Below are 288,358 nucleotides of genomic sequence, written 5' to 3' on the forward strand. Positions count from 1 at the left end.
CCTTCTGAAATGATGGGGAATAAGAGAAGTGTTAAATTCTTATTCTTTCAGACATGACTGAATTTAAAATGCCTGTCTGGATTCTCAGGTACTTGGAACTGTTTTAGGAGATGACCAGGATGACCAAACCGGCAATGGATATTCCAGCTTAATCTCTTTCCTTCAGGCAGCCTGGGGGTAAACTTTGGGAGAGAAATCTGGCATTCTCTTGTCAAGCATTTCCTTTGAAAGCTCAGCGTTTTAAGACTGCTGAGGTTACACCCTTTTAATAGTAGACCAGCCACTAAAAGGAACTGAAAATTGTGGACCTAGTGTTTTTCCACAAAGATGAAAACAGCCAAGCCAAACTAAAATTCTATTTTTTCCAGAGAAAGTGCAGTCTCTAACTTGACAAGGCATATGCACCTTTAATATGCATCTATGTTATTTTCCAATATATTTTGAATTAAATATTAATTTGGGGGAAAAGGTAGCATGCACCATAAAATATAGTTTTTTTAAAAAAAACTGTCATCAGCTGTGACTGAGTAAAACTAAAGATTATGCCAGAGAGTTTAATAGCAGAGCAGTGGTCACAGAAGCCTGATGTTTAAAAATTAATTTCTAGTTTGAAGCAGTTACTAGCAGTGCCAAGCGCATACAAAGTACATTTGTTCATCACCAGAGCTAGCTTCAGAGTAGAAGATCCAAAAGCTCCAGAAGAAAGACAATGAGGTCTGTCTAGTCTGTAAAATAGATCCGGGCAACATTTAAAAACTCCAAGCTGTGAAAAATGGGTTTCCACAGAAGAGCTAAAGGGCAAATTAGAGAAATATTTCATTCTCACATTTTAAAAGGCTATAAAATTGTCTGCTCCACAAAGGATGGCCTCCTATTAATTTGATAAAAAGCTAATCAGGTGCAGTTTGGGTTTCTCTAAAATATACGTCAAAGCATCATCATCTGATCTCTCTGTTCCTATTTGAAAATAAAAAGATGTTTATCAGACCATTGACTTAAAACAGCAACAAATATTACACCACTTTTCATGTATATGAAAAGAGAAACAGATTTGCAAATTCAGTCACTGAACTGTAAATATATTCCTGCAGCTATTCATAAACATTGCAGAAAGACTATATTGTGCCCATCGAGGATGTCACCATGTGCACCAATAGCAGACGGTTCGTACTTCCGACTGCAAACTGAAAATTCCCGAACAAGTCTGAGCATTCCTGACCAGCAGCCGTAATATTTTAACAGAAGTACTGAGAACACATTTTATCTAGCCAGACACTATTACCTGCTCTCCTTCCAGCACCTCAGTGGATGAGAGTGATGATCTAGAGACTGCACACTGCATAGAAAGCAAGCACTAAAATATGAAAGCTGTGACTGTTCTAGAGACCAGCTCGTGGTTGTTAATAGCATTCGCACTGCGTCAACAGTGGATAAAAACCGTTTTGTCTACTGGAACGACTGACGAAATCATTCATAGTAAAGAAATCTGGTAATAAGTTCTATTCAGTAAATAAAGATCTATTTCTGTGAAAATGTTTACTATTTGAACCTATCAGACAAATAGCCAAAAAAGCCCTGAAACATTTTGTGGATTCATTTATTTGCCAGTCTCTATTCAGGATGCTAATGGTCACCTAATAGCTAGAGGTTGCTTCTGTCTCCTGATTGGCTGGGTGAAATGTTTCAAAATGGAAAATTACGAGGACTGAATAATCTTTTGATTGCAGAAATACTTATTTGCATGCAAATGCATGTCTCCATATGTAGAGTAGCTATTCCCCAAACATCCTTGGGAACAATAATGCATTCACATGAATATTTGTAAATAGCAAGCAAAAAGAGGGCAGGAATATGGTCAAAGACGACAGCTGTTCAGAATTTAAATTAATGTTTCCAAACATCCAGACAAGCAACCTTCACTGGATCTGACTTTCTCTTGCCTGTTCTTCCTTTAGTCATTCACACTTGTGTGAAGCACGCAACAAATACTAGCAGAGCTGAATCATCTGGTTTCATCTTCTGGTTGCACTTTTTGCACTTTTGAATTTTCACAGAGTAAATGTTGGGAGCAAGTCAGGCCCCAGATAGGAATGCTTTGCATGGCTCTACAACACAGTTAAAAATGCCAGTTAAGAGCTTAGTCATGAAGCAGCAGCAACAGATCTATTAAATTGATAATGCTATTGATAATGAGCTTTCAGCCTAGCAGCTGGCAGTGTAACAAGATCCAATGGCTGGAAGCTAAAGCTTGACAAATCCAGCCTTTTAATAAGGTACGGATTTTTAACTGTGAGGGGAAGTAATTAGAACAGGTTACATAGGATTCTGCTGGCAATTTAAAAATTGAGACTAGATATTTCCTCAAATGTATGCCTCACTGCAGATGAAAAATCAAAGATGACCTGAAACCTGTCCTCTGAAAAGCAGAAACTAAAGGATCACAGTGTGAATGTATCTGATCAGCTTCTGATTCAGAAGCTAGTGAGGAGCTTTTGAATTAACTGCTCTTGTTTCTTGCCATCCACTAATAACTGGCGTGGTTATTCAGGTTGCAATGCTACTAGAGTCGTGGCAGCCTGAGAGTGAGTGAACACAACCTTAAAAAGGAAAGGAGATTTTTTTTTTTTTTTTTTTTTTTTTTTTTTTTTTGAAAAGGCTATTGAAGAGGTGAAGCAGGAGGAAGGAGACAAGATTAGGGTCGCATAAGTGATTCTACAGGTTGAACCAAAGGCAACAGTTTCTGAGATCCAAGTTAGGAATAATTATTCTGTGATTAAATTATTATGTTATTCAGTTAGGTAGTCTGAAAGGAAAAAGGAGGCAAACACCTGTAGAACAGAAGGGATTTTAGCAAGTATCTGAAGAGCAGAAAAGACATTAGGCTCAAAGCTAAATTTCCCCAATTATGCATGATTTCGTAGATGAGCACCCCAGAAAAAACAAAACCTGTTCGTGATGGGTCTCATATTATGTCTGCAATAGTGCCAGAAACAAAGAGAGCAAGCATATTTTCTATTCATTAGTTACAAGATAGCATCTTTTGCTCAGTTTTAGCTGCATGACTTTAACAAAAAGGACAGACAAAGAGAAGTGCCAATTTTACTCTACACTGACTGCATCAAGGTTTAGTACACATGCTGAGGAGAGTGCAGATGCTTATTAAAGATGCTGACACTGGCATAAAAAGTAATTACAGTATTGTGCCTCCCTTTATAACAAACAACTCTACTTCCCTATCTTAGAGGTGACTCAAAGCCTTAAATTAGAATTCTCAATATTTCCCACATAGGCAAACACTGCAGGATTTGAACAAGTGGATATGCTTCCTGCTCATATTGCTTGCTAACTATAATTATAGTATTTATGAATTTAAACCTTAATGACAACAAACACAGTAGTTCTCAGCACTTGTGCTAGAGATGTCTCTTGCATTTTTCCATAAGCATTACATTAAAAATGGGGAAACATTCAGAGGATATTAGAAAGAAGAGTTTTTTCTTTATAATCCAAATGTGGGAAAGATGTCTGTCTAAGATATGAAACACAGCTTTAAATGCATTTTAAATCTTTCATGGAAAAAAAAAAAAAAAAGAGGGGGGGAATGATTTACAGCAATCTTCCCCATCTCAAAGTCAAGATGGAGATTGTAGAAACTATAAACTCGGTCCTCCGTCTCTGAGTAGAGGGAAGAATCTGTAAGGCAGAAAAGTTCTGGAGTCAGTACAGTCTCTGTGCAGGACAATCCTGTCTCACTACTACCGTTCCAGAGTTTTATGGGCTGTAAATAAGTGCATGGATAAAGAAGTGGCATAAAATACTTGGATTTTTGGAAGCATTTGAGAAGGTATGAGCATACAAAAAGCATATGAGAAGGTACACTAAAAGCTATGAAGGGACAAAACTGCCATGATCATGGCCTGTGAAAGGAGGAAAGGTTCTTTTATCAGCTGAAAGCTGGTTAAAGGACACAAAACAAAGAATTAGGACTTAATGGTCTTCCTCCAGGATGGAGAAGAGCCAGAAGTGGGGTTCTTCTGGAGTGCTGTTTTGGTCTCTGCATTGCAGAAGTGGGCAGTGGATTGACAGCCGGTAGGGAAGGGCAGCTTCCCTTATTATGTTATTCAGTTAGGTAGTCTGAAAGGAAAAAGGAGGCCAACACCTGTAGAACAGAAGGGATTTTAGCAAGTATCTGAAGAGTAGAAAAGACATTAGGCTCAAAGCTAAATTTCCCCAAGTACGCATGACTTCGTAGATGAACACTCCAGAAAAAACAAAGGGTTGCAGGAGTGGAGAAGTTGCCAGCGTGAGGCGAAGGAGGCTGGGACTCTGCAGTTTGGGAAGGAAAAGGCTCGTGGGGGAGGCTGGCAGGATATAACAGAGGCTTGTAAAATCATGCAGGTGGATCTGTTGTTCACTAAATCCTGCAATACAAGAAGTAGGGGGCACACAATGAATTTAGGAGATTGGTGCAAATCTGGCACAATGATATATCACTTTACACAGCAGGTAGTGATCTTCTGAAATGGGTTGCCCCAGGAGCCTGTAGAAGCAGAAGGTATTAGTAGGCTCAGAATGGGATTAGGCACATTTCTGGACAAGAGGTTCACAGACAGAAACTAAGAGGATTTATCAGGGATGTAGCCTCTAACATCCTTGATACACGAATTCTAGTTGCTGGGGGAGGAAGAGGAGAACTGTGGGCACAAAATGGTCGGTTTGCAGACTTCTCCCTAAATAACATCTCTTTTTGCCACTGGTAGGCCAGATGGGCCATTGGTCTGTCCCGGTGGTCACCAATAGGCTGGTGACCAGTACAATTACCTTATTGCAATTTATTACCTTTTTCCAATACTTTGACTTTATGATTAAATTAAAAAAAATATATTTGGGGTAAAAATTAAAAAGAAATTGTAGGAAAGCCTGTAGCAAATTACAGACAGATATGAATCACTGAAGAAGCCCTTGCCTAAACATAGGAATGTGGAAGCTATGGGTAAATGGCAGAATGCATTACATATTTGGAATAACTCACACTGCTTTGCTTGTGGTATCTCTGATCACTTTACAGCATGGTTCTTAATCTCTGCTATTTTAAGTTGGCTTTTGTTTACTCCTAACATTGTTTCTGTGAGAGAGGTATATGCATTTTCTGTTTGCTTTATTTTGTTCTGTTTTTAAGCATCATCTCATCCTCCAGTAGCATTTTGGTAAGACCTATTACAATTAGACAGTTTGAAACATGGAGCTGTGAAGATAAGGTACAGCTGTCACAAAAAGGGCCCTTTTCCAGCATCAGAACAACCATATGTTTGAATAGTGAAAGGGGAAGTGTAGGCCAATCCTTTTTCCCCACCCCCAACCTTTTTCTTCTGTGATTGTTATATCCATTCTAATGAATTTACTCCTTCCTTCCCCACCTATATTTTGGCGCTGCTGTAGGTCCCACTCCGCACGCTCGAGCGTACGTGCGAAGCCCGAGGAGAGCCCCGCGCAGCGCTGGCCTCCCGCGGCACGCCGGGCCGCGACGTGGCACTGCCTGCGGTGGCCCTGGAAGAGGAGCCCCAGCACGAGGAGCAGATTCAGGACGTTTTGACTAGCTCCATCCCTTACTGCAAGCATCACTTGACAAGATAAATTTCCAATTTGTCTGAGACCGTTACTCCAAGGACAGTACAAGTGCACACATTTAACAGCGTTCATAAAATACCTCAGGTTCCTTTATCTTGTAAGCTTCCCTTATCTTTCAGGCTGCAGGGTTATTTAGTTAGTTGTTTCATGCTGGGAGGGAGAGGGAAGTCGCTTGCTTTGCTTTCCCTTTGATTATTGCCAAAACGGTACGTAGCGCTATTATCGTGCCATTTTTAGAAGTTCTGCGTGCAATTTCATGGCTCCTTTAGAAGCCTCTCGCTACCGCTTCCGCTCCTCGTCTCCTTCCCTTGTCCTACGTTTGCCCACGTGTCGGGGGAGCCACGGGCAGCCCACGGCAGGAGAGGCGACGGCGTGCAGTCATCGCAGCCGTGCGGTAAAACTCCATCCCAACAGGCGCTGGAAGAGCCTCTGCCATCGGCGCCCGCGAGCGCAGGTCCCAGCCGCCGGCTGAACCTTACCGTGGAGCCGAAACGCCGCGCGCTGCAGCGATGGCATCGCTCACACAGGAAATGTGCCCAGAAGCGCGTTAATACTGCTCAGGAACAACTCACCTGAAATATTTTCCAGTTGCAATGTGTCCTTATAATTTAAAATTGAACCAAATTTCCTGGAGAGCTGAGATCACCATTCTATAGCACTGCATCGGAGCATCTTCTATTCCTAAAAGCTCCCAGAAATAAAGAAGCTATACGTAGCACATTAAAAATAAATGAAAAATTGGAGCATTTTAGAACATTTTAGTTATATGATTGCTATCTATAATAATGTTTGAAAGCAAAAGATGAGGTATATGACTTATAAGGATAATTTTCTTGCAATTCCTGAGCAGTTTTATATTTCCTTGTCTTTATTTTGTAGTTTAGTAGCTTGCTTTGCCTTGTCATTGAATGCATCAAAACTTTCTTTTCCAACTTTTGCTAAAGTATTTTAATTAAAATGGGAGTATTTACAGTTGTTATATGATATTAATATTCCAGTAGGCATAAAAATTTCACTAAATAATATTGAATAATTAAGAAGTAATACATTATTGATCAGATTTGAACAGTTTCCTACAATATAAAATGCTGTTGTGCTTTGTTTGTGCTTTTAATATCTGTTATTGAAATCTCAAGTTGATATTGGTAGAGGACTTTCTACTATATGGACTGAACAAATTTTAAAAAGGCTAGCATCATCTAGTGTTGTAAATTTGAAATGAACTTCATATTCTTACTGGTTTCTCCTCAAAGATAGCATTTAGAAATACCTGAAGATAATAAAGCTTAAGTTTGCAATTTAATATATCGCCTCACAATTCCCATTATTACGTGACAAATTGCCTTACGAGGCGACACGTTATTTATTACGTGTAAGTTATTCTTGATTGCGTGTCTTGCGATATTCTTCAGGAAAAGCCTGGGACGCGCGTTGGGGGGAAGCGGGAGGAGGCTCGGACGGGCGCTCCTGCCCTCGCGCGCACTGCTTAGAAAATTAATATTCATTTTAAAAAAATGAAACTTTTTCTGAAGCGTATCGCCTGCTACACCTCCACGGGCTTACTCAAGCGCAGGGAGCGGCAATCACGTCCGGCAGTATCCAGATCCCTACTGACAGACCCGTGTTTTATCACCCGAACATCGTCCTCATAGACCATGCTCTGCGGTGTTATCCTCTCCTAAATCAATCTTTCCAAGCACAGCCAACACCAAAAATTCCTCAGTTATTAATGCAAATCAGTTCAGACTGAGAGTGTAGAAAGGAGGAGGAGGAGAGCAGGGAGGCACAGAATCATTTCATCAAGCACAAGCACCTGGAAAACCACCACTAGAGCAACAGGAAACACCCTCAAATGGCGAAAAGAAGTCCTTAAGCTTATAAAGTTTGCAGAAATATTTTATGTTTCTATACCTTCCCTTTACTATTTGCAATGTTCCCCAACCTTGTTATATTCACAGGTTATTCTACAATGATCAATTTTTATTTTCTGTTTATTCAGTATCTTTGATCTCCATGTCCCTGACATGCATTTACAACACTTCTGAAGCGCAACCAGCTCTAGCGAATTGGCAAACTATCCAGATAAATTCCTTATAATAGCCAGAGTACGAAGGATTGGAGGGATTTTTTTTTTTTATTTGACAGGGCAACAAGAACAGAAATCGAGCTGTATGTTTCTATCTCTGAGACCTAATGGCCCACGTTACTTTATCCCAGTAGCTTTCATAGATAAAAAAAAAAAAAAAAAAAGTTTTTGTCTTCTCTTTCTCCTGTGCCACTTAATCAAAAACAGACGTGTGAGTCTAGTCTTGCATAAAACTGCCAGATATGCAGTGCCATTACTGCAGAAGTGGAAGAGCTGAGCTGAAAACATTAATATTCTGTTATTGTAGTTTGCTACCTCCCCCCCTGTTGCCTAGTTAAAAAAAAAAAAAAAAAAAAAAAAAGAAAGAAATTTGCTTTGAAAGTTCTGTCAAGGTGCTGGACACCACTCAGCCGAGCTACGGACCAGATGATAAATATTTAAATCATCTGATTATACTCAGTAATGATCTTATCAGAACTGCAGTAACTATTATATTAGGAGACTATTTATAGTGTGAAAGTAGATGTAGACCATGTGTGCTAAGAAGACTAGGCTGTTTTTCACAGCCTATTATATCATTTGTTATTTCAGCTTCACTAAAATTGATAGGACTCATCACCTTGGCAATCATTTAACCTCTTCTGTATCTCTACAACTTTTGTTACAGCACAAATTGCCAATTTTGATTATTTTTTCTCCACTAGCTGTGCATTTTTTCAGTCTATAAGCCAAAATATCATTTATGAGCAGTAACTTGGTTTGCAAACTGGTGGATAGTAATTTCCTCAAAAATGTCATTATTTTTCCTGCAAAAATCTTCCTCTGGTAGTGCTGAGCTATCCTGTTCCTTGAGTAAGCAAGTGTCTATTAAGCTAAGAACTGAGTATTTCCATCCTCTCCTTAAGAAAAGAAAGATTAGTAGTAAATATTAGTCCAGTAAGCAGCAGGCTTGGAAATTTGTCATTCAGTTCTGGATGAACAAGGCTATAGATGGAGATATAAGCATCAGGAAGATTTTTTTAAAAAAAAATATGAAGCTCCCATCCTCGCAGAAATAACAAGAAAAAGGATATTTGTAGTTTTCAGGTCTTGTTCTCAAAAATTCAGGTAGCAATCCTGACTCTGACATAATCTCGGATCTGACCTTGGGCAAGTGACAGGGAATTTGATGTATGAGATGACACAGGTGCCAAAAAATTAGTCAGTGCAGTATATTACAAGCAGCTCAGCTCCGGGAGCAGAGAGCCAAACCCCGAGGCGCTCGAGGCCGCCGCGCCGCGCAGAGGGAGCGCCAGGCTGCATCTATTCCCTCCGGCCGAAGAGGGTTTCGGTACAGCCCGAGCTCCCGCTACCGCCCCGCGCGCCCGGCGCCTGCTCCCGGCGTTTTTCTCGGGGTGCAGAACCAGGGAAGCGAGGGGCAAACGCGCGCCCAGGGCTCCCTCTGGTACGGGAGCGGGCTGAAGCTGCAAGGCAGCTGGCCTTGGGAAATGGAAAATGACCCTTGCTATAGCAATAGTCAGCGTAACCTTAGACCACCCAAACGGAATTTGGGGCGACCTGTATACCGATTAAAAAAAAAATGCTTCTTGTTACCTAAATTGGGAACATTATTAGCAGCTGAGCACCTGAAATCCTGATGCTCTGTGTGCCTTCAGCACCTTATTAAAGCTCCACAAAGGTTCGTGGTCAAGAATTATTCACTATGAGCAGGTGCCTGCAGTCATTCGCAAAGAGGCGGCAGCAACCGGTATTTTCTTTAACAACCAGGTTGTCGGGGGGTGATGCGGACCGTACAGATCATTCTCTCGGTCAGCAATTAGAATATTTGCCTGAGAAGCGGCGGATCCGGGTTGCTCCTCGCCCTGAAGGGAGTCGGACCTGCCGCTTCCCCTCCCTCCCTGCCTCCTTTTTTTCTTCACTGCAGCCACTAACCTTCGCGACCTTCATTCAAAATTGTAATGCTTTCAGTAAAATCCTGCTGTAATTTAGCACACACAGAGACAAGGTTTTCCTGCTGCCTAAGCTGTACACTACAAAACTTTTGTGATCTGTACTTTTCAAAATATTTTTTTGCCTTTTTTTCAAGTCGGGTAACCAGTCATGAAATTCTGTTTCTAGACAGGTACTCTTTGCATTTTGAAACTTTAAGCACAAATTAAATATCTACACTAGGATTTATATTACAGTTTTGGCACCTAGAGAGTAGAAAATGTCTGTAGAGGACATAAAGTAATGGCATTTACGAATGTGAGTATTTCTTTATTTGCTTTTTCCATTTTAGTGTTGTTGCCTTACCTCGTAGAAAGCAATAGACTGGTTTTCTTGCATTTAATGAAATATATGAGTCAAATTTCTCAAGATGGCATCAAACATATGAAAAATATGTCAAGGACCATGTAAATATTTGGAGAGTGATGGAAATAATCCTTGGTATAAATAAAAAGTTATATTTGCTTCACAGTACAGTATCAATTAATTCTTAGAAATAACAGTCATATCTCTTTTCCCATTTGTCTAGTCTCTTATATTGCCTTACTACCATTACATTAAATATACATAACCTTTTCACAAGCACAAAAGTGGGTATAAAAATAGCATCAATCAAAATAAATAAATTTATTTACATGGAAAGAAATGGTGACAACCGTTAAATAAATTAGTGAATAATTTTTGTTTCAATATCAACAATGGAATTTTATTTTAGTCGCTACAGATATTTTAAGCTTAAAGAAAGCCTAGGGCTATATTATTATAGAAATGTGAATATTTGAGATAGATTGGGTTACATGGTGCAAGATTGACTGCAGAGAAAATCCTAAAGAATTTTATAGCAAGTGAGTCTTGGTGCAGGGGTGAGGGGAAATCATAAAAGTGTTTCTAATAAGGCATTTGCAGGTGCTGAAATGTTATTACTAAGCTAGCAACTGCTTTGAGGAGTCAGTTGTGAAAAATTCATTTTTGGTATCTGAGGAGCCAACACTGAAAGAAGGTAAGGAAGGGTTTGTATGTGAGGGTCTTCGGTTTCTGCAAAAATCTTTTGCACAACACAAAACCTGAAGGGCTCCTCATTAGGATTCGTTTGTAGATAAATGAACATGTTTTGCATGAAATCTAAGTGGAAACTCAGAAGAGCTCTGCTTTTAAAGAGCCTGAAAGTGATTTCACAGACGTTGCAATGCAGCACATTCCAAATAATTTATTTAAATCTCCTACTGTAGTTCACATCCTTCTCTAATTATAAATTGGAAACACTAGTTTTCAGTGCATATTGGTAATACTGCACTGAACTTGTAAGCTATTCAATATAAAATTATAATGAAACAATAGAATGGTAATTATAATTCTGATTCAAAGGGAACAGAATAACCTCAGGTGCTGGTAAAGGACTGCTCATCCTTTCATCTCTCAAGAGTTTACATGCAGCCAGGCTCATAGCAAAGAGTTTTAACATCTGGCTAAGATTTGCTCAGAGAACAAACTTCAAATACAGAAGTGCCAAGGAAACGCAACATCCTTTCACCTCACCATGGCATTATATAGCCATTGAGCAATAGATATTAAAAAAATAAATAAATAAGGAAGGTCCCACCCTGAAATAATAAAGACATTTTAACATTAAGTGCCTATGTAACCCACTGAACACAAGGAAATATACGCAAATACTTGACTGAAAACATTTCTAAATGTACTATGATTACAGGTGTGCCATATATATACATACTACACATACTGTGCCCTACATAGAGATGGCCAATAAACCTTGCAATTTATCATTTCAGAACTTAACCTTAGTCAGAAACACATTCATTTCTTCCTAAAAAGGATATTCCAATATGTGGTGGCATTTCAGATTAGACCAAAGATGATAGCTTTATGAGTTCTAGAAATAATCAATACTTTCAAAAATAATTTGTTATTTTGGGCATATAGAAAATAAAAAAATATAATAATAGCTAAATAAATAGCTAAATAGCTATTTAAAAGCTGTTCTTGTCTTTATATATACAATGCTCTTTATATATGTGTGGTGGTTCTACTGAAAATGATTTTATTTTCTCAATATAAGCCTATGCTTAGCTTGCCATTTTCTCTTCTTTTTTTTGCTATTTAGCAGAAAATCATGACACATGAAGACAAAGCTCTCCTTGCTGTTAATAATAAACCTAAAAGCAGAATACCCCTTTCTGAAACTCTAACTTACTTGACGATTCAAACTACCATCTCTTCCAGTGGTTTTAAAATAATAAATGAGAAGATCATAACCAGAAATTAGCATTAGAAATTATTCAAAAGGTCTTCTGTGTAAATGAATTATTGGTTTTATCGCTCTAATGGGAAAAATAAAAATTAGTTGTACTCTTTCCATTCCTCTGGTTGTTACATGATCCTCAATACTGGTCTACCTTGTTAGCTTAATTTTGTCAATAGCATCACTGAGCTCATGTCTGCTGGCCGGGTCTTAAAAGGTATCATCTCATCTATCATTTCTGATGTTTCGTGTTTGGCAGATCTATCTGCAAGCACTCCGTGAATGATATGATAAATGCAACACAAATACTTGGACAAACAGATGTAAATAAAGCTCTTTTTAATTTCTCTGCTTTCAACAGAGTGCTTATCCTTAGAAAATCACATGGATGGTGTTCTTTGAATATTGTGAACAGAATTTTTGCCGTACAGGCCAAAAACCCAAAATGAAACGAGAACAATCTCGAAACGATAAAGTCACTTTTTGCCTAAATGAAAGCCAAACTGTTTTAGGTGCAGAAGAATTTAGCCAAACAAATTCATAAGGGTGTCAAACATCTAAAAACATATAAAAAAAGCCTTTCTAAAAATTTTTACTCAAAAAAAAATTCCTTTACCAGTCCTTACTCCATGTGCTCAAGTTTGCAGAAGTATTTAAGGACACAAATAATTTTATCAATACACAAAAGAATCATTGACAAGAACAAATCTTGGTTTTACCATGAAGGTTATGCTGAAAACTCTCTTAAGCTCTCCAAATCAAAAGAATGAAGGAATATATGTGACTCCACCAAAACAAAGCATCGCTCCAGAATTTTGAATGTTAAAAAATTGATCATAAGCAAACTACACCTGGAGAATGCTTTCAAAAAGCTATTCCCAGTATAATTTTAAATATAGGAGAAAATAATACGCTACTCATTGTCAAATTACAAAAAGATTAATTTTATCAAGTTATTTTATTACAAATCTAATTTTGCAGGTATTCCATACCTAAAGCTACGTTTCCTTACCTACTTCTTTTTACCTCATCCTTTTCTAATGTAAAAAAAATAATATGGAAATGAGGCAAAAGTACAAGTAAATAGGCATAGTTGTCCTCTGTTTTTTGGTGCATGCTACAGCAGGTGCTTCATTTTGAAAGCGAGCACCGCTGAAGCCATTTGCTCATCTTCAAGACCGTGGTCTATAATAGCAGTATTATGTGCATACATAGCACCAGAAGTGACCTGGAAAGATAACCTAGCCCCTTTCCAAGGCAGAATTATGTTTAGCTATTTCATCCCTGACAAATGGTTGTTAAACCTCAGAGTCTCCAGTGGCAGAAAATTCTTCAGGCTCAGTAGCCTCAGTGTTAAATTTCCTGAGCTCCAAACTAAATCACACGTGCTGCAGGTTAGCCCAAAATTTCTCATTCTGTCATAAACAGAAATAATAGATTTTTTCTTATTTATTACTTTGCAGTAGCCATTCATGTATTTTGAGACAGTTAATGTCCTCCTCAGTCTTCCCTTGAAGCTAAACAACCCCAATACATTTAAATCTTTCATAGTAAAGGGGGAAATGACATGCCAGAAAGCTCCTGTAGAAGAGGACAGGGAAGTTGCACTTGATGAAAAGCTGACTATGAGTCAGTGTCACATTTGGACAATGTAACAGCCTGTAAAAGGAACAAATACCATACTGAAATGTACTATCTGAGTACTATTCAGATAGTAATAATAAATACTACTAATAAAAAGTAATAATAAATAACAACAATAAAGGCAATTTCTTTGCGTTTGTTGGTTAATTTGATCTGCACTTTGCAGATGTGCGTGTTTGAAACAATTGTGTTGCTTTTAAAAAGCTGAAGCCAAACAAAAAGTTAAATATAAGATCATATTTAGGTTCAGATTAATGCTATCCTGCTTCATCAAATGTGAGGTTAAGAATGACCAGTTAAATAGTTTACTTTTAATTCTTTCACAAGTGGTTTTTTACCATGCTAAGAGAACATAAGCATGTGCTTTGCTGTACAGAGTCACAACTCTGACACCATAAAGTCTTGGCTTTGTTTTGGTTCAGTTTTGTTTGCTTTTTTACATATAAAGTAATTGCAGAATGCAATCTTCTTTGATGAACTTGATATTTGATTTGATTTAGTCATTATCAGTGCTCAGTGCGCTGATTTGTCATGCCCTTCACGAGGTGCCCAAGGGGCTTCAGTGTTGCCCTTCAAAGGCATTTCCTTTGCTGGCAGGCATTTCCCCAAAATACCTGAAAAAGCAATGGAAAAACAGCTGTCTGTAGCCTTAATTCATACTACACGTTCATTTAAATTATGCCATCATATTGCAGTGCTAGGGCACTGCCATTTCTATTAACTTACTCTACCAAATAGTCTTTGCACATGTACTTTCCATTTGCTGCTTACTCCAGCTGAGAAAGATACTGTGCACTTGTGGATGACCCTGATGGGGCTGAAACTCCTTTTTGACTCTTCACCTTACTCTCCTGGACACACAGGAAACGGGAGTTAAGATCAGGTCCTTGGTTAGGTCGATGCATAAACTTCAACTGGCTTCAATGGAACCAGGATTTTACAGGCAAGGACCAGCTTCAGCCTTCAGTTGCCTTTCATCCCTGAAAACCCCTGAAGCACACACAGCCAACTGCACTCCTTCTTCAACTGCTACTTAAGGTTTTTCTCAATATGATGTTATCTTCTATTTGCTCCCACCATGTTGCTTATTACACGCATGCAAAGTGGCAGCATTGCACCTCACAGGAAAATAAAAACCAGTTTTAGTTTGTATCAGGTCACCCGTGCTTAACCCTTCGTCTCTCCCCCAGGAGGAACGCGCTCGTGCATGCACCAGGTGGGCATCAACCCCGGTAACGTGCAAGTCTGAAGCGTCGTTTCCCGCTGCACACCGACACCAGGGAGACAGGGAGCGCAAAGGCACGGACTTGGAAACCTAAGGAAATAAATCCAATAAGGCAGTATAAGGAAGTGAAAACAGCCAGCAAAGAACACGGTGTAGTAAGGACGGGAGGATGTTTGAAATATTGCCTCTCCTGAGGGTTGGAGCTCCAGGGAGCTGGGAACTCGCGGCCAGAGCCCTGTCCTGGCTCTGCACCCAGTGGTCTCAGGGCCTGCCTCCAGGACAGAGACTGTGGCGAGAGCAGCAGACTGCGAATTTTTTAGTTATATGAGAAAACTTCAAAAGGAGTCAGAGAGGAAAGAGAGAATGAGAGGAAGAGATTTTAATGAAAAACACATAATAGGAAGGGAAACATTTAATAAGAGAGAGAAAAACGGAGACAGAAAATGAAAAATAAATGGAAGAAGAGAAGTAAGAAACTTAGAAGGAAAACACCGTAAGAGAAAAATAACTTTTTTTTTTTCCTGCAAAGTAACAAGGCCACAGCTCCCAAGAACTTGGGGACCTCTGGAGGTCCCTGCCGCCCGCGCTCCGGAGGCTGCCGAAGGCAGCGCAGCCGCGGGAGGCAGCCGGGGCTGTGCCGCGTGCGTCTTCTTCCCAAGCACAGCAACGCGCCCGCGTCAGCTGCGCGGCTAGCACGTCCTGTTGCAAGATCAACCGCACCGCAGTAAGGAACTAAAATGTCACTATTAGACAAAAACGTACCGTTGGTAAGTGTGCAAACAGGTCAGAAAACTGGAAACAGCAGTCAGCTCATATTTATATTGCAGCAGCTAATTTCTTTTTTTTTTAAGGTATCATTTCTTAAATCTGTTTTTTGTTTTGTTTTTTTTTTTTAATATAGGGTGTCATATTTAGACTGGTGTGGTTTCCTAAGGTCTGATAAGTGTGTGGGTTTCTGTGGGTAGAATTTCACCCAGAGAGTAAAGTCAGCGGAGGAAAATTTCTGATCCTTGCTTAATTGCTCTGTCATGTCTGACCATCTTTGGAAAGCACAAAAAGATATATCAGAGTTATTAGTACATTTTGCTAACTGCCAGCTTTATTTTCCCCAGCTTTTGTTGTGTTCTGTTTCAGTGAAGACTTTATGCTTCTGAAATATTCTCTTTCCTCTTTCTCCTCAGACCTTATGTTCTACAGTGCATATTTTGCACTTATGTTGGTCTTTTATTGTTACCTGTATATTTAGGAAATTATCCATCAGATATCTAGGTCACCATCAAGCTTGCATACCAGTGGATTTTGTTGAACTATGGTACTGCGCAGAGTCCAGACTATAAAATAGACAAGGCATATTAAATGAAAAGCAATGGCTGAGAAAACATGTGAAGAATATTGCCACTGTTTAGCATACTTCGTAAAAATCCCAAATTATATCCTTATAAATCATTTAGAAAATACAAAAGCTTGAGGAATACTATAGTGATCACAACATCAACTTTTCTACCACTAAATACGCCAAAGCACATCAGAAATAAATTTGTGAAGGTATTACATGCAACAGCATAGTAAGAGTCCCTGGGCTCCAGCAAAGAAATAAGGCCATACATCTTACAAACTCCATTTTCTCTTGTGAGTGCAGTTAATAACAGAAGGAACTTTCTGTGGGTTTTACCTTGCCGCACATATGATACGTATTACAGAGTGTGGAATTTCTTTTACTTCTTTCTATAATGGTGGTCAATAATTCCTCAGAAGAAATTATTTTTTCTAGTTCATCAGTCCTATGGAGATGACTCAGAAGAAGCAAAATTTAAATCTCTTTATAACTGAATTAACCCCATTCTTCTTCTTCGTTTGTCATTGCAGTGAGGAAGCCTTATTGTCAGCTGTATTAAATGCTTGTCACTTGTTTGTGTTAAAAGAGCAACTATTAAAAAGAGACAATTTCTTCTGAGTAATACACATCAAAGCAGAAGAAATCTTTTTCACTTCAGTAATTTGCTTGGGTGTTTTGTTTGCTTTATACTAGATATGAGTTTTTAGTGCCAGTGATATATCAAGGAATGTATTATACCTTTACAAATTCCAGAACTCCACAGCTCCTTTTTATGCCTTCATTCTATCTTTATATCAAAATGTACAGAGTTTATGCTCTCATAATGGAAGAGTACTTGCTAAAATACCCCTATTAAAATGCAAATGTTGACCTTCCACTAAATCTTAAGTTAGAAGTTCTTTCCCTTGAATTTCTCTACAATAGATGTAATTTGCAACATGAGAGTAATTTTCTTTGTAGACCATGGTTCTTTTATTTTGTTTTTCTAATGATTTGGCATTCTTTAGAGAGGTTTTTTTGTTTGTTTTTTGTTTTTGGTTTTTTTTTTTAAGAAAAGTGAAATGTAAAACTTTCCCTGGGACTGAAAAGGAAGCTTTACATTTTACTATTAGAAAAGCAAAAAAGTCACCATGATAATACGAAAATTAAATATACTTTTCTCCCGTGGAAAAATAATGACAAAAATAACTTGACAATATAAAAGCAATAAAAATACTCTGATATAACCCTATAAAATTACTGATAAAGTTTGCTGTAAGTAAGTCTTGTATTCCTATCTATGAGCTCCTTTTTAGTCCTTCCTTCTCCCACCTTAATTAATCTGCAGGATATCCCCATTCTGGCACTATAAAGTATTGAATTCTGACTGTCTTCCCATTGAAATACAGTAGAATGAAAATTTCACCAGCCAAACTATTTTTGAAAATGTCGCCTAAGATGTCTAAAATACATGAAGATATTGCAGCCTTGGACAGAACACCTATAGGTGTGCTTCAGCAAAGGCACAGTGTTGTACATTTCGTACATATTCTCTCGAGAGTTCTGGTGAAAATAAAGGGAGAGATCTTTGGGCGTATCTGTTATATCCAAACTGCAGCATAGGGTAAGAGATTTCTCTACGTGTCCTTCGAGGAGAGTTTCTAAGAAGGCATTTCCTAGTGAAGCATTCACTAAGTCAAGAAGAAGTGGCTATTAGGGCCTACAAAATAATATTTTCATATGTCCTCTTCGATGGTCTGAGGCCAACCTTAGAGCCTATTACCTCCAAGAAAGCCGGAGCACTAGTAACACGTTTCCAGGCTCTTCCCCAGGCTGTCCTGCTTGGCTGCGGCAGGCTGGCCAGCCCTGCCCTCTTCGGGAGCAATAGCGAACAAATGCACTTGTGCATCCATCAAGACCTGCCTCAAAGAAGCAGGCAAATATTAATAATGTTGACCTATAATTAGCATTTGGGGCTCCAAATGAAATTGCCGCCTCATCATTCCCAGCATGGACAAAAGGCCTTCTGTTTGCTTGTAGCAGCAGGAAATTAAAAACATTAGAAATGACGGCCACCCATATAAACAAGATTAAAAGACATCATTGAACAACAAATTAAGGCAAATCTCTGGACTTTCTTGCTGCTCTGCAAATGAGGTAGAGCTTCTGTAATTTGTTTAATGATTTCTGTCAGATCTAGGAAAACAAAGCCAAAGCTCTGCAAGCTGTCCTCACATTTTTCACCACTGTCCTCTATTTCCACTCTAACCTGCCCAGAGAGGTAAATCCCTGAACATGCATGTTTAAAAGGATGGGGGAAAGCTGAAATCAGCTAAAGAAAGCTACACTGGCTCCTTTGTTTTTGTATCATGAGGCTTAATCTGTTTTCTGCTTAGTGCCAAAAGATATCTGCCTACATCCGAGGAAAGGATTCTCCTCCTTTCCTTGTTCTCCTTCAGGAAAAAACAGTGGGAGGACACAGACTGGAGACTGGTTGTAGCTGAAAGGCAGGTCGAGGTGCATAGTGCTACAGGTGGTTTTGTAATCTCTAGGTCACTTCTGAAATTTCTTGCTCATTTACACAGTATGAGTCTAGAAGAAGTTCTCTGAGTCAGAGAGGATTTTTTAATCTGTCTTGGCCAGACAGTGTATGCTACACCTCCCACAGACAGCGCAGCGTATGATCGAGTGTTGATGCCTTTAATTTCCTTTCTCCTCCCTGTTTCCATTAGACTTCTGCTTTTAGCTAAGTGGCAACAGTTTTACCTGAGTAGTGTGGCCAGTGTGTAGCCCCTGGTGTGAATGCACAAGCAGAGGTGACAGATTTTTTGCAGGAGGGATTTTAGGAGACTGGATTCCACGGTGCAGGAGGTCCCTTCCAGTTCTATAGGCCCATGTTAGAGGTATTTAAAAATCAAAAGGAGTTAATTGTCTTAACACTAATAAAGTGATTGCATTTGGCTCAATTAGTTTTCTCTCTGTTAGAAAGCACTTCTGGCATCTCTGTACTGCTGAACTGAATTGACCATTCCATATATATAGCTACACATTCCCAAAATTTATTTTTTTGTGTGTATGTGCACATGTTCTGTAATATTGAGACTTACATTTCTGGGTATGTCACAATATAACTAATAATAAAAATACTTTACACCCCTAAATAAAGAAGAATACCCCTAGATAAAATGACAAAATTAAATGTTGGTTATCAGAATCAAAACAAACATGCAGTTTCAATCTTAGATGGTCATTCTGGATAGACAGAAAAAAGAAGATAAATCTTCTTTTCTGTAATTAAATAATATAATGATGTATTGCAGTATCTTGTGCATTTATATCTTTTCTTCTTTGCTTTTTTTCGTTTCTTGTATGCAGTTTTAGACTGTTATTTGCCTTGATTAACAGATGGAAAAGAAAAGGCAAAAATAAAATATTACTGGCAGTCCATCCATAAAGTAGACTAAACACATCAATTCTTAGAAAAAAAAAGGAAAACGGCCATGTTACTTAATTCCGAAAAGTATCTGCTTAGCATACACAATAGTTGGTAATGTTTATGCTATGAACACCTCACAGAAGCACAAAATACTTTTATTTGGGTTAAAAGAATGTCATTCACATCCAGTTCAGAATTCAGTTCAGAGAAGAATGTTGTCAAAAGGCCTTTGAGAAGCTGCAAGACCTCCTCTGACAAACACACCTGAACTTCAATTTTAATCCAGCCCTGGCCATCAGAAATACGCCTTGCAACTACAAGCGCGTTTTCGGTGTGATTAGCGTGTTGCCCGCGGTACACCCCCCCGTAACATCACCGCCTCTGCTGTCCCCGACTCACGGACGCCAAACACAGCGAAAGCCCGTTCGGCTCCCGCTCTGCTGTTATTGAACGAGGTCCCAAGAAACCTGCGCCACGCGGCCAAACCTGCAGGTTTCAGCAAAGACAACGACCGGAATAGCTAACGGTGGGGTCGGCACAAGGAATTTGGAACCGGTTGTGATAACCTCGAACGTGGCCACAGCCAAGCTCGCTCCTTAGCTCCAGGCGGTTTCAGACGAGCACAAATGGAGCTCTTATTCCACCTGTAATTCTGTCACTTTGGTCAAGACTAGCAGAAGAGGGAGCAGAGTAGTGCCAAACCATACATTGGCAGGGGCACGGAGAAAATATTACAGTGGATCTTCTCGATTCCCCTCGAGCAAATTCAGGAGAGGGAATAGGTGTGGAGATGTGGCAATCAGGGGTATCCAGGGCATTTAGCTGAAGAGCAACCCTAGGAAACTTGCCTGATCTCGAACTTGTGATTTTCACCATTTGCCCTGTGATTTTGTGCAGAATTTCTCAATCCTGCCATCAGAATCTGTGATTTCCAGTGAAAGCAAGCAAGGTTATCTATACTGTTCTCCCAACTAACTCACTGCTCTCTCTTTTGAAACGTTTTTGTCATTCATAAAAGCATCTAATCCTGCTAAACCCATAGCCTGGGCTATTCCTCTCAACAAAGAGTTCTCATGTCAATCTTTTTTTTTTTTTTTTTTTTTCCCTCAACAATTTAAAAGCTTCCAGTACTGCATACCTCTGAAAGATACAGTTTTTATTCCGTGAGAATGAAGCTTACCTTTCTCCTCCCGTGCAGAGGAGCCCACAGAGAAAGCCAGCCGCAGGCACAGCGCGGAGGCTGCCGCCGGAGCGGCTCTCGCGTCTACGGGAAACCCTCTCTGACATCTGGAACTGCCTGTCTGCTGGGAAAATGTCACTTATTTCTCACCAATAAAGCTATGAAATATAAATCTTCACATCTAAGGAAATTCTCACATTATTCCTTTGCAAACGCTTTCCTTCAGTTCCTTTTTAATCTAGCTGGCCCGTGACTTCTCAATGTCCGTTTCATGCTTGTGAAATAGCTTTACTCTTCTCTGAACTCTGTTAAATGATGGCGTTTTTCTAAATGTTAATTAAGCGAGCACTGGATCCACAGAAAAGTGTACTGTCAACTTAATTTTGCGGCTATTAATTTTTTGATATGTACCAACGTTTTTGTCTTTTTGAGCTGCGTATTAAATAGAAAGTTATTATGATTATTGTGACACCAAACCTGTTTCCTTAGCGACCTAGAAGGTGGTTCGCAGCGACATATATGAATCATTCAAACTATTTCTTTCGGTATGAATCAGCTTGCATTTACCAAACGCTGTGATTAGCGTCTGGAGCTACAGGCAGCCTTAGCTAGCTTTGGCTAAGCTATGTGATTCTGCCATCTGCAAATTGCTGTCTGCAAATTTCCCTCCCTCTCCCCATTGTCACTGCCAGAAAATTCATAACTAGATGTGTGTTTTAGCATTTTTGGTGAACAGAAACAGTCGGGACAAGTTATACAGATTTTGTGTTACTCTGCTCACCTATGGTGCTCTAGCATGGCTGCTGGTCCTGAAAAGTTCTCCAGTGATTACTTTCTGAAAAAAAAAAAAAAAAAAAAAAAAAACAAGAAAGCAAATAAACAGATTATTTATTTACCTTATGATACAAGCAGAATAAAAATGGGCCACCTCCATATGGACTGTACCCGTAAAAGTGCATGGAAAAACTAGTCTTCAAGCCGAAGTAATAACATCATTTCTCTAAAGATCATTAAGTAGCAGGAAGTTGCTGTAGGCAAACTGCTCTCTGCATTCAGGAAATATAAACCTTTTCCAAAAAACAGTGTTTTAATTGTCAGCAAGCTTAAAAAATGTAGAAAGCCACAAGGTATCGCAGACTTTCTTGGGAAAAAGAGAAAGAGAAAGCAAAAAAGAGAAAGCGAAACAGGAAAAGAGGAAAAGAGAAAAAGAGGAAAAGAGAAAAAGAGAAAAAGAGAAAAAGAGAAAAAGAGAAAAAGAGAAAAAGAGAAAAAGAGAAAAAGAGAAAAAGAGAAAAAGAGAAAAAGAGAAAAAGAGAAAAAGAGAAAAAGAGAAAAAGAGAAAAAGAGAAAAAGAGAAAAAGAGAAAAAGAGAAAAAGAGAAAAAGAGAAAAAGAGAAAAAGAGAAAAAGAGAAAAAGAGAAAAAGAGAAAAAGAGAAAAAGAGAAAAAGAGGAAAAGAGGAAAAGAGGAAAAGAGGAAAAGAGGAAAAGAGGAAAAGAGGAAAAGAGGAAAAGAGGAAAAGAGGAAAAGAGAAAAAAAGAGAAAAAGGAGAAAAGAAACAGTGAACGTGGTGTTGGATCGCCGAGCTGGTCTCCAAGAGCAGCGTTCAGCAGAGCCCGTCCGCGTGACAAGACCCTGCACACAGGTCCCGTGCCAGGGACAGGGTGAGTCAAGCGGCCTTGGCCGCTGCTCTTGGAGACCAGCTTGGCGATCCAACACCACGTTCACTGTTTCTTTTCTCTTTTTCTCTTTTTCTCTTTTTTTCTCTTTTTCTCTTTTTCTCTTTCTTTTTCGCTTTCTCTTTTTTGCTTTCTCTTTCTCTTTTTCCCAAGAAAGTCTGTGATACCTTGTGGCTTTCTACATTTTTTAAGCTTGCTGGCAGGCGAGGTTGTTTCCCAGGTTCTGGTTTCCTAATTGGTGCCTCGCTTGCTAAGTAGCAGCTGGTCTTTAATTAGTCGAAAAATTATTATCACTAAAAGTTGCCATAAAAGGAAAGAGAACAATATAATTAAAGCGCTTGAATCCGTATGGTGGGATCCTTGTCTTCACTTGCCAATGGCCGTTTTCGCTCTCTTCTCCACTCACCATTAACAAGGCAAAACTGCCCATTTGCCAAAAAACTCTAATTTTTTAAATTTATATTGAGAAAAATTTTAACATGTAAGTGTGCTGAGAGCCTGTACATAGTGTAATGATTTGCTTTGCGTGTGAAATTACCCAAGAGGCTATTTTCTACAGGGCTGAGATCAGGATTAATGAGTCTCCCTTGTCAGTACACCTAATTGTGGAAGGACATCATTATCTCACCTTGGTTCAGTACTTACAAAGGAAAATTAGATAAAAACCTCATTGCATAGAAGACTCAGCAAACACAGATTTCACGCTTGTGATGTATTAAATATGATCATAGCCTGAATGCACATTGCAACACCTCTAACTGGAGATCCGCGAGCAGTTGCACTGTAATTATCGTCTGACTTAATATATTATGTACTACCATTTCTAGCGGCGTACAGACCTTCTCCTCACTTGAAGCAAGATGCACAAAGGTATATGGAGCAATGAGATTACCTATTAGCGACTTGGTACTAATATAAGAAAACAAGGTAAGCATATTTCTAAAATATTTTAAGTATCTGTCTTATCAAGTTATAATCTTATGGAGCATTACACTATTTTTTTTACTCAGTATACTTACTGTTTTGGTAGAAATGAGGGAGGGGAGGAAGGAGGATAATATTGTGTTTTTTAAATTGCTGAATTTCTTTTAGAGTCCTCTCAAGTCCAAAATCTGACAGAACCGTCTCTTCCGTTAACACTTTTCCTGAAAGAGAAATTCAGAGGCTGGCAGAGATATTTGCTTGTAACAGTGGCGCCATATTAAAGAAAAGCAGATTAGCTCTCTGTTTGGTGTCCAGATTAGTTCTGGGAAATGGATAAACTCCACATTGCCAGAATTAGCAGTAGGTGACCTCCATTTACCTGCATTTGTTCTTGTTTATGCTACAGCAGAGAGAAATCTGGGGAGCAAAATTCTCCTCTGTCTTACAGGAGCAGATTGCCTATGTTACAAGTCTATAAAATCTTTGTTAGCTGAAGTTAAAGCTGGGACATTCAGTGTGAAAGGAAAGGAAATGTCTGCAGGCATGAAAATATTTCTGAGAAGCGCCTCACTTATTCTGAATGCCAGCTCTGCAGCACAGTTGAGAAAATTAATTTTAAAATATCTCTTCACAATAAAATCTATTTATTCTTGGCAGCAACTACAAACAGTGGAAGCAGCCTTTCATAATTTTACATAAACCTTACTTTAAGGTTAAGAAGTTGCAGACAAAGAAGAAAATATTCATCAAAAAAGTAGCATACAGCAATGTACTTCAGTCTCAGGCCTTCACTAAACCCCCTGCCAAAGACCAAGGTCCTATTTTTAACCTGCTGAAGTGCTACTCTTTCGCTAGGTGGTTGCACGTTAGCCCAGCTGCTGTAAGCCACCAGAAGCGATGAACGTGCCCTAGGGCAAGTATAATGCAGTAAGAGAAGGTGTCAGCTTTCCAATTTTAAAATTTTAAATTTTAAAATACATTATCACCAGTTTATCTAGGAATTTCATTTCATTTTTCTCTTGTGCTGATTTTAATGGGATCCTATTGTAATTTACAGTAACTTGAGATACAAAGAGTTTTTGCCTAGAAAGAAGATTGATTGTTTTTTGTTTTTTGTTTTTTGTTTTTTTTTGATCTTACAGTCCCTAACAGGTCAGCGAAAAATTCTACGGGACTACGAACACGAGTCATGTCCCTGGCTCAGCCTAAAAGAAATTCAGCGTACAATGAAAACACATGGTGAAGGCACTTGTAACCCATCGCTGTATTGCTATTTTTACAAACTCACTACTATTTGTTCCCTGCAATGTCTTACTGTTCGGAGCGCTTGGGCCCTGGGATGCGGGAGCGGAGGCACATCCGCTCTGCTGCAGCGGAGGAAGCAGGGCTTGGGCGCAGGGTTTTCTTTCGGTTAAGCTAAATCCTTATTTATTTATTTATTTCTGTGTGGTTTTCCCTCTATTTTAAAAATCCTTTTTATTTCAATCAGAGTGGAAAAAATATATATATAACAAAATAAGGCATCCTAGCTGCCAGATTGTAGCGTGAACCTAGATTCAACCTTCACGTAATTTCCAGTGGCAGGTGATAAATGAAGAGATTGGGAAAGGGAACTGTTACAGAATGCTGATGAGCGAGCGCTTTCCAGCCCCAGTGAGAAAAAATGAAGACCATATCTGATTTCCATGAAACAGACTGTATATTACAAGCAGCAGCTGAAAAAGAGCTTATTAAAAAGGTAACTACTAAAAGGCACTCTTGTGGCATCTATTTTCTGAGAGTGAGGGCTGAGCTACCCTGACCTGTCTCGCTGAAAATTTTTAAAACTTCCTCAAGCTTAAAGGCAGAGCAGAATTTAATACAAAGAAAGAGCAGCAAAATGAAAGGAAAAAAAAAAGCCCTTTAATCACGGTTATCAAATATGATAGTGTTAAGTCAGCATTCTGCACTGCCAAGTAAAGTCAGCTAAAAAAGTTTTTTTAAAAAATTCTTCCTATTCACAAATGCACAATAAATTTCTGGTTAGTGTCTTGGTGTTTCATTATATGGAAACAAAACCCACCTGTTAAACTGAAAACAATGTGTTCTCTCTCGCAGAAGTCCCTCAGCACAATTTCTCCAAGCTTTAAAATTTTTCATTATTTTTAATCTTCTATCTGCGCTTCACGCTATCATCAGATCTTATTTATAAATACAGACAACAAGTTTTGCCTTGAGAAGTAGCTACGGAGGCCACATGCAAAACATTTAGATGTTAAAGCCACAATCAGCTTAGAGAGGTATTTGTGTAAAACAGTCAAATGCATCAGTTACCCGTTAAAAATTCTTCGCCAGATTATTCTCTAGAATGCTTTGATAAGGGAAAAACAACAACAACAACGAAACCAGCTGATCTCTTTGCTCTTCAGTATTTTTTTTGCATTGTTTCAGAGGCGAAAGCGTTTGAGCAAGGTGAGCTGCCGAGGGCAGTCCTCCCTCGCAGCTCCGCGTTAATGCAAAGTAAAAGCAAGAAACTGCGGGGGGCAAACATAAACAACCTCTAACAGCTTGCTTGCATGGTTCAGCATGTGGTATATGAACACAAGATATTTACAAGGTTCGTTTTACATGCACATTAATTATGGAAAATTAGAGACACCAAGAGAGAGCCATTAAGTGTCGATTAGACAATAAGATCAAGAATGCCGGCAGTGCTGGAAATAAGAAACCTAAGTTTACTTCCAAAGGGAAAAGAGTTCATTAACATTTTAATTTGTTTTTCAACAGTTCAATTATAACATGCCTGATGTACTGGACATTAACCTTTGGGGGCCTGAACAAAATTGCAGACCAGATTAAAATGATCATATTCTTTTCATGAAAACACACATGCAACTATTTTTTGGAACTTCTTTTTGCTGTTAAACAGGTTGATTATTCTCCATTACTCAAAATATCTCTTAAGGTGCACATGTTCTTCACCTTTACATGTTTAAGGTAACACCCAAAAAATTGATGAGAAATTTCTATCTTTCACTGCAACCCAAAATGGATTTCTGCAACTGAAAATAAAGTGCACACAAATGTCAGGGAACACAAGAGCAAATATTTGGCATTAAAAAAGATCTTAAAAAAAAGGCAAGATGTCATTTTTGTCAATAACATAAAACGTACGTAGCATGGGATGTGCTAGGTATCTTAGACTGTGTGTGGTAAAGTTTTTCCATGGTTCAGTCAATTGTCAATTAACTCGAGTTAATTGATTGTAAAACAACTTGAATTAACAACTAATTAAAAAATATAAATCTAAATACCAAAGTTTGTTTCAAGATATCTACAACAAAGAGCTCTGCTTCTGGGAAATAAAACAGCACCATAGTAGTTTAGAAGTCATTAGTGAAGCCAAATAGGGGCATGGACACTTGTGTCTATATAAGATTTAAATTGTCAGAAGATGGAATATATAAATATATAAATAGGAGTGCCATCACAATTTTGCATACATAATTCTACTTGCATTTGCAGCTTTTCCTCCTCTTGGCCTGGTAGGTATTTTATTTTACCTTGTTAGTTAAAAAAAAAAAAAAAAAAAAAAAAAAAAAAAAAAAAAAAAAAGGAATTAGTGATTTGTTTGATTGAGGTAACACATAAACTGGTCCTTCACTTAAACATAAATCCTGTCGCATGGGTAGTGCCCTTTTCTTCAGCTGCATAACTAGCTGCGAAAAGGACAAGGGGAGGGGGGAGAAGAGAAAAAAGTTTGTCATTTTCTGTGCAGCCACGAGGGTGGGAGATGCTTTTACACGTTCTTTTCACTAGCGATACATCAGGGAGCAGACAGGTGGGCAGCAGCATGCAGGAAGCTGACAACAGTTATGAGAGTGGGCAACATACTGCACTTCTGGAGGCAATGAGGTGTCTGGCCTGCCTTGAATTTCTGTTATTTATTTTTTAACTCAAAACAGCTGAAGACAGGCAGGGCTAGAGAAGATTCTCATCATAGGTGTTAAGTGAGAACAAGAGAGCGTGAGTGCAGCAGAACATAATTTCACCACCTAGCTTTATTAAAAAAAAATGACAAAAATATAACTCCAAAGGTAGTGATGAAGCAAGCACAGGGAAGGGTCAAACAGGGACTATGCAACAACATTGTTAATGCCTGTCTCACTTCTTGTGCGCAGGGCAAGCAAGAAAAGACTGACCTACTAAAATGCTAAAAAAAAAAAGGTTGAAAGGAAAATCTGAATGCAATAGTCTATTTATTTGTAAAACTAAATTATTTTTTTAAATAAAAAATGTTATTACATAAACTAAATTGACGCAAGTGCACTTTCAAACAGAGTTAGAGTGATATCAGAATTATGAGAGATATTACTGCTTGTCTGCTTTAATGATTCTTTTTCTACATGCATTCAAACATACCAGGTTACCTTCCACTTGAGAGCCAAAACTTGGCTGCATGAATCCTATGGTTTGATTAGACAAGAAAAATCACATGAAACTGCCAGAAATAGTGAAGAAAGGGAAAGAGCAAGATTCTCTTTAAGCTATACATCCAAAAGAGGGTTCACCCTAATTTAATACTCCAGCACAGTTGACTAAAATCTAACTAAAACCTTTGTGCATCTAAAGAATGACTGCTCAGATCAGAGCATACCAATGGGGAAAATCCGGTTAGCTCCACACGAGTGTTATTTGACTTCAGATTTCATTGATCTCCACTAAAATAGCTGGCATAACAGTTATCAGTCAGCCTAATAAAGACCACCTACAAATCAGATAGGTTTTTGACATACCTGAGACTCGGTACTCCGAAGAGGTACAGACCACAGGACAGGCTCAAGGGTGAAAACACTTTGTTCTTTCTAGAGCAGGGTTTTCCCCACTCCTCTCCTCGTCGCATTTTCTAGACGTGCTGTCCATAAATTGTAGAATGCTGCAGGTCAGCTTAGTCCTAAAGATGAATGTGCCAAAAGCCAAGGCAGACAAGCACTTCGCATGAAAGCTCAATGAGCTCAGAAGAATAATCGGTCAACAGGTAACGCACGAGCACAACAAACCAACAACAAGGGCTACATCTGGACTGTTGTGTCCATAAGCTGCCAGGGAATCAGAGAAACCCCTAAATTGCCCTTTATTGAGTTACCCCTTCAGGCTCACCTTTTAGACCTTCGTAGAACAACCGAAAAATATTTCATGGAACCAAGTCTCCAGGAGAACATTCATCTCTGACGCCAGTCTCAGTAAGACAGAGTCTGGTGGCATAGGTGCAATTTCTTGCCAATGAGTTAGACCCTGAAAAATTTAAGCCATTTGTATGTAGTACTTGCTTGATCACCTCAAACTGCTTTGAGGAGAGAGAACTGTCCTAAAGTAAGTAGCACTCAGCTCTTGCAGAGTGAATGTGTATTTCAGCATGGGTGTCAATCCTCTGTTTTGTTACACCCCCCCCCCCCAGAAATCATTTTCTGTGGGAAGTTTAAGCAAACAGCAGATTTGATTTTTTTCTATATTTTTTAGATTAATCTCTGACTACATAATTAGAACTTTAAAAGAACATGTGTTTTTGGCACCCCAAAAATTAGGAGAAAGAGGAGATAGCAACAAGCAGTTAGTAAACTATAAAATAAAATATTCTCCATACTGACCTTCACATTACAAACCACTCCATTTCCAGAAGTGACCATTTTTGAAGAATTTTTCTCTGTCAGACTATGCTCCCATAAGGTGAATATTAAGAGGGCTCAGAACTGCCTATTTCTATCTATGACTATTTATGTTAAGGGTAATATATATTTCAGATAGGCAAAAAAGGAGCTAGAAATGCTAGTATTATGAGATAGGATTCTTCTACCACTAGTCTTCTTTATGTACTATCACTAACTCCTGACTAAAAACAAACAAACAAAAAAAATCAATTAAAGTAAAAAAGATCTTTAACTTGCTTCATTTAAGGAGACCCGCATGCATTCTGTAGGAGCAATGACTGGTAAGAGAACAGTACAAAGCAATCATTCCCTCTTCATCAAAAAGTAACTATTGAAACATTAAGCAGAAATATCCTGAAGAGACTCAACTGGAAATAAATTAGCAGCTAATTCAAATTTGCACTAACTACTTCCTCATCACTGGCCATAGCACATCAAGGTTATATGATTCGAGACAGACACTTGCGGCTGCTGAATTTCAATAGAAATATTTTGCCTAACACCATCAGGTTGTTTTGAAAAATTCTGATCGTAAAGGGTAAATATCCCAAATTCACATAGTTTATGAACTCAGTCATATAAGAGAAACTTTTTTTGGATTTTATTTCCTGACTGACGTGAAAAAAGATGAGTAATTATTACAAGGTACATATTTATCTCAGAGCTACCATTTAGAGAGAAGTAAAAAAGTTAAGCTGCTATGATGTAGATCGCTTGTATAGGAAAGTAAACCTTTAGAAAAGGTCTTTTGTAAAATATTTTAGATTCGCATTCATCTTGGTAAGTAATTTTTCTCCATCAAAATTAAGGTTTTGGAAGATAAGTTGCCTAAATGAAACTCTGTTACTAGTATAGAGTATTCATAGAAAGTCCACGCTAGTGAGAACCTTTCTTTTAAAGCTGTAAGGGAAAAAATGTTATAATAAATCTGAATTTAATTCTATTTTTCTGCTTAATAAGTAACAAGCAATTTTGTCAAGCTAAGAGGTTTTTTTCCTCTATTTTACAGATATTTCATATTTAATTTTATGTGCACTGGTGACAAAAGTCTTAGAAAAGATCCTATGCCAACATTTTCTAAACTATTTTTTCCTATTTAAACTGTACTGTACTAGAATATGACAGATAGAAAGGGCACTAAACCAATAGTCTCCAACACATGGATAAAAAATATTGGTTTTTTACTCACTGATTTAACAAAAACTCTGGAGCTGATGTTCAGCTACAATGAAGCTGAATAAGCTCCCATAAATCCTAGTTTCCACTTGAAGGAAAATATAGTGAAGAACCTCAAGTAACAGTATGTTCTACCTGTAAAAGTCTGGGAAGACCTTGGGAGTGTTATCTGCAATTTATGATATTTATAATCCAAAGAGCTTTACCAGTTCCAATGTATAGGCTGAACAAATAAATATCCAAAAATGGAAAATAAAGTTAAAAGTGTAGGACACCAGTCACAAGTTTAAACTAATAAGACACAGGAAAAAGAAACGCTAATGGCTAAAGCCTATTAGAAGAAAATTATTTCAGTCATGCTGCAATTTAAATAGATATATAAACCAAAACTTGTCAAATACAACAAATTATTAGCTTTTAAATGGAACATATTGGGAATGTAGATATAGGAAGAAAATGACAAGTTATAAAACTCATGTGTACAGCAAACCTCGATTTATTCTGAGCTATTAGTTCTTAAGTAGTCTGCAGCACTGGACAAACCAATGCTAATTAAATTTTAAATGAAAAAGCTTTACTGATTATGTAACCAAAGGTATAATTTGGAAGAAAATGCATTCTTTATTACCAGGCACAACATGCATTACAGGATTATTAAGGCACTGCACTAAAATAAATTAAAGAGCAAACAGAGTATATTTACTTTAAAATTTGCCTTCTGAGTTGCTGAGGACTATAAACGTAAACATGCCAAACAACTTTAGGGGCATTTATAGAGAGATGGGCTACAGAGCTTTGTAACATGTAGTATTACGCATATTAAGTCTGTCAGATCTAAGCTTCCACATACGGTCATCTCTTCTGCTCTTGGCCAGTCCAGTGAAGTCCTTTCTTTACAAGGAGACAGTGAGAAGACCTCTATCAGGACTTAAGATAAAAGTTAAGGCAAGCTCAATATCATGGACTGGACCATGATCCACACCAGCAAATCAAGCCAAAGTCAATAGCCAGATAAGTCACAGGTTCTCCACAGAAAACATGGCTAAAGTCTGGGTCATAAATCAAAGGCTCAGAGCAAGAATGCAACAAGCCAGCGAGCAAAAGGAGAGCGTATATAGAAGACAACCTAAAGATTATTCAGATTATTTAGAAAACCTAAAGATGCCAGAAAGTCTACTATAGAAAATGTTCTTGCCAGAACAAAAAGCAGGGAAGGCCAAAGTAAGATCAGGTGAGCTAAGGAAGTGCTAAGCTCCCCCCTTCAGACACCTAAATTGCAGCACAACGTTATAGGTATACAGGGAGATAAAATTGATTGCAATTGAAACATTAACTTTCACATCTTTCTTCCTCTGCACAGTTAAGATTGTCCCCATCATCTAGTGAAACACAAGCAGCAAGCACAAAGGGAATACTCTCAAGGAAACAACCTGTCAGAAAAAATCTCTGACGAGACCTGATGGGATGCACCCTTGGATGCTGAGGGAGCTGACTAATGCAATTGCAAAGCCACTCTGTTGTCTTTGAAAGGTCATGGCAATGAGGAGAGGTTCCTCAGGACTGGAAGAAAGCAAATGTCACTCCTATCTTCAAGAAGGAGGATCCAGGGAAGTACAGACCTGTCAGCCTTACCTCCATCCCAGGGAGGGTGATAGAGCAACCAATCCTGGAAACCATTTCCAGACACAGGAAGGACAAGAAGTTGAGAGTAGTCAGCATTGATAAAGGGAAAATTGTGCTTGACCAGCCTGATAGCCTTCCTCAATGAGATGGCTGGCTGGGTGGATAAGAAGAGAGCAGTGGCAGAGTTTAGCTCAACTTTAGTAAGGCTTTGATGTTGTCCTCACAGACATCCTCGAAGAAAAACTGATGAAGTACAGGGTAGATAAATGGTGCTGTCTCCTTTAGCATCCTCTTGAACAAGTTGAACATGAGGCAGCAATGTGCCCTCACGGCAAAGAAGGCCCAGGGGCCTGGGCTGCAGCAGGAAGAGAATTGCCAGCAGGTCGAGAGAGGGGATCGTTCCCCTCCACTTAGCACTGGTGAGACCACATCTGGAGTGCTGGGTCCAGTGCTGGGCTCCTCCGTACGACAGAGACAGTGACTTACCGAGGCAAGTCCAACAGAGGGCTGCAAGGACCATTAAGGGAGTGAAACAACTCTCTCACGAGGAGAAGCAGAGACAACTGAGATTGCTTAGCTCAGGAGAAAGCTCAGGGGAGCTTATCAACGTGCCTAAATACCTGGTTGGAAGGAGTAAGGGAAGTGGAGTTAGACTCCTTCCAGTTGTGCCTAGTGACAGAACAAGAGGCAACGGGCACAGAATGAAACACAGGAAATTCCACCTGACCATAAGAAAACACTTTTCTGTGAGGGTGGTCATACACCTGAACAGGTTGCCCAGAGAGGCTGTAGAGTCCTTCTCCTTGGAGATATTCAAAATCCAACTGGACATGGTCCTGGAAAACATGCTCTACATGACTCTGCTTTGGGCAAGCAGGTTGGGCTAAACGATCTCCTGAGGTCCCTTCCAACCTCAGTTATTCTGTGATTCTGTTTTTCCCTTATCTTAGCTGCAGATGAATCCCATTTGCAATAGAGTTACAAGTAAGGACGTACAACACCTAGACTTAGTGTGAATCATGAAGAAAAATTTCCAAGGCTTCCCAGATTTTCTACAGAGAACAATCTAGCCTCAAAGTTTGGCAAATACTTGTTTTGTGACAGAAGAGAGAGTATTAAATATTTCTAACTAGTCAGAAGGAAGAAAATGTACAGACCATATCCAAGTATTCTGTATCTTCCCAGCCCATCTTGCTGCAATGGGCTCACATTTACAAGTCAGTATATATTTTTTCAAACAATTCTACCTGGAATAAATTCCATCCATCATGTTGTACTATTTGTACTGGAAGCATACCCAGCTCAGATATTCCAATACAACTTACTGAAGCTACAGATTTGCCAGTCACAGCTAAGTAGCCTAATTTTAATATATTCCTTAGGCTCTGCAATGCTCACAGCATGTACTTGAGCCAGTACCTTTTTTTGATTCTATTTGGATTCAGGCACCACTGAAGATATTCTGATTCAGATGCCAGAAACAGTCTGATAACTGATTCTCTCACACTGAGCCAGTTCACATACGAAAATAAGAAATTTTAAAATAAGAAATGTGACATGACAGGGACAGGCTTCCAACAAAGTCTCTCAGCCAGGGAGATGCCTTAACCCCTGGCTCCTGTAGGAAACACCAACATCCTCAGCAGAGTGTAGAAGTTTTTCTGCAGCTCAACAGCCCAGAGTTCTTCACAATGAAAAACAAAAATCAAAGATATGGCCAAAACTTCCCCACGAACTGAAGAAGCCTTTGGAGATATAAGCAAATTTCCCACACTAGACCTATTCTTGGATACCATCCACAAAGCCTTACAATGCAGATTGTGTCTCATCCTGAGTGACACTGTAAAGGAGAAGCTCAGCATAAATACTCTGCAGATCTCAGATGGTCAAACCAGCCCAACAGAGACTGTTGAAGCAGTTTCTGCTGAGGCATCAAATCTGTTAAGTCAAATTGCTCTTTTAAACTGTCCCAAAATAACATCTGGAAACAATAACTGATTCAAAGAGATTCCAAAATAGTAGCTGATATTCAGCACCACTAAAGGAAAAAAAAAAAAGATTCTAAGTGATAATCTTTCAGGTTTTGCCTTGCTTTCCTGGCTAACAACTAATAAAAAAATTATTCCCTCCTCCACCCCAATAAATGTGTAAAAATACAGAAAACAGGTATTATGTTAAAACAATAATATTATAATAGTATAATAGTATAAGTTATTCTTACATGTCAGCTTTACACCTATGATGATTACAGGAGTCTAACAACGTAATGATGGACCTGAGATTTACTGAGATTTTAATCCTAGTCTTCCCACTGTTACAGCTCATGCATGCAGCCATATCCATGCCTCATTTAACTTCATTTTGCAGATGAGAAAATAAATACTTCCCAGCCTATTCAATAGCTATATTATGGAAAGACACAAAGAATTTTATTACTATTATTTTTATTGACTTATTTTCTGAAGAAATGCCATCACCTAGTTTAGAGAAATAGCATTTATTCAAAGAATTAGCATTTATTCTCTGAAAATTACATTTCCTTTACCATTCCATAGCATGGCACAGGAACAAAAAAAGATCAGCAGCCATTAAGGTATTGCAGCAAACACCACATCTATTCAGGTCTTAAATCAGTCTGAAATGTGTAGTGCAACAGAGATTTATCAGGTAATTGGTGCAAATCTCTGATTCCTATGAAAATGATTCATTACAAATTTCTATTTTTCCCATAGAATTTTTCTGCAGGTTAACACTGTCACCATTCACTGCACCTCCATGTACATGCACATAACTGAATACACACATAAACATATATAATGTGTGTATGTATACGCACATACAAAATGAAACACATGTAGAAAATATTAAAACAGTATTTTCACTGAGCATTCAATAGCTTTAAAGACAGTGTAACTATAACTGAAAAGTAATCAATTAAACATATTTTAGTAAACATTTCCCCTCTTGATTCTAGGGCCCTTTAACAGCAGCCATACAGATACTGTATTTGCGATCTGCTTTTGAAACAGAAGTAGTCTTTTTTTGTAGACTGTAGGTCCAGTACAAATACACAAAACATTTTCTACATTGACATATTTACTCCAATGCACAAAACTGCCCTTCCATTGCTCCACTTATTCCATTGGTGTCGGGCTTAAATGATGCAGGAGGCTTTCAGCAGTGAGAGGAATGCCATTTTCAACAGCCCAATGAAAAGATACACAAAACAGCAACCATGACTCAATACTGAAAAATATTTTGCAAACAAATGCCTAAGTGTAAACAGTACATTCAGGTCCAGCCTCAGACAGAAAGTAAAATAACTTCTCCCAACAGCATTAGGCCCTGATTCAACCCAGCATTTAAGAATGTGCTTATTAACAATAAGCTCTAGCTTTAGTCAATACAATTTAAATTCAGGCTTACATGCTTTCTTGTGCCAGTGCCTCAATGAATAGATGAGGCTCAATTACAAATTAAAAGCAACAAAACAATCAATATGCACTGGGAAAACAAAAATGTACAAGCTTGCTTCAGGCTCAACAACTGGTCAGATATGGTCAGTGCAAAGTGTGAAAGACTAAACTTACTTTGCCAGTGCTACGTTCCAGAAGAATAAACTGGAGACACTATAAAGCATTTGGTTTTGTCTCACTTTCCCTCTACATCCTACCAAAGTTGCCAAATATATTATTTGAGTAATTTCAGTAATTTCTTCAACCAAACTTTTTCCCAATGAAGCTGCTCAGTGCAACCAAGAATGGAAGTAACTGATGTGAGAAGTGTTATGGCATCTGTGACTACCAGAAATAGGAGAGAGGATGAGTGAGAATACTGCTTTTATATGGGAAGAAATTCAGTGGCAATATAAAGCATTTTCAAAAATGTCTTTTAATAAAATCAAAAGTCATTGACGTTGATTAAATTGTCTTTTCCCTCTGAAATACTAAGGATGATTTAAAACAATTTCCAAGGAAATAAGATGAATATTTTGTTCCACTCTAACAGGACTGGACAATTTCAGTCAAATCTGACAGATAAGTAGGGGTGTCAGTAAGCTCTTAAGCAGTCGCAAGAAAAAAAAAAATCAGTAACAGAGCAGCCACTCTGCTACTAATCAGGCCACAAAAGGGACAGCGACAAAGAAAGCAGATGTTGCTGCTCATGCCTCCGTTGAGGGCGAGCTCAGCATGCCTTTGCCTGCTGCCTACCCAGCCAGACCCACCTCACTTGGGAAGAGCCCAGCACAACGCTACCCTTCGCCTACCCAGCTGTTATGGGACAAAGTAAAATAATTGGGATACACTGCAAGAGAGGAAGGAGGAAATCCCATGGGACAAGTAAAGGTGAGAGCCACAAAACTGAAGAAAACCAAGCTTCCTTTCATTGCTCACATTAAAAACAAGTGACAAAAAAAGTGACAGATTCTCGTCTTTAAGGAACTGTTGGCTTAAAACCCCAAGCAAGTTGCTGCAGGGTAACACACCATGTGCTTGCTGGAACTGCTCACAAGCATGCGGCTATCGAAGGCTGCTGCCTCAGCCCTGCGACCTCCCTTTACGCTCCGAAGAATTATAGCAGTATCATAAGCATTTCACAGTCCCTTCGAGCAGGATATTGCTCAGCCTCGTTCTATTGATAAAAGTAGAGGTTAATCTCCTCGCACACTCAGTAATTGGCACTTCTTAACTGAGTGAATTAGTGCCCTTTTGATGGATGTATTTGTGTGGGGATCGTTTTTCCCGAGGGAATTTATTTCTCATGGGACTATTAAATATTCATCTGGTAACAGCAACCTTGTTAGCACCAAGCAAGCCACATCCAAACACTGACCTACTGATGGAAAAGTCTGCCTTCGTGACCCTGAGCTACCCAGTTCCCATTTATAAAACTACTTCAATCTGTTGAGCAAAGAGATGATGACATCCTTCAAATTCATATATATATTAAATTAAATGAAGTTCCTTGGAAGAATTCTTTTTGCCACTTTCAATACTCTTCATTATTTAGATGCCATAATCAGATGTACAGTATATAGACACAGTTATGGCTAAGAAGATTAATACATTGTCTTATCTACTACATCACTCCCATTTTTGATTCTTTCACAGGCCAATCTGTCAGAGGGCAAATCTATGGAAAAAGACACTTGTTTTATTCCTAAAAACAGAAAAAATTACATGTAAAAATTACTCTTCAAAGCAGATAAGCTACTTATTTTTATATAGTGTTAGACAATTAAAAATGTTGCAGACTACTGCTATGAATTTCAGTGTCTCTCTCTCCTTCCTTCCAAAAATATTTTTCCAGTACTTACAAGATGGTACAGAATAGAAACATAGCAAAAGCTTTTACTAGTGCTTACAATTCCTACGTCTATCTTAAAATCTGCATTAAAAAATGACAGATAAACTCTGGTGCCACTGCATAGGACAGCAAAAACTTCCAAATTTCTGGACTATTACATAATCAGTTCTCTCAGTTCAATTTTAAATTATAATCTGGCATAAGCATATACAAAATCAACAGCTGCATGTAAACAAATTATACTTCCTCTGCACTGTACAAACTGTACACTTCAGAAAAGACTACTTTTTGCCTGTGTGTGTGTGTGTGTGTATATATATATGTATGTACGTATGTATATTTTTAAACTTAAAAAATCAGCTGGAGGTTTCATCATGAAGTGCTCTGTTTTTCTGCAGCACCATGTTTAGTTCCTGAATCACATTTGATGGCAATTTGTTATCCATATCCAAAGTAGTCTTGTTTGTTTTATTCTTATTTTTCTTCAGCGCCTTTGCTTCCTTATGTGGTCTTTGGTGTTGGTCAGTTCTGCCTACACCTCGGTCCTCCACACAGATCAAGCTCCGATGTCTTTTTGCTTGATTTTGCACTTCCTCCTCCTTGCGTTCCAAACACTGTGCCAGAATAGAGGCTTTTTCTTTCAAGTTTTTTCTTTCTTCCAGCGAGTCATCCTCCTGATGTTCAACAAGTCTCAGTTTCCCAGATTCCAATTCTATATTCTGAACAAACAAGGCAAGAGAAACAAGATCATTCAAATTAACACAATATTCAATAATATTTAGATCGCAATTTTGGCTTATTAGTTTCACATAACAGTTTAAAAGAAGAATCAATTTTACAAAAGAGCTGGGATACTACAGCTCATAGTTCTAAATTCCTGTAATTTGTGCTATTATGATTTAGTAAGCATACTTGCTTGATTAGTGATACTTCTGAAAATTATATAAATTTACAAATTTAATGCACTGTGACAGTGAATGAATTGAAGACATTCATTTTCAGATATTCACAATTTGATTTTTCATCCTATCACAGTAGATTAAATTTTAACTTTTTACAGCAACAAAACACAGCAGATCATGTAGTCTTCACAACTTTACTGAACTCTAAGACAAATAAAACTGATAATGTTGCCATTTTGATTACTTAATGCCTGAGCTAGATGAATGTACAAAGTGTAATTTTACACTATACAGACAGACATTCTCAGCAGCTGCTCAATGCTGGCTGGTAAACTAAAAAGACTTTGTCTGCTTTTTCAAATTATGCCTATGAATTTTAAGTAACATCCTGAGAACTCTGCTAAAACAAGCTGATGGCAATACAGCTGTTCCATATTGGTGTCCATCTTTAAATATTTAGGGGGTAGGAAATGAAAGGTGAATCAACAGCCACTTCTAAATTAGCAAGTAGTGTGGCCCACCAGAAGCACATCTGCACGGTGAAAGAGTACTGAGGACCTGACATCTACGCCATACCCATTTCTTTTTTTTTCTTTTTCTTTTTTATTTTAAATACACCATAGGCTAACTTTGGCCTTCTCCCATAGACTGAATGACTGAATGCTTACTTGTGTGCATTAGATATAGCCCTGGAGAACAACTTCCAGTTCAGTTTCATCTGAAAGAAATTCATGTTCATGTGTTCCAAGACCACCTCGTAATATGAAGAAGTTATGGCAACTATTGGAAGATTGATTCTAAAGCACACTCACTCCTGATCCAGAGTAGAAAACTCATGTGGAAACTAGCTTCTTTCTTCCTAAAAGAAGGTTTGAATATATTTCACATTTGTTTTAGCATGTATGAGGTATCAAGATTGCATGAGATGATTTGCTCATATGGTATAGGGGTGAATCACTTCCAACTGAACGAGTGCCACACAAGAATGTGAAAGAAAGAACTAAGTGCCCCTCAGTAGTCAAAGATGTTATATACATATAAGAAAAAATTCTAAAAACTCATTTTCCTCTAGAATTATAAGGCTTTTCCATAAATGGAACGACCTGCCTGCTGTCAAACGATCTGAGCAGACATAATACAATAATTCCTTTACCATTTTTGTTTGCCTTTTTATTTGTTTTAAAGTGACAGTGATTTCTTCATGAAGTCAACAAATGTAAGCCCAGAGCAAAAGTAAGTGTTGAGGCTGCAAATTATTTTCCCTCCTACACAGCAACTAACAAAATATCAAATGAATTTCCACCAAAGAAATCTAAGTCATAGAGCAAGGCTTATACAGTATCTTGATACTTCATCTGAACTAGGATTTGTTTGATAATAAAAGCAATAAACACAAGCATTTGCACCATGTAAATCACATCAGTTTAACTTAGGAACTGTCCCTGTGACTCTTGATTAGGGGGAGGTCTGTTCTGCCTAATCTTTGGAAAAGGTATCATTTTCCATTTCAAATAGTTTCTTCCAACTTGCATGAAGACAGTAAGTGTGAGATCACCACTGATCAGTGAATCTCATTCAATTAATAGAAGTTACTATCTCCAGTAATATACACACAACATGTGACATTTAAATTCATTAATATAAATCATTAACAAAACATGTTATTTAGTCCCTTCATACAGCAAGAGCCCTTCCCCATCCTGAGTGTTTCTCGGGAAAGTTTCTTTTAAAGGAAAATAAGAACAATTCAAATACAAAACTGAAATTTAAAGGATACCTCCTTTTCTGAAATAGTCTAGTATAGTGACATGTATTCCTTTAACACAGGCTGCTACTCAACATTTGGAACTTTTTAAGTACATTCAGTAAATACTGAGAAAATATTCAATTGATGGAATCAAATCCTGTTTTTCAAATTGAAATGAAGTAAGTAGAAGCTAGCAGAACAGTTACAGTAGTACCTTTCCTTATGAATAGCATGTCAAGATGGTATGTGAAAAAATGCTGCTATATCCAATTTCCTAATAATATTATTTCTTAATAATATGTGATCTTCTGCCTACTTTTTTTTTAATACAAAAATACCTATAAATTATCCTGGTGGACTCCATGCTTTTCTCCCAATAATCTCTAACTCAAAAAGCAACAATTTCATGTAAAGAGAAGCTGTTTTGCCTCTTCAGTCTCTTAAGCAAATAATGGGTAAATAAAGTGATAATAATTATTATATCCAACTATATTTTTTCCTTCTTCTGCACATCACCAGCAAAAAATATATAACAAATTTATTCACATCCTTCACTATTCCTAAGAAATTCCATTCCTTTCAACATGCTACACAGGTATAATTTATTAAAATTCAGTATGGTATTTGCTCATGGCTGTAAAGAAAGGAGGTTTTTTTTGCACCTTAATCTTCCTGCATTAAAAAAAAGGTTGTACAGACTTAGTATAAATATACAGCAGTGTATATTCTATTTTTCTATATTCTGTACATTTCTAATTTAGTTAAATGATTATATATGGGAAATACACATATTTTAAACGCACTTCTTTTCATGTATGTAATGAATGGTACAGAAATAATGGAAGTCTGCTCATTCTATTTGTTTTTAGGAGGTTTCTTAATAAGTGATTTGAAACTTGATTACATGTTTATTTTGTTAGCACACAATAAAACTACTTCCAATAAATATCAATGCAAAAATAAGATCTATAGCTTTTTTCTCTTTTTTTTTTTTTTGGCACAGATACAAAACTCCTCTTGATTACACAGCTGTGTAATGTTTCTTCTGACCGAGTTATATGATGTACTTACTTCCTACTGGTCTTTTGTTATTCAATCCAATTTTGACTTTCCAGGTAAATAAGTGGTAATTTATATTTTCCACTATAGAGTTTGTGCTCAAAATTCCCAAAGTATGCAAATATGACTATAACTAAAGTTGTGATTTTTTTTAGTGCCACAGCCTATGATTTCCTTTCATGAATTTTTCTTTTTTTATAAATGCAAACATTAAAAGAAACAAAGAGTTGCAAAAGTATTTTTTGAGAAAAAATTTAAAATGATAGGACAAATTAAATGAAAAAGGAAAACCTTAATAGCATTCACAGGATATTATATTACTTTAGTAAGGCAGAGCAGAAATGGCTGAAGAAACTATAACAAAAATAGACATAGAAAGATGGGTTTGTCTTGTAGACAGAGCACTACTTCTAGCTTTGCTTTTGGTTTGCTACAGGACTGAGTCAGCTTCACCCATCTGTACCTCAACTGCTATCTCTGTAAACAATGATAATACATTCCTTGTTATCTACTTCCCTTTCAAATCTACTGAAACATGCAACAAATAATGCTGTGTACAGTTAAAGGTCCAAGTTGTTTTTTTCAACACTCATTTGCTGTTGCCATCACATTAGTTATCACTATTTTCCCCTAAACAGACTAGTGCTTCACCTACCACTACTTTTTTCTCAGCTGGAAGGAACGCAAATAACACCTCACCACAAACATCACCGTATCTCTATATGGGTGCCAGGAATTCATCTTAGTGTAAGATGTTAAAATTGAGATTTATCTTTAGCCCAAGTAGTGTAGTGACACTCAAGTCTCTCTCAGACATTCTGCAGAGAGTAGTAATGAAGCCCCAACCATGCTCTTCTTTGAGACTAATAATACTACAACTTAAAAGTATAGCAGTTAGTTCCACCTGAGCTTTCCCTTTACATACAGGGTATGTAACTAAAACTGCACAGTTATTCTGGCATTAAAACAATGACAATTATCAATGGTATTGACAATAAAAGCATCAACATTTTATATTTATCCAGCTCTAGAGAGTCCATTATTCCTGGACTACTTCAAAGGACAGCATTGTAGATAGAAGTTCCACAACAAGTTTAAAACCCTTTTACCTCTATATTCCCTTCGATTTTACAAGTGTCTTTCTCCTGTTGAATGGGAATTAGTGGTAGACCTCCGATCTTTGGACTTTTAGTTATAGACTGTTTTCTTGCTTTTCCAGCAGGTGGCCATATATCTGCATGCTGAAAAAGAAAAAAAATCATCATTTTTGGCATGCAATTTCAAACTAACCACCTTGGTAAAGCTGTCTACCATATCACACTTGATCTGCCTTTCATGAGAGAAGGAGGAGGAAGACTACAGTCTTAAAATTATGTTAATATTTCATAAGAGCTGCACAATATTGAATGAACAGAACTGAAAAGACTGTACAATTGTCATGCATCAAACATCTTTCCTCCATATTACATCCAAAATAATTATCTCTACCAGGAATATAAAATGTTATCAAACAAGAAAAAGACACACATTTGATTAGCAGTTTTTAAATTCTAGGTAAATACACTTTCAGGAGTTCCAGTGAAAGTTTCTGAAATGAAGTAGCAACTAACTCAATTTACAAACAAGTAATTCAACACTTACATTCACAATTTAGGAGAAAATGCTTATTTTCTCCTAAAACACAACATGCATTATCCAGAATGGAGTGACCTTCAAATGCCCAACAATGAGGACCTATAAATCAGCAGATCTGGCTACAATAACAGCTTTTGCTTGGGCTCTACTGAAACAGGTCTGTTTTGGGGAGAATGCCAAAGTGTGCAACTTCATCCTGAGTGAAAACATGGCTTGGTAGATGAGGGAAGAAAAATCAGTAACAGAATATATCAAATAAAATGCTTAAATTAGCTAGCTAAACTAGCACCACTCCAAAGAAAACTGGCTAGCTAGAACTGCTGCAAAGGTATTCTAATGAAAGCTAGGAATTGATCTGGGTTAATATTAGTAAAATACTGCTGCTTTGTATTATTTTTAACAAGTAAGAGATTATCTGATCTTTCTAACAAGAAACTGTCCAAATCTCCAACAGATCTCTTTTCACAGGTTTCAGAATCTTCATTATTCCTTTTTTAAAATTACTTTTTTTGGTATTCAACCCTCCACATCCATGAATTAAGATCTTCTCTCTTCAAGACTGTAAACAAAATACAGTTATGGATCTGTGATTATACTTGTAGATGGTCTACCTGTTGAAACAGTGTTATTAGAAAGCCACCAGAATGACTGCAATTCCGTCGTTATTGACTTAGAATAGCAGTCTAGAAACTGGAATTGCATAGCAGGAAAAGTTTTTCATAGACTCACATTTTTATGGAGTAAAAAATTCCCACAAATGGTGCTGACCAAGGTGTGGTACAATGTTGTTGTAAGACTTCTCGCCAATGGATGTTAAAAAAGCACTTTTCACCACAGTGAAACATTAGAAATGCCTCATCTGAGAGAGGGGCTCTTGTTAATCAACAGCAGTTTATTGTGGACCCAGATATCATACTATTCATGGAGCTAGCGCATGAGTTTTGTGCACTCTATCAGTGCATACTTCAAGGACTCAAGACATCTTCTACACTATTTTGAAACTTTCAGATAAGTACATAAAATCTTTTCATATCCATATACTGCACAATAGAACCAGTGGCAGAAGACACTTCTTTGGTATTTTTGATGAAGAGAATAACTGCAATTTAGGTGCTGAATATGGAAGGCTAGGCTATTCTGCTGTAAACTAATGTGATTCAGAAAGTGAGGGAGGACCTGTAAGTTAGGCCCTGAAGGAACCTGCCTCCATGAATTTTCAGCAAGCTTAGGGAAACGATCCCTGTCAGTTAAGTAGCCTGATTTCCCTTTTGTGTCTGTTACATTTCTTAAAATAGAACTCTGGAAAATACATCAGAAATACCAGCAACATATTAGGCCACATAATAAATGTATTTATTCATAGTTTTGACCTATCTGCACAACTGCACCTCATGGTAATGTGCTGTGCTTCTCTCTAGCTGATCAGAGGCATGGGAATTGGAAGAGACCATATGTAATTGTGTCCATCTTCGTATCAATTAATTACTTCCAGCTGTATGCTATTAAGTGATTTTGTGCAGAACTGCATTACAGAATCCAAGAATTGGGTTTTAGATATACTCTATGGAACGATTTTGCATAAAAGGTGGAAGAAACTATAGTTGTTCTTAGAATCATCTTAGTATTTAAACTACAAGATGAATAACCTCTGGGATAACTTGAGTTTGTGTAACGAAAGTGTTAGATTACAGCAGGACCTAAGCTTTGTTATTAATACTCTCTGCAGAACTTACACTATGGGAATAAACATTATCAGAAAATGTGAGAAAAGAAAATAATTGAGTCTTACTGGTATTATTTACTAATAAAATCTCGCTCTGTTGGAGTACTGAAGAGCACTGTAATACAGATTTCTCTCCTAATTGCACTGGATCATTTAATGTAAATGTCTTAATACTTCAAAACTTACTTCATAATATTTTTCTCTTTGCAGTCTAAGTCCAGTAACTCCATCAATATAAAGAAAATATGCTGCCTGCAATATCATCTCAAACACAAAAGTGTTAAAATACTATGATAATTAATAATGTAGAAGACAAGCTATCTTCCCCAAAGATAGCCTCGATTCTAAAATTCTAACTAGAAATAACCTCAGCTGACATTTATTTTTTTCTGGTTTAGAAAGGGATAATTTGATGATAATTGCCTGCTACTACTGTGTGATGTAAAATATTTGGAGATCTTATAGTAAGCTTTAACAACATGAGTTATTGCATTCTCAAGGACAGATTTTCATTGCTAATAATATTGCCATCAAGCAATATACTGATTTTGCTTCATTAGCACTTAATCTCACAAGTAATTCACAGACTGACAACTTCTGCTGATATCCAGAATACTGATAACCAAAAAAGCCACCCTCTGAACACAATTTGTTAGTACTGTTGATTCATTGGCCTCATGAGAACAAGGTTTTCAAAGAAAATAGTATTAAGTTATCGCAAAGTTAAAAAAATGCACTTTTAAACATTTTCTTTGGTTGTAAAAATCTCCTGAACAGTGAGCTGTGTCTCTCAGTTTTTGATCTATATTATCAGAGGAACATTCTATATACCGCACTACTTGATCAGACTCCTAATAAATAGCCTTTCTTGTGATTTTACGTCAAAAGGATTTCAACAGTTACTAAGCTCGTATGACTTATTTCCTAGCAGTCTGTACCAATAACCTCTGAGCCAATTTGTTGTGACACTGCTCATGTTATGCCCATGAGATGTATGCCAGGACTGGTGGCCGTTTCCATAGAAACCACACTAGCTCCTTCAGTTAAGGGAGCAGAATAAGACAAAATTTTGGAAGTCTTACTTATAAGGCATACACTGTGCTTCTAGTATTACTATTGGCAAAAGTCAGAAAGACAGATTCTCTTTTAGAAAGCCTCTGTGAAGTTTGCAGTGCAACAGTCCTGTTGCACTTTACGTAATACGCAAAGCTCACAAGTAATCATAAATCTAGTGATGTGTATTCACAGCAATATTCTCCAAAGTTCCTTGAATATTACGGGAAAGACAAGAAAAATCTGACACAAACACAGAATCCTTTTAAAAACTTAAACTCCATTCCAATCTCTGCCAGACTGAATCTTTCCCTCCTCTCTCACTCCCACATCCTGTCATGTAAATATTAAACTCCATTTGCAAGGATGTGTTATGTGGCCGCCACTCAAATTTACATCCACCTTATTCACAATCTAGTAGAACTTCACGTGTAGAAGATGACTTGAGATAGTACCTATTCAACACCATGAGTCATCAGTGTTAGCTAACTAACCTGAATACCAAAAACATATAGCTGTGTTGGCAGAGCACTCCCTACAGAGGTACTTCACTCCGCAGTGTGCTTAAGCAGAGCACCCTGCACTCATGGCCATCTTGCACGCAGTATCCAAATAAGCTAACAGAAAAAAAGTACTCAAGGCATTGTGGCACACTGACATACCCTTTGGATCAATGGCCAGAATTTCACCCAAAAAGCAGTTCCCTGCTGCTAAGAAAGGGAGCAGTGTCTCTACCCAGCTTCTCTGCAACACAACAGAAAAAAGATCCTATAATGTAATCTTCTGCTCCAATATTGATGTGGAATAGTTGGGAACAATAGCCTTCATAGGCTAAGATCAACTTTTTGTGGTTTTATTACACCAAGTATTCCAAAAGCCTTAATGATATTGCAGTTTTATCCATAATGCACACATAACATATACACATATATGAGATTGCCTAACAGGATTTTCATAACAGTAGGAAAAGTTATATTTCTTGTATTTGACCAGATTAGTACCTGTGCAGTAAAAACACTGATCAGCCACTCCATCTGTTCATCTTGTCCATCGCAACATATATGCCTAGAACGAAATACATAGTTAACAAGAAAAACATGAAAAAAATCTAGTGGCAGCTAGCCATATTAAGAGAACAGGTTTCTAAATGAGTTCAAATATGGCTTACATTCATCTGTGAATGTCATCCGTATTTATTAACACTAGCTCACACAAAAGGACAGCAAAATACACAAATACCTCAAATTACCTCTTCACTATGCTTCAAAAAGAAGGCAGGCAAGTGCTTAACTTAAAGCATGTATACAGGTTTCATAAATTTAGAATAATAGATTTTAAGATTGTTTGCTGATTTAAGGCCACAGTAAGGGGACAGACATCTAACCTCAAATGACTACCAAAAACATATCATTCTATAATTGCTTAATTACGAAAAATAGAAAAAAACAAACATGCAGACGAAAGCATTAGTTTTCAAACACTCTCTTTTTAAAATGCTGAAATTGAACATTTAAATAAAAATTTAACACTGAAATTAAACCAATCATACATGATTCATGTTTACTTACCACTGGTGTTTTTCAGAAACTACTACAAGACCCCAGCTGAAACAAACACAAAAAAATTCAAAAATCAGTTCTAGAAACTCAAGATAGAGACAACATTTCCCTAAAACTGCAGAGACTGCTACATAACGCTTCTAAGCAAAAAAAATTATAAAGTTTAAATGAGTACTGTAAATCTAGAAGGTTATTGAAAAACGAAACTGCATGATTGATGGTGGATTTTGCTCATTTGTTCATAGATGACTCAGTCCATGAATGTTCTGTTCTGGACAAAGGCTAAAGCCAAGCTCTACAGATGAAAGCTGACTATATGTGTTGTTGCGGCTGTGGATGTACTTTCTGAAAGCTACTGGAAACAAAATTTCTAAGCTGACATCCAAGAAAACATTCACATAAAGCAACTTCGTGGTGGGGAAGGCACAGAAGGAGCGTGAGTGTGCTTGCAATGGAAACAGAAAGAATCACGTAAGTCTGCAAAGATTAAAAAAAAAAGGCTGAAAACAGGGAGTAGGTGCACAATGAAGCCTCTGAGGTGACAGACAGACAGACAGACAGCTCCTAGGGATCCAGAGAATGTGTGATGTCTGATGCTGAAAATTGTTAGACTGAAAATAAACCTCAAGGAATGAGCCTACCCTGCAAAGATCTAGACTTGTTTATTAGACTTACATTTCTGCTCTAAACTACTCACCTATTTTTTCCCAAGCTTAACATACTTTATTGAAACCAAACAAACCACCACATTTTGTCTAACAGAACTAAGCTCTGAAATTTACAGACCTTTTGAGGACTTTCATGTACCAACTATAAGGCATAAAGCTTTGACCGAAAAAGTTCTTGAAACACATCTGAACAAAAGGTGTCATTTCTCAATCTCTTCTCCAGAGACATAGTCACTGATGTTTGGAAAAGGCACTGTAGTCTTTGTTTAGAAGGAAAAATGTCAAAATAATAAGGATCCTGAAAAAAAGGAAAATCCTCTGCTGAACAACAGGGACTGCCACTCAAGACAAACTAGCTGGTCTGGGTGCAAGGAAGGTGTGCCCATCGATGAAATGCAGGACACATACCACAAAACTAAGCGAGCTAGCAACAAACACATCCACAAGAGATAATACACTTAAGATTAAGAAAAGCCAATCAATAAAGTAATTTCCTAGCAGAGAGGAGTTAACATGGAACACAAAAGTAGAGATAGCAACAGAACAAATAATATTATGGAGGGTAATTTAATTCAGTGTACTTCAGTTGGCTTCTTGATTTTTCCCTGTTCCACACTATTTTATGTTCCTCTTTCATGAAGATACTACAGTACCTTGCTACACAGCATTTAACTTATTTTCTTTTCTATTCTTACTTTGTTGGTGGCTTCATTTTCTTTTTCACTCCAAGATAAAGCTTCAAGGAATTGATGGGCAACGCTTTCTCAGGTTTGCTAGCCTGAAAATAAAATAAGATTCTTATTACTGTATGAGAAATATAAAGAAGAGGAAATGCTCTGTAACTATTTCGAGAGCAACTTTATTTCAGGGCTACACCCCACTTTTCTTATTAGTCATTATGTTTTTTACATCTTTCTTTCCCACTAACAAAGAGTGCCAATCCCTATCAATGGGAGAAGACTATTATGAAAATGTGAACTCTCTGTAATGTCAAAAAATTAAAATATAGTCAGAATAGCAGAGCTCTGGCAGCAAAGCTCACATGACTGTAGTGCTGCAATTGATGGATAGAAGCTCTTCAGGAGAGGCAGTCAGGGAAGCTGGGGGGTGCCCTCTATGTTAAGGGCAGCAGAAGGTGAGTGGACTACATGTCAGGGAGATCTTCAGTGAGATGAATATCAGTGTGTTTGTTTCGGACTGCTCAATTAGGATGAAGCAGCAAATGAAGTCATCTTTGAAAAACTCAAGGAAGTATCTGAATCACAAACCGTCGTTCTCCAGGTGGGGGTGGGGTTGCTTTCCCTGACATCTTCTGGAAAGGCACCATGGTGGGACAAAGCAATCCAGAAGATTACTGAAGGGTATCAGGGATAATTTCTTGACACAGGTACTGGATGGGCTAACCAGAGGCGATGCACAGCTGGGTTTGAAATTCACAGGCAAGGAAGAACTAGTTGGAAATGTGATAATCAGTGATAGTTTTGGCCATCATGACCATGAAATACAGCTTAGGACTTTAGGAAAGCACATTTGGGCTTATTCAGGGAGTTGCTACATGTAATCTCATGGGAGGAGGCAATTCTGAAGGGCAAAGAAGCTCAGGAAAGCTGGTAGGTCTTTAAGGACAGCACCTTTTCAAGTACAAGAATGGTTCTTCATGATACTCAGGGAAACAAGTAGACGTATCAGGACACCTGGCTAAACAAGGAATTCATGGCAGATCCCAATGCAAAAAAAGCCAGCATACAGGAGGTGGAGGCAGGAAATTTAGAAACACTGCCTGGACATGTAGATATGGTGCTAGGAAAGGTGAAGCTCATCTGGAGTTGAGACCCACTAAGGATGTCAATGGCAACAATAAGAGCTTCTACTTCTGCATTAGAAGAAAAAGGCAAGGAGACAACAAGGAAAATGCTGAGTGGAGTAGCTAGATGAGCACCAGTAGACACAGGTGAGGTTGAAGTACTTGAAATCATCTTTGCATCAGTCTTTATGCCAGCAAGGTCCCTTAGACCTCTCTTACAGACAGGATTCAAAGAGAAGAACAACCAGCACCAAATGCGGATCAAATTAGAGATTATTTGAGAGAAATTGAACCATGCAAGCCCACAGGACCAAACGGGCTGTATCCAAAGGTGCTGAAAGAGCTGGCTGGTGTCCTTACAATGCTGCTTTTTCTCATCTTTGAAATGTCATAGAGATCAAGGCAATTTGCTGATGATTGGGGAAAGACAAATGTTGCAGCTGCCTTCAAAAAAAAAAAAAAAAAAAAAAAAAAAGGAAAGAAAGAAAAAAAAGAACAATTTGGGAAATAACCTGCCATTCAGCTTCATTTTGGTCTGTTGGAAAATCATAGAGTGAGTCCTCCTCGAACAAACTCCTGGGCATGTGAAAGAGAAGGCAGTGAACAGGAACAGTCAGAATAGATTTATGCAGGGTAAATCCTGTTTGACCAGCCTGATTGACTTTGATGATAAAGTGACTGGATTCATGGATGAGGGGAGAGCAGAGGATATCTTTTACCTCAGCTTAACTGAGACTTCTGGCACAGTTTTCCGCAAAATTCTTGTATATTAGTTGTAGTATTATGGTTTGGATAAGTGTATATATATATATGGATAAAAAGCTGGTTGCATGATCAGGCTCAGAGAGTAGCAGTTAATCAGACATACTTTATCTGCAAGCCTGTGACAAATGGAGTACCTTAGGGGTCTATCTTGGGACCTGTCCTGTTTAATATCTTTATCAATGACCTGTAGGACTCCATGGAGTGCTTGATCATCAGGTCTGCAAGATCAACCTAGAGAACCATACATTTCAGGGCAGGGCTGCCTTCCAGAGGCCTGGACCCAGACAGGATGAAGGAATAGGCCAATGGGAATGTCATGGAATTCAACAAGGAAAAATGCCAGGTCTTCTGGAAAAGGAAGAACTCCCTAGTTCCTGGGTATTCCCCACCCACAACGGGGCCTGGTTGGTGTTGGTGGACAGCAAGCTGAGCACGAGCCAGCAAAGGTGGCCAAGAGCAACCTGGGCTTTACTAACAGGACCACAGCCAGTAGGTTGAAGGGAGTGATTATTCCCCTCTCCTCAGCTCTTATGAGACTGCATCTAGAGTCCTCTGTCCATTTTTGGTCCCTCCAACAGAGGAAAGACATCCATGAATTGGAGTGAGTTCAGTGGAGGCTGACCAAGCTGGTCAGAGTTGGAGCCCTTGCCCTGTGAGTAAAGACTGAGGGAGCTGGGCTTGCTCAGCCTGGAGAGAAGATGGCTTTGGGGGATGTAACAGGAGCCTTCCACAGCACCTATGAAGTGGTCACTAAGAAGATGGAGCCAAGCTCCTCATATGATACATGGTAGGAGAATGACAGACACTGGGCATTAATGGAAACTAGAGAGATTCAGACTGGCAGAAGAAATTTTTTCCCTGAGGACAGTCAAGGACTGGAAGAGCCTGCCAAGATAGGCTGTGAAGTCTTCATCCTTTAGTATTTTCAAGACTTGACAGGACCTGCTCAGGACCTGAACAACCTGGTCTGATGTCATAGCTGGCCCTGCTTTGAGCAGGAGGTTGAACTCCTGAGGTCCCTCTAACTTGAATATTCCTGTGATTCTTTGACGATCAAATACATTCAGCCAGCTTACAACAGATATACACATACTTCAGTGCCTGAAGTGAATGCATCTTGAGGCTGAAATACTGAAAATAAAAAAGAAAATTCTTACACGCACTGATCTAGAACAAGCAGCAGAATAAAATATTATTCATTTAGTACTTTTAGGCCAAGTGTTTCAGGCTTTGATTTACAAAATCTTCGATTTACAAAGTCTTGTTAGACTGTGCATTACAATGGCAAGCTTTTTCAGCCAATTAACACAATACAGTAATTTAATATACAATATCATGAAAACTTTTAACTCTCTGATAATTCCTCTTGAAGAAAACATTTAGCAGAATTTTATCTCCTATTGCATATATAAATTTAATTTACTGTTATGAGAATTAATAAATTAATCCATGCAGTCTTATTAAATGCAATTTTCCACCTGCAACGTCAACTGCTTCTACTATTCATTTCTAAATATGACTTAAAATTGAACAAAATTATTGGTGGTAGATAAACATCTCTCAAAAGAAAAAAACAAATTGAAATATGCTATTTTGTCAGAATCATATTTCCATTTGCTTATTTAAAAAAGGTGTAAAGCTATTTAAAAGTAATGCAGTATTTACACTAAGTACAAAACTCCATCTGAGTTTAGGAACCATTTAATGCTTTATGGATCAGAATGGCTGAAAAGCAATTTTAACATAGTACAATAATCCTATCATAAACTCTTTCCCAGATCCTAATTAAGGTTTTATAAGACTATTAATTTACTCTCACACATACGACAATTAGAGTTTTAGCACTAAATTATGCTACACTATTTTTGACATTCTAGGGTCATTCTAATTAAAAGTATATCCACAGTCCTACAAGAAGACCTAATATTTCTTTGTATTAGCTTACATTAGCAATTAATCCATAAGCTATACATATATATATATTTTTTCTCCTGAGTATTTTAGGAAGGTCAGCAAGGCTCATATATGTTAGATAGGCAAAAACAGCATCCAGCAAAAATAAAAGCACTTGAAACATTAAGAAGTGTTGTTTATCAGAAATTAACAGAACCAAAATGAACAGCACAGCTCACAATATATGTAATTCAGTTTTATCCATTAACATAAATTGCATACACCTGAAAACATTCTTCACAGAAAACTCCTGTGAAAAACACTCAGTTTAACTTACTATCAAGTATGCCTGACTTTGCTTCTGTGAAATTCTGACGTATATCTAAGCATCAGTACTAGCATCTGCAAGACTGTGATTACATCAAGTCCCCTTTTTTCTGAAGTTTTACTTCAAGAGGAGTTTATATTTCCTCTTCATCACTGAGAAGCTGCTGACAACTTTGCAGCTGGGAGGCAAGGAAAGATTTTGCTAGTATATTGAGAGATATTGTTTTTTATAACCTTTTCCATCATGACATTTTTAAGTAAAAGACCTCCGTTGCTTGTAATTTCTAAAGGCTCTGAGACTTGAAGACAAAGCAGCATGCAGCTCACTTAAGTCCTATATTGCTTCTACTACAGCTCAATACAAAAAATTTTCATAAAACTTAGCCACTTAATCAGAAGTGGGCATTTCTAAACTTTGGTTTATTTTTTTTAAGTTTATAATAATGGATAATAAAACTAGCTACATCAGTAACATTCATAATTTAATTTTACTAAAGTCTCTGAACTAAAAATACTTGGACTTCAACCCTAGACTTTGAAGATTGCCATTTAACACTGTTCACGTGTTTACCTTTCTTCTCATTTCCATATGTAAAAGAATGTTTTAGAGGTTATGATTAAACTGGTGAAGTGTTTCTGTCTGTTGTACCTTCATATCCTTGTAAAGAAGCAAGTTTCCTTCCCGTAACACAAAATAACGTTCTTGAAATTTGTTTCCAGATAGTAGCTTTGATGGTTCTTCTTTGTACTTCAGATAGCCTGCTTTCATACTACCTTTCATGTTTTTCTCTATCAAGACAATAAAAAGCATTTTGTTAGAAGATTTTGAAACAGTGGAAAATGCTAATTTTTAAGTGCTTCTAGTATTTATTACATACATCAAAAGACTAAAATAACAACTTGACTGGTCCAAATTTTATTAATAAAGTATTAAATATTGACAATATGATGATTTTAATTATTGGAAAAAAAACAGTCTTCTCTATTTCACTTCTAAAATAGACAATATAGAAAGAACCACTGACATACTTCAATTACAATAACCTGTTCAGGAAAGAATGTGCATTTAAGTACCAAAGTATGTATAAGTTTTTGCCTCTCTGAAGCACAAGTATATTAAAATTACCAGAAAGCTGATTTTGTTCTGTGAGACTGTGTATATTTTTCTGTTTAAGAGTGTCAAAATACACAGAGGAACACACATATATTTGTCAAAATAAACAAAAAACCTTTTAAAGCAGTATCTTGCAAGCATTTTTAGGAAGAATTAAAATTGATTTTGAAATTAAAAGATTTCTAATGAAACAAATCAGAATCATTGATATTTTCAGTGATAAAGACTAGATTTTCAGTATAACATTGACAGTATTTTAAAAATCTAAATAAAATAATACAAAAAAGCATTGAAAATGAATTCCTTAAAGAGAAAGAATGGGTCTTTTCTAAATGTTGCTAGATGAAAACTACTGCAGCACCACTTCTACAAGTTTGTCTTTTCTTCCCAATCTTTTTTAAAACAATAGTTTATCTGCTTTGCCCAGAAAATCCACTTTCAAATGGCAGGACTTCTGACCACTAATTACAATAATTAGTATGCTGAAATGACTCGTGCATATAAATTCAAACCAAAACAACATTTTAACAAAGTAAGGAGCAATGAAAAAGAAAAATAATTCCTACTTGCATCTTGTAGAAAGCCTTAGTGAAAGAACACAAAATTGATCAGCAACACTATTCTTTTATTCTTGAGGTAACTGTTACTTAAGGTAGACTGTCAGTGTGAAGACAGAGAGGCCAGACAGAAGGAAATAAACTGCTCTCCATTCCAGTCAACATTACCAGTACAGGCTGCGGGCTGACCTGCTGGAGAGCAGCTCTGTGGAGAAGGACCTGGGAGTGCTGGTGGACAAGTTGGCCATGAGCCAGCAATGTGCCCTGTGCCACGAAGGCCGATGGTATCCTGGCCTACACGAGGAAGAGTGTCGCCAGCAGGCTGAGGGAGGTGATCCTGCCCCTCTACTCGGCCCTGGGGAGGCCTCATCTGGAGTGCTGCATCCAAGTCTGGGCTCCCCAATATAAGCGAGGCATGGAGCTACCACGGAGAGTTCAGCAAAGGGCCACTAGGATGATAAAGAGCCTCTCACATGAGGAAAGGCTGCGAGACCTGGGATTGTTTAGCCTGGAGAAGACTGATGGGGGGCTTTATCAATGCATATAAATATCTGAAGGGAGGGTGCCAAGCGCATGGGGCCAGACTCTTTTCAGTGGTAGCCAATGATAGGACAGGAGGCAACGGGCACAAACTGAGGTACAGGAGGAACCTGCAACAGGTTGTCCACAGAGGTTGTGGAGTCTCCATCCTCAGAGATATTAAACACCTGACTAGACATGGTCCTGGGCAGCCTGCTCTAGGTGAATCTGCTTGAGCAGGGGGGTTGGACTAGATGATCTTTAAAGGTCTCTTCCAACCTCAACCATTCTGTGATTCTGTGATAATTTCCTCTCAAAAAAGAGCCATACTAAACAGGGCTAATATCCTTAACCTAAAATACTATGAATCTACTACTTATGCCAGATTTTGGCTTGGGGCACCTATTTTCTTTTGCTAAATGTAGATATTTCCTGTAATTCATTAACATAATGAGGAAATTCTGAATAAATTTGGTTAGGAGCTCTAGAATGACACCACAAACTTTTACACTGTATCATTTCAAAATAAGAAATGAGACTGTGGTGTAAAAGGAGCATGTAGTAAACAGAGAATGATATCCTTGCCCAATTACTCAAGTGGCCTCTTTTCCATAACATTTCACTAAGGACTTGAGAATTTGATATAAAACTCTATTATCAAGAAGCAACACAGAATACACTCTCAAAAAATAAAAATAAGGAAAAATATTTTAAATAAATTAACAACAGAAGATAAGATATATTTACATTTACTCAGGAAAGACAGGAATATAGGAAAGAACCAACTTTCATATGTGTTGAATTTCTTTGCATAGATTTGATTATTTGTGAAAAGCAGTATTATATAAAGAACTATAAAAATAGTCACACTTTGGAACCGGTAGTTTCTACAATATATAGTAATGAAAATTATATATGTGTTTTTCATCTCATACATTCATTTTAATAAGCACTCAATATCTTCAAGTACAGTATTACATGCAGAAATTAGGTATTAAAGATGACAAGATAGACTTAAGAATTTGCATGGAATATCACTAATGACCATAAAATGAATGATCCAGTATAAATATATTGCACAGTAGTGTTTGCATCTACATGTATTTCAGTATTTATGTTTTCTGCCCTTCTTTTGGGGAACCTGTAAACATTTATGCCACATATAATTACTTAGGAAGAGCCCCAACGTTCTAATAGTGAAACACGTAGTATTGCATAAGATGTATAATGTGTGTGCACAAAAGGTAGGCAAGTAATATCTGGATTCAAATGTCTGATTACGCAGATATATTTTAAAATGTGCACACAAAACCAGTTAGGCTACATTTTAAAACACAGAAAAATCAGATTCTTCTGTCATTTGTATGGAGTAGTGAGACTTCGGGACTAACTTGAAAAGATGTATCTCAATCCCATCTCTCATACTGGATGAAAATTAATTTAGATTATTCCTCCTACTAACCCTAATTATTTGAAAAAAGAAGATAATTAAATATTGTGAATCTAATTCCCTCTTGCTTTATATCTGAGTACAAACTGAAGTTATAAAAGACATTGTAAAAATATAATGGAAATTAAAAAGATAATAAACTCCTCTGACTTCATCAAATAAAACCAACTCCATTCTAATTGGCATGCCTTCCATTAAAAGGAAATCTCAACAGATTTCCCAGTATTTTCACTAGCTCAAGATAGACTATAAAAACAAAATCAATACATTTCTAACAATTAAAATCAAAAGTTTGGATTGCATTGATCTGAATCCAGTTAGCAGTGCAATATATTTGTACAGTTAAAAAAAAAAGAGCAATATAGTCCCTCTCTGCCAATGTAAATACTTGTTTCATATCCAAAAAAGATGCAAAACTTTACCCATACCGTCACATAAATTTTATTTTATTTTTTAAACTTCTCAAATGAGAGCAGGAGGATACTTTCAATTCTATACCAAACGGGAGGATTGGTCTAATTCTGCACATAGCTCTCAAAATGACATTAAAAAAAAATCATTCTAGACTGTGCAGCATTCTCGCCATAACAAATCTATGAATCACTTAGTACATATAAAGATCTTAGAAGAGTCAGAAGGCAGAAAAATAGTCATACTCCATAGTTGATGATTTTCTGTATTCTTTAGCAGTAAGTATTTAATGAAGTAAATCTAAAATAATTTGGGTATGTTTTAATCAGAATGATTTTTCATGTACAAACTTGAAAAGCTATGCAAAACTTTTCAGAACTCTGAAACCCCTAGGAACTAGATAAACTTAATCCATTCAGGATTGCTTTACTTACAGTTCAGAAGTTTGTGTTCAAATAATATCTCTAAAAAATAACCTCTTTTCTCAGAAAAATCAGTATTTTCCACTCGAATTATACAAGTCTTTACTGGAAAATTTCAAGTATCTGTATACACACTTTATTGTGAATTTATTCTCTTACATTTTTCTAACAGATGAAACTTGAATACAGGAAATTTTCACATAAGGAGAAGAAAGAGAGTCTTGAAAGAGAATGCACCAAGTATCTGCTATACCAAAATATAATGCACATCTTGCCCTTCTGAACAGCACTTGAAAGACAGTACTCCTGCAAAAGCATGAAAAGCTATAGAATAAATTGTCAAGAGAGAATAACTAAAGATCGAGAGGAAAGTGGAAAACTTACCAAAATTTTTTCTGAAGCTACATCATTAAAAATAAACTATTTTTTTCCTTGATAAGGAAAATTGATTTCTTGTAACCACAACTCTTTCTCTAGTCACCAGGAAAACTCCTTCCCTGCTGGCCTGATCCTGTGTCTTTTCCCACTCTGCCACTACCTAACAGACAGAAGTACAATATTTATCTAAAAAAACTCAGCTTTGTGTCTTGAAATATCTGCTTACACGTTTTAACAGATTAAGAACAGAAATTCTAAATGGGTATTCCTGTGCACTAACATCCACATTTAAGAACAAATGCGAAGTCTGGATAAATAATACATTTTTTTGTGCATTTTGATCTACACTTAATATATATACATCTCTGTATACACACACACATATATATATATATGTATGTATATGTGTGTGTATATATATATATATATATATATATATGTACACATTTTATTTCCTCAGAATTCCTGATGGTTCAGGGCACATATGCAAGCTGTAAGTAGACTCAAAATCTCTGCAAGACAAAATGACTAAAGTATAGTGTTATTTTAAACATCTTTATTTTGTTATAGTAAGATCCAATTAGTTGTTCTGTTGCTCTACTATGCTATTTTTAAGACAGGAAAGTAGTATATAACCCTGCCCTCCCTATTTTTGCAATATGTTTCCTGTTTGATGAAATACATTCAGTGTTACTAAGGAAAATGGTAGTTCAGCTAATAATGACTCAACTAAATCACATTAGATCTACTTTCTTTATCTCCTTTTTACTTTTTTGATACGAACCTGAAGGTATACCAATGCAATGTAGGGAGCAATATTGATAGGGTTGGTGGCTATTTGATTGATTTGAACCAAAGTAAAGAGAATAGTTAACTACCCCCAAAATTTCCAAGTATACCCTCTAAACAGTATCTAGAGGTTCCTGCTTGTTGCAAGATAGAATTAAAAGGTACAAAATCTAAATATTTAGAAAATAAAATTTATTCCTGAGGTAAAAGCTCCTTAAAATGACAATCTCACATTAGAGTACTGATCTGGCAACAGGAAAATTACTCTGCCACATTAGGATTGCCGAGGTCATTACTATAAGTTTGTAATATGTCAGAATGTTTTTTAAAACCCTTCAAACCACTGAGAAAACCTGTATAACTTACTCAATTTTTATAACTTGTTTAATAAGATTTTAATTATTTTAACACCAAAGAAGAGCCACTAAATGTAAAGATGTGATCATCAAAAGCCAACAGGTCTAGACTAAGGTCAAAGTGAACAAGGCAAGCTTAAGTAGTGTGATGAAGAGGGCAAGAGGGAGAAGAAATGGACACAAAGACCATGAGAGAAGAAGGATGGCAAACGGCAGACCTCCTCCTTAAATAATACTACACTTTATAAGTTGAACGACAGGCATTTGCCTGCTTCTCATTTGTTTCTCAGAGCAGTGGTCCATACGTAGTCCTTATACCCCATTCACTTTTCTGATTATACCTCAGTACATACTGAATGAGGTGAGGGCAGCTCGTATTTCAGGTTTTTAATGAACCAGACCATTTCTCTCTATTCACTATCTGCTACAACACACTGAAAAGAGATAGTGAAACTCAAACATAGAAAAACATGAAGACCACACTTGTTAAGTTTGGGTCATATCTGTGGAACTTGTTTTTACAGAAATAAAGGATGATGAGAGAAGGCTATTACTTTCAGAAGAACAAGAATAATGGCATAACTTTTTATTTCTTGAAATCAAGATGTAAGGGATATATAGATGGAGAAACTAAACCCTTCTGTGTATGGGGGAGAGATCTAGAAGAAAAGAAAAAAGGTTATATATTTGAATAAGCCATTACACAAAATCAGTTAGGCATAAAACCAGGCATCAAATGTTACTATCTTATGTTTTATAGTGAGACCATACAAAATGTCAGCAGCTTGAAAACAGGGTAATCATTTTCTGACAGCTCTAACTTTTAATCTTCTGCTCCCCTCAGAGTGAATACTACAAATTATTACCTGCGAGATTTAACCCCGGGTATTTAAAGCCTGGGTCATCTTGTAAATCATACATTTCAACTAGCTGTATTTCCTTTAAGCATCAGACTTAAACTCCTCCTTCTACTTAAAGGCGATGTACTTGCTGCAAGTCACTCAGTTGCTTGAGTATGTCATCCAAATTAGTCTTCCTATTTAGAGGCATTAGATTATATAATACACACACACAGACAGTAATTCAGATGTTCTGGGACACTTTGTTGCAATTAAACAGAAAAAAAAAAAAAATCATCCTTGTATCCCCATGGAATATCTAGTTAAAGAGAATATACATACCAGTGTAGAGTTTTATCATGTCTGCTGTGAGGAATCTCTTTATTATTAGATAGGCAGTGCCAGGCTCCGGTAGCGTACTCCAGTGAAGAACCTGCTCTAGCACGTTCTCCGTATAATGCAGAGGACGTTCTGAAAAATGTCCAGGAAAAAAATGTTGAAAAAAAGAGAAAGAAGATCAGAGGCTCTTTAAGTTATGTATATCTATTGATAAAAATTTAATGATAGAAGAAAAAGTTGATTTTCAAATAACACAATTAGGCATTTCACCGACCTTCTACAGCAATATCTTTGCTGGTAGGGTCTGCATTAGTTTCCCTTCCAGGTAACACAGAATGAACAAGCAGTAGTTATATGTTCAGTAAGTCTTTGGTACTTAAATATTCATTTTTCCTTCTCAAAAGATACTAAAACACTGCTTTCACGCTAATAATAGAAGCTAGCAAGTATCAGAGTGCATATGTGCATTTGATCAAACAGTATTACACAGAGTATTATTAGAGACCTGCAGCTCTCGTTGCTCTAGGCTCCATGCTCCTCACTTCCCATTTGGAAGTGAATCTTCCTGGCCAGAAATGCTCTTGAATCAAAACCATATACAGAATTCGGAATAGCCTTAGTGGAAAATATATATATACACACATACACACACATATATATACTGGCACAGATTACATTGCATGTTAATGATCAAAACAGACTGAACCGGTTTTTTGGTTTCATTCTATTCCTTTTACTGAAAGGGAAAAGAATATGATCTTACTAGGTCTTCTCCATATTGCTGTGTTTGGGGAATTTCCAAATTTGCTATTCCAAATTCAAGCAAAGAGTACAGCAAAATTAAAATTAAAATAAGTGGAGGTATGACTAGAATGTGCATGCACTTCAACACTTTGGTTACTGAAACATACATTTGTCTACAGACAGATAGATAGATATTACCCAGTCCTAAAACACAGAGACCCTGAAACCCTTCCACAGGTTTGAAGAACCGCAGAGATAATACATCCCAAACAGTGCACCATACAAACTCCAGTTCACACACCAGATGAAAGCTGAGAAGACTTAGCAAAAGGTCCCTAAACCTGCATTATCAGATCCAGCAGCTATCTAAATGTGTCATACATGTGACACTCAACCTAGGCTACATGCATCATCTTAGGTGATACTGAGGGCACAACAAGACTGTGCAACACCCCAGTCTAACTGCTTGTTTCTCCAGATACACATCTGAAGGCTTTAGCCAACTCACTAGTAAGCACCTATTATAAACTGGAGGTTCAAAGAAAGCACAAAAACCTTAACAATGGCCATGCAGTCTTAGAACAGTGGATCCAAGAGTCATTTTATCTCCAAAGTCAAACCCCTCCAAAGTTCTGATTTCTCATTTGGACACCAACATATGTGGGTGAGCCTTCAGAAGAGTCAGGTACAACTGCTAGAAAAATCACACCTGTGTGACATTGTCATCTGGGTCAGGCAGTCTAGCTCAGTATTTCTTGGGCACTGAGGGGAAAATTATGATATTATAATCTTATTTTTCATTTTTGCTGGGGTAGGTGAATATGAAATACCAACACCTGTGTTGGGACAGTCCAGCACTATACTCTAGTTGTACACCTTTTCCTGAACACCAGAGCTCTAGGAAGAAGCAATCACAACTGCCGCTTGTACCTCCTTTATTTATAGCACACTGCTGAATGGCAGAAAAAGACATTTCTGTTATCAGAGGCAAAAAAGCTACCTTACCTATAGACATATCAAATCACTTACATACAGATTTCACTAATGAGACATGATAACAAAGCAGCCTAACAGAAATAACTATTCCTCACAGAGCAGCTCAATTGCTCTTTATAACTTAATTTTTCTGGTCCTTTTGATTTAAATGGTCCAACTTTCCCAAAAGGTGAAAAGAAGTTTAAAGACTATGGACTTTTAAGTGTGATAAAGTTAAAACAACTTGTTGCCTTTGTACAGCAGAAAAATCCACTTAACAAGAAAAAAATTACAAAAGAAAGGTAGGAAAAGCTGGCAGATCATCACATCTTCCTAGAACACTAGCACTCCCAGAGTAAACACCTACTGTTTTATTTATAGTTACATTTAAGACCATCTGTCAGCATGGATTACACGGTACATAACTCATCATGCTGAAATGCATTAGTTATATTACTGGCAACACACCTCATTTAAAAACTATCCATCAAGTACAAATTACTAAAAAAAAGAATACACCCTATTTTATAAAAGCATATGGTACTGAAAGCTCTGCATTAGGTTAGATAATTTTATCAATAATTTCAACTTTTCTATATGCAAATAATTTAGTTGATTTTTAGTACTGCAATTTCACTATTTTTAACATCAAGCAGTCAATGCATACATTCAATTACCCTTTTACTTAGGTCATCATATATTTGCTGGTAAATATCCCAAACCAATCATTTTAGTCTTAAACAGCAATAGCTATCAGAAGAAAATTACTTTTTAGAAAATGTAAGATTCTAATTTTCTCAACATTTAAGGGTTAGTTTTTAGAGCAGTATATTCTAAAAACATTTGATGAGAGCTTGAAGTAAAATAATTCTTACAAAAACTCAGGCTCGAGTATAACAACCCAAGTATCACCATACACTGGACAGGTACCAGACCATGGAAGGGACACAAATATAAAATTCATTTCTATTGGAAAGACACTGCAGCCATCTACATAAAGTTGAAGCAAACAAGCAGACTTTGTTACTGTCATGAGTGTGTCAAGATCCCAACTTACTTTTTAAGTGGCTCAGATGAGGCAAAATTAAATAGTCCTTATCAATTGATACTAGTAAAACAACCTGCAGCAAAAAAACTCAGGTACTTTGTTGCTTCTTTAGCTTCACGTTTGGACCAAAGACAACAAAGAACTATTCTTCCTCTTGTTTGTTATTTCCTCAATGTTTCAATCTTGCGAAGATCTGTTAAATCAGCCATAGCACCAGAGTAGTCTTCCTGAACAAATGCCTCTTATTGTCTGAATTATTTTCAGTTTTCAACTTCTATTAATTCAGTTCAGTGTTCTAACGCACAGACTCTTCCACAATGGGTCCAAAAATGGGTCCATTCCATCAACACAGTCTCTGCTTATTGGAGCCAAGTGCTGAATTAGGACTTAAATCTTTATTTAGTAGTTTTTTTTTTTTTTTTTTTTTTTTTTTTTTTTTTTTTTAAGACACTGAAAAGGCACTTTCTATTTTGCAACGTAAAACTCTTCTTTCAATGGGATATTCCCTTGGCAATATTTATGTCTTATACAGGGTCTGTAGAGTCTCACTCTAAGCTTAATTTTTCCAGTCCTCCATAGTCATTAGTACTGACAAACTTTCTAGTCCACATTAAGATCCTAGTTACTGCACTCAAATACCTCCAGAAGCTGTCTTGAGCTGTCTTTTTCATCTACCTTTCTACTCTTTCGTGATATCTAGTTTAATTTTCAGTTGCTAGTGTTATCTATCAATTTAAAAAAAATAAAAATCCCACTTCAAGTTTTTCCATTCCTCAGTCAAAAGAAACAGGATTTCTAGGAGTTCTTGTAAAAGTTATCAGGACTCTTCTGAAGATGCCAGTGTTCTTCGACAGCTGATGCCCACATCTATGAATCTGGAAACGAACTTTACCTTAGAACTCTACATAGCATCCCCACAAGACTGTATGCTGCAAAAAGAGGTCACGATCATTCAGTTTACGTCAGAAGGGAGAATGTACTTATGTTGCTGTAAATATTGTCAAGTTCAGGCTGAGTATATCAGGAATGCCAGTAAACTTTAGATGACTGTAACTACATCTTAAGTCAAGTAGAATACAACTACTCAGGTCATCTTGGAACAGTTTAGCTCAGTTGGTTAGAGCGTGGGGTTAATAATGCCAAGGTCACGGGTTCGTTACCCGTATGGGCCACTCACTCGAGGGTTGGACTAGATGATCTCCAGAGGTCCCTTCCAACTTTAGCAATTCTATGGTTTGGTTGACTTAGTTTTCTCCATTTGTTTCAGATTGTTTTTAAAACATGAAAATAGGGATTTCCACTACAGAAGTTAGTCCCAAGTCCACTTTTGCAACATGCAAATAATAATAAAAGCAACTCACTTAAAAGTGCTAATAGAAGTTACTTTATATATACTACAAGCACATTTCTGCCCCAAGTATTCTTCAAAAATGAGATGACAGTGAGTATTCATCAAAATACAGTTTTAATAAAGAAAGGATTCCTTTATTATTTTGATTATCTCTAATAGTAAAGCATGAGCTCCAGTATTAGCATAGCACTCCCAGTGTTAAAATCTGTTTACAGTTCATGAATATTTTAATCTTCGCCACCGTTAGCATCAGACCTATCTTTAAAATAAATGTTTCAAGATTCTATTTACACCTTAATGTCACACAGACAAGGTTATAGAAATTTATACCTCCTTTTTTTTGTCTGCACACTTAAAATAAATTGACTAAATAATTAAAAAGAACTTGTCCTCCAAGTACTGCCTGTATTTTATTAGTTCATTTTCTGAAAGACATGATTCCTTAGAAATTGACTGCTGACTAAATGAAAATAAGTATCTGTGAAACTTATTGGTAAGATCTACTTTTCCGTAGCTGATGGCTAACAAACTGTGAACCAGAGTACTATAAAGAATGTTTTTCAGCCCAAATGCATGAGCATTCTAAACCAATTCCTCTATTTATGACAAACAAAATGTAGAAAGGAATTATGCATGTATTGCAGCACCCAAACAGAAAACAAAGGAATAAAGGCTAATTGTTGTTTTGTTTCTACAAAGTTATAGTAATTTTTCAGTTAAATGTTTAAAAATAAAAACTAATGATAATTTGATAAATACATACAAATAAAAGTTCCACTAACCTAGTTCTCCATTCTCAACTACCTCAAAAGCAGCCCAGATATCATCTTTGTTGGGAGTGATGTTTTTGATTCCTAAAACATCATTAGTTAATTCTTCTGCTTCTGTCAAAGGTGATACCTGGAATAAAAACTGAGTTAGTTTATAAAGTATTACAATTTCAGATCTCTGATTTTTGTACAAAATATTCCTCCTTGCAATTGACAAAAAAAAGTTAAAAGAAAGCAGATGTGCTGAGTAAATCCAGTATTTCTCACTTCAATATATTTTGATCCATGAAATTGAACTTACTGAGTTATCAATCAGCTAAAAGTGATAATTGGAAATTCCTCTCTTTACTTTTCAAAAATTAGAAAAAAACTTGCATATGTTTTCAAGAGTATGAAAACGTAAATTTTACAAAAGCACCATAGCCATTTTTTCTCCTAGTGATGCATGCTCCCATTTTTATTCATATTAAGGAATGCATGTCTTCTTGGGTGCATGCATGTATGTGTGTATATATACCTAAATATACAAACACATAGCATGTATACATGAAAACATATGTAGTTGTATGCTGAGTAGAGCAAAAAGCTAGAAAAAGTTAAAACTGGAAAAAAAAAGTATTGTCCTAAGTTTGCTTATTCCTTCTTAACTATATCTGTCCTTTGTCATTTCAGAAATTTAAATTTTTTCCTAACATCCAAATAACAGAGCACAACTGCATGGAGACCAGACCCTTTCAAATATGCTATCAGATACAAGGCTGGAAATCTCAATTATAGTGAATAGTAAGCTTAGGTTTCTCAGCACTCAAGCAACGCAGATCGCCGCTAGCAAAAAAAGAGAGGAGGAAGGTCATTTAAATGTCCTTGTATTGAATAAAGCCAGTTTTCACTGCATACTTGTTAATTTTCTTGTGTGTTGCAGCCACAGAGCTGAAAGAATTTATATACTACTGTATACAGCAGTAAAACTAAAGGAAGATGTCTGTCATGGAAAGACTGCCCCAGGCTTTTCCACGCGTCATACTATTAATTTCTTCTGCTCATTCATGTGGGTGCTAATGATACCAAGGGCAAACTGGAAACCATCAAACACGATTTCAGAGTTCTGGGGATGGTGGTCAAGACTGTGGGAGCCCAGGTCATTTCCTCCTCAGTCCTGTCAGTGAGGGGGGAAGATGGGAGAAGTAGATGGATTTTCCAAGTTAACTGGCTGCGCTGCTGGTGTTGGCAACAGAGTTTTGGTTTCTATGACCACAGGACCCTGTTTGAAGGTTGACAACTGATGGGGAGAGATGGGATACACCTTACCAAGCAAGGTGTCTTTGCCAACAGGTTGGCCAGTCAGGTAAGCAGAGCTTTAAACTAGGAAAGATGGGGGAAGGGAATAGTTACAGAGACAGGGTAGTCAGCAAAATGTAGCTCAGGTGGGGCTATCTTGAGTGGGGGCATGCAGCCAGGGAACTGCATACAGGACATGACTATGGAGGATCCGCTTGAACCTGCATGCTCAACTACCTCTCTGAAATGCCTGTACACCAATGCATGCAGCATGCGGAATGAACAGGAAGAATCAGAGATCTGTGTGCAGTCACATGGTCATGATCCCTCTTTGCAATTACAAAGACATGGTCAGATTTCTCGCATGACTGCAATGTTGTCATGGATGGCTACATGCCTTTTAGGAAAGACAGGCCAGGAAAGCAAGGTGGTGGTGTTGCTCTTTATGTGAAAAAGCAATTGAAATGTATTGAGGGAGCGGATGAAGAGCAAATCAAGTGCTTATAGATAAAGGATTCAAGGGCAGGCTAACATGGGTGACACTGCTGTGAGTGTTTACTACAGGCCACCCGATGAGAAAGAGGAAGTCAATAAGACCTCCTACAGACAGCTGGAAGTAGCCTCACCATCACAGGCCCTGGTTCTTATGAGGGACTTCAGCCACCCTAATATCTGCTGGAAAAACAACACAGTTTGGCACAAACAGTCCAGGAGGTCCAGAGCACTGATGATAACTTTTTGACACAGGTGGAGGAGCCATCAAGGAGAGGTGTGCCGCTGGACCTTGTGCTAACAAACAAAGAAGGACTGGTTGCATATGTGAAGGTTGAGGGCAGCCTTGGCTGCAGTGACCATGGGATGGTGGAGTTCAGGATCCTACAAGGAGGAAGCAAGGCAATAAGTAGAATCGCAATCAGGAACTTCAAGAGAGCAAACTTGGGCTTCTTCAGGGACCTACCTGGAAGAATCCCATGAGTTAGGGCCCTAGGAGGAAGAGGGGGGAGATCCAAGAGAGCTGATAAATATTCAAGCATCACCTCCTCCAAGCTCAAGAACAGTACATCTCTGTGAGTAAGACATCAAGCAAAGGGGCAGGAGACCTGCAGGGATGAGTTTTGCCAGGAGCACTTTACTCAAAGAGAAGAAGAAAGTACAGGGGGACAGGCCACTTGGGAGGGATATAGGAACATTGTCAGAGTCTGCAGGGATGCAAGGAGGAAGGCTAAGGCTGATTTTGAATTAAATCTGGCAAGAGATGCCAAGGACAACAAGAAGGGCTTCCTCAAATACCTCAGTAGCAAAAGGAAGACTAGGGAAGGTGTGTGCCTGCTGCTGAATAGGGTGGGAGCCCTGATGACAAAGGATGTAGAGCTACTGAATGCCTTCTTCGTTTCAGCCTTCACTGCTAAGGCCAGCCCTCAGGAATCCCAGACTGGGAACACAAGAGACAGTCTGCAGAAAGCAAGGCTTTCTCTTGGTCAAAGAGGAATAGGCAAGCTTGACACCCACAGATCCATGGGCCCTGATGGGGGGCATCCATAAGTGCCAAGGGAGCTGGCAGATGTTGTTGCTAGGCCACTCTCCCATCATCTTTGAAAGGTCACAGAGAACAGCAGAGGTGCCTGAGGACTGGAAGAAAGCCGATGTCACTCCAGCCTTCAAAAAGGGCAAGAAGAAGGACCCATGAAACTACAAGCCACTCAGCCTCACCTCCATCCCTAGAAAGGTGATGGAACCACTCATCCTGGACATCATCTCTAAGCACATGGAGGAAAAGAAGGTGTTCAGGAGTAGTCAGCATGGATTCACCAAGGGGAAATCTTGCTTAACCAATCTGATAGCCTTTCATGAAGGAATGACTGGCTGGGTAGATGAGGGGAGAGCAGTGGACGCTGTTTACCTTGACTTCAGCAAGGCTTTGAACACTATCTCCCGTAACATCCTCCTAGAGAAGCTCAGGAAGTGTGGGTTAGATGAGAGGAGAGGCAGAAGGCTGTGCTGCCATTCAGAGACCTGGACAGGCTGGAGAGTTGGGTGGAGAGAAACATTACGAAGTTCAGCAAAGGCAAGTGATCCTGCACTTAGGGAGGAATAACTCTGTGCACCAGTACAGGCTGGGGGCTGACCTGCTAGAAAGCAGCTCTGCAGAGAAGGACCTGGGAATTCTGCTGGACAAAAAGTTAACCATGAGTCAGCAACGTGCCCCTGTGGCCAAGAAAACCAATGGTACCCCGGGGTGCGTTAGGAAGACTGTTGCTAGCAGGTCGAGGGAGGTGATCCTGCCCCTCTACTCAGCCCTGGAGAGGCGACATACTGTGTCCAATTCTGGGCTCTTCAATACAAGAGAGACATGGGGCTAATTAAGAGAATCCAGCAGAGCTCTACAAAGATGATCAGAGGACTGGAGCACCTCCCTCATGAGGAGAGGCTCTGAGAACTGGGCCTGCTTAGCCTGGAGAAGAGAAGACTCAGTGATGATCTTATCAATGTCTGCAAGTATCTGAAGGGAGTATGTCAAAAGGATGGGGCCAGACTCTTTTCAGTGATGCCCAGTGAGAGGATGAAAGACGACATGCACAAACAGAAACACAGGAGGTTCCACCTGAACCTGAGGAAAAACTTGTCTACTGCGAGAGTGACAGAGCACTGGAACAGGTTGCCCAGAGAGGTTGTGGAGTCTCCTTCTCTGGAGATATTAAAAACCCACCTGGACACGATCCTGTCCACCTGTGCAAGGTGGTCTAGGTGAGCCTGCTTGAGCAAGGGGGGGGGGGAAGGAGTTGGACTAGATGATCTTCAGAGGTCCCTTCTAACCTCAAAAATTCTGTGATTCTTTCTTTCCTTTAAAATTATATTATAGCCTTTTGCTTAGAAATGCATAATGAGCACTCTACAAAATTTACGCAATATAGCAAGCAAAATAAAATATTTGGAAAAAGATAGTGAAACATAAATTCATACTTTCATTATGCAATTATAAGAACATGTATGAAAATAAGTCTGGTACATTTCATGAGAAATTGTTTAGTAAAAACCATTGTATCACTTTTATGCACTAACCCTGATTATAATACTGCAGTCTGGCTCTTTTCTTTCCACAAAAACTTCAATAAGCAAATCTCCAGCCTGGGAAACCTAGAACAAAACACAATTTACAAAGATTAGAATGTCTTAAAAATACTTTAAATATACACTCTAATGGGAATATGAAATGATTATTTAATAGATGTGCTAAAACCTATTGCACATTAAGCTTTTTTCATATCCTGATCTACAAAAATACCTCAAGCATTGACTCTAAGGGAAAAACCTGAACTACATTAACTTCCATTTGACTAGTGAAAAGAAAGAGATCCTGTTCTAACTGATTCAGGTAAAAATTCCTGACAAACCTGACAAACGTTTCAAAAAAAAAAAAAAATTAACACATTTTGCAAATATACATTCAAGAGTAGGAAAACTAAGAGAGACATGACAAAAATATCAATCTACACATGACTAAAAGTCTACATAAAAGTACTTTAGTGTTTTAAACTGTCAAAAGTTTAATTCTGGTCTGTGTGTTAGAGTTTAACTAGGCTCATTTCATAGTCAAAATGCAGAAATACTGTTTAAAATCAAGATGAAAAAATACAGGACAGGATCTCCAAACTTAAAAGAGTTAGTTAACAATGACAGGAAAAATTACAGATTTCAGTATTTCAGACATTTAGCCATTTTACGGAATTTGTACATATTGAGATAATTAACAATCAATACTACAAAGATTATTATATTTATGACTATTAATCACTGCAAAAAAGTCATACTATTTAAAAAAGTAATCAAAACATATGCTCTTGACAGAGACTTCTGCTGAATGTAAGTCTTCAAATTTGTTAGACTAGTTTGTCTAAACTTTCACGTCAAATGCTAATGTGTGGAATAATCAGATAAAAAAACCAAATATATTAAAAAATATATAATTGTTTAGTATATTCAATAGCAACAAACATAATTTAAGAATGTCTAATAGTATTTAACTTCCTTAAAAAGGAATTGGAAAGTCAGTAAAATCAAAATTATATGACCAAGGGAAAAAAAAATATAAGAATCAATAGAAGTTCAGTATTTTCCATAGTTATCAGGTTTGCTGATTTAAAACAATAATATTATTTTCTTAGATTAACTTTACTCTTCTATAGATAAAAATGTCCAATGTTTATATAAAAACCTCATAGATGCCTTAAGAGGTTGCCACAAGCATCTTCATAAGATTTTAATTCACCCCGATAGTAAAAATATTTTCTAAAACTAAATACATGATGATGATGATAAGAGCATAGGAAGAAAAAAATGAGAGGAAAATGGACCTTTCAATGGATGTAGCCTTTTATTAGTAAGCCAATATAAATAATGACTACGCAAATTAACATTAAGCATAACAATTTGTATCTTAATTATGAGAACAGCATTCACAGTGATGCTGCACTACAGACCTATTTATATATTACTAAAACTCAGAGGAAAAGGATGAGAAAAGTAAAACCAACTGCATCATATATAGAATAAGATATGGAGAAAATAATAAAAACAAGCAAGCTTTGAAATACATTTTGAATGATTTACAGATGCTAAAACCACATTTCAATGGAAAAATAAATAGCAGCACTCAATTTTAAAGAACATTAACATTATGGAAAATGGTGACTTTAAAGTTTGTTTAGCCTTTGAGAATAAAAAACTAATGGAAACATTTGCGAGGAAAAACATTACAAAACTACTTTGAAGAAAGCTTCCTAATTATAGTGGCACAGACTCAAAAAATCTCATTTAGTTGTAAAATTTGCTTTTTAGATGATATTACAGAAAAAGGTTGGAAAAAAAAATGAAGTTGACATTTGATTTCCACTGGGCTCATTTAAACAGCCATATGACAAAAAATATGCTGTAAATTACAGCAGCAAACAGAAACAGCTGGCATAAGTATATGGTGGACAGAAAATAAAGAGCAGCTAATGAAGGGCCACCTGGAACGCAGCTCCAGACAGGAGAACATACAGGGTTTCAACAGAAATCTGGTCCAGTTGTTCTCTAAACACTCTCCACATCATCAGCCTGGAGATAATTCTACTTTAGCAAGATATATATTCTAAATACATTAAATATCTGCATCACTGGTTCTCCTACCAACACATCTACATTTTGATATAATAGCACCAAATTATCAGATGTTAAATGGTAAGGATTCTTAGACATAATTCGTAATTACAGCTGCTCAAAGTCTAAGCTGACAATCATCCACACAGTAAAATCACTTAGTCTGCACGTTTTCTCCATTTTTAAGCCCATCCAAGAAAATTTCCAAAGAGCTAGCTCTCCTGCACGAGACTGAAGTCCAATCTCTATGCTGCAGAAAAAGCATCTTGCAAACTGCTCACAAGCTAAATGATCATACCTAATGAAGGGGAGGAAGCAGCTGGGAAGAATACAAGTACACCCATTTCTTCCACTGAAATAATGAAAGATAGTACCTTAAAGAAATAGTGTTCCAATGAACCATTTACTCTGTTCCAAAAATTGTTACCTTATTTCAGGGTCTGTACTGGCAAATACAGATCATGATAATTGGTTGGGGTCTGGTTATGCTTCATTAGTGTTGATGAGAATGTGACAAGCACTAAATATTAAGTTGAACTTAACAACAGTGGGTTAAAAGAAGTTTATACGACCTAGTCTGGTAAAATATGAAATGTAGACTATATATAATCTAGTGTTCTGAAAATAAGGATAATATGCACTTTGTACTTGTGACAGAAGTTATAAATGAATAAAAATAACAAGTTCAAGCTTTTACAAACACGTAGGGTTAGTCCAGGTCTGGCCCTTCTGTATTCCACAGAACCACAGACAAAGGGTATAGTTAGGACAATGCTGAATTCTGTAGAAAAGATTATATATAACCTCAGAACATCTTTGCAACAACCTAGAGAAAGTGTCATGAATCAATGGGCTTCAGGCAGTTCGTGCTTTTAAATGTAGCAACTGCATTGTCTTTGATCGGAGTTACACCCTTCTACACTGAACTGGTCCCAGGCACCAGACACACATACATTTTCCATGTTACACATACACTTCAATACATTTCAGAAAAATATACTTCCAAATTTCCTAGTTATGTTAAATACATTGCTATAGAAAAAAAAACAGCTTCTACGGCAACAGGCATAAAACGTTCCACAGCTTAATTCAGAGGGAAATTCACAGTCACAGTCAACTTGCCACAAATGGCAATCAGGCTCTGGAGAACAGTACCAGTGGGACGGAGTCCAAATAAGGATAACAGGCTGGCACAGCAAAGAGAATGCAATTCCTATCCCAATAGGCAGTTCAAACTTTAATTTATCAACCATGGAAAGGTATATATTTTGTTCCACTACAGGTTTAGAATGTTGAAAAGAAAAAAAGCTGTCCTCTCTGGGGCAAGCACTTCCAAACAACTAAGGTTACCTCAGTTGAAGTTCATTAACTTGACTTCTGGTTGCTCTTTTTCCAGGCAATGTAATTATTAAAGTTTTGATAACATTCAAAATCATTCTGTAACTCAAACTCAACATTTCATGATGTTTTCAGATAGGATATTGATAGAGATTAATTAATATAATCCAGTACCTCAATAAAATATTTCTAAATATAACTGGCTAGGTTAGAATGCTTCCCCCGTGTGGCATGCTGACTGTTAAGACACCCAATCTCCCTACCCATTTAATGCACAATTTAAATGCTTGATCTGGGACAAAACAGCTTATCTGGGATCAAAGAAAAGCCGTGCACTAAAGGCTCAAAATGGAAATACTGTGCAGTGCTTGAGTTCACATCACCATGAAACAAACTGTATGGGCCAGGGAAGAAGAGAGGAATTCTCTGGTCAGGCCTCTGCCCTGGGCAGACAGCCCTGGGAGGGCTTCTGCCCCACAGTTAAAATTAGCTTTTGTACATCTAAGACCTTTGGGCTACACAATACACTCTGTAGTATATAAACGCAAGAAATCTTGCCCAAAAGAACAAGGCCGAGACAGAAATTGTAGCTGTGATGGAACATAACTTATATTCCAAATTCTCTGAGACAGCACTTAATGAAGGCAACAAAAACCTACTGAGAATTCAGGCAACAATATGATTCAGCGACTCTTTAATGGCAGCAACATGTCAGCCTCAATGGGCAGGCTCCATAGTCCAGCTAAGACTACAGTACATCAGATCTAGGTATTTGGCACTTTTCATACCCTTTGGAGACTTTTTCCCTCCAATGGGACGACCAAAATAAAAAAATAATCTTAAATTTATATATTTAAATACAATTCCTAGTACATTTCTTTCTAGCCCCTTCATTCCCTTCAAATGTAATTTGAGATTGCCATTTTCTTCAATTTTCTATTATTCTATTTGTACAGACATTCTCTCTGAAACTAAAAATTGTCAATTCTAGCAATGCAATGTGTTTTTAAGAACATACAGGAAGATAACTAATTTGATGATTGTATACAACAAAGTAAGAATCTCTTTTATTGCTGCCTCCTGAATTTTGTACCAGAAGACATTGCAAATTACTCATTGGTAGCTGCAAAGTAACAGACTTAATTTGAATAGGATTTTATTTCATTTTGTGAAAATTTATTTTTTTTCAATGATTTAAATCTTAGCAATGTGTATGATGAGAATCAAGCGAGAGCATATTAATGGAGTGGGCGAAAAGCTGATTATTGATGGTAGCGATCCCACTGAGAGCCAAATTAGGATAGCTAAAATCATAGTTCAATCTTCTTTATAACTCCACCTCCTAACAACTTGTGGAGTCCTAGGAAAACATCCCAAACAGGCTCAATTATTCATGAAGGATCAAATTTGATTACATACTTTAAAACTGAGAAGACTAGCTCTTTCAGGTTTTGCAAACTTTTTAATTAAAAAAAAGGAAAGCCTAGACTTTTATTTTAAAAATGAAAAGAAGATCTCTGATATCTTTCTTGAATAGAAATAGAAAGTCTTCCAAATACGACAGACCACTCAAAGGGGATTTCACAGTGGTATCTGTGGTGAAAAAAAAAAAAAAAAAAAAAAAAAAAAATCAAACAAACAAACAAAAATAAAACCCCACTACTTTTTATTCCTCACAGCTTCAGGTTTAGATGAACTTACCTAACCAGCAGTAGTTGCTGCAACAATATTCAATCTATCATTGTTTTCTGCCACTTTGTACCCAGCCAACAGGACCATATGAGGAAGAACTAAGAGTCAAGAGAGTAATGTACAGAACTTGCAACTTCCATTCGTATTTGCAAAAGCCCTTCTTTTCAGTGATGGCTTACAAGGTACCACAAAACAACTGTTGCAAAGGAGGAAGGGAGCCCTCAGAGAAAGCATCACAGTTTTGTTTCTGATGATTTTCTTTTCCAGTTTCTAAAGCTCTATAAACTCCAAACTTACTGAATTGCTGAATTACTGACAGCTTCTCTCCACCACTTCAGATTTCTGAAAGAGCTTGTAAGCTCCCTCTGCTTCCCTTTACTTCTCTTAATTCATATACCTTGGCCAGGTTATTGAACTTACCAGTTTTTGATGTAATAAGGGCTGTACAGAAAGACTACTCAGATAGTGAAACATGCTATCACTTTGCTGTTTCTTACCAATTCTGAAGCTATTCAGAAGCTGTTATAGGCAAGACCGGCACAAGATCTCCTGTTTTCTTTTATTCTATCCCAGAGTTCAGTCTGACTTAAGTAACCTTATATGCGTCTGGTGGTTCCTCAAATAGTGTTCTTAAGTCAGGGTTCAATATCCCAAAACTAAGACCCAGCAAAAGATTCAGACACTTTAAACTCACAGAGATGGCTATTCTGTAATGAATAAAGGCCACATCTGCCCAAAGCTCTTGAAATAATAGAAATGTTAAAATACATTTCAAGATTTTAACATACATGTTTGAAAACAAAAAAGAGAGATCATTGATTTCACACTTAATGTTGATCGTTCCTTTCTACTACAATTTATGAAGAGTAGTAAAAATATGAGCATGATATACCAATTTGTAAGTTATCCCAGTGCGCAGGCCAGAACGTAATTCCACAGTATAATCTACACAGGGCTGCTTTGCTTTATTAGTTTACGCTTCCCCTTTTATTTTTTTCCTCCCAGTCCTGTATTTAACAATGCAAGTCACTATACAAATTTAGAGACTTACATTTAGAAATCTAGGTATTGAACCCTAGAAATAACAAAATACTATTTGTTAAAATCTTTTTAAACCTGCTGATTTTTGCCACTTACCTGAGTGTCTTTCCACCTGGTAATAAAGCTGTTCTCAATATCCATTTGTTTCACCTGGTCTTCATTAATCTGTTCAAAATTGATCATCTTTGTAAGTTATAGGAAAACTAATACAAAAACCATAAATACAAAATAAGCTAACATAAATGCTACTATAATATACTAACATAAATATTAGTATAAAATAAAAAAGAGAAATTCCTACAATATTAACCCCACTCTTGTAGGAGCAGTCATGCAAATTATTATGTCAGTCAGAAAGATCATTTCATTGACGGGTTATTATGCACTTTACCAAATATATATTAAACTCACGAATAAAATATTACAGTAGAACAGTAAACTCCAAATTGAAAGGGCTACGATAAATTTGTGCCAGCAGTAAATAATTCTCAGTCTAGCTGGATTCAACATTCTTTCTAGGCCCTGGGAATCAAACAGTTTTTCTCTATTTGTTACCAGAGATCAGAGACTAAGACAATAATCATCATCTTGAAGTTTCCTTGAAAGTTGGCATGTTAGTGCCAGCAATAAGAGTTGTAGGCACCCTTTTGGAAAACAGTGATTCTCAACAATCCCATAAATATAGCTTTTCCTACTCAGACCAAACTATCTGGAAACTTAACAATTAAAGCAGACAAAGAACAAAGTCACTGAATAAGAAAGTTCAACAGCTTTGCAAATCAGTGTAACCAACACCAAATAAAAGTTGTTTGTGAAAGAACCACCTTCAACTGTAAGAAGATTTCAATTTTTTATCGCCTCAACCAGTAGAGCTTTTAGGACACTATTTTATATAAAGATACCTACATCAAAAAGTTGTACAAAATTTTTAATTAGATCTTCAATTACATTGACTTCTTCACTAGTCTGGCCTTTAGTTTGAAATAAGCATGAGGAAAACACCATGGCTAGATTGTGAGGGTTCATATGATTGATTTCAGAACATTTCTGCACCCTGTTGAAGGAAAAATAAATCTATTTAGAAAGCTCCATTGTTCCTTCAGTTATTCAGAGCTCCCCTGCAGAATATGGAGTGCATTTCAAAAAGAATAACTACATTAAATGAAATGACCCAATGAAATATTATTTATTGTTATGTACACCTAATCTCCCATTTCATTATAGAAATGAAAACACATACCTTCTATCCACACCTCAAGTGATATCAAAATTATTTGCTGTATTATATAACTATTTCCTGCAAGCTGATGATTTAAGATGATTTAAGATCACACAAAATATGGAAAGAAATGGAATCATTTTTTTGTTTCTATTTTTATTGTAAAGTTTTCATATCAGTTCTATTGTTTACGTAACATATCTTCTTCAGGAAGCAAACACTTGAAAACATCACAGAAATTTGGCTGTTACATGAAAACAAACTACTTTCAGAACAGCTGTAAGAGCATGTAAGTATCTCAACTGGATATGCTTAGAAACTCATTAATTGCAATACTTACTGTAATCATTATCCCCAAAATAACACTAACAATTTTAATATTTGCATAAATAGTTTTTAAAGGACACCTCCTTTTTAGCAGTTTTATTTTTAAATGCAGTTTCTCATAAGATAAAGTTCTACACATTCTCTACTCCCTGTTTTACTGGGAATACAAAAACCTGACTTGTGGAATGGACAATAATACCATGTAATAATGGCCATTATTATGTAGCCATGATTCTGCAGAGTCATAGTCACACTTTTTTTAAAAAAAAATCTGCTTTTGAGATTTAATAATAGGATCTGTTGTTTGTCTTAGTTTATATTTTGGATATTCTCCAGAGCTACCTCACTGTTAAAATGAAGCAGTGATGAAATACAGGAAGGACAGTTAATTCTCAAAGTCATCTGGTGCAATACAGTTTATAGAGATAATTTGAAAATTATTTTAACCTCAGAAGCCACTTGCAACAATTCTCTGGAAGACTGGCAGACTGAGGAGAATGACCTCATATAAAGAAGCTCCATCAAAAATTACCCTACTTGGACATAAACACTGGAAGTCCTCTCCCGCTGCTCCAGCCAATTGATATTAGATGCCTACTGCTGAAAATTCTACTGAAGAAAAAAAAAGATTATAAATTAAAGGGAGTATTGCCTAGGATCTATTATACTTAAGCATGGCAAATATTTAAGGTTTGATGCTTACTGGTTGATAAAACAATCCACATTTCATTAATGCTAGAGCAACACTGAGACCAGACTACAAGTATTTCTCTGCTACAACGAATTACTTGCATTGACCTGTAAAGGTGTTCAATTAAAGCAGCCAGGGTTGCTCTATTGACCGATGGAAGTGTCCGAATAAAAGCTCCATACTTCCTCACACGTTCCTTTTCATTCTGTGTGTCTAGCGGAAAATAATAATCACTGAGCATTAGTAACAATGTACAGTGGAAACCAACAGCGTTCTTGTTATCTACATCAGCAACATCTAGTCATTTAAAATTACAATTTATCCAATCAACCCATTCTTTATGAAGACAATTGAGACAATCTATTATCAACGAAGTCTATTATGGTACACTAGTTCAGGGAAAAAACATTCAGCAATCAAGTGTTGCATTTCTACATTCACGCATCATTTGCTATAGTTTAAGACTAAATCCCAGGAAAACAATTGCTTTTGCATTCAAAAGACGTTTTAACCTGTAGTGTGTGTGTGTGCATACACGCGCGTGTGAAAATAGTTCTAAGAGTTCCCAGAGTTAAGAAATGACAAGACCTTTTCATTTTTTGTATTTTTATAGAGCAGTGAATCAAGGTCCAAAGCAGTTCGAAGTTCTAAACATATAACGTTAACAAGAGCTGAGCAAAAGAGAAGCAGTGGTATGTTGTACAAAGTAACGCAGCAGAACAGCGGCAGGGACATTAACAAAAACTCCAGCCTTGAGGATGATGGTGTCTGAGACACTGTCACAACGCTCTATCTTTAAATCAAGCCTGCCTCTCTCTCTTGCATAGACACTGCTGTGTAAAGTCTACACAGCAAAACCCTGCTCAGGGCAGGAGCACAATTACTGCCATTTAAAAACATTTTTCTTCTCAGTCCCTTATTTGCCTCAAATTTATTAAAATGAAAACCACAGAAAAAGACTCTCATTCTTTTCAGGTGATTGCTAGCTATTGAATGTACTAGGTTTTGGCTAAAAAAAGTAGTTTCAAAGTCTTCAAATCTGTGTAAATTTTGCTCTCTGGGGTATCTATCTTCCTAAGTGTTTTGGTCTCCCTACAAGCACTTCTGGTGTCACTTATCTACAACAGAACAGGATTATCTGCTTTAAAGCTGAAGCAGAATTTTAGTCCCATGCACAAATCAGGAAGTTAAATCAGTAGGACATCATAACGTACTTTCACAAAAGAGCTAATTTAAATCTAAACAGTTAGAGACACAACTTTTGCTGATTCCTGATGAGATAAGAGCAATCTTGTGATGAGTAAATACATTCTTAATATTCTTCCCTCCAGTTTGTTCAAATTGAGGTGAAAGATCAAGAATGTATAATATTCATACTTGAATTTCCCAAACTTACAGTGGCTCATATTAAAGCAATCTGTATATGTTTTAAATTAAGCAAAAACAGAGAGAAATTGTCATTTTAATCATCTTTTCTACAGACTAAGTTAGCCATATGGTCAATAGGCCTATACTATTTTAGCGCGCTAGTGCAAAATCTAATGCCCTATATTGATTTTTCCTATGCATCTTCTGTTGCTATGCTACTGCACAGCTCATCCCCTGTAAGGTATTTATCCTCGTATCATCTATGTGAAGCCTCCATTTCATACAGGGAAGTTAAAATAGAGAACGAATCAGGAACTGCCTGGTATCACATTAGAATCTAATGAGAAAAATACCATTCCCATGATATGGGCTGGCAACCTCAACACTGGACCATCATCTGCAATTTCATAGCACAGTTTGTGAGCTAAGGAGTTTTTGGTTCTTGCATTATGCAAATAGTGCAATATAAAAACATAAAACCAAATACACATCTTTGTAAGAATACTATTAAAAAATCATGATTTATGTAACAAGTAACTAATTGATGTGTTAGCGCTTGATTCAGCTCTCAATCATTTAAAGACACATATTCCTGATGTTACAAACACATCACAAGTTATGCTTTGGGTTGAAGATGCTAAGGTGTTCATTCCAATTAAATTCACATTTCTAAGGAAATAAAAAATAAGTAATAGTTGTTAATAAGTATATACTATTCCTATAGGTGCATGTTTGTATATTAAAAGTTATATAAAAGATATTCAAAGAACACAAATGTCTAAGTTGTGCATAGCTATCATGCAGATGACGTCTTAACATTTGTCTGTTTCTTGTATACTACAACAATGCTTCCTTGAAAAACTGATCATTCCCACTTACATTGTTTGATACAACTAAAATACAATGAAATATCGGTCTATTGTTCACAGCTATATTGTCAAGCAAACATCATTATTTCTTCTTATTATTCTGTTTCACTTAAAGGCAATAGATTTCTGACATATGAGTCTACTGCAGCCAGTGTCTTTAAACAATTTTTCCCAATAATGTACGCGTAATTATTTTCTCGATTATCAAAACCTCTAATATATGCCTACATAGGGCAAGTGATAAACAAAATCCTTAAATTTGACACTGAAAATGTGCATATGACCTTTATTGTATCCAGAGTTATTAAATATATTACCTAATGCAGAGATCCAGAAGGGGTAAAGTTCTTTAGTGAGAAGTGCATCATCTATTTGAGAAAGAAAACTTTTCAGTACTTCAGTCACATCTTCAAGCTGATGTTTTCCAGCTCTTAGTTTAACACTTCTTGCATCTTTTTTGAAGCTTTCTAGCAGATCAGCCACATTGGAAGAATTGCCATTCTTCAGATAGATCTCTTTGCTACCTAAACCTAAATTACAGGAATATATGAGAGGAAAAAGAAAAAAAAGAAACAAAAAACCAAAAGAATACAGTCAAGTGTTCTTTTAAAAAATTGAAACCTTACCATACAAAACACACGCCTGGCTGACAAGCAGACTGTGATTGCTACAGATGTATCTCTGAGCTTTTACACATCCTCACCTCGTGAGAGAAAAAAAACACTGACTAGTCTGCTTACACCCTCCCAGCCTCTTTGCAAATACAACCATCGTAATGTTAAGGAAGCTTGGGATTGCAATTTTACAAATACTTTACAGATAAATTCAAATCCCCAAATCTCTTCAGGACTTCCTGAAACCATAGTTTTAAAAAGCTCAGTATAGGAAAGAACTTTTAATCACTTGTATTGTCTCTACGCACACACGATGACTGCTTTTACAACCAATACTCCTATATTTTTCTCCCCCTACTGATCAACTCTTAAATACACTTTTAAAAGCCTCAAGATTAGTAGCACTAATTCCCTTTTTTATGTTATTTTATCAGGTTCAGCAAGCCACCGGACAAGAATAGTGGCTCAATGTTGAAGTTAGTATGCAATGACCAAAACCTCTAAAGCCCAAACGCAGCTTGAAAATCACAGTCTAAAACACAGTTAATGCTACTTTTAATTACTAAATGTGAAAGTAGCAAGAAACAAAACATTATTATTATTTTTTTAGTACTTGTGGAAGCTTGTCATAGATGTTTCTTTTTGTAGAGGAGTTTCCTGCCTTCCCCATTTTGCTTGAAAAAGAGGGAATCATACTTCCTAAAAAAATTGCTTACTAGTCAAAAGAAGAATTCTGCTAAAACCTATGCAAACTGCATCTTATGTTCTTCTGCCAGCTCCCTTGCGCTGTGATGCCCGCAAGGGCTCTCGTTTGATGCTGCCTTTGTGGTATTACCCTGAGGAACTGGGGGGACCCAATAGGGCCTCTCACTTGCAGGCTACAACTAATGACAGAATCTTTATGACAGCAAAAACAGGTATGAACCTAAGCAATGTATACAAATAATAATTCCTCATACAAATAGTAATTCCTTTCTGCTTAATGCCATCAACTTTCAAATGAACATTATTACACACGGTAAGACAAAAAATTATTTAAATGAAGATTTAAAAGACATTCGAAAACTGAATTTTAACTTAAAACACATCTAGTGATAGTTCTGAGTGAGGAACATAATTATCAGGCATATGAAACACAGTAATTCCTATTACTGTTATTACTCCCATTACTAATGATAACACTCCCCTCCCCCAGCAAATCATTTTTTCTTGGTTTTAGTCCAAAGCTATTTGTTTAAATATCCACTGCTGAAATATAAATTAGGCTTTCTCATATTGTCAGAGGTCACAGAGAGCATTATCCTGAAAACAGATGTGTACAGCATTGATATGTATGTAGCATTTTCCAAGAGGACTGATTAATTCTCAGCAGTATAATGGAAACAGACATCATCTATATAAATTCTAATGCAATGGAAAATTATGCTGGCAATAATTACTTAAGCAAACTGTAAGCAATTCTACTTTCTTAGGCCATTATGCTGAAACAGAACCAGCCTTAAGACTCAACAGGGGCAGCAGAGTTTATCCCAGTTTCCCAGAATATATGCTGACCAGTCCAGGCCACAACCTCTCCTGGTCCACATAGCTTATTTTCTGGCCAGAGGTGTTCTGCTCTGAGGCACTGAACCCAAAGGCTGAGCTACATCAAGCAGAAAAGTCAGATTTAAAAATACGAAGGGGGGCCTATTGAGCTGCATCTCCCCAGACTGCTCTTTCTCAGATGCATTGCACTGTACTTGGCTATCCAACCAACAAGCAGCAGGGCTAATGAGAGGCACAGTTTTAGTTTATGTATACATAAATGCATTCAATGAGATTTGATGGTGTGGCAGCTTAGGTATTATATAAATGATGTTAAGTTGAATAAAAATCTGCTATACTTACCATACTGTGTAACAAATGCTATACAGCTGTTCACTATAATAGGAACATCATTTTTGCTGAGCTGCTGATCTTGTAAAGCATTACCATCTGTACCTGCTGCTTTTTCAATTGCAGTATACCAGACCATGAAATCCAACTTCGTATGACCATGGATGTACAATGTTCTGCAAAGTTTAAAAAGATTTTGAAACCAGAGAAGAAGTGGAAATCTGCTGTTGTTCTACTACAGCAGCAGAGCAGTTATCAGAAAAAAAAAATTGAATTCAATGGTTTGAGGAAATATTTGGAATACGACATCAAGGAACCTTCTACCCTAGAAAGCTGTGGTGTTTTATTGTTACAGCACCTTTATTCTTCAACAAATTCTCACCTACTATAATAGTCATTATTCTTGTGACAACATTGCAAATAACATAGTATTTGTGCTAGCAGTGTCACAATAAATGGAAGAAGATCCTCAAACAGTCAGGTCTTTCCTCAGGACCTGACAAACATTTTACTACTCTTCTACTCTTCTGGCCTTACTCCTGCTGTGCATTCATACAGTAAATAGCCGCTAAGCAGGAAGTACGGATTTTCAGACAACTTTCAAAGGAAAAGGCTTCTTGTTTTGCTCTTTTTCCCCCCTCCCTGTGAAGAAGCTGAGACTCCTTGAACTTCTCTCCTTCCCTCTGTCACTTGCATGGAAATGATCCCCCTTAAGAGGCCATAGATCTAAGGAATATATATGAAAGAAACATATGAAAAAAATATATGAAAAAACAGTTGCGGCATCCCAGTAGAATAAACTTAACCCTTTAATTACCTACCTGATTATCTCAAAGCATGCTTTGCTTTTGTTCCAACTGTATTATTTAAACAAGCTACAATAACCTCCTCTGTTTACCCTTGACAGGCTAGCTTCTAGGAGACAGTTGCAAAACTGAATAGTTTAAGAGAATATGTTCACCCATGTGTGCACATATAAGTAACAGCTGTTTTAATACTAAATTACCTAGCAATCTCTCTCATATACATTTTATACAGAACTGAACACTTTATTTCAAAATGGGATTTTTTGGAATTGTGTATTGTATATATTTTTGTATATTGTAAATATGTTCTGCTTTTTCATGTTTCCTTCTTTTTAGCAAAATACAAAGGATTTTTATAAAGGTAATTAAAAAATGAACTATTCATAATTGATTAAAACAAAATTTCATTTTGTTCAAATCACATTTTTCTAGATGTGAAACCTCTTTGTTCTTTTTCTTTTGCTGAGAGGTGGGAGCGGGGAGATGACGACTCAATCTCTCACACAAGATACCTAAATTCAGTCAGTGGTATCAGGTGCAGTTAAAAGAAAAGAATGAGAGAACATCACAGCTTACTGCCGTCTTCTACACCTCACCTTCTTGGTGTTCGTATGTTCCCTACGCAGGTCAGTCAACAAAGCAAACAGCTTTGGGCCAGTTTCCAGGACTGAATCAGCACAAGAAGAGAGTGGGTGATCGTCAGAGCTAACACAACGGAAAAGACGGGAACAGCACGGGAGAAGGGAAAGCTAACTTTACCAAGAATATGGTGTTAAATTATTTCATATGTCTCATCTAATCGCACTTTAGTGAAATTTTACACACGATGTTCTGTGTCCAGCTCATGTGAAGGCACAGTGCAAGCCAATGAGCAGTTCTGGAATTCGCTAGGAATCTGGGGCTATTTCTAATCTACATAGTATGTACACTACAGATGTCCGAATGTTCAGAATAGAGGCTTATTCAGCGTGTTTTCTGTACTTTTTCAGCCTATTCATCCAGTTTTCCTCCCACGGAAACACACATCTATATATTACTATCTTCTTTTTCTACAGAACAGCGGGATTTACATTAGAGTACTATGCAAAAAGATAAATGGAAGCATCAACAGATTTTTTTTGTTAGCCAAAGAATTATGATATATACAGGAAGCAGGCTACCATAGGTGAAATATATTAATACATCTAAACAAAAGAAAAAAGCAACTCTGCTGTTTATCAGTGAATAGATATTAGAGGAGGGGAGAGGAAGTACAGTAGTGTATTAAACTAACTTAAACATATTGCACCTATATATTTTCATAGAGATATGAGAGTCTAAATCAAGTGCCTGTCAATCAGCTGATACATATACCAATTACTTAAACTACATGAAAGAGAACATCGCGTATGGATCTTCCCATATTCCCTTCAGCGGAGTTACTACATCACATAAAGAAATATAGCAATGTAATTGATGAACTATCAGCATAAAGAAATCGTGCCAGTATGCAGAGAAGGTTTATTACCTATAATAAGAAAGAGCTAACTACAAGAGAAACAGGAACTGGAAAAAAAGTAACAGGAAAAGAAAAAAAAAAGGCATTATCTGGATTACATTATAGTCTGAAAACATTCACCTATACCTAAGAGAGAGCCTAAATGATTACAGAAAAAAAACAATAAAAGAACATTTGAGTACTGACTTGTCTGCACAACTGCTTTTCCTTAAAGGCTAGAGATTTGGCAATAATATATATGGAAGATATCTTGCTGCATACATTTTTTTTCAGATACTTTTCCCTTCTAAAGTATAAAATCAGGTCTCTCTATTGACTTCTGTTGAGTAATAACAGTTATGCTTCTTCACCCATTTACTAGAAAACTTTTGTTTGGATGACAACAAATAATCAAGTATCATTAGTCATTTGCTTTGGGAATTTGCCAGATAGGTAGGAGAGATCAAGGGAACAAGAAAAACTGAATATGGCAGAAACCACAAGATATCTCTTTGTAACCGCAGAGGGAAATGTCAGATACAGAAGTCTGGAAAGCAGTTTGCCACATCTAGAGAGAAATCTAGAGAGAAATGAAGAAGCAGGCTTAACTTTGAAAGCAGAACATGTGAGGAGGTGAAAGAATTATGCTTTGATTATGTCATCAAAAAAAAAAGCTTTGGGATAAGTCAGGATTTCCACCTGTATTGTAGGTAGTATTAGTAACTTCTAACAGAAATTGCATTGTAACAAAATTTTAATAGGTGCCGTGAAAGTGTGTTCTTGATTTAATTTACATTAATAAACACTCTCAAACAAGAATATGAAACATCTTTGTGATTTGAAACAAATTAAAATTCTACAATTAGAAAAAAATCTAGGATTATTGTGAAAATTAGGGAAGTTCACTGAGCTTCAAAATAAAAATAGTCTATCTACTAAAAAATTACATTAGTCTGGTTCAACATCTCATAATTACTCTGCAATGTTTGTACAGTATGAACCTTGTACAGTTTGTACAGTATGAACCTTTATTTCTGAGTTGGCAGTCTCTTTTTGCTGAACATATCAGATACCATCTTTATTAATTTATTAATTCTCGGAGTAGAAGACAGAGTAGAGAAGAAAGAGAACAAAAAAAGAAATAAAAAGGAGGAGGGAGGGATATGGGATCCATATGTACAAAATTTCAGATTGAAATACAAAAAGAAAGAATTAGAACAAGAACAAAAACTATGAAAAACCTCATGTGTCTTTTGGTACTGTTCTCTCTTTTACTGTACACAAGCTGGAAAGCATACTGCACCTTCAGCCCCTAATCAATTCAAAAGCAGAGAGACATCGAACATTTAATAACCAAAGCAACTATGTACTTCCCATGTCTGAAAGCAGTGACTCTCCATTTGAGTAGTTATGGATCAGAAGAACCTTCAGTTTATGTACTCTATAAATTTATCATAAGCATAAATTTACTACTAATTATTTCTTAGAAGTCCAGAATTCATGGAGTTATTATATTTATTTTAGCAGTAAGCCTACAAGTGTTCATAGTTCTGAAATCGTTTACTTGTACGAAATCACTTTTAAATGAGAACTCTGTTTGTAACCAGTTATTCATTTGCTTGAATAACAAGTCATTCAAAGGTGCATGATGTGTATAATGTATGACCTCCCACCATTAACCAGCCCAGTGACTGGGACTCAAAAAAATGGGCTTTTGTTAGTAGTGGGATGCTAGACCAACAAACAGAAGAACAATATGAGCCTCAGTAGGAGACTACTCAAGGTTTATTCTAGGTTTATCTAGATATATTTATCCTGGGTTTAACTAACTAAAGAATTAATGTGGAAGCTGTAAATTGATCAGTGATATAGACTTATCACTCTAATGCAGAGTTCCAACTCTGCATTACAGAGGCACTGATATAAGATTAAATACAAAAAAGGAAACCGGGCATATCATTCAGTTGATACTGACTTCTAGCCAAAAAATATATTATTCTTATTAATGAATTTACATAGAGTTATGGAAGGGGAGGGGAAATTGCTGGGTTTTTTACATATAAAAAATATGAATCTGAAGATAAAGATTTTATTCATTTTCCACTCATGCACATTAAATTTTTTACCACTGCAAGATGAAATATCATGCAACTCTGCTGAACACCTGGATACTTCTGAAATATCCTGAGTGAGAATCACTCTGCCAAAGCTGTCTTACCTATAAGGCTTCTAATGGTTAAGATAACATGAACACTATGTATTTGAATTTATCATGGAAGACTTCAGTGGAGAAAAATTCAACATATTCACGGTCATAATACATCAGCCAGTGCTCCTGTAGAAATTATTTTCAAATAGCTCAGAATTTCCATTAAACTATTAAAGAAGTTCAGGGAAAACCTGTCTTCACTTAACAGAAATATCATAATGAAGAAATAATAAAATCTGACTTGGAGCTATAAGTTTTGCTCTGCACTTATATCTCTTAAATTAGATGTATGGTTTGCATTAATCTGTTGGACTGTACCTTGAATAGGATACCTCTGGTTCCCTAGTCGCTCTGTGCATGTTATTTAATCCTGAACCTTTCAACGTTATTCTTGAAAAAACTTCAAGGAAAAGGTGTTTGTTTCTGATCTACAACACCTTATTAAATTCTGATGTGCTACACATTTTTGAAGCTTAAATAGTATCTGAGGAAAACTTAAAATTGACAAAAGTTGCAAGGAGTTTCTCCAACTGTGCATAGATGTCAAAGGTATCTATTTTTTCCCCCAAAAGAGATATAATCAATCTTTTTTTAACCTAGTATCAGCTGTTCAGAAGACTGAGTTAACACAGGACCATTTCCTTTACAGATGTTTGCCCAATATTCTATCCATGAGATAAATTCTATCGTGAAATAATTGTCACTTCCAATAATTTTACTTTCCTCTTTAAATCGAACTCACATATAAGGCAGAAATACCCTATCAGAAGCCTAACCTCATTTATAAGAAGCCTAGCCTCATTTATAATTTATCACCCTCCCATATCACTACATTTGACAGAGCCATGATAGCAGAACATTCAAGCAGACATGGATTATACTTGCTTCTCAGGCGTATTTTTTCTAGCTAGTATGCTGCTAACTGAAATCAGACATTACAATAAGACTAACCAAGCGAATAATACATACCCTCTCAAGTCCTAATCTACAAAGATTTACATAGAGAATTCTAGGACATAACAGCAGTAGAAACTGAGAAGTAAGCGATAAATGCTCCACAGAAGTACTTTTTTTTTCTTTACAGGCCAAAGGAAGTGAAGCCCTTTTGAAGAAACAATTATTGGCAGACTAATCTGACTGGGAATAATTTTCTCAGTGGGAAAACTGCATTCAATTAAGCAGTACTTGTTAGCATTTCCTGACATAGACATAAAACGTAATTAATACACAAAGCCTTTCTTCCTTTAAGAAGTCTGCAAATTCACTGTCTCTCTAGCAACCGCAAGTGAAAAAGCCCCACAACTGATCAGCAAGAATTCCAAGACACCAATATACAGGCAGATCACAAAGCTTTATTCAAATAGAGACCTTACCTTCCTTTTTCAACGAGCAGCAGGACATCTAATTTTTCTCCATTTTGCATCACACTACTGATTGCTAAAAGCAAAGCACACACACATTCATATTATGTACACATACACATATATACACACACAAATATTTTTTCAGCAATCTTCAGTGACAGAAGTACCATGAAGTTCTTAAAAACATTTAAAATCTCACACTGCCCGACCTTTTAATTCTGAATCAAGATCAGAAAGTGTTCACAAATTTAAATGACAGCTGAAGGCACAAGAGTATTCCTGAGTAAAAAGTACTTTCACATTGTTATTCACAGGAAATATTCAGGGGCAGTAAATAAACCATAGAAAGTTCAATGGCATTTAGGCAAGTTCCTGTAAATCAATCTGAAATGTAACAGTATCTACAAAGACAATCTTCGATACAGTGCTGAATTATTCTATCTACACTACTTTGTATAAAAACTCAATTTATTTTTACTTTCCTATACTGCATACTGTGCTGCTCAATATAACACAACTAAGGCAGATACACTTAAAAAGGGCTCAAAGTATAACTACAGCCATTGATATAAAAATGGAAGACCATGGAAGACCATTCGTCTAAATATTCTTAACTTTTCCACATCATGAAATTGAGCAAAGAATACTTTTAGCACCAGCAAAAAAATGTCTATTAGTCTCTGAAATAGTCTTCAAAGAGAATTATAATTTTTCCACCATTTTGAGTATTTTAAAACTAAGTCTGTCGATCATCTCAAGAATAGATTCTGCAGTGAACACTTCTGTACTGTCAAGAAGACAAGACAATAGTCCCCAAAGGTCATGTATTACTATACAATTCGGTACTCTTGTAAGAAAGATATTGCTGCAACTGGAACAAAAATTGCCCTCATTCATTATGAAGCAGTGAAAATATCTCTAGTGTATGCCATCAAGTTAGGGAAAAAAAAACAAGAGAGAACTTTACCATATTTAGAAGAGAGTTGGGATAGCACCTAGTTCATGCAAAGGAATGTTTACTGAGCTCCCTAATGTTCAAGCTTTTAAAATGCAATAGGAATTGTGACAACAGTAAATTAATTCTAAAGAGTATTTCCAGAATTCTAGATGTTAACTGAAATTCTTACTTAGTTCTTGCAGCCTCCTTAAATATATCGAGTCTTCTTGGGCATTCTCCATTTCAAGACAAAAATGTAGGCTTGACTTGTCCAGAGCAAACCAACCCTTTCGCCACTGGTCCAGGTTATGGCAGTCCTTATAGTACAGCTGCCCAATTAGATCACAGTCCCTTTCCAAAAAACATCCAGCCGCAGGGGGAACAAAATGCTACCAAACAGAAATAGATGAGTCAGAAAAACACTGCCCCTTCTTTCCCTTAAAAAATCAAGATATCGCAAATCTATAAGATACAAAGATGAAACCTGCATTATCAGATGATTTCTGGATTTATGATTCATAACAGGACATAAACACTAAGTTTAAATCATAAAATCAAGTACAGTACCTTTTTCTCCACTCACACTATACAAGCCAAATGTTTTCCTTTTAAGTTACAAGCAATTTTATTAGCAACATGACTATTAGCATCTGGTACTGTATTAGGCACAGTATTGCTTTAAGAATTCTGTTTCTTGAAAAAGAAATACAAATTGCAACCATAAACAACTTAGCTGAAATAAATTCATAGTGTACACTATTATCCACTGAAATGAGCACCTACAGCACCTTTAAGATATTTGTAAGGCCAGTATTAAAATGTTATTTCAATTCCTTTTCCATTTCATTGTATTACCTTGTTTAAAACATTAAATCACAGAATTTATTTCTTCCTGCTATATAAAAACCTTTACACATAAGATAGATCAGTATTCATCAAGAATTGCTTCCCAGAAGATTTTAAGCCAACAATGCCACTTTATTCTTTGTGCAAATGTTCCTGGCCTAACTTGAAAAGATAATCATCAGTATTACCTTAGCTATTGCCCAAGTCCATTTTCTTTGTGAATATGCAGTTTCAGCTCCAAACAGAAAAACACGTTCTGACATTAAGTAGATTTCAAAGGGAAAGATGTCCCTAAAGCAAGCAAGAGGAAAAAGACAGCTGTATTTAGTCTTTAAAATGGCAGCCAAGCAAGAATTCAATTTTTCTCTCTATAGTTCCATTATTTCATTCCTACGGAATACATCTGCATATCTCCTTTGATGTTACAAACTGGCTAATAACATAGGGTATTTTATATAACACAACACCATCAAAGTACCTTTCAGGTCACAAATACATGTCTAAAGGATACTGCATTCAATTCTGAAATTAATAAAAATATTTAAATATAGTCATTAGAATTCACAGGGAATTATTTGCATCTGCAATTTCATGTGATTTCAGCAAGAATATTGCCGTGATACATTTAAAACATTTTGTTTAGGTTCAGTAAAAGCAAATAAATTAACTGACTAGAAAGCTGCAGATAAGTATCACAGAATCACAGAAACGTTGGTTGCAGGAGATTTCTGGAGGTCATTTGGTCTAAACTCATACTCAGAGAAGGACTATCACCAACCCTGAATCAGCTCATCAATGGTTTTGCCTGGCCAAGTCTTGGAAGCCTTCAAGCACGTAGATTTTACTGTTTCTCTTGGGAACCTGTTCCAGTTCTCTGCTACCCTTCTAGCAGAAAGGCTTCTCCTGCCTTCCAAACTGAACCTCCCAAGCGGCAATCTGTGGCCACTGCCCTCCTTATATTGCCTGCCAATACCCAGAAGAGTTTGGCTCTGTCACATTTTTAAGTTGCTGTAGTAGCTCAAGAAGTTCTTAAAAGATGTTTCAATATTTAATATACTGTTGTTTTAAAAAATGGACCAATTTATCTCCAACTGTAATTCTCAAGTAATGAGTACTATAAAGTCTATACCAAAATAGTATAGCATATTAAAAAAATAACTGTGAAAGACAAACCATTTGAAATCTGAGTGAAATTGAGAACATGAATACCTTGTTGGGCCTAGAGTCAATCTTTACTACATAAATTATGATTTAGCATTTCGGTTTTATTCACCTGTGACCTCTCTCTAAAATCTAAGTCAGCTGGACTATGCTTTTTCCTTTCAATACTGGAGATTGAGTTTTGTCTAGTCAGTCTGGAAAACTGAACCTGAATCACTTCTCTCTTTTGAATAACTGTTTTGAAAATTATATTTAAATACATAATTCTGACTAATAGAATAAGCATTTTAAGGACAGATTGTTTCACTGTACAAAATGTGGAATTTAGCAAAACTTATCATAAAACTACCCGAATACATATCTCAGGTACAGCATATCAGGGTGTTTGTCATTCCCCCAAAGTGAGGTATTTAGTTGATGAAATAATTTTAATACCTATGTATTATTCAATCATTTGGAAATGTAGAAAGCAATATGCTGGATTTCATGACAGAAGGGAAAAGTGGTATTTTTCTTTTTTCTAGACACCATTAAGGGATGCCACCTCAAAACAATGAAGACTATCTCCACTGTATTTTATAGTATGGTGATGGATCACCATTTGTCAGGATTTCTCCCCTCCCACTCCCCTTATTTCTGTTATAGTTAAGGTCCTTTCTTCAGAGCATCCTTTTCTGAGGCATACTGCATAGTCCCCATCCTTTCACAAGCACCCTTTGCAGCTTCAAGTGTTCCAGTACTATATATACACAATACAAGGATCTGTTTGTTATTTTTCACACATGCAAAAAGATTAAAAAGGAACGTTATAGTCTCTGGTAGGAATCCATAACCTGCAGCGCACACGCACACACGAGCGTGCAGAAACCCCCCCCTGCAATAAAGTTAAGGGGAACAATGACATCTGATTTCAGCGTTGCTGCAGTTTTACTTTAGCACACATCTTTTATTTCCTTCTATATATTGATATTTTGGACAAAACTAAAAATGATTTCCACCGAGCTTTTTGCAGTCAAAACAAAACACCTTTGTCTACCTCTGTCAGTCAATTACAGCCATTCATAAGCCAGGAATTTTCTTCCTCCCCATGCCCCATTTTTTCAGGTAAAGTTTCAGAATTCATAAGAAGTGGTCATCTCTCCCACAGAAACTTCATATGTATCCGTTCCCACTGGTGTGTTATTTGAACAACACAGAAAAATTAATTTATGTTTCAAAAATGCTTAGATGTTGAGGAGTGTTCTTGGAAATACTGTTGTTTTCCTCATGACTCTGAGACAGTCATAAGCGTGTATACCTACTTTTTACTCTATATTAATGTTTTATACAAAACCAAAATGATTTCCTTTAAACCTTCACTTTGCGGTGCCATTTATATCTTATTACAGTATCTGTAATCCTTGTATTTTACACTCAAGACAATAGTTGATTCCTGTCGGCTTACAATATTATAGGCAGATGACAGCACGTGCGAGAGATGCAAAAGAAAAATCAAGACCACAAAAAAGTCACGTGGAGACCACCTCGTAAGGAGTCTTCACGAGGCCCAATGCTTGTCTCACATTCCTGCTCCCTCTGTGTGGAAGGAGCCTGGTACCTATCCTGGTGGCTGAGTTGGGGTCAAGGAGTGGAAGCAGACAGGAAAAGTCATCATCTTCAAACTAACTGACTGTTCAGCAGTTACAATATCGTGCTCAGCTGCAGAACAAAGAACTTGCAGAAGGCTCAACTATTGGCCTTCAGAGGCCAAAAGACCCATGACTAAAACCACAAGGATTGTAAAAAACTCTAAACTGTTGTATTTATTATCAGGAAGAAACAAAGCAAGAGTTTTAGCTTAAGGCAGAGGTCAATTCCAGAAAGAAAAGTGACTATTAATTGTTCAATTTATCACCGTGTAACCCTTTAAGTGTTGAGAATATGCATCACAATTTTAATAAGAAACAGACGTATCTAATTTGTGCTGCCCTTTTAAATTACCCTAACGTTTTCACTATATCACTTTAAAAATAATTCCCAGACACCACTTAGCACTTATTTCTTGAATTCATCATAAAACAACTCTTTCTTTTTTTTTCTAAAATGCATGTCCAAAATTCAGGGACAAATGAACAACCATGAAAATCCAGAACAGAACTGTTAACAATATCCGTATTTATTTATTAAATTATTAACTCTGGAACCTACCCTCTATTTAAAAAGAAGTCTGACTTGTGCACTACAAGACAGATAACTTCACTGATGTCGATCATTCCATTCGGAGTGGTAGCTTTATCATTCTCATAGTAGCTTAGAAATCCACTTTCCAAAGTGCACCATCTTCTGTTGCAATCTGTGATAAAAGAAATAATGGAAAAATCAGTTGCTATTAAAAAAAAAAAAAAAAAAAAAAAAAAAAAAAAAGGAACTACCTCTTCCTACAAAGCTTGCCTCATAGGATGCACAGTAATAAATTTATGATGAAATCTCAGTCCCATTGACTTCAGTAGACCAGAAATTCAATATCTGTGTTGATACTACTTAACCTACAGAAACTCTAGCACATGGTAATTCAATAAAACAGTACTTCATATACAATATACTCATTCTTATTTTATGAGTATATTAAATTGCTTTGTAAGCTTTGCCTTCTGTTTTTACTTTACTGTTTTTCCTTTGCCCAGAGCTTGATGAGGAAAGAGATAATACATAGTATCATGCTATATATTTAGCACAGAGTTAAGAAAGCAAAAAGAAAACACACTGCTGAAAACTGCAAGAACAATATATCCTGAAGATAGTGAACTTCAAAACAAATGGGTGAATTATTGTATGTAATAGCAAAAAAGGGCTACTCTTCCTTTCATGTTAGCTGGAAACAGGCCGAGACGAAGTCAATCTGTCTTCCAGTGTTAGGTGGTGCCCACTCTTTGTCACAAGACCAAGGAAAACAATTTAAAAAAATTTAAAAATTTTATTTATTTATTTATTTTAAATCGTAGAGCAACTCAAAGTATTATTTGGCATATTTAACTTTTTACTCTCTTTTAGGAACCTAAATATAACATGTAAAATAACGTATTTCTCCTCTCCGGAATTAAAACAGCCAGCTCACTTTCCTTGGGTAAAGCAACCATCTTCTTTGAATCGTCTTAGACAGAGGGAACTGAAATTGTTATCTCACCCACACTGCTGCTCTAGCCATAACATTTTCTAATGACAGCAAGAATGGGGAAAAAAAATGATACCACCAATATCTGATGATCTGCAACGTGCACATACCGTATTAGCTCATGTTAATGAGATTTTATGAAAGTACGTAGTTACTCACATAGAAAAAATATCAACATGGGAAGGAAAAACAGATTATAAATTCTATGTTTTAAAGAGTAACAGACCTTTTCTCATAATATCTTTGCTGAGATATATTAGAGTTCTCAGGAAATAGCTGTTTCCAATTAAAAATTACAACTTTTCTCCCTCTTTTTTGGCAGCTAGTAACATCTATGCAAATATCATTAATGTGAGAAATATTCTTAAATGTTTTTATTTATCAATAATTAACTTAATCATTTTTCACTTTTCTTCTTTCTCTCTCTGTCAACCCCTGAATAAAGAGATCAAGACAATCATGATTTTCTTTATATGAAAGAGGTCTATAGGATCAAGAAAGCACGTGTCATGTCAAAGACATGTTACTTTTTTAAAGATACATATAAGAAGTTTAACAAAACCATACCATGCATATTAATTCAAATACATAAAGTAAAAGTGAACTACCTTCTTTTAATTTCTTCTCTGCAAGAAGCTTAGCAGTAGTAGAAGAAACTTTGTATAAAAATTCACAAAGGAAGGTGGCATGTGAAGAACCTTGAGAGAAGCCACTTTCAAAACAAGTATCAGAGTTTGGGAAATCTATTAAAAAAAAAAAAAAAAAAGGAGTAAGTAACACAGAACTTCCTCTAATACTAGTTATAACCATTTTCCTCATGTCTTTCTTACTGCATAGCTACAGTTGCTCTGTAACATTGGTAAAAATAAATAAATAAATGAAGAGTTGCTGTAGTAAGCTTTCATCTTCATCTCTTATTTCGCATACTTGTATAAAAGGGAATTATTTCCTGATGGTTTATCTTGACGTTTACCACAAACTCTGGCAGCAGCCAGATGATAAGGAGAATCACTGTCAACCTGCAATGACTTCCCTGTCCTCAAGGGGAAGAGGCAAGCCCCAGCCCGGGCACACCGCAGTGCTGTCCTGGCTACAGAGCCAAGAGAAGCAAACCTCTCTGCAGCCTCAGGACCACCGCACAGCATAAGCGGCAAAAAACATCGCTGCTTGTTTACACACGATTCAACTCAACGTACTAGGATCCAACGTCTGCACTTGTTTCAAAGCAGGGTTCACGCAGAACTGTAGGCACCGCTTTTGTTCTAGAAAGCCCTAAGCCATTCAGGAGTTTGCCACTGAAAAGCTTTTGTAGTGCTATTTTGCAGAGCTGCATGAGACAATGTAAACAAGGTCCAGAAGTAGGTCTGCACTGCTGGCTGCAGTACAGCATAGCTGATTTCTTCCAGTATAATCAGCGTGTGAACTTTCATTCCCAGACTACTTCAGCCACTCAACAGCTCTTTTAAAAAGTACATTGAAGCACATTTGTAATTTCTTAAAAATAGCTTTCTGACTTCAAGAGCATCATAACAGTCACCCATTGAGACCAAACCTGTTCGCTTCCATGGCCAAATCCACAGTTTATCATGTGCTCTGAGCTATAACAGAAGTTATGATCAGAAAAAGGGTGGTTTGGAGGGATAGATCCTATTACAGATTAAAAAGGTGAGCTATATTTTGGGAGGAGAGTTTGCGAAAACAGGTAAGTCTAAGTGCAGTAGATGCACATACCAACTTAATCACATTTAACAAACACCAATACCCACAGGAGTGCTTTGGATAGATGTTAATTATAAATATCCATTTCTTTTCAGGTAACAGCCTGGTAATATGGGTAGAACATATGATATTTCTCTCTGTGCTGCAAAGCAAGAGTATGAGGCCTCTGAGTTACCATCAAGTATTTAACTATTTTTTTTAAATCCTAAATTTGATGTCTGAGTAAAAAACAAGTCAATCACACATAACTGCATTTGCTATCTGCTAAAATCCAGTTAATGCTGACCTCCCTATATTATCATTGTTCAACTCAATTTCAATTTTTTTCTTCTGAGTTCCTTCCTCCCTTTTGCTCATATAATATCAGAAAATCAAAACAAAGAGAATATTTCCTACCTGACAGCTTATTATGGTAGAGGAATTCCATTTGTAATCTTTGTCCAGCTTTCTTGGCTAGTAAGTATGGAGTACTGTAAACAGGATCTCCAGTGGCACACATAACATCAGCCCCACTGAACAGCAACATCAGAGTTTCCAGCACATCTTGTTTAACTACTGCAGCACACAAGGCCTGATCATGCAGAGAGAAAAGTAGTTGTCTGTTTACATCAGAAAGTTACTGGTAACAAGTACTTGCAATTTAGATTGCAAGAGATCTTTTCGCCTCTGATACAGTCAATCCCCCTGCATCCTCAAAGACCATTATCATTGAAAAGTAGCAGGAGTCATGAAGTATGGTACGAATCTACCAAAAACCGAAAACCCACCTAACCAAAAGACACTCAACCATCCAAAACCCAAATCCGGCAAGATGTTGCTGTCACCAGTTTTAATAAAGCAGGCTAGCATGAATTATCATAACTGGAGGAACAGCTTGCTGTTTATGTCAAAAATTCTCTCTCACCTCTCATCACATATCTACTAAACTACTAAAAACACATAGTATTATTAATAATATAGAATTTTAGTTCAACTAAAGAGACAAGATCAGATCCTTAAACTCATTATTAGAAACCATAGTGAAATTCATAGTAGTTTTACAAATTCATGGTCTCACTCAATAAAGGTGACCACTGTTTAGTGCGTCTGCATACTTGGTCATCTTATCTGAGGTTTAAAGATATCAGTACTTATTGAAAAATCCAACCTCTCTCATGTTTCTATATACAAAGGCAGACATCACAAATCCTTTTTTCGAAGATACTGGTTCACAAAACTTAAAATCCAGAGTAGCTATATAACTTCAGCAATCTACTCCATGACAGTTTCTATGATTTAATGTGTATTTATAGTATTTATTAAAGAACAGGCTTTTCCGGAATGATTAAGGCCACAATTGCTCAACACATGTATTTCTCTTCAAAATTCAGCTGCTCTAATAAACATACAAGCATCCAGAAGGCAAGATGAGAAGGCAGATAGTTCAATAAAGGTCCAATAATTACTTGGGAATGGCCACTTTATTAAATTGTAATTTCATGTCTCTATATAGAATTTCATCATTACATATGATATTACCCAGCACTTAAATGCTTAATTGACAGACCCCCTTACTTCATCAAAAAAACAAACAGAAACTTCAGAAAAATCAAGTCTGTAAAATACAGCAAATTATTCAATTTTCTGTGGTCAGCAGTTCTGATATTAAAAAACAAAAAAAACACCTGTTGCATAGCTATCACCAATAAATAACAAAATATAATTTTTTTACATTGCAAAGACGTAAAGAGTTCTCCATTAAACCTAAGATCGTCTCCTCATTCTAATGAAATACAGCAAACTTGAATTCAAGGGAAACAGAGATGTGGTTCCATGCTTTGGCTAGAAGTGTTTTAAAGATAACAATGTTTTTACGTGCCTTTGTTTTGGCTTCTTATATATATGTAACTATGACATATGACCTATGAAATATATGAAAACACTTCCATTTTTAATACAAAAATTATTGAAAGAATGAAATCTCTAGTACAGGTCACAGTCAGTTTTTAACACTACCATCTCTCTACACTCTCTGTATATACTTTGAGAGAATTTGACCCATATGTCATTGAATGCATTGAACATACGTGTCTTAACTCTTTAATATTCACGAATTCTAAACAATCATGTTTCTGAAATCAACAGATGGTGTAGATCAGTCAACTGGACATCAAAACTACGTAAAATTTAAAACTACAATTACAGTTTTCCACTTTATAACCATACGCAATCTATTTGCATAAAAACAAACATTGAGAACTTGCATTTTTCATCATTTCATTAATTCCAGTTTGCTTCATTTCTCATTAACTATAAGCTACTATGCAAGTGTGCACAAGCTACTTTCACCCTTGATAACAATGAATCGTTTCCTGTGCAACATGCTCTAGGTGACCTTGCTTGAGCAGAGGGGTTCTACTAGATGGTCTCTAGAGGTCCCTTCTAATCTCAATCACTCTGTGGTTCTGTGTGATTCTGTGAATCATCTAACGTACTGGAATGTTAGACGGCAGGCATGGAATATGTCAGAAATAAATTAAGAAGGAATCTAAACAACTGAAGTGGAAATTTTCATCTTTAAAGTGTGAATCTGAAAACAAACATCTACATTTACTGATGGCACTGGAAAACATACTATAAGCAGCATAAAGGTACATGCATATGTTCTACATGCATATCTTCTACAAATAAACCAAAAAAAACCCCCAGGATATAACATTAAAAACGCTTTAAAATACTATAGATATTTCATCCACAGAAAAAAATCTGAAAAAACTTAAACCTGTAAGATCTTTTTTAGAAGAGTGAATTTTTTTTGTTTGTTTGTTTGGGCGTTTTTTTGTGTGGTTTTTTTTTTTTTTTTTGTTTGTTTTTTTTTTTTTTTTGGTGGATCTCACTGGCAGGATCTGGCTGCTTGCTCCCTACAAGAAAACTCAAGGTGAAGTCATTTTAAAACTCATAGACAGTGTGTCTTGTACACAAGTCTTTCAAAGTATCTAAAAGAACAATAGAGACTCATTGTTACTGGTCTATTTTCAAACTACCACAAGATTACTCTGCAGTTAAACCACTCTTATCCCAAACAATGGCTACCTAATACAGAATTAAAACGTGGAGCCTTTTATACTCAAAATATCTGAGAGCTTTAATATTGGCTATAGTGCTTAAGACTGGATTGACGTTGAATAGCTGTCACTAAAAAATCACAGCTTCATGAAATGATGTACACAAAGGCTCCATAACAAGCCTTATTCAGTTCTGTGACAGATACAGTTCAAGATTCTGAATTTGTCTTTCACTAATTTCACAAGTTGACCAAAATGCACAAAGATCAATACAACAGGCATGGTAAGGACTTATCTGTTCTAGTATTACCTTATTCAACTGTTCTTTGGTTTTGTAGACAAAAGGTGCTTTCCTGAATTTTCCCTCCTTGTATTTTTGTGTAATGAATGCTATCCTTTTTTCTGCAGGGGCATCCACATGCAGCTCTTCATCTGGAGGAAGATTTCCTGCCCAAAAACTGTTTGCCCTCTTATTTCCAATGATGATAAAGAGCTGGGTGATGCATAAGGGAAAGCAAACAAACAAACAGCATGAAAGATACTAAGCTAGTGTCTAAATAGTTTTCATCTGCTAAAGTAAGAAAAAAAATTATTAAAGAAGAGAAGAATGCAGGGGAGAGACTGCAGGAGAGGCAGTGGAAGCCTCTTGAAGTCATAGCTTCAGGTGACCTATAAATGAATAATGAAAGTGTATAAAAATACATAAAATATAAAAATACATAAATACTACTAATAATAAAATACTCGTGATTTCCCAGCAAAAGCTTTACAAGGCTAACCAAGACTTATACTGCAATACCTCAACCCTGTCTATCAGCACCACTTCTAAATACATGACAGCAACTAACCTTCTAGTGAGGAGACGCTCTCCCTTCTTCTCCCCTCTCCCAATCTCGCCTATTGTGATGGCTCTAAAGCATCTCATTTTCCATTTCCTTCCAAAACTACATGCTCCAGGAAATAAAAGAAAATGCTACAGATGTTTCTCAAAGCAAAAGAGTATTTTGAAAAACTTAGGGATACAGTACTCCCAGAAAGGTCAAGTTTATTAGAATTTAGCATCTATACGGTTAGTTTTATTGCAACTAAAACAAACAGATAATTCCTATACATGCTGTAATTTTCAAGTCATAACAAAGAGTTAAAATATCACAATATACCTCAATAAGTTCATTGCTCCAAATGCTGGTATCCATCTTTAGGCTCCGGACCTTTGAATCTCTAGGTCCTAGAGATCTGTGCTGTCCTGGAAATCAAAAAATACTTCTACTTAATTAAAGAACTTAAACTGAGTCTCTCTTCTGAGGTAACAAAACTACAATTTTCACGAATACAGATTTATTCTATCATTTTTCTAAAAAAAGGTATTTTGTTTGATGTTTGAATATATAGTAAAAGTATCAACACCGCTTCACCTCACCCCACTGCCAGAAAAAAAAATAGATTGTATTTGGAGCAGGAACAGCATCCTCTTTAGGTTATACAAATATGCATATTTTACACGTTTGATAGTAAAGAATAAATAAAGTATGCTGTCTGACGTAGAACATCCTTTGAAGGGTTTGTTTTGAAAAGAAAAGACCTAAAGAATTCTTTCCCTGCATTTACTGCTTAAGAACGCATTAAAAAAAAAAAAGTACAAAAAGACATAACTGAATTTGTAGTACTATCTGAAAAAAATATCCTTTTTGACAGTGAAATATGGTCTGATGTAGTCGAATTAATATCCCAGCTTTATATTTTACTGTGTCCACAGTTACTGTGTAACTGTGCAAATTGTTATGCATTGGAATACAGCCTTGGCAAAAGCCAACCATTTCCAAGAAGTGCTAGTGTACCTTCATTTTCACCAAATATTCATCGGAGGAACACCAATCACCTTGCAGACCTGTCATTTATGCATGAAAGTGCTTTAAAATACGGATGAACTTAGTAGTATTAAAACGTTACATTCATTTTTTGTTTGTCAAAACTTTTGCAACGATGGCATGCTAAAAATAAAAAAGCTAATGGAAGGACATGCACAGCTATGCAAATATGACATTTTGTAGAAACCACATGGCTTATCATTAATTACTCTACCTGCACACTTCTTACAAATGACAACACAGAGATTGATGGACGCCCAGTCAGGATTGGGAGCTTTACAGTCAGCACAGCTCCTGTTTGACTCATTGAACCAAATCTTCTCAGCTACTTCATAATCAGACAGAGTTTCTGCTATTGATTGCTGCAGTGCTTCAATCCAGTCTTGTTTCTCTCTTTCCGACTCTGCTGTAAAGCTGAAACAATTGACTTTTCTGCATTATTGATCTGTATTTTAAAACCCAATTAAACAGCGTCTGTAGTCTCTCTTATTTATTGTATCTGTATGCGAAATAAGAGTCAAAAAAACCTCTTTTACATAGATTTAAATACTAAGATGGAATATATTACTTTGTACTGTTATTCAGTGAAAAGTCCTCAGTATACAGTATTTGCAACTTTCATGTTATGGTCCTGAGTTACTTTCAATCTTTTTATGTCAACACATAAATTTAAAACCTGTACTTTAACAACAGCATAGATTGACTTACAGAAGCACGGAGACTTACTAAGCAGTAAAAATAGATTTGCTACATATAACAGTCAAAAAAAAAAAGGCTTTTCATTTAAATTGATTTTTTTGAAAAATAAAAGTAATACCAAAACACACACCAACAGGGTGATGGCTTAGAGAAATTCAAAGAACTTGCTATCTACCGTGTAACCATAGACTCGAATCACTGATCAAGACTAATTTACCTGCTACTCTGGTCTGCTGAGAATGAAAGGAAATTGTTTGCTTTTCAGTCTCCTATCTCAAAGTTAACCTTTAACAATCGAAGGAGAACAAAGTGATTTCTTCTCTTCCTATATTATTGAGATTTCATTTAAGAAACACTGCTGCACTTAATAAAAGGCTTTCATATCTTTATTAGCATGCACTTTTATTCTGTTTTCTTAAAAATCATTAAAGGTCACAGTTTCGGCCACAGTGGGACTTTCTACCGACTTCAGTAGAGGGTTTTCACATTGGGTGGAATACAACTGATTCTTTTTTTTTAGAATGAAATGCTTAATATTAGATGGATGCACATTTTTTTCAGTACTGTAGTTTATTATTTCTTTAAGATAAAGTGTTTACAGTAATTTTCTTTTCTTCTGTCCAAGCACAGAATCAGCAAAGACTCCTATGTAAAGATACGAATCTGTGGGCATATAATGTCTAGTAAGGGACATAACTGCTGAAGTGCACAGCTAAATGAAGCCTTAGGTTGTTTTTAAAAAAGCATATTAAAAACATTAAAAGATTACTTTTTCACCTAAACTAGGTTATACCATCATTTTCATATTTTTAATATTTATATTAAAGTTCTCACCTAAAGCTTTTATAAGGAGTAATTATTTCAAAAGATTGCCTTGCAGTCCGATCCACTTGTTTTACGTTTGCCACATTCATAGGGATTAAAGTGATACCAAATCCTGTCTTAAAATCCTAAGGGGAAGATAATAAAATTAGAGCTTTCAATTATTCAAGAATCAGAAACATTACAAAACAATTAAATCAGCATGGTCCAAAAATGCAGGGTCAGTAGTACAGTTTTTGGCAACAACATGCAATCTCTTCCTAATTCATTAAGAAATAACTAAAGCTATATTAAACTATGTCAAAATACTATCCTTCCAATTTTGAAGCCTGCTTGAATGATCTTGTTTGATTGTGAGTGGCAGAAGAAACACATACTATAGCTTTTAATAAAGGGAAAAAGGTAAAGAACACATTACAATAAAACGTGCATCTAAAAGTATAAGAGTTTCTAGCTTAAATCATGCTTTATGGGCTAAATAATGTCAATCTATCTAAATTCTTCTCATTGACAGCAGCTTTGCCTGCTTTTAAACAGAATGTTTTAACAAAATATATAAAAATTATAGTTTTTATATCTTTGACTGCTCATGCTGCTGATGGATTATGTGAACTAAACATGTCAAACATGTTTTAAAGAAAAGCCCTATACCTAAAATAGCCCAAGAGTTATTTGTGGCCCAATTAGAGATGTTAGGCATTTTTGCCTGAAAAAATTGAGAAGTCATATATATGTTTATTTCTGACATATTCTGAATACTCATTATTTCTTTCTTAAACTAGTTTAGATGTTCGTCTAGCAGCGATCACCTTCACAAGTTTATTTCATATTTCTTGGAATATGAGCCGACTTCTTGGAAACACTAACTGCACTAGAAATAAAAAATCCTCACTCAAGTAAAAAAGCCGAATCCACATCTGCAACATGTTTAATAAGTCACTTCTCAAAAGATAACTGGGTGAAAGCTGATATGAGTAGATACAAAATGTGGCCACTGCAGACAAAAGTTGCAGCAGTTACCTGCATTTGCAGGGGAGATTGGTTTTCTATTAAATACATATTTAAACCTGCATCACTGACAAGTTTCTTTTCATGAGATTTTCAAATTTTGTAATAACATTAAAGCTCACGTGCAGAGCAAAATTCACAAAACAAATTACATTAAGTACATCAACAACAGGATTAAAGTTATCAAATATTTCTTTGGTAGTGAGTATTTAAGATGTGGATTTCAGCGTGATTTATAAAAATTAAGAACTTTCCAACAATCTTTCTAGCTTAGCCACTCATCACATAATTGTTTTTCTTGAATGTTTCTAGTTCTCCTCTACTCTTATTCCCTGTAACATACACATTCTTATTCTTTTCCCTCAACCTCAGCCACCCTCCCCACCCATTTTTCTTTAAATCGATGGTTTTGATACAGATACATCTGCTTTGGAAAAGATCTCTGTGAAGCCTACACAGTCCCTAATTCATCCTCAAAGAGCAGTTCTTTGGGAAACGAGTGGGCAGCATAATCTCTTTTTGAGTATGAGCTTGACAGCATGTTTTGTAGCAATGAAACATTCTTAAAAGTCAGACATCACCACTGACAAACAGAAGCATGAAATACAGGGTAAAAAAAGAGAGAAGATGGAAAAATTCAGTACTAAATTCCAACTTCTATTAGTAGCAGTGTCTTAAATCAAATGAGCAAGACAAAATGAAAAAATAATCTTCCACTTTTTACACTTAAGTGATTTGTACTTTTAAGTGGTAAATTAGAGGCATGCGTCAATTAATTGTCTATAACTCTAAGGTGGTCAGATTTAAAAGGGCAGTAACAAGACTATGCTTGTACCTGGATAACTGTGCACCACATTCTTTGTTATTAAATGACAGCTGAATGACTGCCAGAAAACACAATTAATAGGAGTTTAATACACTCTCAAGTCTAGATTAGAGGTTATTGAAAGTAAAAGAAGAGTAATGAAGAAGAGTGAACATAAAAACTATCATACTGAGCCTGATCAAAGTTCATCTAGTGCACACAGTAGCTTCCCCTTAAGCACTTGTTATTGGCAACTATCATAAAAAAAAGTGTAAACCAAGTAAAGGTATATTCTCATCTTCTCAAATAAGCTTCCAGCAATCTAGGGACTTCTAGCTCAGAAAGTCCCTGAACAACCAGCTGCTGCCAAGCCATCACACTTAATAGTCATCGACAGCCACATCCCCAAGGAATTTAAACAAGTTCATGTTCAAAGACCTCCACAGCATCCTACTTTCCTGAATTTCCCAACTACTCATGGTGCACAAGTACTTCCTTCTGTGCATGTATGTTTATTTTAATCTGACAACAAAGAATTTCATTTAATGGCTTTCACTCTTGTGCTACAGGAAACATCAACAAACTTCTACTTATCTACGTATCCCACACCATTCCATCTTAAAAATCTCTGTCCTATATTCCCTTCATTTTCCTGTTTTCCAAGCTTAAGGGCCCTTCACTTTCCCTATCCTAATACCAGCCACCATTTAAAGACAGACACCAATTTTTTTTTGTACTGAACTTAATGCAAAACTTAGCATTTATAAACAGAAGAAATTGAATACAAAGTCTTTACTGATAGTCAGAACATCAATCCTCCAAAAATTTGTACACATATCCAAAGTATGCAACCAGTCCCACTGAAGAGAGTAACTACTTTCCATGCTTTTAATTCAACACGTTTGTAAGAACTTGGTGTACCGAATTTCAGTGTGAGGAATATCAGAAAGGTGAAGAAATCACGAGCGAGGAATATACTTTTCAGAAGTGAAAAAGAAGGTAAATTAACTGATTTTGTAGGTGTGTGAAAATAGGGTTCTCTCTGAAATGGTCCAAACAAACTCTTCATGGTTACTGTACAACATTTGGCATAAACTAGGCTTTGTGAGTGACAAGTGCACTGGAAGCTAATTTTCAAGGTTCAGAATTATATGCTTTCAAAAGTGTAGCCTGGTTCTCGCCTTCAGAAACAGATGTGGGAATTGGTACAGAGGGAAAGAAATGCTCCACTTTGAAAAATAAATGCATTCATTTTGAGCGCACAAGAGGACAATTTGGCCATTCAAGCACTACACGAAATGTACTGACAGCAAGACCAAGCAGTATCTTTTTGGAATAAGAATTGCTCTGCTCCAACAGTCTGAAAGTTCATTGCTCTAGATAGATTAAACTATATGTTAGATTTTCTGACAATTGAAGAAAATATTTAAGAATATTCAAAAATACAGATAATGCTGAGTTTCTGTGGGTTTTTATTTTGTTTGGTTTTAAATTTTAGATGTCTATATTGATATTATCTGGATGCATTTGGAGAAGGTGAAAAAAATCAGTTGACAATAGGAGATTTTTTTAAAAAAAAAAAATCCACGCTTTATGTGTATAACAACAGACCAACAGGATTCACTAAACAGCACAGTTAACTGAGCTAAAAATATTAATAGAGGAAATAAAGGAAAGTAGTTAACTATGTGATAAATACTGGGTTTCTGAAAGGTTACAGCTCCCTCCTGAATAATTATTATGTGTGAATCCTATTGTCATTATCCTTCCTGTTCAAAACCTATAAAAATCTGTCATCTGTACCTGAACCATGAAATTTTATACATATATATATATATATATTTTTTTTAACATTCTTTAAAGTCTATCTATATAGTGCACATCCGTCTACAAACTTGCTTCTCTGTAACATAGTACCTTTACATAGACAAAGGCTATCCTGATATCTGGTCAGTACACAGACTATATTAATATTTCTTTGATTCTTTTCTTCTATATGCAACTCAATGAGCTACAAAATTAGTCTCCTATCTTTGTAATATAATATCACCATTTTATAGACACAGAAATATACACTGAGTTTAAGGAAAATTTAACTACATTTATGAGTAAAATCTATGAAGTCTGATTTTCAGAGTTGCTGAACATTCATAACTTTTGGCACGTTAGCTTAAAATGATAGGCCTATCTTTCTCTGTGAAATTTTTATGCAAATCTGTAATGATTGTGTGAATCTTGTGGTTCTCAGTTAATGAACAGGCCATATCCACAAAACTATTCCTCTTCTACTTGGATAGTATAATATTTTCCTATTTTTTTTTTCTTTCAGTTTTACATTACTGCCACTTCGGCCAGCATTCCTGTTAGCTAGATTGGCCAAATCAAAATTTATCTGAACACAGGAGTCCAGAGCTGCTGCCTGCATTCCTTAGATTTCGCTGGTTTAGCAGTTATAATTGTGTCTTTGGAAAATCAGCCTTTAAGGAATCCAACATTATTTTAAAGATATAACTTGAAAAAAAGACTTGATTTAAAGAAACAACACAAAAAGAGAGTACAAGCTTACACTTCTCCCTCAGAAAAATCCTTGGAAATAACTCTCAGTTTTATTTTAAAGGTTAACTAACTCTAATATTTTCCCATTAGAAATATCAGTCCACATTTTTATCTCAGATGTCTGCTAGAGGATTAAGGGGATAACAACAAGAGTATATAAGAAGGAATATTTCTGCCATGTTTTCAGGAGAATATATATAGAGAGAGAGATATGTATTATCTATCTATATAGACAGATAGATATAGATAGATACAAGACTCTATTCCTGTGCTACTGTCCATACACAGAAGGGTCTCGATCTTTAATCGCAATGTTTCTGATGAAAGTTCCAAAATACAGTCTTACACATTTCCTTGCACTTACCTCTGCTACTTGCAATAGCTTATCAGGTTTACTTTTGGGAAGCTATCACCAGGTTTGTGAAAATTAGACTAAAAATTACTTCTGAAAAAACCTGGGAAGGACCTTAACGTTTTTACATGATTTAGACTTTTCCTTTATACTAACCTTATGCCACTTGATTCCCTTCAAGTAGCCAAATTATTTCAGAGAGGCCAGTAACTAGAACAGTTCAAGTAAGGCAATTACAGCTTAGTTAGCATAGCATAGCTATATAGTTCAGCCTTTCTAGCTAGCAGGGAAGGTTAACTTTTGCAATAGAAAGATGGAGAAATTTGTTTCCATATTAATAAAAACTTAAGACATGCTTATGTATCAGTTTGAGAAACAGTGATTAACAGTGCAGAAATTGATTCGATATTAATTCTTCTCCAGAAGTTTATATTGATTTCTTCTCCTTTTAAATTATACTTTGCCTTTGCCTATTCAATTATCTTTCATTAGGCTTTCCTGATCCTTAAGGACTCATGTCCCTTATTTCAGCCTAAAATCTTACAACTTAGATTTTAGGTGATAGTTACATATCATGGATTGGAATCAAAAGCACCAAGAATAAAAACATACTCACTCACTCTTGGTCTTACTAATGAGGTTTCAAAATGTCAGAGAAGCATATAGTATATAATTACACAGGAAAAAAAAAAGAACCACCCTCAAGCCCTGATGAGCATGGAGATGCTAAAACTGAAGCTGTCTGTGTATGTTAATTCTGTAGCTTTGTGTTCATCTATTATAATTCCTGGGGGTAGTCACATCATCAGTTTTAGGTTCTTTACTTAGTTAGCAAAATTCCCAAGTTCTAAGCCCAGTAACAGAATCAGTTGACTATGATTCAGGCTACAAATTACAAAACATTTTGGTGATGAGGACCTGACATCTATAGTTTTGTGGGGAAGGAAAACCAAAAGAATGGGGAAAAAGGAAAGGATAGGGCTAAAAATAGAGGGCAAGAAAGAAAGGACAAAAGAAAGAGCAAGGATAAAAGGAAAAGAGAGGACACCAGACTGGCTCTAGTCAGTACCATGCACTGTAGGGCAGTTTGCAGCATAGTGGTCTGGAGCAGAGCGCATTAGCTGTGCTAACGACCCTGCAGCGCATTTACAGCGGAGGCCTCCAGTGCCCGCGCTTTGGGACGGCTCCACGCTGCAAGCCAAGGCACGGCAAGCAGGGACAATTCAGAGAGCTGCTTCAAAAACGCATTCCTGTCTAACACACAAATGCAGTTACATTCTTAGATCACTTATCATTTACGTTACAAATCTTTTTATCCACTCACTACAGAAGTAATTTAGAACTTTAACTTGGTGTTAAGGTGTCTGAATTTGGCACGTGTTTGAATTTTACAGTATGAATGCAGTTTTAAATCACTTGATTATGTACCACCAGGCCGATGTCTTGCTTGCTGAATGGACCGATCTAGGACATATGAAAATGAAAACCATCTTAACTCTACAGATTGCAAAATACAAAAAAAAAAAAAAAAAAAGGAGGATCACATATTTAATGTGACTGAGTATTATCCGGGAGAGTTGCCTCTTATCTTTGCCTTAGCCAATTTCTACACAGTGTAAATCAAAAGCCTTAACATACAGTCATTTCGTTGCACATTTTTCATTTTCTAGTATCTGACTTGAAGCTCTAGGGTTTCTTCTGCAGAATAGCTGAGAACTAGGAAAATAGTACTTCAGGTAGGTATGGTGAGACATTAAACTCTCCCCTCCCTCTTCCCCCTCAATGAAAGAGAGAGAGAAACAGATAACACAAAATATATGGATATTTGAATCATACACCCTGTGCGGTCATAAGGAGGAGGAGGCAACCACATTCCCTTATCTAACAGGAATGGATGAAAAATAAGTTAATCCTTGTTCCTCAAGTAGCCAAACACAACAAGAACTGATCATTTCTTCACAGAACTATCTTCTTTTGGTGAAAGACTTTTGCTTTAAGGCATTTTTCAACAGTGTACAGTAAAAAGCACGTGGGAAGAAATTAGGACATTACTAACATTTACTAAGTAAACAACGCACTGATTGATCTACTGATCCTGTGGGAAAAGGAAAAGAAAAATGTTACTGTATCCCCTGCACAATAATAGATTCTATAGATTTAATAGTGTGAAATTAAGGCTGGAGAAGTAACCCACCTTTCTCCCACCTTTAAAGGGGGCACACAAATCTGTAATCGTGATAATGTTCTTTCACACAGATCTGGTTTGAATTTTCACAGGTTTTTAGTTCAGTTTCCCAAGAAAATGAGGTTTACATAATCACAGGTACATTTCTAACCCCCAAAATGTTCTTAATCTAGACAGATGTTTGACTTCAACCAAATTCACCATAACGGCAGCTACTGAAGAACTTGCGTCTTAACAACGTGTAAGGAATATAAGCCACAGTAGAGGACATTAAACTCCCCTTTCCTCTCCTTTCCACTCCCTGAAGTAAAGTGTATGTTCACAGTGAATTAAGACCAGATGATACAGCCTAGGAAGAAATGTCCAAAGACCACAGCTACTAATAAGCACTAGTAATTAAACAGATAAATAAAAGTTTAATTTCTTAGTCCTCAAAATCAGAAAAGACAATGGCAATGAGAAGTACAGTACAAATCAAAATTCCAGACATTAACGAGCTTCTCAGTACTACAGAAGCAAATTGAAAGAGAAGGAAAAAAAAACACCCCATGTTGCAGAAATACTTGTCATTGATGTGGCTCATCAATAAGCCAGACCCATCTAGAAATCCCACTGACTTATTTTTTAAACATGACATTTATCAGACGACTCCATCCAGTATCTAGTTTGGGGGGTTATCAGTTGCTTTGCTGTTGCACCAACCAACTCTCTGAATTATGAGCAAAACCAGAGTTTCAACATCAGAGTTATGAAAAGGTCTTCATATTATGATGCAAAGATTACAAATAATTTGTAAGTGTGACAGTTAGTGATGGTCCAATAACCTTTTTTTTGTTATTTCTGAAACTGTGAGAGCTGTTGCAATAGTGCAAGTAATTGAATTTAAGTAAAGCTGTACATTTTAACTCAAAGCAATTGAAAGCTATTACTAGAAGGTAGAGTTCATGACTTAAAGGTACCACAGTAATTTGCACAGTTACTTTAGAAAAATACTGAAAGGACTGACTTCTTCAACAGTATTACAATTCAGAGTTCAGCCGAGGTACAGAAAATAAACTCTGCACATCAATGCTTTCTTTTCCTTATCACTCAAGGCACGAGGAAAGAGCCACAGTCCCCCATCTGAGCCACCAAGAACCACACACCAAAAGCAAGCTGATAACATTGCATGTCTAGCTGTCTCCCTCAATACCCTGACAGATATCAGGCAGGAGAGACTTAACCGCTCTTTTTTGCCCCTCCATGAAAAACTGGTGCAGACAAAATTCCCCTTTGAACAATTACTGGAACTCCTTTCCGGCAAGGCTCCTCGCTACCACGTAGCTTGTCACAGTTTGGTATCTTACTAGCTGAAGAGGCTGGCGCAACCGCAGCGTGCCTGTGCTGCGATCTCACACGTTTGGCTGCCTCTGGAAGAGTCATGAGCACACACAGACGTGTGCAGCTAAATAAACAAGTAAACAAAATTAAAAGCCTGTCACGAGCAAGTACAGCCTATATTCATGTCTTTCACCTTTAGTCTTATTCAAACGCTCACTTATAACAGCAATATTTCTTTGCTCATAGTAACAGAGACGACCGCTCCTTACGGTACGCAATGTGTAACACACGGAGATTTGTTCCATTTCAGAGTTTGTTCTTTGCTATTTGTTTGATGCATTTTTGCCCCAAAGGGATGTTACTTCAACATAAGTGAAACCTCACTTATGGAATGCCTGGAAATTCCTCAGCTGTCCTTGCTTTTACTGTTTCATCCCTTCCATCCCTTTCTTTCTTCTGAGTCCAAACAGGTTTCCCTATAGTCACCATCTCAAACTTGCATGTATTGTTAAACATTTTCACTGTAATCAGCACTCAGAGCACCTCTTGTTGATGCAAAGACATTTATAAATATAACTATTACTATTAAAATTTTAAGTAGCCATCTGGACCCTTCTTTGAAAGTGGTTCACAACTGGAAGCTCTCTTGGCAAATTTATGAAGCCTGTTCTCCAGAGAAAAGTAGGATCTGTTTATTTTAAAAGTACCATGTACAGTTATGGCTTTCTGAATTCACATTCAGAAGGTCTACATATTCACTAAAAATCTTATTATGTATTCATAGTCTAGACAAACTGCTAACAAAGTGCTTAAATTCCTAGAGGAAGGACATTATTTAGATGATATATACAATGGCTATCATGCAAAATTGATGACTCTCTTTATAGACCTTTTTGTACAGCTGTCACTGGACAGAAGAGAAGCCTAGTAAGACAACTCCTTCTCCCTCTAGCCCAGCAAAACAAGAAAATCTCCAGCCAATGGGGTTCCTGCTAGCCCCCAAATTTACCTACAGAAATGAATAAATATGGTATTGACAAATAAAAAATATTATCGAGTAAGCAAAAACACTTTTATTCTTTGATTGCAAAACAGAAAACTTTCAAGACACTTAGTCCTCTTTTATACATAAAACAATTATTTTTATCTTCCTACCTCCTGTTTTACTAAAAAGGAAATGTACTTCTCCAATGTCACAGTTTACAAGTAAAAATAATGATTAATTTTACCTTCCATAAATTAATAATTATTAGCAAAAGAAGTAATATTTCCTCTTGGAGGAAGTTTTCCAAAGCTTTTCTACTTGTTTCTCATGAATCTAATCTCAAAGTAATCAACAAAATTCAAAATATTTACAAAGGAGGATTAATACAAGAAAGTTGTTTCAACACTTTTTAAAGCCATTCAAATAGGATTAACTATAAAGAGCATTTTCAATCATAAAGAAAGAAAAACAAGAACAGTTTCTATGGCTTTCCAAATTCTCTAAATTCCAAATATATCCCAACTGGATCACTACCGGATTTCAGTGCTGATCTTAATAATAATTGCAGTCCAAATTTCTGATGCTGTGAAACTGAATGGCATTTTGAGATGATGCAAGAATACACAAGAAAGTCTTAATAAGAGTACATTAACGAAATACAGAGATCTCTGGATTGAGTTAATGCTACATAATCCAGTTAGGGAAATTTTACATACTTGCTGTTCACAGAACCGAAAAATTGCACTTTAACTAGTGACATCATTATCTTTAGATTAAGGCAAAAAAAAAATAACCTAAAGAAATACAGACCCACAGAAAACTTTTGTCTGGATGGTATAAATTCTTATTTGTTTTAGAAAACTTCTCTCTAGCAGAATGGAGACAATAATCATTACCAAATTTCAGATTTATTTATAATCTGAAATTCAGATATTTTTGAAATATCTGAATAAAAATACATACCTAGCTAAAAAAATTTTGTACTTACAAATAAATACTCATTTAGCAGAACTGTATTTTGCACATACACACACAGGCATGCATGTGTACTTTGGAGAACGTGCCTTGGACTACATGGAGACAGACACATTCCTCCAGAAGCCAGTTTAAAGCAAAAGCTTCTTACTGTTGACTAGAATCAGAAAACTAAGGAGGGCAAACAATGATTTGTGAATTCTTCCAATTTCCAGAATATTTATTCTAAAGTAGTGAAGTGACAACAGCACCTATATTTTTCCTATACGTTCTGCCATGCCCAGTGCAAGCAAGGGATGATGTCTCTCTGGGGATTAGATTCTGCTTGTATGTAGTTCAAACATTAATATATCTTTTTTAAAATAAAATACTTTCTTCTAATATTTTTAGGTTCCTGTATGCTAAATTGCCCTAAAGAGATACACAATAGAAAGATAAAGCTAACTGACAAATGAACACATAGGAAGTATTTTGATTTTACATAATTCAGAACCACTAATAGACACACTTAAAGTTCCTATTTGGTGTCTATTAATTCGTATATTTGCCAGTGCCTTTTGTCATGAAGATAAAATGATTCTACATGCAGAAAACACTATTAATACGTGTAAAAATGTTTCATAAATTAATGCAATTTAGAAGCATGTTTGCTACCTAAATATTGAAAAAGTTAGAGTATTAAATGCTCGTGGAATTACTGAGCTCTCAGTAAATCAATCCTAAATAAGCAATTTTACCATGGGTTCGTAAAAGCTTTTGCAAATTGCTTTTAGTGAAAATTTCTTTATTTTTAAAAACCTTTAATTTACAGTGATTATTAAAGCTGAGAAGGACAACCATCACAGCTACATATTAGCTTATAGCTGCAAGGAAGCTACTCAAACATTTTTATAATAGTCCAAAATAGAATGAGGGCCCAGCCCTAAAACATCTGAATTGAATTTACATTCAGGTTTAGCCCTAGAATTAATATAGCCTTAATGAACTGAACATCTGTGTCTTAATTAGCATAATAGTCTAAATCTTTATGACTATCAGTCTTAAAGACCTAAAAAGTTATGAGCTAGAAAGCATCTTATGTAAAAACATGCAAGTTTAAACTTGCAAAAAAGTTATTTTCTGCTAGTCAGAAGCAAAGGTTAATATCCAAGAGAAAAATGCAAACTATTTTTATACACAAACACAGAACAAGTGCAGCCTTAAGACATGCTACTTCTTATACTTACTCTCATACCATTACAAATTAAAAAAGAAAAAAATAGAAAAACAAAGAGAATACATACTCCCCTCCAAAAGGTTCCAAACTTGGTATTGCAGAGGTCTAATTAGTAGAAAGAACACTGAAAGCTATGTGATCTTTAACAGACTAGAACCATTTACCATTTCTACAGTTACCTCCTGTCAATTTTAGAGTTTCCCATTTTCATACAATGAATGAGCCGGGAATGGCCCGAGGCACCCCAAAAAGGCTACAGCCCTGTGCCTCCCTTGGCACATAATGGTTCCACCAGCCTCCTACTCTCCTTTCCGTTTCCCAGTCTCTCACTTCCATCTTCTTTCACAAGGAAGAAATAAATCCTGCTCATCTGAATTTTAAAAGACCGTAAAAAAGCAAAACTTGTCAAGACTGATGTTAACTCTGCTTCACTGCACATTGTATAGGGATTTTGATCATTACATGCACTATTATTCTAAAAGCATTAATATACTTGGTAACATGGTGAATGGAAGCTTAACTTTCACATTTATGCAAGTTCACAAATTTACTTCCTCGAAGTTTTGTTAGAACAGTCTTTTAATTATTTTATGAATTTAGAGTTATTTGAAACATGCATTACTATACTCAGATAACTTGAGATATCTTACAGATCACAGAGATGTGATTCAGAGGCTGATCTAACAGCAACATCGTGACCCAAAGACCAACAAATGGAAACTACTTTATTTCATAGTGAAGCATGGCTAAGAAAAAGCTGTTCTGGTTCATACGTGAACATATGCAGGTTTACATCATCACACAAAAGTTGCATCAAGACTGTAGGGGTTGTTAAGATCCCTGTAAAAGACAGTCTTACAAATGGTGAAACAGAACTGGAATTAGAATTATAAAATTGCCCCATTTCAAGATATTTTGAAACCCAGCAGCAGCATTTTGTACCAGCTGTGCATACAGGTGGGGAGCTACAAGGAGTTGCAGTGTTTTGTAAGAATAGAAAAACTTCAATACAAAAAAAAAAAAAAAAGAACTTTTATACTAGCAAGATTGGGCAGTTGCAATCTGTAACGACCCAGCATTTTCCATCTGCATTTTTCCAGCACAACCATGCCTTTAAGAAAGTAGGCTGAAGAGGAATTCAGGTACAAAACAACATACTTGGCAAAAATGAAACTTGGGCCATGCTGACATTAACAACAAAGCTCCATCTGACATTAACAAAGCCGAAGAGTCACCCCCGGTATCTGTGTTTAATCCTACCAGCAACAGCTTTCCTTAAACTCTTCTGCATATACTGAAAACATACCTTCAACTTTTCCATTTACAAGGACAAGCAGCTAGAACAAAATCAGTGCAGGCCTCTTAATACTAATTTTAAAATACATCTTCATGAAGTGTAGGAGAATGAAATTTAGGTCTGCCGATGAAAGACCTGCACAATTAGAAGCCCCGAAGAGCCAGCACCACAGACTCGTGAAGAACTGTGATGCGATAACATCTCCTGGTTTTGTACCTACAGTGCACTCTATTAACCTTTATTTTTTCTTCTCCCTGTAAAATTCCAGAACAGCTCCCTCTGCATACATTAACAGAGATGTTTCTGATATTCCATAGCTCAGCTATGACAGAAGGATGAAGAACACTGATCTGAGTAGCAAAATGGAAACATCTAAAATAGAGCCTTATGTAACCCTTTTATACCCACGTAAGCATTTATTAGTGAGAACACCAAGACAGCCAGGCAAGTTTCACATAAATTAAACTGCTAATTGCTCACATCGGCTGAAAGCTAGTGCTACTACCTAAGATCATCCTCAAGTTAGACTTTCAAGTTTTGCCTACTGCAGGTTGTCATTTAATGCTAACAGTGAGAAAAGACAAAACAGGTAATATATCATTCTTTTTTTCAGCTGTAACAGGAAAGTGAGAAACTGCCAGTTCAAAACACACAGGAAGGATTACAGAGCACACAGGGAACACGCAGAGAAACAAGTAATGTTTTTATTCAGCGTGAAACAAGCCCCTTCTCTGCAAGTCACACCGAAAGGGCAGGCATCTCTGCTAGCAGCGCGGGGTTTGCCCTGGAAGGCAGCAGCTGCTGGAACCCCCCTCACTCGCTTTTGCCGAGAGGCAAGTGCAAGGTCAAACCAACCAACGTGAAAGTCAGGCTCCATCTCCCACCTCGGCACCAGCGATGACCTGTCAGCACTGCTGCCTTTTCTTTCTTATGACTACTCAGATCTAATGAATTTTGCCTTGATCACTGTTTCTCAACTTTGTCCTGACCCCCGTCTCTCGGCTCATCTCTTTTCTTGCAGCCCAGTAAATTGGCAGCTGCTTGGTTCCTTCAGGGGAGACGGGGGAGAGTCAATCGTAATAACGGGCTGCAATTACTCCGGTGTTGCAGGAACCGAGCCGCTGTTGCTGACTGCTGTCGTTTTTATCTGCCTTTGAACTTCTTTATGACCCTGTGGCAAGGAATTACGGCCCTCAGCTGGAGAAACCGCCACACCTCGCATCATCGCGCAGCATCCTGCCGACACTCTCAAGTGTCGGGCCAGCTGCCTGTGGAACAGGAACGGTATGTGCAGCCAAAGCAGTTATACTAATGCAGCCTTATCGCCTCAGGCCTTTCGCAAACCTCGCTCAGGTACCTCCGAGACAGCGCTGCGCTGCGGACGCAGACCGTAGAGAGGCGCACGTGGGGACAGACGCCTCCCTGCCCGGACACAACCGGAGAACACGCGGCAGCACGAGGCAGCGTGCCCTCTGCAAACAGCCCGCCGGCCGCTTCGCTCTCGGCGCTGCGGGGCCATAGCCCCCGGACAGCAGCACCGTTTTGACATAGCCCAACTCGTGCGAACGGAGAGGAACGGGCAAGAGCTGAAACGGTCTGTTAAACAGCAGAGGATGTTAGACTCCCTGAAAGGGCTAATTGAAGTGCTGGTCTTCGCCAGCAAGATGAATTGGTCAATCATGGCGTTCTTCGGGTTAACGTTTTTATAAAAGCAACTTTTACTAGAAATACTGCAGAGGGATGACATAAAGGCAGCTCTAAAAACTTCAAAAGGGGAAAAAAGTTACAGATAGACATTGTTTGAAATATTCAAAACATAATTACGTCATTAGACTTCACTTAGAAAACAAACAACTCTTATTTCCTGCATCATTCCTGTACATCTTCTCTATTACTAAGCTGAAGGCAATTTTCCTTCTCAACCACTGTCAAGTCCTGTCCTTTGACCTTCAGTGAATCTGAATAACAAACGTTGATTTTTGTTATGAATTCAGTGCATGTAATGAAAAAAAAAACGCACTATTTTTCAAATGCTTCTTTTAAGGTTTTGGACAATCGATCAATCACTTTGGTGCATCTTTGGGTGGTCTCATTCACACGCTGAGATAGCAATAACTTCTGAGTGAAGTTTTCTAGAAAAATCTATAAGATATTGATTTTTGATGAACGAGTTTTAAAATGTGCCATCTCTAACATGATATTTTAGTGCAAGCAAATTTTTTTAAGCAAGAGAATTTAATTTAATAACAATAGCACTGATGTGTTATATGAAGCAGTAATTCAGTTTGAGTTGATAAATTTCAAATTTGTTGGCCTAGTAATTTATTAACCAGAGTCAGAAATTATTGTCAAGAAAGCACACTGGGGTATTCCTCATATTCTTAGGATGCTGCAAATCTTAAGTTCCCTTCCTTTTGCTGTGAGGATGGTGCATTTATTTAGAATAAAGTTTGTAGAAACAAGATAGAGGAGGAAACTTGCTAATAAAGAAAACAATGCTCAGCTACTGTCTCAAACGATGTCTTACTACTCCAAATAATACACAAAAACCAGGACAAACAAGCAACGATTTACTTAATATCCAAAAGACGAGAATGTCACTAAAGCTACAAAGGGATTAAAGTTCAGTATTTTACGGATTATCTTTAAAAGATTTATTTTAAACTACCTATCTTCTACAACTAATGAAAACTCATGACCTAATCTATACAGACCACTAAATGGCATCAATCTTTTTATTTCAATTATTTTACCAGTCCAATAGCAACGCCAACATGCCTCCCCTCTACTGTCAATGATGATGCTGTTCGCATTTTTAGTATATGCTGTGCAGAAGATGACAATTCCAGGTCAGTTGTCCACTGTTGGATTAATGGTTTGTAACAAAAAAGGTGGAGGGTGAAAAAGGGTATGAAGAAAAAAAGAGGGAGGAAAATACAAATTCTGGACATCTTGAACAAATTCCAAGGATCCTTACTCTAACAGAGATTGGAGCAAAAGCAGCACCCATTCTTGAAAATTATCAAGAAGCAAAGAGAAATCCATGAATGTCAAAACAATGTTCTTCATGAACACTGAGCTTTGCATGCTTACTCAGCCACTGCAAACTAAATACATTATGATTAATCACCTGCTTTCACCTGCTTGGGGTTCTAGACATTATGGTGTCAGTTATAAGGCACATTAATTAACTAAAGGCATAATCTAAGTCTCTCGTTAATGTACAATAATACTTTTATTTAGTATTGCACCCAAGAGGAACATTTTAATCATCATGATGGGACTGCCAGGTATGATATGATCATACCCATAAAGCAAATCCTAAGGTCAAACATACTGCTATCCACTTCAAACTGGACTCAGCTTAAAAATCTTAAAACACTTTGAACTCTGAAAGCTTAAAGTTTATCTTACACTAAAGGTTATCCATGGAACTTGGGTCTTTATCTTACAGGCAACACAAAAAACCTCTTTGTGATATTCCTTGTCTGAGCTCTCCTACACAAACTAATTGAACATTAGAGAAAATTCATAAACTGCATTTGGTTAATTGAGTTTTAAACAGACTTCACAAATGGCAAGTTGATAACAAAATATATTCTAAACAAATACAAATTTGCAATAGCACATTATGGTATTCTCGCCTACTTTGGAAATCAAATTCACATATCCTTTCATGACATGTGACTGCGCTTAGCTTTAAAAACTACATTTGTGGAATGGACACTTAAGCGATGACATGTCGTACACAATGCTTCAAAAATACTCTACTCTTCACTCTTACATAATGGTCTTGTAACCTTACATAACACAAATTAACCAGCTACATAAAATAGTTTGAAATAAAGGACGCAGGTTGAGAAGAAAAACAAACAATAAAAATCAATTTTGCCACTTGTATGGTTAAAAGTTACTTCTGTCCCAAGATACGGCCCATGCATTAAAGTAATAGATGTATAAGAAAAAATATGCTTTACAGTGTCTTTAATTTTAAAAAAGAAAAAGTAATCTAAACATACTGGTAAGTGCTTAAGCATGTCTCCTATGAGTGTTGACTGATATAGCTAAATTAAATAGAAATCAACTAGGTACAAATAGCATTCCAGTTGTATTCAATTTTATGATATTTTGAGCTATTGAAAAAGAGTTCTCAACTATTTTTAAAAAATAAATTGCCTTTTTATTAATTTATTGTCATCTTAAACTGACTTGTAGCACAATATAAAAAAAGCACTCTAAGTGTGTATATCTGTGGGTTATACAATCCTTTAGTTTAACTGGATGAAAAAATAATTTGTTCATGTATTTAAAAAAGAATAGATATAGGTTCTATCATTATACACAAAAATATACATAACGGTGCTTTGCTCTCTGTATTTAGGGCTTTTATTCAATAGATTATTTTAACATGGTATTTGAAGCCAAACTAGTAGCTTTTTAAATGCAAGTAAAACCATGTAGGATGACGGATAATGTTCTCAGATAGTTCCAGATCTCTTGTATCTTAATAGTGTAAAAACAAAACCAACACGAAAAAACCACTCATAAACAAAAATTAAAGTTTAAAAAGCTTATTAAAAAGTTATTTTCTTCAACGTGCAGTTGAATTAAACTTTGGTTAAGAGGATTCCTGTTTATGCTCTTCTACATGTTCTTTAATATCTTCAACACATTGGAATAATATCCTACAATGTTATTTCCGAACGTAAAATGTAGATTTTTTTTCTTAAAAAGTCATCGTCACGTTTCTCTTGTTTGGATTTTACTATAATAATATATTATTTCAAATTTGTGGGATTTTTTTGGGGGGGGGGAATTAGGGGTGCGATTGGTTTAAATCTGAGGGAGTTTTGATCAGTACAACAGCAAACCTCCCCCCACCCCCGACATTTGCTGTAATTTGGGGCTACATTGAAAAGGAAGTTTTTAAGCTTTCTTACAGAATTCAAGTTATCTCCCTTTTAAGTTGTTTCCGATGTTATGAACAGCAATTGATCTTTGCCACAGTTCTGAGTGCAGAAGACTGGAATGAATTTGATGTCAAGAAACTGCTGGAAAATGAGGAATACGACCTTAATCTATCATCCCAGCTACAGCCTGATAAAAATGACTTTATTTAAAAGAGGTTGGATCATTTGCTTCTACTTCAGGATGCCAGTGTAACAGTATATTTGATCTTAAAATGGCTGATGATATTAATCCTCTCCCTTTCCAAGATATTTCCTTGGATTTTTTTAACTTGCTACAGATGGCATCATTTTAAAGCAAAGAGTAAAATCTGAATGAATGAAATGAGGACAAATGTCCATTTGGTATCCTTCCTCCTCCACCTACATGAGGCATCTCGGACCAGAGTCATTCACAGGCTTGCTAACATGTTTGTTCGTAGTTCTCACCAGTAGTCATCTCTATTACAAAATATTGCTGTTCTTTATAGACCTTCCCAGTTATTGTTACAAATAACTTATTGACATGACAACTCCAAAAGGACATATGTTCCAGAGGGATGAAGGGAAGACGGGGAAACATTCAATGCCTCTTTTGATTTTTTCAGTTGCACTAATTATATCTTTCACTGCCCAAACTTCTCTCTCTTCCCAATATCTCCTAGCAGCTATCTAAAAGGTCTTCCTAATTCCTTCTCCTGCTTTCTCTTGTTGTCTTTAATCTGCTGCCTCCTCCCTCATCTCCCTTTCAAAAGCTCTGTCTGTTGCTTTTGTAATATATTAATATCATAATACCTTCCTAGCTTGAATTAGCACCCACTAATCTCAGCTGGTACTTGAACTACTGCTCAAGGCTTCTTACTAGCTCTAAAAATCTTTAGGCAACTATTTTGCTCTCGACGCAACTTACATTCAGCTCTTCTCTTATTTCATATTGCTGTTGTCATCATCTCACTCATTCCATATTCACAAACATCATCATGATGACACAGCAAAGAACTGAAATACAAGCTAAGTCTTTCTCACGCTTCTTCAGTGAGGCAAGCAATCATTACTACTTATATTCAGGACGTCATTTAATCCCCTTAGTTGGGGGTTAAACCCTCCCTTATTTGACACTCCTTCTACCGTACTTTCTGTGGTCCTATACTTATTCTTTTGAAAGCTTCTCCTTCTCATCTACCCTGTTCACAACTATTATTCAGGATTACACCCTCTCCAAAAAGAGAGCATTTCCTAATGAATGATTCCTTTGCAGATGATCTTCATACATTCTCATAGTCACAGTACCAAAGTCAAAGACTTCTAAGTCTGCCTCTGAATCCCAACTTCATCATCTCTGGCACTTGATTTCAAATATTCCTCTTTAAACCTGCATAATAGAGATATCTCTTAATTTTTAAGGGATCTTTAAAAAAAAAGAAATTAATCTGCACATATCCCCTTCATTTCACTCCACTGACATTCACTTTCCTCTCTCTCTCTCTTTCAGCCTATCAAACGCAAGTATCATCTTTGACTTGTTCTTCTACCTATCCCGTCCATTCTCTACCTTTTGCCATCTTTTGTCTGTTTAATATAATTTCCTATAATACATTTTATGTCATCTAATTTTGCTTTAAATGCACGATTTGCATTAGAGTGGAAATAAAAATTATTAGGCACAATCTTACTTACAACATGCATAAACATTTCCATTTGCCAGAGCAAAATCATTTCAGTCTTAAAAAGAAAAAAAAAATGCAATCAGAAAGAGCATTGAGCTAAAATGAAACGTGAGGTTTTTGATAAAAAGTGGATAACATTTTGTGTACATAACAGAGAGCGCTCTCTTATCACCATTCAAACTTTAACTGATCATGGAAGGGTAAAAAAATCTCAATAATCTTGGCACACAGTCACACATGCCATTTCCCAGTCTATGTTTGGGAAGGTTTCCTCAAATCTCCCAGGTAAATACATCTGATTTGGAACCACTCAAGGCAGTGACAAAGAGGGTCCTGAGCTCTCTTCATCAAAGCCACATGCCTTTGCAAACACTGCAGGACCTAGGCCTTCCCTAATTTCAAATACCAGAGAGTCCTGAACATGCCCTAATGAAGAGGGTATATTTGGCAGACTGGACAAGCTTCTGTCACAGCCCTTCCGATGATCTCAGAGGAGAGGTTATCACTGGCACCATCACAGCAGACTGACATTTCAAGCCAAGGTTTAAGATGTCATGAAGGACTAGATGACACGTTTTTATTTAACCATGAATGATTTTGAAACAGAAATGGGAATTTCAGTGAGTTACAGGTTGAACAAATTGATTCTCCACGATCTATTTTTCACTTTTTCTCCAGTGAGGAAGTTTAAGAAATTCACACTACATGGAGTCAGATAAATTGATGGCTTCATACTACCACTATATCACTGCCAGAAGCTTGAGCTAAACCAATCACTTTTTAACTAGAAATGTGCCTGAGACACGATGTTCTGATCTCAATCTGAACTTCACAAAGTTCATGGTGGTTATGTTAGGATTTGATATTTGGCTTAGGCTCTTCTCCACTTTTAACAATGAAGAAATATCTTTTAAAGTACCAGTAGACTCTTCTCTATCAAGTTTAATAGAAATCAATAAATCAGCTTGATCCAATCTCATTTCAACATTGAAAGAAGTCTAAATAGGTGTCTTTTAGCACTGCAGTTATAATAAACCCCTCTAATTCTCTCTGGGAGTAGTTTTAGTGTGGATGTGAATTCCAATATGAACAGGATTCGAGGACATCCCTGGACATATTTGCCTGGTAATTACTAGGTTGAGTACAAACTTTAAATAGAGAAGATTTTTGGAACACCAGAGCCCCCTACTGTCTTAACACCACATTACTGGAGATTTGGTTTTGAACATGAAAATAAAACACCAAAGATACTAGAAGTATAAAAAAAGAGTGCAGACTTCAATAAAGAAGCTACACTCTACAATTTCAAAATAGGCAAAAGTCATATAAAGAGAGAGACATTCACTCAAACGGAGAATCTATTAAGAAACCTCTTATGACCATTATATATTTCTACAGTTTTAAGTAAATCAGCCTGGAGAAGAAAGTTTTGCACCACTGTTTGCAATTTTTGCACAAGCAGAAGAAATAGAGGTGGGCAGCACCTTTGAATTTCATCCTTTTTCAGGACTCTATTTTGTTTTGCCTCCTGCTGCACTGCAGTGATCTCTGCAGAGCACCTGTGCATTAGAAAGGAATAAGCAGAAAGGCTTTATAAGGATGTGCTTCCCTGATCAGCTAAAACTAATCTAAAATCAATGACGTCGAAAGGGCACAGCTGGTACAACTTACCATACAGCCACACAAGCAATAGATCCAAAACACCACTCCTCATCCAACACACACACCCCTCCCCACCCAGAGTAAATAAGCATACGCAGCTGGAAGGAAATGGACCGGGGTTAGGGAGAGGAGGAAAATAAAATAGTGTTAGATTATTTTAGATCAGTCATGATCTACCCTGAAAAGATGTAACAGAGCCATCAAGGACCCTTCAATAATGAATGACTCCAGAACAGTTTTCTATCAACACAGACAGTCCTCAAAGGCAACACAGTCAGAAAAACTGACTGAGGAAAGAGGGCAGAGCTTAGAATTTCCCCCATCAGAAGAGAAAGACCAAGGGACTACTTGAGGCAAGAAAGCTGCTCTCTATGGTTATAAGCAAGTAGAAGAAAGAAGGAAGAAAGCAGGAATTGTTTGCCTCGTACTAAGACTCAAGAGGGACACGGTCGGTCTCAAATGATCTGCTGCTCCGTGGAAGAGAAACTGCTCTGCAAAACCTATAGTCCTCATTTAAATACTATATTTGTCCCTTAATCAAGGAGCTCAGAATTTCCATAAGGGAGCCCTCAAAAGTATTCAGGGGCAGAAGAGAAATATAGTATTAGTTCTGAAGTCAAAAGTGGCTCTTTACAATATCTACAAACAGTGGATTCTCATTAATGAAAACAAATTAACATATTTCATGGATTCTCATCAATGATATAGCTGAAAATCCCATGGCAGCACAGCAACATTTAGCATTAGAGTATTGCATCATCTTATAGGCAGAGACTGTAAAGTAAGATGATCTTCATCCCTTCTACTGGAACAAGCTACGAGAATAGTGGTAAACTACAATCTACTACTTTTTCTATTTAATTTCTTTTTTTTATTTTTTTTAATAAAGACCTCTGGTGCTAGAATTTACTGAAATAGACAATTTAAATGTCAAGTCAGCTGTTCATTACCATGATCAAGATCAGAAATGTTGGTATAGCTGTAAAGTATTGTGCTTAGCTACAAAGACCTCCTTGAGTAAAACCTCCTTGGAAGACAGCAAGTAGAAAGAAAAGCTTTCTCAGTCTCAAACTTTCTGCCATGCCCTGGGAAAGAACAATAAGGTCTAATGCTGAACAATAAGCTGACCCCCAAATCCATCTGAATAGTTTCACAAAGAAGAGGGCAGTGGGAGAGAAATTGAAACAAAACCCACAAATCTTCCTGTCAGACCATTCACATTTGAAACACGAGATTGCTTGTACACAAAGTTGCCTAGCATTATAACCTCTGGTTTAGCTAAAGTGGGCAAGGGCAAAGAATATACTCAAGTTACTTTCGCCTGCCATCTGGTCCTTCTAGAAAGCAAATTTTTGTGTGACTTCAGAACTACTCTTTCCCCTCAAGAAGTGCACGTGGAATTGGGTTAGATGAAAGATATGTCAAACCCAGTATTCATACTGTTGTCTTCCCCTAAACAAGGGCCTGAGAACAAGGCAAGCATATAACAACAGCTCCTCAAAATACTCTCTCAGGCTTGAGCAACCTGCGGGTCAAGGATTGCCTTACACAGAAATAATACCTTTCAGTTAATGTCCTGCAACAGATTTTTTTTTTTCCCGGTGATTTGCCAAATTGTTCATTGAACTCAATTATCTACATATATCCTCCATATACACATCATCCTATTGTAAGGAGTTTTAGTTAACTACATTATTATATCATACTGTATTCATGCCCAAGACAATACAAAAACCTCTAGATTTTAAGAGCTGAACTGATAGACCTACTTCATGGGTTTTTTTTAATACTGGATTTGTATAAAGTATTACAGTGCACAACAGAAACTGCTCAGTCTAGATTCTTAAAAACTGAAAGGACAGCAGTTTTGAACATTTAATTGAGGTATCACTTAAATTTCACAATGTGCTTCTGAATAATGCACTAACTAGAGCACTGTATTACAGGAGGATGGTGAAACCAGTGCACAAAATAAGCCTTCTGAATTAGCAGAGTCTTTATGACACACACTTAAAGAGTGAATTAATCGCAGCCCTGCCACTAACCTGTTGTGACACTCAGGGCTTTTCACTTCACCCCACTATATATTCAGTTTTTCCATTGTGCAATAGACATAATGATACTTCTCCTGCTTTTTGAAGCCTTCTGAGAATAGTAGCAATAAAAGTATTACATAAAAAGAGATATGCATTTATATTGAAATGTATCTATTCACTAAGTGCCATCAATTTCTAACTCACCAGTTAAATCATCTTTATAAGCATTCATTCACAAAAGAACATGAAAAATTTACCTGCTCATTTTTGCAGATCCACACTGTATTCCCCTGAAGTAGAATAAAGATTTTGGCTTTGTATCCTTTCAGTTCAAGATACCCACATTTCTCAGGGGCAACAGTTCGAGGCTGAGAGTTATTATCTGACTGCGATTTCAAGGCATTGAGCATCGTATTAACCCAGTCATTCCTTTCTTCTAACAACAAAAAATTAGACAAAGACAAGTTATATGTTAAGCAGCAGCTCCATTCTTCGCTACCATATTGGTTTTCCTATTCTTTCTATTGTTATACTGCCATATGGAATAACTATACTAGATCAGAGTGAACATCCACCTTGAACAGGAGGTGCAAAAAGGGGGAAAAAAAAAGGAAAAAAATCTCACCCCTAACCATGAGCCCATGTCAGTGGAGAGGTTAGAAAAAAAATATCCATTCCATTAACTCCCAACAATTAACATGTAAACTGAATATACAAACTGAAGATCAATATTTTAAAAATTTTGACTAGTTGCACTTAGATGCTTAATTTCAGAAAGTTTAAAGACTGAGGCCATAAAGGTGGAATGTCTACATTCTGGAAGATCAACGGAAAAGAATTATAGAAGTTAAACAAGTAAAAATTGGGGAGTCTAAATGTTATCTGCCACTAAAGAGGCAAGCCATTCCCCAATCCTATTTTACGTTTGACTATGTTTTACACAAAAACATTTGGCAGTTTACAATCTATTCCATTAAGGTATAGTGGTTAAGCTTGATATGGTCAAGAGAACTGAGTAACCGAGCAAATGCATGTTTGAATCTCTTGCATGCATTATTAATTTAACATCTCACAAATCTATGAACATTAGTAGGTGAGGTAATAAAGTTCCACTCAGTCCACTATGTTTGCACGTTTTCCAGATTAAGAACAATATATTTTAATATTGAATAGTTTGATTAAATCAGACTTGTCCCATGCAATAGGAACATTGTGAAAATTCCAGTAGTGAAATACACTTGGCCAAATAATGATTGTGAAATTTTGACTACACATATGTTGGGTCTCCCCCTCCTCCCTCAAGGAAAAAAAAAAAAAAAAAAAAAAAAAAGTTCTGTTCACAGTATATATAAAGTTCATAAAATCAGTTCCCAATATTGCAAAGAGTACCACCAAAACAATAATGCCTCTTAATAAAGTTTTCTTAATAACAATAAAGACTTCTTAATGTCACATGTAGAATAAGGAGGATCAAATAAATGAACTTAAACATGAGAAAATGATTTGAAGAATTGGAAGAGAGTAGCCTGATATTCTAGCACAGAGAAGATAAGCTGAGTATTCCTCTTGGAAGTATGTTTTATCTTAAAACAAGCTTTTAAAATTGTTTGAAAATAGTTAAAAAAAAAAAAAAAAAGATTACTGGAATTTCAAGAATAATTGAGGGTATCACATTAACCTAAAGCATTTTTGATAGTGTTTCACTCCAATCAAATAAAATCTGACTATATCTGCATAGATCATGCATCTAAATCATTACTACCACTTAACAGAAAAATTTTTTGTTCCTCAACTTGCCAAGGTATATATATAGTGCCCTTTAACCTCTAGATATTTAAATAAATCAAAAAAAAAAGTGGGTTTTGATATACCAATAAAAAAAAAAATCAGAACATTGAATGTGAACTAAGTGAGCACCACAAATTGAGGACCCATACTGGTACGAAGCAACAAACGTCTGCAAACACAGTGATAGTATTCTGTATTTAATACTCCAGCAGAAAGAAAGAAAAGCTAGTAAATAAAGTCCACAGGGTGAAAACTTGTAGAAGTCTCCATTTCAAAATCTTTGAGTAAAAGTTAAATACACTTGGAATAGCCCCAGCGCAATTTTCAACCATAAATTCACAGGACTAGAATCAAGTAACAGTTTGTGCACCTACCAGAAAGCAAGCAGGGTTATTTACCTAATTTACTGTGAATACATCATCCAGCTCTGGATATAGTAAGGGCCAAATTGCTTGTCCAACACATATTTCTAACCTTAAGTGAACAGCTTTACAAACAGGCCACTCTGTCCAAAGAGGGTTACATACCAAATAAAAATACAATTTCATGGGTAACAAGTGGCTGTTCTGAATACACAGTACTAAATATTTTATAAGTAAATATAAGTTATTAATGTTTTTATAGCATTCAAAGGCAACAGTCCATAAAGCAAATTATGGCCCTGAAAAATTCATGTATCGCACTAAGGCTGTTGCATTCCAATGTGTTGAAAAAACTCTATTTTAAAAAGAAACAAAGTCAAAAAATAATAAAATAGACCTATTTTTTAACTGAGTTAGCAGCATAAAAATGCCTGAAATGATTTGAGCCAAACCAGATAAGAAGGATTTGTTCACTGATGCTGCATTCCTGTTACAGCCTACAGCAAATGTTTACAACCAAGCTATAACCCATAGCTTGGTTATAAAAAATGAGAATTGATAATGGAAATGTGGAGAGACCCTAAGCTATAATGGTGCTAGCATGTACTGCTGTAAATACATATTGCATATCTTTTAAGTACTCCGTAGATATTCCATTTTATTTTATTATTTCATAAATAAGTTAAATCATACATGCATTAATATTGATTCCACATATTATAGCTGTTGGTTGATAAAGCATTAAATTAGAACATACACTAACTTCTCATTTACATTTGTATTCTCTATCAATACATTGTAGAAAATACTGTATAAGACAGTAAATAAAGACATCGAGAAAAATCCAGATTTTCTTTGATCACAGTGTCACATCCAAGCCATCAACTTATTGTTGCTGTTTGTCAATTTTATATCAAGCAGTGACTTGGAGCAGATGGCTAAAAGGAAGCAGACTAAGTGCTAATAGTACGTGCTAAGGAATGCCCAGAAAAAAAAAAAAAAAGAAAAAGAAAAAAGAAAAAAAGAAAAGAAACTTTGGAAATGATAGAGAAGGAGGTAAGAGCTGGAAATTAGCATTCTTATTTTATTTTTTGTAAAGCCATTCTCTGACAAATTCAGTTCTTCAAAGCAGATTTTCTACAAACTAAGCCTATCAATGTTTAAAGGATACAATTATGCTGGAGATCATAAATTAGATCCTTCAAGTAGCATTGTACTAGAGGTTTTCTGATGCTCTTGCCAACCCACTTTGGACTGGGTTCCTAAGGAAACAGGCTTACACAATTACACTGTGTAAACTGACATATGCGTATCTGTCTATCCATCTAACAACTTTTAAACCCACTAGAATATTTCAAGAAAATTTTGCATAGCAATGTCAGTATGAAAGGTAAGCTGCAAAATCTGCATAAAATAGTTGTTTGCACAGAAAAGGTGCTATCGCATGAGTACAGATCCTATAAACGACTTTTATGGAAAATTCGGTATTAACTTTGAAGCTATAATACATCAAACTTTATTCAATCTGGTGCCCACAGAAGCCTTTTTTTTTTTTTTACTATTATTATAATCACAATATATTGGTTCCAAGCATGGAAGTGAAATGAGAAATATCCTTGATCTACTTCAAGGAGATTTAGGTGGTAAATTCTGAGAAGTTGGGCTAATAGTTGAGCTTCATTAATCCAACTACTCCACAGAATTTGAGAGAGGCGTTTAGTTCTGGATAATGTAAAATAATTCCACTTTTTCCTCAAAAAAAAAAATTGCTTCTCTGGAGTCCTAAAATTCCAGTAGCAGTCTCCACTGTGCCTAGACCATAATTTAATTTAGAGTCTCTAAAAAGAATTTTTAATCCAAAACTTACAATTATCTCGGGTCTCACTTTATGAACCTGAAACAGCTGAAAATACTTCTGGTAGTGTGACTTTACACATTACATTTCACAGGCATGATTTACCAGCAGTTACCAGCCTGCTCAGTATAGCAGTCATCACCAGAATCACATGTGTTCTACTTACCTTCTTTATCCACCCGGAAGACAAAAGTCCTGTGGGATGTGACAACTTCAAATTTATTCTCTCCATGAACTCTTACTGTTGCTATAGCAGAAAGAAGGATTATTCCCTTGGAGAACACTTCCTATAATAGAAGCACAATAGAAATAGTTAATAACCCTCAGGGAATATTAAATCTCTCTCTCTTCTGATCTAAATGTCACATTACTTGCCATAATGTTTAGGAGGTTCACATATTCAAATGGTGCTCTTTAAAGTTAGTAACATTATTAATAGAAGCTGCACTAATTAGCAAACTATTTCGCTACCTACAGTCACTGACTTCACTGTTATGCCTCTATGCACACCTGATGCCTTGTAAAATAAAGTAAAATCATATACATATATATATATATATACACACATATATATGAGAGACTCCATTCCATGAATTGTCTTGAGACAATTACATTGAGTTAACTACATTGAGTATCTCACTGAGTTTTTTTTTGATTGAGGTTTTACTTGTAGAATAGAATCAGATTTAAAAAAAAGTACCTTCTCTAGGTTTGAAATTCTAGACAGTTTTTGTGCCTTTTCTTCTCCCTCACTGGGAGTCAGTAAGAAAAAGGGTAAGTAAACTTGTCAATTTTATCTCTAATTGTGAACTGAAAGGGGTCACCATTTCTCTGCAAAAATCCATTACCCTGTCAATTCTAAGCAGAAACTTCTAGCTTGGCTTGGCATGTTCTTTTCTGCTGTATGAGATGGGAGAACAATCCCTTACAAATATCATTTGCAAAATTTTCTGAGTAAATTTTCTCCAAACTTTCTCTTTTTAACTATGTAAATGGGACAATGAAAATTAAAGCAAGTCAGGAAAACAGAATTACCACAAGACTGCTAAGATTTATATCTTACTGCTATGATCCACATGTAGTAATAGAGTCAGCTTCCCATAAGAAGTTTGTATTGCAATAACTTCCTTCCTATAGTATAAATTATTATTATAAGGACTCAAAGCACCACTATGAAGGTTAAACATGGAGGATGTTCAGAATATATTTTGTTTCAGCTCAATATATTTCTTTCATAAATTCACACTTTCATGATGTTCCATTTTTACGTACAAATGTGTGTCGAATACTGTTCAGATAACAGCAATTATCAAAAATATCAAAAAATGCTGAAATGAACACTTTGCTATAATTAAACCACAAACTTTTCTCTGTCAGTCAGAACAGTCTTAGTATCAAATATTTCCATTATGGCTATATCTTTTCAAAGAGATTTTAACACGGCAGTTTTGTATTTGTTAAATAAGTTAGATAGTCTGTTAACGACTGATCTTTCACAGTAGCAAAGCAAAGTCTTACTACAGATATTATTTCTAAAAGTGTTCAGATATAACTATACTATGGTGTTTGCAGGCATCTACTGGCAGTATTGGGTACTGTAAGAGAATACCTCAGACTGCGATAAGTATATAAGCTATAAGTAACTGCTATCTCATTTTTCTTGCTTTTAAATAAAGCAGCTTTCTTTTTAAGCTGAATACAGTTTTGGTTTTGCTATTTAAACAGCCAACCTTTTAAAATCTTTATTCTCCAAGGCATATATATTTTCAAATACAGTTTAAACAATGATAATTTTTCCATCATTTCTACAGCAACTTCTCTTTCATATGCAAGAAATAACACCTACTATTACAAGCTCTCTTGTTGATCAATACAATTGCTCTCAAATACTCAAGACAAAAAAAAAAAACAGGGAAAAAAGAAAAATAATCCCAAAACAGGTATTTCTTCTGTTACAAAAAGACGTCTACATTAGCTTTTGAGCTTTTTAACAATTCTCTAGCAGAACAATTTTCCACTAGGAAAAAAAAAAAAAAAACAAGCTTGTTAAGATCAATGGCTTTGAGGGAAATGTTTATTTTCTAATACAGTCTAATGGAACCCTTCCTCGCTAGTTATGTTTCAGAACTGGCTTAAAAGATCCATGAAAACACCATTTTGCACTGTTTTGGCTTTTCTTCTGCAACAGACTAACTATGAGCTATTTCAAGAATGACAGTGATTCCTCTGTTTCCCCAGCAAATTTCATTCCTTGTTAAGCTCAAGTGCAACATAGCATATCAAAATATAGGAATTACTTTTCTCTAAATCACTAATTTATTTCTTAGGGCTCCTAAGGTGCTTTAAAATGAAAATAGCAATAAAAGCAGGAGTTTTGCCTTACTATCTAGTATGCTTTATAGCATCAGAGTTCTTCTGTCAAACATGGGAAGAACTCCCAAATAAAATCTATGTATATTTGGTAGCTGAAAAGAATTCTCAAACTGTATCTTCTTTTCTTGAGCTTGCTCTTGCTTCAGTTAACCACATTCTGTTAAAGACAAAACCACACAGGATGTTGCTCTGACCACATCATCTTGCTCAGGACTGTGAACATCAGAAGTGAGCAGCATCAGTGATTCAAACAAAAACAGTTCCTACGTTTGTTTCTGCTGCTTGTAGAAAATTATGATTTTTTCCATATATGCAGGTATAAAGGAAAGAAGAGATCTGTATTGATTTAAAAAGCAGACACAACTAGATCAAAGTTAGAGAAAGCTTCAGACAACTCAGGTTTAGAGCATTTAGGAATGTGTCATAATGGGCTAAGTACATGTTTTCATGAATACTACCCTCCCTCATCCTACACACACTTCACTCTTGATTAGCCATGTAGCACAATTCCCCTCCTTGAGAACTGCACTCCTCTCAAGTTCCTAATTTGAGTGACAAATATAGTAACTCAATATTGGTAGTGTTTCTGGGTAAAATAAACTTTTTAAAAATCATTCAGTCTACCTCTTTCTCCGAACGCTCCTTACAGTAATGAGGAAACTATCTCTGTAAGGATTTGCTCTCTTTTGAGAACTACTTTTAATCGAGATTCGTGAAGCTAGTAGTATAACACTTCCTTCAGAACTAGCTTGTTTGTGAAGAAGTGTTCTTGGACAAACACATACTAGAATAAAGGGATCTGGTCATTAAAATCTAGATGCTAAGAAAACCCAGCTTCCCTATTTAAATATAGCTAGACATTAAGACCACTCAGAGGAGAGACATGTGCAATGAACTATACGACTACGCCCACCTTTTATCAGAACTGGCAGTGCTAACTCCTGAGCTGCATACAAGTCTTGAAGAGCCTGCAGATAGTTACTTATAGCGTTAAGGTAACAACACACAAGCAAATGCAACGTGCTGGGATCCACCTACTAGGCAATGCTGGCTATGGGAGGAGTGATTCAGTAGAGATCACTGGACCAAAAACTCCACGTCCCGTAATGACACCACCACTCGGTCCAACACAGTCCCACTGCACTAAGAACTATGGGTAGACAAGTATGTTTGTCTTATCTGCAAACTGCTCCAAGAGTTTCCCCAAATCCTTGGCTGTCAGTTTGCTTCAGGCCTTGTATTTCTCAGATATATGAAGATTTTAGCACGTTACTCATCAAGTTAAATCAGACACTCAGGCATGGTCAAATAGTACACATACAGATCAATCAGTGTCTCTTCAAATCTCAGCAGTGAGGTTTTGTACTCAGCTTCCAAGAAAGAAAGAGATAAAGAGGCTTCAAATCAAGTCTTTCCCGAGGTTCTGGTAGCCAGTCTCCCTCCTTGTGCCCCCAGAGACCTTCTATATAGAGGAAACAGAGATGGTAGCTTCCTATGGGTCCTGTACCATGTTACGTACTTCATTAAACAGAAGGGAAGATTTCTGGAATCTCCTATGACAGATGAATGGAAAAAATGTCCCAGGCCAGAGTCAGTAACCTCAAGATAAGTGTTCAGTTGCATTCAACAAAAAAAACAATGGCCTCAGTATAGATATAAAGTTTGATGTAATAGCACTTCTTTCTTCAATTATGCTACAGACAATGATAAACAAATACCAGTGCTGAATTCTCCAAGTCTTAATGACTAAACCTACTTTTCTGCTCCTCTAAAGATCTGGAATGAACACACAAAGAAGTTAACAATTCATTGTCACTCCAATCCCAATGTTATTCTATTGCACCTACACAGCCATGTCTTTCACTGCAAGTGAAGTTAAAAAAGAAAGCATGAACAAGTTGTCTCATGTTCCTAATCAGTAGGCAATAGTGAGGATCAATGAATATTATTATTTTTTGAATTTGTGTCTAGTTTCCCTGGCCATTCAGGACATAATCAGCTTTTCCTTACTTCTATTTATTCTCCTCGTACCATACTAAAACAAGTTTAAAAGTGTGCATATTATGTTCTGTAGAGTATCTACAGAACTCTTCCTATTTACAATCACCCAGAATTATACTCATGAACTTTTACTGGAAATTGCATTTTGTTCCTAATTTAATACCTATTTTCAACAAGAAAGTCTTCTGAGTTTCAGGAAGCCTTCCAGTGTTTCAAATAACACACACGCTTAACTCCATCAAACAAGCACGTTATATCTATCTATTTATCTATCACTTTTAAGCTTAGTAAGATCTTTATTTCTTCTAAGACAAGAAATGAAGTGAATTAATCACATAGCAACAGAAAGAGTTTTGTAGTGAACTCAAGTGTATAGAATAGACAGGAAGCAAAAATCCAAAACAAGAAATGGGAATTTTTTTGGGGGAGGGAGGGGGGGAGGGGAAGCAAGTATGGTTTAAAGACAGGTCTCTAAAAAACAATGTATTTTCATTGTGAAAAGTAGTATCGAAAGGTCAAGTAAGTCTTTTGTGAATCTTGGTTTCATAGAGGAAATACAGTTTTTGTTTCAAGGCACAATTTATCAATGCATTCTGGTATCATGTATCAAAAGTGAACTACTTCAATCAAACTAACATTCTAAAATTGGAAAGAAAGCATGCAGCACCAGGCAGGTAAGTATGCCTTTTCAGCCTGCAAATTAAATTAGATCATGACAAAACTTTCAGTAAGAATCAATCTGTAGCTACGGAAGCAAAGAACAGTCACTGACATCACAGCATTATGCTGATTTTAAACAGACCCATTCAAATGTAAGCTAGTCTAATGTTATGTGTGTTTTTTTTTTTTGTTTTGTTTTTTTTTTTTTTCCCTAGAACACAGGTAGGAAGAAAATCTTTTCAATTAAAGAGTATGGTAGTACTTCTTTCCAGTTTTAAAATGTTCCATGCCAAGCTTAAACTTTCTTTCAATAAATTCCAACATGCTGAATTCTCATGATAAGTTAGGACAGTTTGCTGCCACGAGCAAAATAACTCTTGATTTCTTGAGTGTGCTTTGCTCGATTCTGCTCTGTTTCAGAGAATTCAACAGTCTCCCCCCTTCAATAAGATAAGAAGTTCTGATGATATCTAAGTGAAAAGGTCAGGATCAGGAACAGGAAGAAAAAGAGGATTAACAATAAATTAAGATCTCAATTAAGAAATATTTAATGTCTCATCCTAATATTTTGCAATCAGAAATATATCTAATATGAACATTAATTTGTAATTATTTCTGAATTCCTTCACAGTACTGTATATGTTACACAGATGCATTTTGTCCCTACCAACTTCACTTACCTTTTCGTTATTGTAATAGGAAATGCTGTCTCCATCAAACTTAACCCAGCGCTTCTGAAACATTCGTTTGCTGTGGATCAAAAATTAAAAGAATTAAAATGATGACAAGATGCACTAGCTCTTAAGAGAACTCCAAGTGCAAATCATAGAAAGGCCAAAGCATATTTTAACTTACTGTGTTTCAACCTAAATATTTAGAAAATTAAAATAAATGTTAGCTCTATTACCCCTTTTCAAAAGCAGTAGAAACAATTTCAAAAATAATAGAAATATCAAACATGTAAAAACAGTAAATGCAATATTAATGGACTTGTTTATAAATCAGTGTCTTCCACATTTTTATGAATTCAAGTTTTCCCCCACCACCACCCATGGGGTCTATATCATATTCGAAGTAATAAGGAAGGAGACTCTCAGGAACTTAATTTTGCTGTTCACTCGAATAAACAATTAATCATTTTTAAAACACAAATAAACACACGTATGAACGATAAGAAATTGCATGACTTATTTCCATCCATCTCCTAGCCCACCCCTGAAGACAAAGCTCAGCTAAATTAACATTCTGGTAGGGCTTACTGTCCCCAAGGCCTAGGGAGGGAGTCTAGAACAGAAAACATTGGCATCAGTAGAGATCAAAGATACTTACAAAGCAACATAGTCAGCAGGGCATAGCCCCATAATCAACTTAGTTCACTCACCTAGAAGACTTAGTTTGGCCCCAATATTACACTGCAATGGTTTCATCAGTGAAGGTGAATAGTATCATAGTATCAGTGAAAGATACTATTCTTCTAATAACGAATCATTCACTGTCCTGATAAATTTGCAGTGGATGTAGAAGTGTTTCTGAAACTCCACTTATTCCTGATTCCATCTACTTTCAAAGTCTTCCTGCTCTCTCCCAGAAAGCACAAGAAATACACGGAAACTAACACGTATAAAGGACAAGGGTGGGCTGTTTTTCTTGGAGGTAGGGGAAAATTCTGAACACAGAGCATACGTTTAAAAGATGCATGCTCCGTAAAATCTTCAAAAAGGAAAACTGAGTCTAAAATGATTATTTCACTGACATGTATCATGAAAAGGACATCTCTGTTTATAGGGTATGATATCTTCTGTCATCAGCCTCTTCTATACACTCTCATTCATCTCAGACCAACCAATAAATGGTGGTCACACCAAATCATTCAACAAGCACAACAAAAAACTTCATTTTCGGTCTGTATTATCTGCTGGAGATGATTAGAAGTGTGTTTGAAAGTCTCAGTTTACTGTTAACTGACTCTATGAGGACCTCCTTAAAAAAATATTTTACATGAAGCTTAAGTAGTTCATTGTGCTCACTAAACATGTTGACAACTTATTAGTTACCTTCTATGTAAGAGTTTCAATTTTAAAATACATTAAACAGTTAATTAAGCAAGAACAAGACCCTACTCTAACATTTCTTTTCCCAGCGTTATATCCTTTCTTGTTAAATGAGTACTCTGCTTTAGGATTAGTAGACTGAGATAGTTTATCAAAACTTTTATTAAATAGCAGCTCTGGGTTAATTAACTTGTGTTATACGACAATAATAAATCATATCTTTTCTTAAATTGGAAAGGCTGGTGTAAAATGTAAAATCTAGTTTGCGTTAAAATGTCAATAAACTTCAAGACGACACAAAGAAAAGTGAACTTAAGTCTCGTATTTGATATGAATAAACTGAATGGCTTTAAAATACATAGTGAGTTAACTGAAAAGAGAAGTTGTACTTTAAAGGCACAATTTGCAGCAATTTAAGGAAACAGTTTCAAAAGACGCATCTTCCTTCCCCTGAGGAGATACAGAGTGTCAGGTGTAAATAAGGCGGCTTTAAAAACAAACAAACAAACAAACAACCTCAACACTTGGGAAAAAACAAGAAAAGCTTTTCAGTTGGTACCGAATGAAATAAAGCATGGCATGTTTTTAAGAGATGAATAATTCATTGTTCTGTTTTCTTTGTTTCTTCATTTAAGGAAGAATCAGTTCTCAAATATTTTTTGGAGAGAGAACAAACAAAAATGTCCATTTATTAAAGCACATTTAAGAACAAGTCCTTGAAATTTAATCAGGAAATTTCAGTGGTTCAAGGCTACTTACACTGTAACTGTTCTATACATTCCATCTAGATATTAATTTTGTGGTAAATTCCTTATCTTTTGAAAAATAGCAATAGCATATGAAAAATAGCTCACTCAGGACTGTATCTAAAGCTTTCACTCTCTGTTCTTAACTCTATTGCTTCTAGCAGCACCAGACAAGCCAGTTGTTTCTAGAACTATATTTCATATCATTCTATCAACTAACTGTCAAAGGTGCATAAAAAAGATACAATGAAAGAGTCCTGTTAAGTGAAGTAAAAGAAAGTTAAAGCTAAATTAAAACTAAAGTGAATACATTCAGCATAAATTCTGGAAAAGCAGTGTAAACATATATATCACTGGAAAATGTCTTTTAACTCTATATGAAATTAATCTTTGATTCTTTCATTCACAGTAAAGAGTAAAAATATTAAAGTTATAAATGGATGAAAAAAATCTGATGTTTGAGCAGAAAAAAACTCCATAATGGGAAAAAAGGTTTATCAAACCAAATTTTGTCCTTGAACAATGCATCACAATATCTAGCACAAAGAAAGCCAAAATTAAAGGAATTAAAACTTGGTAAGTAGTCAGAACTATTAGACTAATAACAAAAGCAGGAATTGCCATGCAACAGAACTGTGGGGTCAAACCAGAATGCATTCTCAACCAATATTATTCAATAATTTTGTCACTAATCTGAAAAGATTTTGAAGCAATTAATGTAAAAATAAGCATAGATAAAGAGTAATGCTCTTATAGCCACAAATATTGAAAGCCCGAACACTTTAATATCACTTTTAAATATAGCTAAACACATAGCACAAAGAAAGAATGCAGTACTACTAAGAGGAAAGGAAGAAAAGAAACTACAGTGTAAAATAAATAAATAAAAGCTGTATTACAGCACTGACAAGGATAACAGCTTCAATTTCCGTATCTATAATGTTCTACTAAAGTATCAGAAATAGACTTTAAAAGTAAAGTCATACAACTCTTAAAAATGCAAAAGGTGGGACAAAAAACTCTGAATAAAATTATAAGAACAGCTAGAGAACTGGAAACATTTAAAGCAAAAAATAATCTACTCAATGTATTAAGGAGGAAGTTAGAATAATTTCATTGAAACTTACAAGTATTATGAAGGGAAGACCTGATAATAGAGCACTCTTTAGCACAAAAGATCATAAGAAGAGCTGGAATTTAAAGTAGGTTAAATTAAAGCAATTAAAAAAAATTTAAACAGTGAGAGCCACTAGAATCTTTTACCTACAAATGTGATGGCTTCTTTATTAAAAAGAAGACCTGGACAAGACATTTTCCTAAAAGCAAGACCTGGACTCAGATTCCTCCTGCAGTGGCATCTCAGTAAACTAAACTAGAAGATTGTTCACTCTAGATGTTCTTTTTCACTCACGGTTCAACTTAGATTCATATGAGATTGAACAGCTCTGGAACCCAAGAGCGTGTCCTGTCAACAAAATCATTTATTTATATATTTGTGATCAAACTTGGAGAGTAGTCTTTCAGAATCAGACTTTGTTTTGTCTTACTTCATAGTCCACAGAGAAGCAGCAAAAAAATACAGACTGGAAATATTACTATGTAATATTTCTGCATATTTACTCTACAGTGCATGAGTGACTGACATTTTTAAGAAAAATATATTTCCTAAGTACAGTTCCTAAACAAACTTCAGAATGGGTAACATATCATTAAAAATTGAGAAGAATGTATAAACTTTTGGGGGAAAAAAAAAAAAAAAAAAAAAAAAAAAGAACACGTTCCTTTCAATTTCCTACCAAACTTAATTCTCCCTCTAAAAGCAAGCAGTGACCATACAGAAACCTAGTATCTCTCAGGCAAACATATACCTTCACAATTATACAGTAATCATTACAAATACCATACCCTTGAGGGGATAATTTATCCAACCATCCTGCTTTAACCTTCTTTGCTGATGGCACATAAAAACAAGCATATGGTGTTATTGACTCATTTGCAGTCGAAGCTGGATCTCCATCAGATGTCCGAAAATGCATTTCTTCACCGACCAAGCAATTTGAATCTCCACTGTGGATTTTACTACATGATGATGAATGAGATTTGGCTTTCTTTTTCTTTAAAGGTAAAGAATGCTGTTCCACAATAGAATATACGGATTCACTTTCAAGTTCTTCCAGTACCAGCGATTTGTTCTCCTGAGATAGAGCTTCATTTTTCGCACAGTTCTTTGTCTTCTCTTCCTGGTTACTAAGGGAACTACAAAGAAAAAATGCATTTTACTCTTAATGTATTGCTACAATGCACAAATAAATAAAACTAATATTATTAGTTATTAGATAAACTGTTACTTATTAGACAATTATTCTTAGGACACATCTGTTATGTTTTACTTTTGCAATAACCACAGACCAATGCTAAACATGATATATATTTTAATTACAACCATAACTGAATCCCACTTTCTCCAGGCAGTAGGACTGGAACTAAGGCAACACTTGCTGGTTCCTTTAGAGGTTTGAATATTGCAGAACTTGAAAATTAATTTTCCTTATCAGGAAAATGAGTTTTAGTTTTATTTGTTCTACAGGTTTGGGAGCTTACAGTTTCCCTCTCTCCCCTTCAACAGGAGCTAGGTATAGACTGAAAATTTAAGAATCTCACGAGCTGATAGCACTCATCTGCTCAAACCACTGGCCATGGCCACCTGACAGCACTAGAGAATGATTTTGTTCACAGTATGGTTGGAAGTAAGGTAGAACAAGAAATATTCAGACAGTTATCTAGGAGACTAGGAGACATCCAAAAACAAAACCTGTTTTTCCTTTGTTCTGACTGGCAAAACACCTTCCAGTTCCTTCCAAAATTTTGAAACCTGGGCTAGATGGTCTTAGGGCAGGTAGAAAACCAAACCTCAAGTCCTACTGCATGAGATGAGGGTTGAAACAGAATACAGTAACAGTTGTGCCTTTCAGAGGTAGAGATCTACCATGTGATATCAATAAAGATCATTTCTCCCCCTAAAATTTAAAATTTCTTTTTAATTCTTATTTAATACCATAGATCCTTGTGAAAAGAGTGTTCTTCATTCATTTCTAGATCCAATTTATTTTCATAATCCAAGAATTCACTTCCATGAAGTTCCTAGAAAGTAGAAATATATTCCAACAAACATTTGTATTGAAAGACTTAACGACATTAAAATTGTTGCAGGCATAAATCACACACAAACGCTCCAACTAGCAAAGCTATTTACTGCATATTAAATTTAGTGGGTTTTTCTTATATATATATATATATTCTATGAATATTATTTTTAAACCGAAATTTTCTAAGGTCAATAGCCATGTGCTGAATATATATAAGTTTATCACTAATTACGTACCACTGTTAGTCTGTCTTTAATGTCAATACTTGTTTTCTGGATTAAATGTACAGTCCTCAGAGTACAGTAAGGACAAAGTAATAATAAATTCAAATTCCTACAGTAATAATGAACTCAGCCATATCAAATATAGCTAGCATTTTCTTGCCAACCTCTTCTTTCCAAAAGGCACAGGATCTTTTTGTTATCAATGTTTGTTAAGAAATCTTTATCACAAACTGCTCAGTGTACAAAATGTCAAGGTTAACACTGTTCAAGAACATTACATTTTGCATTTCCTAAACTTGATCTGTCAATCATACTGCATTACTAAGCTTCTCACTCAATATTCATTTTTCTTTCTTTAGAAAACCAAACTAAAATGAACAGCTTCATATTTTGTGATGGAAGCATTTTAATTTACTCACATAAGCTTTGAAGTACATGTCACAAAGCTGAAGGGTGACAAAAAAAGTGGATAAGCTTTCACAACTGTTGCCATTTGTTTTCTGAGAAGCAGTACCACATCCTACACTTGAGGGATGTATCTTGGCAACATGAAAAGACAAACTTAAAAAAGAGTATAGCCAAAAGCTGAATATGTGTAACTACAGCAAAAATTGCAGAACTCGCAGGTTGCTGAGGGGGTAATCCTAGAGGAATATTTTGGCCTTCTCTGCCAGCCAGATCCTTTTTTTTTTTTTTTAAAAAAAAAAAAAAAAAAAAAAAAAGGAAAGTATTTTGCTATATTGCTCTATAGCTCTAAAGATTAGACAAAAAACAATAAAACAAAAACTTTCAAATAAACTAAACAGCAAACTCAAAAGCTGACATTGCCAAGAGGCACAACACTCTTCTTGCACTGCAGAGTATGGGGACTCAGGGCACAGTACACCATGACTTGATGCACTTCAGGACAGGCATCGCTACTGAAAAGAGCTACTGCCTTAGTTTTTTATTAAAGCTAATATCACAACCCCTCCTCAGCTTGATTCTCAAAATATAGTTTGGCAATATGATTTTATAGCAAGGCCATGAAGGTAAAAATTCCCTCTTTTAATGTATTAAGAGTTCTTAATGTATTAAGAGTTCTTATTTTAAAGTTTCAAGATTTGCAGTCTGGCCAGAATTCCACAGTACCACAATGCTTAGGAGCTCAGAGAGATACTGACCTCAATATGCACATCCAATTTAGTTCAACAGTCTAGCACAACAAATAAAGCCAACACTTCACTCCAGAGGCCTGAACTCCTCAGAATTCCTTCAGAGAAAAACTGAATTCTAATCTATTTGGTTCTTCAGCTGGCCATGACAAGAAATCAGCTTTGAAATATTATTATTTATCATTTCTGCTACTGTCTAATCAATATACAGATCTGTTTCTTCCTCAGTTTGCTCTTTAGAGGCTTCTGCTTCCAGCTGTCTTCCCCTGACTGAAGACAAAGACATGTTTTCTTCAGAGCCCTAATTCCCTGTTCCCTCATGCTGACTTACCTCCAGTCTTTAGTGACTCATTACTTGTTTCAACAGACACTCCCTTATAAAATACAGCCTTTTCTTCTTTACACCAACAGAACAGGAAGAATGTTAGTGGCCTGCTTCTAATCACTTAGAGCAAACTTCATCCAGTCTGCTTAGCAATTTGCTACATTTTATTATATATATGTATATATAAACTGTATTCTCAAGTTATTTTTAAAAAAAGAAGCAGCAGTCACCACTACTAAAATCTCAGATACAATGTTACAAAGTTATCTAAACTTGTTTATTTGTTCCTAGATACCTGATACTTTCAGATTTTTTCAGTAGGTAAAATATATCTTAGGACCTTTGTTTTATTGCTTTTCTTTATGACATTCACCTACAACAATGATGTAATGGAACTGAAGTTAACCATGAAGTTTCCAAAAGGCATGTTATAAATACAACTTGAAAAAATTTGTTTACTTACATGAAAGTGATAATTAAAATCTATATCTTCAGATCAGAAAAGCATGATGTAAAATATTACATTAACTGAGATCCTGCTACCAGCAGAAATAACAATTCTATTTCAAGCAGTTAATCTAGTTTAATGGCATAGTATTTTTGTATTGAGTGCCTTTATAAGATAAGAAAAAATGCTGACAATGTTTTTGGTTTCAAAAAATACAGGCTAATGCTAAGAACTAATAAGAAGGCTTCTTACCTTCTTATGCCATTAAACTAATTGAAAAGTTCAATTTAGTATTTTTAGGATACCTTAAAAACTGGCACTAGCAAGACATCATACACAGGGAAATAAAAAGAAAGCTCAAAGGTCACTCTTGTGAAAAGATTGCTCTATTTAACAAGAGCTACAAGGAGAAACAAGACATGAGTTGATGCATAGTTCATTACAAAAAAAAAATAAATAAAAAAAAGAAAGAATACACCAATCTGATCATCTCCATGCTCCTAAATCACAGAAGCAATAATTCCTGATCTGCATCCTGCTGAGTCAGAATCAGAAGCGAGGATTCACCATATTTTACAGATGCCTCACTAGCTACTGCACCTCCCATCCCTCATCATGACTCAAAAGCCTGTCCACACGACAGACATTTAGGGCATTCATATCTTCTACTACTGACCCCCAACAAAAATCTCCAACAAACTCTCCTCCAAGAATCCTACATTAAAATTGACTTACTGGGCATACAAGAAGTTTGGAGATGCGTGACAAACACCCAAAGTCCTGAGAACTTTCTTAAAGAGCAATTTAAAGAGTATACAGCGAAAAGTGACTGTGAGATCATCTAAGGTAATGCATAAGCTGCTGTCATAGGATGTCCATAAACCTTTGTGGAGATGACCACTCTTGATCGGCAGTTATCACAAGACAGAAAAGCCACTTCAGTCTTTATCAGTCAGTGGTAATGGTTAACCAGCATTTAACCTCACTTAAGAACTTGCCTGTAAATCGTTGTTTCACATTTCATAGTGCAACATCTAGCTGCAGGTGGAATAAAATGTTACCTGTCTACATTTTTTTAAAAAAAAAAAAAAGCATAAAATCCCACAGCTTCTTATTACTACTGAATGGTACAAGGTGTATCTTAAAATTAAGAAAAGTCACTAGTCCATAGATACATATGCTACAACTCTTGTGCCTAGAAAAGGTATTGAGAATTGAAAAGAGGAGAAAAGAGTTGAGGACAATATATAACATGACAAATAAAGGGAAGCTAAATCATTTACACCCAGGTTTCTCAACTTACTTTAGCATTTGTAGAGTTGTTGCAAAAAAAGGTTTCTCCATATGGAGAGATGATGGGTGGCTTTTCTTCTGTGAAAGTGTCTTAAAACAAACAAAAATAATTTTTTAATATATATATGTGTGTGTGTGTATATGTGTACCTATATATACATGTATTATATATATATTAAATATATGCATACATAATAATTTATATGATATATTTTCATATATAGTACATACAACAATGAATACATACAAACAGACTTACAAACACTTTAACAAGGTATTGCATTACAAAATCAACATGGAATGTATACTTTTCTGGCTGTGATTTCTCTATCCTTCCGAGAAAAAAAAAGTTTCTTTTCTGCAATTGGCTAGTGGCTGACCTACAAAGTTGGTCTGATCAATTTGGTGAGTTAATTAATTTTTTTAATGCAAGTCTGCATGCAGAAAATTCCTTTTTCATGAAAATGATGAAAATCACTAATCCTCAAAAATTCCAAAAATGCCATACAAAGGAAGGAGGTTTTGTCAAAAACCATTTATAAATGTTTTCATTCTACAAATACATAAAGCTGAATTTTCCTAGAACCAATGTGATGCAGGAAGCAGACTATGTCTAAAGCAATCTGAAGTCTTGTTCAAGATCTTTCCATAGGAAGATACAGAATATGTCTAGAACCAGAAAGCAATAAGGAAGAACTTGAAACAATTTCCCATTTCTACTTGAAATCTAGACACTTTCTTCTCTGATATTTTCTCCCAATTTACTCTGTCTTCTTAAAAGTAAGTAATTTGTATATAACTTGTATATATAATTTTTCTTGTATATCCTACAACAAGGTAAAAAAAAAAAAACTTCTATTGCATACTCTTTGGAACAATAGAGTCCTTTCTTCAGATTTTTTTAAACCACATTTCTGCACTATTTTGATTTTGGTACAAAATATTTGCTTGAAATTAACATGAGTAAGTTTAAATGAAATCTGCTTTTAGAGTATAAAAGAACTACTGTTTACAACTGATTGAACAAGACTTCTAACCTCTTCTGGTAAACTATTAATTTCCTGTTATTTCATCTAACTTTGAGCCTTACTAACAAATTAAATAGCATTTAATATGGAATACTCTCTTTACATATTTTAATACAAAGGTAATTCTGCTTATATACATCCTCATCTAATCTTATAAACTCAAAATACTCTACTCTAAAAAATACGTTAAAGTAAATGGTGTTCAGACCCTGGATTTTCTAATTTTCAATCTATTAGTTCAAAAAAGCCTGTCTTTGTAACAATGCAGAAATAGTTAAATGCTCTACCATTACATACATTACTGCTTGCAGCCTTTCCAGATCCCTGATTTTACTTAAAATAAATAAGCAGGTTAATACTTATTTTAGACAACTTTTGGTCTGAGGTTTCTTTCTGCTCAATGTTCAAGATGTAAACACCAGTATGCTTGACTCACTTTTCTGTGAAATCTGTCTTCCAGTACAAGCTATATTTAAAAGATCCACATCTCTTCTTTTCTGAAGGGAACTCGAATAAAACAAAACACAGAATGAAAACATTAAGTGAAATTTCCCAGAAAACAAACAAAAATGTCTTACATAGGTTAACTATTAAAACTGTATACAGATATACAAATAGCCAATTTTAAATCTTGGAAAGTCTTCTGATTAAATTAAAAAGTTACCCAAAAACTTGTTTTCCTCCCTTTAGCACAACAAATACCTCACTGATTCGAACATACATCTTGGGATTTTTTTCCTTTAATTTTGAATTGGCCTTATGGTACATTTAGATTTCTGGATTTTCTTCTCGCCGCCTCCCCATTCTTCTCCCACATACTGACTCTTAATGACTACATTTAAAGAACATTTACAATGCAAGTCAACTTCCAACATTAAATTCAAAAGGAACCTGGGCATGGAAATCCAGCAAGCACAGAATTACACTTCAGAAGGGAAAGCAGCAACTCATAACATTGTAGTTATTAAAAACTCTGAGTGGATACAAGCATTTGGAGGCAACAGGTGATTCAAAACAGATGCTCTGAGACACTGGAAAAAAAAATCCTGAAAGGTACCATGGATGATTTTCTCTTCCAGAAAATTTTCAATCTGAGACATATATGAAATTGCTTTGCAATTGCCTGCGACTACCATTTCACACTTCGCAGATGAATGAGAGAGTATCCCCATACACATTACAAAAATGACTATATAATTGCTGTTGTGCTGTCCTCTAAGTATTTCAGCAATTGCACTCTTCATGCTGCTAAATATCACATTTTTATTATTATTATTGAGTTCTTAGGCTGAAGCAGAAGCTTTAGCAAACAGGAAGAAATAAATATGCCTGAGGTAGAATGGTTCTAATCCATCTTTACTATGCCAATAATCAGTATTAGAGCTGCTTTCATCCACGCTCTGATTTGCCCTGTTAACACGAAGAGCTTCTCTGTGCTTCATTTCCCCTGCTTGAAATAACAGCAATACAGACCCTTGTCTATCCTCAAAAAGTATCTGCTGGTTGGCAAATGCTATACAAAAATCTGCATTTTTTTTTTTCTGAAAATACACAGGTCCTCCATCCTTCAAAGCCACAGAGATCAGTATTTTTACCAAAAGCACCAACATTATTATTTTCTTTTTCCCCACTAAATATATTGACAAATTTTATCCTATCGAGATTATCTACACACAGGACTTCAAAAACATTGTACTCTGATGAAGTCCAAGTTAAACTATTTCCTGTTATCTGCTGATGTTTCTCTGCAATGGAGGCATACGTTTATGAACTTCTATTAGCATTTTTTAATCACACAAATGCATGCCTAAACCTGCCCCAAATTAATTATTAGCTTATATTCAAGACAGAGGCTGCACTTTATAAAGTTACCTGACATCTCAAATGTTATCCAGGTTATATCAAGTTTCCCAATGGTACTTAGTGAAGTCCTGATTTTAGGAAACAAAGAATCAGTTTGTCCAGCTGAAGTGGATAACAGCCTAGCTCCAATATGATACATATTTACTTACTCCCTCTGAAGTTACCATTACCAAAAAATAAAAAAATAAAAAATAAAAAGTCTGCATTTCTGCATACATTTTACTGAAACTGATGTAGCCATATCTTTTCAAACTACATTCCTGAGCTTTATGCATTTGCACTAACCCAATTTTAAATAACCCAGTATGTCTAAAAGAAAAAAAATACTTTAACATAGTCCCTACACAGTCAAGATATGTTATAAATATCTTTAAAAATATAACAAACCTAAGTTAGAGAGATACAGTTAAAGCTCTTTAAGTCAAAGCTGCTTAACTGATGGCTTGCTTTCTTATATAAAACAGTGAGTCACTGTCTTAGTTTCAGGGTGGAAGGATTTAAAAGTGAGCAACGGTATGAGTAATCAGTCAATAATAATATTGATAAATTCACCAGGAAAGGAAAAATAACAAATTAGCTTACAAAGATCAGTATTCTTTTTTATTCATATATTTTTCAGAAACTGTATTTCGTTTTTTTTATTAAGTATGTCTATGTATGTATTCCATAATGTATGATAAGGAATCCTGTTAATAAGCCAGCTGTAGTCTTTTTTCAGCAATCAAAACTAAAACCTGTTAGGGAGTTTGGGAAAACAAAGCTCTAATTCATGCCAAGTAAAAAATATCTCAAGAAATAAAATCAACAGAACAAGGTTGCTTTGAATATCTGTTTGACAAAGAGTTCACGTAACAAACAACATATAATGCAAGATAAAAGCAACAATCTTCTGTCAGTGCTAAACTACCACATAAATTGCATTCCTGGGTTAAAAGATGGAAAAAAATATTTATTTAAGGGTAAATAAGATTTTAAAAAAATCTTACTGAAAAATCTACACAAATCCATAACTTTCTTTAATCATTTCCAGAATGTAATTCCTCTTCAGATTAATGATCTTTTCTGTTTTGCCTTTTACAGGAAGGTAAGCACAAAAAGTCTGCCAAGTGTCAATTTTACAGAGGTAAACTGTAGAGTGAGATCTGTATCTATAAACTATCACTCCACTATATGTGGAGAATAAGGCCACTATTTTCATACATTACAAGGCACAGGAAGTAGCTCAGGCTGCACACTCTTCCCCAGCACCCTGCCCCGCTGCACAAACAGGATGAAAGGGTGTGATGAGCAGCAACTGGTCTTGCTAGAGGCTGAGAGGCTGGAAGGGTCAGAGCTTAGCACTTGGTTGTCCTGAGTTCTACTAGTCGATGTATTTCTGCCATCTCCCAAATAAAATAAGGCAGAAAGTTCAGCGCAAATAGTTGTTCCAAGCCTTTATTGGCATTCATTTGCAGATTGTCTTAGGTGAATAAAGCTTTTGCTTTCAAATTTATTGAAAATGTGTTTTCTTTTCTACTCAGCTCAAGATGACCCCAACTCACCATGCTGTACTGCAAACATGTCAGAACTGCTCCAGCATGCTGATTTAAAGCTTTGGAGTTCAAAGACTACTCTCAAAGGTAAACTAATGCAAATGTTTGGCCAGAGGAAAAGGAGACAGAGCAACTTCTCTCTCTTAGAAGACTGCTTTGGTCAACAAAATAGAGAGTAGAAAGACTTGACTGCACTCGCTTGGGCACTCCACTAGTACCCTTGGTCACTCACATGCAAAGGAAGAGTCTAAAGAGTATCAGCGAGAAGTTTCATCCTTAGGATTTACCAGTCGCAGAGAACAGACTGCTCCAGCTCAGGCCAAGCAGCTTCTTCCTCCTTTCTCTCCCCACCTCCCCCGCCTTTTTTTAATGCAGCATTTTTCAGAATTTACTTTTAGTTTATTTCTTTTAATGAACACTCAAAGCAATCCCACTACCACATGATACAAATAACAAAGCTGGATGATATGAGAAATCTAAAAGTCTGTCGATCTGAAGTTCCATTTGTGTAGTACTCTGTACAACAATCATGTTTACCATCTTATAAATTTTAAAGTTTTTCTTTAAAGGGATTGCTGCTGTGCACGGTGCAACGCTAGCAATTTCATCTAAGAGTGGCTGCCAAACAATATGCTCCAAGGCAACATCCAAAGCCTTGAACGTTATCTCCATAGTGATCATCTGATTGGGCTTTTTTAATCATTCTGCATCCCACACTGCTACAGTGAAGCCAAATATGCTTTGAAGAATCATGAAAACAAAAATATTTTCAACCTCTAAAGAGCCACGGTGTCTTTCAGGCTGACCGCATGTTTTGTTACAAGACAAGAGCCAGGAGCATGAGTGAGGCACAATGAAGCAGATATAATTGCAAGGGAGACAAGCGCATTATCAGTAATAAAACGTGACATGGTCACAGCACTACTAGGAAGCACAAGGAGATCCCCACTATGAACCTTTTGTGCCAAAGGCACTTAGAAGATCACAAAAAAAACATTTCCTTGAACAAAAAATTAATGACCAATATTTGTGCATGACTAGAAGCAAATGCTGAGTTTCACAGTAGATTTCAGCTGGACTTCTCTCCCCCTATGGAAAAGCCTTCACACAACGTAATAACAACAAAGTCTGTCAGTAACAGTCAGATAAGAATATTTTTCTACGCAATTCTATAGGAAAGCCTTAACCTTGGGAAAGTTCAGTATGCTGCAAGGTGCCATTTTAAAGTTTTGTTTTAATTCTCTGCCTCGAAAAAAATACCACACAAAGTTAATCAAAAATGTTTCTGTGAAGTTTAAGTTGTGCTTTGAAGTTCTGACTGAGCCTTGATCTCTCAAACAGGCTGCTCCTCGTCCTTCAGGATTCCTATACTGTTATAACTGGAGCGTAAAGATGAAGAAAAGAGGCCAGAGTTAGCAAATCAAAATGGTGGGTAATGGAGTTAGTGACCTAGTCACACATCAATCAATAAAAGACTGGGGGTTGGAGGATTTACTTCAATCACTACAAATACAGCATATGCCCTCTACAGAATGACTGTTGCTCAAAAGAGGTAACAGTATTCTTTCTGTATTGTTACCTTTTAGCACTAGATTCCCATTTCGGCTCTGCAAGAACAGTTTTATTGTATGAAGCAGAAACAACCAATCCACAAAACGTTAACATAGAGCTACTCCCCACTCACAGATATCTATTTTTAGGTTTCAATAAGTACAACTTTTGGGCCTTTTAAAAAGATACAGATGAAACATTTTTAAATTAAGGCATACAAAAATCTTGTAATCATTGCACAGAATCTTTGTCTCTCCATCTGTTCAATCAAATGATTATATTACAACATTTAATATTAAACTGATTTCAATGATCTAGAAGAAACAAAAATATTAAAATGCAAGTAGGGCAAATATAAACATGTTAATGATGTTTCTAACTGCTGAGATATGCAGATGAAAAGGTACAAGATAAAGACAAAACATTCCCAGACATGCCCCTTCCGGGCATAGCAAGTGGATTAAAAAAAAAAAAAAAAAAAAAAAAAAGGCAAAAAAATGTGCAGCCTAATGATTTGGACAAGGCTATGCTGACAAAAATTTGCTTATGTATTTCTATGACTTCTTCTTCTCTCTTTTAAGAGAGTCACCCAGCATGATAAGTAAAACATTACAGTCAACAGAATCAAAAATATCACAAAAAAATCTATGAGCAGATTCTGTTTATATAGCCTATAAATATTATGACCAACAGTACATTCACTGCCTCTTATTTTTAACATTAACCAATATTATGTATATTAGGACTGGCCTAGAGTTGAGTTTTACATCAGACCTTCTGCTTTTCATTATCTTTTTGAAAAATAAGTCACAATAGCTAATTTCTATTCAAGAGAATAAGTGTTACGCACTAATTTGCAGATTCAATTTACAAACTCAACCATTTTGAAGGGGAAAAAAAATCCACACCCACATCACATGAATGTTTTGAAATAAATTCAAACTCTCCTATGCTATATAAATAACAAACCTTATTGGACTGTGTCCAATAATATTTCTCAACAATGCTGCATGAAATTATCCTTAAAAGGTTCCCATGAACTCTGAAAATGTTCTATCCAATGCATAAGACCATTTAGCGAATGGCATGTCCTTTAAGTGAAATGTCTTTTTTTCAGCCTATAAGATTTCAGTTAAGTTCTCCCCCTCCCTTTACTTCCTTCATCCTTCTGGAGCACCTCAAAAACATGTTTATAATACGTGTATCATAAAAAGCCAAGCTCTCATTGCTATTAGACTAGCAGCATAAGCCCCTCCAACACATTACCACCTTGGTGCATTCGTTCTCTGAATTGTTAGATAACACCCAGTTTAGAAACAAGTCTAAGTCATCTTGACAAAACTCCTTGCTTTAGACCCTCAGTACAATTTCTGCCTCCTGTTGTAACTTAAAACAATGTAAATAACATTCCACTACAGAGTCATGTGCTTTAATGCTAAGACTTAATATACTCATGTAATCATCATGTCATGCCCGTGCCTGTAATCATATCAGATAACTATGCTCCTTTTATAGGCCTGCTACATCATACAATGCACAAAAGAGACAAGAGTTTCTAAACTTTGCTTCTCTTTTTAAATGTTAACAAATTATGTAATTTCTTAATTTTTTCTTATAAATTACATAAATAAAATTAATATTAAAATTTATTTTCCAGGAATAGCATCTTTTAAGAGATGCAACGATAAAAGATACTACAATATAATCTGAAAACTTATATTTCACAATTACAACCAATGTCTAATAATCAAAAATAGATTTTATACTTCAGAGTGAATTTTTAGCTCTGTTGAAATTCTGATCCATGAGAGGAAACAAAATTGTGATTTCATCAGATACACTGGGGCTAGTGTCTAGTTAGTGTTATAACAATGACTTGGTTTAGAATAGATGGAATGACCTTTTCTGTTATTTTTCAGTCTTTTTCTATAATACTAGTGTATTTTCATTCATCCCTATCGAAGACCATACTGATTCAAAAATGTTTGATACAATTATATGTTTAACACAAGTTAGGAAAAAATTCCTTTCTTTAAAAATAAGTTCAGAAGTAGATGCTGAGATGATGGAAGGGGTTTTTAAGGAGACTGTCCTAAAATAAATCTTCCTTTATACTCTCATTTCCCCTTTTAACTTTCATTGAAGTTTAATCCTTTTTGGTTAATCTGGCAGCATTCATTCCAGACACAGTCTGCCTGCTGCACAAGAAAAAAATAATCTACGAAAAAGGTATAAAAAAACCACGACCCATAATTTATATGATAGCAGTGATTCTTCATTAAAAAGAAATAAAAGTTACCTTGATAAAGTTTCAACTTTATTTGAATCTGGAATTTCTGGAACAGGTCGATGCCTTAAAATAAAAGAGCGGCTTGTTCTTGGAACCACTTTCATGCAGCTTTGTGCACAAGAATCATATAAGTCATTGTCTATCATTTCTCCTTTAAACTGAAAGAATGGAGAATTTGGCTCACTGTCAGACAAATTGTCCTCATCTGCAAACATCAGCTGTTTGTTTTCACTGGATTTTGTCTCACATGAATAAGCAAACGAAGGAGGAGGATGGGCAAACGCTGAATGGCCATCCAAGTGCTCATCAGCTTGGTATGCAGCAGCTTCTTCCAGTGATGCATCCGGCTGTGCATTCGTCTCAATACTTCTACTTCGATTGATAGCTTTTTGTATGCTGTCTGAATTCTGGTATAAACTAGAAAGTTCCAAATCTGTAAAGTTATCATCTTTTGCCTCCAATAAGTTTTGCTCTGCAAGTTCCAACTTTTCTTTACCAATGTGAGTTTTATTAGCAGGTTGTACTGACAATGTTGCAGGTATCAAGCTAGTTTTTGCAGTCTCGTCTACATTTAAACTGCTTATTGAGGACTCCTGATCTGAAGATGAACACTGATTCTCCTCTAACCTTTTCCAGTCTTTGAGTTTTTGATTTTCAGAGAAAAGAGATTTTTCTTGCATTTTCGAAAAAGTGGTGTCTAACTGCTTAAGAATCCTTCTGCGGTGCCCTGTAGGCAACACGCCCATTTGCTGAAGCACGCTGTTATTTATTCCCACACAATCTGTCACAATGTTATAGCCATATTCTTTAAAGTTAGGAAGATACTGTCCCAAATTAATGTTGACCAAAAATTCTTCAATCTCAGTGCCATTGCCCATGGAAGACATGACAGCTTCATTCCGAGTATCGTCCCACACTGTCACGCAGAAATATAGTCAGGATACGTGCATATTCCCTAGCAAAACTCTGTAAACTTGTTGTCAAGTCAGCCAACAGAGAATAACACTTTCTTCACAAGCAGGCCTCTTCAGTGCATGATGATATTTTTTAAGATTGCAAATCTAAAGGAAAGAAAAAGGACATTAAAACGTAGAACCACATTGGATTCAGAGGCCTGAATTCACATTAATTTCGGATAAAATTCTAAAAGGCTCCCTATCATGTGTACAGCAATTTTTTTAAATTGTTTATATATGAAAATTTAAAGCAGGTAAACAGCATAACCTCTCCACCCTTTTGTCCTGACCTCTATGAAGAGAAAAGAGAAATCAAAGTCTTAGCACAAGTTACACAGTTTTGAAACATATAATCCTAGCAGACACATACATACATACATACATACACACACACTTGTTACATGGCCCTTGGCTATATACAGGGGAGAAAAAGGAATCCAAGTACAGAGCTGGAACCCAAAGCTTTCCCCTTGCCCTGCTAGCACTTTAAACAAAGTAACTTCAGCCTAAGGCTTCCACTCACTCATCTTACGAGCCTTACACTCTTTTTTGCATAGAAATACATTTTCAACAGGAAAAAGGAAAAGCTGCTGGCCAGAGCATTCTTTACAAAGCAGGAGCTGTGGGTTCAAGCCCTCTTCAACTGAGGATCCCGATGAACAAGTGCTGTAACCTACAAAATTTTATGCAAAGGTAGAGACCTTTCTGAACATATTTGGGGGGGGGGGGAAGTGGCTTTAACTGCTTAACTAACTACTGTCAGTAAGCTGTGGAGGTGACCAAGACAGGCCTCAGAGACCAGGCCCTTCAGAGAACTGTCACAAGGAGACCAGGAAATGGGTAACTCGCTTTTCAGCTCTGTCAAGGGAGCAGCTCTCTTGCACACAAACAGAATGAGAAGCACAGTCACATAGGCAAGTCCTGGCCTCCGCACTACAATGCTTGGTATCTCAAATATCCAAGAGGGTTTTTCTTCGATTGTTTCTAACTTGGTTCTTCCACTCTCTAGATTCCACCTATTTCGGTTCTTCTTTCTACTGTGCCATGACGAGATCCAAATTTTGACTTATACAACCCAAAGCAGGTACAGACACAACCATTCTGAAGGAGTTCAAGACAGCCTGAAACTGCACCTTTAGAGAAGTTTTAAGATCAGCAGCAGACAACAGGTTTCCTCTCCTCCCCCTTCCTGTATAAAAGGTAATTTGGCCTTCGGGAAACCTCCTGACTAGCGCAGCTGTCCTGGCATGCAGATACTAGCGTTAAGCAGCCTGAAAAAGAAAGAACAGCTTTGCTAGAACTGAACACAAGCGTAAGACTAAATGTAGCAATTTGAGCAAATATGCCCAGAATACGTCCATGGCAGGAGGTAGTGATACTCATATTCTTCAGAGTATTTCTTGACAAAAAGGACAATACTTAGATCTGAAGACAGAAGATGGAAAGTTTGTCTGGTTTTTGTACTACTCTAAGGTAAGAAAAAAACCCTCCTGTGAGATTTCCTAATACCTTTTGGCCATCTTTAAATCAGTATCCAAACAAGAAGTCAGAAATAAAGATCTATGACTCTCTGTTCCCAAAGAGAGGCACAAATAAACATAAATTTAAAATCATGTATGGAATGGAACACAGTTGTTACCACTGCTGTTAGGGATTGTGCTTTATTATGATTGTGAAATGACTAGTTCAGTCACTAGAAGTTTTTCTTGGAAAGTTTTATAACTATCTTTATTACTCACACATGCTTAAAAAGAAGGGGGGGGGTGAGAAGAACCAAAAACTCTTTATACTATAACATAAATAAATATCTGTGGCATAATAAGAGGGAAAAAAAGTTGAACAAATCTACATCTTCCTGAAAGATATAAAAGTCAACACAGTACATTTACTATAAATGTTCCATTATAAATAGTCTTTTATAAAAAGTCTTTAGATTCTTGCTATTTTCTTTAACTTCATTTTGGGGGCAATATTTCTTCTCAGCTTTGAAGTCTGCTCACAAATCTGAGAAGAAATGACTTACTAACTTGAACAACAAAAGCAAATAACTAGAATTTTTTAAGGAGATAAGCCAATCAGATACCAGCCTCTCAAAAGAGTTAAGGTTTGTCATGGAGTTAACCCTCACTAAAAGATTCCCAAGGCATATTGATACAAACAGATTTGAACCGAGCTGAACTGATTAATAATCAGCTTTTAGATTTAACTTTGTCCTTTCTCAGCCTAAGTACTTATCTGAACACTCATCATTTCTCTCAAAATTTCAGGCATCAGCACTTTATCAAACTTTTCGTGAGTCTTTTTCAAAAAGTACTATTAAACAATACTGCCCATCACTCATCCTTGAGCACGGAAAAATACAAACATATATGTATATACAAATACACACACACAAACAGACATTCATATATATAAATACATATTCTTTTAAGAGAAGAAGTTGCATATATGTACAGGATGAAAAATACTGATTATTATAGGAATTACTAAAGTGAGCACAAAGTACCAGGTAGGCACTGCTTGCACCAGGGTACTTCATATACCCATCAAGGAAAAAAAAAAAAAAAAAAAAAAAAAAAAAGCATACATCCTCAAAGTAAATAACCTCCTTGAAATATTAAGGATATCAGTCCAAGTGTTTCAAGACTGGGGTTGAAATTGGTTATTTCAAGCAATTCCTTCCTTTCTGGTAGTTTTGAGTTTGAGGGTTTTTTGTCCACCCCCCCACCTCCTCCTGGGGGAAGGAGAGTTGTTGCTTGTTTTAGGAAAGTATCACTCCACCACACTCACCAATCCTTTCCCCTTCAGCAATAATCAAAAGGCACTGACAAAAGTGCTATTATTTACTTCTCAATATGTTAAAGTACTATTTCTTCTACATAGAGTAGCTTTGCCCAGACCTTATTCCGGAACACGTTCAGTCTGATTACTTCAGGAACTCAAACAGCCACAGAATTTCAGTTGCTTGGATCCTAAGTCATCCTTAGAGAAACCACAACAGAATGCAGAGAATTACCTAGCAGAGAACAAACTTGGTTTTACAAACTTGCAAAACGTCATTACTCTTTGCAGTGTACTTTATAAGGAAATATACAGTAGTCTAAGAAAGGAAGAGACTGTTCGCTGCAAAGATGTTTTGACTGCAAAATGCCAGCACTGCTAGAAGCTGAAGCCAAAGCCATCTTTCACTTGTAATTCACAGCAGAAGCTGCCAATGCATCCACCAAGACTTCTGAAGAAATGCCAAAGAACTGACTTACACACACAGCTGGTAAAATATCAGTAAGTTCACAGTCATACACATTTTGTGGATCTGAGGAAAGGGTTATGCTGACACCTGCTTCGATTTGACTGTTCAAATGAAGATTCGAGTAACACACACCTAAGTAAATCTATACACAATTGGCCTATCTTTGTGTCACAGGCCAAAAGATAAATACCACTATTTCTTACGTTGCAACTTTTTATTCTGAGCAAAGATTTAAGCTCAAAAAGGATACAGAAAGATACAACTCATGAACCACCTTATTCAAAATACCAATCTAGTTACATGAAATTAATATCAATCAAAAGTGGGATTGAATTATCTTCTCCATAGCTTTAACTACACAGTCAGTCATAACAAATACTAATGAATACTTGGACAGTATTATATACACATATGTACACAGTATATACATATGATATATATGAACACATTCACATCAGTTCACATACATATTTATATCAACAAGACAAATTATAAGTAAACAATAGTCATCAAGATTAGTTCATGTAGTTGCATACATTCTGCATCTCAACTTCAGTTAGAAGCAAAACTTTTAGAGATTTACCCATATTATTTAACAAAAATAAGTACCAAAAGAGAAGAAGAAAAAAAGGGGGGGGGGGGGAATTTTTTCTTGCTTAAATAAAACTGATTCTTACTGCATTATCATAACTTCCAGTACAGAGTAATCGGACAAAACTCAAAACATTCAAAATGCTATGTGAAATGGGAAAATGCTACAGTGGTTACAGAAGATCAAGCTTCTCTGAAGACACTTGACCATCCCGTTTTATAGAAATAAGGGTACAATATTCAAAACGCAATGAGGAAAAACAAAAACAAAACAAAAAACACAAGGGAATCACTATGACTTCCCTTCCAAGAAAATATTATTTTGTATGGGATGGATTGCAGATCCCATGCAGATTCCCACTCTTACCTGGGATCATCCAACCTTCTTCCATATTAGATGCTGCTGCATATAATTCATTTCATAATGTGATTTTCACATCCTTCCCTCTTCCCCTCTTATGGAAGAGGCTTAGACAACTAGACAAGAACTTAAGAGTGGCATAACAAGTCTTTTTGTTTTGCAGAGAGTGACAGCTCTATCCTCTATATGCCTCCAAAGAGCATATTGGCACAGAAAAGAGTATAATTTTCAGGACATACTAGCTCACTTCCCTTTTAAAGACTGCTATTAGTTCACCCAAAGTGTCAAATCTTTAGAAGAGCATAGCAATACAACCACACTTTAAGTGTTCAGTTCAACAAACAAACTCAGGTTTCCTCCCCAACTTTTGCTAAGCCATAGGCTAGATTAAGATCCAAACAAACAGAAACAAACACAACAACTAAGACAGGACTGACCATAGAATGAAATGAAACATGACAGTGGTGAAATTCATCTTCCCATTGTACTTGACTGCATATAAACTTACAAGACTAGCAGGCTTAAAAACTGTTCTTTCCAGATCTTTCCAAAAAAATCTACGTAATACAAACAGCATCCTGATTGCATGCTCAAAAACTCTCAAATGACCTTTTTAAAGAAGAGATAAAGGAGGTTACTTAAGGAGATAAAATTCAGGTCAACTCAGAACAAGACCGCTGACTGCAACTATATGAATAGAACCATTTCCCTTCCAAGTGCAATAAAGTTACTAAAAGCAGTTCAATGTCATGAGTAATCATGAAATAAGCACATCCTCTCACAAAATGTTTCTTTGCTGCTTGTTTCAGAACACCTGCCTTCTGGAGAAAAGTTCAGCCAACTTCATTACTTTGGAGACAAACCTTACACTGCGAGAAATTCCAGCGGGACAATCGCAGAACTGTCTCCGGACTGTGAAACTACACGGCATGAATAAGCAAACCGAAGCCGAAATTGGCCGAGTACGGTTAGCAAGTTGCTGTGGCAACACTTGGGTGCCATATCGCACACTTCGTCTTGCCCGTCGCTGCAGACATCGCAGAGGCTCTTCGGCTTTCTCAAAGCGAACCTCACTGACTCTGACAAAATTTCCACCAATTCAGAAGTACTGCCGCATCTCACTTTGCAAAAGCAATCCATACAGTCAAGAAATGCACACTAATAAAACCAGTTCCTTTGTATGACATTTACAAACGGATCATTAAAATAATTACGCTGAAAATAAAGAAATAAAGAAACCCCGCACCCTATTCCCTGCCTACCTACACGTTACTTCTCGTGCGAGTCCAACTCTCGGAGCGGACACTCACCTCGGAGGCACGTCCCCTCCAGACCTCTCCCCTCGCCCCTACACACGCCGCTAGCTCCCACGCACCGTCTGCAGAAGCGCCGCGCCGCGCCGCCGGCAGCGCCGCCGCGCCCGGGCGCAGCGCTGCGCGGGCTCCCGCGCAGGCCGCCCGCCGCCCGCGCAGGCCGCCCCGCCAGCAGGCCGGGCGGCGCCGCGGCGGAGCGTGCCTTACCTCGCCGGCGACACGCACCGCCGGGCTGGCGGCTCGCTCCGCTCGCTCTCCTCTTGCTCGCTCGCTTTCTCTTTCCTTCCTGCTCGCCTGCCTCCACACCCGGCGCGGCGCGGCGCGGCACGGCTCCCCGGCAGGCCGCGCCCGCGGCGCGCAGCTCCTGAGGCAGGAGGCGGCCGCACCTGGGCGCGGGCGGGGAGCGCGGGCCGCTCCGCGCCTGGCCGCCGGGGCGGGTGCTCGGGGCGGGTGCTCGGGGCGTGCTCGCCGGGCGGCATGTTTCCGAGCGGGCCGGGAAGGCGGCCGCGGGCAGCGCTGCCCCCTCCGCCCCTCGGCGCGTTACCTCGCCGGGCGGGAGGGCGGCGGCGGCCCCCTCCGCGGGGGCGGGCGGCCAGCGTGTGCCCGCCGCCCCGCCACGGCCCCGGCCCCGGCCGCCGCTCCCGGGAGCCGCCGGGTTTGGGCCCGGAGCGCGCTTGGGCCGGGGCCGCCCGGGGGCAGCGACGCCCGGGCGGTGGGTGCCGAGCGAACGGGCTTCGGTGAGGCGCCGGGGGCACGAAGCCACCACGGTCAGCGCGGACGCCGTGTCACAGCGTTGCGTTAGTAATAGCACGTGTTTTGAGCGATGACTTGCTTAAAAAGAAAAAAAAATTACTAAGCTTTCAGTAAGGTATGCAACTTCCCCACTTCTAGGAACTACTCCACTTAGCTGAAAGTAGCATTTTGTTACACAAAATGAGACTAAGAACTACTTCATTTATATATATATAGATACACACACACACACGTACGTATCTTCCTGTTGAGGCATCAGTTCTGAATCTGATTTGTCTAATGACAAATCAGAAGATTTACACTGTTGTAGCAGAAGCTGGAGGCAGAGCTCTACCATTCTGTTGAAGCAGAAAAGCAAAGATTTACTGAGAAAAAGAGTCTAGTAATTAAAGCACTCATCTGGGAGCTTCTTATCCCTGCTTCAAAGACTGCATATTCAACATAGACTTACTAAATAGTGAGGCTGTTAAAAACTTGGGTTTTAATGGGGTTTCAGAATTGCAATTTTGAATGTAAACAACCTTTTCAGTCTCTGACTCCCACAGTCTAAGCAATTAGAAGTTGCTAAGTTCAGCACAGAACCAATTCCATTAGTGTGCAAGCACTTCTGAAACCTCTGCTGCAAGTCCTATTTTAAGATACCTAAATACCAGCTTACCAAATTGAAAAAAAAAGTTACTTCTACCTCCCAAACTTGCATTATGTAAACAAATTTTGAGGCAGGGAAGTCCTACTCCAGTGCAAGCTTTTGAGCTGGCCATTTCTAGACAACCTAAGAAAATCATTATGTTGTTACTTGATTTCTTATTAATGCTTTTGCTGAGTCTGGCAAATTATATATTGTGGTATACCCTAACATCTTTCCCAATGTTTTGTAAATGGACTTATGTGTTTCCAAACCAGGTTAGTCTGGGTTGGAAGAAAAAGACCATTTCCTGTTTCTATTTCTAGAGTTCTAAAGCACAGTTTGTATTCAGGCCTGTGTACCAACACCCTTTTAGGACATTGCCTTTCTGCATTGTAACCTAATGGGTCATACACTTGCCAATTACATATTTCCACCTAAGATTTCCATCTCAGCCTAGCTTCCTTTCAGAAGTTGCCACTTAGTACGAGTGACAGTGAATGCTGACATAGAAAAAGAATTTTAAATACACTAACAAAATATCTGGAAGATTCAGATCTGGTAAACAAGAAAGGACCTGACCCCTTTTTAAAGCTTGGAAATGACATTTTAAAGTATGCAAATACCCAATTAATTAGTAGTTTATGCTGGACTGAATTTCCTACAAGTCCTTAGATATTGTGATTGATTAGCACCCTGGAACAGGGCTCTTCTCTATCAAGAAATTCCCAGATCCTTCTATAAAGCCCACCCTTCTTTCTCTTCCAGCAAATCCTTGTAATTTGCCCATTTAACTGAACCAGTAGCAGAGATTACGGTATTTTTCTCAGTTTTTGTCTTTAAAACAGATGCCAAACTTTCACATGGAACTCACAGAATCACAGAATCAGGTGGAAATTCCTGTGTTTCAGTCTGTGCCCATTATCTCTTGTCCTATCACTTGGCATCACTGAAAAGAGTCTGGCCCCATCCTCTTGACACCCTTCCTTCAGATATTTGCATACACTGATAAGATCCCCTCTCAGTCTTCTCTTCTTCAGGCTAAACAGGCCCAGCTCTCGCTGCCTTTCCTCATGAGAGATGCCCCAGTGCCCTACTCATCTTCGTAGCCCTACACTTCAATCTCTCCAGTAGCTCCATGTCTCTCTTGTACTAGGGGACCAAAATTGGACAGTGCTCCAGATGTGGTCTCTCCAGGACTGAGTAGAGGGGCAGGATCACTTCCCTTGACCTGGTGTTTTCATAATGTTTCCCAGAATACCGTTGGCCTTCTTGGCCACAGGGGCATATTGCTGGCTCATAGTCAGCTTGTCCCCTAGAATCTCCAGGTCCTTCTCTGTTGCTCTCCAACAGGTCAACCCCCAGCCTGTACTGGTACATGGGGTTATTCCTCCCTAGGTGCAGGATCCTCCACTTGCCCTTGTTGAACATTGTGAGATTCCTCTCCACCCAACTCTCCAGCCTGTCCAGGTCTCTCTGAATGGCAGCACAGCCATTCATCTCAGTTTGGTATCATCAGCAAACTTGCTAAGGAGGTACCCTATCCCTTCATCCAAGTCATTGATGAAGAAGCTGAACAAGACTGGACCCAGTACTGAGCCCTGGGGAACACTGCTAGCTACAGGCCTCCAGCTAGAGTCTGCATCATTGATCACAACCCTCTGAGCTCTGCCTTCCAGTTCTCAATCCACCTCACTGTCTGCTCGTCTAATCACCACTTAGCTTACCTAGGAGAATCTCATGGGAGACAGTGTTGAAAGCCTTGCTGAAGTCAAGGTAGACAAAATCCACTGCTCTTCCCTCATCTACTCAGCCAGTCATTCCTTCATGAAAGGCTATCAGATTGGTTTAGCAGGATTTCTCCTTGGTGAATCCATGCTGGCTACTCCTGATCACTTTCTTTTCTTCCACATGCTTAGAGATGACATCCAGGATGAGTGGTTCCATCACCTTACCAGGGATGGAAGTGAGGCTGACTGGCCTGTAGTTGCCTGGGTCCTCCTTCTTGCCTTTTTTGAAGGCTGGAGTGACATTGGCTTTCTTCCAGTCCTCAGGCACCTCTCTAGGACCTTTCAAAGATGATGAAGAATGGCCTAGCAACAATATCCACCAGCTCTCTCAGCACTCATGGGTCTATCCCACTGGGGCCCATGGATTTGTGGGTATTAAGCTTGCCTAAATGATCTCACCTGATGCTCCTCAACCAAGGAAAAGCCTTGCTTTCTCCAGACTTTCTCTCTTGTCTCCACAGTCTGGGATTCCTGAGGGCTGGCCTTAGCAGTAAAAACTGAAGCAAACAAAAGGCATTCAGCAACTCTGCCTTCTCTGTGTCCTTCACACCAGGGCATCCACCCTATTCAGCAGCAGGCTTCCTTTTGTTACTGATGTATTTGAAAAAGCCCTTTTTGTTGTCCTTGACATCCCTTGCCAGATTTAATTCCAAATCAGCCTTAGCCTTCCTTCTCACATACTCTGACAGTGTATATTCCTCTGAAGGAACTCACTAAAGGAGACTGCCTTCAGCATATTTAAACTAGTGTAGTAAAAGCATATTCCCTCAGAACATAACATAGACACTTCCCAATCTGCTACACTGTCTTGGCTAGAATTACACTTACCTACTTTTCTTGACCACAAGATGTGACCACAAGATTTTTTTTTTTTTTTTTTTTGGTGGAGGGTGGGTGAAAATAAGCTTCACACACCTACACAGTTGTGTTTTCATATTCATGTTTGCATTTATGTTTGCAACTGTCCAGAAAAATTACAGTATATACAAGCTCACTTTAAGCTATGTTGTGTTTTGGGGTTTTTTTTTCTTTTCTTTGTGTGTGCATCTATATTGCATCATCAGTATCAGGCAAACCTATAACCTATAACTCCTTGTTAGAAATAAAGTAGCATAATTTTTCAGATTCTAAGAAAACTCTCAACTCTGGTTTATCATCTAAAACATGAAGTTCTCTATCGGAGCACAGAATGGCAGCTTTCTATCACTATCGTAAAGCAAAATTTAAAAGAATCTTACAAACATCAAAGAGGAAATTGCATTCTACTAAAACTTTTGCTATGTCTCTGAAAGATATTAGGGTCTTTTGTATCCTAAAATACATACGCTATACAAGAAGGCCATTAATTGTGAATATGCTAAGTTTTGCCTTCCAGCTCAGATTTATGATTGCATACAACTTTTACAATAACCCTATTTTTCAATAATCGACATCATTGACATAATTAGTTTTAATATTATCAGTCCATAAGAACAACCAGGTAAGTCTATGTTTAACTGAAGATGGTATTCCGTTACCTAAACTGTACAGGAGCTGATCCTTAGAATATTAGCTGTGAATCTACCTCAGACTTCTACACTCCATCTGTGCTGTTCGTTATAAATCAAAACAGATGTTTACCACATTATTAACGGTTAATTAGGCTAGTAATGCAAATAGTCCAAACTAGTCAATCACTTTCCAAACCCCCAAATTATCATTTTCAAATCTTTAAAACTATGAATCAGTTATATAATTCTTTGCTGCCTATTTAATGTATTTAAGAACTTCCTAGAAATGAACTGCACAAAAAAAAAAAAAAAAAAAAAAAATCTCAAAGATAATTTATGGGAAACAACTGCTACTCCTTTCTTTTGAATGGCCTAAAAGTAGCTTTGATATAGTGGATGAAGTTTGTCAGCTATCTCAAAATCTACACAAGAACTGAGTTTATTTGTGATGTTCTATGTGATTATTTATCTCTTTGACATAAATAGGACATACTACCATGGAATACAGTCAGAGTTAGGTAGCAAAGACTAAGTTCTAAATGGGGTCTTCTGCCATGTTTTCGGTTTTATTTGCTTGTTTTATAACAAAGGTAATAAAAATGTGTACCACATTTTTTTTTATGTAACTGTATAATGGTCAATCTGATTTCCAAGAAGCATTGTAAAATGGTTCCCTGTATAATTTGTATTTTTAGTCTATCACTTTATAAATTGTTAATGGTCTCCTTCAGAGGTATAACAACATGACCGTTGTAGATTTTGCCATTTTATTTTTTTTAATGGCTACATAGTTGACCCTGATGCAGCCTGTTTTTTTAAAAAACAACCAACAGATTCATTATATAGTGCTGTTAAGATGTTTTGATATTGATATAATTCCTTTGAAACCAATGACATAAAGCTGATGTAACATGGTGGTATGCTGCTTACTGATTACTTTTACGATATACAGATTTTTTTTCTTTCCCTTAGCAATATGGGTGATGCAAGACAGTTGAGGGAGAGTGAATTTTCTGGCTTACATATTGTATATTGCACTCAGCTGTACCTTCAAAATTCTCTGAAGTCAAGAAGTTATTCAGATGTACTGGAAAACTATTTCTCCATTTAAAAGCATAGATACATACCAATTGCAACATTTGCTCTAAAATCACTTCTAATAGAGTGGTGATAGATGAGTCTGAAATATTGATCTTGACCTCACATCTCTGCAAAGATGGCCATTCAAAATATATTCCTGTGATTATGTGGAGTTTCTGGAAGTTATGGATAGTATATCAATGGCCTTTGGCTGAAGCATACTGCACAGTACTTATTACCAGGACTAATTCTCTCTGTGTCCTGACTCTGAACCAGCATTCAAACAAATTGATACAGCCCTATAAGCTGGAGACCCCCACTTTCACAATGTCTATGTATGTATTTCAGTCTGTAGGCAACCTGAAAATTTTGTCTGCATTACTGCTTTATTTGAATTCATTGCTTATGGGGAAGTAGAAGTATAACCTATGTATAAGATTCACTTGAGTTCACAAGCCCAAGAACGAAAATAGCAAATTTATTCTAGCCAGGCAAGAGGTTAAGCTCCTGCTTTAAAAGAAAGTCAAATAACCATGAAAAATGCAAATTTAAAAAATACTTGACATCAACCTCTTGTTCTAGCTGTCGCTTAAGGTTTCTCCCAGACATCTTTCACTAGAAAAGCTAGAGAGCGAGCTTAAACACTTTCTTTTCAGAGTGCCTGCTTTCAGTGTGGGACCTCATCCTTGCACTTCTGTCTCTCATTTATATTTAATGGTTTTCTAGTTGCGGTTGAATACAAATGCAGCTTCAAAGCATGTAGTAGGATCTTTTCATTTCTTTGCTATTGCTCTCATTTAGGGGACCTTGTTACCTTGGCATAACTCCCTGTCACCTTTGAGAAATCTAAAGGAGCATTCTTAAACTTTTTGAAAATGAATCCCTCTGAGGAACTTTGCTGCACATCAAAGGTCTATCTTTTTCCCATGTTCAAATATAAAGCAGTTCATTGAATTATAATGAATCCCACATCATTAAGGTTTTATCTACACAGCATTGGCTTGCTCTTATTTTACAGAAATCACGTATGATACATTAAAAGACACCATTAGTTTTAAAGGTCATTGTCTAAAACACCTCCCTCCCACTTTCAATTTACTTGTTGCTTGATAAATTCAGCATGGAAAATATTGAAACACAATAGATTTCACAATATCATTTTTAGAGAAAAGCTTTCCAAAATACAGCCACAGCTAGAAATGTATAAACTTCAATAAAATTGCACATTTTTCTTTGTGTCTAGTGATACAAGTCTAGTCTAGTTATATGCTTTCTGTCTCTCTTTCCCTCCCTGCTTTGCACTACCCCCCCCCCCCCAAATTACTTCATGATAGTTGAATCACTTCCAGGATTCTATTAAAGACTGGAGGCTTACTGGATATACGAATAACACTTGAATAGAAAACTCGCAGTGAAGGTACCCTGTCTGTCCATGAAGAAGTTCTTGGGAAGGTATGAGGTTAAGTTAGGAAAGTTGAAAAGTATCAAGTCTTTGAAGTTTTAACTACCTTTTGACTATCCCTTTTGACATACTGTTTCCTTGTTTTTTTTTTTTTTTTTGGTTTTGTTTTGAAATAGCATATTGAGAAACGGCCTCAAATGTAAAATGCTAAAAGAAAAGTTTAAAGTAACCAACCCACTTGGGAAGTACTACTCACAAAATGCTGGAGAGGCTGATCTTGCAGCAGACTCTGGTCAATGATGTCTTTTTTGCTCCTGTTGCTTTGATCATTCTACTGAGAAGTGTGTTACGTAAAACAGAATGAGAACAAACCTCAGTTATTTTAGGTAAATAAAGGATAGCACCACTATTCTGCCTACAATTTTGAATGATTTTGCAATTTAAAAAATCTCAATCATCTGCAAATCTTATTAGGATCAAATACTCGGCTTATGTAATGAACATTGCTGAAACTGGTGACTGCACACCTTTCTACATCCAGACAGTTCTCACTTTCTTTTTCACCTGCTTACACTCAGAAAATTCAAGTCTTCCTTCAAGGATTGTTTCCTTCTAAGGGTATCTCTTAGGAGCAATAAAACTTCATTATTAAACTTCGTTATTGTTGACAGCAACGTAACTCAGCCTAGGACTCCGTCATTAGGAAAAGAAAAACCATCAAGTGAAAACAGAATGCTTTCATGTTGTTTTTCTACAGCCTCTCCCATTCCAAAATTTAATTAAAATTGCAATAAAGTAAGTGCCACTTCAGTATTGAATAGAAAAGGCTACAGCTTTTCTTACAGAATTAAACATTGTTACATTAAAACAACATCAAGCATGCTTAATAACTTCAAAATACTACTGATCACATCAAAAGATATTTTTCTTTCAAGAATTAGTTTTTCCCAAAGGTTATAATTAGGTTATTACTTAATCTTACAAAAACAGACAAACTAGCAGAGAGCCTATAAAGTTATGATCTCCTCCAGGTAAACAGTTAATCAGGACTCTGACCTTTCAGAGACGCTATGGTAATCTTGTCCTTTCCTTATGTGATAATTGGAAAGCCAGTGTGTCACACACAGGCTTGATTCAAGATAATTCAGTTTGGTACACTCAGAGATAAAATGTATGTAAGACCAAAACCTTGCCTAAATCTTTCATTTAATGCACACTGGTATGGATTTTCAATTGCATATTCTGTTCAGCTACTGCAAGACAAAGCTTACACCTTGCTTATGAATACTCAGTATCCTGGAGGTCTTCACAGTTCATGAATACAGAACAAAATTAAAAGAAAATAATTTTAAAAATAAAATTCTATTTTAAATGAAGGCATTAAAGCCATTCATTGCCACTCCACAGCACCAAAGGTCTAAATGAGCATGAGAAAGATATAATGGGAACTTTGGATTAGCTATGCATTAGCATATTTCAGTATACAGTTAGGGAAAGGCCACTTTTTCTTCACATCTATCATCAAAACTCACTTCTCTTGTGCCCGAAAGAACTTGTCCATTGTAACAGAAGCATCAGTAAAAGTGGTTTGTATTTCTTTCACAAAAGGATGTTATGTGCAATGCATAAACCACTTCATGTTGTGTTTCAGATAGAGTAGGTTTCAGTGAGGTCACGACTATCCCCTGTGAATGAATGTAAATATGATAGTATCATATATGGATCTCAGAGGCATATATTGCTATTTTTATCTCCCTCTATATTTTTGTGAGATTTCTTAGGCCTATACTCGAGTAGTAAAGGACAGATCAGATAGACTAGAAGCTTCTTTTACTAACCAGAACCCAATCAAAGACAGTGAGAACCCATAAGGCCCTGAGTCTTAGTCTGCAGCCTCTTGCCTTTGGTCAGTACATAATATAATATTTGTTTCCACAGAATACCAGTCAAAGCTACTGATCAATAATTATCAACAATTAAACTAAAAGAGAGCACACAAAGAATATAAACATTTTTTTTGGAACAAAAAGCTATGCAATTTGGCATAGATCAGGCTCAAAAATGAAAAAAAGAAAAAAAAAATACCTGTTTGACACCCTGTTCTGTGTGGTCACTGTACCTCAGCATGGCTGAGGATGGCTTGTTTTAATCAGTGCAGGCTACCTGAAACCTCCACAGGAGCTAATGTAAAAATAATGGCAAATTCAAGCCAAATACACCAGGCTGCATTTAAGTGAATATAGGTAGACAGGTGGGGCACAGGCTCAAGCTTTCTTCCGTGCTGTACTAACCTAACCTCCAGCTCATGCACGCTGATATATAGGTAAGATGGCTTAATGTCAAGTTCTGTGACTGGGCTAAGAAAGAAATGCCCTTTCTAACGATATCATTTCATTATTCATTCCAATGAGATTATGGCTTTCTTCAAAGCATCTAGTAGTGGACATTATAATATGAGGTTAAATGGACCACCAACACGAGCAAATAATACAATTTCTGTGGCCCAGTAATCTATAGCACTCTTGGTTGGTCTGGTACAATTATTAAGTTTTCTCCCTTGGGCCTCATAATACCAGAGACAGGAAGAAAACCTCTTATGCAATTTTTCAAATATGATCAATAAAGTTAGCAAAATGCTTTTATTAATTGTCACAAATTGAACTTTGCATTATACAAAGAGTATAAAGGCAGAACCTACTGTGTCTGCATCATATAGTCTAATCACTCTTCTTAGCAGAACAAAGTCCACTACCTGTTTTATTAGCTATGCCACAGAGTTAAGGTATTCTGAAAAGAACATGTATATTCGTTACATGATAATAAATGCATTTAACTGTATACTTTGATCTTCATATTGTAGATTTGGTATTTTGTTCCTCCTGCCTTTAAGACTACTATTTACAATTGGCATGAAAACACTCCTTTTTAAGGACTCGTGAATAGTCAGAGAATATAGTTAAAATTGAAAGTAATTCAGGTATATGAATTGTTTAAAAACAATATTAAACATGGAGTCCATTTCCTGATTTGCTTTATCATTTTTATGCTAATTCAGTTTTGCTGAAGAGCAAGATAACTCTTCAAAATGAAAAAATGCAATGGAGAACTAAGCTCTGAGGACAAATGCACAGCCCTTTTGTTAATAGTTTTTGTACAAAAATATTTGAAAAAAAACAAGAACTGAAAATATGTAATTTAAAAAACAATTCTACATCTGTTACAATTGTTCCTGCACTTTTATAGCACACACATAATTGCCTCTTAATTATTTTAATTTTCTCCACTTCATAAAGGTTACCTACTCAGGCATACGGTCTTATTTTGACAACTGGGTTGCACGACACCCACACATTTCCTTGTGAGTCTGTTATTGTAACACTAATTAGCTGGTGCCTATATGGAATGGCAAACATGATAGTTGTGTCTTCACCCTACCCTTAAGAGCCTGACTCTTTCTCAGTTAAAGGATACGTTATTTGCAGGGATTTTCAGTGACTCTGGGGATACACAGTGTTCTATGTTTTTCTGACACAATATCCCAGAACAGGTGGTTTTTTGTGTGCTTTTTTTCTGTTCAGGATTTTGTAGTAAAAGTTGCAAGATCAAACAATAGTTTCAGCATAAAAGCTAACTCTGCTACAGAGAGGAGCAATACTTCTTATTATCAAGTCTGCTTATTCCTGCTGTCTCCGCATCCTCTTCCTCAATTGTGTACCACATGATAGATCAGCTCAGATAACTAGTCCATGCTAAATTTGTCTTTGCAAAACTAATGGTTTAACATGATCACTTTAACAAGATTAAAGTGACTGTGAAACTACAGCATTAACTATATGCTATTAAATTGCATGTAAATACCCTTGATTTTAGATTTGCATCTAGTTAAAATCATTGAAATCATCTCTTTCGTGTATCTGATCATGTACGCGATACTCTCTTGTTTTCTCCAGAATACTGTATAATACAGATTAATAAAGGCACTCTTATATTTTCAGGAAATATACACTCACTTTTCTCTACTATTTCCAAATGACTAATATTCACAACTTTGTTAACCCTATGTTTTCTGGTTATGTTTAACTCATTTCAGCAACATTTCATTTTACCATTTGCAGATGGTAGGGAACATTTCCAGTGTGGTCTAGCTATTAAGCTACGTGCCCCTGCCATGAGGCTGGTCAGGACCATTAAGGCCTATGGGTGCAGGCAGGCCCCTGACAGCTACTGCCAGATTGGAATAATTTGGGAAGAGCTTGTGTCAAGCAGAAAATGCCTCATAGTTACCTTGTCTAATACCTGCCAGTATGGTACAAAAGCACATGCTTTAAAGCATGTGCTTAGCAACTCGTTATCATGAAAAATCCTTAATAAACACCATTTTTTTATCCATTTTCTCTCTTCAAGTAAGGAGAAACTGGAGAGCTAATAACAGTAAAATATCACAAAGATCAAGTTTTCATAGTCAGAAATACTACAACTAAAATTAGCATTGTGGAGAGAACCTATTTTTGTTTAACTCAAACTATATTTTCAACAAACAGCTAAACTTAAAAGCATTCAAATATGTCATCAGTCTAAACATATAATGTCTTTACTACTGAATAGTAAAAAACTGAGAGTCAAATTTAATTTGAGTGATTACCACTTCATTTTCTTTCACAAGATCTAATGCATAATAATCATGTATTTAAAATTCATGTATCTCCCAATAGCAGTTCCTGAATTTCCCTGAGTAGTTAACTCTTTCAGTAAAAATGTAGCTTACCTAACTGCCCCCACAATAATTGATTTGGATATTCTGAATAGGAGTGGTCTAAGCAAATAATTAAATTGGACAAGATCCAGAGCTGATGAATCTAGCCATATTATAGTTAGTGAAAAAGTATGGAGTCATACCAACCTCTCAGTTCACACCAACTGAAAAGTTAGTATATGCATACTATTACATAGACCAATTTTTAGTTGGTGTGACTCTATACTAAATATATAATAATGCATTTATTGTCTCATTTCTTTTATTTTCCTTACACATCTCCAAAATTTCAGTGAGAAGATGAGGTTTTTCATTTCCTGTACATGAAATTGTATGTTACTTTCAGAGCTCCTTTTTTACTAGGAGTAATTTGGAAAGATGTAATGATGCTGGATAATCAGAAATGGTGAACAGATTAAAGATTCACAATTTTTTTTGTTAGCTGTGCAGTACACTTTGAGAGTGATTAAGCAAAGCAGGATGAATCAAAAAGAATCTTCCTTTGAATATAACAACTACAGCTGGTTTCAGCTCATATATTTGATTAAAAACACTTTATATCTTTCACTGTTATTTTTAACATTTGTATAGCGCTTTACATTTTCAAAGCACTCTGCTGACATTACCTTATTAGTCCTCATAATGCTTACATGAGATTTTAGTGTGCTTTTATATCATGGCCCCATTTTAACTGCTATTTAGAGATGCATTAATTATATTTATAATGGGTGATAAAAAAGAATGTTTAGTAGGAAAGCCATTGTACAGACTTTTGTATAGCACATTTCTTAAACTATGAAATATTTTTAGTATATGCTATATTTCAGATTTAGCTCAGTACTGAATTATGCTAATGAGGATTTTGGCTTGTCCTCTCCCAGCACAGCTAAATGCTAATTAGTATCTGTCAGGGAACTTCTGTGCTCTTCCTCCACTGCTTTTCATTGCTATTCCACTGCTGTTCATTCCTATGAACAACATACAGTCAATTCTTGATGCCATAGTGTAAATTAAGTGAACTCTTGCTTTTCTCTTAAGTTTGCTTTCCAATTTACAAAGTGTTACATGAAATTTCAGTCCTTAGAAGTTATTCGAAATCTGGCAGTTACTACTCTTTACTGTTCTTTACGTTTATGTCCTTATCATTATAAACACGCCGAAGAAAACATTGCAGGTTTCTTCATACATTTATTGCTAATAAAAATTATTTTTGCTAGTCACAAAATAAATCTTCAGATTTGTAGATTCTTGTCTCACTGAGGTCTACATGAATTCAAATACATTATGCAATGTTAGAGGCAGCTTGCACCTCTCCTACCTATTTGAGGTTTCTAAACAACAAAGAAAATAAAGTTGTTAGAAAATCATGTCAAGGGGCCCTACAACATTTAATGTTAGCCTGAAATGAAAAACAGCAATTGACGTACTTCCTGATTGCTAGTTACTATATAATTATCAATTCATGATGAGGCTTGATTTCATAGCTACTGATCATTTACAGCCACTTCTGAAGTAACGAATTGCTCACAGCTCCTGAAAGTTGTCACTGTTGCATAACTAAGTTATATAACCTCCCTATTTATGTTCTTAAATATGCATGGCATACACTGGCATCTCTTGGCAATCCTTTTCTTTAGTTACAGGACAGCCACTCCTTTTTGTCACCTAGTAACTTTTTAATAGTCAACATCAACTCAGAGATTCTGAGTCAGAGTTTGGTTTTTCAGTGTGTGTGGAACACAATACTTTTTTTATACCCCATTTAAGCCACAGATAATAAACAGCATAGCCTGAACCAGGGAAAACATCTCGTGGAAGTATTTTGAGCAGAAGGAAAACTCTAGTAATAGATTTTAAAAATAAAATGGAAGTGGCTGAATATAAGATGACACCTGCTGTAGGCAAATCAGACCAGCTCCTGGAAAAGATCTACAATATGAACTTGGTAGTGAGAGACATGCTTCTGAAAAGTGATCTGGATAATGAAGGCATCCTGGAATATATGCTTAGACTGAGCTCCATAACAAAAGAGCTGAGCAGATCTCTCAGCCAGCAACTGGAGAACATTGCAGAAAGTCTTCAAGGCATTTGCCACTTACTGAGCGCTCTCCAAGACAAACACAGGGAACTCACTTCAAGGCAAGGCAAGTATGGAGGGACCTAACTGCAAAGAAAATGTGGTGGATATACTGGATACTATGTTCTGCCTTCTGATGATGTAACTTTGGTCTGTTGGCTTCATGCTCTGTACAATCTCTTCTCGGGTTTTTCAGAATTCACTGTCATTCTTTCAAAAAGCTATTTTTCCTCAGTCTCTCTCTCTTCCAGAAACTAGTTAACAAAACAGTTTGAAAACACTTGCATGTGGACTGCCATTATATTCCTAAAACTGTGTTATCACACATCGGAAAAGTTGGGAAAGCAAAGTGTTAAGAAAGGGCTTTTCTGTAAGAAAGGGCTTTACTGTGTTGTTTTGTTTGTAAGCACAACGGGACATTTATTTCAAGGTTAGCATTGTGACAGAATGTAAAATGTGTCTTCATGCAACACTTCAGCAGTCTGAAATTACAAGGCAGAGTCTTTGACTTTAAGCACTTCACAGTGTAGGCAAATTCCATTATTCAGAATGACTCTAGAACGTTATCTACAAATTTTAATTTAGGAACCTTTAAGGAGTTGCAGGAAATTTTTTAATTATTATTAAAGAACTCAAAGTTCAGGTACGAAACAAGGTAATTTTGGCATTTTGCACTGATGCACATTCAGTGTAACTCTAATGAGGCCAAGGAAATTTTGTATTAGTGAGACTGGGAAATGTTCTCTTGTAACTTCTTATACAAGCCAAGCTGTGCAGGCTATGCCAGTTACAGTATTTTTGTTTTATTTCTCAGCCTTGTTAAACCTCTTGGAAGTTCTTCTTCACTGTTATAAAACTGCCCTGGAAACTTTTTTTCCTTGCCCAACCAGTGAAAAAATATACTAAAAATCAGTTTGCTTTTCAAATATAGTCAAAATACAGTAACAAGTGGCTTGGGAACTAATAAAATATTGCAAAGGAATAACTTCTTGATTTAATTCAACAATAAAAAACTTTATCCCCAAATGTACTTTTTGGAAGTTAAATAAAGCAACTGCAAGTAGAGGTGAATGTGAAAGGTCTATTATCTAAACTATCATACTGACAACATTCTTATACAACTATTTTCCAAGCTGAAATCATTGCAATATTGATTTCCCTTATATGACTTTATTGAATAAAGTGAATGTAAGTCAGTGGTTTCCCTCAAGACTTGAATCAACCCTTTTTATTGTCTTTCTCCTCTCTATCTCTTTCTGTTAAAAGTGGACAGCACACCATACTGTTTCCTCTGTACAATTTTCTTACTTGTGTCGACTTTCACAGGATTTAACCTGCAAAGCAAAGTCTGCCAGGATTTCACGAAGCAACCAGAAATAAGCAAGAAATTCTCCCAGAGATGTGTAATATATCTAATATATCTAATGAAGACATAGTTCAGTTATAAAGAGATTGACAGCATATAATGAGGAACAGCTGAAAGTAATATAAATGAAATCCTTGGAGAGAGTATTTCTGGAAAGATTTCTAAGAGATTTCTAAGGTGCAAGATAAGATAAATAAGGGATTATAAAACAAATACTTATATTAAAGATAAAATAGTAAATGAATGGCAATGAATCTGTGCTTTCTATGCATGCTTCTTCCTTCAGTGTTTTTAGTTATAAGCAAGAGGAACCTCTACCATTCCACTGGAAGCTGCAAACTGTTGAATTTCAGTTTTGTATACGTACTGATGTTTTTGCATTACCTATTGTTCTCCATAGCAAAAATTTAAAGCTGCTAAGCATGTTTAATATTTAGCCTATGTCTAATAGCTTTGCCAGAGAATCACACATCAGAAACTTGCAGAATTAAGTTTTAGGAAATATAGGCAATTAAGGTTTAGTTTTCAGGCTGTTCCCAAGTTGACTAGACAATTATTTACCAATTCCCTATTTTAGATTGATTGTCATTAAGGATTTATCTAGTGTCTGATCACTAGAATTGGCTTAGAATCATTAGAATGATTATGGCTGCCGCAGTAGCCAAGCTGTACTTATCAGGATGTGGCTGCTCAGAAATTTCCTCAGACTGAATAAAAATAAACGCACAAATATAAATGGAAGCCTATAAATACATTATGCTTCAGATGCATTGCATGGCACTAGAGAGTTAGGTGGAATTCTCTTTTTTTCACATTTTTGTTAGCTTTCATAGTAAAATTCAATTGGTTACATACTTTTTTCCCCCTCAGACTGCAATGGAATTACAGATTGTCTGCTGAAAGTGAAGAATTATTTGATAAATATAGTCTCATACCTTCAAGAGACAGAAAATAAACTTTATGCTGTTAGCCGCAAAGGCAGTGTTAAATCTCAGGCCCAGATGGCTCAAAATGCTTTTAGAGAAACAGACGTGTTTTTTTCTGAATCAGAAAGAACAGAGTCTGCGCAAGCATCTCCTAGCCTCAGTCAGCCATCTCAAATAACTCCTTCCGTGAAAAGTCAGAATGCTAATCAAATCCAGCCAAATGAAACTAAAGCTGTGGAAAAAGAAACACTTGCATCATTAACTGAAAACATATCTGCTCAGGAACAGGATATTAGTAGAGAATCTCCAGTAAAAAACGAAGATGACAAACACAGACTGCTGACGAACCCTATGACAGAGAAAAAAGATTGTAATGGAAAAGATAAAGCTCACGGAGGTGTCATTTTTACTAAAAAGTCTCCAGAACTGTTTCTTCAAGATGTTCTCAGAGACAATGGAGAAGGAATTCTTTCTGGGACATTAAAAGATACTTACAGCACTGTCATGAATCTTTCTGAGCAGGAAAAAATGGCAGTAGTCAAAGAACCTTCAAAAAGGGTGGAAAATAAAGAACATAGACTGACAGAGAAAATGGAAGACACTAAAATGGGAACAAATTATGACATCTGTAGGAATAACCCCATTACCTTCACGTCTTCAGCACAAATATCTGATCTAACTACTGTGAATCCTCCTATGAATGGTTCAGAGGACATGCAAAACTCTAGGCACTGGATGAACAAAATGTAAGCAGATAATCTTATCTGTAGGAACATATGTAAATAGAAGTTGCCTATTAGCATACACATAAACATCCGTGGGCTCACAAACTCAATATGCATGTACTGAGCATCTGCTGCTCAAGCACAACATAGCAGTTCACAATTTAAGCCTACACACCAAAGATCTTCTATTTGGTCCAACTAAATTGTAACTTTCTATTTGTTATAGAATTTTTATGTCACAAAGAGGCTGAGGCACAGCCAATAAAGACAGGAATTCCAAAACTGTCAGATATCAGTAGAAAAGGACCCCAATTAGGCAATTTTCTAACAACTTGTCAACTGTTCTGAAAGGCTCAACAGAAGTTTTCAAGACTTACCCATTTATTTATACACATAAATTACTATCACTGATCTGCCTACCATATAATGAAATTATGTCAGTATAGCAAAGCATTTAATTAATAAACCACTGCCATCACCCCAGAATGCAAAGAATATTTTATGTTCTTTTTCTCCAGATTTCTAGTGGAAGGGAGTGATAAGGATGAACAGGAAGTAGCTTGTTATATTAAAGCTCCTGCAATTGCTCTAGAGAATCTGATGTGTAAGCTAGTCAATGACACTAGTTCCTTGGTGGTGGATGATTCTGAGAAGCTGGTCAGCAATGTCATCAGTATTGAATGCTCTGATTGTGAGAAAACAATCCCTTTCCCTATCAACATTGCAATCCCTTTTGCTTCACGCTTCCGAGGAAATTATCGGGACATTATGGTGAAGGTGACTGATGTGAACTTCCAATCAACTTACTTGACTCCCATTTCTTTGGGTGCATGCCAAGGAAACCATAAGGTTAGTCATCTCTTAACATTATGAAAACATCGTGCCAATTCACCAGTTAAACCTGTGTGGAATTATACAATAAAATAATCATTAGTAGGCCATTTTACAGATCACATGGGGTAAAGATGAACTTCTCCTACTTTTGCCTCAAGAATTAACTCTATTTGAAACCTAGTAATTAACAAGGTCTGTTTTCCATTAACAGTTGTAAGGGAAATGCCTGACTCCACAGTACTGATGATTGAGTAGTAGTTCGTGATTTTTGTAAATATGTGTAATATGTTACATTCTTTGGCAAATACAGGAAAAAACATAAGATGAATTATTTTGCATTTAGATTACAGAGAAGTAACATAATTCTGTGTGTACAAGTCTAAATTACATCTCAAAGGAACACAGGAGAGTAACTTTGTGGGGTTTTATTTTGGTTGGTTTGTTTAACTGCAGAAGTAATCACATTGGGCCAGATTCATCACCCATCATCAATTCATTTCATTGTATATTGAAATATTAATAACATTATGTGGTGACTAGAGTAATATCAGATAACTGGGCATCCAAGTGGCAATAATATTTAACTTATTTTCATTTCACAACCTGCCCTATAATTAACATTCCATTCTCAAAATGCTAATCCACTACCGAATACAGCTTCCTTTCCCTCAAGTGTAGTAGAGTACGCATTCTCTTTACACAGGAAACCTTTGCAGAAGTGAAAATTTATCAGCTGGGTATTTTTTCCGTGTTGTCATGCTTAAAGAAAGAAGTATTTACTGTTCCGAAGGCTGGGCTCTCCCAAAAGCTGAGCATGGATTCGAGAATCTCTTTCTATTACCCTCCTGAAACATTCAGTTCTCCAGCAGTCATGCATCTAAAGGTAAGCTTGAATACACAATATTTGTTCCATAACTCGGTGTTATCTGATTATTTCTTTAGAAAAGACAACAACAATGTGACAAGGCATTAAAGGCCATTCTGTTTCACTATTTGATGATTACGAAGACAATGTAACTCCACATCCTGTATTCTCAACAAATGGTTTCCTGTCAGCTTTGTTAAAACCATATCCTCAGTAGTTAACGTACCTCCAGCTACAGGGAAAAACTGCCTACCCTTCTTTGATGTACTTCAGAAAATAAAAGTGCATTCAACAATGGCATAAGCGTCAACTCCAATGTCAGTTGCCCGGCCCAGCATTTCAGTCACTGGAACAAACTTTCTCACCCGACCTTCTTCAGTCTTAGCCGACAGCACAATGAAGGATTTTGTCAGCCAGTACTCTTAGGCTGTGAATAATTTCAAAATATGCTCCAATTATACTGTATTTTTCCCTTCCCCCATAAAAATGTTGATTCTGAAGTACTAATATGCACTTCAGAGGAGCTAAAAATAACAATCAAAAATTAAAGACTGGAAACATCTTTTAAAAAATCATCAGACTCTGAGGGAAGATGAAGCAGGACTGAAATAATCAAAATACTTTGAAGCACTTGTTTGTCCTGGTATGTTGCTAGGGATGTTCCTGGGTTAAAGAGAGAAACCTAAAGTTTCTGTGATAGTCTAATCCAGTTTCAAAAGTTAAACCAATCTGTAAAAAAAAGGCATTTAAAAGAAGTTTTATTCATTTGTAGACTAATTGTATAAATGTGTTCTATACTTAGGTTCAGCCAATTGAACCATCGCTGGTTTCCACACTGAAAGCAAAACATGACATTTACCATTCAGTGGTGTCCACTAGTGCACTGGTTTATGTCCAGCATCCTTCAGCCCAACCATTTAACAAGTCAGTCACTGTTACTCTGTCCTGTCCTCCGAACCCAGAAAAAAAAAGACAAGGAGATGAGACAGAACATGTAAGGGCCATTAGTGCTACAGTTAAGAGGGCTGCTACAACATATCATCCTTGGTAAGAACAACTTAGAGTCTACAAATTTATCATGATTGAAACATCAAAATCAATTAATCTTAACAGTTGCTGATTGATCATTTTTGTATTAAAAAATGTACTATTTCCTTAATGTGGTCTGCTATAGTTAGAAGTTCTAGAAACACTGGCCAAATCCCACAATTCTCATGCTAGAAAGTCTATATAGCATGCTGATTTATAATCACGGAAAATGCTGACCACTCTATTTCTAACAGGATTCAGGATGAAAAATACATTCCTTTTTTTCTTTTTTTTAATAGGAAAGGAATGTCCAGCTGTTTTCACATACTTAAAACTGATTTTTCCTATTCTTATTTAAACAGAATAGTATTTTATTCCATGAGTAACCCAAAACAATACAAACTACCATGGCAATATTAAGATTAATTAAGATTAATATTAAGATTAATTAAGATTCTTAATGCACTTATGTGTAGGTTACTTAACTGCACTTACGTGTAGGTACGATCTTTCACTGATGAAAGGTAATTTCTTAAAATAATAAAAAAACTCTTACTGTTTCTTACACAGTACTTCTTTGCAGTTTTTAAAATTAGAATTTATAACATATTATACAACCACAGAACACAGATACTAGCTATACCTCACAGCTGCCTTGACCAGTATTTTTGCAGTGGGTGGTTTGACTACCTTGGTCTTTGAATTTTCTGATCCCTATCTCTCCACAATCTCACATTGTCTAAGTGAGTGAAAATTTCTGCAACACAATGATTTAGGGTACGTCAGTTTTGTGGTACAAAAGCTGAGGCATTAGATAAAGGGACAGATGTTTTCAAAGCACAAGCTACAAAATTTCTAAAAATCAGACCTTTCATCATGTCTTAAGCAAAGCACTCAAAAATGGGGACACCTAGAAACCTCTAAAATTCAGTTGTTACTTGGCAGCTTAATAAAATGGATCAAACACCCCCAGAACATGGGTAACATTTTTCAGTGGAAAAAAGGCCAAGACTGACTTCGTCCATTTTGGCAGTCAGCAAAATAGACTATTTTGTTCCCATCTCATTAAAAAAAAAAAAAAAAAAAAAAAAAAAGTCTAAAGCTACTATTTCATTGTTGTTCTTCCAATTCTGCTACCATGGGCAACTGCAGGTTTAGAAAGGCATGTGATTTCTTGGTAGGGACCAGTTTGGGACAAGTGTCAGCTTTTAAGTACTTCTACTTTAAATCATAAAAGAGTTAGCTTATTCCTATTATAACAAACATCATCTTTTTCAAAATTTACCTACATGCCAAGATTAGAATTATCTCCAATATAAGCAAGCTACAGTGAGACAACGTTCAGGCTTTCCATTTCTTAGTCTTAGATCATATTTTAAAGAGTTCACATTCACTCTGCTCTCTTAAACTAGACATCCATCTTTATCACAGACTTCAGATTTGGGATGGTTGCCATGTCTGCATATAGGAGATTCAACTTTCATTTGCTATACCAGAAGCATTTCACTTTGCGGCAGTACTCTCATGGCATCTGTCAGCAACTAAAAACAGTCTAAAAGGCATTTTAGGTTCTCAGTCAAAGCACATCCATAAAAAGACTGCGGCTTGATTGCTTGTTTTGATACAAATCCCACAGAAAAAAGATGCCAATATTTTCTTCTATTTGCAAGTACGGAGACAGTATTCTTGAAAAAATGCTTAGGCATTCCTGTCTCGACTGTTTTTTTTTTTTCTGGGGTGTACCTAGGCCATGGATTTTAGAAGAATAGATTATTCAAATCTATAGTTTAAACAAGAAGAAGAGGGGAAATGTGTATAGAAAGACATTTGTATGCTTCTGGAAGAGAAAAGCCTTCAAGTTTCATTCATTAGGGTAAGCTATGCAGGGCATGTCATGTTATGGTTTCTTGATTCTGAATACGTTATCAAGTAATCATCTGATTTCAAGAGAAGCTACTTCTATTTCCTCTGTTGAAAGAGGTAATGGATAGCAGCCATGGCTCATTTTCTGACCTTCTTTGTGGTGTAATATAAGCTTCTTTTTTTTCCCCATTTCAGATACCTACTTCTATAAAATCTATAAAGCTTGACAAATGTCTCAAAAACAAACCATAGCAATTAGTCTTCATAATATTAAACAATAGATAAAATACATTCATTTGGACAGGAACTTTCTTTTTCTTATGGAAGAATTCAAAAAATATCTGCAAACAATTTTATCACTTACATACTCAAGTGTACTTCCAGATGCAGACTTTCAGCAAGGTGGAAAAAACACATGGTTATCAGTGGAAAACAGAAAGGAAAGCAGATACACAATACAAGTCTTACTCTTCCTGCAGGATCACTTTTAATTTTCTATATAATTCCTTGGCTCTCCAGTGCAGTGAGTGCTTCTATGAGAAAGAATGGAGAATTTCAAAGTGAAACTTTGAAATTATTAGGCCACAGAAAAAAAGAAGAGGAGTGGATTGTGTTTGATGATGTTATTATTCAGAATGCACGGAATGGACTTGTATCATTTGAACTAAACGAGCATTTAGAAAGGTAATGTATGAATAATTTAATAAAATTATAGTGTTAAAATATTTTATTCCAAGTGTACTGATCAGTGGAAATTAGTAGAATTAAGAAATCATTCACTGAGCATTATTAACTTACTAGCACCTCTTTCTTCCAGTTTGAAATATCAGATCTTTTAGATTTGTTACTCATAATTAAACAAAATGTAAATCTAAGTAAATAATATTTCATCTCTAGATCATAGACAATGAAATATATCCAATAGTTGAGACTAAAAATACAGATATTATTTTTAATTTGACAGTCATTTCTGATTTTTAACTATATGACTAAATCTGTTTTGAAATTTCCTTTAATAATTATTCTCTTACTTTCATTTAAAATTCATACATTTGAATTCATATATATATAGAAAGAGTCAATATATTCTACATTACAGAAACAGCCAAATTACTACCTTTCATGTGATGGAAACTAGGTGATGGAACAAAAATGAAAAGGAGGTAGCAAAATTTTTGTTGAAGGTTAAACCTTCTATTATTTTGCATGATAAATTTGTTAACAGTTGATAAAATGATTTAACATACAGATATTTATTTTCTTGTCTTTTTTAACACAGCTTTGTTGTCATTCGCCTTTCCTTCCACTTGGAAAACACATATCTTCTCCTCTTTGCTCAGGCTCTGGAAGAAGCCATCTGTAGCACAATGACTAATGTGGTACTGTATCAGAAAAGAGAAAACCCATATAAAATAGTAGTTGTGCTATCTGTGTCAAAAGAATTGACTCGGGAACTTCAAAATCTCCATGAGGAGGGCTATTTTGGTCCCCCAGAACCAACAAAGCCATTTCCATTAAGAGAAGGAGAACAGATTCATTTTAGATTTAGCGGCAATATATTTGCTTCAGGTAAGGTAATTATTTCATGCTCCTAAATGAACATTATCAATTATGTGAGCTGTTCAGAAATAATTTATGCAAACATCAATAGACTGTGATTACTTACAGAACATTCAATTATTTCAGTGTTTTATTTCCTGCAAATCATAGAATCACAGAATCGGTAAGGTTGGAAGGGACCTCTGGAGATCATCTAGTTCAACCTCAAATGATAGGTACTTGGAACCACACAGGAAACTGTTCTACTTTAACTGTAAAATAAAATGTACTAGATTAAGAAAAAGCCTGAACAAACTGCTCTAGCTGGCCAAGCTTTGAGCATAAGGCTTGGACTAGACGTTCTTCAGAAGTCCCTTTGACCCTGAGCAATTCTGTGATACTGTGAAACCTGATCCCTCAAAACCAATTGGTGTTTATCTTTTATTTCAAAGGGCCAAGATTCCTTCAACAGCTTTCTACTTTAAAGAGTATTTGACAGGGATTTTGAGTTTTCAAACAAAAGGCAAATTTCTGCTATTTTATCTGTGTAAACTCAATTAGAGCAAGTAAGGTTTAACACTGAAATCCAGGGCAAAATAGTGTTTTTTTGAGTTGTACTACAAACTGAGGCAATAAAAGAGAACTGTTAAACTTTCCTTTAGCAGTAATGAAAATTCCATTCACTAACTGTCACCATTCAGTTTTTCCTGAGTTGGAGAAAAGGTAATAAGCCTCAAGAAAATGTCCATTCAAAATTACGTCAGCTTTGGAAATCACCTACTAGCACGTTATTTGCTGCCTTGAAGATTTTGTACATCTTTATATAAACTTGTGAACCTTCACTTAGTCTAAAGAAAGCATTAGTCTGCAAAAAGAAGTCTCCAGGTTTCAAGGAATGGTGAATCCCAGGCAAAGGATATAGTGTTACAGACGTATCAGTTAGAATTACTAAATCTGTCCCCATTCTTGTTATGTGAGTGGGTGCTATTTCAGTAACACATAACAAAAAGCATACATTTCTTTTCAGAGATACTCTGTCCTGAGTAACAAGAAAGCATATACTTCTAATTTCATTTTCAACAAAGGTTTATTTCTTTATGTATGTACTTTATGTACTTTATGTACTTTAATGATTTTATCATCTTCCATCTTCCCTATTTGCAAACTGCAGCACAGCCTTCACAACTTCTTCCCTATACTTAACCTCCAACTTGCGGGTTAAGTCAGCTAACTCTGACGACATTTTAGTACCCGAAGTAGCCTCACAAGAATGTGTGAGCACTAAATATTTAAGTACTAACAACCACAAAGAACAACAGCCTATTATGCGGTTATTCTATTTGACTCACTATAACTAATTATTTGAGAGGCCATACACACAAACACAGTTTAAGAAATGCTTCTTTCTCTACGAACTGCAGAGAATGGGAAAGATTTTGGAAAAGCCCACAGGCTTATTTTTCATTCACAAAGAAAGCCCAGGCTGGAGCTCCAAATCAAAGAAGTGGATGAGTTTGGTAATTACAGCTCACCTCATTACAAAGGAACTGCTGTGTTTTATAAAATTACCAGAGAGATGATAGCCAAGGAGTGGGAACAGCCCCTGCCTTATCATGACTACCAACGCCAGTCTCCACTGTGCAAATTAGCACTAACATTACCAAAGGTGAGTTTCTCTGTTGATAATGTTAGAAATCTTTCACATTTTCCCCTACCATGTACCCGTTACACAAATGCAATGTGTAAGGACCTCAATATCCTTTTTGCATGCCAGATACCCACCAGGGTGAGTCATGGAGCAGCCCTGATCTATCAGCAATGCACAAACACCCTTAACATTTCTCTCGGTGGGTGGAGGGAACCCGCATCCAAGCACTAGCGTGGACAAAACGGATGAACTTAGCAAGCAGAAGGACTTCACCCATTTGCTCCCCTAAAATGGGATGGCCTCAAGAAATCAGTACTTAAGTTTCAGTAGATACTTCTTGTATTCTTGTGTTGGGAATATAGAATTGCAAATTGCAGGAGCATTAAGTGCTTTGGGTATCCTGTTTTTCTCCTATAGTGACAACTGTATCACCATTTGAACAATGAATTTTCATTTCCTCTTATGGCTGAAAAGCCTCTGCAATACAGCCATGTGGGCAACTGACTCCATCTCTGACAAAAGCTATTGCTACATAAATTGACCTTTAATGTTCCTTAAATGAAATTTCATTATAATTTGTACAAGAGCCTATTATATATTAATATTCTATGACACAAAATGCTGCCACTAGACTACTGATATCAAATCTGCATAAATTTTAGTCTCAATGTATGTGCAGTAATACTCGGTCTAAATCTCTTGTGACATGTAGTAACATTTCTTTCTTTAACTGACTTATTTTAAATGTCACCTGCAAACCTACCTTGTTTTTCATAGATCTACCTCTTGGATTTCTCTCCCATCTCTGCTTTCCCAAGTAAAAATTAAAAATAATTAAGTGCAGAAGATTTTACAGGAGATCATCTTCAGTGACAAATTCCAAAGAAACCACCCTAAGTTTTATTTGCAGAATCACACATTTTCACCATTTTTCCTTTTCTATAGGACCAGTGTTCCTTGTGCAGTGTTCACAAAGAGCGAAATGCTAACACTAACATCCAGTGGGACGATTAAAAAAAAAAAACTATGGCACCCAACCCAGGCATCAGTTAGTTTCCCTCCTTCCACCTGCCTCTCTTCCATCCCATTTTTCTGCTGTTTCAACTGTGTAGCAAGAGTAATATTTACAGCACTGAACTGCAATTGCAGTAAGCCATATAGCTAATTATCAAGTGTTTTAGATTTGTTTTAACATCTGTAGTCCACTGAGAAACATATCAGTCCTTAAATACGCTATTGAGACTTTTAAATTTCTGACTATTTCCTTTTTTCCTACTAAATTTAAGGCCAGCTTTGCTCTTCCCTAGTATGGCTGAGAACTTGAAGTCTGGTCAGACTGTACATGAGCATATATAATATCTGTGGGTACACAGTCATACCAGGCAGCCTATTTACATAAATGGAAGGAAGCAGAGGAACAGTGTAACATGATCATTGCTGGTAAGTTTTAACTATTACTAGAAAAGAAATCAAACCACAGGAACAGTGATAACCTTGAGGGATACTGTCTCTAAATCTCTTTGTGAGCAGTGGCTTCACTTCCAGCTGAGCCAGTCAAGCACACAGGACCCCAAGTTGGACGCTCAAAGGCAGTCTGCTTAGACACTTACAGCAGCAACCACCACAAGGGGTTCTGGTTTCTGTGACAAACCCTGGGAAGCAGAAAACCAAGCAGGAGGGAGGGTGATTTGAGCACTATCCTGTGTAGAGCAGAGTAGTTTTCTGAGACTGAAACCTGGAGTGCTTCAGAGTAAAACCCAGTACAAACTGTCCTTACCAGCAGGGAGGCCGGGCTGTAAACAGCAGCCACCCACCTACCTTTGCATCTGAAGGGACACTGTCAGTAGGTCTCTTTCCCTTCTCCTCCCTTTATTCCTGGGTGTCCTAGAGATGCTGGGGAGACCTATGGGGAAGGGATCCCACCCAGGACCCAGATGTTGCACTGCTGCCTGGAGCCGCGCGACTCTGAGCAGCAGCCGTTTTGCTACCTGGAAAGCAATCGTTCCTCGTTCGGAGCTGCAGAATTAAACAGCACTTGCAGTGCAGTGAAGAGAAGCCTGTTTTGTCTCCTCAGCCTCTGGCACCTGTGCTCACTTGACGCCCTATCTGGAATTACATAAAGTAGGTGCCCTGTAGATCTGCAGATGGACAAAAGGCATAAGAGAATCCTGATATAGGACTTTCAGCTGACCAAAAGCTCTACTATGACACCCATCTTTTAACATTATTCACTGTGTAATACTTTGTCTTTAAAAACTCTCCAGAATGGGAAAACATATTTATTCCACGATTTAGGGTGAAAATGACCAAGTTTATCCTGCTTCATTTATTTGTACCCATGGATGAAATACAAGAGTTATAATTCTCGCATAGAGCTTGAGTATATACTTTTCCTAGGGTTCAATTGTAATAGTAAATACAGTTATTTCAATATTCCCTTCAAAAAAGATCAGCCTTTTTACTATGAAAATACACTCCTTGAACAGAGTAATATAACAAGCAGAAGTATCACATCACCTCAGTCAATCAGTGTTACAGTATGTGGCAAATACTTTTTCTTTGGTTGCTGGTAACAATATTTAAAAGATGGACTCAAAGGAGTCTTTATCTCCATTAAAGGCAATATTAAACTGAAAGATAGGGTCAAAATGCTTGAAAACACTCACAATTTAGACATTATACATGACTATACAGTATTTTCTATTTTACACAGAATGGAATATCTCACTACAGAATAAAGAACAGCATCAAAATAGTATCTTTCCTTATGCTGCAAAGCATTTTAGTATACAAAATGGTACACTTAACAATAATTGGCAAAAAACCTCTACTTTTTGATCCATCTTCTATCTATCCAGTATAATTTAAAATAGATCATGCCTTGAGTCAGTTTTTAAAGCACACAAATATTTAAGTAATTCAGCTAGTTCAGTTATTGCCTTTTTGAAGATTTATAAAAAACGAAGCTGATGATCAGACTCTAATGAATAATCAGTAAGTTATCTACAACATACTTCACTACTAATATATACCTATGCAATGCAAATGAGAATTTCACACACAGTGGTATCCAACTATCTAGTGGTATCTAACATTCATTAACATAAAGTTATAATATTGTTAACCATTTTGCTCTTTATTTCTACTTCTAGCCCAGCAAACCTTGAATTCCATATTGATAAAATTAACAGAAATTTTAATAACAGGAAATTAAATAGAAATATTCTTTTTTTTTGGCTAATTTGCTGATTGAAAGACAGGGGAAAAAAAGAAGATTAGGAAAAAGCAGCGTTTTTTCCTCAATGGAAGATTTGGTTACCAGTGAAGTTCCACACAGATCTATGGTAACACATTCATCAGAGCCTTCTGAACAACCGAGTGAAAATTTTGCTGATACTACAAAATTATTCAGAGTATTAAAGTTGTCTGCCAAGAATCACATAAGATATATAATGATACTGAGGGACTAGAAAATAAAATAGTTAATTTAGATGTCCATACGTGTTTTGTTGGGACGTAGGGCCATACCTCACTATAACCTATTAAGGCTCTGATTTATCTGTTACCACTCAGAAGAGAAATCTTTGGTCATTATGTTCTTTGAAGACTTCCAGTGAACATTCAGCAGCAATCAAAAAAGTGGACAGAATGTTCAAAAATTATTAGAGAACAAAAAAGAAAACAATTATGCCATATGTCTATGAACATCCACATGTCAACTGCACTCTACAGTTCTCATCATAAAACTTCAGAGGATTTGGTAGAAGAAAAAGGAAAGAAGGTGCTCAGAAGCAAGGAGTGAGTCCATATAGAGAGACAATAAATAGACTTTTTGCTAGAAGTGTAATCATGCATGACTTATACGGAGAGCACGAATAAGGAATTATTTTTATCCCCTTTCACATGATACAAGAATATACATTACAATATTAGCAGGTGGAAAGTGTAAATAATAATATAAAAGAATGTACTTTTTACACACAAAAATAATCAAAAGATGAACTCACTTCCACAAGTTATTGTGGAAGCTAAAACTGTATTTGAGTTGGAAAAGGAATCAATAGAACAGAGACAGAACCACGTATTAAAAGCAATGATCCAGATGCAATTGAATGCTAGGGCAATGACAAGGAAATTCTAATCATCTACCATCTCCCATTATTTGTTTTAAAACTATTAACAGTGAAGAGGTCACTGACAGTAAAACTGACATAAGCACTGTGTCTTATGTTTACTATCCATGGTCTAATCAACTTATTTTAATTAGATATATAGATCTTCATATTTTGCTAGGTTTTCTAATGAATAAATCAATGGAAATAGTTAAAAACTGCATGAGAAAATGTATGAAAAAATAATGTATTAATTATACAAACAACTATACCAATCATTTGTCATATGCAACTATTTACCACTTCAGTGAAGCAGAAGTCCACCGTTAATATTCATATAACGTAAGCTGAGACTGACAATGTCTGTAATTAGTCATCCGCTGATGTTATTTTATACTGCTGATGCACATAGAACTATCTTACCACATTTGTGTGCACAGCTAACATTTTACTAACAGCAGGACTTCTGTATTGCTTTGTTCCCATGTGTAACTCCTGTTTATTTAGATACTAGTAGGGCGCTAACAGTAGGCACTGCCACGATGATGACAGACGCACTCCAGGCACGATACTTCCATTTAGCTAGTGTCTACCACATGCATACCATTACAGTGCAACGAGTAAGCTGCCATGCATCTCGCAAGCGCCTTCAAACATAGTATTCACTGTTCACATCCGTCCTACTGATAATGGCACGTTGTTTGTCGTTCTGCTCGATAGTGTTAGTTTGATGCTCACAGGATGTCAGTTGTCACCGTAAGGATCTTCTCCCTTAACATGAATTAATTGAATCTTTGTGTTGTGGCACTGCTGAATGACTTCTCACTTGTTCCCAGTATGCAATTGCCTTTGGAGGTTTATGAATAAAATCCCTTAATAGCAGCATAGGCAGGATCAACAACAACTTTCTACATTTCTAGTATGTTTTTGTTTTCATAAGTAGCTTAAATTCAGTTTAAATATGCTATTGGATTGATTTTAATAAACAAGATCAAAAAAAGTCCTCAGTGTTGCCAGTGGCAATAGAAATTTTCCTAACAAAACAGAAGTGGTTGGGGTGGGGGGTTGTTTTCATAGATAAGAAAACCAGTATCATCTACAGCACCCAGTCTTGCTTGTGCCAAAGGAAATTTTTTAAAAGACAGCTGACTCATAACCACTATGACTACATATTTACTATTTTCTGTAAAATTTGCACCTAAATTTCTCTTGAATTGTGAAGCTAAGACAGTACCTCTACAGGTTGAGTCATTTTTATACATATGTGTGTAGTTTATCCACTGTCTTACAGGCATGTTTCTATCAGTGGCCTGAACAGTGGTTGCTTACTTTGTATGCAACCTTTCACATCACTTTTTAGTGTAAACAGGCTGCAGTTGCATAGAGGTAAGCTGATCTTCACTAACAATTTCTGTTTATGAAGCTGTCATTTCCTCAGCATTCAGAAACACTAATGGGTCAAACTTGTTATTTTGAACACTGGGAAAATCCAGTAGCTCAGATTCTGATGTCAAGCATATATGTGCATATCAGGAATACTTCTATCAATGTCAAAATAGATGTAAAACTGGGCTAGAGAGTTTTAAAAGTTTATTTCTCCTTTTTCTGTCTGTCCTGTTTGGTATTCTAGTAGAATCATGTCATGTCTGAGAGGTCTATTTAAGAAAGCACTTCAGTATTACTGATGGAAATCAGAGTGCTCTGCAAGGTATTATTGTAATATATACAAGCATTATCAAATTACTAACTCGCTGAAGTTATGCTTAGTGACTATCTAACAGCAAAATAGCACGTGATTCTCTGCCTCAGAAAGGCAGCTTCTTACCTAATGAAGGGCCTTCTACACTAAAAGACTACTTTGACCGTTCCAGTATTTTACTTGCATTGTTAACCAGAAAAATGAAGCCACATTACAGTGCAGCTGAACTGTAGATGAATTTAGCTCTTCACCAGAGATGTTTAATCTTTCAATTTCATGTTTTAGATCTAATACATTATATATTATTACATTATTTCTAGACAATACTCATTTTCAATTCTTATCATTTTTAGAACCATTTTAACACTTAGTAGCATAAAGTAATTCAGATTAAAGTCAATCCATGGGTAATTGAGTTCATCTACAGTAACTTTGAAAATCTCACACAGCTTTGAGGTGCTAAATTCTCATTAATGAATGAAAGTAAGTTTAAATAAAAATGCATAATTAAACAAAGCAAAAGAAAGTGCTCTAGCATCTTGGAAGAAAAGCAATGCCCCCTTTTGGAAGGGCCTTTTACTCCCTTTGAGTTTTTTTTTTTTTTTTTTTTTTTTTTCTGACCATGTTATGCTATCCTTAAACTCACGCAAGTCCAGTGACAGAACCGCTGTAGAAGCATACAAGACTATGCAGCATCAGATCCCAAGATTTGCATAACATAGGATGGTTTTGCACTGCCAAGCAGTGCATACTGTGGTTGATGCTACACCAAAATCCTCTACCAGGTTTGATGACTGGATACAGACCTAAGGAAAAGTTGTTTAATTCATAGCTGAGTAGTGACCTTGGTTAGGATTGTATTGATCTTTTGGATGCGTAACTTCTATGCATGTTACACACTCCAACTTTTAAACTTACAGAAGTATTTAACATAAGCTCAGCCTGACCTCTGGCTCTGTATACCCAAAAGGGAAAGTCATTTCATGCCATTAATTCAGAAACAGAGAAAAGAAGCTTAACAAATAAATATGGAGCAAGTCTCATAAAGGAAATTGTGCATAACAGCCAGGTAGCACGTCTGAAACTGTGAGACCAAAGTATATTTAACATGGATGCTGAAAGAGGCCAATTAGAGCTCTGAACCAAGAATGAGCTGAATTTCACTTGATACAGATTAATCTCTTCTTGTGCCTAGTATTAGGTAAGTACTTTCTTGTTCTGCATGTACTAGGAAACAAGAGTAGGGCCCAAAACACTTAATTCCTCTTCCTCAATCATAGAGAGAAAGAACAAAGATTTTTTTCCTTCTTTCCAAAGGAAGGGAGAGGAAAAACTCTGCACTTTTTAATGAAATTGTCTTTTGAATTATGATTTATAGTGATCTAAAATTAGAAACTGAGACATGTAAAATGAGTAACTACAGCTACAAACACAGTATGATTTATAGACCTAACAGTTTGTAGATAGGCATTAGCTATTGTTATTGTCCTCGAAACAATACTGTATGCATACAATTATAGTAAGTACGCAGCATCGGGCAGGCAAATTCAATGCAGTATTTGAAATTAGAATCTATTTTATGTTTGAAGGTTCTATATAGATTTTCTATAGACCTGATTTCTATACAGCAGTCATGAGATAATGCTGCTGAACAAGTATGCATAAACATAATCCTTGTCATAAGATGCAATAAACCTCCAGTTGGTCCAAATAGACTTTGTTTCATTATTTTAATAACTGTATACTGATGTATACTAGCTGAGGATGCAGCCTAGCTTCCATGACAGAAGTCCACTATGTGGGTAGAATCAATCTTAAATGTTGATTTACTGCAATCCACCTCTTTCTGCTCCTCATCCCTGCCTCATTCTGTCATTTCTCTTCCCTCAATACCTTGCCTTTGCTAGCATGAAAAGCTGATCAAACGTCCACGAAGCACAAAGAGAATTTCTTCTGATTCGTCGGGTAAGAACACTTATATAATGTATTAACATTAATATAAGTAACAGTTGTATTAGACAGCTATTTAGGTTCTTTTTTAAAATGCCAGAGTTATTTTATTTGTAACTGGTATTTTAAAATGCCACAGTCAGAAAAAGTAGTTAATATACTAAAAGACATTCAAAGCTGGAAAGTGATCTGGTTACCAGGGAACAAAAGCTCTTGTAAGACAACGTTGTGGTGGGGTGCTTATTATTCTACATAATAAGATTCAATTTGTACTGGGAAGTTATTGATGTATCAATTATAGGAAATGCATGAGCCTTTTATTTTATTGCTACCTTTCTCCAGGCGACTCCAAAAATTATAACTCATTGCTGAAGCTGTTATTGACTAAAGCCATTTCATGTCTTAGTGCAGTTACCAAGAATTACATTAAAAATAAGAAGTGATGATGTTTTATATCTACTTCCACTGCAGTCAAAAAACAAACCACATTCAGTTTCAGAGTTCACCCACCCAGTCTCCAAATTTAGAAAGCTTTCTAAATGAAAGGTTTACATAGCTGAAAAATAATGGTTTTGTTTTACAAATTTTTGCCCAGCAGACGCCCTATGGGACAACTTGCTGTACTGGCTTGCAGAAGAGCTTGCAGAAGATAACACTCCACCGCTTGCATTACACTTACCCGTTCGGCGGAGCGTATTTCAGCTTGTTAGGCTGAAGTGCCCTGACAGCTTAACACACCAGATCTATGAACTTCTTTGCTACTGGAAAAAGACCCTTCCGAGATCAGCTAATAAACAGCAGCTCCTGTGTCGCTATTTGCGAAAGAGTGGCAGAAGTGATCTTTCAGAACAACTTCGTTTTAAGTGGGAAAATGAAGCATTCTCTGGACAGAATCACTGACAACTAATAGCCCGATTCCTCTTTTTTTTTTTTTTTTTTTTTTTGTTGAGATGTGTGACTGCTTCCATGATAGCTTCTGATGAACTGTTTCTTTTCACAATCATCCTCACACTTCCAAACATTTTTACTAGATTAACAAGTGACAGTGATACCAGCCAAGGATCTGTCTGCTCTTTTGTTTGTTACTTTGCAACCTTTTTACTTCAGCAAAATATGACAATAACTCTCTTGCTTGCTAAAAGTGAACATTTCTTCTGTGGAAACGTAAGATACTGAAAACACAGATATGAAGAATTATAGGCTGGTTTGAATAGTCTTAAGGATTCTAATTATTTGCACATATCACACTCATTTGGCAGAGGGTTATATTTATATGTATTTTGAAAACTAGTAATTATTCACTATATTTCATCAAAATCATAGGAATAACTCCATGATAGACTGATTATTGTATCTTCAATAAAACTTGCTACCAAATTCTTCAGAGGAGAATGTAAAGGTCCATTATAATGCAGATAAAATATTCTATTTCACTTTCAGGTTGTTGATAATTAATCCTGACTTCTGAACTCTCAGTTCAGTTTTTATCCTTGTGAATATCATGGCAGATTTTTAAATCTGCCATGTTTAAAAACATTTTAAATCATTAAAAACACGTTTTAAAAACATTTTAAAAATTTAAAACAAAAACCTAACCCATTTCCAGAAATTATAAAATCTTTTGCTTCACTATTATCTATTATGGTAACATCTTTTTCAGATTAAAATCAAATTTGGAAAATGGAGTGTTTTTTCTTCTAAGTTTTAAAAATTCTTCCTTTGTAGTTTTACTGATTATATTGAGCACTTGAAGGCATAGAGAATAAGACAGACGTATCTGTATCACTCATTCTAATGAATTTGTATCTACTAATCTCATTTGCCTTAAAAAGGCAAATAAAATTAACCTAATTTTTAAAATTCAGAATAACAGGGTTGGACTTTTATAGCTATGTTTTTACTGAAATAATATTCTAATTGACAGCCTTTGGTTAGTCACCACTATATTGCAATCCAGCTGATACAACACACCACAAGTCTCTCTAAAAGCCAAACTCTGACATTTCTCTTAAGGAGTGAAAGTGGCTGGCAAGTCCCAATTAATCACAGTCTGGGGAGAAAGCTGACTGTTTGGTGTTTACACATGCAGTTATCAATTTGTGGTTACACACCTGGTGACATCTGTGTAGTTTTCCTAGTGCTTTCTTCAAGTTCAGGCTATCTGTGAAACCTCCTTATTTTAGTTATAATCATTCTCCTAGATTCAAAGCAGCAATTTTCTTCCTCTTTCAACCCTCACCACCACTTTTAATCATATTTTAGATTTTTATAATCTAAACTTTAATAATAGTTAGATTATTCAGAAACTCTGAATATCTTGCTGACAAGTCTTAATTGTGATCTGTGTTTTGAATCTGCAGTTTTTATTTTCAGGGATCAGAGAGTTGCAATATTTCAAATCACTACTATATATGAGAAAGTTACACTGCAGAAGATTAATTGAATATTACATTAATAATATTCCTTTTAATCTACTCAGTAATGTCTCATCCTGTAGGATTATCATTTTCAACCATATTACAGAGTACATGAGGAACTTCACCGCTTTATTCTGACACAACCATCCCTTAATTTTTGCATTTTTCTTTAAAAAAATAAATTTAAAAATATAATATGGTTTTTTAATAAAGGAACCAGTGTATTTACAGCAGAAGCCACTACCACATTTTTCTCATTGCAGTATCATACTATCATTAGCTCTTTTGTCATCTGTACTTCCTCTTCAGGAATGAATATTCTGCTACAGGCCATGCAGATACTCAGAATGTATATATAGTATGATCATGCTTCAAGGTATGATGACAATACAAATAACACTGTAATAATGCAACGAACTGGATTTTGCTTTGCCATCTAAATTAAAAAGTATTCTAATACAACTGCCAGCAGTCTGCCACAAGATGGCCTCTGTGTCTAACAAAAACGTAGCACGTGCGTTTCTCTTGCTGGAAAATACACGAATAAACATCATTAAAAACTGAAACTCATCTGTAAAGACCCAGATGCACCGCTGCTTGTGCCCTGTAGCATCATGAGCAGTCTCGCTGGGGAGCGGCGAGAGCTGCGGGCACACACTTCAGAAGCCACGTAACAAGCCGGGGAGGGTTCGGGTCTGGAGGGATCACTACCCCAACGGCAAGCCACCTCTCCAGGCGCAGTCCGGGGAACATCGCGCTAACTTCGCTGGCGGTAAAAGCTCATTTTTCTTACCTGCAAACACAAATTGGGACTAAACAAAGCATGTATTTTATTAAAGAGTGAGAAAACATTATTTTCGTCAGAGGAGGTAACTGTTAGGCCCACTAGCTGTTATCCTCTTCTTCCAGTAACTCCCCCTCACAGTCCGAACCCAGCACCTGGTCTTGCAGCGTATCAGGGCCCATTAAAGCCCAGCTGGTTGGGTGAGTGCTTTCTCTCTCTTTAGCCCCAGCTTAGCTAACATTTTTTTCAAACCCTTTTGTTATTTCAGCTCCTGGAAGAGCACACGTAGCACTGAGAACTGCGCACGCACTCCCCGAACTCACGAAAACCCCACATGCCTCCCGCGGGGCTCTCCTGCAGCGTCCCCCTTCTCTCCTCCCCGGGCCCGTCCTTTGCATGCGTATTCCGGAAGGAAACGTCCCGGAATAAGGCAATCAGGCATGCTGACCTACACTTCAAAGTACCATTACAAACAGGTCTTTACCTTAAGACGTGGCTCCCTTTTAACCAAAAGGTCTCAAATATTATGTATATAAAATAAAAACAAGACATGCAAACAGGCATGTTTATGCCCGTCTACTTTTTTCCCTTTGGTCTACCAACTGTCCACAGAAGCATGCTCCTTGCCTGGGTCTCCCTCCCCTCAGGGAGGCAGGCAGGAGAAGCAGGAGGGAATATGGGGGGTTTGCTCTCATGTTAGGTCACAACAGCAGGTTTTTAGTCAGATGTAGTTTTTATTGCAATTTTTGCATCAGAGAATTAAGAGATTCTTCTCCCTCTAAAGTTCTTATCCTGTAAAAACCTCCAAACAAAACAGATTTCAGACTATAACAGTTTTCTATGCAACAGAATAATGACATTGGCAGCAAATAAACCCCCAAATATAGTGTGTTATGAGTGAAGTAAATTAAAATTAAACTAGCAGAACCTGAATAGACCTTGTAGACAGAGAAGGGAGGAGCACTAGGATGGCAACAGATACTGATCTCCAATCTCACAGCAGGAAGAATGTCTGACTCTTTCCCAACAGCAAATACCAGCCAGAGGCAGGCATAACTGAACTACTACGGTGGAAATTCAATTTCTTATCTAGCATCAAATCTGTCATTTGTTTTTCATTCAGTCAAATCGTTTCTCCTAAAGGAAAGATTCCTTTGGTGAGATTCAGACTTACTGAACTGAAACCAAAATGCAGCTAAAGAATGTAGTCTCTTAAGTGCCAAATCGGCTCTGCGCTATGTGTTTTTACTGGCTGCAACAGAATTATGCAAGATTGACAGCAAAATGTGAGCTTTATTGCTTAGAACAGATGCAGTTTCCACCCTAAATAAAAGATGATGCTGCAGTTTTCTGCTACTCAGTGAAGGCTGAACAGGAAAGGAGTTTAGTTAGGAAGTCAGTTGCTCAAAAAGAAACCACCTACACAAATACAATTCGACTGACTGAAGATAGAAACTAATTATTTAAATACTGAACAGTTAAGCAAAAAAGGAAGAAACATTTGTTCTTTTTACTATATTATAGGAGGGCTTGACAACTGCATCTGAGACTGATGAAGCATAAAGGTAAAAAGGAGATTTTGCATATTCAGCATTTAAAATACAACTTCTGTTTGAGTGAGGCAGTACTCAATAAGCAGATCAGTAAGCTGCTGAAGACAACTGATGGGTTTAATTAAAATTTAAGATGGCACTCAAATCCCATCCAAGGGCCTTACCTTACAAATATTTCTTTTTTTTCTAGTTGATAATTTTCTAGGTTTTTTTTCTCAGTTCTAGAATGGAAAGCACAACTTCAAAGTTGATTCCTCATATGTGTATCATTTTCTTTCTGAGAAGCACTCAACATTTTCAGTCATTACAGTGATCTGTACAGTAAAACAAAAACCCAATTCACTAAAACATTCAACTCACTTTCTGGAACTGCCTGTTTCGTTAAAAGGTCCTGAGTCTACACTGGAAAGCATTGCTTTAGTACTCCTACTATTTTATGAACATCTTAGGTTAATAAAAATCATTTATAATTTGGCAATTTGAATAACTCCTATTACTAATACAGCCTGATATGAAAACATCAGAGGTTAACAAAAGACTTGTTATGAATTAGTTATTTTCCATAATACTGTAGCAAATCATAATATAGCTATCAAGAATTGAAAAGCAGAGTCCATGCTTGTTTCTCCCTCCCTGAAAAATAAAAAAAAAAAAAGAAAAATAATTCTTTAATACAGTAGGCAACTATAAGACTTTGTCCTTATCTATGATCTAAGTGAAAGACCACCCTTAATCTATTACTATTGTAACCTTGTTCTTTCAGTCTATCAAACTTCCATTTGCTTCTGAACTCCCTGTTTTATATAAATTCATTATATTATAATCGGCATACCTTCCTTGGTGGAAGATTTTCTGAAGGGATATACAGGGGCTTACTTCTAGAACTGATTTACTTTATTGTCCATTGAGCGCTTACCATATCTTTGTTCCTATGAAGACTTTCTGTTCTGTAGCTTTCCTAATGAAAAGATGGTGGCTATCCAACTTGTTAAAGTATCTTGAAATTCACATGTAAGGCAGAAACTTTATTATAATAATCCTCTGTTTCTGATTTGACTTCCACAAACATTGTCACTCATTTTAATTTTGGCCTTTAATCACATAAAGGCTACTGCAAGAATGATTAAGTATCAGAATTTTTAAACAGTTTAATTGAGATGGAAGGATTCTATTTAAAGTAGTTATTACATACCAGAATTACAATGCAAGTGCCATTTTAACCAGTAGATGTCACAGAAGAGCTTCTACAAAGATACTGCTCTTGGTGATGCCAAACCTCAATTCAATATAAAAGAGAGTCATTTCAGTACGATAATAGAAGAATTCCAGAAATACTGTTCATTATTCACTTGTCTCCTCGTAATGATAGTTATCCTTTTTAGAGTAGTTTAAGATGAAGGGATACAAACCATTTTAAGACACAACACTGTGCAACTAGAACTAGGAATGCTTCCCTTCTAAGTTTTAATAGTAACACTTCTGTAAGAGCCATGTCCACATGTGAAGAATAAGGGAAAGGAACAAAAAAAGGCTGAAGAAGTATAAGACCAAATGTATAGTAGTATTTTGGAGTACATTATTTCCAGAAGGGAAGAGGAATTGATTCTGTACTTTAGAAACCCATTACAATATCAGGAAAATTTACTGTTCCATATACTCCCAAACATTTAAACAAACTATTAGACCTAATGGACTAGTTAAATAACAACTAATGCAAATGGCCCGTTTATGTTTTGTGACTTTTTCCTTAGGAGTTTTGAGGAAATGTCTTTCCTTAGATTAAAAAAAATTTAAGTTTTTCTGAGAATGCCTGTCAAGCATTAAAGTAAGTATATACACTAACAGATTTTATGGTACTTGTAAAACCAAATCCAAATGGTCAAGAATACTTTAGCTCACATCTCTCTTTAGACACACAAACACTTAGAAGTTTATGATTTATGTCATTCTGCATGTAAAAAAATAAAAGCATTCTGAATGTTTTCTGTTTTTAAACACACATGGAAATCTTCCAGAAACTACTAGTACTAGTACTACTATGGAGTTGGGGTTGGGGGCATGCGCACTGACCACAGCTGCTTAGAACAAAACAAGTAGGTGTCAGCACACAAAGTTAGAAATGCTATGGTGCATTTACTGAATCATTTCTGTTGAACTAATTTTCCCCTTAGGCTTTGCTCAGAAGTCTTTCTGATTCAGTGGCATACACGCTGTATAAGCACCGTGAGGTTTAGTAAAGAGCTTCACATTTCATTCACCATTGCCATGCCAGATGTAAATACAATCCCCGGATGCACTGAGGAAATACTTCCAAAAGGGGCAGCAAGCTGTCAACGCCCATTCAGAAGAGGCTGAGAAGGCCTCTTTTTGAATATTACATATAGTTCTGCTCATGTTCAAGAAGTATGAATTCAAAGTACTGAATCTCCTTGCAGAGAAGGAATATTTAAATGAGCATAGAAAAGGAGAAGGAATCTTGAAAAGAAACTAGAAAAGCTTGTCCAGGCAGAAAAAAAAGGAAAAGTGGACGGCTTTCCACAAACATTGTGAGAAAAGGAGCTACATGGGTGTGAAGAACAGTGCCAGTTCCAGAACATACACATAAATATATCTTGGAAATCAGAAGTGCTTTCCTAAACAACAGAGCCTTCCAGTAGGATTAATAGGAGGAATACCTAATGCATTTAAAAACAGAATTTTTTAAGTTCCTGGAAGACTAACACACAGCCTTCAACAACAGAGAACTGAATTCCCTAATAGAGGAACTTCCTGTCCATTTTTGTTTTCCTAGATATATATAGACAGGTACAGACCAATTCTGGACAACAATGATCAAACTTCTTTTACCAGTTGCTCAACCCCTGTCATTCTGCAGGTGGGCTCACGCCATTCCTTCTCACATTACACTTTGCACAGACTCCCCCTGCACTGAAACTCATAAGCTATTAATAGCACCAGTTTATGTCTGAAGAGCTATAAAATTAATTTGATTTATGGTTGCATGGCTTACAACAAACTGCTGTCAAGGCTTTGTCTCTTTTCTTTTTCAATGACTGGTAACCATGGCTACACTCTGTTTTAAAGTTAAGTGATCCACAAGGCAGTAGAACCGGGTATGCTTATTGTAACTGATTTCCTTTTGAAAGCCCAAGAAGACAAAGCTAGTAATTCAGGGTGAAATGGAAATTAGCCACTAAATTTTTTCTTGTATTTTAATAAAAAATGCATGCTTTGTTGAGTGGCATAATTTCTTTACTTGAATAATTTATGATAGTCAGTCTGTCCTATTGAAATGTTCATATTAATTTTAATGAGTATGTCAAAGCCATTCAAGCTATTTTATATTTAATAAATTTAGGAGGAGTAATATTTTAATCCTTTGCTTCTTTTAAAAGACAAAAATCTGTTGATATAAAATAGCTTTTTTGCTTTCTTTACCTTATAGATTAACATCTACAGTTCAACCAAATATATGTAAAATTATGAGTCTCTAGACTACATTTCTGTATTTCTATGTTAATTTAACTATCTTTCTCCACAGGAAAATTAAATCGGTACTTGGAAAAAAGGTACATTTATAGTAAACTGTCCTGGTAAAAAAAGATGTGTTTCAATGACAAGCTGTGTTCTATGGAGATCCTATCTGTATGTATGTTTTTTTTTTCCCCCATACTTTAAATTCAAGCTACCTAAACATTTTCCCTGTATTCTGAACAGACCAGGCCACATATGATGTATATATTTTTGTTTTGTCTTCCAGAGTATAGCAGTTCATGCTTCCATTCAATAATTTGCTACTTTCAGTTGCTTTTACTCACTAAGATTTAAAATTTATTTGAAGCATTGAAACACAGTTAAAATGTAGAATTAAAATCATGCCAATCTCAGCTTTTCCTGATGGGTCGCTGAATTTGCAGTGTGCCTCTTAGAACATTCGTATTTACCAGCAAATCTTTCTTTACTTCCAACTATCAGAAGCAGGACCAATACAAGAACTCTGTTTTGGGGACTAATGGTAGAGGTCTTGTGTAGAAACATAAGGAGCAGAAAGCAAAAGGAATATTACTAGTACATACAAAGGGAACAGCAACATTCCTCCTTCTGCTGAAACATGACCCAGTTCAGATTAGATAACCTATTTTTTTTTTTAAACATGAGAACTGGTCTATCTCACTCAACTATTCCTGAAATACAGAAACATTTTAATAACCTATCTGTATTTTGGTATATATTATTCTGGTTGTGTATGGAAGCAATTTTCCTCACCAGCTTATAAAACTCTTTAGTTGTTTCTCTACGGCTCGATTTGAGTTAAATTTTCATAACCAATCCCCCGAAAGGGATAAACAGACAAGATCTATTAATTCCTATTTTATCTGCAAGAAATTATTTTAAAATCCTATGACTGATCTAGCTTCAGAATTGCACTCTTAAAATCCTAGGCCCAGGTTTGTAGATTGGATCCACCTCTACCTTGTTCTTCTGTTGGCTTTTAAGATTCCCTTTTTTAACTTAGCACATAGCTCTACGATGTTAATCCATGACAATGGTAAACAAAGATATTTGGGGTGTGAAGATTCACTTGGCAAGTCAAAGTTCTGTTGCCTAAAAACAGAAAGTGGAACAACAGTTCTTTTCAAAAATTGTGTTATGTGGAAAGTTAGTTGAATTTAAGAGGTTAAATAATAAATAATAATAAAAAAGGATGGAATTACTTACAGGGAATCGGCACATTTACAGATGAATTAACATGGAGAGTGGTAATTATGATCACGTAATTGATTTGTGCTACCTCAGTTTTAACAAGTTAAGTAGCAGCATGGTATAGTCTCAAATATTGGAAGCGGAAGAAACTCCCACTCTTTCACCTTGACATGATTCTTTGCAGGAGCAGTGCAACATTGGGCTAAGGGGACAGGGGAACAGAGTCAGTAAGGGGAGATTAAGATGACTTTCTATTACCCGCAGTCACAGAAATTCATGTAGAAAAACCTGAGAAGAAGGGAGGACAGGATATGGTCATGCTATTTTACGTCACCGATCCCTCACTGCCACAAGGAGGGTTGTTTTCACAGTACAAATACAGTACAAAAGCTTGGGTCTTCATCAGCCTCTGAGTCCACTTCTAGCCAACAGGAAGAGTTCTTATTGAAAAATGAATGTTAACAGTAAGTTACTACAAAATCTTGTATGATGTGAAACAATGTAAATTTATCTTCAGCAGTAATTCTAAACTTTTAATTATAGACATACAAAAAAATCATTTAAAGCATGAAATTCTCCCCTTTTCTCTGCAAAATTTAATTTATGTCTCAGCATGTAGCCTGCATAACAGGAAGTGTTCAAGTGAATGGTTTCAAATGTGTTTGTAAACCACAGCAGAAGGCTTATTCAGACAATTTTTACACTTGCAATTATTTTTGTAGTCAGTTAAAGTACAATTCTGACTTAATTTTTGTGCTCAGAATTGCTGCTACTGGGTCTTCAAAATCTGTTGCAGATTTCCTTCTTTTACTATATTCGAGATTATAATGGGATTGCAGCCAACTTCATTTCTCTGCAATAGGCATTCTCTTTACCAGTTACATCTGTAGAATGCATTTTTAGCATCAGCAGTTCATGGATCTCAAATATAACTAAATCCTTTAAGGCTCACTAGATGGCCAGAATGACAGCTGTAAGACAACACTGCAGTTGTGACTTGCCTTAAATTAAGCTCTAATCACCTGAGAAATTCTAGATTTAGAGGTTCTGGAATTTAATTTTCCAGTGCACAGAGGACACTTGGTATTTGAACACCTAGTGTTCATTCTGGTGACTCTGTCTATCCAAATTTTACACTCATGGGACGGTGGCAATGCTGCCAAGCATGATCAAGTCTATGATGACTGGAAACCTGGACAAACTCAACAGGCCTGTGCAAGCACAGAATCGTATCTGCTTACACTTAAATGAAATTGCTTAGAAGTCAGAATAATTTAGTCTCTGTAAAAAGTAAACCAGAGTTTGTTTTTCTTTTATTAACTCATGGCACTACCGATAGTAAGAAGGGAACATTTTAAGATAGAAAGATATTCTTTGTTAAGGAGAGAGAAGGGAAAAGAAACAGAAGCTAAACTATTAGCATTATCACAGTAAGACACTGCCACAGACAACAGTGAAGCACTATAGGACCAAGACACTCGCATGAGAAAAACATCTAGAGTTACATTAGGATAAAATAAAATAATCTTGAAGGTGGATAGCTTTTCTGCTTCAGGGCACAAACCACACCACTAATCCTTTAAGATTAGAAAAATATGTCTCCTCACAGCATGCTACAGAAATTCTCACACTTTTTTCTACAGCAACAGACTGCTGCCTCTGTCAGACCGCACCAGTGGGATGTTGAAGCTACATTGCACTTCGGACATTTCTGTATTCCAGAAGAACTCAGTGCCCCTGGAGATTCATGCACTCTAAAAACAAAGATGAACTACAGTGTAATTTGTAAATCTCTTCCTTGGCCAGGTAGATACTAATCATGCAGTTCATTATTTCCAGCATGAGAGCGGGACACTGCTCATGGAATAAAGTAATGTCTAGTATTTGCCATGCTGTCAGGTCTGGTTTTACTGTGGGGGCTCTAACACCTGCACTGCTTAGTTTTGTCCTTTGCTGAACAGTTTGCCCACACTGGCCTACAGAGAAGATTCATTCTCATATCAAGTATTTGCCTGCTCAATTGCCCACATTTGTATTCAAAAAACCAAACACTAACACTAAAAAACAACAGTAGCTTAGCTTTTCACTACATAGTAAGAACAAGCGATACACCTTGGAAGCCCTACTGCTACAAATGAAGAAGTTATTCATCAGTGTTGACATACAAATACTTTTCCATAGCCAGATGCTATCATTTGGCCAGGTTAACATAAAAGCAGTAGCTTGACCGTAGAAAACTCAGATGAAGTTTGTAGCGATGACTGTCACCAACTAATATATGCCTAAGATTTTTTCCCAAACATAGTCTGCTCTGATTTTCCCAGTAGGTCTATTTCCTTTATTACCTTTGCCTCTAAGGGAAAATTCAACCCATTTTACACTCTAGTTGAATTTAATAAGATGCATGAAGCACTACGACTTAGCAGCAGTTGCTCCGCATCTACATTCAGGGTTCAAATTTTTGGTATAAGAATGAATCCTCTCTATACACCAAATTCTGCCACCCTATCAAAAGCATGTTCAAGGTATGTATGAAAGATGATTTAAGATTATTCATGTTTTTTCAGTGACACACAGTTCAGCTTTAACTGAAGTATTAGATTTTAACAGCCACTGCAAGAGTTTCATAAACATGTTCAACCACTATATGACTCTTTCCCTATACAAAACATCCCAGCAGACATAGATTTTTCATTTTTGCAGACTGGTATGCCACTGCTGATTCTGAATTTAGAAAATTTTAAAAACCTTCATCTTTTGAAAGTAGTTACTTGACAAATAAGAGCTTTCAAAATAACATTTAAGAGACTATAAGGTCATACAGTTATCAGATATGAGGCTTTTAATCTAGGACCATGCCTCTAAATTATATACATCACTGTTCTCCACTAACTTCACAGCTAAGGATCTAACCCACAGCTCTTCCTCATTCTCAGTAGGTTCTACGTTTTGCTTCGTATGTAACCAAGTCTTCTGCCTCTACAACTAGGTATGAGTTCTGCCTTTCCATTTGAGAAACTTAGTTATTAACATAGTTTCCTGTGACACCAAACCACTAATGGTCAAGAACACTACCACTGAAACATAAATTCTAACTTCGTTTTAATTTCAAAATTTTATTCATTAAACATCATTACCTTAGAACACTCACATTTCCCATCTTCACCCCAAACTCCTGTTCATTTGTATTTCTCAAAATCACTGAATTCAGAATACTAATTCCACCCTAGAAAAGTTTAAGATTTCTTATTTAATAAACACAAATGCAGTATAAAATCTTTCTGATTTCTTTCAGATAAAATCCAGCAAATTACTCCTCAGAGTAGTACAGAAAACTCATGTTCTTCATTTGAGAAAATCATTGCTAAAACAGTACTAGTTTGGCCAGTAATAACTAAGTGCCTAAATTAAGGATGTCTTTCATTCCATTAACCACATAGTTAAGCCCTACCTCTGCAAAAGGATTAAAAAGAATCTTCCAAAGGAAAGAAACTACTTAGAAAATGATATTAAATATTCATCAATCATTTCTTCCTAAAATGTTGTGTTCAGAAAAGGAAATAAGTATTCCAGAAACAGCAGCGAAGTTCCTGATAAGCTAATATTCAGTCAACTTAATTTAGCTATTCTTTTCAAAAACTCAGGGGACATCAATCTAAAGTCTGAATATTAAATGTCTTACATTTATTTTGGCCTTTCAGATCTTATAAATCATGTATAGAAACCAATATCACTTGGGAAAGAAATGTATTAGATTCAATCTTCTAATTAGAGCCTCTGAACTTTGCAAAGCCTTTCATTTATCCTATCTATGCTGTTATTCCTCTGTGTTCAAAGACTTCTCACTGTTAACATCATGACTTGACTAATTAAAATTAATGAAGGAAAGTGATGAAAAAGCAAAATTGATTATACTATATTATTAAAATGAAATCATTGAGAAATACATTCAAAAGCCTAAGTATAAATTCACTTGAAGACAATATTAGTTCTTCAGTCATCTGAAGACCTATGCTATTGCAAACTAATTTACTAATTGGAAACAAAACAACCGAGTTATTGGGCCAAATTAATCACAGTGATTAAATAAAGCACTATCACACTGATTATGTTCTTTAATTTACAAATTTGTTCTTCACTATCTTATTTACAGAAGTGTATCTTAGGCCATTTGAAAGCCAGAAATGAAAGCTCATTTACAAAAAGATACAGATACATATACTCCAGGTACAAAATATTCTTTTTTTCAATCTTACTCATAGCTGATGCAAGTATGTTCACTGAACTGTATTTAGTAAGCAAAATGTACCAGAGACTTGACACTTTTTAGACAAACGTACTCAATGTATCATGTACTCAAAGTTTGCTATTTCTGTTCAAGAAACTGAATTCATGAAAATAATAAACTATGTACAAAGTACCATAGTGAAAGTATGATAAACCTTAATAAATAAGATATAAAGAGATGTAACCAACACATACACACACACACTTACTTTAAGGAAAGTTGCTTTTTCTGGGAGGTGTATCTGAAAAGCATTTATGAAGGGTAAGTTAGATCCATACTCCTTGCATTAAGTAGCGGTCTTTTCTTCCCTATGCAATACATGCTTGCACAAAGACTACATAAAATCTAGTCATTGACTCCTTCAGACTGTAGCATCAATACAGCAATGTGAGAATCTTCAGGAACAAAAATAAAGCCTGGAACGTGTTCTTCTGTGAGGAAAAAAAATAATAATGTATAGAAATCTTGTAGAAAGATTTGCATTTCTGAATATGAAAATCTCAGTTTATGGATTTCCTGGGAAGTATTGACTCAGATTAAAGTTATTTTGAATCTTCTGGTCAATTCTTTCACAAAATAGAACATGAAGAAAAGTGTTAGTCAGCATCTGTTCACACTATTATAACATTTTATACAACAGGATAACCAGGCATTTTAGCATCTATCTAGACTAAAGAAAAAAAATGCATTATCTTGAGGAAGATAATCTAAGTATCATCATCTAAAGGTCTCATGCTGCCAGTAATAAGAGATTGTTGTAATTATGTAAAGCCTGATATGGGATTCAAGTAATAAGCAACTAAAGGAGGATAATATAATCACTGCTAATCAACATGGGTACGCGGAAAATAGATCTTGTCAAATTAAGTTGGTATCATTTTTTATGAAATGATAAATTCAGTTGATAAAAATCATCAAGGCACATACCAATGGTATTAAGAGCTGAGTAACAAATGGATCACACCATGCAATGTACATATGGAGTACCACGAGGTAGCTAATTTTTTTTAATCACAGTAATACACCATACACCTGCAAAGATGGAAATAACAAGTTGGAAGGTTCTGGCTTGGAGTTAGACAAATACTACCCTGACAAAACAAGCTTATAAGGAATAAAGAGTAGCAGGAATGAAGTATTAGCAGCAGCTACAATATGGTGAGAAATAGGACAAGGGAATTCCATCCTAAAATGCCACTTGCATGCCACAATCTGGATCACTTTCTGCAGGGCAGAAGGATTTAGTTGGATTTAGTTCTCTAGTGCCAAGAAAAACTCTGAGATTCCCTAGACAGGCCTTAAAATTAAGAGGAGACATTTCAGTCTCTTCTCCTATGCTACTAGGTTACTATCCACCTCAGTGAATAATTCCCTAGCAATTTCTACATGGGGTACACAAGAGCAGTTGAGACAACCTGGATTCTAGCTGAAATGATAATACCAGAAATGGATGAAACGGTAAGTGCCAAGGACAAGAGATGATCCACCAATTCTGTGGGACAGGTCCCTGGAGCTGACAGATTAGAAACATTCAATTGTAGCACTCCTGAATCCAGTGGGAGAAGTTTTCATAGCAATAAGCTGACCCTAAAGCCCTAATTCTGGGTAGGCTGTATAATTACAAGGAAGAGAGATAAGAGTATCACACAAAGCATTATACAAAGCAGTAAAATACATAAAATGTGTTATAACAAAAGATTCAGGAAGCTCCATCTGTTTATCTTAAAAGATGAAGATGAGTTGAGCAGCTCTAAGAGTACTTATAGGGCTCTTCAGTTTAATTGACTACAGATGAACCTAGAAAAATTCAGAGAGAGAGGAAAAAAAAAAAAAAAAAGAAATGTCTTTGCAAGTGCAGCTAATTAACCACTGGAACAATTACTGGAAGAACAAGAACATTGAAAGGGAACATTACAGTGAATTCTGAATGTTGCATATACACTGCAAACTGTGATTTAGTTCCATGTTAACTATTGAACCTGAACAAATATGTTTTGGAAGTTTAATTACATTATTACATATAAAGTCATGAAACTTCCTGGCTGTAAGCCATTTGAAGCTGTCAGCCTAAGCAGCTCTTTGGTCCATATGCACTTCTAGGTATATTTGCCATTTCTTAGATCCGAAGATAGTGCATCAGTTGTGTTTTTAGGTGATGCCAAAAATGTATGTTGCTGGACAGCATTTTGCCTCCATTTGAAGAGGAGGGAAAAGGCGCCTTCACTTTCAACAGCTTAAGAAGCAGCATTGCTTATACATAAGGAAATATCCATCTGAAAGATGGTCAGTTCTAAAGGTCTGTGCAGTGAATCTAGCCAAGCTAGAACCAGGCTTTACCTCCTATTCAGTTTTCCACTGCCAGACTCCTCATTTTCCAAGTGTCTGAAATTCCTAAATTACGTGATATTCATAAGCAGAGTTTTGAAAAACTGCTTATGAGATTTGGGTTTATGTTTTGTGAGTCATTCACATGTTTACTTAACAGTTTAAGAAATTCAAATTAACCAGGTAAGAACATGATCTCTACCAGTGCATAAAGCTGTTGCCTGCATCAATCGTCAGGGGCTCTGTAGGCCTCAGGTTGTAAGGAGGGGTTATTCTGGTTATTCTCAGCCTTTCTGATGCAATTCATATGATTTTGACAACTATCAGCAACATAAGCCCTCTTTCTTTTTACAATATCCTTTTTGTGGAGGCAGTATATTTAAAAGAGAGAGAGAGAGAGAGAGAGAGAGAGAGAGAGAGAGAGAGAGGTATTTAATTTCTTGTGTTCAGGAAGTATTTTTTTTCTTTACAGAAGAATTTTTAAGATGAGCATTCTTTGCCTATGTAATACAAAATACTAATAACCGACTTAAGAATATTTTCTAATACTGAAAATCCCAAAAATAGTGTTCTTGAAGGTGGTTCCCTATAACAAAAGCGAACATTTATAGAACAAATGTTGAGAATATTTCATAATGTACAGAAAATGTCTGTTTTAGGGGAAGCTTACATCCTTAAATTTCCTGAAAAGATTTTATTAACACATATGACACATTAAATGTACATTGCATCTAGGCTATCAAAAATATGGATATGGAAAGGAAAAGCTAGGTCCCCATGTCTTTCTTTTCCTTCCATTCAGCTCATTCATGTGATGTGGATCCATCCAAAGTTGTCAGAACCTGCTTGAACCTTTAAGTCACAGAATAGTATTTATATTCAAGCAAGTATTTCTAGTCAGCTGTTTCCACGCAAGTCACTGCAAATCAGTTTGAATGTGTTGTGTCTACATACTTCAGCATGTGATCAACACGATTATAGACTTTGAGTTCTAAGGAATAGTCAGCCACGAAAAGATTTTTTCATCTATTTTGCTATGTACTGTAGAGATAGTTATCACAGAAATAACTAATATCTCAAAGGGAATTTTTGAGTTTGCAGAGTATTTCAAGGTTACAAAGTCATGCCATAGCCTTGAAGATAAATAACCATCTCACTACTAACTAAAGATAGAATTTATATATATATATATATATATATATATACACATTTAATTTTTAGTCTTAAATGTGAAATGAATGTAATTTTTTTAAGAAGTCATTTTCTTACCTTAAGGAAAGCTGATAACTTAGCTCTATTAAAACAAAACAAGACAAAACAAAACTCCTCTTTCCTCCTCACCACCTTTTTTCAATATTTTGTTTTCAATCATAGACAGTTTTAAAATAAGTTATCCTTCACTGATTTTAATAGAGAGTAAAACTTCCTGACAGTTTCAAGTCTCATTTTCACACGGAATTCAAGTCCTTTAGATTTTAAGTTTTATTGACACCTACAGGAAATAGGAATGGAAAGGACCTTCTGAAAGCGTTAAGTGCATTTCTTGTCCAAAAGCACTCCTGAAGATACATCTCAGCAAGGAAGAGATGATTTGTCACTCTCCACCCACACCTGTATGTTGGAAGAATTGAAGAGGAGACTGTTGGGTGGGAGTCCGCTTCTTCAAGAACGAAAGCATTAATTTTCTTTGGTAAAGACAGCTTTAAGATTCCATGGGAAAACACTGTTTCATTTAAAACCAAGCAAACAACAACAACAAAAAAAAAGATTCTGTGTATGATTAGATATTACTTCCCCTTTTTACTTAACTAGGAGCTCAGTTGCTGGAACACAGCAGAGCTAACAAGATATTTTTCTCTATAATGACACTTTCCAGACACTCCTCCTCCTGTGGGGAGATATCCTTGAGGATGTCCACAAGCTGTAGCCCCTAATATAATCTCGATCCATTTTTTAAGAGGAAGAAAGCTAACATATCCTTTTATACACATGCTTGGGTATGCTTAAATAGTGCTGATATATGCTTAAATGTAAAATATAAAATATAAGATATGCTTAAAGCATAATGCTTAAAGCATTATGAATTATCTATTTAATATTTAATTAATATTTAATACTTCATAATAAAATCACAGAACAAAAAAATGTGGAGAGTAGAAGACAAAGCTGAAAAACTGGCATACTCAGGCAGGGTTTGTGAAATTTTCCAGACATAGGAATACTCCAGAAACAACTTTAATAAGAACATGGAACGTGCCAGGATATGAACCCATTAGGAGGCTGAAGTTGATAAAACTGAAGCTGTGCAGCTTCCACAACTCTGGGAGATGTTCAGCAATGTATCACACGCACAGTTTTGCGCTAGTGAGTTAACCAGTTATTACTGAAACAGATGCAATAGGAATACCTGAAGGAACTGAAATAAACACCGTATTTTCAAAGTATGTTTGGAAAGCACAGCTCACTTAGCATGAAATACCACAACGTCATTTCCAAACTGTGAAGAAAGGTAAGTAAAGAGCTGTAGTAGAGTTCTATGATCACTGAGATTTTAGGTGTCCACAATGTTAAAGGCTTTTCTAGAAAATGACAGATATCCTTCCCTCCTTCAAACACAAACTTACTCAGTCACCAACAGGAGCATGTGTCCTTCATTTCTGACTTTCATGGAGCAGTACATGCAGGCAGGGCCTGGGAGGGAAACAAGAGAGCAGAGCAGGCTGGGGGGAGGAGATAAAGCCAACCACCAGCACCAGGCAAGGTCATGGTGACAAGGCACATCTGAAGTCAAGCTGGGAAGTCAAGTCAGTGGGACAGGATCCAGATCAACAAGGTACGCAGCCAAGCACAGGCACATCATAACACTGCAGCAAGATAGCTCAGGCAGGGATTAAGAACAAGAAATTCAGTTTAAAAGCAGCTCCCAAGCAAAGTAGGAGTGAGCCCCTGATGAGTCTTAGCCATGTTGCTTTGGGGGCTCCCCCAAGGCATTTGCTTATTCTTTCTTTCAAGGCTTCAGCTGCACTATCTCCAAGTTGGTCCTGAGCACAGACAACCTTCAGGAAGGTGGCAGCCAACTGCCCTCATGGCCCTGACTCTGATTTGCTGAAGTGACTCATGACTCAGTATAAATATTTTCTGGGGCTTTAAAATGATGTGACCAACTCTACCATCATTTTACAATCTTCACCTTATGCAGCTTGCCTGAAGAAGAACTGAATGGGAATTGCAGTATGCAGGTTTACCTGTCTCTTAATTTTCATTAATTTTTTTACCTCCTAGTTTTTTTTTTTCCTGATCTTCTAGCTGTAGTGTTTTTCTGAGGTCATAAGATTGATCTAAGTAACAAACTGAAAATTGAGGGCCACATTCAAGAGGCTGGCTTCATTTATCAGCTGTCATTTCCTGTCATCATCAAAGGCCTTAATTTAGAAAGAGTTTCCATTAACAAGTAGAAACTGAATACCAGAAGTAATGCTGAACAGTTACAGATGGGAGTGTTGCCACTGTTTATCACTAAGGTTATCCAGCCCTCCTCATCGTAAGAGCTATTTTTCTCAGTCGTCAAACTTCAAAACAGCTTGAGCTGGTATTTTGCTCATTAGGTTTCTGCCATACAGTATTGTTCAAAGGTATTCCACTGTTGTCTGTCCAAGGTATCTGAGAGGATTTTGCTTTTGCAAAAATAATTGTCATTTTGAAGAACTGAGAGAATGAAGTGAATTCTGATGACTTTTCCTTTGAAATGGCTGGAATCCCCATGCTGTGCATTCATCTGTGCATTACATTTTACAGAGTTTTTTTATGTTAGTTTTTTTGTTTGTTTTTTTTACAACACAAAACCCCCCAAATTTCATTTCCAGCAGAAATGGTAATGGTATTGTTGGAATGATGCTGTGGAAACCCTGCAAACAGTTAATAAGACTCAAGGACAAGGGAGAGCAGATATCGTAAAACAGTACTGCAAAGGACAACCAGCTCCAGCCAAATAACCTTGAGGAAACCACAACACTTTGAAGAACGTGAGAAATAGACAAGACAAAAACAGAATAACCCAGAGTAACCTATAAGCTCATTAAGGCTTATTAACATATTAAACTACACTCCCCTAAATGAATAATGAGATGGTAATGACATGATAATGATGTTACCACCTTCCTTTCCGCTTCCTATGCTAATTAACCAGGATGTTAAAGTGCAAGCACAGAGCAAATATGTGATGTGATAAAACTGTAACCAATAGAAAAATTTGAATAAAGTACTCACCGAAAAGTGTGGATAAATAAAGAACGAGAAAGGGAGAAGGTGTGCTAGCTTTGTGGATCTATCGCCTACCACCCATCTCTGTGCAGAAATGAACTAAACTAGTATCTCGACCCTGTGCAGACACTGGTCTGCTTGCCCACCGGGTAACAGAACCCAGTTTGGGGACAACACTATGAAATTTCATATGGTATAAAATATGCAGGAAATGAATCAGAAAGTGAAACACATCGGTTAACCAGCACCTGCAATCAGTGTTTAAACCAGATCAAGGAGCAGGCCCAAACCACCTGGTTTAGCTGAGTGTGATGAGAGGAAGGTATCACCTACTGTTGCCATGTGGATCTTAGTCCATATAGGAAGATCATGTTAAGGTCTAAAGAATGGAATTGTGAACACTGATGCAGTGAGACAAATGGTCAAAGGAGTTCAGGGGAAGGAATAAAAACTGTTTGAAGATCTGATTAGGACAGAGAGGTAGAAGCACATACAATGAAAAGGTATAATCTGTACTGTAATTCCAAGAATCCTTGAATGCTTAAGTGAGTTCATAGACACAGGGCACTGCACTATACTGCAAAGGCTTACTGCATTAAAGCCAAGAGTCTGATGAGCTCTGCCAGCAAACTACAGAAGGCTTCCCCTCTCTTTTTTTTTTTTTTTTAATGGGAGGTGCAGTTATGTGCCTCAAGAAAGGCATTCCAATACTATTTTTTAAGATTTCATGTTACTTTTTCCATAGGATCTCACCACTGTGCTTAGACTGGAGCTCTCCTGGCAATGAAGTAAAAGATTTGTTGTAGCTTTAGGTATAGGAGATCGCCTATGAGATGGGGGATTACCTAAAAAAAAAAATAAAAAGAAAGAAAGAAAAAAAAAATCCTATTTGTTAATATGTTCTGGCAATTTTGTAATCTGTTTGCGTCTTAGACAAGGTCCTTACAAGAAGCTAGGCAGTTTATTTAGACTAGACCTTTCAGAGTTATGTTTTATATTGCCTGAATAACACCCATAGTTATGTTTGCAGTATTGCTGAAAAATCGTAACTTCACTTGAAGTCAGATGAATTTCCACTTTGGACTTTAATAATAAAATGTACTCTGAAAAAATCACATCCTGGACATCTCAAATTATGCATTCTTTCACTGCGCAGATTTGGCAGAAATGTTTTTGTGTTTTGGATCTACATCTGCAAATTACCCTTCCCTTTACCATAGTATGCAATCATTCAAGAAACATACATTCACTAGTGGGGGGAGAGGAGGGAAGATTCACAGAAAAGGAAACTAAGAAAAGCTCTGCTCAAGGCAGATGTTAAATAAGACACAATAAATAAAGCATGTGATCATGGGTTGAAGAATGAACAAGTTTAGCTATAGAATAGCTGCTTGTTAATACATGACTGAACTATGAACAAGTATACTGCAAAAACAGCTAGTATTAATCTAATTTAAAGCACTATGGTAATGCAAATTTTCAAAGTTGGCTTATGGTAAGGTTTTAATGCTGGAACTTGCTGATTTGGGGAGAGCTTTACTTTGTAACCTCTTCTAAGAATTTAATATAAATGCTATTTGAACAAGACAGGGCATACTTACGGCTTTATTCTAGCTGTTGTGATTATTTTAATTAAGTTAGTACACTGGGAAAGAGGGAGAGGAAACAGTGAATTTTGATCTCGTTTCTGTCTGTGTTGACAGGCAGCTCAGTTGTTGACAGCTCTACTGGGTACAAATATTTGTCCCTAAAGCAGCAGGTCTTGCTGTCAAGCCAGATTAATGCTGAAAAGGGTATGCTCAAGTACAACAATTAGAGAATTAAAAAGAAACTAAAAAATTATCACACAGAAAAGGCACCACCAAGCACCAGATTGATTCCTTCATGGCTGAGTTGGATATTATCAGTGATTTATACCTGGTTCTGAGTATCATAGTACTCTTCTCCCTCCCACCACACCCATTTTGCATAGGGTGCAAATTAAGTTGCCTACAAAAGCATATTTTCCAAGATTTAAAGAAAAAATTGTGATATTCATTCCCTAAGAATTGTATTTGAAAAAAATAGAAATGCTTTGAATAGCACATTGAAGAACTTTTACAGAAGTGTGAACACTGTTTTATATAGCAGTCAAAAACTCCTTCCACAAGAACAAAAGTACAAAGAAATAGAAAGTGCCTTGCAGCAAAAGGAGAAGTCAAGCACATTTAATACTAACTTTGCCATGCTCTTTTCTCTCCAGTTACTAACTCCTGTGCTCCTTTAAAGTGGTTGGAAACCATGCAGAAGATGAGCCCTCGACACTGATCTACTGGTATCCTGAGCTTCCATCCTACACGTACACCATCTGCCTGAATCACACAAATAGATGGAGATTTTCCCGTGAGCACATATAAATGTAGTATTTGAAGAGGATTTCTAACTCTAATCTTGCAGGCAAACCACACGTAACAGCACACCTCTAAGGGTCTAAACAAGCATCTGCTATGCTTTATGAGCAAACAGTACACAGATGCTGCGAATCATCTGGGACACACTGATTCACAGTTGACAAACTTAAATAGGATACCAGCCCATAGAAAAAAATAGGAAAAGTGTGCTTTTCCAGAGAAACCTCTCAGAAACTACAGTGAAAAGAATTTGTCTTCCTAGACCTGAAGAGCCCTGATACCTGACTGAAAAAGATTAGCAGTTTAAGTTGGAATTTCTAGCTGTTCTTACTTATGAAGAGAAAATATAATTTGTTTGACAAACATTTTTAAAAGCTGCATTTGTTATCTGGACTAGAAGATAGCCTTAAAACACTTGAGTGTAGTGTGTTAGTCTGACACAGAAAGCTGCTAGATTGCTATGATTTGTTCTTGAAAAACAACACAGATCTGCTACTTACAGAATTCTGGAGGCTTTGGTTATTTTCTTGTTTTTCTACAGCTTGAATTCGAACTCCATCCCTCTTCTACTCATCCACACTTGCTTTTTTTAAAGAGGACATGCCTTTTCCAGTCTCTAATGCATTTCTTACCCTGCGTGGGTTCTTATGCATAACCTTTAATAGCATTTAAACTGCTTCAACCATTCTCTAAGTATTCCAAAATAAGTTTCATCAAGCCTGGACTATTTAAAACCATCTGATTTTAGACTTTCCCTGGCACTGCTAAATACTTCACCTGTTGGAAATATTTAAGCTTTCTTTTTCACAGTTCCATCTCCACAGTAGTCACTCCATGACTAATCAGTGCAGAGAGGTTCCAGCTGCTCTGCTTAGCTGGGATGTTCTGATGACAAGATTGTTCCTCATCCATCTGCTAATGCACCACCTTCAACTTTGTAACTCTGTACCCATTTCCTCAACTGTATTATCTCTGTCTTCCTCTAGTTCTTCCTGTCAGTGCTGTTTTGTTAGTAGTCTTTGTCATTAATACACTCCTCCTTATTTTCTTCTGAAGGCACCAGTCAAAAAGCTAAAATAAGATTATCCAGATCTGATAGTGGTGACTGCTTTTGTGAGGGTGACAAAATAGGTAAGAAATGCCTACAATTCCCAGAAATTTCTATCTGGTTTGTGTGTGTGTTTGCATTAGGCTTTGGTGTTATCCACAGCATAACTAGTCTATTCAGTTTCATGCCTGCCAGCTGCACAACTGCCCAGGTTTCACAAAATAGTCACTGAATCAGACATTTGCGTGCTTGAAGTCAACACAAAATGTGCCCTGTGGCCTGGATCATGACAGTAGCATATCACTATTTACTTACTGACCTTTAAAGAGGTCAAGATCTGCAGCTGTTTGCTCCTCTACTCCCATGACAGCAGCCACTATGGGTTCTTGTAAATTATGCCATTTACTCATTTTCTTTGTTGTATTGCATTAGCCAAGTCTTTCTGAAATGGAGTAGGAGTTCATATAAGCAAGGGTCAGTAGCAGGCGTGCAGGCTATTACTTCTGTGGATGAGCTGGATGTGCTGGCTCTCCTATAATGGTACAGCCACATTTTTTTGTTTCAAAGGTAGAGTTGAGAAACTAAGTCTGTTCACTGGAGCAAGAACAATGCTAAGAGCCTTGAACCCTGCCTCCTATGCATAATTTTACAAATTTAAAATGAAGCTGATCGTCCTCCCTTACCTTCTGTTTTCTGAGGAAGTTGACTTACTCGTGTCCTATACAACCCTTGCCAGCTTTGACACTCCTCAGCGTAGCAGTAATAGGACTCTGGCACTGAATCTGAACAGCTTCTATTTCTTTTGATATAAAGAGAGAAGTCTTTCACTTGTTGTTTTATTATCTTGGCAAGACGTAATTCACCTTGAGTCTTGGCAGTTCTCACATCACCCTTACATACGATCTCTGAGAGAGAGTATTTTCCCTCTGATCCGTTTTTCTAGTCCTTTTAACTTACTAAGTTTCATGGATGGTCGTTCATCAACTTGGACCCCAATTACACAAGCTGCCCCTACTCTACCTTTGCCTGAAGAGCTGACTCATCACAGTTTTCCAAGTTTTTAGAGTCTTACAGAGCTTTTTTAACTAGTTGTTTCCACTAATGGTTTCCCTTCATTAATCAATGCTTGCCTTTTGAAAATGAGAACCTCATGGAATGAGTATGTGAATAAATACAAATTATGCATTGAAATCCAGCATGTCAGCCACTACATAGCAACCACCCGTACGCTTCTTTGCACGTGCCTAATCCCTCAATGAATGTAAGCTATTTGACTTTATAGCCAGTAATGACAATATATAACAATAGCTACTTCACAGGTTTTCATTTTGTTCCACCAAAATTTGTAACTGCACCACAGATTTAAACATCTTTTTTCACTTACAGTACCATTGTAATTAAATTGAATCAACTTGTAATCAGTTTGTTCCTATGAGGAACAAACAAGTCTGATGTTCTCCTCTCACTGGATTGATACTTAATGGTGAAGTCTCCTAGAACAGTTATTAATATCTATACCTATTATAGCAGTACTATTTCTCCTATTTATGCAATGGTGCAGCATTAAAAAATCCTTGTATTTCTCATATAAAACTACAGAATCATTTATTATACCCAAACATGACACTGGAATACCAGAGAAAAGCCTCAGTTTTAAATAAAATTCATATTGATCTTTTCCTGAAGTGGTAACAACTTTAAATGATCTTTCTTTATCCATTTATTTGTCTTACTGCTTCAGTAGGTTGTTATAGTGTTCCCCACTCATCATCACCTTTCATCTCTCCCAACCAGTGGAACATTAGCCCCAAAGAACAATTACCATTCTACCACATTTTAGTTATCCTTTTAATTAATTACCTGATGACCTGCACACATATTTTAAATTCTTCCATGTTGTTTCTTGGATGAAGCTTTTCATTAAAAAAGAATCCATTTAACTACTGCCTTCATAGTGTTAACAGTGTTTTGGCTACCCCTTTTCCTCCATGTCATTTAAGACCACTGAACTATTGCTTTAGACACAGCTATGACTGCCCCCAGGCAGAAAGAGGAAGCTGGTAGACACAGGTATTACCAGTATATAACCCTTTAATATGTTTCAGACATAGTCATGATTTGTAATGTATGTTCTGTTTTTCAGGAACAAATTTGTGTATTTTGGTATCTATGTAGAGAAAATATACTTGATGTGATTCTCAGGTTTTCCGTGTACTTCTGTGTTATACTAGAACTAAGTGTAACACTGTCCTGAACCTGAGCAGCACTATTTAAACCCACTTAGTACTGTGAACATACAAAATTATTACACAAGGCCCAGACTGTAGTCAAAATGGTCAAAGTCAATGCGAGGGCTGTTCTACTTTTTTAATTAAGACCCTTTGAATCTCAAATGCTATTAATATGAAATATAATGAGGGTCCTTCAGAAAGAAAGATTACTAGCTGTAACTGTGATTCAATTATAACATTATACTGTTTGTGTATGTAGTAATGACAGTTTACAACATTCTTTCAGGGTCTAATGAACAGTGGAGCAATATTTTTTATTACCACATGGTGGCACCTCTATAACTCATGGATGAGTAGCAAATTTATTGGCAAGTTTTAAAGGAAGCTATTAGCATCATCCTCTACTTGTTCCTGAACCTTCTCTATTAATTTGTTTAGTTAATTGCACCAGCTACTGGAGAGACCCATTTGCATGTGTGTGACTCTGTGCATGAGACACCTGGGGGATTCAGGGGTGGGGGGGGAATGGAGGGTCTGGGTGGACTAGGTGTCTACAACCAGCTACTGGAGGGTCCCAATTCACATTCGTACATATGTGAGATGGGGTCTGAGCATCAGTACCTGAAGCGGGGCTGCCAGCCGCAGGGGTTTGCAGGTGTCAGCAGCTGGGGAGAGCACGGATCCAAGCACCAGCTACAGCACAGACTGTGCGTCTTACACTCAGCTACCAAAACAATATAAACTGTGTGTGCACGCGTGTGTGTATACACATGTATATATATACCTACACACACATATACACATAAACAGCGTGTATATATATATACATATACACACACACACATATATGCACTAATGGAGCTTTCATCCTGACCAGCAAGAGATGGGAACAGGAAGAGGCACTCGGTGCTGCTTGTGTTTGCCTGAGTACCGTCTTTTTTGTCTGGGTTGATCTGTGCGACTGGCCATGTGTATGTATGTATATACTGCATATATGTGTGCCTCCTGGGAGTACACCCTCAGACTCACTACTAGCTGGAGCTGGGGACAGGGGATGGAGCTGCAGCGGCCTTACCTCTTTCAGGCTCCTCAATTTGGCAACCCCTAAGAATTGTAATACCATGAAAACTTTTGCTAATGTAAGTTCTAATCTAGCGCAGGTCAACAGAAACACTATCAACTTCAAAAGACTTTTAAAAAAACCACTTAATAAATAACTTTAGTGTATTTGAAATCATCGAAGAGTTTGAGTAATTTATTAAGTAAACCTATCAAAACAGGGATGATTTAAAAGCCGAAATTTTGCTCAAACCAGAAAGACGAGTAAAAATACATCAGCTATGATTGTTAGAAAATTTTAAGAAAAATGTGGAACATGCAGAACTATTTTCAGGGAAGGCCTTGATCTTAAATGGTCATGTTACTACAACCTTAGTGTTAAAAGAAGAGTTTAATTGTAAACTCTTTTCTGTGATTTCTCACTCAACAAATGCAAGTACGAAATGTTTTAAACAATTTAAAGGCTACTGTTCTCACTTTATATGAAGATACTAGCATAACTTGTTAATTTTCTCAGTGCATATTTTGTAAAATTATCAGCTACAGTGATACTGCTAACAAATCATGTATAGGTACAGCATTTCTCATCAGTTTTAATAAGCTAGTGTGATTTTATAATTGCCTTGTAATCACTGATGTGGTAAATATCACTGCTGCAGTGCAGTTCTACCTGGTAAATGAAGTTCAATTACTTCTAGAAACATTTACTGTGACTTCTACTTTTCTGAACCAGAAAGATTTGTCACTTCCTATGTAACAGAAAACACTGCATTACAATGAAAAATCCTAACACCCTTCTTCTCAGAAAGCACCGCTTTATAAAGACTCATTCCAAAACTTGACTGAAGTCTAAGAGAAAATATTATCTAAACATCTATTATAAAATAATGATACATTATTTTTATGTCTTTTTCTTCCACACACTCAAATTTTATTTGTAATGAAGTGTTTCCATCTAGTTCTGGCTTCCAATTTTTACATCTCTCTCGTATCTATGGATTCAAAAATTTGTTGGAAGTGACAGACTGCTAAAATTGCATGGTTCCCCACCACAGAATGATTACCTAGACAAGTGGTTGCATAATACTGTTAATTTTGCACTGGATCAGCCTCAACTTTAGACAATGAGACAGGAGGAAAATTTGTTTAATAGTTCCTTTAACCACTATATTCTATTCACTATATACAATGCAGACATTTAAGTCCAGATATCCAAAAATTCAGTACACAGGAAGATATTTGGAAGAAAAGGTCTGATTTGTATTACAATTCTGAGCTGTGATTTTATGTATTTCAATTTTCCCTTTCCGCTTTAACAAATGAATGATTTAACTTTCAGTTCTGATGCATTCAGACATATGTAGGAAGAGCTTGCTTTATAAATCAGTTGACTTAATCAGTTACATTCAACTTACTTATTAAAATCTTTCCACTACTTATCAAATTATAAAGAACTATGAAATCTTTCTCCCTCAGAAGATTAAAAGCATAATTATTACTTTATTGTTTTTTTAAAAGCACTATGGTTTGCAATGAGGTGTTATTGATGAACAATCCCTAAACACTGTTAGCATGTCTCAGATGACACAGCATGCAATTTGTGTCATCAAAAGGACACAACCCTTTTATTTTTACTCCAAATACATGTTCTATGTTCCTTTAGGCTTATCTGTGTTCCTTTAGGCTTTAATGTCAAATGTTCATATGTTCTGTATTACCAATTAATACAATAGAAGCAGAATCAAATATTAAAGCAGTTAGTGCTCAAGTCTCTCACATTTCTATTACACATATTTCAGGGAGTTATTCTGGAATAAATGTAGCCTGGTGCTTCGACCCAATGTCCCCGCTACACTGTGACATTTTTACATTCTTGCCACTATCTGTGCACCATGCCATGACTTGTGAGGCCTCCTATGTGAAAATCTTATTTTTGTTCCTGCTTGCAGTATTTCTGAGTGACATTGTATGAATCTTGCTGCCCAGGCTACTTAACCATTCCGAGCTTGGACAACACACAGGGCAAGGCACACTAAGGAAAGAGTGAAAAGGCTTCCTCTTATGCCTGCAGGTGCTACGCTGGGATGACTCCTCTTGACTGTGCACCCATCCTGAACATCTTCTTCTCTAAGAACAAATGTACAGCAGATCCTCCTGCTGTGACAGCTTTCCCCAGTCAACTAGAGATTGTGAGCCTAGGAGGCAACAGGAACCGCATCATTTCACCAGAATTCTCAGATACTGAAGGGAAGTGTCAAAAACCCCTGCCATGAACTGATGCCAGGACTTTATCCATCGTGAGGTGAAATCCCTGACAGTGAGTAAGACAGTATAAGCAATGAGTAACACCACAGTTAGAGGCACCGGTAAGTTCATGACTCCAATCACTCTTAAGTCTTCATTCATATCCCAAATAGGTGGCGAACAGTGCTCCCTTGCAATGGGGTGCATTTCCTTACATGGAAAGCAAAATAATGCAGCAAAGGACTTCAGTATCCTGGAGGATGTGCCACATCCTTTAACAGCATTAGCTAAGCTCTAACCTTTCTTTCCTCTGCCCTTGCAACTCCTTACCTCAAAGCTCTGCATCAGCACGCAGCTCCCCTTGTGCCTCATGGCCCCCCTGCGGCTACTGGGCTGGTGCTCTCGAATCCCGCACAGGGTGATGGCCTTGGCTCCAGGCCCCTGGGGCAGGGGTCTGCAGCGCGACCCGTTCCAGTGCTTCCCTTTGCCTTTCCAGCCGGCATCAGCTCTCTCAGGCTCCCCCAGACTCCCCGTTTCTCCTGTTTATGCACTGTTCGTACCCCCTACCCCTCACACAACACTCGCACTGCTTGCGCCACAAATTCCCAACACCAGGACCAGGGCTCCTTCTGGAGTTTCTAAGTCACAACGGTTCCTGCAGTCTCCAGCAATAGGTATAGCAGGCAAAGCAGCCTTGACTCAGCCTTCACTTAATTTAATTGCCAGTTAACATAAGCTTTTAACTACCGGTTCCAGTATGGAGAAACAAGACAAACACCCTTCACTTCCCCGGGCCCAAGTTCGCTCCAAGGACTCTCCTCCGTGCCCCTTGCCTCCACTCCCTTGTTCCCCCTTGGAGGGCCGATGCGGAGGCACAGCAGGCCGCGCCAGCCCGCTGCGGGCTCCCCCCGCCAAGCCAGCGTGTCCCTGCTCCGCAGCGCCCTCACGCACCTCCTTCTCGCGTCACCGCCCCCTGCCGGCGGCCGCCCGTCCGTTGCCACAGGCGCCTGCGCAGAGGGGCCCGCCGCTCCCCGGCCAGGCTGCGGCCTCCCCGCCCGTCGGGCTGGTCCCGGCGAGTTAGAGCCGGCTGGAACCGGCACCCGCACCTCGGCTGCCTAAGCCGAACCCAGTAAAAGGTGAAAATAACCCGACTGAATGAAAGATGTTTCCGTTTTCCGTTAATACTTGATCTTTAAAAAATATGGTGAAGAAAACAGTGAAGAAATAGGCAGATTTTCCATGCCGTTCCTATATAGTAAAAGGTAGCATATTCATGTTTGCAGTCAATTTAAAGGAAAAAAAAGTTAAAAATCAAAGCTTCCTATTTACAGTACTGTATGTCTTCCATGCTTGATTTTTTTTCTGACAAATCTGACAGGTATTTTAAGACAGGATTCTTTTATTGCTTCTTTAATTTTCTACTATTAGCTCTTCAAGCTGCATTGCAAGATACAGATAGTTGAACAAGTTCCCCAGGGCCCTGCTGTGTGAAAAGTTACAGAATTTGCTACTCTTGACAGGTAAAACGAGTTGTAAATAATCTTATATACTGACAATATTTATCTGCTTTAATTCACTAATTAATTGGGAAGTCCAGCTAGTAGTTAATTGAGATTTTAAAAAGAACATGTAGTTGCAGCTGAAAGAACAGATGAGAACCTTTCTTGGAGGCAAACCCTGAGAAGAATGTATCAGCCCATTCTCATCACCTAGGGTGTGCTGAACTTTGGTATTTTACCACTGACTCTGTCCAGAGTACGAATCCTACTTACAAGTACTGTCAATCAAGATCACCCATATGTTTTATCTCCTAAAATGATAACTTTGGGTCAAAGTTTCACCCTTGAGTTTTGAATGGAAAGTAAAACATCGCTTTGCTCACTAACTCTACAGAGGACTTGGTGTGTGGTTTCTACATAATTATGCGTTCAAGTGATCTGGATTTTGCTAGTGCTGTCTGCTGAACGAGAAGGAATTTCCCTGCATAAGATAATTGTATCTACTTTCATTTACCTTCCATCATTTCTGCTGCAGCCTGTGGGAGAAATGGGTGATAGCATAAAAGGTGGGAACTCTCCCCTGAAATTTATTAGGAAAATGTTAATTTTTACACCCTGATAAAAAAAAAATGCCCGGAAAAGAAGGTAATATCAAATATCAATATTTTCCAAATATAAAGATTGAAAACAACTTACAGAGTTGAACTCAAAAGTGAGATATTCAAATAAAAAAACAAATTTCGTCTTACCCAATTTTTTATTCTCATTTATTGTGAAACTTCAGATTTCACATTCAAGTTTTAGGGAAAACTAACCTTTTGAATGTGAAATATGTAGAAGACAAATTTTCATCAAGAATGTTTTTACTTCTCAGTCAAATATACTGTAATAACAAGGTCATTTCCTAGGGCTTGTGTGTCACTCTTACTTTTTTCTTTTAGATTAAGTTAAAGATGAATAAAATCTCACATCTTTCTGAACCCTACAGATCCTTACAATTTTGTTCTTGCTACTTTTGTACGGGCCAGTCTGTCCCCCCTAAAGTTATGCCTCTCTGAAATACATGAGTTCAAACTATTTTCATGTGCTGGGTTTTTATACAGGTCTGTATTACCTGAAACAATCCAGGCTAGAAAGTGCTCAGCAAGAAAAAACAGCTTCCAAACTGCAGACCTGAAGGTCTATGCAAGTACAGGATAAAATCTTAACATATAATTGTGTTTGCTGGTAAGTAAGAAATCTATTTGTTTTCATATACAGGCAACATCAGGTTCTTCTACCTTCAAAGATGTTACATAGCATAATTATAGAACTATAAAGCCTCTAGGCATGAAAGTACCAAACACCCACGAAATTTTCACAGCTTCTCTTAGTTTATTAAAACTGAGAAAAGTGCAGGTTATGTCTTTGCTTTAATGAAACTCAGTGGAGAAATAACGGACATAATGATTAAAATCCAAATCTTCCTACCATTTTTTTACAGGCTGAAGCTATTCAGACTCATGGTTGCAATTCAGCCTCATTTATACTGACACTGTCAACATTGGACAGTTGTCAGGCAAGGAAGAGATAATCCCAATATTGTACATGAAATATTTGTACGTTAAATTTAAGTTTTTTATTTTTTTGTTTTACACTAGTGAATAGAATTGTATTTAACTAGTCATGAATTTCTTTTCTTTTAAATGAGAAAAAGAGAACTTTGTCAAGGTAGCAATACAAGTAGGTATTGTGTAAAAGGAAATACCTTCACAGATTCTGGATTCTTGTTTGTTTCTGTGTGGTTTACAAAGTGCAAACATGGATATTGATGCTGTAGGACTATATCATTCAGATTAACTGTCTCATAAAATTAATTATTTTTAATTTCTGACAGCAAACAAAGTAAAATCAAAACATCTTGGAGGGATATTGGAACACAAAACACATATCAACTTTAGTTCTTTCAAATGTAGAAGAAAGAACAGCTGGTATTGGAACACAGGTTTTCTGCAGCTCTACATCAAGCATGTATGGGTGGAGGAAAAGGGCAAGGCATCCCACTCTAAAACATAGAGGGCATTCAGGAAAAAGTGCAAAATGTGTAAAGGGCTGGATGGCTTGAATTGGGCATTTAATAATAAAACAGTAAGTGTGTGTCTTCACTTAATTTAAAAGGAGGAAGTAAGAGAGATTACATTTAATATCTTCCAAGCTGAAGATCTCAAGAATGTAGTTTTATTATTATGTAAGTTAGGTTGTCAGGTTAGATTGAAACTTCAGAAAAAAAACAAGTTTCCTTAGAGAAAGTTTTCTTTGGAGAAATTTCAGAGCTGAGTTTATCACATACTAGATATGTATAAGCATTCTGTCAATAAAATATCCAGTAAACAACTTTGTAGACCCGTGTATCCACTGACATTGACAGTGGGAAGACTGGCAACTTAAGCTTGCTAGTGATTTCCCAATGAACTGCTTAACCATTATGGGAGATATTTTTAAACCATGATTTGCTGCTTACACGGCGAGCTATACTTTTCGGAAGTCTTGCATATCGAAGGATGAACTCACTACCAGCCCTCTTTAGCACTCACTTCTAAGATTTTTTTATGTCTATCATTTTCCCTTGCTCAGGATTGTTTCTTTCCACATTATTGGCTGCAATGCATAAAAGGAGTCCGTAAGGCTTATCTTCTCAACTAAATGCGTGCTTCCAGTAAATACCTAAAATTCCTGCCTGTATTTATATTCCTGTTCAATAGCATAATTATCAAAAACCCAAATAGTTTCTATGGGGTGATGGTTCACATCTACGCCTCTACTGCACCATTTGAATAGCAATCTACTATTGTCTCCTCCTTGCCTCCTTTCATTACAATTGGACATAAATCAGTCATGCTTTTTTGTGCTTCAACGATGAAGGGCGGAGTAATTTTTTTTTATTGTGATACATATCAATTAAAATAATCTCTTCTCAATCCATTATTGAATTTAGCTACATTTGTTCTTAAATGCTTCTTGAAATGGGACTACAGTTCCAGTGAATCTGTGTTAGCACAGTCAGAGTATGCCAGCATTCATAATGTACGGAACATTCAGTCGCATTTGGTTTCCCACTGCAATAAAAGGTTCTTATCATTCAGGCACACAAATTCTGCTTTCATACCCTGCATATGGTAAAATATGAGAGAGATATAATGCTTAAAACAATATTAAAACAACCACTGCAGCTCCAGATCACCCTTTTTCTTTCAAATATAAAGTTAGATTCTCAGCAATTAACAACTATTAAAATAAAGTTGTTTCTTGCAGGAAGTAACCAGTAGCTTTTACGAAAGTGCTATGAATATAATACACTATCCACCAAACCACAAAGATTGCTTCTCTGTAGGATATAAACAACCTCAGCTAAACAATGAATTCAGCCTCAAGATTGCCTTCATTGACAATGCTGAAATAACATGCTTCTACAAGTTGTTATACTTCCACATAAATACTGCAAACAAAGATCAGCTGACTGAAAAATGCGTATATTAAAAAGTGCTGAGAGTATTTTTTCATGAATCTTGTCTTAGTAATTATTTTTTTAGAATAAGTACTAATCAGATTAACGTTTTTCTTGAAATTAAGAGATGGTAGCAGGTGCTTTACTTTCAGGCTTGCTGATTCTGGCAGAGCAGAGCAAGATTCCTAGTTAGAAGCAAACTGGGACATCTGAACTTGAGCAAACAAAGCAGTTTTATGTAACAAATCTGTTGATTCCATTAAAAGTAGCAATAATCTACACTAAAAATAAAGATGCTAAAATTAAAATACTAATTTTAGTCCATAAGATTTTATGCAGGCAGACCTATAAGCATTTAATCTTACACAGGCAGCACAAAAAATAAATACGAACTCTAAAAGGAAAGATAATACTTCCACAGTCAGTAAATCCCTTATAGTATTTAAGAGGCACCCAGGTATTTGTAGTGCAAAAAACCTTTCATATCAAAAAATAAGAAAAAGCTCTTTAGAAATACAGTAAAAAAGCTTTTATAAGAATAGAGCTTATAAATATACAGACAGGAACCTCTAACTTGAAAAAAACATAAAATAGATCAAAGTACACATTATGGAGTAGATTGTATGCATTTAAAATTATAATCCTAAGAGTACAGCAGAGATTTTTCCAGCCTTCTACCTCATCCTTTAGGAAGAATTTAAGCAAAACTATTTTATCACACCTTTTCTTTGTGTATTTCAATGCAGAACATGTTTTATCATAGTATTATGGAACCAAATTCACTGACAATGCAACCATAACGTAAAATCTACATTTAGTTTATGTTGTGGGATCTGGCATTCAGTGGTAAGTAATGAAATAGAAGAACACTAAGAGGAGTGTAATAACATCTATTTCAAACTAAGAACAGGTACTGCGTTCATTGGAATCAACAGCAACACTCAGATATTCATTTATAACCCATATTATCTTTGACTGTCATTTTGTTTTCTTTTGTTGAGATTCTGCCATTGGCAAAATAAATATTGTGAAATTTTCATATTTGAATGGTGCACATTTCTTCTTACCTGCCACACATCTTGAAGGTATCATTTCTATCTGCATCCTTTCAGTAGAAAAATATCTTTTTTCTACAGATAGTTAGGAAATAATGCAATTTGCTTCATCAACATCAGAGTTCTGCCTCTGGATAATTTCTTACAAAGAGATTTCAAATCTTTCATCTGCCTGGAAAGATTCAGACTTCTACCCCATCACTTAATTTCCAGGAGAGGATCCTATCATCAGCTTACAGGTCAGACCAAGAGTGGTGCAGATACTCAAAAGCTGCTCTCCAGCTTAGAGCATGGGTTTGGCTCCCCGTGCTTGTTTAGACTATGGTTGTTTGGTCCATCTGATAACCACACTCACTAATTTTTTGTCCTGGACCCTTCCTGGGCAACTGATTGTCTGAATCATCTTGTTCATAGATATTCAATGTTGTACATTTTTGATTTGTTGAACTCAGTGAAGCTCTGTAAAGTGTCTTTAGCTGAACAGACAGTCCTGAATAGCTAGACCGAATTAGCCCTTTTCCTGTAGTTTTGGCATGCCAAAGTCAAGCCTGGCTGATCTACAGTAGCTGAGGATTTGTCCTGCAGATTCTCTTCAGAGCAGTGCAGGAGTTCAGACTCCTTACAGTCTGCTGTTTTTCATGACTACTGAATTCATCCTTTAAATTTGGTGTCCAACATGCCACATCCAAGTTTCAAACACCAGCCAGTTTTTAGAATTACACCCCCCAACACCACACCCAAAACCTGAACACCTCATGCACACAGAACTGATTTCAGTTTGTTATTTGGTCTTTTCCAATCTCCTAGGTTTTCTGGTCTCCTTACACAGAAAAAAAATCGTCAAAAACTGACCACCAGTTATTTCTTGTGAATAATACGAGTAACTGCAAGTTAGGTAATTGAGTGCAATGTTTTATGCTTTTTACATTAGGCAATCTTCAGGTCAGATGTAAAAACAATCCTTGGAGGAGAGACTTGACACCACAGACTTGAATTTAGGAGTGACCACGAGGCTACTGGTAGGAACTCTTTTTGTCTAGCGCTATGATTTTGGCCCCATTTCTTTGCTGTGCAGTTTTGTGTTGTATTACACACTTGTTACTACCTTACATCAAGACAGAAACAAGTCAACTACTTATATTTACAGCACAGACAGAATCTTCAACAAATCTATTCTTCAGTCTGTTGCACAAAAATGCATTCAGCCTTGTCTTAGAGTCTTCGTCTCCAAGAATAAAAGTATAATTTGTTCCTCAGCTTCAACTGAAGCTTTCACCATTCTGTTTCTGTAGTTTCCTTAAAGCTTATATATTTCAAAAAACCTGCATAAAAACCTGCAAGAAACCTTTGTTTCCCATAAGTCATTTTGTCATTTTCAATGGATGAATGAGTAGTTAAATAAATAAAATAAAAAGAAATACTTGAAGCCCAAACTCGTATAAATAGTTTTATATTTATCTTTTACAGTACCTTTAAGTGCAGATGTCCTTCCTGTCTAGTATAGTATTGTGAATGTTTTTATTTTAATCCTCTACAGAGAGAATTCTGATTTTGCATTTAAACCACTTAAGTGTTGTGTGCGTAGGCCAATGTTCTCCTGTGTTTCTGGAAAATGTTTAGTACTGCTTTGTAAACAGTTTACTGTAACATGTAAACAGTTATATTGGTATGTTCACATCTCTGACCAGTTCTCCCTTGTTCATAAGTTTCAGGTCCTGCAGAATGTCTCACTTGTTCCAATTGCTCCTCAGTTGTCTGTGTGAGTAATTTGTTGTCAGTGCACTCCAGAAACCTCTTGGATTGCTTGTGCCTTGCTCTATTGCCCTTCCAGCAGATATTGGAGTAGTTAAAGTCCCCCATGAGGACTAGGGCCTGTGAACATGAGGCTATTTGCAGTTGTCAGATGAAGGCCTCATCTACTTCTTTTTCCTGATCAGGTGGTCTGCAGCAGACACCCACAGCAACATTGCCCACAGTGGTCTGACTGCTGATCCTGCCTGACCCATAAGCTCTCAGTTGGATCACAGTCTGCTGTAGCAGAACTCCATGCATTCCCGCTACTGTCTCATGTGAAAGGGCCACCTCCACCTCCCTGCCATCCTGGCCCCCCCATTCACTCTTCCTAAAGAGTATGTATTGCAGCACTTCAGTCACAAGAGCTATCCCACCACACCTCTTCGATTGTAATGAGATTGTAGTTCTGCAGCTGTAAATAAACTTGTAGTTCTCCTGTTTGTTCACCATGCTGCTTAGTTATTGTACAGGCACTTCAGAGGGGCACCCAGTCATACTGATTTCCCAGAAAAGGTATGAGAACTTCCTCTGTAAAACTATCTTCTTGGCGCTTCCTCCTTTGTGGCCCTGTTTTAGCCCTGTTTTGTTGATTACAAGGTCTCTTATGTCCATATCACTTTGTATCCTTTACTTACCAGTCCATCTTTCTTTCTTTTTACTCTTAAATTTTAATTCTCACAAGTCTTTCCCCTAAAAATCAGTTTTTCATTTCACTCTAGAAAAAATTAAAATAGTCTTGTATTCTTGCTCCTTGAATGCTCATTCATAATACATAACAGTAAAAGGCTTGTGCCTTTGAGGACTAAAGTAAAACTGTTGTTGTAGGCATAGACCATTCGAGCTTGGTAGAAATACCTTACAAGCTTGATTGAAACAAATTCTCCTTTGCATGCTTGATTTGACACTTCCTTTACAGGAAGACCTTGATGTTTATGTGTTTGCACTGTATCTAGCTATTTATCAAAACTTTCTATACCTCTGTTTTGTCCTGTGATCGTTGTTCTAGTATGTAATAATTTAAATATTTTTACATATGTAATAATTTAAATAGTATGTAATAATTTAAATATTTTCATAACAATTTAATTTGATTGGAAGATGCTCTTGAATCTGCCATTCTTTTGACCTATGTATGTGACCTATGTATGTGACTTCATCTGTGTACTTGAGATGAGATGTTCACTATGTGTAAAAGTCCATATGTGTAAAAGTCCATATACTTTATTTTCCTACTACAAGATGGAGATAGATAGATGTATAGGTAAGTAGACAGATATATCAGCATAAATTGACAAATGTCATTATATGAGCATATACGTGCTCATATATTACACCATTCTGTAATAAGAACAAACAAGACACCATCTAACAGAACAAAAAAGGAAAAAAGATCTTCACAAGAACCATGAAAAGCTGTCAAAGGGACAGTTTTAGACTAAGATGATCTGGGACAGATGCCAGTGAAAAACTGGCAGAAAACAGTGCTATAAATTCCACTAGAAAATCAGTCTCCATGAGTTTTTGAGCTGCCTGAATTCCCTGTCTCATGTTCAGAAGAGATCAATCCCCCATTCAAATTCAGCTTCTCCAATGTGTATTTACAATGGGAAATTGAAAATTTTTGCACTGGTGCTTCTCCATCAGCAATAGCAAAAAAAAGCACTTAATCAATGTAACCACATAAACATTGAGCAATTCATTTGGTGTGTATCCTTTACCTTTGCTCCCCATTGTCATAGCTTCCTAGCAAGATGTTTGATCTCCAGATGACACTGAAGTTTTTTAAGTCCTGAACTGGCAGAACCTGCAAAAGTAATAGAAGGTAGTGATACAATAGCAGAGGGTCAGATAATAACGAAAAATGCTATAAGATACCATTGAATGTTAATTCCTTCTTTTAGGAAACACATAAACAAAAGTATTTGCTGGAAAGGCAAAATCATGTTTTGGAGCCAAAGGGTGAGAACAAAATAATCTAGAAGTTGATGCTACCCATTAACCTAACTGTAATGGATACAGGATGTAGATATTATAGGTGATCTTAGACTTTTCAATTTAAATTATCTGTACAAGTAATGATCTCATTTTGGCTGAGCACAAGGACATACAACTTAATTCACTGAATTTTTTCTTCTTAACATATAATTTGGTTTACAGTTCTGAGCTATCACCTTTCTTCTCCCTTTCTTACAACATCACAGAGGCGTCTAGAAACAAATAGTGTGTGTATGGAGTCCGTGAAAGAAACACTGATCTCAATCTGCTGTTTGAGATAATGAATATGAACCTCCAACCAGCAATAATGATATTATTAAAAAAACCAACAGCCATAATTTGTACCTTGTGTTTTACTCCAATGATCTCAAGAATTAAAATATTCTGTACTTCTTATCAGAAAAAAATGAGGAAAAAAATATAAGCATATTATTTCTTCCAGTAACATTTAAATCACAAAGATATTCTGGCTAATTAGAGCAATTTCTTCTCATAGCTATAGTTTACACAGTTTACCCAGGTTCACCTTAAATTTTTATCTTCATGTCTTCACGTTATGCATTCTATGAAAGCATAGCCAAAAGTTCTCCAGCTAGGAATGGAAACAAGGCTCAAAATCCAGCATCTTTGTACAGCCATGTAAATGAGATAAACAACAATGCCTGAACCCCAAAATATTCTCTAAGCTCTTCGCACACAATGCATCAGTACTAAAAGATACTGCACCAAGAATTCCTTGTAGATATCTGCAAAGTTGTGCTCTTCATGCAAACATACACATAAAACTAAACAGTTAAAGCAGTATTAAACAGTTTTCATCTATAATCTTGAAACCTCTGAGCAACTTTGCGTTGTAGGATTTTTACTGAAATAATGACAATCATATATACATGGTCACCTGCTTAGTTTTTAATAAATCAGTGTATGGCTTGTAGAACTGGTTACAAAGCCACCCATGTATGTGCCACCCAATCTGCTAAATAAAAGAGATAATATGCGATAGCCTGGAAAGTTAGTTTTCATTGAAAAACATCCTGACCAATTGCAAAGATGATTTTATCGTGAAGAGCAGCCAGACATCAAGAGAAAGATAACTGGTTGCATAAGAAAAGGATTAGAAATACCGGGTTTTAACTGGCTAGCCTCTTACTTATTCCTAGAGAGCGATCTATTAAGTGAAAATTAAATAAAATTAGTACTTTGTATATTTTCTCTTATTTGAAAAAAAGTATTTCAACAGTGGAATGAATTTCGTTGTGACAGCTCTATTTTTATCCTGCTGACTGCAGAACAAGTCTTGATAATGTGATAATTAATATTATTTATATCAACTGATTCTGAGAAATCAACTGCAGCTTCCATTGTGTGTATGATGACAGTCTTTGTTAGCAGCTTGTTTCATTTGCAAGCATACTGTTCTTTCTCAAGAGTTGTTTTAGGTAATTAGAAGATATGAAAAAACGAAATATTAAAAAAAAAACTAAAATAATCATGCTATTACAAATGCATACAAAGAGGTGGAATTAACTATCCTTTTACTTTTAGAAAATCAGTGCAGTTGTGCTACCAATTTTAGCTAAGTATACTCTCAGAAGACTATATATGAAGAGCTCATTGGCTTATCTAAGAACTAAGCCTTGTAAGATTGCATTTAACAAGTAAGCTTGGCAAGGCAGTACATTTTTTCACATTACTCACACAATAAGCAGTTATAACTGTACTCTATAAAATCTGATTCAGGAGCTGTTAGTAGAATACATGCATCTGCCCCTTGAACACTCTTCTGATTTGGTCTATGTGAATCTGTATTTATCATACATTTTTTCCTTATTTCCTTATTTTTCCTAGGCAGATACCAACCTATCTGAACAATCTGGTATCTTTCCACTAAAAACTAATAGATTTCGGCTGTTCTGCATTATGGTACTGGAATGGATCCCATTTGAAAACAAATGTGGCAGTCTGCCCAGGCTGAGGTAGAATTGGTTGGAATTTAACGATTACTCAGTCAGAACATTTTATTCAAAGTTGATTTATAAATTCACTAATGTAATTTTCTATGTAGTTTCACATACACGTTTTGACTATTACAGGATTTGTGCTACTTCGAAAACTCAAGTGCATACTGGTTAGTTTTACACTATAGTCAGGATTTCAAGCTAGATAACCTGAAATATTGAACATAGTTTTTAATGCCTTTGTGTGTGTGTGTGTGTGTGTGTGTGTGTGTGTGTGTGTGTGTGTATGCATGCACGCACATATGTATGTATCAAGAATCTTTCATAAATTTTCTATGAAATACCGTATTTCTATCCTTGAAAAAGTATACACAAAATGATACCACGTTTGAAAATCATGGGATTCATGGTGTGCGAATGACATACTTTGGAATGGATGACAACTCTTCCTCCCCACCACACTCATAGCTGTCATTATAGTTGTGAAAATTGTGAGGCTTTCTCTGGTGTTCATCAGCCTGGAGTGTATAGGTCTACTGCTTTCCATGTTCCAAACAGGCAGCTGTAGTGAATCTTTTTCTGCATCCATTATAGTCTCCAGGATAAGAGCAGCAGTTTCACCTGAGGTGTAGAGCTATAAAGCAACTACAAGTTTTGTCCTACAGATTTTTTTCTTTCATCATAATGATATAAGGAAGAACATAAAAACAGAGAAATGCTGAGCAAAGCAGAACTCCTTAGAAAGATTCCTTTCAGAATTAATATTAAAAAAGACTTGGGAAAGGAATCTGTTGCCTGATGGGTAGACACAACGTTGGGAAATTTGAGAGAGAGGCATTGTGGGAGCTATTGTGGATGACAACTGCAGGGACTTACATATACGTGTCTGTATATGTACAGACACGTATATATAAACCATGTGCTTTGAGGCCCCTTCAAGACTAGTGCATTATGAGACTGCACCCATAGCATTTAGGTAGTCTCATCATTGCTAGCCAAAAAGTGTCCAGAGCATCTGAGAAGGCAGGCTGCTTGGCAGTCCTCAGCAAAAAATGGAATGAAATTAAGTAGGCACACTACCTAGATGGCTTGTATTTTAGTAGTGCTTAGAGGAAGGCCTGCGATTTGACAGAATTCAATTTGCTTGTGGAAACCTACTTCATCAAAAGCTTTTTGACTAGTTCTAGCAAACCAAGTACTGTGAACTAAGTCCTTTTTTGAGAGGGGAGAACTTCAGTGTGAAAAGGAATTGCTGGAAAGGGTAAAGGCTGGAGAATAGGAAAGGAACAGGGAGGTGAATGGCTGCAGCTTAGCAGTGAATTCCATGCTCAAATTTTTGACTTGGGGCATCCTTGAAAAGTATCAAGTGAGCTGACATGACATCATTACCCAGGTCATGCACTTAGTGAATAAACAGGCCTTCTGATGCGCGAGATTGTAAGGCTCAGAGTGACTTTATTTAATTTGTCTAAGTAAGGCATATAATCTAAGAGAGTCATCCCAGAGTGTGAACTTTCAGAGAGTTATGTATTCCATTCAAAGATAGCTGGCATGGTTCACCTACTGAAGGCATTTCTCCTTTTCTTCTGACTATAGACAGCCTAGTTTAGGTATCTAATTTTAGACTGCTAAAGTTAGGCTAGATAAATCTAACCCCCAGAAGTGGTCAGCCAGCCATGCAGTTATGAGTTGCATATAATCTCTGCAGCTCAAAAGAATAGAAGCAATTCTCTGTGAAAGCCACAAATCCAGTTTATAATTCTGCAAGACTGAAGAACACCTGAAGCTAAAGAATACGGGGAATGCTGATAATATCCATCATTAATTTGTGAGAATTGCATGCACGTAATATGTATACCAATCTTTATACAAGTCAAAAGTAGAGGCCTCTCTTCCAATTGTTCTTCAACCAATTTAACAGTTTGCCCTTTTTTTGGAGGGGTGAACAAGACAGATTTATTCTGCCTCCCAAGGATTACATATCTAAGGAAGCTAAGAGAAAAAGGGGGAGGTGAGGGAATTAAAAGTATGGGGAACATCTTCAAAAACAACAGATGTCAAAACAATCACTGAAAATAAAGGACAAATGGTATTAAACTCAAATGGAGTTTAAATGTGTACACACATTTTTTTCCTTTCATGAACATTATAATTTTTATTTTTTCTGCTATTCAAAAAGTTCTCACCTGCTGTGAATTACCACACTTTCTTAGTGTAAATCATTATTGAGAATGCATATAGGTCAGTTGATATTTTACATGAAGAAAACCAGAAAACAGGAAATAAGAGTTCTTTGGGATGTAGGTCTGTAAAGCAAATTGCAGTTAAGTGGAACATGGAGCTGCACTTTTGTTTTTTCTTCTAAAACTTTTATACTGGTTTGTGTGAGAACAGAAAAACTATCTATCTGTTGTATTTCTGATTTGAAATACAGCATTTTAGTTTGCGTCAGTAGTGCACTTTTGAATGAACTAACTAGCCCCACTTACTATGTTTTAGTTTACGTTGTGGAGTGGGTCTTTCGGCAAATAAACTGGATTTCTTTCAGATAAAACTATATGAGAGGATGTGATCTAAGAGCTCACTTAATGCACTTCAACCATTCAGACTAAAGCTTGTCCAAAATACACACTTTTACTGTGGATATCAGGCCCTCAGCTGTTTCACTCTGTGAATCTTCTCCTGTGGGTAGAACTATTACTGATGTAGAAATAACTGAAGTGAGAAAGGTCAGCTAAATTTATACTCAGATTCTCTAAAAAGCCTTGTTTGTTTCAAGTACCTCTGGAAAAAAAAAGTAATTCTAAACCTCATGGCATTTAAAAATTACTGCTGAATCTGATGTAGAGAATTAATAATATTCTGTTTTACAGATGTGGAAACTAGGTCCCAATAAATTAACTGGCTCACCTCAGATTACACCAGCATTTTTGTGGCTGAGCTGAGAATTAACCTACTTCTTCCAACTCCAGCTTGTATAGACAAGGGAAAAGTTGTAGGTGGTATAGAATGGTATCTTTGGTATTCAAAATATGTTTTCTTGGATTAATAAGGCAAACATTTCTGTTCCACATACAAGAGAGAAGATGGATGTGACAGATGTTCTGCCTAACCTACAGGTGTACTCCTGTATAGAAATCAGAGATAAAGTCGTCTAGGACTCAAGACATAGTCATATTTTAATATTTCAAGAGAGGAGCAAGACGTAAGTACTGTAATGACCCAGTCTTACTTTTGTAACTCCAGAGAAGTTTGGCTGCTGTTGGGGAGTCTGATTGAACATGGATTAATATATATACAAAACATTAGCTTTCCAAGTCTTGAATAAATATGAAAGGGGGGAGGAATGAGAAGAGTATTACAGCCTGAAGAGATCCACAAAGCTCAGTAAAATACTCCCTCTGGGCAGATTTTAGCCTGTTAGAAAGCCATCTTTTTACAGAGTAAATATTTAAATGTACTATACCCTTTGCAGTAATGAGTATGCAGTAGATTGTTAGCCATTTTCGGTTCCTGAGAACAGCAGTAAATCAAAGCAGCAACTGCTATGCTACAATTAAAAGTTGATTCTCCTGTTACACCAAAGTTGATACAATTGTGAGTTCAGCTAAGAGGATATCAAATGAAGAAAGATCTGTTCTGAGAAAGTGTGTGGAATATGTGTACCTGCATGTATCCTTCAGTCAATAAGCAGGTATTTTAGCATTTTGAATAATGCTGAAAATTACTTTTCACTACACAGGTTAACGAAACAGTTTATCTAGAAATAATGACCTATGCTGAAAAGGTTATTCTTAAAGTTATTTATTTAAAAAAAAATGATAGCGTGCCCATTTCATAAATTGTGTCGTGAAGTACTGACTGAATATGGCAGTGTAGTGTAAACAGTCAGCAATACTCAAATATTTATTTTATAAAATGGTGCAAGATGAGCTACAGCATTCCTGTTTGCGGCTTAGCGATATCATAGCACACTCAGGCACATTGAGTACACAATTAAGTCCTGAAAGATGCTGTCAGTGTGCACAGCAAAAGCAATTTTATTTCTTACAGAGGATGATTTTTTTCAGGGAGCATCTGATCTAGAAAACCATGTACTGCACAGTTATGTGATATTCACATTTTGACACTTCAGTGTTTTCGTGCTGTTAACCCCCAAAGAGATGTCAAACGTGCTGTCCACATGCTCCCTGGATTCTGTCTGTAGCATACTTGGAGCAGGTCTAACACATCCAGTAAGAAAGGACTGTCATAGGCTAAAAAATGCCAAGCACAAAGAAAGTCCTCATAGATTACTCAGGTAAGATTTGAGAGTGGATAAAGATGCTGTATATGAGATAAACAGATGTATGGTATTGCCTGCTCACCGACAGCTGACACTGCAGAATTACAGGAAAATTGCATGCTTGGTTCGCTCAGCAATCTCCAGTGAATTCCCTTTGGTACAGCTGGTTGTCTGAAAAATTCAGAGTGGCAGAAAGGGAGCCTAGAAAATCCAGATTCGTCTGCAATAAACTTCCTTTGGCACATGCACTTCAGAAGAGAGCTGCAGGCTTGCTTTAAAGCAAGAATTATCCCTAGAGATTAATGCAATTCTCCATATAACCACTGTGCTTCACAAAAATTTCAGATATTTTTACAATACCAATAAGAGATAAGGATCCATTTTAGTCTGTGAACCAAATCAGAAAGAATTTTTTAAAACCTCTAGAGTTTTCTGGTTTGAGACATTTACAGACAGATTTCCCTCTTTTCTGAGGGTAATTAGGATAATATGAACAATGTAGACTACAGAAGCTCAAAGTATGAAGTGCTATTAAGTACAATTAAGCAGAAGAGTGCTTAGCACTTTTGTAAACCTTGACATTTTTCAATCCAGGCACCCAGAAAATAATAAACAGAATTCATTTGCAGCAGAAGCAAAGACAGACTCAGTTCTGTGGGGCAGCACGTAACCTTCTCAATTCTGACATGCTGTTTCCTCTTCAGTCCCTTTCCATATTCTCTAAATCATCTTCAGAGTCTACAGTTAGTAAAATGATGAGAAGAACCTCCTTATAACCTCACCAAAGCACCATTCTTCCCTAACTTCACAAATGCTTGAGCAACAGCCAGCAAATGAGGAATAGGGACACATGTAGCACACTAGTGAAGTAGTAATAACAGAATGCTGAAAAGCTTCTTAGTGAGTAAGCACCATCTGTCCTGAAGGGTCCTGTGAAAAAAGACAGGTATGGTATCTTGTAATAAGAGTCATATGATGGGGGCTCAAACCCCGGAATAGAGAAAACCTTTGTATCCTCCCCTCACTGAAAATATCAAGGAACAGGTATGTCTATACAGGAGGGAGGAACATCATTTTGGAGGAGGGAGAAGACCAGCTTGGAAGTGATCAATAAGAAGGGGAAGGGGAAGCAGCAGGAAACTGGGAGAGTGAATATCGTCTTCTCACCAGCAGAGTTCCTGGAGCAAGCCTGGTGTCTGGGGTAAAAGTAATTGAGGCTCTGCCTGATGGACAGCTTGAATCCCTTCTATGCATTCCACATTCATGGAAGCAAGTTTTCTTAACTTCAATTTATTGGCCTCAGGCAAGAGTCAGATATTCCATTCTCCATGCCCACAATTTACTGCATTGTACCATGACTGATATTTGATCACAAGGGATTAGAATAAGGTCTTATCACTGGTTTACTACTAGCATTTCTTTGACTTTGAAATCACAGTAACATTCTCTTTAAAATGTGGGGAATAGATATAAAAATGTGTATCTTCACTCATTTTCTTTTTTTTCCAAGCATTCTGTATTTCAGTATGTGCAACTTGATTTTAGCTATTCATTCCATGCTATTTAAATAGTTTAAAGTTATTTCAATGCATTGTAGAAGCTCTTGATTTTTTTCCTGTTTAGATCTTCTATTCAAAGAAACAGATGAATCTATGAAATGTCTTCTTGGTAGGCATCCACTCAATTTCCATATTCCCAGTACTTTTGTATCTGTATTAATGTTGTAAAGAAGGCAGATAGAACTGAATTCCTAGAACAGCATTTGAAATTTCTACTTAATAACCTTTCTTTTACATACACCTAACAAATGTTCTGCTTTGAGGCTAACCTTTAAAATTAATTTCTGCTAGGCTCAGGGCTTCCCCAAATAAAGACATGATAATAATAAAAAGCCACTAAGCCTTTGGTACTTGAACTGTGCTTGCATTTAGTTTTGGGTCTGGAAAGAAAAAACGTTTAGAAGTGATAGCTTGGAAAAAAAATGTATTTTAGATGTATAAAACGCACAAGCATAAAGAATGGGAAATTAATTACTAACAGATAAATTACCCTTTTTTAATGTCAGTTATAGCAGACATAATGATGGGTCTTCAAAGACAATGAAGTCTTTGCTATAGAACCTGTCTATGTTTATTTTCAGATATAAGCTTGTCACTAGAGATGAGGTTCTCAGCCTGTGGGCACCAGGAATTATTCGTTGTGGCATTTGAATTCTGAGGAATCGTGAAGCACTGTGATCTCAGTATCAGAGGTGGAATAATAGAGACATGATACTATCCTTCAATTTATCAGCAATACCTGGTGAAAACAAACCTGCTAACTCTATCTAAGTCAGTAGGTACGCTGAAAAAGTTACAAGGCAGTAAGAAACAACTTCCTGGGAGTTAGACATCAAAGGGCAGTAGAGTTGGCAAGTATATTCTTTATTTCCACAGAAATGTGGCTTCAAATGAAATAGCTAAAAGTTCCTAGAACTTTGTTGCCCAATTCAATTCACTATTTTATGAATTTCTACAGATTTCTGCTTAATATGGAAATGTCAAAAGTTCTAAGACTTACAACAATAATTATAAGCCCTCAAAGAGACTTTCAAAGTATTCCTACACAGAAAGAATGCTTTAATAGTCACCTAATACTGAGATATCTTATGCCCAGGAAGTACTCCCTTGATGCTATTTTGCAGTCATTTTTGGAGCACAGATAAATAGATGATACTCAGTACCCACTGAGAAATCTGTATAGAGTGAACGGATCTAAGATTTCAGGTTGTTTATTTCTGAATCAGTCTATATGTACACCATATGTATTAGGCTCAGTTCCAAGATCTGTAGTCATTAGGTATGTTTTCCAGGAATTAATGGATAACTAAGGTAGTTGATGAATTAACATTTTGTTCTTTTTGAACTAAGTTTAGGACATCCCTACTCTCTCCCCCCTCACTCCCTAGCCAACATTAAAGCTTCAGCCCACCAAGGCAGGTGGGCTTCCTAAGTTACAGTGTTAGCTTAGGTTGTCAGCATTCAATCAGATAGATGTAGCCAAACATCAAAACCCAGGAGAAGTAACAATATCCACAAGTACCTGATGAATGCCTTTAGTGTACTATCACTCCTCTTCCCTGCTCTTCAATTTATTGCTAGGTTAGCAGAATGATTCCTGAGTACAAGGGGATCAGTACAACCAATTATGGCTGGAACATATATGGATAGGTAGGAGGGAGAGGGAAAAGTGATTTGAAAGCTTTTCAACCAGCCTTTGTTAGTTGAAAAGCCAATTTGCTTTGCCATTTTCTATATTGCCAGCATTTTACTATTAATTTTAAAAGCACGTCATTGACAATTTAAGAAGTAGATTGCTTTTTTTTAAGTGCTTGAATAGGCATTTAAAAATGTGTGAAGAGGTGGACAAGTTTTGGAAGGTTGAAAATTGTTTGTTGCCTTGTTGTCTTGTAAATGGGTTAGGCAGGAAATGGGAGAAAATTCACAGCAAAGATAGGTAGTAACAGGAGCAAAAGTGCCTAAATTAAATGACCCTTGGGCAAGTTCATTCGTGCATGTTTATGTTGCTATTGGATCTGCCCTGCTGAATTTAGATGGGTTGGTGGTTTCCAGGGCTCATACTGAGGGACGCTTATGGGCGTTTAAAGACATAAAAAGCAACACCTTAAAGCTTGAACACAGATTCAGAATGAGATTTAACACACAAATAGAAAGCTTGATTCTTTTCACAGTGTGTAGTCAATTCGGCACCTCCTCTTTCAAATGTTGATTTTCCTTATTTGCTTCATTTAGTAACCTGGTCTCTGCTGCCAGCTTTCATATTCTAGAACATCTTTCATTTTGGATGTTTTCCAACAGTGTTAGGTGCTCTTGCTAGTTATAAGCTAGTGTGAACTAATGTTGACATACATTTTAGCATATAGATGAAGTTCCAATACATTCCACTTTTAATTAACATTCAGCAGTTATCAAAGCAGAAAAATATACGTATACAGAAAGTATTCTTTTTTCCTGGGCTTTCATTCTTTATTCGTTCTCATCTCCTAGGAAGTTTGTGAGTACTAAGTAAAATATAGTTGCAGTCACTTACTTTCCAAAAGGCACTCTCCTAATAACTAAAGTGCACAGTCAAAAAGTGTTGATCCTAGGTTCTCTGTAGCCTAAAGAGATTCATATCCATCCGTTATTAAGAAGATGTCTTAACCCCAAAGCTACTGCTAAATAGTGGCATTAAAGAGGGGAAAAAAGGAAACATAGGAATTAAGTTTATGTCCTGTTTATATCCTGGGATCTCAAGTGGATAAAGGTAGTTTCTCAAAAGCGTGTCTACTCTGCAGGGAATGTTAGGGTAGCATTTTTTTGTCTTTCATTTTCGTTTGACTAGCTCTAAGAGACTTAGCATGCTTGTTTTCTTTTCTGCCCAAATCCTATTCCTAGCTACCTAGCTCACCATGCTTCAGAGTCTATTCAGTTAATAGAGGGAATAAATAATTCTAGAGGTCAAGAGCCTGAAAGACACACCTTGTAAGACATAAATTATAGCTAAGGCTTTCCATCAGGATTTTCAACAGTCAGAGTAGTTATATTCTCAACTTTATCTGTCAAAAAGATGGTAAAACTATTTCAAATAACAAGTACACACTGGGAATTTACTCTCTTTTGATATAGTATAGAAAAACAGGCATTATGGCTTCATGTCCACATCTCCACATGTGAACAGCAAACTAGTGTCAGATGAAACAAAAATCACCCAAGGCAATGAGATGCTAAGTATGATGTACTGACTCACTGTTTCCACTAACCTTCAGAAGCCATGCCAGTCATGTCACATAACTGCTACATATAGCATTTTTTTCTGTGCTAAAAAATTGTTTATATGAATGTCTGTTCACTAATTTATAGATCTCTTTGAACAAGCTGTTTTATAAGATCTGCTAGTATTAACACTGATATGTTAGGTCATCGATACTTAGTATGAGTCACTTCTTCATATTTCTTGTAGCAATAATTAGAACAGAATCCTGACAGGTTAAAACTCCCTAGTGTTTCCCTAGAGTCAAAGGATGTTTTTCAACAGCACAAAATGAAGTCCATAAGTAGAGGGAAGAGTCTTTCTTTTGTGAACCTGTTAATATGATTTTCATCATTATCATATATATATATGATAGCTACATAATATATATATAGTATAGCTATATAATGGGGCGGGGGCCTTGGTGACAAGCGATACAGAGAAGATGGAATTACTGAATGCCTTCTTTCCTTCAGTCTTCACTGCTAACAGCAGCCCTCATGAATCCTGTAGCCTGGGCATGAGGGAGAAAGTCCAGAGAAGGGAAGGCTTTCCCTTGGTTGAGGAGGACAGGATTAGAGACCTTCTGGGCAGGCTAGACATCCACAAATCCATGGGCCCAAATGGGATGAACCCACGGGTACTGAGGGAGCTGGCAGATGTTGTTCCCAGGCCGCTCTCCATCATCTTTGAAAGGTCCTGGAGAACTGGAGAGGTGCCTGAGGACTGGAAGAAAGCCAATGTCACTCCAGTCTTCAAGAAGGGCAAGAAGAAGGACCCAGGCAACTATAGGCCTGTCAGCCTCACCTCCATCCCTGGAAAGGGGATGAAACAGCTCATTCTGGATGTCATCTCCAGACATACGGAGGAAAAGAAGGTGATCGGGAGTCGCCAGCATGGATTCACCAAGGGGAAATCCTGCTTAACCAACCTGATAGCCTTCTCTGATGGAATGACTGGCTGGGTAGATGAGGGCAGAGCAGTGGACATTGTGTACCTTGACTTCAACAAGGTTTTGGACACTGTCTCCCATAACATCCTCCTAGAGAAGCTCAGGAAGTGTGGGTTAGACGAGTGGACAGTGAGGTGGATTGAGAACTGGTTGAAAGGCAGAGCTCAGAGGGTCATCAGTGGTGTGGAGTCTAGTGGGAGGCCTGTGGTTAGTGTGTCCGCCAGGGCTCAGTACTGGGTCCCATCCTGTTCAACTTCTTCATCAGTGATCTGGGGAGGGACAGAGTGCCTCCTCAGCAAGTTTGCTGATGATACCAAGCTGGGAAGAGTGGCTCCCTCAGCATCAGCAGGAATCAAGATAATTCAAGTTCTTCTGGAATTTAAAACTTTGTTGTTTCAAAAAAGAGTTCCGAGAAAGGTACTTGGTGCCCTTCAGCATTAAAAATCAAGCTTTTCTCTATTGTGTGACCTGGACAACAACAACAATACCCAAGAAACACAACTTGACCCTACAAAAAATAGTGGCACAAAGTGTTTTGTTGCAATTAATTGGTGATAATACTGCTTCCTTATCTGATAGTCTCTTATCAAGGTTTAAAAAGCCAAATACAATTTCCTCCCTGCCTAGAGTATACCAGCCCGTAGCTCTTACATCTCAAAAATGTACAAGAGTCCAGCACTCTTCTGTATTTTTTCTTGTGATTATTTCTTGTCAAATTAGTGGCATGGAAACAGGAACTGAAAATGGCTGTCAAGACGACATACTAAAAACTACCCTAGAGCATTGTTTTTATATTCTTTCCCCATTTGCTCTCTGATCCAGTGAGGTTATAACTATTTTTCTTAACTTCTGTTTAACAACAAAAGACTATCAATGCAGTAGAGTGTCCTCAGCTAAATCTGTAACCTGGTAGTTTGAGAACTCTTCCTGAGGCAGAAACTATGTATTTGAATTTATTCAAGAAGAAGAGAGACTTGATCTTGTCCTGTCAAACATATGAGCTGTGTAACTGCAGATCAACTGCAGGAAAAGAGATAAGGACTTAACTAGTTTTGAAAGAAAGTGGCAGCTCCGTTATATTTTGAGCAGAACCTGCTCTTTCAGTGAAATTGTGAGAAAGATGCTATACAAGTGACAAAACCTAGTTATTTCACCAGGCAGCTGCTAGTAATGCCTGCTCAGCAATAAAATGATTTGGGGGTCTCTGCATGCCCAGAAGAACCTGTCAGGTGGTGGAGGTTGTTAAGGACTGCTCATGACCCCATAGTAAAGGGAAGAAGAGGAGAACAGGGAGATTTGAGGATAGCAGTCCATGCTCTAGTCTCTTAAAAAAGCAAACAGTAAAAAAGAAAAAAAATCTAAACCCTTTGATTGTTCCAGTTCTCTGTACCCAGTGTGCTGAAAGCTGTTGAAAAATTTGACCATTTATTTTTATTGCCCGAATAAGAGATCTATTTTCACAGCTTGGCTGAGCTCTTTTGGAAGATTTTAGCCTGTTTTCATAAATTTGGCTTTTTATCCACGTCTAGAAAAAGAATTTTTTTTTTTTTTGCTTGATTTTTTTCTTTTTTTTTCTAAGATTTCTGTCAGTATAGGTATTTCATCCCTCAGAAGAAATTCCATATTCATTGGAAGAAGCCTTCTGGCAGTAGATTTGCAGAATTTCAGTATTACCTATAACTCATTAATACACAGGAGTTTCAGGGAGTGTCTCTAAAGTTATGCTTCATCCTCAAAACTCATTATTTGCACAGAAAGCTCATGAAAAATACTGGATTCATAATTGTTCTGCTAATAATTTTTGATGCATAAAGAAATCCAATACAACTATATCCTGAAGCAATTGCCTATCAAAGTCAAATTTTGCCTGCCAAAAAAAAAAAAAAAAAAATCATTTTGCCCATAGAAAATTAGATAGTCATGGGATTATTGAGAACTTTTTACAGGAGATCCAGCTTTTCTGCAAAGAGGCTTCTAGACTCACTAAAAAGATACCTGAGTTAGAAGCTTAATCATTCTTGCATGTTAGTGCAAAGAGAGAAGCACTTCTGGATAACCAAATGAAGGGTTTTGTACTTATGGAAGGTGAAGTGTTTGTGCTTTTCACTTTGACACCCCACTTTAGTACCTATCGTTAGGTGGAGTGAGTCTGGCACGTAGTTCCTGGAGCGCAATTCATATCTGGAGTCTGAGCTCCCTACTTACTTACCTCAAAATGCATCGTACAGCAACACCCTGAGCAGGTATGTCATGAATCTTGCCTCTCTCTGGCCAGGAACGTATCTACCTCTACACACACTTTAAAGCCTAGAACCTTTTCTAGTTAAGGTTTTATTGTCAGAGGGACAGGAGGAAGGAACAAGAAAGTGAGCATGTATCTGGAACTTAATAATTAGAGTATCCAGAAAAAGTAAAATCCAGCCTCTGTACCCAAGATGAGAGGCAGCTCTTATCTTGGGGTAACTAATGCTGATAGAATTATTGCAATCTTGCTAAAATCTTTACTATTTTGAGTTAATAGTTACAGACATAATACAGCAAAGGTAAAATGTAATAGGAAGGTCAGACATTAATGGTGGGGGCAATCTGTGGTAAGTTAGAATGTGTAACAACTTGTTGCATGTACTTGGTTTCCATACAGATCTTCCCACTAATGCTGGCAGTAATACAGCTTTCATTAATGCTTTAAAAGTTCTTGTGCATTCATGCCCCCCTGTAGTGGGAATTTCTACTGCAACATAGGCTAAGGAAAAAAAAGCACATATAGGAAAACTTTCAAGGCCATTTATCAGAAAATAGGCAGTTTTCTAAAAAATAACAAGATATTTTTGTCTTCTTGGCATGATCTTGATATGAATACCCTAAATTGTTTGTTTTCTATGATATTGTGATATTGTTCTCCTAAATCTCTGCTGTATTATAAGCAGATATGCAAAATACAAGCTTACAGTGAAATATTCCATGCAGATCCAAAAAGAATAAACAGCATAAAAGCTTCCCCAATTCAGTTCCTCAGTGGAGGAGAGATTTTGGCCCATGGCTCATCCTACAGTTAGGTGATGTAAGAAAGAAAAAGACCACAGATGCAGATGGAATATAGCAGGAGAGGGACTATACGAGGAAAACGAAGGGTGCAAAAACAATTCTCTGGGAGGAAATGAGGAAGACAAAGGGTGTCTTGTGTGAGTCTCAGCTCAGGGTTCAGGGTAAAACAAAGCCCAGAGCAACAACTGAAACAGGGATAGAAAGGAGCTGTCAAAGGCAATTGAGGTTTCTTAAATAACTAGCATTTTATCTCTGGAGGAAACAAGTGGCCCAGGTCTATGGCTCAGCCTGGAGTAAGGGCTAGAATTAAAGAGAAAGGAAGCTTAGAGCTACAGATGTAGCTGAGGGCTGGAAAAAAATATCTACAGAGCCAAGAGCTGATGCTAGAATTCTCCCTATAAAGAATATTTAGCTTCTGGAGGATGAGGGATTCCATAGGTTATGGCAACCTACACACAGTTATAGATAGAGTGAAGAGCAAGGGAGAGCCCAGAGCTGAAGAGACTCTGGAAAGGGGCTGCCAGAGGAGACAGCTGGAGGGAAAAAAAAAAAAAAAAAAAAAAAAAAAAGTCCCAAGGAGTTTTAGTTTTAGGAAGGGCAAAGGTGCTTTGCATAAAGCTCTGCATAGCATTTTGGAGGAGGGAAAGAATGAGCCTAGAGCTACATTTGTAAGGGGGCTGTAGGATATCTTCCCACATCAAGTAAACTGATTCTATGATAACGTAAGTGTTGATTTTCTGTTTCTTCTCTAAATGTAGAGAGGTTTGATTTAAGCTAGGGAAGGAGTTAGGTTTAAGAGAAAGTGAAACCACACAACGGCAGTTAGAGTGAGGCTGGAAAGGGACTGGCAAAGGAAACTGAAAGCTGCAAAAAAAGAATTCTCCTCTCGGGAATTCTAGATGAGGTTAAGGATGAGGGGCTCAGCCTGGACTTAGGGTCAGTTTTGAGAGGAAGACAAAGCCCAGAGCTGCAGTTGGAGGGGTGCTGAAAATGGGTTGCTGAGGAAACTAAAGGCCTCAAAAAGAATTCCCTTCCTGCAAATTTTTAGCATGGTGTCATGTAAACAAGAGAAGACAACACATCAACTATACATTGATGCTTTACCGGTGGGACAAGAGCATTGCCCCAAATAGCTGAGAATTTTTGTACTAGCAGATGGTGGGTACCCTACTGAGATCAAAGATGAATTTGAGGAGGTAAATTTTGCATTTAATAAACTTAGGGGAATACTAGTCCAGTTAAAAGTAAAGTTAATATTAAGAAAATACAATAATACATAAAATCTATACTCTTTCTTGGTAAATGTTTTGGGCAGTCGTGATCTCTGGCAGATGTTGCTCAGCCTTTGAATTCTGCTTCTATAGCAATACATGAAAATCGGGAAACAAGAATACAAAGTGACAAAATATGGCAGTAACTGAGGAACATCTTGTTAATATAGTAGACATTAAGAAATGTATGAAAAAGCCATTCTGTGGCCGCACCATGACAGAATCCTACAGGCTTATTCTGCTAAGATTGACAATGATACAGGTGGGGAAATATTCTAAAACAAAAGAAATGTTGATGAGCTTCTTCCATAGTAGACTGGGTTAGGACAGTGGTGAAAATAACACAGTGAACCTGACTGTGCAGCAAGTCACCTGGTTGTAACAGTTTCTGAGAAACAGGAAACTCTGTAGGTAATATTTTGTCAGTAAAGAGAATATTCTACATTAACTAAACAGTACTTTGTGTCAAGGAATGGTTTAATCTAATTTTTTTCTTGAACCTCAACCTGATTTGTAATCCTACTGATGAATTACCATTTTAATTTTCTTTGTAGTGATTTTAGATAAAATAGATAAAAATTAAGTTTTTTTTCCCCACTATTACTGTATCTTCTTCCTTTATACTGCATTATTTCAAAGAGCTTTGCTATCAACTTACAAATATCACAGGATTTCTAATTACTTTTCTTTTGTCTTATAATAGTAGTGCTTTCCTACATAAGTTTTAGGCCATGAGTGCTAGGATTTAGAAAACTACTTTAGTAGTAGCAATCTGGCAGCCTCAGTCCCTAAATCAATAGTAAAGTGACTCATACTTTCATACTTTTTGGCTTCCTCTTTGAGAAGGCAGTACAGACTACTAATTTGTTTGTGCTGCTTATAAGCATTCATGCATATCGAAAAGATATCAGGAACATATGAGCAGATTATATTCCTGGGCAAAACATAATATTGTAGCCCTATTCAGGGCATAAAAGCAGTATAAATTGGATTTAGATTATAAAAATATCTCAATATTCTTTGAATAAATAAATCAATAAATGAGTATGGAGGATTACTCTTTATCATTCTTTCTGTATCTGAATTCAAAAGAATACAATATTTATCAAGTTTGATATAGCTTTGGCCTCCAGTTCTGCTGAAGTACTGAAACTTATAATAAAAAAAAGGAAATATATGTTTCTGTGTTTCTTACAAGGAATACTAGTTGAGTACTAATATTCAGAAATGGACAAGGAAAACCATAATCCTTTGTGTTCTCAAAATATATACTGCTTTTCTTTTCCTACAATTTAAGAAATAGTTGCCAATATATGCCAAATTTGCCAATTGATGTACGCCAAATTTGAATTTGACTCATGAATATATGATTCTTAACATCTGTTATGCTTATCTCCTATAATGATTTACACTTGGTCATGGTTAAGTGGGTCAGGTTCTGAAACTTCACTGCTGAAGTCAAATCAGATTCCTGCAGATACAAGAAATACCACTTCAGGATCAGTAGCAAAGTATTAAGTTCAGCTGTGGCTTTTTAGGCAATTTAGTCAGATCATTCGCCTCTTTGGCATTCACCGATTTTATTTTAGGAATATGGAAAACCTACAACTCTTTGCTTGCAATGATCATGTCTAAAGGGATTAAAGACTTGTCTAAATATAATTTAATGAAAGAGTTCTTTTCAGACCACAGACTGAGAATAGCACGAATGAAGCTATTCACATTCATCACATTTTGACTTCATATTTGGCAGAGTAAGTCTAAAAGCTTACCTGGTAAATTACCTAGCAAGTTTAGATGGGTGATTAATACAGCATCATAAAACTTGAACAAAGACATTAATAAATGATGAGAGATATGGAAAAGCCAAACAGAAAAATGAAAGAAGTACTAACGTTTGAAAGGAGAGTTGTACCAGGAGAGAGGAGGGATATATGAAAGCTGCTATGATAGTGAAATATTTGTCATTATAAATTTTGGAGGGCGTTTGGAGTTAAGGAGAGATTAATGTTCAGAACAGAAAAGCTGCTGGAGTGATGTAAGACAAGACAACTTGGAAACTGTGTGTTCTGAGGAGTTTGGCCCATGAAGTACAACAAAAACACATTCAAAGACAAAAAATGGCCAAAGGCTGGATCTTGCATTTCATTCCTAAATCTGTCTAAGGTCTAAGGTCTGTATTCCATTTAGAAATGCTCTAAGTAGGGCCAAACTTAAGTAAGTTAGACAAAGTACAACTTCCCTCCTCCTCTGATTTGGAAAAGCTGTTCTCTCCTGAATATGGAAGCATATTTCCCCTCTCATTGCACTTCATATTAGAAGGAATAGATAGGTTTTACTGAAGATACAAACCCATTAAAGGGCAAGATCTTTTGTTTCACCCTAGTTCCTGGCACACAGGGCAAAATTGAGTTATACAGAATTCAAAGAAAAAAGGTGCCTGCATCTATAAAGCTTCAGCTCATCAACACAGCTGCAAAATGGGAGCCAGGCTGTCCACAGAAATTACTACCATAGGTTTTCAGGCAGCACTTATCCAGCTCAGTGCTGAAGCTGAACTGTCCCACAGACATTACACAAGGCTAGTGATGGTCTGTACCCTGTCATTTCTAAATCTCCTATCAGCATTCAGTAACCTCAGACTTGATGGCAAAGTTTTTCATAGACAAGAAATAACACTCATTGTATGTAAACAACTTTTCAGAAAGTTTTAGGATCTTTTTGTGTGAAATGCTATGTCCTTCATATCTGGGACATCCAGTTGCCTAGTCCCTGGATTGATTTTGTTTGCTAGTAATTGGTTTTGTATAGACCCATTGCCCTTTTTTGTTGTCTGTAGATGAAATACTGCAATCCTATCTTTGGAGTCCACAGTTAAACTCTATTATTGCTTGAAAGCACTTGAAAACAGGCTAATATCAATAAAATCAAGACTGACAGGTTCTGCTGGCTCCCCACATATTAAATGCCATACTAAATATTTGCCATTACGTCAATGTTTCTTTGCTTTTACCAAGACTTTTTCTTCCCCCTACAATTTTGAGATTTATTTAAACCTGAAATTTTGCAGATCAGCATCTCATTACAGTTATCTATTCGTGTATTAATAGCTTAGATAATGTAGCCATCTGACAGAATGGCTTGGCAGACCTGCATGTAGAAAGAAATAATTCTATACTCACATACTGATCAAAGGACAAGAAAGAAGCCTTGGTGAGCTCTGACACCAAAAACACTTAAGCTGCCTCAGATCTCAGTCACTTTAATTGCATATGTCATTCACTTCAGGCAGTTTCCTCTGTTACAGAAAAATAGTAATACCATTCTTAGGAGTATTGGCATTTATATTAAAGTATCTTTTGTGAACACAGTTTTGGACTTCAGGTGGTTTGAGCCTTCCATGTATTTGTAAAAATAAAGCAATCCTTTTATTCCTAATAAAAGTAATTATTGTTATTTTACCAGAAATATAGCATAGATTATGATTATATATTAAGTATAAAGAAATTATTGATGACTTAGTCCTCTTCAAGAATACATGACTCTATCACTGGAAAGATTGGAAATAACAGATTGTTATTATTATTTGGTATTGCTCCAGAGCATTTTAATCTAACTAGGTAAGATTAGGTAAGATAGGTGAGGAAAGGCCACACTGCACAAGAACAGTGAAGCATGGTGGCAGCATATGCAATGCTAATTCCATTGAGGGGGGGGGAGGGAGCAAGAAAATACAGTATGACTTTGCCTAAAAGATTGAAAAATGAATATGTGAATTGAAAAACTATAAAAAGAGATTTCAGTAACTTTGGAGATATAGTTGAAATTCTACTCATAGATGCCAACATTTGGATTCACAGAAGACTTTGACTTGGAAGAAACAGAACAGAAAAGTCTTCTAGTAAGGGTCAGTTTTGTATTAGAACAAAAATCATCTATAGTCATTCCATCAACAGCTCTTTCTTAAGATCTATTATGTTTGCTGCCCTGAGGAAGGGTTTGTGTCTGACTCCTAGAATCATTCTGATAGCTTAATGAATGCAAAATAACATAATAGAAACTGTTATTGCAGATTTTCTATTAATATGATGCAAAGGATATGTTGACTGATTCTCTGTAGAGAATAGAAAAGTTAGAAAAAAGGAGTGCACAAACTACTGAATTGAGCTGAAAAGTTAGAGCTTTGTCTGTGTGATGGTTCAGTTAGTAGAACTAAAAAAATGCTACATCTAATGAACAGGACCGAATGGGTGCAACAGTACCTTGAAGCATGATGTGATACCAGAGTCAGACACTGACCAGCTGCTTCTTAGAAGCACTTTGGGTTCAAGAGTCAAGTTTCATTACAGTAAACCAGGTGGGTAGCCATGTAAAGAAAGATCTGGAAGATCTATTCTAGGAAAACTAACATACTAAATGTTGCACTTTTTGAAAGCATCACTGGTCATTACAATGGTCCAAATCCATGCATGGGAAGTACAAAGACCTGTATTGTTGAACATCACGGTCTGTGTGCCTCCCCTACCTCCCCCTTTTATATTTCTCCTCTTAGGAGTAAAATTATTAAAATATTTTCTCTACCAACAGCACAGGGCAAAATTGAGGTATGCAGAACTTAGAGAGGAAAGGTCTCTACAGCTGATTTTATTTGAATAAATGCATGTCATTAGACCTTGAGCTGAAGGTTTCAGTACTTTGACCTCTCTCATTAGGGAATTTATGAGTTGGGGTTTTTAGCACTGATTTGGCCTTAGTCTTTACTGATACATATAATTGTAATGAGCTTTGGGAAATTTTTTAAAATCTTGACAGAGGCTGGAGCTGTATATACCAAAGCTTGCTGCAGTTAAACATATCAAAGAGGATAAAGTGAACATGACAAAGATCCTTAAAAAGATTAAAATGTTAGAATTTCCTAATATCTTCTTCAATATATAAGACCATAGCAAATTTTCTGTCAAGAACTTTATCATATCAGCAAATATCTATCTATATTTTTGTATTACATTGCTAATTTAACATGTCTAACAATCAGTGTGTGCAGTATTTTGTGCACTTGGGCTAGATCGTGCAGGTCCTACAGCCTTCTCTCACCATTGTTATGACTCCTTGGTGTGAGGAGAAGGTAAGAAGGAGAGGTGAGGTATCTGCGTGCTGCAAGCATTCCTTGCTGATACTACTATATGAAAGAGCTTTCAGCAATAAAGTGCTTTTACTAGTGACACAGCTGAAGGCTTCGTGGATAGTAATTCTATGGTATTCACAACTCAAATACTTTACTATTCAATTAGAGAACTGTAAGAAAAATTGTCCTAGTGTAATTGTTTTTCCTTCGGGGAGGATTACTGAGGATAGAAATTTTTTTCGTGGTCACTGGTTAGTAAAATTACTGACATTTCAGTGTTCTTGGTATTTCAAACTACAGCTTGTATCACTTGCACTGATTAAAGATCCTATTACCTTTTTGTAACAAAACATTTTTTGCTTAAGTGACCTTTTATCCAAAATAGATTCTTTTCAGGTCTCAGACAGAAGCTTGAGTGTGATCCAAGGCTAGATGAAACTAACCAAATATTTCCTTTTCTGAATCAATCTTATTTTGGATCCTGTGGTTTTTAGCATTTATTACTTATTTCAGTAATAAATTAGTATTTATTATTTTATTAAAAATATATTTATACATTTATATTAAATAATAAATTTGTTTTAGATTTAGTTCTACTTTTGTATAATCAAGTTAAGCATACTATCATGTCTCAATGATATTGTGAAGTTAAATCTATCAATGTCCAGTGAGGCACTCAGATATTATAAAGCAATAACAACAAATTAAGCAGATGGCTGCATGTCCGTAGCTAAAACAAAGTGAGTAATTACATTCTACCTACCTGAAAAGTGATACTAGAATTTCCCCTTGATGCAATACCCATCGCTATCTGCCTCAAACATAAGTACAGAGTTGTTCTACATGGATGAGCATCCTGTTTCACTACAAAGAAGCTACATATCAATGGAGATGATGCGTATGATTTGTGAAGTAGTTTGCAATTTTTCTGGAAGGAGAGAACCAGAGTAATGACAGATTCTACCTTTTTTCCCCCTCCTAATGAATATTTCAACTGTAGAAGTAAATAAAACAGACATATATAACAAGAAAAGGGTGGTCAACTGTTTGTGATCTGTATTATCCGTTTTTCAAAGTACTGTAAAAGGCCAAGGAGTTTGTAGTAGAAGGAATATTGTTGGCTACCTATCACTCAATTTTCCATGTTATTTTTATGGATTATATTTCAGAGTCAAAAGTAAAGAGGCTAAAGCTTGTCAAGCTGTAGATGAAGTGGGAGAGTAGTGTCGTTCATGGAATGGAAACATATACAGTACTAAAGATTTTACAGAGTTTTTTTCTCTAGTAGGCGTCTATGTCATTATGCTCTGCTAACCATTTTTATAGAGGTAGCCAAAGGGCCTAGGAAGCTAACTTCTTTGATGACTAGGAAACATCTCACTATTTAGCATGCGTAAAAGCAGCAGTGTGACATAACAACAACAAAATACCTTGTTAATGAGAAATGCACTGTCTGTCAAGTTCACAGTTGTAGTAGCAAAGGATTTGAACAATTAATTCAGAACACCGTGATGACCAGAAGAAAGGAAATCTCTTGCTTCCTTCAAGAGACTAGACAGGTTTGAATATGAGGTTTGACAGGTTCACGCAAATGTGACTGATTTTATGCAAGCTAATAGAATAACATACTAAAACAGAGCTTGCCTTTAATTAGAGCTGGCAAGCTGGAAGGAAAGCCCATTAAGCCTGAAAGCTTATTAGGTTCATGGTGTGTTGGACCACCCAGGAGAGAATTAAAATTCCAAAGACTTTCTGCTCTTCTAGGAGCTCCCCCACATGAAGAATAAAATGGCTCAATTATAATCTATTTAGAATCTAATTGAAGAAAATGATAAATTCATTTTCTATCATGATCCATTAATCCTTCTGAGAAGATGATCCTGCAGTCCTTCATTGTCCCCCAAAGCCCCTGGTCATCCAAAGGAAAAAAGTTTGGCTCACAAAAGTTTGCTTAGGCTACCTATCAGTACTCTCCAAGTCTGCGTGAATGAATATTGAGAGCAGTGAGGTAATTAGCAACATTTCAAAAAGGAATAGCACAATTTTATAGATAGACTGCAGTGAAACTACAGAAATGGAAGTGAATTATATTTGAAAATAATTCCTGTGAAGGCTGAGACTTTGAAAAGAAATTTCTGAAGGATTTTTCTGTGCACAACTCCTATGTATGAAATAGTGGAAATGAAGAAAACTATGTGGAAAATAAATGGAACTGATAAGAGTAGATAGTATCTCTCTTCAAAGTAAGGAGATAGGTGATGCTTTCATTAAGCTTACCAGAGTTTTCAGTTCAGAAACTGGGAAAGGAAGGGGGAGCACAGACACTCTCTGTAGACTAGCTAGATTATTTCACTGCTCAGCGAACAAAAGGGGGATTATTTCAGCACCCAAACCTCTGCTGCCCAGTAAAACACAGGACTCCAGTAATGCTAGAAACTGTAGGTAGTATACAGGTTTGACTGTAACTTAGACATTAAGATATTTTCCATCCATTGTTCTAGCATACTCTGGTGCACTCTCAGTCCATAATCAGGTCACATCCAGGCAAGAACTTGCAGAGTGAATAAAGAGCCTGAGGTGCAGCCAGGGAAGAAGATAGCTTCAACATACCCCATTGGAGAGAGGCAAGACTCCCTGAGAGGGTGGCCCAAGAAAGGCAATATCAAGTGCAGTAGTCACATTTTAATAAGTAACTATTTGATCTGATGATGTACACATCAGAGGCACTCTGTTCTTATTTTCAGCCAACATCAGTTAATCCATTTATATCCTGCACCACCATACATGATTACAGAATGCTATAGCTGATGCAAAGAAGATATCCATGACATATCATGGATCATCAGTATCATATTTATGACATATATTGCAGCTACCAAAAATAAATTGTTATAAGTAATATCAGAGGAACAAATATAAAACAGTGAAAACAATCTATTATCAGATTGCATGTAAGGTAGAAAAAGATTTAAAGCAAAACATATATATGTGTGCTATGACTTTAAATGAAAACTAGCATGAAAATATAAAAATAAAACATTTACCATGATTATGTCAACGGAATCATCTGTCAACAGTCATTACAAGGCTTATTATCTGGTTTGTAGAAGAGTGTGTTCATTGATGCTAAAAGAAATATAAATTATTGGGAATTTATAGTATTAGGTGAACATTAAAAAAATCACTATATGAAATAATGGCAATTAAATAGGGGAAGAAAATCAGCCATGATCTTTACTTTAGAGAAAAAGCAAATACAGCTCTCCTCCACTTCCATCATCAGGCTGGCTAAATGTTTAGATTAAGACAATATATCCCCTGATACAGGGAAAATATTAATAAAGCCTTACAAAAAAAATCAGGTTAATAAGCTAAAAAGTATGAAAACTCAATTTACAGAAAACTAAAATGAATAAAAAGTTTTCTTATCTGAGTGGGCTGACTTATGAGTCCCAGAATGCCTAATATCCAAGGTTTTCAATGTTCATCTATATACAAAATGCTAATTTGTTTGTAAAGGAAAGCATAAATAATTTAGGTCAAGAAATATATAAAATACTTTAAATGTATTGTAATTTGGATAGATTTTTTTTTAATTTGTTTGGCTGGCTTTTCTCATGTAGCGGTCTTATTAAGTGGAAATAGTTATGAATTTTATATCTGAAAGACAGCGAGCATTTGGCTCTCTCCCAACAATAACTTTGGTGAAGTAGACTGGATCACATAACAGAGCATTGCTAGTATTCATTATGTTTTCATTTATGAAAGGGTACAAAATGTTTATTAAAACAAAAAATCTCATTTGGGCTTAGAGAAATTTAGTAGCTCATATCATGTTCATGAAGCATATGATTTATTTTATAGCTAAGGACCACATAATTAATCTGTTCCAGAGCATTTGTGTAAACTGAATTAACTGGGGTCAATTATACAGAGTAACTAACAGGCAATTTACAAGTGAGAAACCAAATGCTATTTGTTATCTGAAGTAGCTGCCAAAATGGGGACCAAGGAGGGCTGTGACTCAGAAGTTATATAGATATTTAAATAAGAACAAATCTGTCCTTTCATCTTCTTTCTCGAAAACTACCTTAATCTGCCTGTTTGGCAGGGATCACTAGAAATCTAAGTCATTCTGAAAATATTATTTGAGGAACTCTGTGCAGGATGTGCTACGAGTGCTTGTTTTCAGTGTACTAATAGCTGCATACTTTGTTTAAGGAGGTATAGCTGGCAGCACAAGAGTGCTGTCCCTGTGCTTTGTCCTTCTTGCTTTGCCTTGTGTCAAGTGAGGTCTTCTAGAAGAGTTGCCCTTCTTTCGAGAAGCCATGCATGCTCATTGGGAGCAGCCTCAGGAAAACAATTGTCGAGGAGGTTGAAGGACGCAGGGCAGGGAGGAGAAGATGCTCTGACTAGACAAGGAAAACATAATAAGCAGTGAGCCATAAGGAGGGCAGGTTGCAATAGTGGGGAGCTCGTTTGCAGCAAGGTTTGCAGATCCAAAACTGGGCCTCAGAAGTCTTGGACAAAAGATGGACATTCAAAGGGATCCCAGTAAGAGTATGTTTGTGCAGCTAAGAAAGCCTGTAAAAAAGATTGGGCTTGAAAGAAAAAGATGATGAAGAAGATGTTGCCCTTCAAAAGACACAGTCAGTAAGCAAAGAGATATGTTTTGAATCTTTTTTTTTTTCTTACTGTTTGCCTTATCAAGTAGTATATCTCTCTAGTTAGAGTTATTCTATTCCAGCTTGTATATGTGCTTCTCTATAAAATTTGGTATTCTAATCAAACCTCTGAGACTAGAAGTCTCCTGGTCTTTTTGATGTTCTCCCTTTAAAGAAAAGGAAGAAAGAATTCCACCACAAAGCTCTAACCAACTCACTTTCCATCACAAACATTAGCAGCTTTTTGGCATTCTACAATGTGACTTTTAACATAAGCCACTGCCAAAGCTTTAAGTGCCATATGGCTAACTTTTTGCTTGGCTGCACAGAAAACAAATACCTGAACGTATTATTGTATTATTTAGCGTGACATATTGCCAATTAGCTAACAGACTTCCCTGTGTTACTGATGGGAGCTAAGAAAACAATATCTCCCCTAAACATAACATTTTCTCAATATATTAAAAAAAAAAAAAAAAAAAAAAAAAAAAAACTTTGTTTAATACTGTTGAAACTGTATATTTGAAACTGGTCTCAAGTGCATTTCAAATCTGCTCCAACCTCCAAATAATTGTCAAATAATTGTCTGTATACTTAAGCAGCTATGTCCAGCAGATCACTTATTAAATGCACAGAAATCTTAGCAGCGTTAATAGAAGTTACCTGTATAAATTGTTGAATTGCTAACAAAACTAAAAACAGGAATGCATCTTGGACTCACGTATTGCCATTGTGTTATTTTCTACTTGATTTCAGTTCCTCTCCTAATACTTTGCAGCATTCTGATAGTCTTTGGGCTGACAGGCTCAGAGAAGAATTTGCACTGGTTTCAAGATCCTTTTCCTGAAAGGCAAAAGCTAACTGTACGCACAAGCAACACAAACCTGACGAGATTATGGGAAAATTGAAGATTAAAGGGAAGAAGAGGAAGGAAGGAGATATTAGGTAGGGTTTTATTTTTCTTAAAAAAAAGTTCACTTTCTTAAAGTCTACTTACAATTAGATTTGTATCCATATTCAGGAAAATATACAAAAGGCCTAGCTTTCCACATAGCAGCTAGTCTGCTGCTTCTGCCAAGCTAGTAATTATTCATTTGTGAAAACATCCCCTGGAAAACAGGACCCAGTTCCACAAGAAGTAGCAGGTGTTTGCTTCTGCTTTTATGGACAACTTTATTTTTATCTGGAAAAGAAAAAAAAACAGATAAACTCTTATCAGTTTAGATTACAATTTTTGGTTGCATTACTCAGGTAAAATTCTCTTTCAATTAAAAGATGTTCAAAAATTCTTCTTCTACAGTGTCATATTACCCTTGAATTTTAGCAACAAAGACAGGAAAAAAAACAAAAATGTTTTAGTGCCTGCTTTTCCAATTTCCATGCAAACTCCAGTATCTCACACATAAAAAGTTATGGTCATATGCCAATGACTTCAGTTTGCTTCCCGTTTCAACTATTATTTATAAGAAAATCAGTATTATGATATCTTATGATATGTATTTGTAGATACACTTTTTTAAAAATGTTTTCTTTCTATAACATTACCACCATTTGTGTTTTTATCCTATGGCCTATAATTATTATAGGATTACATTTAAAAGTACTCTCTCTTGATATTTGCCAAATCACTCTTCATTTTCAGATAAAATTAACATTCAATTTCAAACATGTACATCAGTTGAAAAGAATACATTCAATGAAAAATAATCATAAAACAAATTCCCAAATGTATTTTTACTTCCATATGGAACTGAATGACTTCCTTCAGCTATACTTTACATTTATATGGGCAGATAACCATCACATTAAGTGATCTTTAGATAAGAAATTAGTTGCAATACAGAAAGATTATTCTGTACTGAGATTAAGTAAATTAATTTGCCTTTGCCCTGTTCTAATCTACGTCCATTTTGTGGTTTTAATTTGCTTTGATCTGACTTTGAAGTTAGTCTTACTTTGGACGTAGGGCTAGATGACCTCTAAAGGTCCTTTCCTACCTTGCTGATGCTACAATTCTATAACCTTTGAGGGAAAGTTCTGTCTTCTCATTGATAACGTGAATGTAACGCAACAAAATGTAGTGGATGTAAACAAATAGGATATATAGGAGCTCTGTAACAAAAAAGAGCATAGGACTTTGCTTGTTAGCCCTGCACTTATGCATACCACCTCCCTACCACTTACTTGAAGATCTGTGTGGATCTCGGAGCATCTGCAAACAGAGTAGATTCCCTACCACTCGACAAACAGACTCAATCCTCTCAGCAGGGCAATGTTAAAAAAAACAAAACAAAACAACACCTTCTGCAGGCTGTACTATATCTGAATATATTGTACTCTGTGTGTGTGTGTGTGTGTGTGTGTATACACACACACAAACACACATACACACACACACACTGTACTACAACCTTTTACACAATACTTTGTATCCACAGATGCACTGATGAAATCTTTCCCTTGAAGTTGAGCTAAAGGAACAAAAGAACAACAAAAAAAGAAACTGTTAGGCAGATTTCCCCAATTAATTTCACTAGAAATGCCCATGGAAGTACCACACTTTACATACTGAATGTATAGTTCTATTATTAGAAGAATAACTGAGACATTTAAGACTATTTTTAATCCGAGAAACAGACATGCATCAAGATCTGGTACAGGAAAGTTAATCTGTCTACTATTGGGTAAACAGAGAGAAGAGACGGGTTAAGCAAAACAGTCACACTGACAGTCAATGCAGAAAAATAGAAAAACATACTAGTAGAAAAAGAGAGTTGAAAGGAAATGGGAAAATCATATAGTCTATCCCACCATTTCAAAACAGGATCAAGTCTAAATACACTATTACAAACGCTTGTCATGTGTGTTTTTAAAGAATGTCCATGGCTGAAATTCCACAAAACTTCTATGCAGTCCTGTTTCAATGCTTGACTATTCTCAGCATGAGATAATTTTCCTTATGGTCAACCTAAACTGTTGATGCAACTTTAGACCATACTAAATAAATCGTGTAATTAATATACAGCTTGGTTGCTTCTTCGTGCAGATAATCTGTCTTCAGAATAAGCTTTTTTCTTCTAAAAACCTTCTGTAACTTGAATCTCTGTTTCGTTCATACAGGCTTTTTTGATATGATCCAGACGTTTTTTCCAGAAAGTTACTTTGTACACTTCTCTACTACTTTTTTGTTATTATTGAAATACTGCTATTACTATTTTATTCCAGTCTGTTCTCATGATGCTCAGTGTAGATTTACTTAAGAAAAGTTACAACCCTCATCCTTATATATGACTATATATATCTTTATACATCTACATATATAGAAAAAAAACTAGCAGGATTTTAAAAAAATGCATCAGTATATTTCAGAATGTCTGATTTAACATTTCCATTTCTTTTAGGATTAGCTGTTATCTAAAAGCTGTCATAGAGGATCAAAACTAAGGTATGACTTATTCAGTGTGCCATCCTTAACAGTAGCAGCTGAAAAGCATATTTTTCCTGTATCACTGACAGTGTTACAGATCTCTATGACTTTCACTCCCTGTCATCTCTCCTCCAAGCTGTTCTAAAGCTAGTCCTGTAGTATCTCTTTGTATGAAAACTGCTCAAGTTTTAATAGCCGCTTTCAACTTTCTATTTGCCAGGCAGTCGAACAACGGTAATGATAGGTCCAACCATTTCCATGTCCTGTTTCTGAGAGAAGCCAGAAGTGAATAATTGCAGGAAGAGTATAAGAAATAGGAGAAATATGGAATGATCCTTTCACCTCTATGCCCTTTCCATGTTCCATAAATAAGATGTCATGAGGTTGTGCCTGGACTGCCATATTTAATGGTCAGTAGCAGCCCTACTTTCCAAGGATTTGTCTAATTCTTATCCTATTTCTATTTATTCTTTTGCCCACCTCAGCTTTAGAAATGAATTCATCAGTATAAGCATGCATTTTGTAAAAAGTAATTCCTTAAAATCTTTACTTACATGCCTGGCACTATCCTTGGTCACAACTAGTGCTTCCATTTTAAGAAAGAATAAGCAAATGTTCTCAGTCTCCATAACAGTTTTGAGTTCAAAGGCCTTTATCAGATCTTCTCTCAGTTACCTCTTTCCAAGCTGTGGTGCCTTAGTTCTTGTAGTGTAACAATTATTGTGATAATTAACTGCCAGTGTGGCTGTGACCTCGTTAGAACAATGCATAGATTATTTCCCTTTCAAAATGTACCTTACTCACTATCTTGTCTTTTTTGCAGTGTCATGTTTTACTGAACTGAATACACATACTTCTAGATTTTTATTGCTTTTAACTGGAAATCAGTATAAGTAAGTGAATAAATAATTTCTGCTGTTGTTTTGGTAATGGAAATTTCATAAATGAACACATTTGGAAATGTTGCTGGATTATTTACCACTTTAAAAAGAGTTTATTACAGTAATTGATTGAAAACCTTAGATTTGAAAACTGATTCTAGAGCAAAAGAGTAATATATATTTTGTGGTTGGTATTTGCATTAATTATTAAACTGAGAAGAGTTATATCCTTGAAGAAAGTATTGCATGGCTTAGCAAAGCAACAGTTTCAACAAATATATCGGGTTTTGGTCACTTGAAAATTGAGTATTTCAGTATTATACATAACTTGTAGTATTACCTTCTAAATGATATTCACATTGAAGAAACTCAGTTTCCCACCATGTTAAGAAAATTAGAAAATGTCCATTTAATTTATTGAATTTTAAGGAGAAGAGATGTTCTTGTGAATTTGTTTTAAATGTGCATGTTTAACTCCCTTTTGAAAGAGGCTATTGTAGTGTGTGTTAAAGTCATCCAGTCAAGTGTACATATGTTGGTGTGTGTGAATATCTGTGTGCAAGTGTAATACGCTCAGCCAGAATGGATCCGTGAATTATCTCAATGATAAGAATGAAAGAGCAGACCAACTGGAACACCCAAAAAACCCTCCTGCTAGAGGGAGTATCAATGTTCCTTACTCCAGCAGTGACCAACTTCCACAGTTTCAAAAGCAGGCAAAAAAAGCTGAACCTTGGAGGCTGCCTTGTTGTATATTAGTTGTTGCAGGAAATGTTATTCCTGAGTTAAGAAAAAGCACTTTTATAGTATTTATTATTATATGATATGTCATTCCCAGCTTCTTCTTTTTCAGTTAGTAGAAGTGTGTGCATCAAAACTGGCTCTCATACTCTACTTTTGAAAGAATTTCTTGGTTTGATTTTAATGAAGATGAAGTGAATATTCAGAACAGTAATTGATTGACAACTTGAATTTGCATTTTAGAAATGCTTGTATCCTGATAGTATCAATATATGGCAATGTCTGAGATAAAAGTGGTTGCTACGTATTAGTCTTGTTTACTTGTAACTTTTAGTCTCTATCTTCAAAAAAATGGATTCTCATCTTTATTTTTCAGCTTTTTTCTTGTCTGTTTTATATTCTTTGGTCTCTGTTTACTCCCTGAAATTTTCTCTGTTTTTTAGGTGGGATTCATCTTACTTAGGTTGAGTCACCAAAAAACCCTCTGTACGTGAGAAAATGGCACAGCTCTTCAGAGGGCAATCTAAGCTCTTAGGCTAATTTGATGACTTAGATTAGATGCCTCAATTTAGATGGCTAAATTTAGCAGAAACAAATCTGAGGCATTCTGATGTGATACAGCAATGAGAAAAAGAAAGCGGTCTCAAATCACTTCATGAACAGCAAATGGGAATGTATGCTAGCCACATCAAAAATGGCCTAAGAAACTAATTCAGACCCGTTTATTTCTTGCAAAGTAATCTTTCGCATTATTCATGTATTAAAAAGACAAGTGTGTCTTTCAGTGGGGGTGTAGTTTGTCTACTCAAGTATTCCACTAAAGCTCCCTTTTCCTAAAACAAGGCCATGCATAACTGCAGCATTTCCTGAAACATGAGTCCCGTTTTGGTTAGGAGTGAAGTCCTGGCTCCACAGAAGGCAATGTGGGATTGCATCTGTGGTCCCAAGCATTGGTGCTTTTGTTATTGGCATTTTAGTGCAAGATGATAGGTTTCATAGTTATTTATAATGAGAATAAACCAAAGCTATTCAATTGATTTTATATATAAATATACTTAACATTCAGTAATGCACTGTCTAAAGAATGATGTCTTGATTTTTTGATGTAGATGGTCCTTTATTATAAAAACATAATGACTGATTATTAATTTCCTTAATAACACTAGTATGCTCTTAATAAATAACTGTTAAGGCATAGATGAAGTTGCATCCAGCCCAAATGAAGGAAAATGGACTTAAAAATACATTGTGTTACTTAAGAATGTAACAACACTGGTACTAGATCAAACCAAAGGAGTGGATATACGTGTTTCTGACGGTAACTAGGAGCAAGTACCAAAGGAAGACTAATACTTTTCCCAAATGCTGCCCCAGTAAGTAGTAGCTCAGGGATTTCCTAAGCAGCAGAATAATGCCCTGGCATTAACAGTTTTTGAAGTATTTTTCTTTCATTAGTTACTATTTTTAACTTACAAGCATTGGAAAACAGAAGTGTGTAAGACAAACTCTAAATGAGAATTTCATAGGCTGAGTATAAATTCATTCCACAGAATTATTTTGGAAAGTGCCAAGATATATATTTAATGTTAGGGGATGTGCAAGTATAGCATAAGTTCAGATACTGGTTCATTTTCATCATATATGTTTATGTATAAGAATCTACTTTTAAAATAATGTTTTAGAGAATATGATAATCTCTGTTTTATCTGGCATAGTATTATCTTGAAGACTTAATTTTAATGATCTCAAAAAGGCACAAGGTGATTTTTTTTTGAGACTACACAAATAGAAAAAAAACCCTGCATTTTTAAAATCTCTATAAGCCTTTTTCCTAAATTTAGTTCAAAATAGAGGCTGCATCACACATGTTCAAAGAGAAAAATTCCCCAGAAGCAACAGATATGAGGGATTTCTTTCTACATTTTCTACTATTTGCAGTTTGTTGAAGTATGCTGAAGAACAGATCTCACCAAATCTGAGAGTATATGCTAGATTTTAATAGCTTTTTATTAAAAAAAATAGCAAACTAATAGGTGCTTTCTTTCCCTACCTATTTGCATAGTGGATTAAATCACCAGAGACTTCCTATTCAGTTATCTTTTATTCTACAATTCACAAAATAGTAAGTCATTGTGAGGAATAGTAGTTGAGTATTTTCATGGGAAATTTATAAAAGAAGTATTTTCAGTATTTTTCTTGTAGGCTAATTAATCTGATTTGAGCAATCTACTTACATAACTTAGAGGCAGCTAATCATCACTTTGAAGCAGAAAGTGCAGAAGGTTTAGTTATAGGCATTCCTTTGTCAAAAGTAATCACTTATCTTTGAAATAGGGCCTTATTTTTAAAGCTGGCAAGATGAATAACTTTGAGCCTCAAAAGGAAATATATGAAACTGAAAATAAGTCCAAATAAAAGTGTGCAAATCTCTCATCGTTTTCTGAATCTACTACTCTGAAAATATCCAATTCAAGGAGACTAAAATGGAGAAGTATTTCCTATTTTATTAAGGAATGGAACTGTTCATAGTTAATACTTAACTTACCGTGTAAGAGGATTAATGTATCCTTTTGTACTGCATAATATGGTCATAGGCGTAGATAATTTTAGTAGGATTTAAAGGAAATCTCTGAAAACACAAGTAGAAACTGCCTTCAAGGGGCAGGTGAATTGTATTCACAAAAATTACAGATGTTCCAGCAAATAAGCTTCTGACTTAGAAATTTCACTTTTCCAGCTTTCCTGAATTTCTGTACATAATCCTATTATTGCCATGAAGAGAAACACCACTGCTATCCTGATGCTGAAGATTACTTGCCTCCCATATACATGCAAGCATAGTCAGCAAAGACAAACTTCTGACAAGGCAACTGTTTAAGATTATATGTAATTGGCCAAATAGATATAAAAAGTAATATGAATTTTAGAATCTGAGCAACCAAAAGAAATTCTCCCCTGTACCTTTAAATGCTCTCTCCTATATTATGAATGTATTTCATTGTTGATCAAATATTTTTCCTATAACTGCAGCTGAAATGTAAGAAAAATTAGGTCATTGCAGTTTTGAGAAGGGATATTGGGACTAATGAATCCATGTATCTGACCTCTCAGCTACCTGCAGCATACACCTCAGTACCTTTTGCAAACCTAAAGCACTAGAAAAGAATAATTGCTGAAAATGCAAATGTCCAGAAAGGAGAGTATCTGTCATCTGACGGAGAAGGAAGAAAAATGCAAATACGGACTAAAGCAGTTGAATATCAATCCTTTTAAAGCTGTCCAAATACTGAATAATGAAGATGATTTCTATTAGTGACAACAGCGTGATGCCTTTCTCTTTCATTCTTTGTAAGAAGTAGAATACGGAATAATTTCAGAGATACTGAATATCGCCTGTAGCCACAAAGTGCTAAACAATAGCAAAGCAGACTTTTATCTGAATAGATGACATACATAGTTTTCTTAGTGAATATATCTGATGACCCCACTGGCATATGTCTTAAACTATTTATTTTCAATCTTGTTAACACTATAGATTCCTGCAGACACTAAAGAGTAATATTCAAAATATGAGGCCAACTTAGCTATACAGCTATTAGTAAACTCAATGAACACTGCCTGGAAAAAATCTCCAGAAAGCCTGCCAAGTATTTATCCTTGATTTTATTGGGGTTTTTTTGAAAGGATTTCTGTTTAAATCGTTTTTATACCCTAAGTCACAAAACACTTTATTTACTTTGCATTGGATTTTCTTCTGTGATACACTAAATGGAATTTAAGTATGTCATATATACCTATCTTAAGCTTCAGTCATTTGTTACAATAATTGGAGATTAAATTTTGAATTTATTGGGATGATGGCAACTAATGAACTCGTGTAAGTATTATATTCAGATGCACTGCAAAGTAGGATCTGTCAGTGAAAGACTTTGATTTACTGTTTCCATGATAGCATATTTTACATCAGTAAGATCACTAAGGCATTGAAGCCTGTGACATGTTCCATATATAGAATAACCTCCAGAGGCCACCAAGCTGAGTGATCATGTTCTTGTGCACACTTTCCTTATGGCAAGTTCTTTCCTAGTCTTCTAAATAAGCAGAGATACATGGACAACCAAAATTTTCAAATTATTATTACCTATTTGTAGGTACCTAATTGATTCTAATGCACAGTTCGCCTTCTTCATGTCACTTCCCCACCATCTGTGGCAAATGTTTTCAGACTTTCCAGTGACAGAAATTGTTAGATAAATAATTTTATAAACTGATAGCAAAGATATTTTATTACTCATGCATATTTGTGAACAAAAATATTTCATTAATATCATGATATGGGATCATAATGAGAATAAAGTACTGTCAGATTTTAAGGGGGAAATATCTACTCAGACAAAGACAACATGAGTAATCATTCTTTAATGATTTTAACTCATTTATGAGTTCACTGCATGACATTAAAAGAACAGAAAATAGTTATTCCATATTAGAGACAACCAAATGGCAGATTAAAGACAAGGCAGAGAGTGTCACTTTTCCTAATTCATCAGTTAGTAGTAATGGTTACTTACACAATCTGAATCTAAAATTTTTAAAACAACTGTCAGAAGAAAGTCTTTTTCTGATGTTACTTCCAAACAAGACATTTATTCTCAATATAAAATATGTAACATGGTTACACTATGTTTTTACCAACATGAGGAAGACTGAGAAAATAGTTCTGTCATAAAGAATAGAAGGCAGTAGTTTCAAAAAAAGTAGTTACTTAAACACCAAAAAGTACAGATAGACTACAGTAAATTCAATGTAAAGGAAAGGGATTGAATGTACTTTAATGATAATTATTCATCTATCCCTGTGAAGTTATTGAAGGAAGAAAGAGAAAAAATATTTCTATTGATGAGGTAGAGTTACCCAAGAGCAAGGGAATCTGATGGTCCAAAGGAAATATCTTTTTCTTCCCAGGCTACTTAAAAGCTAGGATATGCAATATGCTTTGCCTTTGATTGTAATGGGGACTACAGATGTCCAAATAAAACCTAGAACATGTTTTTCTTTTTTTTTTTTTTTTTTTGTTTTTTTTGTTTTGCTGTTCAAGGAAGAGTCATTGGTGTATGTTAGATATCACAATCAGGTCCTGTGAGGTTTATTGTTGTCTATTACAGCTTACTTGTAAAATTCCAAAATTGTCATTTAAGGATGACAAAATAGAGGTTATCAGGTAACTATAGCATAAATAAATATTACATTAAATTCTATGGCATACATTCAGGAGATATGTGGGAGTCTCAAGGAAACATAATTCTCCTATTTTTGACTATCTATTGATTACATTTGAATTTGAAATATATGAAAATAGCTGTTACCAAAAATTGTCAAGGTCTTCCTGTACAATGAAAAACTGTTTGATCTGTATTTCTCTGTTAATAAAGCAATCAATAATTATTTTCCTCATTCAGCACAGAAGGGACTGATTCTTAACACTGCAGATATCTCGAAAAATAAGAAAGCATGTCAGCAGGCAGCATTCAAATTTAGAAAAAACACAAGTGAAGCTAACTTCATAGGCTCTCCAATGGTATGAAAATACTGCCAGCTCAATTTAGTAAGCCGTCAGTTTGGGATGTATTAAGAACTAGGCGTGAAAGTGTCTTTCTTTTTGTCTTAGATGGGTTCTTTGTTGAACTTACAAAGTAAAAAATTAGTTAAGTTAAAAACCTTATATTTTCCTGCAACCACTCCACGAGCTTCCCCACAGAGGAAGGCACCAAAACAGGGAAGTCTCACTTGTCTATTGCAGACAGTTCTATATCATTGGCTTAATTTTTGGCTTTGGTTGCCAAAAGCTGTTCTTTAAACACTATTACAAAGCAAAAAAAATGTCTATAAAAGATTATTAGACAACCAAGTGATTTAACTTCAAAAATTAATATTTTCTGAAGTTTAAATACATTGATAATTAATGAATCTGCTACCTTGCATCATCAGTATTTTCTAAATTAAGTCACATTCAGTACAAAAACCTTTTTGTTATTCAGAACACTTCTCAGCTACAGCTGTAAGACTTGATTAATCAATATGTGCATACTAGAAACAGCTTGTTGAAGGAAAGCAGTGTGAAAATACATGCGATGCTCACAGTGCGAGAGGAAGAAAATGCCTGACAATTCCACTGCTAAAATTGGAGTATATATTAAATTCTGCCTTTAAAAAGTGTTTTTTCTCTGAGACTGTGCCTCCATTATGTTTGTATATTAGTTGCATGTATAGTATTTTGTTAGCTTTTTTATGACTACAAACTCCTAAAACTAGAAAAATGAAATTAAATGTTTCACAAATTACTGTGCATAACTCTCTCTGCAGACTCTCTCTGACTGTTTTTGCTTCTTGCATAAGAAAGCATGTAAGGTGATATAAAATTAAACTAATATTATATGCAATAAAATAGAGGTCCATGCTCATTCATGATAGTAAAAGGAAACAAAGTGAGCACAAATTGAGTGGAAGACATACTGAAGAGGCAACAGTTTCAATCAGTATTGTTAGAGTTTTATTTTGATCTGCTGTATTTTTGTTATCATTTATGTCACACATGCTGGCAAGATACCATTTCTGATACTCACTATATAATCTAGACTTTCGGGAATGGCCACTGGTAATTAAAAATACCTTCCAGTAGAGAAGTGCTCAGTACAGGGCAACTGGAACTACAGTGTGCGTTCCCAGGAGGTCAGCATCTGCATAATGTGCTGAACGAGTAATTTATTGTAACTATTGCACTTACTGAAGATGCTTACCCTTACAAAAAGCTTTCAGACGTGTTTTGGAGGGTAAGAGAAAATAATTGAAGTGTTAGGATTTTGCTAAGAATGGCTTACAGAAGTACTATTCTAATGTGCATTAGGACCTCTTCTTTTCAAAACTGTATGTTTTCCCTATTATATAGTTTTTGTTTTGACACTTAGTAGGTAGACTGCTCTTAAAAATCATAGCTTTTAATCTCTCATTCTTTTTATATTCAGTACGATTCAAAGTATTGTACACCACTTTGCTGTCTCCTCTGTTTTAAGTTGCTTTACCCACCAAGAGGGTAGCCAAAGAGAAAAGAAGCACAGGCTAACCTTACAAATGTAAGAGGATAACATTGGATCAAGTTAGCTATAACCTTAAAGCAAACTCCTTACATGTGGATTAATATCTTATCTGGAAAAATATTTTTGTGCAGACTGAAAGAGAAAAAAATAAAAGGAAATGACATAATTCAATACTGATGTAACGTACATCAGATCACCACTTTTCTTTCAGTACCCTGGAAGGTCCAAGGATCCTAAAGAATCTGAAAGGGACTTCAGCAGTGACTGGTTTGCTATGTTTGATGATCAGAGGTTGCTGAGCTCTTAGGAAGGTTACCTGTGGTAACAGTATTAGCACTGTGGAGGTAGGTGCTCCATTAAAATCATAGATTTTAATCTCTCATGAACTAACATCTACTTTTCCAGATTTTTTTTTTTTTAATCAGAGATAAAACAGCCTGTATATTTTTTTAGGTACATTGAGATTCTCTACCACAATAGATTATATATACACATGCACATTTCTTCTATCAGCTAAAGGTAGTGAGCACATGCAAGCTTAAAGCTGAAAATGCTTCACAGTCCTCTCTAATTCAGGAGGACATTTGCAATGTTGTCTCCTCATTTTACATGTTAGAACAGACGAGAAGCAAAGAAATGCTCCGTGTCATAAGTGTCACATTCATATTAATTTCACAGCAGTTAGAGTTGGGCTCGAAGAAAAGACTCAATTGCCTCCAAGCTCAGGATTGCAAACCCTAGGCATTTAATATCTAGTCCTTGGAGATGGTTTCAAAGCCTAAGGAGAGTCTCCCTTTGAAATGCACTGGTAGTCAGGCCATAAAAGCTGGGACCCACCTGCAGCTAGTGGGCAGGAGGTAGACATGGATGCCTCCAGACTCCCTCCTTACACCTGACAGGGAGGGGTAAGCTAAGGACATGACCAAGGAGAATCTGAGCTCCAAATCCACTTATGGGATAAGCATCCAGAATCTGAAAGCTGGGGTGTTTTGCAGAGTAATTTTGGGCCTAGCCATCTAAATTCCATCTAAACATTGTCTTAGATACGTTGTTCTTTTCTTGAATCTGTCCTTCATATGTTTTCAGATCTCAGAAATACTGACAGAAATCCAAGAGTTATTAATGATTTCCAGTGAGTACAATCTGTATTATTTTTAAGCTGTTTGGGGAAGCATTCACAGATAGTTAGCCAAATTAGAATTTCACTAGAATTACCTTCTGCATCTTCTTGTAGGATGTTACTATTTAAACATACACAATTAAAATAAAGACAGATCTGTGGCTTAGACTTCTTCATAGACTACTAAAATTATGACTAATTCCCAGTAGCATTGTGGTGGTGATCTCAGAAAGAACCCAGACAAAGAGGATTGCAGCTATCTGCTGGCTCATTTCACCATTGTCAGACTTCCCCCAAATATTGCATTGGGATCCTATCCCTGGATCCAGCACAGTTATAATCTCTCTCAACATAGTGCAGGCTCCAGGCACCATTTTTTTTCTTTTGTCTTTTATTTCTTTGGAATTGCTTATAGCTAAAAAGACAGCTTAGAAATCCAAATAGATCATTTATATGGCTTGGATCCATATGTAAATGTTTCTGGCTCTTGAAAAACTTAAGTCCAGTGCTTTAGGTCTGGCTTATTGCAAGAAATGTGGGATCTACATTACCATGTAAATTCAAACAAGAGCCAGGATGTGACTCCTAGACTGGAATGTCTCCTGATTATGATTATTATTAATGTGAAGACCGAGCTGGCAGAGAAACAAGGCTCCACATCAGATTATCTGCTGCACCCAAAGTTCAAGCTTAAAAGCCTGAAGTATATCTGGACACTGGTCACTCTCCCCTTAGGAAGTATGCTTCATTTTTCATTTGCCATAAGTAGTATGATACAATAATATCATACATAAATACCTGGCATAATCATTAAGTTATTAAAGCTAATTTTTATTATGAGCTTGTACGTAGGCAAGAACCTCCTCCCACTCCTCAACTTCAAATGCCCTTGTTTTTTTCAAGAGATGTTGAAAAGATGGCAGCTTTAAAATCTCATTAGAGTACTACTGATGGAGCCTAGAGGAAGCTGTCTGAAGGAGGTAATGGATTGTTTCATTTCCAGGACCTTGTTGAACAGAGAAGAAAAGCAGTCAGCTTTGAAGCTATGCAACTTACAGTACAGCAAACACAGTAACTCTCGTTTTGCCTGTATAAAGTAGGGGTTGACTCTAGCCTAGTCTTGGTTCTTTACAAGTCATGCAGAGTCACAAGCAGAAAACTGTCTCCTTGCTTTCTTGAAGTAAGGAATATTAACTTCTGGTTATTACAAAAACTAAGCTATGAAATCGGAATGAACTATTTTATCATAGCATTGAGGAGAACATTATTTTTCAAACTAATTAAGGATAGTAATCTTCTAAAATCTTTTTATCTTTGCATTTGGAGCACAAGAGTCCTATAAGAGCTTCAGGAAAACTATCATGTATGTAACTAGGAGAATTACTTGTTCATTATTGCTTACATCCATTTCTTAAAGTTATCTTGCATTCCCTTTGTGTGGCTGCAGCCCAGTGAATGCAAGTCTTTAAAATACTTTGAATATGCAAATACATACAGACTCTATATTTGACTAATAACTGAGATTCCTATCTAATTAGATAAAAATTAGATTTAATTTATCATATCTCACATATATTATAAGTACCAAATAAAATGCATTCCCATGATGTGAATCATGGTACACTCACAATCTCTCCCCTGAAAGGTTTAAGATCAATTTTTTTATTCCTTCAAACATAGTCTGAAATCCTATGCAGTTGGAAGAAATTGAAGAATTACCCATAAAACTACTATTTTCATCAGCTGCTCCCTATATTTCTCCCTCCAGAAGTCCTAGAACAAAATTCTCATCTCTCCAACCTATTTTATATTCTCCAGGACCAAGTTCTTTCCCAAATATGAAAATAATAAAATATGAAATACAGTTTCTGGTGAGAATACAAGAAAATCCTTATTCCTTCCTAATGCAGCAAGTCATTAACCTTTCACAAGGATATTAAAAAGACAGCTGGAGTCTTTAATAACCTGTAGTTTTCCAGTGAAGACTCCTGTGATTGTACAAGGTGATAAAGTTTCAGTTACAGCTTTTTGAGAAAGTGTTTTTGTCATTAGTTTTTGGAGAGAGGAAAAGCTTTAGGATTTTTCTATTACTCATTCTGTATACTTTTCAGTACAAGATAGATTGATCCTTCCTTGTGCACAGCAAAGAACTGCAGAACAGACAAAGGATGGGAAGTGATGGAAAGCCACACACTCATATCACACAGCAGATAGTACAAAGAAAAGAACCCATTTCTCTCCATTTCTGATCCAGTGCCTTCAGTACTCCACAAGTCTATTTGCTATACACACCTACCTTCTGTTCAACTGATTAGACGGAACATTTTGTAACACTATTGCTAAGTTTCTGCCCTTGAAGACAGTGATGTACTAAGTCTATTTTAACAAGGCAGTGTATAGTTTTCAGAAAGAAAAATAATAATTTTTATAGATAGAAACATCACTGACAGCATCACTGAAATATCCAACCTTAAAACACTTTGATAATCAGAATTTCCAGTGAAGTAATTAACTGTTCTGCACAAGACTGGATCAGTTATTTGCTTCTCTTATTGTTCAGAATCATATTAATTAATTGTACTAAATAAAAGTTTTGGTTAACTTTTCTGGTATTTTTGCATTTGCTCGCTTTGATCATGCATCAGCAAAGCACTTCAGCACTTGCTCATGAACATGTCCTTGTAGTTAAACGTCATTGGCATTGCATCAAATATCTCTTATTTTAATCGTACTTTATGCAACAGTTACAAGGTGACACTTGACAGAGTAGCTATTCTGATTTGTTGTCAAAACTGGTTTGTGATGATGATCTAACATTTATTTCCAATATACTTTCAAAAATGTAACATTTGGGGTTCTGGTGTTTCTAGCTCCTGGCTGTTTTTGTCCAGCTTGAAGCATGAGTGTCTCAGGAGTCCCACAAACATGAGTCAGAATACTAGATTTACTAATGTGCTCCTAGTAATGCTAAATATAGCATACAGTCAGAAAGAACTGATTGGTCATCTAAAACATATATTTAAAATAGAAAATAAATAAGTAATGCAAAGACCTCAAGCTTTTCTTTTCTCTCAAAAATGCCTCCAAACAAAAAATTAGCTAGCTATCAGAAAGAGTTTATTTATATAACAGAGATGGAAAATAGGTGAAACAAGTAGTGCGGGAGTCAGAAAACATATTAAAATTTATTTCCATACTTATTTACTTTTCATCACTTTTTCATTTCTTATATTCAGTCGTTCCTGCTCAGCTTGCAGGTGTTTTACACCACTGCTTGTCCTGAAGGACACTATGGCTTGCTATTCTGAGCTTTGTCTTCTCAATATCACAGCCCATAAGAAAGGATGGATAATATCATCTTCCCTGAGAACTGAAATCTTTGTCAAAAGAATCCAAAGCTGAAGACGTGAAAATATTGGCTCTAAGAAACCACTGAATAAAATGCCTTTTTTTATCTTTAATATTAACAGATTCCAATATCCTAGACAAACAATTCTGAGAAGGCAGAAGACCACAAGTGACAGTGCTACTTTGACAGCTCCAAAAGAAGAAGTATTATTTTTTGTCTGCACAGGTAAATGGGAAGGGGTTGTGTACTTACTCTTTACTGTTTCTGTACAGATACTGGTACACATACCCTTATATAAAAATAGATGCATATATACATGTGTGTATGCTTGTGTATATGGCCTATATACATAAATAGATACCAGCAAGGAAACAACACATGGAACGATGAAATATTCATCTTTTTGCTTCTACTGTGCAATCAAAAGCTCTATTGATATATTTCTTTGAAGTATTTAATGTCATATGCATGTGCATATGCACATATAAAAGCAACAAAGAATTACAATTAAGTAGTTTCAGTTCTGCCGGAGGCTATTCTGTGGCAGCAGAGGATTCCTGAACTGTATCTTTCAAATCTTTTGTATCAGGATTCCCAGAAAACTTACTGCTAGAAAGGTGAGTCTAACATAGTACAGACTTACAGTTGGATCTAAGCTAACAAAATACAGCCATGTGCAGGTCCTCCAGATGTACTGTAATATTAAACAGCAACAACTATTTGTATTGTACCATGCAACACCTGCTAACAGACAATATGTGAAGCAATGTAGAAAATCATGCAGTGTTATTCCCACCCAACATTTATTTAAGGAAATTTTAAAAACACTGATGTTTTCAAATCATCATCTGTAGTTCTCCTTGTCTTGCAACTGTTAAAATGAAAGTGCTACTTTTCCAGCTTTAGGCTATTCCATCTGACTTCAAATACAGATTATCCATGTGCCTCAGAAAAATGAGTCATTGTGCTAAATTTGTCTTAACTGATTTCCCCTTGGGTTCAGAGTTCCCAAAGCTTGAGAGTGCTCCCTCTTAGCAATATCTAAATTAGTTAAATTCTGAGATATGTAAATCATGAAGCATGGAGGTTGTTCTTATGCCTTTAGCCTTCTAAAAATTCTTTTTACTGTGAAAGACTACTTTGAGTAGCCATTAGAGCACTTACAGTGCTATAAGATTATCCTGGTCAAGAAAATCTGATGTCATCTTTTGCTTACTTGCTGTCCTAATTTCAATCAAAGCTTGTTTACATAGATATTTGAGATGATTTCCTTACTTTCCAGAAGTAAGTTAAACTGAAACCACGCACCCTTCAATTCTGAGATGTCTTTTCCACTGGCAGTTAAGATTCATTTATCTACCAAGCATATGACAACCTAGAAACTCCATAGGGAAAATACTGTCCTTTGAGTAGCAGGACCTTTGTGCACTGGCAGTTACATGTTCAGTACAGCCTGTCATAATAGGACACAGATATATATGAATGGGGTGCCTATGAGTTACAACTTTTTGTACAAGTAAATATAAACACGCCTTTTTCTGGCTTCCATGTCAGAGTGCTTAAAGAGGTATCACAATTTATTGCTACTAAATAAATGAGTGAAATGAATAAATAATAGTAATAAAATGTAATAAAATATAGGAAAAGGCACCTTCTTTAGGTCCAAGATATTCAATAAAAATTACACAATAAAATACAGATTTCAGATCAGTTATGGCTGTAATAATTTCAAAATTATTACCACCACCTATCAATTCTTGACAGACAATGAGTACAGAATGTAAGAAGTAATATCAAACAAATTACATTATTCTAAAGATATATCATACTCATTCTTGCATGGGTTCTTATTATAATTTAAAAATTATAAATTTTTTTCATAACTATCTTCAAGAAAATATGGGATGCATCACTGCAATTACTGTTAGAAATAAAATCCCTTCTATTTATTTACATTTTTGTATTCTAATTCAAAAACATAAAAATGTGAAGACGTTTCCTTCCTTGAGTATGGCTCAGAAAATATTTATTAGCTGGATGAGTATCCTGTTTGCGAAGTTCACTAGTTGCCTTTAAAAGAAAAACAGCAGAAAAAAGGTGTCAGTCACCTTTCATTCATCACTGAATCCTGTTTTGGCTATCTAAATGCCAAAATTACTTTAATTTTTAAAACGTGTAGGAGAAAAATGAATCAACTGTGATAGGTTAATCTCAGCAGCAGATTCTTCTTTAATTGCTATATTTTATCACAAAAAATGGTAAGAATTGTCTTTCTTTCCAGTAAAGCATGAAAATATGACTATATCTAAAAGTGAGAGTATGCTTGTCTTTTCAGAAAACTATCATACTATTTATTTGCCTTGCAATTTGAAGCGAAGCAAGGAGAATTTGTATCTTTCCCTAGCTATAAGCTAGGTGTTTTACACATTTCTTTGCAAAAGGCTTCATAGAGGGGAAATAGTCATGAAGGTCAGAGAAATCTCAGCAATGAAACTTCACCTTATGCTAAAGCCAAAAAGTAATTGAATGCATTTTTAACTTTTAACAACATTATAAAACTTTTGCCAATACTATTCCTTAGTAGCCACCATACATCATTTGGATTTCAGCAGGTGATAGGAACAGATACGACAGAGTTTAGCTGAACCAACATGTAGTTCACTGATAATAGGCATCAGTGGTCTGATGGAATTATTTGAAGGTGATGTGTTTGAAACAACACAAAAAGAGTGTTTTGTGCACGAAACCTTGAAGAGGCCTGCAGGACTGTGAATAGTGGAGGTTTCATTTTCTGCAGTGTAGCACAATGGACTGTACATGCGTTTTGCTTAAAATACGTGTGCAGCTAGAGCATAAACTAATAAAGGAGGATGCTTTGGAAACAGCATATAAGGTTTTTAAAAGTTCTTTTCTCCATTTTCAAATTCAGATCATTAATGAAAATACTAAAAATTATTTATTCAAAACTGTACCTTCAGGAACTCCACTTTCCCAGACCTAGCACTTCCTTTATCTATTACCATCCATTCTTTATCCAGCTTACCCAGTTAACTCAGTTAACTGTTTTTCAGCTAATTGCCACTTTTTCTTTGTTCACAGTAGTTACCCCATGCTTCACTAACTATATACTTTCCTACCTAGACATAGTACTACTGCCCACATAAATTTGGCCCAGATGCACTTATCAAAGAAAGCAGTCAAGTTTCTGTATTTCTGATCCACTCTTAAAAGACTTTGCTCAAAACACCTGGAGAGGAAAGACAATAAAATCTAAGCGAGAAGAGTATAAAAACAAAGTAACAATGATCTAACACAAATGTTTTCTTGCTACTGACAGTATCAATATTTCATATTCTCATTTTGTCTAGACTGGAAAAAATGTGATTATGTAAAAAAAAATGAGATTTGAAAATGCATTTTAATTCAAAACTAAAATATATGTTAATAATCTGTGAAAACAGGTATAGCCAGAAGAGAGCAGAGAGAGATGGTTTCAGTCCTTCTTACTAATTAGAATAGGCCTATATCTTTCTTATAACCCTCACCAATGTCAAATGCATTTGGATTTTTTGAAGTGCTTTTTCTTGTTATTCCATGTTTGAGGGTTTGATGTGTCTCATTTTACATGTTTGACATTATTCTGGTTGGCTCTTAGCCACAATAAGCAGAAAACAAAATAACATCAGCATTAGATTCTTTTCAATCAGAATACCAGAAGTCCTTCAGGGAAATAATTGGTGAACCAGTCAGTGGGAAATATCTTTCACCAGCCCATTTCTCAAGGTTAGAGCCTAAACTTGAAAGACCATTGAACTCTTAAGGACCTCAGCCTGGAGGAAAACAGAGGGGAACGAGCAGCTGAAAGAGGCACAACATCCAGGAGGAAAGTCCGTCTCGCTATGCCAAGTGAGACAGAAGCTGTTGCAAGGCTATGGTAGTAAGCTAATTCTCCAAGACCTCAAATCTCATCTAGGTTTTGCAGGAGGTGAGCAGGCAGGCCCCAGGCTGTCCGCATCCTTTTGGATGAATAAACAATACATCAATTTGAAAGAAGTTATTCTGTGCTTCTTTAATTAGTCATAAGCCTCAGGCTTCTGAAGAAAAGTGCCTTCTAACATTAACTATTATTTCAGTCTGTTGCAATCAGAACACTTAAAGACAGGAAGACGTGTCCCATTAAGACTGCAAAATTTGTGGGGTCTACTCAAACAGATTCAAGTGCAGAAGGAGCTGCTACCTATACACTACAACTCCTCTTAACAGACCACAAAGAAAGAGTACAAAGCCCTTTTCAACACTAATCAGCCAGTGAGGGCAAGAAGCATTATCATCAGGTGATCCACACAATTAAGGAAGTCAGTTAGTAAAAGAACCCACAGGACAGAACCTAGGAGAGAACTCACAGGTACAATTTACCCATACGCAGTCACAGAAGACAAAGATGAGTAAAAAATGAAAAATGAATGACTTGACATGAAATATTTTGACACTACTGAAATGAAATCAAAAAGATAAAAGTTCATTTTGACACTTTCCTGTCAAAAATGGAGTTAAAATTGATGCAGTGCCACTAGATGATTCATTTTTCTTTAGAAAAATGCAATTTTATCAAAATTGTTTGATGTCATACTTTTCATCCAGATTTACAGCTATGGTAATAACTCCCTCTTATTATTCACATTATTTTCCACATAACATCTATCAGTCTCAAGATGCTTCACTAAGACAACTAAATATCATCATTGTTGCCCTTGTTTTACAGATGGAAAAAAAAGATACATGCCTGTGGACACAGGATAAATTACCTGCACCATGGCACTGCACCAGTGGAAACAGGTATGGAAACATATCTGCCATGCCTGGAGGACCAGACCATAGAAGACAGCCACAGCTGCCCTATGTTCAGGGCCACCTACACCTACACCATGGATCGTGGTTACTCTGTATGCACATTTAAACCACTTTGGCTTTCTACTCACCAATCATTAAAAACACTTGTCTACCCAGAGTAACAGCCAGCAAACTGTCACCGCAGAGGTGAGGATACAGCCTACATTATTCCTCTTGGTTCTGTAAATGAAACATAGCAGGAGAAAAATATCAGTCTCAATGATATCAGGGTACATAAAATGCAATGTCTCCCTCTATTCATCCCTGCCACCCATCCGACCCAACAGTACCCCAAAAGCCAAAGCTCCAAGCGAGGCTTAAGGAATTCTGGTGAAGCAGGAATGTGCCAGGGCCTTTCCGACAATTTAGCTATGTGGATGACCATTTTGCATTCTCAGGAGATTCATCCCAACACAACTTACTAGTATGGAGTACAAAGAGCCTGAATTTAGTTTCCAAAACTACTTTCTACCAGAGGAACCTTACAAAATCTTTACTTTTCCAAAATACAGTTTCTGAAGATGGGCATAATATATTCTTGCTTATTCTATGTCTTTACATTTAAAACTGAGCCATGATATGTGTTTATATGGTGCCCTGAGCAAAGTAACCCCAAACTCAGCTAAGCTCACAGAGTGCCTTTTAATATTTTTAGTTATTACTTTTATGATACTGGTTTTTTGATTGACTGTGTTGATTTAGACATATCATTTTTCTGTATGTATGTGGTTTTTTCGAGCTTTCTCCCTCGGTCCAGGAGCTACCTATTTCACAAATGTTATGTGTTCTAGCCAAACTAGATCAAGACCCTGGTTTCAGCAGGTCCAACTCTGCTTTCCTAGTGATGCCACTGTTTGGTTTGCCCTGTAAGTAAATGCTATTCTAGCACAGTCAAATGTAGAAGAAAATCAGCTGGTATGTAAATCATATTAGAAGTTTAAAATGTAAAATAAAAACTATCACATTAGAGTACAGGACTGTAGAGAGTTCTGTTAAAATCAAGATAATGTTTCAAGCTGTTCTAGAACATTCAATTTTACAATTTCACTACTTACTTAGAAAAGGCTGATATGCTATTACTGGAGCCAGCAGGGAGTACCAGATACTGCAGAGTAAGAAATATGTAGCAGTGAATAGTGAGTCTTCAAACAGCACAGAGAAAACGCCTACAGAAGTGCCAAATGAAACCCCAGGAAACACTGTATTGAATTGTGAAATCTTTTCTAGTAAACTTTTGTCCTGTAAGACAAAATAAAATTCCATGAGAAATTTAGACAAAGTAAAACCTTCTTGGAGGGGTGAGGGGAAAAGAAAGATCAGAGACTGGATCTGTTTGACTATTCCTCCCATATTCTTCATGAATAGCTTACTTTTATGATATTCCTGTCTGACAGCGTAGCAATTCCTTTCATATTATGCAATTATAAATGAAATCTACTACAGTAATCATCTTCAGTCAGCACTCCATCTTTTTAGATGATGTCATTAGCATTGGTCTGAACTGTTTCTAGTGGTGTTTTGGTTGCTAAGGAATATAATGTATTAATTAGAAATTACACTCCCAATTAGTGGCAAAGATCTAGTCCTTGCTACTATACTTCACAAAGAATAACAAAAAAAAAAAAAAGACAATTGAAAATGAATAGCAATCCCAAATCGCAGTTCCCTGAGATCTGCTTTACTAAACTGACTGTTTTATTTTGAAAATTTTCTGTGGAACAGAACCACTGTATTAAGAATGGGCATCAGTTCAAGAACAGATTAGGTTTGCCATCACATTGTTTACATCTTCAGTAGAAATTATAAAATGAACAAATAACTAAAAATTGTGTAGGAGACTAGCTTTTTTCTTGATAAAAAAGAGATTAAGTGGAACATTTACCATCAAATGTAATACAAAATAAATGCTCTCTGCAAAAATAGAGTTTAGCAAGTGAATAAATAGAATAGGAAAAAATTATACTTTGTGGACAGAAGTATCTGCATTTTCATTTTTGTTTCTGTGCTTAGACGTGAGCAGAAAAAGTTGAGGTTTCAGGGGATGAAATAGGAAAAGGCCCCATTTTATCCCTGTTTTTAAATGGACACAGTAGTGATAAGAGTCTTTACTGACTGTCAAGAAAAGACAGTCAACTTCAAAAACATGTCATATCCCCCCCCAAAAAAAATCCATTGATGTTCTGCTGATGCTGTTGATTTCTATCTGCCTGGCCAAAATAATTCTGCAGATATTTAAGCGTAAGGTTGATTTTACTTTCATGATTATTTTACCCATATGAATAAGAATAGACAATATGATTATGTTTTCCACCATGCATCCCATTGTGCTTTACAGCAAGAGCAAATTCCCCAAATCATGACTAGTAAAAGTCTTTCTAGAAAGGCCCAATATTACACATAGCAAGATTTAAAGAGATCTGGTGCCAGTTTAGTCAACGAGCCAGTCTTTCCTCTTCCTCCTTGGCCCAGTCTGCTATGATGCAGAAATTGTACATGAGCTCATCTTTGCTCCAGAGGTAGCAGAACATCCAAGAATTTAAAAAGAAATATAGAGGATTTAAGCACATTTTCAGCAAATGGCTCTAAAACACAAGGTGTAGTCTGAAAAAGCCTGTTATTTGTTGCACAATGCTCCATTGCAGCAAGAGCAGAGAGTCCAGTCAGCCTTTCCTCATTACTGTACTCTCCTGCAAGAGAAAATCTGAGGTTTAACTTAATCTCTGAGAAGTTGCTGAATATTCATCCTCCACATCTTGGGGCAATTGCAGGGCTAAAAACAAAAAGTGAGCTCTAATCAGTTGTTTGAATGAAGAGAGGCCTCAATTCATCACCTTGAGTAATGTATTAGAGCAAAAGCACAATCAAGGACATGTCAGGATGTTTAGCTCCTGTTTTACTGGCTATTCACGAGCGTTACGCCAGGGTAACACTAAGTCTGTCAGGTCTCTATCTGGAATGCCTAAGAGCATGGATGCAAGCGAGCATCACCTGCACCCTTGGCTTCCTCAGACACAGCTAGATTTAGTAAAGCTGTGGTAGCTCAGTGCTGTGCTGTGCTCACTCTAATAGGCTGAACCAAGTAAATCACTGAAAGGTTTCAGCAGGGCCAGATCCAAAGCTGCTGTGCTCTTTCTGCACCCTGGCCCCTGTGCATAAGCCTTAGGCACAAGCAGACAATCTAGACTGTGCTCCCATATTCCATTTAGAGGATGTTACCTTTCCAGTTAATTAAAGAAATAGAGGGATGTACTGCAGAGTCAGGCTTACTAATCAGTCACTGTAAAAATATCTTGGCCAAAATCCCGTTGCTTAACAGCAGTAATAGCATTGCTTCTGCATAGCTTCTTAGTTAATTGACACAGCAAATCGAATGATTTTAATCAAGAAAAAAAATATTTTGTTGACAGTAGTAACTAAAGAGTTACCATGGTTGCCATTTCACAAATTACTGAAATACCTTCTTTTTCTTCAGAAGCCTGGCTTCTTAAGGAAGCAATTTGTGTCTGCACAACCAAGTGGGAATATTCATCCATTTGTCTAGCAGTACTCTCGTAATCACTTTTCAGCCTGTTGCAAATTTTTAACGAAACTGGGCAAACAGTAATAGTCCAAACAGGTATATTAGAATTTTACCATAAGCAACACAGTGGAAGACAAGAATTTGGACAAATATGCACAGAATGCATTCACCTTTTATTATATCACCTAAACTCTGTGTGACAAGAGACATCATGAATGCCCCGAGCGTGGGGAAAACTCTGACTCACTGTATCAGAGTGCTAATGATCTGAATGCAAGACACACATCTTTAGCAAACTACGCCTCATTATTCCATTGCTCATCAAAACATAGGCAGAAATGAAGACATGGAAAACCGACTGGTTTCTTTGTCTTGCTCTTTTTTCTTTTTTTCTCTTAGGCATAAAATGTTACGTAATCAGAGCATCATCTGCAGTTCCTGCATTAAGGAGGATTGGTGGGAGATGGGCATATCTGGCTCACTGAGGTTTCTGGGAAATTTCCTTAGTCACTGGTCAGGACTCTTGGTGGGTTTCCTTAGCCTAGCCATAGTACTGCGCTGTGAAAGGGAAAGATAACAGAAATATGTCAGATCTACCTGCTCACCAATACATGGGCAGAAAAGCAGAAAATCATACGATAGATATTCTCAGATTCCCTTCTTATAGCAAGCCCACAGAGAACTAGCCCTCTGGTTTGATCTATAATGTACTATCTACATCAGCAGATCAGAAAATACAAAATTCTAAAATGTGGCTATTTTACCAGGACAAATGAGTATTCTTTCTAGCAACCCCATTTCTCATGGAATACTTACAACTACTCAAAATGGCCTATGAAATACATACAATTTAACTGTGAAACAATTGCTATTGCAATTAATCACCAATGTTGTATCCAGTAGCTCTACAATATAAACAAAACAACAATCTTTCAAGACCATTTATGGCCAAATTGTAAGATTATCTTTGTTTAAGGAAGATCTCAAAAGATGAAAATAACTTTGCTCTCACATCTGTGTTATATAACTTGAAGATATGGACTCATCAGGTTTTCCAACAAGGTGACTATTTCAACATCTTGTCCATTAGACCCAAATGCCCTACATGTTCTTAAGGAACTTTGTCTTCAGTAGATATTGGCTATGGCCCCACATGCACAAATCTTCCTCTGAAAACTGTAAGGATTTTGCCATAGTTTCAGAAAACTGGACAGGAAAACTGAGCAAAGCAAAGTATAACCATGCCCTTTCTCTCTCCCTTCTCCTGCCTAAGCATTTTTTTTTCCAGTCTAATTCATGCTCTATCATCGATTCCTGTGCAAGCTTATTAATAAACTTGTTCAGGGTCACATCCAACTCTGTCTGCATATTAATAATATCCTGGACATCTTCCTGCTTGGCTGCTGGTCAAAAGTAAAATGTCACTAGTGGTTTTACTCTATTAGGTACAGACATTAGTCTATAGCAGGAAGCTCTGCAGAATTTAATTCAGAAAAAAAGTAGCTCTCTGTGTTTGAGGATTAGGCAACTTTTATTGTCTTTTTCTCCATGAAGAATCTCTAAATCCGTAAGTCCTTCTCACCAGCAATGAAAGATAACTCCAAGGCATGTTTTTTTCACTTCATATATGCTATGAGGTAGCAGGACTCATTATAGATGACATCAGACATTTCAGTACAGCTGAGTAAGAGTTTACTGCAGGAGAAGAGGAGATTCTGCTCGTCTTTCCTCACCCTCCTTGTATATGTTCTTGCTTCTAGATCTCTTTCAGTAAATTAATAGAAAATTAGCAAATTAATCTGGTAGGTAAAAACAGAGAATGAGTAATTTGGTGGATTCTCCATGTGATCAGAGAAGGGCCAGCACAAGGGATCTGCAGCTGAAAGTGGGAGGAGGAGGAGAAGACATCAGGGGAAGGAAGACTGGACTTCCTTGAGCTGTTAGCTCAGCCCATGTTTTAGTTATATTGTGCAACTTCCTCCAAAAATGGCAAAAGTTATTTCAGTTGGACCATACTGAATGAGTCACAATGGGCAGTTGCTGCTTTTTTCCCCCCAATCCTGAATTAATCTGTTCTGGCCTTCATATCATTCAGTTTATGAAGCCAGTAGAGAAAGCTCAAATGGCACGAACTCACAATCTGATCAGCTTAGAGCTCCTTTATATCAGAAACAGAACACTAGCAAAAGCCATAAAGACTTCATAAGCAAATATTTTTCCCTTCCATTTCCCTTAAAATTTTCCCCTTAGTGCAAAATTTATGTTTGTGCTGATCAAATCAATGTATGTTGCAACATATAATTGCGTTTTCATAACTTTAGATCAAACCAAGTGAACCTTTAAACAGTAGAATTTTTTTTATGATCTTTCAAACAATTAAAAAATTCTAAACTCACCAGGGCCATTATTATTGTTCTCTGATTTCTCCTGGGATTGATTTTTAGAAGGATAAACATTTATCTGGTATTTATCCCTGCTTGTAAAGAATAGTCTGTCAAGAAGCCTGCTCCATAAGAAATGCACAAGCCAGCAAAAAAACATGAATTAACTAATTTTAATTTGTAAAGTTTGAGAGAAAAGTGTTATATTGCACACTTTCTTAACTGTAAAACTGTATGTCATTTTTCTGTAACTTTGTATTTTATCAGCATTATATATATATGTATATGTATATGTATATGTGTATATATATAAGATAAATGAATGATGGAGCCATGGCTGAAAAACAGAATAATGTATGGTAGAGAAACGACAGGGAAACTCTTATTTGCTGACTACACAGAATACAGTAAAATATGAATGCTAAGGTACAAATACAGAAAAAACACTATTGTGTATATAAAATAACTGGTCTCTTACTGGTCTGTGTCACCACCTTGGCTGCTTTTACAAACACTCAAATATGCCATATTAATTTCTATGGGTTGCCTAGATGCAAGAGCAGAACACATTTGTTGTTAAGACGAAACTTGACTAAAAAGGACGGTGGGGCCGGTTAAAATTTCCGCAGTGTGTTGCGCCATTCCATTTCCGAATTACATGTTAGCCGAACTTCAGCAAAGATGCAACTCGTTGCCGTGACAACAGCTGAGGCAAGAGATACTGACAAAGGCGAAGTCTGCGTTCCACATAAAGGATGAGTTATGTGTTAGAACAGACAAGAGAGTAGTAAATGGCTTCTGTCTTCCCAGCTTCGTGAATACAAACACCTCTGAACCAGACCAGAAAGGAGGTGTCTTCTGATCAGGAAGGAGAGCACTATCTTTGGTAAGTCTTTGACATTGCAGATCTCTTGTTCTTGAATAGGTCACCCCTTACATTGGCTCCATAAACACCATCTGTGTACACCGAAGAAATATTTCCAGAAATAAATGAGTCATATGCCAGATCTGTTACTTGTCAGTAACATGGTAGACAGATTTGTACCAAATGATAAATAAAACAATAATAAGCTAACATCCTAGAATTTGTCCTAAGACTTAGAATCAGTTATGTAAAAATGGATGAAGCACATTAAAAGTTTATTTTCATGCTGACAACGCATACACATTCTAGGTATCTAATATAATGTGGTGCTTTCTTACTTTACTACTATCAGTACATTCATTTATTTTCAGGGCAGCCATGGTTAAACTGAGAGCTGTCTGCAGATACCATTCTTAGATTTCACCATTTCAAGGTCTCATGATTTGACAATATTGCAGAAGACTTGTAAAGTTACTTGGCAGATCTGCCATGACTTTCAAAGAGAACAGAAGGAAGAATTATACCCACTAAACCATGCCAAAGGAGACCTTTGTCTAGTTTGCATGTGTCAAGACATTTCAGGATCCAGTGGACGTGACGGAATTACATTGGTACATATAGTTCCTATTGCTCATGATATTTCCTATGACAAAATCTCAGCTGAGATGGTAACATCATTGGGCAAAGCCTGGCGCAAGCATGTATAAGACAGACACTATGCCAAAGACATTACAAAGCACTGGGAAAGACAATTAAAAGGTGACACGACAAAGAGACACTGAGGAGTAAAGTAACTTGCCTCGCTGAACCCATCATTCCATAAATAGCTTAATCACTTCCCAGACCCTAAGTAGATAGTTAAATGCTCAATGGACCTTTCTGCAAGGATGCAGTTACGAGCTCTGTGTCCTGGCTAAATCTCAGACACTTCAATCTTTTGCATCTCGGCATTACTAAGTTGGCATCAGTTGAAATATGGGATTAATATATTTGTTTTGTTCTGCTTGTTTTCCTTAATCACTTCATTGAAGACTTTACTTTTTTTTTCTCCTCTAAGGAATATTTCCATGAATTACTTACATGCAAGCAAAAGTTTTGACTTTTGCATTTAAAGAGGAGTAAAGTCAAATCAGGGAGGGTTGAATCCAGAGAGAAATAAACATTTACCATAATCATGATGGCAAGAACCAAGTGATTACCAGAAGCAAGTGGAATGAATTCAAAAGCGGTTTGGACAGCCCAAAAGAGAAAAATAAAATAAAATCTGTAGTACAAGTAAAAGACAGAAATGAACAGAAAGAAGAGTGAAAATACATCACTCCAGGGGATGTCAAAAAGGACAAGGCAATGGTAATCACTTTTATAGACCAGACTTCAGTCTCAAAGTAAAAAATTACTTTCCTTTAAGTTAATCAAATGTAAACATTTGTCTCATCAAAGAGAAAGTACTATGCTCAGAAAGCACAGTGTCAGAGTGACAAACAGTATACTGTAGCTTTACCATATAAGGCTTTATTAATGCAATTACCTTTCAGTCCTTCCATAATTATATCTTCCATTGGCTTGTATAATGTTGAGTTTTAGGCCTTGCTTTTAGTCAGTTTTTTTGCCTTGATTTAGAAAAGTTATTTGCTGTGCTGCAATTCTATTTTTGCCACTTTTATTACTAAACTATTGAAATAAAATATTCTCATTGTTCTAACTGAGCACTTAAAAGGAAACCTATTAGAGATATGTTGAATCTGCATCTAGTCTTTTTCTTGAAGACAGAGTTCTAAAATACCATTCTTGTTTTTCAGTTTTTTCCTTTTGCAGCAACAGCCCTTCTAGTTTTGAAAGTCTCATATTCAACAACTAAAAATGGGAAAAATAAGTTTCTAAAGTATAATACAGAATCTTCTCTGCAGAAAATACTTAGTCTAGTATTTTCATTTCATCTTTAATATGATCACTTAACATCTTAAATTTTTACTCTGTCCTCTCCTAGGATGCTCAGTTTTTGTTACCTCCACTATATATATATCAATGGAAAGCTTAACTGAACAAGATTTCTGCAAGACTGTGAAATATATCACACTTTTAGAAACTGTTCTACAGAACCCATGTGAACTAATGCTATGTTGTACAAATAAAATTTGCAGAAATAATCAAAATCCTCTTCCCACTTTCTAGATTCAAACATGTCTCTTACCTCAGTAGGGAGTACTCTAATCAGTAAGCTTGAGGCTAGTTTAAGTGGGGCTCAAAGATTTTTATTAAAAAATTGAAACATTTTCAAAGAGGGGTAAGTCTTGATTACCAGTCCCTTTTCTAATTGGTTTTCATATATTAGCTAACAGCTGGCTAATATCAATTATAAAAATTACAGAAATTACAAAAATATTTTACAATACTTGAAGCCTAGGCTTCCATTTTATCAGGCAAATATTTTCAGCACTTTGCCTTATTCTTTCTTCTTGGCATAGTGAGTGTTTCATCGTGCATGGTAAAGGGATCTTCCTGTAGATGGCAGATATGGGTCTGAGTCCCCTTCAGGCAGAAAAGGGAAGTGGATTTGCTCTTCTACAGCTCACCCTGAACAGCTTGATAAGGAACTCTGTCTCCTCTAGCTCTGTTTTGTGAGAACTTGATCTATTTGGCCCAAGAAGCAGAAATGTTTAGTTTCTGATAGGTTAGGCATGAGGCAGATTTTTAACACTATCAAAATGGAAGTGTTTTTGACATATGCAAAAAAGAACATCAGTTACTTGAGAACTCAGTTGTAAACTGAGTATCTATGGACTAGATAGAAGTTGGGCAAGGATGACCCAGACACTGCAATTTTGGATATAGAGATGAGAAGTACCATTGGTAGAAGCACTTAAACCGCTTATTGCTCTAGAATCTAGTTCTGTTTTTAAAAACAGCTCGAAGGTTTACATATGTTACGAAGGAAGTACATATTCGTTACTACAAAAACTAAGGCTTATAAATCCGCATTTCCTCGTTTGTTTCTTAATTCACCCTACATGGATTAGATAAAAACAACTCTGAGTCGGTTGACTCCAGCACAGCGTTGTTACTCTTTGTCTAGCCAGAAGGAAACTGTTTTGGCTCACCTCACAGAAATGCTGCCTAAGAGTCACGGCACTCTAGTTCAATTCCTGATTATTAATGTTCAGCCTGTGCATGCACACCAGAGTTAAATCTCCAGATGGGAAGGATGGAGGCTTGACTAATTAGTTAAGTCTGCTCTCCTATCAGTCATCACTTGGCAGATGTACAATACTCTGCTCTAAGCTATTCTCTGGTTTCTCAGCTCCTGCAGAATTTACTGATTCTGCAGTTGGCTCTTTCTCAAACACTTATCATTATCCTTACCTGGTGGCTCCAGGAACATTTCTAGGCTCTTTTCTATGAGGCATTCATCACTGATAAATTACATCAGTTACTTCAGACCCAGAGAGTTTAAGTGATCAGCCGATCAACCTGTCTTTAATCCTAAATCAAAAAAGCATGGTATAATTCATGTAACAAATATCAATTGCATAAAGCTCATAACTGCATACACCAAAGTAATTGAATCTGTGCTATTAAAACCAATCAATTCACCTTCAGATCCAGCCACTTAAATTGTCATTATTCGTTGACTTCACATAGACAAAAAATTGTGGAGCTTTATTTAGTCAAAAATGAAAAAAAATCATTTCTTTCTTTCTTTCTTTCTTTCTTTAATCCAGTAGAAACATTTATGCAGTTTAATAGTAGGAAGTTCTGGATTTATGTCTCATATATGCAGTCATCTGTATTATGTTTAGATTTTTTCAGAAGTTTCTTAATACCTATAGTAGCATTTATTCAATCAGAAAAGTGAGATTACATACTGTAAAAAGAGTTGAGTCTTTGGACTGTAGAAAGATAAACAGATCATCAAGATTTATGCTGTAGTAGTTTTAGAAATTTTAAGAAGGTTCAAAGTACATGAGGGAAAAAAAGTAAAACAATAAAATAAAAATATCAGATAATAAGTACTCAGGTATGCTTGTTTTCTTTTTTTGGATTTGTCTACTGACAAAAATCTTTTAAAATCTGAAGCTACAGCTTTGTGTATACAGTTACGGTGGTCTTACCAGACACTATTATGTGGAACATGGATTTGTAGATCAAATCATTCTCTTGTTCATGTTATAAGTTATATTTGTAGGCTTTGGGAAGCTGTAGTGACTGGAAGCACTAAGGCTTGTGTTGTAATTAGAACGTGACTGGACTGAGTCATAGCCCTTG

General features: G+C 36.4%; 2 protein-coding genes across 2 annotated transcripts; one reads left to right on the forward strand and one right to left on the reverse strand.

The window, feature by feature from the left end:
* Positions 1–37,514: 37,514 nt before the first annotated feature.
* On the reverse strand, positions 37,515–152,511 carry ARAP2 (ArfGAP with RhoGAP domain, ankyrin repeat and PH domain 2). The gene is made up of 32 exons (XM_062574598.1): positions 151,619–152,511; positions 144,810–144,880; positions 143,356–143,435; positions 139,811–139,896; positions 138,661–139,011; positions 134,639–134,708; positions 129,091–129,211; positions 125,177–125,355; positions 101,922–102,037; positions 100,603–100,802; positions 99,681–99,766; positions 98,831–99,013; positions 95,873–96,047; positions 94,366–94,500; positions 92,794–92,938; positions 89,634–89,736; positions 88,790–88,988; positions 87,672–87,735; positions 81,819–81,982; positions 79,635–79,847; positions 77,188–77,293; positions 75,750–75,897; positions 74,940–75,008; positions 68,694–68,768; positions 64,368–64,485; positions 59,471–59,599; positions 52,943–53,082; positions 48,200–48,282; positions 46,846–46,881; positions 46,279–46,342; positions 41,976–42,107; positions 37,515–37,877 (listed from the first exon to the last, which is right to left on the reverse strand). The coding sequence occupies exons 1-32, from the start codon at positions 152,494–152,496 to the stop codon at positions 37,515–37,517; spliced, it is 5,082 nt and encodes a 1,693-aa protein (XP_062430582.1). The 5' UTR covers positions 152,497–152,511.
* Positions 152,512–171,858: 19,347 nt separating this feature from the next.
* DTHD1 (death domain containing 1) lies at positions 171,859–191,506 on the forward strand. Its single transcript, XM_062574515.1, is given in 11 exon segments — positions 171,859–172,121; positions 174,241–174,277; positions 174,280–175,088; positions 175,586–175,916; positions 176,605–176,784; positions 177,569–177,813; positions 180,178–180,342; positions 180,938–181,227; positions 182,619–182,863; positions 190,564–190,621; positions 191,205–191,506. Coding segments are annotated over 11 exon segments (2,925 nt in total).
* Positions 191,507–288,358: the final 96,852 nt, after the last annotated feature.

The sequence above is a fragment of the Rhea pennata genome, chromosome 4 (genome assembly GCF_028389875.1).
Source record: "Rhea pennata isolate bPtePen1 chromosome 4, bPtePen1.pri, whole genome shotgun sequence".
NCBI lineage: Eukaryota > Metazoa > Chordata > Aves > Rheiformes > Rheidae > Rhea > Rhea pennata.

What these genes read in the sequence shown, in the direction of transcription:
- ARAP2 (XM_062574598.1), bottom strand. Translation starts at nt 152,496, where the DNA reads ATGTCTTCCATGGGCAATGGCACTGAGATTGAAGAATTTTTGGTCAAC. An exon ending in CATGATAAAACTCTACACTG is followed by an intron (nt 53,083 to 59,470) that starts GTATGTATATTC and finishes TTGTCTTGATAG; the next exon opens with AGAAAAACATGAAAGGTAGT. An exon ending in AAATCGAAGGGAATATAGAG is followed by an intron (nt 37,878 to 41,975) that starts GTAAAAGGGTTT and finishes TTGTTTGTTCAG; the next exon opens with AATATAGAATTGGAATCTGG.